Source organism: Oncorhynchus nerka, linkage group LG27 (genome assembly GCF_034236695.1).
Source record: "Oncorhynchus nerka isolate Pitt River linkage group LG27, Oner_Uvic_2.0, whole genome shotgun sequence".
NCBI lineage: Eukaryota > Metazoa > Chordata > Actinopteri > Salmoniformes > Salmonidae > Oncorhynchus > Oncorhynchus nerka.
This window is the reverse complement of record NC_088422.1, coordinates 29,175,007-29,463,364: the sequence shown is the minus strand read 5'-3', so window position 1 is coordinate 29,463,364 and position 288,358 is coordinate 29,175,007. Positions and strand designations below refer to the sequence as shown.

At 42.1% G+C, this 288,358-nt stretch overlaps 3 protein-coding genes and 1 long non-coding RNA gene across 5 annotated transcripts; 2 read left to right on the top strand and 2 right to left on the bottom strand.

Moving 5' to 3' along the window:
• Window positions 1-84,325: 84,325 nt before the first annotated feature.
• LOC135565197 (uncharacterized) lies at window positions 84,326-157,428 on the bottom strand. The gene is made up of 3 exons (XR_010461381.1): window positions 157,357-157,428; window positions 156,865-157,038; window positions 84,326-86,495 (listed from the first exon to the last, which is right to left on the bottom strand). It is a non-coding gene; the product is annotated as an uncharacterized LOC135565197 (long non-coding RNA).
• Window positions 157,429-157,493: 65 nt separating this feature from the next.
• Window positions 157,494-223,201, top strand: lmx1bb (LIM homeobox transcription factor 1, beta b). Of its 2 annotated transcripts, XM_029637689.2 has the most exons (9): window positions 157,494-157,761; window positions 158,039-158,158; window positions 158,954-159,140; window positions 214,887-215,119; window positions 216,629-216,804; window positions 217,630-217,707; window positions 218,136-218,202; window positions 220,407-220,568; window positions 221,718-223,201. In XM_029637689.2, exons 2-9 carry the CDS (start codon window positions 158,095-158,097, stop codon window positions 221,867-221,869), a joined length of 1,119 nt encoding a protein of 372 aa, XP_029493549.1. In that variant the 5' UTR covers window positions 157,494-157,761; window positions 158,039-158,094; the 3' UTR covers window positions 221,870-223,201. The 2 variants fall into 2 exon arrangements, with proteins under 2 accessions (XP_029493549.1, XP_029493548.1); XM_029637688.2 differs by having other exon boundaries at window positions 157,494-158,158.
• A 42,353-nt stretch (window positions 223,202-265,554) lies between these two features.
• On the top strand, window positions 265,555-285,008 carry LOC115111541 (zinc finger and BTB domain-containing protein 34-like). Its single transcript, XM_029637687.2, has 2 exons — window positions 265,555-266,251; window positions 276,157-285,008. Exon 2 carries the CDS (start codon window positions 276,190-276,192, stop codon window positions 277,708-277,710), a length of 1,521 nt encoding a protein of 506 aa, XP_029493547.2. The 5' UTR covers window positions 265,555-266,251; window positions 276,157-276,189; the 3' UTR covers window positions 277,711-285,008.
• Window positions 285,009-285,162: 154 nt separating this feature from the next.
• si:dkey-191c17.2 (uncharacterized protein LOC100005628 homolog) lies at window positions 285,163-287,780 on the bottom strand. Its single transcript, XM_029637686.2, has 2 exons — window positions 287,605-287,780; window positions 285,163-287,391 (listed from the first exon to the last, which is right to left on the bottom strand). Exon 2 carries the CDS (start codon window positions 287,389-287,391, stop codon window positions 286,603-286,605), a length of 789 nt encoding a protein of 262 aa, XP_029493546.2. The 5' UTR covers window positions 287,605-287,780; the 3' UTR covers window positions 285,163-286,602.
• Between the last annotated feature and the right edge of the window lie 578 nt (window positions 287,781-288,358).

Here is a 288,358-nt window from a genome sequence, read left to right as displayed (position 1 = left end):
TTGTCATGCTGGAACAGGAAAGGGACTAGCCCCAAACTTTTGCAACAAAGTTGGAAGCACAGAATTGTCTAGAATGTCATTATATGCTGAAGTGTTAAGATTTCCCTTTACTGGAACTAAAGGGCCTAAACCGAATGATGAAAATCAGCCCCAGACAATTATTCCTCATCCACCAAACATTACAGTTGGCACTATGCATTCGGGAAGGTAGCTTTCTCCTGGCATCTGCCAAACCCAGATTCATCCGTCGGACTGCCATATGGTGAATTACGATTCATCACTCCAGAGAATGCGTTTCCGCTGTTCCAGAGTACATTGGCGGCAAGCTTTACACCACTCCAGCTTACACTTGGCATTGCGCATGGTGAACTTAAGCTTGTGTGCGGCTGCTCGGCCATGAAACCCATTTCTTGAAGCTCCTGACGAACAGTTCTTGTGCTGAAGTTGCTTTCAGAGGCAGTTTGGAACTCGGTAGTGAGTGTTGCAACTGAGGACAGAATATTTTTACGTGCTATGCGCTTCAGCACTCGGCAGTCCTGTTCTGTGAGCTTGTGTGGTCTACCACTTCACGGCTGAGCCGTTGTTGCTAATAGATGTTTCCAACTCACAATAACAGCAATTAAATGTTTTACATTTCACAAACTGACTTGTTGGAAAGGTGTTATCCTATGCCAGTACCACGTTGAATTTCACTGAGCTCTTCAGTAAGGCCATTCTACTTTCAATGTTTGTCTATGTAGACTGCATGGCTCTGTGCTCGATTTTATACACCTGTCAGCAACGTGTGTGGCTGAAATAGCCGAATCCACTAATTTGATGGGGTGTCCACATACCTGGTTATATATTTACCATGATCCCACCGGGACCAATACAACATTGTCCTATTCCAATACAACATTATCCTATTGCTCTTAAACATTGTTGTGGGTGGATTTCAAAATATGCAGTATTGTTGAATACTATTGTAGTAATAGACCTAATCAACATATAATACCCCTATAAAACATACAATCTACTGTCTGCATGGGGAGAACAGGCCTATACTTTAGCCATGTCTGTTCTCTTTGTGCTAGTTCCTTCTTTTGTTCTCTCTCTCCCTCTCTCTCTCTCTTTCAATAAACTTATTTGGAATCCTCCTGGGTTTAAAATGTATTTCTGCTGGCCAAACAACAAGGTCTGAAAAGAGTGCAGTTCATTTCGACCCACAGTGGATGGAAGCCTCATTTACTGGCTGCTGGCAACTCAATCAGCCTGCCGTACACTGATGAGTGAGTGACTACTTTCAGAGTCCCAGTCAATATGTGTCCACTGTGATAGAATATCAGTATCTGTGCACTGTGTTGTCTTGGCCCAATGTTGTGTTTTTTGTTTGTTTGTCTAATCTATGTTATCACAAAAATGTCTGACGCACAGAAACAATATCTCTTGTTCACACATGCACATACGTTGGCCTATACTTATTGTTTTACTGGTACTGTATATTCAAGTGCTTATGTCACCGCTTTGCACCCACAATTATTAGCACAAATGTCATTCATAAGCTGCCTTAAATATAGTGTTTAATAACACTTCCCCTGTGTCTCTCACCAGCTATCAACTCAACTTGTGGATAGAAATAGTTTACTCTGTCTGGTTGTGCTTTATTTCTGCATTGTTTAAATGTTTTGTTTCCTGTGGACTCTGTCCGGTTAGAAGGGAGCCTTCTCTGTGTCTGGTCAGTTGAGCTGAGCTCAGCGTCCCGTGTCCTCTATTTTACACACCCCACTGAACATGCTCTGCCGTCTGCCGACCCTTGACCTGCCTGTCACGGTGATGTTATCTAGAACTAGTTATTTCACATTAGATGACCTTTTGTTCCTTTTGGCTTTTATTTAAATATTTTATATAAAGCCATACCTATTCTGATATAAATAAGTTAAGGCTCCTTAAAAGTGGTGGAGTGTGTTTTTGTGTTTTAGTTTGTTTGGGGAAGTTGGATGATGTTGGGATTGGCGATAATTCCAACGCAATCAGAGCTGATCCACATCAATGATGCCTCCTTATAATGTGAGGTTGGTACGGTGGTGGTGTAAAATTTCCTCACATTTTTTAAATCATAAAATAGAAGAAATTGCATACACAGTAACGTTACACGAAGGAAAGTGTTCTATGTACTGGGATGTTTCCAGCAGTCAAAAACGCTGTTGGCTAATAAATCAGACCAGCAGTCCAAAGGTCACCTGGAAACATTAGACTGCTCCAGAATGGGGGGATTTGGAGAAAAAGCAGGGTGACACTAATTTTTCCAGGGAAATGTATAAATTGCTGAACAAGTAATAAAGGCCATTAAAAATGTAGCTTGAATTTATGTGAGGCAGAGGTGGAAATTACATAATTAGGGGCTCAAATAATTTTTCTATCCAATTCCTCCTGTAGACCTTTAAGTTTAATTGGGTGCTAACGGCGCCAAGGAACCAATGATGACAACAGACACGTAAAATAAATCAGGAGGAAGAGTCAGAGGTCAAAATCATACATGAGGGAGACATAAGAAGGGAGTACCAGCAGGCTAGCTCCTGCACTTTGACAGATGTTCACGTCTGTCTGTCTGTCTGTCTGTCTGTCTGTCTGTCTGTCTGTCTGTCTGTCTGTCTGTCTGTCTGTCTGTCTGTCTGTCTGTCTGTCTGTCTGTCTGTCTGTCTGTCTGTCTGTCTGTCTGTTTATGTGTCTGTCTGTTTATGTCTGTCTGTCTGTCTGTCTGTCTGTCTGTCTGTCTGTCTGTCTGTCTGTCTGTCTGTCTGTCTGTCTGTCTGTCTGTCTGTCTGTCTGTCTGTCTGTCTGTCTGTCTCTTTATATGTGTTTGTTTGTCAAAAGAAAACAACTTTTGTAACACACAGTGTGTACAGTGACTTCAGGAAAGGATTCAGACATTTTCCACATGTTAAATTGATTAAATCATTTCCCCCCCTCATCAATCGACACACAATACCCCATAATGACAAAGCAAAAACTGTTTTTTCCAAACAATACAGCCTTGAGTCTTCTTGGGTATGACAAGCTTGGCACACCTGTATTTTGGAAATTTCTCACATTCTTCTCTGCAGATCCTCTCAAGCCCTGTCAGGTTGGATGGGGAGCATTGCTGCACAGCTGTTTTCAAGTCTCTCCAGAGATGTTCGATCAGGTTCAAGTCCAGACTCTGGCTGGGCCAAACAAGCCTGTGTGCTTAGGGTCGTTTTCCTGTTGGAAGGTGAAACTTCACCCCAGTCTGAGGTCCGGCGCGATCAGGTTTTGATTAAGGATCTCTCAGTACTTTGCTCCGTTCATCTTTGTCTCAATCCTGGCTAGTCTCTCAGTCCCTGCCCCTGAAAAACGTCCCCACAGCATGATGCTGCCACCATCATGCTTCACCGTAGGAATGGTGGCAGGTTTCTTTCAGATGTGACACTTGTATTCAGACCTAAGAGTTCAAGAGTCTTGGTTTCATCAGACCAGAGAATCTTGTTTCTCATGGTCTGAGAGTCTTTAGATTCCTTTAGGCATGATCCAAGCAGGCTGTCATGTGCCTTTTACTGAGAAGTGAATTCCATCTGGCCACACTACCATAAAGGCCTGATTGGTGGAATGCTGCAGAGATTGTTATCCTTCTGGAAGGTTCTCCCATCTCCACAGAGAAACTCTAGAGCTCTGTCAGCGTGACCATCGTGTTCCACCCTGAGCAAGCCCCTTCTCCCCCGATTGCTCATCTTGGCCGGACGGTCAGCTCTAGGAATAGTCTTAGTGGTTCCAAACTTACTCCATTTAAGAATGATGAAGGGCACTGTGTTCTTGGGGACCTTCAATGCTGCAGATCTTTTTTGGTACCCTTCCCCAGATATGTGCCCCGACACAATCCTGTCTCGGAGGTCTACGAACAATTCCTTCAACCTCATGGCTTGGTTTTTGCTCTGACATGCACTGTCAACTGTGGGACTTTATATAGACAGGTGTGTGCCTTTCCAAATAATTTCCAGTCAATTGAATTTACCACAGGTGGACTCTAATCCAGTTGTAGAAGCATCTCAAGGATGATCAATGGAAACAGGATGCACCTGAGCTCAATTTCGAGTCTCATAGCAAAGGGTCTGAAAACTTATGTAAATAAGGTATTTCTATCTTTTATGTTTTAAAAAAAATCTGTTTTTGCTTTGTCATTATGGTGTATTGTTTGCGGATTGCTGAGGATTTATTTTTTCTTTAGAATAAGGCTGTAACGTAACAAAATGTGGAAAATGCATGGGGTCTAAATACTTTCCGAATGCACTGTATACTTGAAAATACAATTTAAAATACAATATATTAACTCTCACAGTATGAACGAGTTAAAAGAAGTCATTTATGTTGAATCAATCAAATGTCCTTCTCTTCTGGGTCTATTTTATGGATGGCCCTCCCTCACAGTCTCTTTGAATAATTTGATCAGCAGATGCATTCAGCAGAGATCTTCAATTTATTTCTAATCAAGCTTTATCTAATATTCTCCCGACTGGCAATTAAAAATTCAAACTACCCTGAAAAGCCATTGCTCACGTTTGACTCTCTCCCAGTGTTCATCTAAGGATGTTATTTCATTAAAATGCGCTTGTTGATGAGTTTGAGGTAATTTTCAAGCACATTTGATTACCATATTCTGCATGCTTGAATATCATATTCAGTTAGTTCCTCTTGTTAGTCTTTTTAGTAAGGATTCAAAAGCCAAAAACGTTCCATTCCTTTTGCTACACATTTTATGTAACCAGTTTCAGAACATCAAACTATCTCTGACCCATACAGAGGACATATTAGAAAATACCTGCAACAACTTATGCAAGGCCAGTGTAGTTCTCCTGTGTGCCTGGTTTCATTTGTCTGCAATGCCGCCATTACCAGAGAATATCACCATCACTGCACTACCTTGCCTGTTTTATATTTTATAGCCAGTCATGCACAAACAACACTCTCTCCCCACAAGATAGCATTGAAATGGCAGCAAATAATTGGAAAGGTTGAATTTGTCATTACAGGTCATAATGAGATTCTCCTGGTGAGGCATTGTAGAGATGGAGAAGCAGCTTGGGTTTAGAGCGCCATAAACAAGCAGCAGGACCTAGTTTTCTCTTCCGCAGGATAAACCACACAGTCTTTTATAGTATTTCTAATTTAAGCCCCGTATATTTATTGAAATAATAAACACATCATTGTTTTCCCTTTCATAATAAAAATAGGTGGATTCAATTAAATTAACCATAACTTCCGTGTTTGTGTGTTACTTTAAGAATGTCCTCTGTTGTTGGTCTTTGTTTAATTCTTGCCTTGATTTCAGATGGCAGCTAGAATCGGAGTTTTGCTATTGGTCCTGTGCTTGTAAATGCCGGCGAGAGAGTGCATGATATATTGCTGCAATTAAACCTAATTTGGGATACAATCCATTGATAATGCTCTCTTCGTGGTTTGCTAATCAAATCGCATGTATTGGTAGCGGACACATATTGTGAAGATGTTGACGAGGGTGTAGCGAAATGCTTATGTTGCTAACTCCAACAGTGCAGTGATACCTAACAATACAAAACAATACAGACAAATCCAGAAGAAAAACAAAAATGAATTAAGAAATATAGACATATTAGAATATAAATATATATATTCATGTATATGATTGTGTGTATAGACATTATGGACAGTATATGAATAGCAAACGTGTGCAGCAGTAGCTATATAGGACGAGCCTTGACTAGAATACAATATACACATATAAGGTCAAATACAGTAGTATGTAAACATTATTAAAGTGACCAGGGTTCAATGACTCTATGTACATAGGGCAGCAGTCTCTAAAGTGCAGGGTTGAGTAGCTGGCTAGTAACAGTGACTAAAGGTCAGGGCAGGAACGTGGGCGGAGGCTAAGGTAGCGGTGACTATTTAACAGTCTGATTGCCTGGAGATCGCTGTTTTTCAGTCTCTCGGTCCCAGCTTTTATGCACGTGTACTACTGTCTCCGCCTTCTAAAAGGGTAAACAGTCTGTGGCTCGGGTGGCTGAGGTCCTTGATGATCTGCTTGGCCTTCCTGTAACACCAGGCGCTGTAGATGTCCTGGAGGGCGGCCCTGTTGATGTGGATGGCGGCGTGCTCCCTCTGTTGTCTCCTGAAGTCCACGATCAGTTCATTCATTTTGTTGACGTTGAGGGAGAGGTTATTTTCCTGGCACCACTCCACTAGGGCTACAATACCAGGCGGGGGGGCTACAGCTAACATGAAATACATGCCTTGGAGGGGCTTTATCAGAATGTGCTGGAGGTGCTGGATAAACATGGAAAACAAACCACTGCACGCTCCTCGCATATTTAGGGCAGCCATGTCCAGCAGTGGATTTGAATATGCATGACTATCCCAGCCTCCCTTGCAGCACAGCCCCTGTGTTCAAGCACCGACATTCTCAGAAACAGAATACACATGCATCTCATTTGAATATGTTAGCACAGAATCCTGTCATACACAACTAATACATACCCATAAAAAGGACATTTTTATTTGACAAACTGGAAGGGGGAAGAATCCTGCAACATATAAATTCCAAATGACATCCAGTTGTTAGGGCACACTTTGAAGCAGATGTTTATGGTGTCCTTACTATATTTACAAGGGTTGCAAACACGCCCTGTGGTACACCTTGTATTCTTATCAATTACACCATTACAATCTTCTCTGCAGCAAAGCTGAATGTCACACATCAGCACAAAGTCAGTCTTCGCTCATAGCACCACAGATATTACTCTCAGATCAACACATTTCTTCTTCCATTTGGCCACATGACATTTTTTCTAGAGCTGTTTTAGTTTCCCCCTGTTCCTCCAACTGTGCATAATACAGGCCTACAGGTCATACTATCACATTATAGTTGGTTTTTTAACATTCCCTGCATGCGCTTGAAGATCCAAGTGATTTCTCCCAGCTGTCATGCTAATGTTTTATGACAGGGTTCATTATGGTGTTACCCAAGTGCCCCTTCAAAATACTTCTTTGAATATTAGTTGGGAGGACAAAATACATTGAATAAGATAGACCTGACTATTGATCAATCAGTGTAAACTAGAAATCTAAACCTTTAATGGCTTGCATGGTATTTTCCATTACCCTCTCACAGAATCTACCTCTAGTTCCAGCGTTTGACATTAGTTTTGACCATAGGGCAGCTGCAGGGCTATAAGTATGTCTCAGGGTTGCCAAGAATTTACAGGTTTCAGAGCAACAAGTGCAGGGATAATGTTCAGCTTGTAAGAGAAAGTACCAGGAGGCTTCCAGTTTATATTATATTCTGTAGACTTGGAAGATGGCAACAGCAACAGTGGGTCCATATTCCTTGGTCCCTCTGCTGGCGTGGTTAATTAAATACTAAGGTAGGAATAAAATCTTAATGAGAAACACAAGCTTGTTGTGGTGTTTGGCACTGACCACGTCCCTCTTATTAGGTGTACTTGTCCATATGTGCTTGGGTGAAGTGCCCATTAGTGCTATCCCTGATGGATCTTCATCCATATAACCGAGATGCCAGTGCTATGTACATTTTCGCAATTTCCAAAACTTGGCAGATGAGTGGGCCCCACTATGAATTTTCTTAGCCTCGATAAATATTTGATGCAAATTAAAATGTAATTATTTGCTTAGTTTAAGCAGTTTCTCCTGTAAGTACTGTGTCTATGAAGGAGATTACAACATTTGCTGGTTTATTTGTAATTTAATTTTTTATGGTGTGGCTGGCGGTGGGGAAAGACAGAACACCTGTGAGTGTTTATAATGTCCCATCTCCCTCACAGCTGGTCCTTTTCAAAACACCTCACTGGCGCAATAATTTCATAACATTTCATGATTTACCATCTGCTAGACTGAGCTATAAGCACATGCAATAAGCATTTGTATGGCGCCAGTCCCAGAAAGGTACAATAAGGGTATATTTTAACTTAATGGCTTTTCGGGCATGCACATTTCCACACAGCAGATTGCAGAGATGCTACAATGTAAGCCATGTCCCGTCTGTTTGTCTCTTTCCCTCTGTCTCCCTATACTCACAGCCCCTCTCATGTGTCATCAAACGTCCACACACTGCACCCCCTGTTGCCCCGTCTTTGTGTGTGAGGCAGACCATGTCAAAATCTAGATATCAAACTCTGGAGAATGAGAGACACAGTAGGAGGTACAAGCAGATTATTTTCCTTTTAGCGTCTAATGTCTGCGCATTTGGGTAATTAAAATGATTACTACAACAATTAAAGCAAGTAATTAGAAACAAATTACACTGGCATTTTTTGTGATTACAGGAGCAGATGAAAATAGTGTTCAAAATTACATTTATTGCATATTCATGGGAATATGGGCTGGTGGATGAGATAATAGGGCCAGGAAGGGAGAATGGTGTTCTGGGGGTTTTGGGAACAGTCGGTTGCTAATGCTCTGAACAGACAATTCGTTAAATCAGAGATAATCTTTTAATGGCCTTAAAAAGGAGTTCATATTTGGAATGCAGTCAAAAGCACTGAGGGTGTGAGGGGTTTCTACGCTCTCTTTTCAGCTGTATAGCACAATATAAAACATTTAATAATTTTCTACTCAAAAAGAGGAAGAGGCAAGAGTCTATATGCCTCCTTTATGTTGCTCAATGCACAACGATTCAATTAAGGAATCTCCTTCTCTGAATTCATTTTTTCATGTATCCTCTCCTTGCCAATTCTTTCTCTCTCTCTCTCTCTCTCTCTCTCTCTCTGCTTTCTCTCTCTCTCTCTCTCTCTGCTTCCCCTCTCTCTCTCTCACTCTCTCTCTCTGCTTCCCCTCTCTCTCTCTCTCTCTCTCTCTCTCTCTCTCTGCTTCCCCTCTCTCTCTCTCTCTCTCTCTCTCTCTGCTTCCCCTCTCTCTCTCTCTCTCTCTCTCTCTGCTTCCCCTCTATCTAGTACCATCAGCCTTCAGCTTCTGCCATGATCATGTAATGAAATTCTTCAGATTAAATATTTTCTGTTAAACTTGGAGCTTGGTAGATATGGTGTCAAGAATGAATGGTTATTAACATTTAAATATGTCACAGAATAAGAAATAGTGAGAGAGAGGGAGAGAGAGAGGGAGATAGAGAGAGATAGAGAGAGATAGGGTGAGAGTAGGAGAAGAGAGAGCAAGAGAGAAGAGAGATGTAAAAAAATATATATATATATTTTTCATTGTTAGCGGGCACAATGGATTTTCTTCATCAACACATTTCTGCAGGACCTGATGAAACTAATATCATTACAGAGACAGAAGCGGGACATTTTAACCTAAGAGGAATTAAAGTGAGGAGAGGCTGTTATTTACATAAGATATTCATATCCACCTGCATGTGTTTGAAGAAGAGAGGATTACAATTTCCAAAAGGTTTGCCCAGCTTTTGTCTATGCCGTAGATGATTACATAAGATTAATAATGTACATTTCAGTGACTTGCTTGGCTGAGAAGAGACTGCTCTTCCAAATTGATGGTCTTGCAATCCATCACCTCCTTCTCCTACCTGCTCTTTCTCATTTTTCACCATTCCTTTTAGGGGAAAAAAATCCATGTTGCTTGACTGCCATGGCACAGTATATTGGAAAAACCAGTGACTGAAAGGGGGAATGGTTATAAGGTACAGCATGTCTTGTTTTATCTGGTACATTTTTGTTGGCATGCTCCAATGACATAGTGACGTACTGATGGAAATCAATAGTGTCTCCGGGAGCTGGAGTCTGATTGAGATATGCCACCAAACAAGATCTGTGCTATAAAGACCCAAGGTAGTTATGATTGTCATATGTAAGCCGAGTCTATTTCCTAGTGTACAGTGTATTATACCATTTTAAGAAAATCAATGGTCAAAATCAGTTTGATATAATATCAACCAAAACATAAGTCCGTTCTTTTCAGTCGGCTGAACAAATAATACCACAGATGGTACAGAATGGTGTGCTGATATTACAAATGAAAGGAAGATTTTTCCATAAACCTGGGATGTCGATGGGCAGACAGGTGTGCTATTTAATTCACACTGCTGCTTGCTGGCGAGCGCTCCATGTAAGTAAATGTCACACATCCGGTCCCATTCTCCAATCTACCAGTCCCCCGGCTGACATCCATCAACATTTAGTCCAGTTGAGACTGTGATGTATCTATCTCCATCAACATTGCACATGGAGCAAATAGCAGGATGGGTGTTTGAGGCTGGTTGAGGTAAAGTAAATGTTGCCTCACATCCTCTGGTGTCATTTTAAGGAACAAGAAGTGTGTACCCCTTTGATTTACAGTTTATATAATATGATGGCATACTTGACATTACCAATAAAACCAAGCACCAACATTTGTGAAAGCTATGGGCTTTAAAACGCTTCAGATAATATGATTTTACACTGATACTATCTAATACTGATCAGAATCACCTTTATACTCTGAATTTTACTTGGTGATATGCTGCTGCTAGTGATTGTCAACATTTAGAGACATAATACAGACAGCAGAGTTTAAAGAAAGTTGACATACAGTACCAGTCAAAAGTTTGTACACACCTACTCATTTAAGGGTTTTCTTTATATTGACTATTTTCTACATTGTAGACTCATAATGAAGACATCAAAACCATGAAATAACACATATGGAATCATGTAGTAAACAAAAAAGTGTGAAGGAAATCAAAATATATTTTGTATTTGAGATTCTTCAAAGTAGCAACCTTTTGCCTTGATGACAGCTTCGGACACTCTTGGCATTATCTCAACCAGCTTCATGAGGTAGTCACCTGGAATGGATTTCAATTAACAGGTGTGCCTTGTTAAAAATTCATTTGTGGAATTTCTTTCCTTCTTAATAATGCGTTTGAGCCAATCAGTTGTGTTGTGACAAGGTAGGGGTGGTATACATAATATAAGTAGCTCTATTTTGTAAAAGACCAAGTCCATATTATGGCAAGAACAGCTGAAATAAGCAAAGTGATGACATTCCATCATTACTTTAAGACATGAAGGTCAGTCAATAAGGAAAATGTCAAGAACTTTGAAAGTTTCTTGAAGTGCAGTCGCAAAAACCATCAAGCGCTATGATGAAACTGGCTCTCACGAAGACCGCCACAGGAAAGGAAGACCCACTTACCTCTGAGGAGGGGATAAGTTTATTAGTTGCCAGCCAGAAATTGCAGCCCAAATAAATGCTTCACAGAGTTCAAGAGACAGACACATCTCAACATCAACTGTTCAGAGGAGACTGCATGAATCAGGCCTTCATCGTCCAATTGCTGTAAAGGAACCACTACCATAGGACACCAATAAGAAGTAGGAATTCGCTGGTAGTGGGACTATCATTTGTTTTTCAACAGGACAATGATCCAAAGCACCTCCAGGCTGTGTAAGGTCTATTTGACCAAGAAGGAGAGTGGCAGAGTGCTGAATCAGATGACATGGCCTCCACAATCACCCAACCTCAACCCAATTGAGATGGTTAGGGATGAGTTGGACCGCAGAGTGAAGGAAAAGCAGCCAACAAGTGCTCAGCATATGTGGGAACTTCAAGACTGTTGGAAAAGCATTCCAGGTGAATCTGGTTGCCAAGAGTGTGCAAAGCTGTCATTAAGGCAATGTTGGCTACATTGAAGAATCTCAATGTAATGGCTTTCATCGGAAGAAGAGGAATCATCGGACCAAAATGCAGCAGGGTACGTGTTCATCTTTAATAATTACACTGAATAAACAAAACAACAAAAAGGTCAACCGAAACAGTCCTGCAAGGTGAATAACACTAAACAGAAATGAACTACCCACAACCTAAGGTGGCAAAACAGGCTACCTTAGTATGATTCCCAATCAGAGACAACGAAAGACAGCTGTCCCTGATTGAGAACCATACCCGGCCGAAACATAGAAATACAAAAACCTAGACATACAAACATAGAATGCCCACCCAAATCACACCCTGACCAAACAAAAATAGAAACATACAAAGCAATCTACGGTCAGGCCGTGACACTCAAATGCATATTTTGATTTGTTTAACACTTTTTTTGGTTACTACGTGATTCCATATGTGTTATTTCGTTGTTTTGATGTCTTCACTATTATTCTACAATGTAGAAAATAGTAACTATTTGAATGAGTAGGTGTGTCCAAACTTTTGACTGGTACTGTATATTATAGACAACTAGGTAGAGTGAGCATAGAGCTATAAGAGGATGAGCAGTGGATATACAAATATATCGTGGATATACAGTTGATATGGTGGGTGGCCTTGCACAAATCGTTGCCTTGGGCGAGCCGGAAAGGGTATTATTTTATATGATGTATATTACGTAGTATTATGTATATTATTTTACATTATGTATATTATGTAGTGTTATGTATATTATGTATTTTTTGTTGTTGTTTTGTTTCCTGTTTTGCTCCCAGGAAGAGCAGCTGCTGCCATGGCAGTGGCTAATTGGGGATCCCAATAAATACTACTACTAGAATGAATACATCTAAATGCAGAGAGATGCAATGCTGCATAGCGCAGTTATTTTGTGTACAGTTCAGAGATGGCTTGATGCAGTGTGTAGCATAGAGTACATAGTTCTTTAGTCTCTAGGGACCAGATGGCCAGTTGGTGAGGGCCACAGTACGGGAAAAGAAACTGTTCAGGTGGCGGGAAGTCTTGTCATGATTGACCTGAACCACTTGCCAAAGGATAATTTTGGAAGAGGGGGTGACAGGGGTGGGAGGGGTTGACGATAATCTTTCCTACACCCTCGATGACCCACTCTGTAAACCGGACAATGCATTGCAGTCTGCCCATTGAGCAGGCAGACCCAAACCAGATGATGATGGAGGAGGTGAGGATGGACTCAACAATTGATGCGTAAAACCGGATCAGGATTAACTTGGAGATTTGGAGATATTTCAGCTGCTGCAAGAAGTATATCCGCCTTCTTGGTGACTGCTGTGATGTCAACTTCCCACTTGAGTTTGTGGGAGACAATGGTCCCCAGGATTTTTAATGATTCAGCCATGCTAACAGCTATGCCATCAATCTCTGATGCTTAGATGGTGGGGGAGTTTTCTGAAGTCAACCACCATCTCCACGGTTTTGTCTGTGTTGAGTTCCAGGTTGTTGGGACTGCACCAGGTCACCAGGCGGTCGACCTCTCCACGGTACATGGACTCATCACTGACCGACCAGGTTGGTGTCATCTGCAAACCTGATTAGTTTGACAGACGCGTTGTTGGAGGTGGAGTCATTGGTGTCGAGTGAGTAGAGGTGAGAGCAAGCATCCTTGCGGCGCTCCAGTGCTGAGGGATAAAGAGTCCAAAAGGTGTTTTCCCAGCTTCACATGTTGCGTCCAGTTGGTCAGGAAGTCAGTGATCCACTGACAGATGGAGTTAGACACGTTCAGCTGGGAGAGTTCGTCTTGCAGCAGATTTGGGATGATGGTATTGAACTCAGAGCTAAAATCCACAAACAATATCCTTGGATGTCTTTGGGTTACCGAGGTATTTGAGGATGTTGACATCGTCGTCCTGTTTGCTCTATAGGCAAACTGTAGTGGGTGGAGGGAGGTGTCAGTGATGGTTTTGAGATGGGACAGTACCATGTGCTCGAAGGTTTCATGATGACAGAGGTGAGCGCTACAGGTCTGTAGTAATTCAGGCAAGACACCTTTCGTTTTTCAAGCCTACCTCTAACCTCACATGAACCCTTCAACCGAAGAACCGTATACAGATGATTACTGATTTTGTATCTTATCATAAGTTCACTGTTCAGAGTTGTCAACTGACATGGGGATGTCTTGTACATGTTGTCTATTTATAGTCTGTACAGAATAGCAAGACTTTGGATGACTAGAATTATACATGTAGAAATACACCATATCACCAATATTTCCAAAACGGAGATATATGGTCCTTCGTATAAAGGGTTCACATGCTCCGCTGTGCAGTCCACTGATCCAAAGCATCGACAAACATAATGAAGCAATCAACACATTGACTTCTGGATAATGATGCTGCTCTGTTTCTCCAGACATAATTACACTGTGGTTCATTATTGGATGGAGTTATGAGAATTTGAAATTGACATTTCTTTGTAGTCATTTTTATCTCAAAAACATTTGGGTAAGTAAAGTTTTGGGAGACTTGCATAAATTCAGAGTTTCAAGTGTGTATTTTAGGATTTAATCGTACGTGATGGCTCAATTTGCATACTAAGGATTGTAATCTATAAGCAGCCAACTCGTTTAGGCCTTATGTTGACTGTATCAATTGTCCATTCTGCTCTTTTTGTGGTCTGAGACAAAGATTGTTGTCGGATGTGCTCAATCTCATCGTTGAATTACCTAAATGACAGCAGAGGCTTGAATGCTTTCCCGGGAGTTTGGAGAACAAAAAAGGGCAGCCTGGCTCACTGAGCTCTCTGAGCCTGGAAGCAGGTGTGGTGGCAGGACAGTGGAAGACCTCTCTCCGGCTTTGATTTCACTACTGCCCACTTGTAAATGACAAGCCTGTGTGAAGCTGGTCCTTTGTGCACAGTGTTATAAATCACTCAAAGCCTCCAGGATGGCAGCAAGCTTATTCCTCGGCCCCAGGTTATTCCTCTGCTCCACAGGTTAAAATTATCCCACACCATGGCAGACAGAGACCACAGAAAATAGAGGGCAAGGGGACAGGAGACTCTCTCACAACTTTCTCTGTGGACAGTTATCTCTATTGATATCCTCGTATCGTCTGAGATCCCCAAAGATTGGAAAGCTGCCGCGGTCATCCCCCTCTTCAAAGGGGGAGACACTCTAGACCCAAACTGTTATAGAACTATGTCCATCCTGCCCTGCCTTTCGAAAATCTTCGAAAGCCATGTTAACAAACAGATCACCGACCATTTTGAATCCCACCGTACCTTCTCCACTATGCAATCTGGTTTCTGAGCTGGTCATGGGTGCACCTCATCCACGCTCAAGGTCCTAAACTATATCATAACCGCCATCGATAAAAGACAGTACTGTGCAGCCATCTTCATCGACCTGGCCAAGGCTTTCGACTCTGTCAATCACCGCATTCTTATTGGCAGACTCAAAAGCCTTGGCTTCTCAAATGACTGCCTCGTCTGGTTCACCAACTACTTCTCAGACAGAGTTCAGTGTGTCAAATCGGAGGGCCTGTTGTCCAGACCTCTGGCAGTCTCTATGGGGGTGCCTCAGGGTTCAATTCTCGGGCAGACTCTTTTCTCTGTATATATCAATGATGTTGGTCTTGCTGCTGGCGATTCTCTGATCCACCTCTACACAGACGACACCATTCTGTATACATCGGGTCCTTCTTTGGAAACTGTGCCAACAAATCTCCAGATGAGCTTCAACGCCACACAACGCTCCTTCTGTGGCCTCCAGCTGCTTTTAAATGCTAGTAAAACTAAATGAATGCTCTTCAACCGATTGCTGCCCGCACCCTCCTGCCCGACTAGCATCACTACTCTGGACGGTTCTGACTTAGAATATGTGGACAACTACAAATACCTAGATGTCTGGTTAGACTGTAAACTCTCCTTCCAGACTCACATTAATCATCTCCAGTCCAAAATTAAATCTAGAAATGGCTTCCTATTTTGCAGACAAAGCCTCCTTCACTCATGCTGCCAAATATACACTCGGAAATCTGACTATCCTACCGATCCTTGACTTCAGCCATGTCATTTAGAAAATAGCCCCAACACTCTACTCAGCAAACTGGATGTAGTCTATCACAGTGCCATCCGTTTTGTCACCAAAGCCCCATTTACTACCCACCACTGCGACCGATATTCTCTCGTTGGCTGGCCCTCACTACATATCAGTCGCCAAAATCACTGGCTCCAGGTCATCTATAAGTCTTTGCTAGGTAAGGCCCTGCCTTACTTCAGCTCACTGGTCACCATAGCAACCCCCCGCGCGTAGCACGTGCTCCAGCAGGTATATTTCAATGGTCATCCCCAAAGCCAACACTTCCTTTGGCCACCTTTCCTTCCAGTTCTCTGCTGCCAATAACTGGAACGAATTGCAAAAATCTCTGAAGCTGGAGTCTTATATCTCCCTCTCTAACTTTAAGCATCAGCCATCAGAGCAGCTTACTGATCACTGTACCTGTACACAGCCAATCTGTAAATAGGACACCCAACTACCTCATCCCCATATTATTACTTACCCTCTTGCTCCTTTTCACCCCAGTATCTCTACTTGCACATCATCATCTGCACATCTATAACTCCAGTATTATTGCTAAATTGTAATTATTTTGCCTCTATGGCCAATTTATTGCCTTACCTCCCTACTCTTCTACATTTGCACACACTGTACATAGATTTTTCTATTTTTCTTTTCTATTGCGTTATTGACTGTACATTTGTTTATGTGTTCTCTGTGTTGTTGGTTTTAGTCGTACTGCTTTGCTTTATCTTGACCAGGTCGCAGTTGTAAATGAGAACTTGTTCTCAACTGGCCTACCTAGTTAAATAAAGGTGAAATAAAATGCAGTCAAATTAAATGGTGATCAAATGTTTTCCTTATCGTCCAAATGTATGTTGTTACTCTTGAGAAGCCTCCGTAATAAAATAATGGGTTAAATGAAGATTGCATTATTTCCAGGGCCGTTTCCGATGATTGGTCTCTGTGGTGATAATGTTGGTTTACCTTGGGCTCCATAGGCCACATGCAGTTGGAGCTGACTGATTTGTGATAGACATTACAGAGCAATATGGATATCCAAGGTAGTACGTGTGGTTTGCCAAGCTCAGTTGAGCCCAATCTCATCCTAACATTAAAAAGCTTTGGAGAAGAACAGATGGAAACTCCACGTAGACAATTATCTTGAAAAGCCCAATCATAACTATTTGGAATGTGATGCATTTTCATTATCCGCTCTGATGCAGTGAGGACTGGAACCAATATAGACCAAACATTTAGATTTTTCCTCCTTCTCCCCATACCCTGTCTCATCAACCCCTCCTCTCCCCCCAGCATGTCCTCATCCTCCACTGCTTCAGATGTCTAGTCATGGGGGAAGGGCTGGGGCCTTGTTGATGGCAGAGGAAATAAACAGTGGTTTTAGACCCTTATAGTGTGTAGCACCACCCTTGTGAATCTCCCATATGATGAATGTGGGGAGAACATTTCTCCCTTTAAAAAAAAATCTAATTTTCCTCAGATCAATATCAGTTGTAATACATGTATGTCGAATGTACCAGCTCTGTTGATTTAAAAAACACTGTTTTATCTACGAGTGCCTTTTCAGATTTTATTCAATTTATATTTAGGCTCTCAGAATTACACCCATACATTTATTTGACATTGTCATCAATATTTATCACATTTATTGTGAAAACATCCAGGATTTTAGTGGTCAGTTACAGAGACAATAAGACTGCAGACCAAGCACTCATAATATTTTGGTACCAATTACAATTGATTTTACAATTGGTTTGCTGCAGGATGTTGTTTTATTACTAATATGTTTAATGTGCAAATCAATGGGAACACTTGTTTGGCTCATTCATAGGAAGGTCGTAAAATCAAACATGTGAGCAGTGGGATGCTATCTGATCCATAAAAGGCTGCGGCAGATTCTTAATACAAGACAATAGTTAAGAGATGCCGGGTTGTTGGCCATCTTAAATAACAGTGTCAGAGTGGACAAAGCAGCCAGAACTTGTTTCTGTGAGTCACCATTTTCCAAACTTTGCTCACAAACATGACATAACCAGACACTTCTTCCTCTGATATTTTTTTTTACTGTCAATTACTCACTAGTCATTGTATCAGTACATTTGGCCCAATGTCCATAGTAGTTGAGGAACAATAAGAGTCAAAGTGCTCTCTAAAAGCCCAGTGCATGTTAAATGTTGCATTCAGTGAAGGCTGTGTTCTTCAATTATTAAATGTTACCATGGTAATCAAGGGAAAAGACATTCATCAGATGCAGCAAGCCATTTTGTGATAAAAGTGAATGCTTTAATGTGCAACCAAAACAAAAAGTATCAGTCATGGCAAAAATACACAAAACATGAACACAAAGTGTAAACCACCATGTATACTAGACACATTGTCTAAGAGTTATATATTGGATGTGACTTAGGGATATGAATTCTACACTCCATTTAAAGTATTTATTTTTATTTTCCTCTGCCTGGGGGCTGAAAGCACATGTAATTTCTCCCACAGCTATAATTCTCCAGCACACCATCCCTGCTTTACCATCGGGTTCCACCGGAATCATTTTCCTTTACTCTCTGGGTGTAGAAGACTTTGGTATGTGACTGAATGACTAAACATCTATACACCTACAGTACAGAATGTCACAGAAAGTCACAGCGAGGTCTCTCAAAAATGCTTGAAACAGAACAAGAACCGGTAGATCATATCAGTATCATCATTAGAGTCTACCTATAATTTTCCTTTGTGGGTTGATGTTTTTGTTCTGGAATGCTAGCTGGCACAGCCACAAAGTCATACAATCAGATTTGAAACCTAATCCTAACCTTAACCACACTGCTAACCCTAACTTTACATTAAGACCAAAAAGCACATTTTTGTTTTCATAAATTTTCACACTAGCAATTTTTTTGCAGCTGGCACATTGAGTGGAAACAATCAGTTCTGCCTCCAGGGCAAGATTCATGACAATAAACGTCAACCTGCTTTTCCTTTGCCCTTCAATGATCTATATGCTACAGGTACATCCAAAAAACTCTCTCCGTAAAGTCGCCAATCATATAGCATCAGTATTATGATCCCATGCTTATACTTGTTTTTCATCCAAACAGCCTTGGATCTCTTGAATCTTCTGAGATCAATCTAGCTACACATATTCCTGTTTTATTGCTGTTCTCAGGTAAATTGCTATCTGTAATTTTAGATTTTGACTACCCACAAAATATCTTAATGCAGAGAGATTATGTAAACAAACCGTTTGAGTTAGTCTCAGGTAAGGGACAGTTTGGAATTTACTGGGGTGGGGGTAGTCCAGCACTCGGCGGTCCCGTTCTGTGAGCTTGTGTGGCCTACCACTTCGCGGCTGAGCTGTTGTTGCTCCTAGATGTTTCCACTTCACAATAACAGCACTTATTGTACAGTTAACCCAGGAAGCTATAGCAGGGCAGAAATTTGACTAACTGACTTGTTGGAATGGTGGCATCTTATGACGGTGCCAAGTTGAAAGTCATTCAGTGCGGGGCATTCTACTGCCAGTGTTTGATTATGGAGATTGCATGGCTGTGTGCTCGATTTGAGGCAGGGATTCTACTGGCCCCGGCTAGGAGATGATGTAAGACATTGGATTACTGAGTGCCTCCAGTGTGTGCAGAGGAAACCGGGACCAGAGGTAAGCGCACCCCTTGAGCCAATCACTACCAGTTACCCATTGGAGATTTTGGCAATTGACTATCTATCCCTGGGTTGGCCTAGTGAAACTTACCCTTACCTGCTCATCATGACAGATCTGTTTTCTAGATATGGGTGGGCTGTTCCCACAAAATACCAGACTGCAGAGACCACTGTAAAAGACCTCTGGTCAGCAGTTGTGCAGTACTGGGGTTGTCCTGAGAGGATTTTGTCCGATCGGGGGGCAGCTTTTGAATCCACACTTGTAGCCCAGTTCTGCCAGTTGTATGGTTGTGCCAAGATCCAAATCACTCCCTACCGCCCCCAGGGAAACAGGGCCTGTGAGCGGTTTAATCAAACATTGTTATCTCTCCTTGGGTCTCTGTAGTAAGATGAGCAGATGCATTGGCCAGAGCAGATACTAATGCTTCTCCAGGCATACAACAACACTGAACATTGCAGCACCTGGCTTACCCCATTCTTTGTAATGTGTGGCAGGCATGCCCATCTTCCTGTTGATGTGATTTCAGGTGTGGAGGCCCCGATGCTGCAGATGTACCTAGATGGAAGGGTGAGGCACTATGACCAGCTAACACAGGCCTACAGTCAGGTCGAGGCAAGGACCCGACATCAGCAGTAGTGAGACAAACAGCAGTAGGACAAGCGGACGAAGGACCTTCCATTGATGACTGATGATCGGGTGATCCTGCAGAACCTCTGAAGACGTGATCAGGGTAAACTATCCCCCCAATGGCAACCGTAGCCTGCCGTTCCTCTGGCCAGAGAAGAGCCCGCTGCTCCCTCAAGGGTTCAGGATGCTAGAGGTGAGGTGGTGGGGCCCAGAGATCGGGAGGGAGGTGGGCCAGTCCGTAGAACTGACGGCCCCCACTTAGGTACCGGATTCCGTTAGCTAGTTCAGTATAGTCGGGACGATTATAGAGAAAGGGGGGAGAGTTAACAAGATGGATTGGTTGATAAGTGGGTGGAGGGGCTGGTGTGATCAGTCGGACCTGCGGCGAGTTAGCTAATCAATCAGGTAACTGGGGATTAGCTGTAATGCTCTTTAAAAGCCCTGTGTTTTGTTGTGTTTGGGGCTGGGAGTTGAGCAGAGAATGTCTCTCCCCTATGGAAGTTTCCATGTCTTGTCTGCTTGGGTGTTTGCTGTGACCGCACTGGACAGTGTCTGCGGGAAGTCTTACTGGTAAATTCGAGTGAGGAAGTGGGCAGCTGCCCTAACGATGAACAGGCACTGTTGAGCTGAAGGGTGATCTGAGAGAAGAGGACTAAGAGAGGCTTTGGTACAACGCACATCTAGGAGCGTTAGCTTCACCAAGTAAGGTACGTGATTCTTCCTGTGTTCCCCTTACACTACTCTTTCTCTCTCTGGGCCGTTTTGGCACGTCATTGAAAGCCACTATTGTAGGCGGGTTTCCCTGCCATCTGCCTTCCTTTCATTTAGCACCGGAGGCGGGGCCAATGGTGACGTCACCAAGCAGAGTCTCAGACCGGGCGCGCTCCTGGACAGGGAGCTGTGCGGATCTGGATATCGCCATATTTTATTTTGTGGGGATATGGTTCTTGTTAGGCCCTATAAATCGAGAACCTATCCCCAACCTTTCTATATGTTGTCTTGTTTTTCTTTCCCCCTCCCTATTTGTCCCATAACACTAGAGATAACACTAGAGTCTGTTAGAGGGGCTGGCAGAGTAGAGCAGAGCCAAGGGTGGGTCCTATATTGTGTGCAATACCAGAGCAAGATTTTAGTGCCTTTCACCATATTGTTTGCAGTGCCTTCCCTTAGAATAACTGTCTTGTTGCGGTGCCATATCAGAATAATTCTCAGTGTGTAGTGGAGTGAGATTTGTAGTGCCTTTGCTGCAGTACCATATCAGAATAATTCTCAGTGTGTAGTGGAGTGAGATTTGTAGTGCCTTTGCTGCAGTACCATATCAGAATAATTCAATGTGCATTGTGTTGCAATGTGTCACTTTTGCATGTGCAATATATACCTGAGGCAGTCAAGGGGAATGTAACCTACCTGAGGGGATACTCTATTGTGTCGACACACTCCGGGAAATCGTGCATTTTGCTGTGGGAGGTGGGGAACCGGTGTCCAGTCCATGTTAACCCATGAATTTAAAATAAAACTTACCTTGAGCATACTTACCTGTCCTGGTCTTCTGTGCTGGGGTTGTGTGCTGGAGAACAATACATCCTGTGTTGGCTGGAGTAAAAAGGGGTTCACACTAAACTGTGACATATACTGTACCTAATGTACACAACACTTTTTGTGACAAAACCATCAGTAGACCTAGTTGAGTTGAAATGCAATGGAAAACCATTTAACTTGTATTTTCTATTCAGTACATGGGAATTTATCTGCAAAATAAATGTTTATGTACACTACATATTTATCACAACAAGTCAATTTAATGGAAAATGTGCATACTGTGTTTTTGCAGATTTTTGAATATTCACATGTAAATCTGTTGCCAATTGGATATAAACCTAGCTATAGACACCCTAAAGACTGGCCTGTGCTCTAGTCCAGTGTCACTTTGATTATGCCTGCACATCTTGCTTCACCAGCAGCACCAAACATCTAAAGAATAAGCTACAGACCAGCCAAAACAAGCTTGTAAGAATTGTATTTAAACTCTCCCCTCACACTCATCTGGAGGTCGAGCATTTTAAGCAGCTGGGCTTGCTATCTGTGGACAACAAAGTAGTTTTAATTCAACTTGGTCTGGTCCACAGAATGATCACAGACTCAGCCCCCAATATACAGGTACCTATACACCTACATATTTTTCATTTGTTAGATATGTCCACCAGCATAATACCAGATAGGCTAACATTCACTTGTGTATTAAATATTAGAGTCTATCTGGTAAGAACACATTTTTATATACCGGCTTTGCAAACTACCACAGCAACTCAAAGCCATACCAACCATAACCACTTTTTAAAAGAATGTTAAAAGCTGGCTGACTGAAATTGTATGGTTACAGTAGGAGTTGAAATAAAGCCAGCTGTGGGGTTTATCCAAACAAAGGACTGTCAAACATAAGTGCAATTACTGCCACTAGCTATAAAGCAGGCACTGCGTTCCACGCAGCAACGGTGAGAGGGAGCCCAAGGTGTGGGCCTCAGCTTGAGTGATGACTGAACAATATGATGGAGTAAGCCGCAGAAAACAAAATCGTCTGGAGTATATTTATAATGTGTAATTGATAATATAATAAAGGGTTTGAATAAGTGCAGTGTGACTTCTTTGGGTTTGCAGTGACTTTGCAGGGATACATTTTTCATCTATGAATGGAGGTTGATGTTGTGGCTCAGTCTCCAAAACTACTGAGTTTCTACTGTCCTCACTATTTTGCTCTGCTTTCTGTCAGCTCACACTTTAATTGCTTTATCAGAGACCACTTCAGTCTCTTTTTTTTGCTTCATAGGCTGCGTGACACAGAATTGACATGTACGATTGCAGGCAACATCATTTTATTGAGCTGTGATATATATGTAGTTATGAGCCGTCCTAAATACATACATGCTAGAGCGGGCACAGTGCAGGGAAACATGCCTCACCCTTGGGGCTAGCTAGCGCAGCTGTAGGCCTGTTAGATCAGCTCAACCAGTGGATATGGCTACACGAGCAAGGTCAGCGTGGGAATTGTCAGTGTGGAAAGTCATGTGCCCAAGTGGGATTGGAAACCATAGCGATGGAACCTGACATGTTATGAAACCTGACACTGATTAACCGCATGAAGGTCTTTCTCACTTAAAGCGCATGGAAAATAGATTTAGGCTTTTACAAGAACATGCCATTTGATGAAATCATACAGTGTTTAGAGAGAGGCCATGAGGGCATTATTGACTTGATTAGGGGAAATTTGGATAAAATGTGAGATTTTGAGGAATAGCTGTTATTTGAAGCATTGGTTGAATTGTATCATTGGCTTTGATAACACCAAAACCACTTTAATTATGCACAATATACAGTGCATTTGGAAAGTATTCAGACCCCTTGACCTTTACAGATGTATTCTAAAATGTATGAAATGTATGGTTTTTTTCCGCTCATCAATCTACCCACAATACCCATAGTGACTAAGCAAAAACATGTTTTTATAAAGTTTTGAAAATGTATGAAACATAACTAATTGAAATATCACATTTACACAAGTTTTCAGACCCATTACTCAGTACTTTGTTGAAGTACCTTTGGCAGCGATTGCAGCCTCAAGTCTTCTTGGGTATGACACTACAAGCTTGGCACACCTGTATTTGGGAGTTTCTCCCATTGTTCTCTGCAGATCCTCTCAACCGCTGTCAGGTTGGATGGGGAGCGTCACTGCACAGCTATTTTCAGGTCTCTCCAGAAATGTTCGATCGGGTTCAAGTTCGGGCTCTGGCTGGGCCACTCAAGGACATTCAGAGACTTGTCCCGAAGCCACTCCTGCATTGTCTTGGCTGTGTGCTTAGGGTCGTTGTCCTGTTGGAAGGTGAACCTTCACCCAAGTGAGGTCTTGAGCATTTTGGAGCAGGTTTTCATCAAGGATTTCTCTGTAATTTGCTCCGTTCATCTTTCCCTTGATCCTGACTAGTCTCAAAGTCCCTGCTGCTGAAAATCATCCACACAGTATTATGCTGCCAACACCATGCTTCACCATATGGATGGTGCCAGGTTTCATGTGCCTTTTACTGAGGAGTGGCTCCAGTCTGGCCACTCTTCCATAAAGGTGTGATTGGTGGAGTGCTGCAGTTGTCCTTCTGGAAGGTTCTCCCATCTCCACAAAGGAACTCTGGAGCTCTGTCAGAGTGTCAATCGGGTTCTTGGTCACCTCCCTGACCAAGGCCCTTCTCCCACGATTGTTCAATTTGGCCAGCCAGCCAGATCTAGGAAGAGTCTTGATGGTTCCAAACTTCTTCCATTTAAGAATGATGGAGGTCACTGTGTTCTTGTGGACCTTCAATGCTGCAGACATTTTTTGGTACCCTTCCCCAGATCTCTGCCTCGACACAATCCTGTCTCGGAGCTCTGTGTGTTGATGAGGAAAAATAATTATTTAATACATTTTTTAATAAGGCTGTAACGTAACAAAATGTGGTCGAAGGGAAGGGGTCTGAATCATTTACAAATGTACTGTATGTGTGAGCTCGGTTCATTGTACTGTATGTGTGAGCTCGGTTCATTGTACTGTATGTGTGAGCTCGGTTCATTGTACTGTATGTGTGAGCTCGGTTCATTGTACTGTATGTGTGAGCTCGGTTCATTGTACTGTATGTGTGAGCTCGGTTCATTGTACTGTATGTGTGAGCTCGGTTCATTGTACTGTATGTGTGAGCTCAGTTCATTGCACTGTATGTCTGAGCTCGGTTCATTGTACTGTATGTGTGAGCTCAGTTCATTGTACTGTATGTGTGAGCTCGGTTCATTGTATTGTATGTGTGAGCTCGGTTCATTGTACTGTATGTGTGAGCTCGGTTCATTGTACTGTATGTGTGAGCTCGGTTCATTGCACTGTATGTGTGAGCTCGGTTCATTGTACTGTATGTGTGAGCTCGGTTCATTGTACTGTATGTGTGAGCTCGGTTCATTGTACTGTATGTGTGAGCTCGGTTCATTGTACTGTATGTGTGAGCTCGGTTCATTGTACTGTATGTGTGAGCTCGGTTCATTGCACTGTATGTGTGAGCTCGGTTCATTGTACTGTATGTGTGAGCTCGGTTCATTGCACTGTATGTGTGAGCTCGGTTCATTGCACTGTATGTGTGAGCTCGGTTCATTGCACTGTATGTGTGAACTCGGTTCATTGTACTGTATGTGTGAACTCGGTTCATTGTACTGTATGTGTGAGCTCGGTTCATTGTACTGTATGTGTGAGCTCGGTTCATTGTACTGTATGTGTGAGCTCGGTTCATTGCACTGTATGTGTGAGCTCGGTTCATTGCACTGTATGTGTGAGCTCGGTTCATTGTACTGTATGTGTGAGCTCGGTTCATTGTACTGTATGTGTGAGCTCGGTTCATTGTACTGTATGTGTGAGCTCGGTTCATTGTACTGTATGTGTGAGCTCGGTTCATTGTACTGTATGTGTGAGCTCGGTTCATTGTACTGTATGTGTGAGCTCGGTTCATTGTACTGTATGTGTGAGCTCGGTTCATTGTACTGTATGTGTGAGCTCGGTTCATTGTACTGTATGTGTGAGCTCGGTTCATTGTACTGTATGTGTGAGCTCAGTTCATTGCACTGTATGTCTGAGCTCGGTTCATTGTACTGTATGTGTGAGCTCAGTTCATTGTACTGTATGTGTGAGCTCGGTTCATTGTACTGTATGTGAACTCCTTACATTCTGATTGCTGTTCAACATCATCTCACTGAAATGCTGAACTTGGTCGCACAATGTTGGGGGGGGTGTTGGTCAAGTAGAAGGGGTAATGTGGGGGCTTTCTCTGAACTCTCTCCTAATGCCCTACGGCACCTCCACCATTAGCATTCCCCACTGCGACTTGAGTTCATAAGACTAATGTAGTTGCTACCTGGGGACATTAATTGTGCCTGACACCAATCTGGGGATTTTGTGCACTCGCCCTAATATCACTGTGCCTGCCTGACAAAGCGCCTGGAAAAATTACAAACAAACCCCAAATAACTGCCAGTGTTGCACTGCTATTTGACAGGGGGGGCTCAAGTTCACTTAAAATACCAATAAGAAACCCTGGGTTGAGTACAACATTAGGTGGCAGGAAAAGGTGGTCTCTTTAAAAAAAAGTGTCTCCCTCAAGTATATAAGGATGACTTCATCGTCACAGGGCACTTTGAAAAATGAGCCTATGTACTGTCATACATATCTCCATATAATTTCACACCCATTACTATTCCAAGGAAATGTTATGATATACTTAACCAGTGTGTGGGAGTAAGAATAGAGCTAATTTGATCAGGAGTGAAGATGATTATTTGATACACAGGGTGATACTCGGTAAAACAGGGATTTAATTAGTTACGAATAATAAGTCATATTGCAGAACCAACAGGAGATGAAATGAACGTGCAACAGAATTATCATATTTCTCATCACACCGTCACCCTGTCCAGTTTTCCTGGCTACCTACTAAAGAAAAAAAGAGGAGAAAGCTGTTCAATTGGAATGGATCGGTGTATTTTATACTGCGGTAGTTTCTCACTCTTTCTCATCAATATCAACAACACATGTGGGAGCATAGTTTATATCCTTATATTCACGAAAAGGAATAGGCTACAGGAAGAAAAATTGTGGTTCCCCATCTTACAAAAGTCCTGGATTTTTAATTATACCTTCCATTATGGCATTTCATTTGTATTTACATTGGGTTACTTGCTGAATGTTTGATTTGTTTTTTTTTATCCCAAGTTATTATTCATGGTCGTCCCCTTCACTGTGGGCTCGAAAATGATTATCCTTCTTTGTAATAGCATGTACTACCAAGCCACAATAAAGCAAGAGTCATGTAATGAATGTCAGAACTATTCCCATCAGACGGTGTGAAAAATGGCTTCAGAAGGCCCATTCAAAGAGATATGATAATTTGATTTCTCAAATAAGCTCAATGGAAATGCCTGTCTGGTCATTTTAAAAAGCAAATCCATTAATTCTTCTTAATTCACCTTGGCATAAATTAAAGGATTTCTGCAGGCCATTAACTCATCCATTAATATATCCAGGATCAAGATCATTGAAAGCCGAGGTTAGGATATTTTAAGGGTATTTCTTGAAGATGTCATCTAATGATTATAGAAGGAGTCCTGAAACCTCTCTACTATTAATTGTAAAATGATCTTTCTCCTTCTTATATAAGTAAACAACAAGGAAAAATAAAAGTCACAGGGGCAGATAATCCTGTTGCGAGAAATTAATTTCCATTTCATTTGTTTCGTTATGTTTCAGGCAATTTCAGTACGGTGTCTGGTTGTTTCAGGAGATAAGAAATGTAAGAACAGGGGCAACTGCTGAAGGGAGGTTTTAGGTTTATGTCAGCGCTAAATTGAAACCCACTGATCTACTTTTTCATTTAGAGGGCATGGAAGCACAGTTCCAAAGCCCACTGATCTACTTTTTCATTTAGAGTGCATGGAAGCACAGTTCCAAAGCCCACTGATCTACTTTTTCATTTAGAGGGCATGGAAGCACAGTTCCAAAGCCCACTGATCTACTTTTTCATTTAGAGTGGCATGGAAGCACAGTTCCAAAGCCCACTGATCTACTTTTTCATTTAGAGGGCATGGAAGCACAGTTCCAAAGCCCACTGATCTACTTTTTCATTTAGAGTGGCATGGAAGCACAGTTCCAAAGCCCACTGATCTACTTTTTCATTTAGAGTGGCATGGAAGCACAGTTCCAAAGCCCACTGATCTACTTTTTCATTTAGAGGGGCATGGAAGCACAGTTCCAAAGCCCACTGATCTACTTTTTCATTTAGAGTGGCATGGAAGCACAGTTCCAAAGCCCACTGATCTACTTTTTCATTTAGAGGGGCATGGAAGCACAGTTCCAAAGCCCACTGATCTACTTTTTCATTTAGAGGGCATGGAAGCACAGTTCCAAAGCCCACTGATCTACTTTTTCATTTAGAGGGCATGGAAGCACAGTTCCAAAGCCCACTGATCTACTTTTTCATTTAGAGTGCATGGAAGCACAGTTCCAAAGCCCACTGATCTACTTTTTCATTTAGAGGGCATGGAAGCACAGTTCCAAAGCCCACTGATCTACTTTTTCATTTAGAGTGGCATGGAAGCACAGTTCCAAAGCCCACTGATCTACTTTTTCATTTAGAGTGGCATGGAAGGCATGGAAGCACAGTTCCAAAGCCCACTGATCTACTTTTTCATTTAGAGTGGCATGGAAGCACAGTTCCAAAGCCCACTGATCTGATCTGGAAGCTTTTCCAAAGCCCACTGATCTACTTTTTCATTTAGAGTGGCATGGAAGCACAGTTCCAAAGCCCACTGATCTACTTTTTCATTTAGAGGGCATGGAAGCACAGTTCCAAAGCCCACTGATCTACTTTTTCATTTAGAGTGGCATGGAAGCACAGTTCCAAAGCCCACTGATCTACTTTTTCATTTAGAGTGGCATGGAAGCACAGTTCCAAAGCCCACTGATCTACTTTTTCATTTAGAGTGGCATGGAAGCACAGTTCCAAAGCCCACTGATCTACTTTTTCATTTAGAGGGCATGGAAGCACAGTTCCAAAGCCCACTGATCTACTTTTTCATTTAGAGTGGCATGGAAGCACAGTTCAAAGCCCACTGATCTACTTTTTTAATTTAGAGGGCATGGAAGCACAGTTCCAAAGCCCACTGATCTACTTTTTCATTTAGAGTGGCATGGAAGCACAGTTCCAAAGCCCACTGATCTACTTTTTCATTTAGAGGGCATGGAAGCACAGTTCCAAAGCCCACTGATCTACTTTTTCATTTAGAGTGGCATGGAAGCACAGTTCCAAAGCCCACTGATCTACTTTTTCATTTAGAGGGCATGGAAGCACAGTTCCAAAGCCCACTGATCTACTTTTTCATTTAGAGTGCATGGAAGCACAGTTCCAAAGCCCACTGATCTACTTTTTCATTTAGAGGGGCATGGAAGCACAGTTCCAAAGCCCACTGATCTACTTTTTCATTTAGAGTGGAATGGAAGCACAGTTCCAAAGCCCACTGATCTACTTTTTCATTTAGAGTGCATGGAAGCACAGTTCCAAAGCCCACTGATCTACTTTTTCATTTAGAGTGGCATGGAAGCACAGTTCCAAAGCCCACTGATCTACTTTTTCATTTAGAGTGGCATGGAAGCACAGTTCCAAAGCCCACTGATCTACTTTTTCATTTAGAGTGGCATGGAAGCACAGTTCCAAAGCCCACTGATCTACTTTTTCATTTAGAGTGGCATGGAAGCACAGTTCCAAAGCCCACTGATCTACTTTTTCATTTAGAGTGCATGGAAGCACAGTTCCAAAGCCCACTGATCTACTTTTTCATTTAGAGGGGCATGGAAGCACAGTTCCAAAGCCCACTGATCTACTTTTTTCATTTAGAGGGCATGGAAGCACAGTTCCAAAGCCCACTGATCTACTTTTTCATTTAGAGTGGCATGGAAGCACAGTTCCAAAGCCCACTGATCTACTTTTTCATTTAGAGGGCATGGAATGCACAGTTCCAAAGCCCACTGATCTACTTTTTCATTTAGAGGGCATGGAAGCACAGTTCCAAAGCCCACTGATCTACTTTTTCATTTAGAGTGGCATGGAAGCACAGTTCCAAAGCCCACTGATCTATCTTTTTTCATTTAGAGTGCATGGAAGCACAGTTCCAAAGCCCACTGATCTACTTTTTCATTTAGAGTGCATGGAAGCACAGTTCCAAAGCCCACTGATCTACTTTTTTCATTTAGAGGGCATGGAAGCACAGTTCCAAAGCCCACTGTTTCCAAAGCCCACTGATCTTTTTTCATTTAGAGTGCATGGAAGCACAGTTCCAAAGCCCACTGATCTACTTTTTCATTTAGAGGGCATGGAAGCACAGTTCCAAAGCCCACTGATCTACTTTTTCATTTAGAGGGCATGGAAGCACAGTTCCAAAGCCCACTGATCTACTTTTTCATTTAGAGGGCATGGAAGCACAGTTCCAAAGCCCACTGATCTACTTTTTCATTTAGAGTGCATGGAAGCACAGTTCCAAAGCCCACTGATCTACTTTTTCATTTAGAGGGCATGGAAGCACAGTTCCAAAGCCCACTGATCTACTTTTTCATTTAGAGAGCATGGAAGCACAGTTCCAAAGCAGAATGTGGAGATATAAAACTGTCACCCAGTATGCTGCATGCTTAGCATTTGTCCATCACTATCCCACACAAAAGTTAACTCCTCATTATTTGAACAAATATATATTTTCTGAATATAGCCTACAACCACTTTTGTATCAAATACCTTTATTTATTATTATAGTCACTTTAAAAAAAGTTGTAGGCATGTTATACCATTAACAGCCGTTACAAAGAACCATCCTACAATAGGAAAGTGGGTGATAAAGGTTCATGGTCCCCCAGACTCCCCACCACACCTCCCCCAGACTCTCCACCACACCTCCCCAGACTCCCCACCACACCTCCCCCAGACTCCCCACCACACCTCCCCCAGATTCCCCACCACACCTCCCCCAGACTCCCCACCACACCTCCCCCAGACTCCCCACTACACCTCCCCAGACTCCCCACCACACCTCCCCCAGATTCCCCACCACACCTCCCACAGACTCCCACCACACCTCCCCAGATTCCCCACCACACCTCCCCAGATTCCCCACCACACCTCCCACAGACTCCCCACCACACCTCCCACAGACTCCCCACCACACCTCCCACAGACTCCCCACCACACCTCCCCCAGATTCCCCACCACTTCTCCCACAGACTCCCTACCACACCTCCCACATACATCCCACTTCAGTCCACTACTTGGTTTTGGTAGACACACAACAGCAAACAAACAAGCAATTACCCCAACAAACAACAAAGGACATAAACAGGAATTATGTTTAAAAAAAATACATATATACAAATATATACACTACCGTTCAAAAGTTTGGGTCACATAGAAATATCCTTGTTTTTTTTAAGAAAGGCAAATTTTTTGTCCATTAAAATAACATCAAATTGATCAGAAATAAAGTGTATGTTATGACTTCTATGAACGGTGGGTGGAGGAGTCAAGCGCAGAGAGCAGGTAATTCCGTAGGTGGATCTTTTATTCCAATGACAGCGGAAAAAACGGACATGCGAAACACAAGGGCGCATGAAACAACCCGTCCAAAATACAAAGGACTAAAACTGTCCGGAAAAATATAGATCACACTAATACACCAACACCAAATAACAGAGAACAAGCCCGCACAAATACCCAGCGTGCCTAGTGCCCTTAAATAGCCTACAAACAATTACTCAAAACAGGTGTACCCAATTAAACCCAATAAACAGAAACAAACGGAAAGGGAATCGATGGCAGCTAATAGGCCGGTGACGACGACCGCCGAGCGCCGCCCAAACAGGAAGAGGCACCATATTCGGCGAGATTCGTGACAAGCGGGCCTAGCGCCCTTAAATAGCCTACAAACAAAACTAAACTCAAAACAGGTGTAACCATTTAGACCCAACTAACAGAAACAAAAGGAAAGGGAATCGATGGCAGCTAGTAGGCTGGTGACGACGACCGCCGAGCGCCGCCCGAACAGGAAGAGGCACCATCTTCGGCGGGATTCGTGACAGTGTAGACATTGTTAATGTTGTAAATGACTATTGTAGCTGGAATCGGCTGATTTTTAATGGAATATCTACATAGGTGTACAGAGGCCCATTTTCAGCAACCATCACTCCTGTGTTCCAATGGCATGTTGTGTTAGCGAATCCAAGTTTAGAATTTAAAAGGCAATTTTTCACTAGATAACCCTTTTGCAATTATGTTAGCACAGCTGAAAACTGTTGTCTGATTAAAGAAGAAATAAAACTGGCATTCTTTAGACTAGTTGAGTATCTGGAGCATCAGCATTTGTGGGTTCGATTACAGGCTCAAAATGGCCAGAAACAAATAACTTTAGTCTGAAACTCGTCAGTCTATTCTTGTTCTGAAAAATTAAGGCTATTCCATGCGAGAAATTGCCAAGAAACTGAAGATCTCGTACAACGCTGTGTAGTACTCCCTTCACAGAACAGTGGAGGACAAGTACATTAGAGTGTCTAGTTTGAGAAACAGACGCCACACAACTCTTCAGCTGGCAGCTTCATTAAATAGTACCCACAAAAGACTGGTTTCAACGTCAACAGGGAAGTGGTGACACCGGGATGCTGGCCTTCTAGGCAGTTGCAAAGAAAAAGCCATATCTCAGACTGGCCAATAGAAATAAAAGATTAAGATGGGCACTGGACAGATGAACTCTGCCTTAAATGCCAGCATCCCGGAGTCACCTCATCACTGTTGATGTTGAGACTGTTGCTGGCCTTCTAGGCAGAGTTCCTCTGTCCAGTGTCTGTGTTCTTTTTCCCATCTACCTGAATTTGTCTAATAGAAACTTTCTTTTGCAACTATTGGACTAATGATTACATCATAGATCAGCTAGATGCAGGCAAGATTGTGCAAGGTGGCATTGATTGTGTCAATGTCTGTCACCTTGATTACTCAAATATCTCTCGAACTGTACACCAACATGTACATTGTAGGTGCCCTTCTTTGCGAGGCATTTTAAAACCTCCCTGGTCTTTGTAGTTGAATCTGTGTTGACTGAGGGACCTTACAGATCATTTTATGTGTGTGGTACACACACAAACATCATGTCAAACACTATAATTGCACACAGAGTGAATCCATGCAACCTATTATGTGACTTGTTAAGCAAAGTTTTACTCCTGAATTATTTAGGCTTGCAACAACAAAGGGGTTGAATTTATTTTATTTTTTATTTTATTTCACCTTTATTTAACCAGGTAGGCTAGTTGAGAACAAGTTCTCATTTGCAACTGCGACCTGGCCAAGATAAAGCATAGCAGTGTGAACAGACAACACAGAGTTACACATGGAGTAAACAATTAACAAGTCAATAACACAGTAGAAAAAAAAATGGGCAGTCTATATACAATGTGTGCAAAAGGCATGAGGAGGTAGGCGAATAATACAATTTTGCAGATTAACACTGGGGTGATAAATGATCAGATGGTCATGTACAGGTAGAGATATTGGTGTGCAAAAGAGCAGAAAAGTAAATAAATAAATAAAAAAAACAGTATAAAAACAGTATGGGAATGAGGTAGGTGAAAATGGGTGGGCTATTTACCAATAGACTATGTACAGCTGCAGCGATCGGTTAGCTGCTCGGATAGCTGATGTTTGAAGTTGGTGAGGGAGATAAAAGTCTCCAACTTCAGCGATTTTTGCAGTTCGTTCCAGTCACAGGCAGCAGAGTACTGGAACGAAAGGCGGCCAAATGAGGTGTTGGCTTTAGGGATGATCAGTGAGATACACCTGCTGGAGCGTGTGCTACGGATGGGTGTTGCCATCGTGACCAGTGAACTGAGATAAGGCGGAGCTTTACCTAGCATGGACTTGTAGATGACCTGGACCTGATCGGTTGAAAAGCATGCATTTGGTTTTACTCGCGTTTAAGAGCAGTTGGAGGCCACGGAAGGAGTGCTGTATGGCATTGAAGCTCGTTTGGAGGTTAGATAGCACAGTGTCCAATGACGGGCCGAAAGTATATAGAATGGTGTCGTCTGCGTAGAGGTGGATCAGGGAATCGCCCGCAGCAAGAGCAACATCATTGATATATACAGAGAAAAGAGTCGGCCCGAGAATTGAACCCTGTGGCACCCCCATAGAGACTGCCAGAGGACTGGACAGCATGCCCTCCGATTTGACACACTGAACTCTGTCTGCAAAGTAATTGGTGAACCAGGCAAGGCAGTCATCCGAGAAACCGCGGCTATTGAGTCTGCCGATAAGAATATGGTGATTGACAGAGTCGAAAGCCTTGGCGAGGTCGATGAAGACGGCTGCACAGTACTGTCTTTTATCGATGGCGGTTATGATATCGTTTAGTACCTTGAGCGTGGCTGAGGTGCACCCGTGACCGGCTCGGAAACCAGATTGCACAGCGGAGAAGGTACGGTGGGATTCGAGATGGTCAGTGACCTGTTTGTTGACTTGGCTTTCGAAGACCTTAGATAGGCAGGGCAGGATGGATATAGGTCTATAGCAGTTTGGGTCCAGGGTGTCTCCCCTTTGAAGAGGGGGATGACTGTGGCAGCTTTCAATCCTTGGGGATCTCAGACGATATGAAAGAGAGGTTGAACAGGCTGGTAATAGGGGTTGCGACAATGGCGGCAGATAGTTTCAGAAATAGAGGGTCCAGATTGTCAAGCCCAGCTGATTTGTACGGGTCTAGGTTTTGCAGCTCTTTCAGAACATCTGCTATCTGGATTTGGGTAAAGGAGAACCTGGAGAGGCTTGGGCGAGGAGCTGCGGGGGGGCGGAGCTGTTGGCCGAGGTTGGAGTAGCCAGGCGGAAGGCATGGCCAGCCGTTGAGAAGTGCTTATTGAAGCTTTCGATAATCGTGGATTTATCGGTGGAGACCGTGTTACCTAGCCTCAGTGCAGTGGGCAGCTGGGAGGAGGTGCTCTTGTTCTCCATGGACTTCACAGTGTCCCAGAACTTTTTGGAGTTGGAGCTACAGGATGCAAACTTCTGCCTGAAGAAGCTGGCCTTAGCTTTCCTGACTGACTGCGTGTATTGGTTCCTGACTTCCCTGAACAGTTGCATATCACGGGGGCTATTCGATGCTATTGCAGTCCGCCACAGGATGTTTTTGTGCTGTTCGAGGTCAGTCAGGTCTGGAGTGAACCAAGGGCTGTATCTGTTCTTGGTTCTGCATTTTTTGAACGGAGCATGCTTATCTAAAATGGTGAGGAAGTTACTTTTAAAGAATGACCAGGCATCCTCAACTGACGGGATGAGGTCAATGTCCTTCCAGGATACCCGGGCCAGGTCGATTAGAAAGGCCTGCTCACAGAAGTGTTTTAGGGAGCGTTTGACAGTGATGAGGGTGGTCGTTTGACTGCGGCTCCGTGGCGGATACAGGCAATGAGGCAGTGATCGCTGAGATCCTGGTTGAAGACAGCGGAGGTGTATTTGGAGGGCCAGTTGGTCAGGATGACGTCTATGAGGGTGCCCTTGTTTACAGAGTTAGGGTTGTACCTGGTGGGTTCCTTGATGATTTGAGTGAGATTGAGGGCATCTAGCTTACATTGTAGGACTGCCGGGGTGTTAAGCATATCCCAGTTTAGGTCACCTAACAGAACAAACTCTGAAGCTAGATGGGGGCGATCAATTCACAAATGGTGTCAGGGCACAGCTGGGAGCTGAGGGTGGCCGGTAGCAGGCGGCAACAGGGAGAGACTTATTTCTGGAGAGGGTAATTTTCAAAATTAGTAGTTCGAACTGTTTGGGTATGGACCTGGAAAGTATGACATTACTTTGCAGGCTATCTCTGCAGTAGACTGCAACTCCGCCCCCTTTGGTAGTTCTATCTTGACGGAAGATGTTATAGTTGGGTATGGAAATCTCTGAATTTTTGGTGGCCTTCCTGAGCCAGGATTCAGACACGGCAAGGACATCAGGGTTAGCAGAGTGTGCTAAAGCAGTGAGTAAAACAAACTTAGGGAGGAGGCTTCTGATGTTGACATGCATAAAACCAAGGCTTTTTCGATCACAGAAGTCAACAAATGAGGGTACCTGGGGACATGCAGGGCCTGGGTTTACCTCCACATCACCCGCGGAACAGAGAAGGAGTAGTATGAGGGTGCGGCTAAAGGCTATCAAAACTGGTCGCCTAGAGCGTTGGGGGCAGAGGATAAGAGGAGCAGGTTTCTGGGCATGGTAGAATATATTCAGGGCATAATGCGCAGACAGGGGTATGGTGGGGTGCGGGTACAGCGGAGGTAAGCCCAGGCACTGGGTGATGATGAGACAGGTTGTATCTCTGGACATGCTGGTTGTAATGGGTGAGGTCACCGCATGTGTGGGAGGTGGGACAAAGGAGGTAACAGGGGTATGCAGAGTGGGTCTAGGGGCTCCATTGTGAACTAAAACAATTATAACTAACCTGAACAACAGTATACAAGGCATATTGACATCTGAGAGAGACATACAGCGAGGCATACAGTAATCACAGGTGTTGAATTTGGAAAGCTAGCTAAAAACAGTAGGCGAGGCTAATCCGCTAGCACAACAAACAGCAGGTAAAATGGCGTTGACTAGGCAACGGGGCCGACAGGTAAGACAAACAAGCAGAAAGGAGTACCGTGATTAATGGACAGTCCAGCGTGCGTCAGCTATGTAGCCAAGAGATCAGTGTCCAGGGGGCAGCGGTGGATGGGCAGGGGGGCTGGGCAGGCGAGTGTTATCCAGGTTTTTTTTTTTTTAAACTAACAATGACTAACTAGCTTGTAGCTAGTTAGCTGGTTAGCGTCTGGAGGTTCTTGAGTGTGTCATAAAAATAAAAATAAGAGTAAAAGTAATAGCGATTCCGTATCACATTGGGTGAGGCAGGTTTCCGGAAGGTATAAACAAATTAAAAATCAAAAAGAGATAGAAAGTAAATGGGGTCAGAGAGTGATTGGGACGCGGTGGTACAGACGGTTAGCAGGCCTGTGCTAACAAGCTAACAGTTCTACTTATTGACTCAAGAAATTTCAGCTTTTCATTTTTAATTTGTAATTATGGGCTATTGTGTGTAGGCCAGTGACCAAAACATTCAGATTAATCCATTTTAAATTCAGGCTCTAACACAACAAATTGTGGAAAGAGTTAAGGGGTGTGAAACTTTCTGAAGGCACTGTACAAAGTGAACAAGAACCATCCTCTGGCTAGGCCCTGACATAGAGTTGTTGTGTTGGGGGACATAGTGTAACTGGGAACTGTAGGGGGCATTTCACAAATAAACTCCCTGCTCTGAGCAGCTCTCTACTGACTTGGGACCTCCGTTAAGAGAAGATGAAATTAAGTGAAATAAAAATCATATTAAAAAATATTATAGCCTAACAGGCATTAGTCTACAGCTTGCTGTCAGCTTTGATGGATTCCTCACTTAGTTCAATGAATGTTCTAATGACATTGATAAAATCCCTTGCAACCAAATAGAAGGCATTGGTAACCCAGCGATGGCGAGTTGTTTTTTTATGTAAACAGAACAAGTTTATATGATATGTATTTTTAGCACAGTGTTTAGTGCTTTATTTCTGTATGTTTATGCACATATTAGACTGACCTAAAGATAGTCAAATATCTGCAGAGTAATAACGCAATTTTAAATTCTTTAGTAACAACAAAAGGCAAAAAGACAACAACCATTTTAATAGTCTGATATGGCCTACTGAGTTGCAGGTTGATGTTTATTGGGGTGAGTCTTGTACTTGAGGCAGAACTGAGTGATTTCCGCTAGATGGGCCAGCTGCAAAGTCATAATTGGCTATATTGTACATTTTTTGTCATCATTTAAGCTTAGGGCTTCATGGTTAGCAGTGCGGTTAAAGTTAGGGCTAAGGTTAGGGTTTGATTTTAAACTTGATTTTATGGCTTTATGGCTGTGCCAGCTAGTGACCACTCTGCAAAACTGTCTCCAGAACAAGGTTAATCTGCTACTGAGTTAGCATATTCTCCCAATGTTAATTTAAGCCGGTCTGAAAGATTTAGCATAGTTTTAAAAGGGAGAACCTACACATTCTAAGGAATTATAAGAGCGCTCCTTATATGTGATTCTGACATATGTGTACAATATAAGGTGTATGGAGGCTCACAAGCTATGAATACAAAGATAACTCTGGTAGTGGAGTATAGTGGGTTGGAAATCCTTCAGTATTCACTGACCACTCCGCTATTTCATCTTCTCTCAACTATTTTTCTAGTTTGGGGAAAACACTTTCTATCACTGTCAGGTTGGGCAAGGATAAAAACCTCCACTAGTGGATTAGCTGTCTCCCTGCTCCACTGCTGCCCCAAGTAATAAAATACTGGACTACACTATCTTCTACTATACAGCACCAGGCCTTTATTTTGAAAGTTCTGAAACTTTATGTATTTTCCTTGATTATTTTTTAACTACAAACTGAGTTTGTGGTGATAGATCTCATGCCTGTGACCCTAAAGGAGTCATAGAATCAGATTGATTGCAGGTGTCCATCAAGCTGCATAATTATTTCATACTTGAATAAGGCTTGAATACACTAACTCTGGTAATTGCCTGGCTTGAACAATCAAATGTGAGGATTTCTTTGCATAGTTTAAGTTTGGTTGCATGTTGTCAAAAGATAGAGTGAGATGCAGACGGGTACAATTGACTCTACTGCATACTGTAGGTCTACATACATGTTTAGTGAACCAAAGTATTTTACTATACTGCACGTAAACTGACTGTGCAAAAAAATATATAAAACCTTTCAATCTGTTTAATTAAGACAGCTTAGTGGTGGCACCGGTTTCAGGGTATTTAAGCTAATTACAGTATTAATTACAGCATTAATTAAATTACATAATTGCCTTTCAAAACAATGACTCCTGTACCCCTGGTAAGGTAAAGGGTTAATTTACTATGAACCAAGCATGCATTATTTACATGCTTCAATGAATAATACATTTAAGAAGTAGGCTTGTAAATTTAACGACACAAAGCAAAGCAAAGCTTAGAATCAAAGCCAGGCTGATTTAAATATATGTCTCTGATGGATATTATTTGAGTTATGGTTACAGCAGAGTGGGAGCACTCATTTTCTTCTGCACCTCAGTAAAACACAGGGGAATAGATACATTCCCCCTTACAAATCACCCGTTAAAACTATAGTCTAAAGAAAAATAGAAATATGTTACTGTGGTATATGCTTATGTGATGTGATTTAGCCTTCAATGTAAATCGTTGGTTTAGTTTTTACATATCATGTCTGTGTTTGTTAGTCCAATATTTAGTCCATTATGGATTTACCTCAGGTACCGTCCATGGTGACCAAATGTATTCTGAAAGTAACACAACAAAACATTGATTTTATTCAACGTTATAAAAGGAACAGACCGTTATAATTATCAATAGTATTCTAAATGTAGATCTTAGCCATGCCTCATCACCTGTGCTCAACTGTGCCTGGCCATAACCTATTGACCTCTCCTCTCTCCTCAGTCATTTATACTGACAGTGTGCTGTGTTATTTATAGCTAGCAGTATTCATGTAATCCAGAGTCAATCATTCCAGCAGGTTAATGATCAATTAGGGGATGATAGCTTTGCAAAGCTTTGTTTCATAATCTACTCTCGGAGCTGTATTTATATCCTGCAAACCTGCAATTTCACAAGACTGATTATTGGGACTATTCTGAAATGAAGTGCGTCTTTGGAAGAAACAATAATACTACATTCGCACAGAGTGGTGGGTGCAAGACAATGTATATGTGTGTGTGTCCCAAAGAGTGGGGGGGGGGGGGGGCAGGAGGAAGATAAAGCATCTAGGAACACACGTGATGCTGCAACACTTTACATTTTCCCCGACCCAGACATCTGAAGAAAAAAATTACATCTCAGTCTGACGAGTGACTAATCAAGGCAAGCGAAATGGTGCTGCAATAAATTACTCGGTGTGGAATAAACCACACAAACAGACTGATGATAATAAATGTAAATTATTTCTCCAAAGAAATGTTCTTGGTACATGAGTAATATGAACCATCAGGAAGGAGTCTTCCTTAACATTAATTACAGAAAATGACAAGTGAGCTGACAAGTAGGAAGGCTCATTATCTGAGAACATATTCACAACTTTGCAATTTGTGCGGGTTGGACTCCAGCTAAATTAATCTGCTTTCTTTGCATGAGCCCCTTCTAATTTTCTTGTTATTAACAAGTTTGCAGTATCACTCCATGATTGTCACCCTACTCAGGTTTCTCGCAGTGTTCGGGTAACCGTGGTTTCATTTCAAACGGATCAGGTCTCATTATGTGCTCTCCAGCACGTGTCCGATTCTACAAGGTTGCTTTTAATTAGGTTAATTAATAATTTTACCTTTTCCTCCACTTTTGGCCCAGTTGCCTCCTATTATCACTGTGTTTCATGAAGATGAGCTTTTAAAAGATGGGGAGGCTTATCAAGGAAAGGAGGTGCATGGAAATTATGGTATTTGGGTCATAATGCTATTTGTATTTGATTGCAGTGCGTCCTACCTCTGTCAGAACGTTACTGCTTGAGGATAAGCTCTAGATAATAGTGTTCATACAGTGCCTTCAGAAAGTATTCATACCCCTTGACTTATTCTGCAGTTTGTTGTGTTACAGCCTGAATTCAAAATGGATTAAATATATTATTTCTCTCACCGATCTACACACAATACCCCATAATTACAAAGTGAAAACTTTTTTAATTTTTTTTTGAAATGTATTGAAAATGAAATAGAGAAATATCTAATTTACATAAGTATTCACAGCCCTGAGTCAATACATGTTAGAATCACCTTTGGCAGTGATTACAGCTGTGTATCTTTCTGGGTAAGTCTCTAAGAGCTTTGCACATCTGGATTGTACAATATTTGCTCATTACTATATTCAAAATTCTTCAAGCTCTGTCAAATTGGTTGTTGATCATTGCTAGACAACTATTTGCAAGTCTTATCATATATTTTCAAGCGGATTTACAGTGTCTTCCTAAAGTATTCAGACCCCGCAACTTTTTCCACATGTTTTGTGTTACATTACAGCCTTATTCTAAAATGGATTAAATTTTTAAAAATCCTCAGAAATCTTAACACAATACCTCATAATGACCAAGCAAAAACATCTTTTTAGACATTTTTGCAAACGTATTAAAAATAAGAAACAGAAATACCTTATTTGCATAAGTATTCAGACCCTTTGCTATGAGACTTGAAATTTAGCTCAGGTGCATCCTGTCTCCATTGATCATCCTTGAGATATTTCTACAACTTGATTGGAGTCCACCTTTGGTAAATACAATTGATTGGACATGATTTGGAAAGGCACACACCTGTCTATATAAGGTCCTACAGTTGACAATGCATGTCAGAAAAAAAACAAACAAGCCATGACATGGAAGGTGTTTTCTTTTTAAATTTTTATAAATTGGCAAACATTTCTAAAAAACTGTTTTTGATTGACATTGTGGGGTATTGTGTGTAGATTGATGGGAAAAACATATATTTAATCAGTTTTAGAATAAGGCTGTAACATAACAAAATGTGGAAAAAGTCAAGGGGTCTGAATAAATTCCGAAAGGCACTGTAAGTCACAAATGTAACTCGGCCACTCAGGAACATTCACTGTCTTCTTGCTAAGCAGCTCCAGTGTTGATTTTGCCTTGTGTTTTAGGTTATTGTCCTACTTAAACGTGACATCAATTCCCAGTGTCTGGATGAAAGCAGATTGAAGCAGGTTCTCTGCTAGGATTTTGACTGTGCTCCATTCCGTTTCTTTTTTATCCTGAAAAACTCCCCAGCACAAAAAAAGTGAATTGCTTTGCCACGTATTTTGCAGTATTATTTTAGTGCCTTTTTGCAAACATGCATGTTATGGAATATTTGTATTCTGTACAGGCTTCCTTCTATTCACTCTGTCAATTAGGTTAGTATTGTGGAGTAACTACAATGTTGTTGATCCATCCTCTCCTATCACCGCCATTAAACTATGTAATTGTTTTAAAGTCACCATTAGCCTTCCTCTCTGGCATCTGAGTCACGAAGGACGCCTGTATCTTTGTAGGGACTGGATGTATTGATACACCATCCAAAGTGTAATTAATAAATTCACCATGCTGAAAGAGATATTCAGTCTGCTTTTTTTTACCCATCTACCAATAATGTAGGTGCCCTTCTTTGCGAGGCATTGGAAAACCTCCTTGGTCTTTGTAGGCGAATATGTGTTTGAAATTCACTGCTCGACTGAGGGACATTACAGATAATTGTATGTGTGGTTACAGAGATGAGGTCGTCATAGTTAAACACTATTATTGCACACAAAGTGAGTCCATGCAACTTATTATGTGAGTTATTATGATTGTGGACTACAGGAAAAGGAGGACCGAGCACAACCCCATTATTATCGACGGGGCTGTAGTAGAGCAGGTTGAGAGCTTCAAGTCCCTCGGTGTCCTCATCACCAACAAACTAACAAGGTCCAAGCACACCAAGACAGTCGTGAAGAGGGCACAACAAAACATATTCCCTCTCAGGAGACTGAAAAGATTTGACTTGGGTCCTCAGATCCTCAAAAGGTTCTACAGCTGCACCATCAAGAGCATCCTTACTGGTTGCATCACTGCCTGGTATGGCAACTGCTCTGCCACCAACCGCAATGCACTACAGAGTGTAATGTGTACGGCCCAGTACATCACTGGGGCCAAGCTTCCTCCCATCCAGGACCTCTATACCAGGCGGTGTCAGAGGAAGGCTCTAAAAATGGTCAAAGATTCCAGCCACCCTAGTCATAGACTGCTTTCTCTGCTACCGGAGCGCCAGGTCTAGGTCCAAGAGGCTTCGAGACAGCTTTTACCCTCAAGCCATAAGACTCCTAAACATCTAAGCAAATGGCTACCCAGACTATTTGCATTGCCACCCGCCCTGCCTTTTATGCTGCTGCTACTCTCTGTTTATTATCTATGCATAGTCACTTTAATAACTCTACCTACATGTACATATTACCTCAATTACATAGACTAACCGGTGACCCCGCACATTGACTCTGTACCGATACCCCCTGTATATAGCCTCGCTATTGTTATTTTACTGCTGCTCTTTAATTATTTGTTACTTATCTCTTCTTTTTTTGTTGCATTGTTGGTTAAGGACTTGTAAGTAAGCCTTTCACTGTAAGGTGAAATACCTGTTGTATTCGGCACGTGACAAATAACACTTGATTTGATTTGATTAAGCACATTTGTACTTCTGAACTTATTTAGGCTTACCATAACAAAGGAGTTGAATACTTATCGACTCAAGACATGTAATCTTTTCATTTTGTATTAATTTGGAAACATTTGGAAAAACATAATTCCACTTTGACATTATGGAGTATTGTGTGTAGGCCAGTGAGAAATAAAATCTAAATGGAATCTATTTTAAATTCAGGCTGCAACACAACAATATGTCAACGCTACATTTTCTAAAGTACATTCACCAGTCTATCCACTCTTTGAACAGTTGCTTGGCACCACACAGTGAAATAAAGAATTGTATGCAGTTCAGGAGAGGCCAAAATACATACTTAAAGGACATTAGGGACAGTAGGATGAACATGGTGCTATAACAGCATCAAAATGAATTATACGCACAGGCTTTACATGAAGACGGTTACTAACATCTTTATTAAAATACATGTAGTGAGGGTCAGAACTTCTCTTAGAAATACCCATGATTACATTCTTCTATTCATTTTACAGTATTCCATTCATGAATATGTCCATCCTAACATTTCATTCTCTTCTCCATTTGTATAATTATTCCATCCACACAAGCATCCATGGGACACTGACAAATGCAATTGTAAGTGATGTTGTACGTTTTGTCTTGCTTGAATTAATAAATCACAGAAAATATGAGATATCTGCATGTCCAAAATGTAATCTGTGAATTTGCTATATAGCAAACCCTGTATAATTCACAGGTAGCCTCATGATAGCTATTCAGAAATACAATATGTCATGGAAAATTTGTTCCGAGAGAATAAGTTTCTGGGGGAAAGCTCAAATGTTATGAGAGGGAGCCAGTAATGTTATCTGCACTCTTCTCACACACTCTCTTTAATTACATTTCGCAGATTGTACTGCTACAATAGCTGCTTGTAACCTTTAGAGAATATGCTTTTTAATAATGCAAAGTACACATTTTCATATCTATTTTTTCCAGTGCGCTCCCCATTTATTAATTTGCTGAACACAATAAACCAAAGACTAGAAGTAATGTGCTCCTTTTGCTCAATCAGCACCCAGCGAGAGGAAAATACAATGCTGTCTTGTAGATATGAAGAATGGGCTTGCATGCAAACAAGTGGCATAACCTCTCATGTTTCCCAATTGAAAGGGTACTGTGCTCCTAATTGTAAAACTGTATGGATGAAACACCAGCATTTAGTGTCTCTCTTTGACTTTCTGTGATAGTTATTCACCTGTTAATTTCCTCAATTCACGAGTAAAGTTACGTCTGTGGTATTAACATTCATGGGAAAATACTTACAAACATATTTAGGTGGCTAGCTAGCGCTTGGGAAACATAAACAAATGCCATAATAAGATTTTTCTGAACATGCCAACACAGCTTTGAAGGCCTCATACAGAAGTGATCTATTTGTAAAACATGTTGAATATCTTTATTATTACACTCAAGACAAGCTTGTATAATGGTGTTATAGTACCGTAGATGTGAAATATAATGTAGATTATAGTTTAAAAATTTAACTGGATAGAGATTCATTTGCTGTCAGCGTTAAATTTGGAAATTGCTACCATTTCAGCCATCGTTAATACTCTTATCCTTTTATCTTTGTGTAGTCCTACAATGCTGAGTAGGAGCTTCACTGTTAATTTTCTTCATGGAAAGCAAATGAGCTGGCAGGGCTGGCTGGAGGCAAGTGGCCACATCTGGTGACCGTACTAAGGATCAGAGTCCGGGTAAAGAGTCAGGGGTGATTTGTATGTGCCCAGCATGACTTTATGTTAGAGCATGCAATTCAACACCACTGCATATGCTAGAGTACACAGGGGAAGCTTTGCTTTGAGCAAATAACTAATTGGATGATCCTTTGTCTACATACACAGAAGTTGGGAAGGCATGTTTGACGGATTCAACAAATATACACAAGTATTTTTAATGGAACTTAGGACCAATTACGTTGGATATTTACATTTTTTACAATGGGTGGGTCTAATCCTGAATGCTGATTGGTTAAAAGTGCATTTCAGCCAGTGTCTATTCCACCGGCTAAATCTATGACGTAAAAATGCCTATTTACTCTGTTTCGTCTGACTGCGCAATCCACTGTCTCATGAGCCCAGCCAAGCAATTTATATACTTGATCTCCACTATAAAAAGCATCTAGACGGGCCTACAGAATGTCGCAGTCGTCTAAAGCACTGCAGTGCAGTGCTTCAGGCATCACTACAGACCCGGGTTCGATCCCAGGCTTTGTCATAACCGGCCGTGACCAGTAGTCCCATAGGGTGATGCACAATTGGCCCTGCGTCGTCCGTGTTAGGGGAGGGTTTAGCCGGTGGGGCTTTACTTGGCTCATCGCGCTCTAGCGACTTCTTGTGACGGGCTGGGCTCCTGCAGGCTGACTTCGGTCATCAGTTGAATGGTTTTTCTTCTGACACATTGAGCCAGCTGGCTTCCGGTGGGTGTTAAGAAGCGTGGTTTGGTGGGTCATGTTTCGGATGACTTGACCTTTGCCTCTCCTGAGCCCGTTGGGGAGTTGCAGCAATCGGTTAAGATCTTAATTGGATTGCAGTTGGATATCATGAAAAAGTGTGTGAAATACATAAAAATTTGCATCTAGACATTATCTCACATTTCTTTTAGACTAACATTTAGTTTTCAACAGCGGAGGTTTGTATAAACCTTGCTGTCTGTCTCTTCGACATTTGCAACATTGTTTCAATATTCAAATGTGATCTCCAGCTGTCCAATAGTAATGAATGTGTCGGGAGTCGGGAGTTGGGACGAGACAGATAGGCAACTGTAGTTGGCTTGCTAGCAAGCAAGGGATAAGAACATTGCCAGCCAGTATGGCAATGGAACATTTAGAACTAACAACTGGGTTGCGTCCATAGATACAGAACAAAAAGACTGAATAACTGGGTCGTAGTTCTAGCAAACCCAACTGATAGAACAAACGACCAGCCGGCTTGGGTAGCAACCCTAGATTTGTGTCGGGACGATATCTTGTGGAAGCATGAAATACAGTAGTATTGTTTTTAATGAAAATATGTCAATCATTACTGGAAGATGTTGGTAACCTGTTGTATAAAAGTGATAATGCCCTCAAAGCCAGTGTTTGGTGTATATATTGACACGGTTTGCCTAACAACACCCGTGCCAATATCGGGTATTATAACTTAACTGGCTTGCATTCAAAATTTATTTGAATGGGATGTTATTCGTATGGTTATTCTTGTTCTTTCAATACATTATTGTCTATTGAAATTACACAATAAAAATGATTATTATTAACTCTCTAGCAGCCAGGGGTGGCAGTTAGCCTACCAATTTGAGTGTTAGGTCGGTAAACAAAAGACTGCTAGTTCAAATACCTGCCCGACATTGTGAAAAACCAGTCAATATGTCCTTGAGCAAGTCACTTAACCCTAGGTGCTCCAGGGTCGCTGTTGATAATGGCACACCCTGGCCGTGACCCCACTCTCTGAGGTTGTCTCAGGGAAATATGATTAAAAAAAACACATTTCCACTTCACACATGGGTATAATGCAGGTTAGCGTTTTTCATCATTAATCTTGTTCTGGAGTAAGTTTGCAGAGTGGTAACCAGCTGGCACAGCCACAAAGTCATACAATCTGATTTTAACCCTAACCTCAACCACACTGCTAACTCTATTGCCTAACCCTAAACTTGCATTTCTACAATAAAGCCAATTTTGCCTTTGCAGCTAGTCCATCTGGCAGAAAACGCTCAGATCTGCCTACAGAACAAGACTCATCCCAATAAATGTCAAACTGCGAGTATAGTACACACTTGTACATGTGTGAAATAGGACTAATATTAGCACCCACCAAATATTATTATTATAATATTGATGTTGACAATTGGTGATACAGTTTGCTTCATGCTGAAAAATAAAATGTTCAGTTGATACAAATCATCCATGGCAGCTGCTACAAGGGCTTTTTAATTGAATTATTATTGTATTAAACAGTTGTTTTTAATGGAGCGTGCACTTCTGCAATTACTTCCACTTTAAGAACCTGAACCCTTAGCAGGTTTTACAGCCATAGACCTTGGATTAGCTTGCACACCATTTATCTCTGGGGCATAGTGTTTGTATGGACATATCCCACTACCACCTCCACCTCCATGTAGGTTCCCTTTCATTCTTAGAGGTATCAGTGGACAGTTCTGAATGTGATTTCAATAATAGCAGCAGAAATGCACCATCACCACCTCATCTCTTTGCTTGTGGTTAATCGGATAAATAACCCCTCATCATACTTAATCAGTTAAGGGGACATCAAAAATAAGATTTTTATCACCTCCTCAAACTGTGTTGAGTTTGAGTAAGTGGTAAGCTTATCTATAATCAAGCAATGTGGATTCCCAATGACATGTAGAGAAAGCCTTTAGTGCCATGTGGCATTATGCCCTGGGGGTAACCCTCCCCTGACCTGCAGTGCAGACCAGGCCGAAGTCAGAGATGATCCAGGTTCATTTGGATGCCACAGAGCAGGTGAATAGGCTGAACTTCTACTCCTCTGTGTTAGGACAACACTAGCTTAATCCCTCCTGAATCCTCCTCCCCCTCCCCCCCCTCCTCCCTCTCTGCAGATGACTTCGTCAACCATTTTGAAAAGAAGGTCGACGACATCCGATCCTCGTTTGCTAAGTCAAACGACACCGCTGGTTCTGCTCACACTGCCCTACCCTGTGCTCTGACCTCTTTCTCCCCTCTCTCTCCAGATGAAATCTCGCGTCTTGTGACGGCCGGCCGCCCAACAACCTGCCCGCTTGACCCTATTCCCTCCTCTCTTCTCCAGACCATTTCCGGAGACCTTCTCCCTTACCTCACCTCGCTCATCAACTCATCCCTGACCGCTGGCTACGTCCCTTCTGTCTTCAAGAGAGCGAGAGTTGCACCCCTTCTGAAAAAACCTACACTCGATCCCTCCGATGTCAACAACTACAGACCAGTATCCCTTCTTTCTTTTCTCTCCAAAACTCTTGAACGTGCCGTCCTTGGCCAGCTCTCCCACTATCTCTCTCAGAATGACCTTCTTGATCCAAATCAGTCAGGTTTCAAGACTAGTCATTCAACTGAGACTGCTCTTCTCTGTATCACGGAGGCCCTCCGCACTGCTAAAGCTAACTCTCTCTCCTCTGCTCTCATCCTTCTAGACCTATCGGCTGCCTTCGATACTGTGAACCATCAGATCCTCCTCTCCACCCTCTCCGAGTTGGGCATCTCCGGCGCGGCCCACGCTTGGATTGCGTCCTACCTGACAGGTCGCTCCTACCAGGTGGCGTGGCGAGAATCTGTCTCCTCACCACGCGCTCTCACCACTGGCGTCCCCCAGGGCTCTGTTCTAGGCCCTCTCCTATTCTCGCTATACACCAAGTCACTTGGCTCTGTCATAACCTCACATGGTCTCTCCTATCATTGCTATGCAGACGACACACAATTAATCTTCTCCTTTCCCCCTTCTGATGACCAGGTGGCGAATCGCATCTCTGCATGTCTGGCAGACATATCAGTGTGGATGACGGATCACCACCTCAAGCTGAACCTCGGCAAGACGGAGCTGCTCTTCCTCCCGGGGAAGGACTGCCCGTTCCATGATCTCGCCATCACGGTTGACAACTCCATTGTGTCCTCCTCCCAGAGCGCTAAGAACCTTGGCGTGATCCTGGACAACACCCTGTCGTTCTCAACTAACATCAAGGCGGTGGCCCGTTCTTGTAGGTTCATGCTCTACAACATCCGCAGAGTACGACCCTGCCTCACACAGGAAGCAGCGCAGGTCCTAATCCAGGCACTTGTCATCTCCCGTCTGTATTACTGCAACTCGCTGTTGGCTGGGCTCCCTGCCTGTGCCATTAAACCCCTACAACTCATCCAGAACGCCGCAGCCCGTCTGGTGTTCAACCTTCCCAAGTTCTCTCACGTCACCCCGCTCCTCCGCTCTCTCCACTGGCTTCCAGTTGAAGCTCGCATCCGCTACAAGACCATGGTGCTTGCCTACGGAGCTGTGAGGGGAACGGCACCTCAGTACCTCCAGGCTCTGATCAGGCCCTACACCCAAACAAGGGCACTGCGTTCATCCACCTCTGGCCTGCTCGCCTCCCTACCACTGAGGAAGTACAGTTCCCGTGCAGCCCAGTCAAAACTGTTCGTTGCTCTGGCCCCCCAATGGTGGAACAAACTCCCTAGGATAGGATAAAGTAATCCTTCTCACCCCCCTCCCCCCTTAAAAGATTTAGATGCACTATTGTAAAGTGGCTGTTCCACTGGATGTCTTAAGGTGAACGCACCAATTTGTAAGTCGCTCTGGATAAGAGCGTCTGCTAAATGACTTAAATGTAAATGTAAATGTTAAATGTTAATCAGCATGTCTGCAAGGCCAATGTGCTGCAGACCTTGCACATCTGCAAAAGTGCACTTGGGCGTGGAGAACACAAAGCGCGTTGGCTGGCTTCAGGACATAGAAACTTGAATACAGGGGCAGAGCAGAGGCCGGGAGCATCAGTTGGCAATGTTGTTGACAATCATCTGACATCCTCTGGAACGGGCATAGGGTCATGTTACCAGAAGACTCTGGGTCAGATTAAGGGCATGTAAGAAAGACAATAGTGCCTTGTATTGGAAGAGTAAGTCTGTATTCAGTTACTATGCATTTCACTGGATGCACCTAAAGCTTACAGATCAGTTCCAGTGTTACAGAGACTGGTCAAAATCAAACCTGGCACTGTTAAAACCTCTCTAGAGTACGTGGGACGGTAGCGTCCCACCTGGCCAACATCCAGTGAAATTGCAATGCGTGAAATTCAAAAATACTAATTTAAAATATTTAACATTCTTGAAAATATATGTGTTATACATCAAAATAAAGCTTAACTTCTTGTTAATCCAGCCGCTGTGTCAGATTTCAAAAAGGCTTTACGGCGAAAGAAAACCATGCGATTACCTGAGGACAGCAACCCGCATACAAACACATGAAAATCATATTTCAACCAAGCAGGTGCGACACAAATGTCAGAAATAGCGATATAAAAAATGCCTTACCTTTGATGATCTTCTTCTGTTGGCACTCCAAAAGGTCCCAGTTACATCACAAATGGTCCTTTTGTTCGATAATGTCCTTCTTTATATCCATAAAAACTCAGTTTAGCTGGCGCGCTTGATCAATAATCCACTCAGTTTCCATACATCAAAATGCATACAAAATTAATCCCAAACGTTACTAATAAACTTTTCCAAAAAAGTCAAACAACGTTTATAATCAAACCTTGGGTATCCTAATATGCAAATAAACTATACAATTTAAGACGGAGAATAGTATGTTCATTACTGGAGATAAATAAGAAAGAACGTGCTTTCCTCCACTCGCTTGGAAACACTACAGCCAAAATGGGAGCCACCTAGAAAAACTACAATTTCTGGGTAATTTTTCCAAAAACCGTCCTGAAACTCTTTCTAAAGACTGTTGACATCTAGTGGAATCCCTAGGAACTGCAATTTGGGAGGACTTGGGCTTCTACTTATAGTACTAGCCATTGAAAATAGTGGAAAGATATATATTTTTTTTTGTGATGGTTTGTCCTCGGGGTTTCGTCTGCCATATCAGTTCTGTTATACTCACAAACATAGTCTTAACAGTTTTAGAAACTTTAGAGTGTTTTCTATCTACATCTACCAATTACATGCATATCTTAGCTTCTGGGCCTGAGTAACAGGCAGTTTACTTTGGCCACGCTTTTCATCCGGATGTCAAAATACTGCCCCCTACCCCAGAGAGGTTTTAACAATACGTTTTTAAAGGCAAGATTGGTCACCCCTGGTGAGTCGCTCTTTCTCGTCAGAAGGGTTTAACGGGACCAATTAGTTTACCAGTAGGCCTAATTTGATTGCAAGTAGTTGGATTGCTGTTTAACAGAAGGAACAAACATACGGGAAGGATACTCCAATAAGGGGTTCATATACACAAGTTGTCATCCAGGCAAAGGGTGGCTATTTGAAGAATCTCAAATATAAAATATATTTTGATTCGTTTAATACTTTTTTTGTCACTATCTGATTCCATATTTGTTATGTCATAGTTTTGATGTCTTCACTATTATCCTACAATGTAGAAAATAGTAAAAGTAAAGAAAAACCCTTGAATGAGTAGGTGTTCTAAAACCTTTGACTGATATTGTGCATGTGAGGGTTATATTAGTGGATTGTGTTAGATATTACAAGAGATGTCTTGGTAGGAAACTGAGTGCCCTGTATAGATAGTTAGGGGGCAAGTGGCTTTGTCAGTCTGTCGAGAGAGAGCAAGAGAGAGAATTAACCACAGACAATATTATTTCCTTTCAGCAGATCTTTGTGTGAGACAGGACCCATTTCACTGTCATTTATTTTATAATAAAATCCATACTCTGGCAATTTTTAAACACAAGTGATCTCTTTCTTAGTCCTTCTTTGAACAGTGTTTGTCATCGCTCTCGCCTCTTTAACTGCCCTACTCTCCCAAAAAATCCAACCCCTCCTCTGACAGTCAAGCACCCACCCACCCACCCGCCCCCCTCCACCACTACCACCAACCCCATCACCCATCTCTGTCAATACCAGGGGACTCAGAGTGCACTGGGTTGTCCCTGTTCACCCGAGCACCAGTGAACCTCCGATGGGGAAATGCTTGGCAGCAGAGAAACCTGCACAAAATTAAATTCTCCACTTGGCTGACTAGGGCGAGTCGTCTTGCTCCGCCGGCCTGTTCCTTCATTATTCCTGGGCCCATAACTGACTGAGTGGGATGTCTTGTCTGCTTAATACCAGCTCAACTGCTTCATGGGAGGAATGGCTTGTCACTCTGCACTATAACACACTGTATTACCATCTCCACTTCATTTATTTTGCTCAGATTTCACACGCCCGTCAAGGCACTTGTCCCCCCAAAGACACTCGCCTGTTTCCCTCAATTTTTTCCCCTGTTGCATCTTTTAGACACTCGCCTGTTTCCCCCCATTGTTTCCCCTGTTGCACCCTAAAAAATAGTGGTTATTTATTTCAGTAAGAGATTCACAAAATAAAGCATCTATTTCAAACATGGACAGAAAACCGTGTTAGCTTTTTAAAAAAAAATGTAAATGGTAAACCTCACTAACATACCAACCCAAAGTTAATGCACATTGATTACAGCAAATACTATCATAAAAGTTAGCCTGCTGGTGCTGGAGTAAACAGTAAGCCTTGGTTCCCTGCATTTATAGGCATTGAGTTAAAGGTTTCTGCATGAGGGGACTGCAAGATTGAGCGCTGTGAAATGGAAATTCAGCCAGGCAGCTATTGTCAAAGACATAACTTGCACTTGACCTCACAAGCACTCAGCCCCCATGCACCACCCACCCCCACCACATCACAGGAGCCTCAAAACGCCTCCCTTTCCTCAGCTCGTGACATCACTCCCCTTCAGAAGCACTTGAAAAATATGAATTAATAAATCCATTCCTTTTTTCATGATACAGATTATAGTTAATCACCTTGACTTTAGCTGTGCTTGTTTGTAAGGGGCTGGTCTAGGAGCTGGTCTACGTCTCACAAGTGGACAATTCTGATCTACTGTCTCATCAGTCATTTTCCCTTCAAAATACTTGTTACATTGCTATAATACTAGAAGGTACAGTAAATCCAGGCAAATTCCTGGTGTGGCAATGTCATAACCAGTGACAAATCATACCACCTACCGGCAGTAGGTTTTATTCATACCAATTTCAAACACTATGTGGAGTAAAAATACAGTCTTAACATACCATCATGCTTCCTCATTGCTCTGCTTTGTGTGGGAGCAGACCAAATCCAAAGCAAGGGTATTGTGAATAGTAATGGAAGTTAAAAAAAGAAAAGAGAAATTGGTATTTGGAAGTCATTAAACAACCAACACCCACTTCTTCTGTGTAACGACAAAGCCTATAGTATTGTGGGACAAAATGCTTTCCATTGTGACAATTGATTCCTTTTTGAGGGAGTTGTTGGTTGATTTCATAATTGGTATAATTTTTCACAAGTACATGAGTGTCATGCGATGATGGGCTTTAGAATCCTTGTTCTAATGCAATGCCCCTTAGTTCAACCCAAAGATCAATAATGTATTAAAACCAAGTGCTTATTGAAATAATAGAAAGTTTTTGCTGAGGACAATGGGAGGGAAGCTAAAATGTGTCAACAATAGTCTCAAATGGAAGTGCGTTCCATCCATGTCTCCTGTATGGACTGTTTTCATTCCAACACGCTTACTTCAAAAAAGACAATAACTGGGAAACTAAAGAAATAAACAGAAGGTCTGACTGAGTGTGTGGCAGAGTCATTCTTAACAGTAAACAAAGGTATGATTCGGCGTGATTAATATTGTGATTAAGGGGGGGTTCATTCTCTACTTGATCAACTGTTGACATTTGCCCAATGTGTCATACTGATCAACTGCCATTCCATGCTGCTGTCCGATCCTATAGTGTTCTGTTTCTGACAGTGTTCTTAGAGAGGGACAGTCTGTGAGATGTTAGGTAAAGACGATATGTGACCGATTTGGAAGGAGAAACAAGATAAGACAAACAGGCACAGTGCCTTCAGCAAGTATTCACACCCCTTGACTTTTCCCACATTTTGTTGTGTTGCAGCCTGAATTTCAAATGGATTATGTTGAGATTATTTGTCAGTGGCCTACACACAATACACCATAATGTCAAAGTGGAATCGTGTTTTTCAAAAATGAAAAGCCGAACTGTCTTGAGTCAATAAGTATTCAATCCCTTTGTTATGGCAAACCTAAAAAAGTTCAGGAGTAAAAATGTGCTTAACAAGTAACATTATACGTTGCATGGACTGTGTGTGCAATGATGGTGTTTAACATCATTTTTCAATGACTACCTCATCTCTGTACCCCACACATACAATTATCTGGAAGGTCCCTCAGTTGAGCAGTGAATTTCAAACACCGATTCAACCACAAAGACCAGGGAGGTTTTCCAACGAAGGGCACCGATTGGTAGATGTGTACAAATAAAAAAGCAGACATTGAATACCCCTTTGAGCATGGTGCAGTTATTAATTACACTTTGGATTGTGTATCAATACAGCCGTCACTACAAATGTCAGACGTATGGCGATAAGCGTTGTTAACGTGAACATGACAATCTGGCAACAGTAGAGCTCAGGACACGCAGTCCCACTGGAGGCCCAGGACTGGACAACATTCTCAGTGATTACTCTACGTGTTTTATATGTTTAACAAAACACTTATAGTGAGAATTAACAATCAAGAAGAAGAGCCCCCACTTCAACCAGCCCTACCTGCACAATCTCACATCTTAGATGTTTCCCCGTTTCTCTAAGACACTCAGCTTTGGTTCTGATCAAGGTTTAATTTCCCTTGACATATCTGAGACATATTGTTAAAGCAATATAAATCCACTGAGAGGAGGTAGGAATCTCCACGCTCCACTGCTGGAGAGGAATGTACAATAGAGAACGACAACGCCACGGCACTTCATTCCCACGTTGGTACATTGAGAGAAAAGGGTTCCAAAAGGGTTATTTGTGGAGGGATAGGGTTCTACCATGAACTGTTTTTTTCCATCTGAAGAAGCGTTTTTGGAAGAAAGGGTTCTTTGATCATTCTTTGGAAGGCAAAAATAAATGTGGGATGCAAGAAGGGTTCTTTGGAAGGCAAGAAGGGTTCCACATAGAGCCATCTTTCCCAACAAACTCTATTGCAGGGTGATTTTCAGTTTGTTTTAATATCCGTGTTTTTTCATGTACATGTACGTTGATTAATGTTATGCTACACAAAAATAAAAAATAAACTACATTTTTCTACACTAATCCAATCTGTTAGTAGTTAAACGACTTATTGCACCCGTTATTGGGATGGTTGTTCCAGGTTAGATGATTGAGGTCGTCTCAGTATTAAATTATCCCTACCCAGGTAAATCAAATCAAATCCCAATTTTATTTGTTACATACACATGGTTAGCAGATGTTAATGCAAGTGTAGCGAAATGCTTGTGCTTCTAGTTCCGACAATGCAGTAACCAACGAGTAATCTAACCTAACAATTCCACAACAACTACCTTATACACACAAGTGTAAAGGAATGAATAGGAATATGTACATAAAAAAATATGAATGAGTGATGGTACAGAACGGCATAGGCAAGATGCAGTAGATGGTATAGATTACAGTATATACATAGGAGATGAGTAATGTAGGGTATGTAAACATTATATTAAGTGGCAGTGTTTAAAGTGGCTGGCTAGTGATACATTTTTACATCAATTTTTCCATTATTAAAGTGGCTGGAGTTGAGTCAGTATGTTGGCAGCAGCCACTCAATGTTAGGGGTGGCTGTTTAACAGTCTGATGGCCTTGAGATAGAAGCTATTTTTCAGTCTCTCGGTCCCTGCTTTGATACACCTGTACTGACCTCACCTTCTGGATGATAGCAGGGTGAACAGGCAGTGACCTTGTTGTCCTTGATCTTTATGGCCTTCCTGTGACATCAGTCATTCTGAATGCAGGTTGCAGGTGACAAAAAAAATCCCACTTGTTGGATATCCTGACTCTGTCTGGATTCCAATAGGAATTACACATCACTTTGCAAGCTAGCATAAAATGACTTCCAGGTCTGATGTGGTATGTAAAACCAGGAATTTACTAACACCACTGTGTAAGTGTATAACTAGGCCCTCAGACAAAGGACTCATGATATATGTAATTCTTTTCACAGATCATTCAATTTTAAAGGCTAATAAGGCTAGTGGAACCGTTCATAGATGGTTCTAGGAAGAACCCTTCAAAGATAAAATATGTAGTGAGGTGCGTACTGGCGGCAGACAAGTCAGGCTCAGGAGAGCAAAAACTGATTTACAATGGTGTTGTTTAATATCCATAAACCATTGTCAACAGAACAATACAAATAAATGATTCAAACAAAATCCGGTAATAGCAGCATACCGTGCACAAGCACTACAAGAAACAATTACGGACAAGAACATGGGGGTGAACAGAGGGTTAAATCACAACATGTAATTGATGGAACCAGTATGGAGCGAACAGAGTACCCGGGGCCTTCCCGATGTCCAGAGGGGGCGGAGGAACCCCCTGCACCTCAGACTCAGGAAGCTGTAACCTACCACAAACCTTAATTTCAGGACTTTAAATGGCCCCACAAACCGCGGACCCAGCTTCCGGCAGGGCATGCGGAGGGGCAGGTTTCGGGTCGAGAGCCAGACCCGGTCCCCCGGTGCCTCACTCATGGCCTGCTGAAGGGGAACACGGACAGCTTCCCATGTCTCCTCCGCGCGCCTGAACCAGTCGTCCACAGCAGGAACCTCGGTCTGACTCTGATTCCAAGGCGCCAGAACCGGCCGGTACCCCAGTACGCACTGGAAGGGAGAGAGGTTAGTGGAGGAGTGGGGAAGCGAGTTCTGTGCCATCTCGGTGCAGGGCAAGAACTCCGCCCACTCCCCCGGCCGGTCCTGGCAATACGACCGCAGAAACCTGCCCACATGCTGGTTCACTCTCTCCACCTGCCCATTACTCTCGGGGTGAAACCCTGAAGTAAGGCTGACCGAAACCCCCAGACGTTCCATGAACGCCTTCCAGACCCTAGACGTGAACTGAGGACCCCGATCAGACACTATATCCTCAGGCACCCCGTAGTGCCGGAAGACGTGTGTAAACAAGTCCTCAGCAGTCTGTAGGTCCGTAGGGATACTGGGCAGAGGGAGGAGACAACAGGACTTAGAGAACCGATCCACAACAACCAGGATTGCGGTGTTATCCTGTGTGGGTGGAAGATCAGTCAGAAAATCCACCGAAAGGTGCGACCAATGCTGCTGTGGAACAGGTAAGAGGTGTAGCTTACCTCTGGGCAGGTGCCTAGGAGCCTTACACTGGGCGCACACCGAGCAGGAGGAAAAATAAACCCTCACGTCCTTAGCCAAGGTAGGCCACCACTACCTCCCGCTCAAACTGTCTGACCGATCCCAGGATGACCAGAGGAGGGTGACGTGTAGGCCCAATAGATCAACCGGTCACGAACAGCAGACGGGACGTACAGACGCCCAGCGGGACACTGGACGGGAGCGGGCTCTGCACGTAATGCCTGCTCAATGTCCGTGTCCATCTCCCACACTACCAGCGCCACCAGGCAGGAGGAGGGGAGTGGGATCCATGGGCCACTCTTCTGTGTCATGCAGCCGGGACAATGCGTCTGCCTTCACGTTCTGGGAGCCTGGTCTGTAGGAAAGGGTCAACACAAACCGGGTGAAAAACATGGCCCACACTGCCTGGCGAGGGTTCAGTCTCCTTGCTACCTGGATGTACTTCAGATTGCGGTGGTCAGTCCAGATGAGAAAAGGGTGTCTAGCCCCCTCAACCAATGTCTCCATGCCTTAAAGGCCTTGACGACAGCCAACAACTCCTGGTCCCCCACGTCATAGTTTCGCTCCACCGGGCTGAGCAGGGGCTGAGCTTCGGTGGCAAACCTGAGCGCTGAGAGAGCACAGCTCCTATACCAGCCTCGGATGCGTCCACCTCCACTATGAACGCCAAAGAGGGATCCGGATGGGCCAGCATGGAAGCCGAGGTAAACAGAGCCCTCAGGTGACCAAAAGCCCTGTCCGCCTCAGCTGACCACTGCAAGTGTACCGGGCCCCCTTCAGCAGTGAGGTAATGGGAGCCGCTACCTGACCAAAACCCCGGATAAGCCTCCGGTAGTAGTTGGCAAACCCTAAGAACCGCTGCCACTCCTTTACCGTGGTATGATTGGGCCAATTATGAACGGCTGAAATGCGGTCATTCTCCATCGCCACCCCTGAGGTGGAAATACGATACCCTAGGAAGGAGACGGACTGTTGGAAGAACAGTCATTTCTCAGCCTTGACGTACAGGTCATGCTCCAACAGGCGGCCAAGCACCTTGCGCACCAGAGACATATGCTCGGTATATCAAGATACACCACTACACTCTGCCCGTGCAGGTCCCTAAAAATCTCGTCTACAAAGGCTTGGAAGACTGAGCATTCATCAACCCGTACGGCATGACGAGGTACTCATAGTGCTCATAGGTGGTACTGAGAGCCGTCTTCCACTAATCTCCCTCCCGGATATGCATCAGGTTGTAAGCGCTCCTGAGATCTAGTTTGGTGAAGAAGCGCGCCCCGTGCATTGACTCAATCACTGTGGCTATGAGAGATAGTGGATAACTATACCTCACAGTGATCTGATTCAGACCCCGATAGTCAATACATGTGCTCAGACCTCCCTCCTTCATCTTCACAAAAAAGAAACTTGAGCAGGCGGGTGAAGTGGAGGACAGAATGTACCCCTGACGCAGGGATTCGGAGACATATGTTTCCATAGCCTCCATCTCCGCCTGTGAGAGGGGATACACGTGACACCTGGGAAATGCAGCGTCTACCAGGAGATTTATCTCACAATCGCCCCGTCGAAGGAGTGGTAATTGAGTCGCCTTCTTTTTGAAGAAGGCGAGAGCCAAATCGGCATATTCAGGGGGAATGCGCACGGTGGAGACCTGGTCTGGACTGTCCACCATAGTAGCACCAACGGAAACCCCTAAACACTTCCCCGAGCACTCTCGCGACCACCCCGTGAGAGCCCTCTGTGGCCAAGAAACAGTGGGGCTATGACAAGCTAACCAGGGTAGGCCCAACACCACGGGAAACGCAGGAGAATCAATAAGGAAGAGACTAATTCTCTCCTTGTGACCCCCCTGCGTCACCATGCCCAGAGGAGCGGTGACCTCCCAAATCAACCCTGACCCTAATGGTTGACTATCTAAGGCGTGAACGGGGAAGGGCACAGCCACGGGAATAATGGGGATCCCTAAACTATGGGCTAACGGTCTGTCAATAAAATTCCCAGCCGTGCCTGAATCGACGAGCGCCTTATGCTGGGAATGCGTGGAAAACTCAGGGAAAGTGATATACACAAACATATGTGCAACAGGGGGCCCTGGGTGAGAATGGTGCCGGCTCACCTGGGGTGATGCCAGAGCGCCCGGCCTGCTGCCTCGATCCCCAGAGGAACTAACCCGGCACCAACCGGCAGTGTGACCTCTGCGGCCACGGATGGTGTACGAGCTGGAACCCCCTCCGAGGTCCCTGTGCACCGTGGATGAAACCACCAGACCCCGATCTGAATGTCCGCAGGTAGCCAACAGGTTGTCCAGCCGGATGGACAGGTCCACCAACTGGTCGAATGTGAGGGTGGTGTCTCTGCAGGCCAACTCCCGACGGACGTCCTTGCGCAGACTGCAGTGGTAATGGTCGATCAGGGCCCTGTCGTTCCATCCCGCGCCGGCAGCCAGGGTCCTAAACTCCAGGGCGAACATCTGGACACTCCTCGTCTCCTGCCTTAGATGGACCACCCTCGAGTGGGCACGAGACGAGGGCGGACACCCTCTCACGGCCTGACGGAGCCGCGTGGACAGTGGCCAGGTATCGGTCCAATTGTAGAAGGAACCCCTGGCAGTTCGCAGCCTTCCCGTCATATTCCTGGGGCAGGGAGAGACAAATCCCACTGGGACCAGGAGGAAGAGGGGCGCTCAGGGGAGACCCTGGTTGTGCTGGTGGAGGTGCTGGAAGAACTCCCTGTCTCTCCCAGCGGTCCATTGTCTGGACAACGCGGTCCATGGCGGTGCCAAGATGGTGGAGCATTGCTGCATGCTCCCGGATGTGCTCCTCCACCCCTATACCCGGAGTACCTGCTCCTGCTGACTCCATAGTTTTGGTCTGTAATTCTGTAGTGAGGTGCGTACTGGCGGCAGAGAAGTCAGGCTCAGGAGAGCGAAAACTGATTTACAATGCTTTGTTTAATATCCATAAACCAACAGAACAATACAAATAAATGGGTCAAACAAAACACGGTAATACCAGCATACCATGCACAAGCAATACAAGAAACAATTACGGACAAGGACATGGGGGAGAACAGAGGTTTAAATACACAACATGTAATTGATGGAATTGGAACCAGGTGTGATGGAAAACAAGACAAAACCAATGGAAAATGAATAGTGGATCAGTGATGGCTAGAAGGTCGGCGACTTCGACCTCCGAACGCCTCCCGAACAAGGAGAGGGACCAACTTCGGCGGAAGTAGTGACAAAATGGTTCTCGGTAGAACCCTTCATAGAGGGTTCTAGCCATAACCTATTGATGATAAAATTATTCTTGGTAGAACCATTCATAGAGGGTTCTAGGTAGAACAATATGCGGGGGGTTCTATGAAGAACCCTACATAGAGGGTCTGCAAAGGGTTCTACCTAGCACCAAAAAGGGTTCCCCTATGGGGACAAACCAAAGAACCCTACATGGTTCCATCTAGGTCTTTAAAAAAACAAAAAACAGAACAGAAATCCTGCCAAGAAGTGTCTCACAAGGGAAATTAATTTGTAAAGTTTCTTCACGCTGGTCCCTGATTGATGATTGCTTTTGAAATTGATATAGTCCTACAAAGTCTTGACAGAGTAAAGAGAATGCAGTTCATTATTTTGAATAATTTTATTCCTACAAAGCATCAGAGGAACGTTGGCTTTGGTATGCATCACATTTTGGGGTGATAGGTAGCCTAGTGGTTAGAGCGTTAGACCAGTAAACGAAAGGTTGCTGGATAAAATACCCAAGCTGAAAAGGTAAAAATCTGTCGTTCTGCCCCTGAACAAGGCAGTAAATAAGTAAATGAGAATTTGTTTTTAACTGACTTGCCAAGTTAAATAAAAGTAAAAAATAAATAATAATAATTAAAAAGCACAAGGCAAACAAAGCACCTTTGATTAACCACCTCTGGAGAGGGAGCATGGCCCTCATGATTTAGATGCCCCAGAGGAGTTTAGAGATAAAATACATATTGCCATACCTGGCTAAACAGCTATTGTATGCTTTGTGTTTACCAACGTTTCCCTTACAAATGTATCCTATTTCACAATATATACCACAAAATCTACAATTACACATACCATCACCCCTACAAAATATATTCAACAAATAACACAGATAAATATCCGTTTTTGAAATACCTGCAAAGGGATACTCAGATGATCCCATTCGAGGGAAACCATTTGAATTACTGAACATAATTCTGGCATCTGCCCTCCTGGACTGCCAGATCATGAATATATATTGTATTATAAAGATGTGATAACATTTAGAGCAATCACATTTAACCCCCTCTCTTGTGACTGTGTTTTCCGGCACTCCACTGATGAAGAAATGCGTCCTAAGTTACAGGCTGGCATGTTGGCAGAAGCAGGTATGGTGTTAGAGTAGAGGTTAGTTTAGGATTATACACTCTTAGAAAAAAAGGTGCTATCTAGAACCTAAAAGGGGTTTTCGGCTTTCCCCATAGGAGAACCCTTTGAACAACCCATTGGTTCCACGTAGAACTCTTTCCACAGAGGATTCTACAATGAACCCAAAAGGGTTCTTCAACCTGAAATCAAAAAGGGTTCTCCTATTGGGACCGCCGAAGAACCCTTCTGGAACTCTTTGGTACCAGAATGCTGAGGTACTGTACAAACACTCAGCCTGTCTTTCGCTCTACTTCTCTACCTTACTAAAGATTTCTGTTGGTTCACCGTAGGCCACGTGGTTCACGCGGAGCACGGGCACAGTAGGATAACAGTGGCTTGACCAGTTCGGCGCTGTTTCCCACCTCATTACCGGATGCAAATGAAACAGGTATACATGTTAAATATTTAGTGGCAGCAGAAATGTCAGGCTGGAATTAAACAGATGGAATTAAACAGCACTGTCAGTGCAAGTGAATTCAGGGCTTTCTACTCTATTTCACTTCATATTGAGTTACTGTAACAATTTATTTCACAGCAGTGGGAAGACTAGTGTGAACATGTTTAGTGATGCCTTTAAGGAAGGACAGAGAATCAAGGAAGAAGTGGGGAGGGTGTTCTGACGAAGCTCTGTATTTAAAAAATGCCTTGGTTTAACTAATCCTGGTGATCCTATACTTGTATCAAATGTGTCATCCATACCACACTAACAATGGGAGTTCAGTGGTGGAGGCACCCAGGCATGGATTAAAAGTCAGATGGATTTTCCTGAAGGGAACATAAGATAATTTTTCTTAATCCAAAAACACGATTCTAAAAGAAACAGTGCTGTTTTGCTTTCAATAGAAATCTCCAATATGAATTTTCCAGAGCTATATATTTTATATCTGAGACAAGTTAATGCTTATATTCTAATCAGCATGGTGGATTACACTAAGACCCACTGGGACCTAATTAAAGATACACTCCAGGAGACGGCTATCTTCACAGCACCACCAACACTCCCTCCCCACATCTTTGTCCTGGGCAGAAGGGGCAGAAAGATTACTGTACCATCTACTCAATGGCAGATGCTAGCCTACTTCAAAACAGGATCCTTCTTACATGAATATTCAAGTTAACCTCACCACGGATGTGGTGAGGTATACTAAGCAGTTACTGTTATGATAGAGGCCATCTCTTAATGTGCTGTTTTATCATTTACTGTGACTACGACGATAAATGCAATTTTTTAACATTTCACCATGAATATGCATATATACTATAGAACAACAAATACCTGAAATAAATTTGTTTAGAATGCCCAACAATTTATTTTTGCTTTACAAAGTGATGGTACATAAAATACCCGCTACTGTCCAATCCTGCTACTGTCCATGTTAAATGTGCAACCAGAGGGAAAAACATTCCAGACCACCTTTACTTCACATACAGAGATGTGTACAAAGCTCTCTCTTGCCATCCATTTGGCAAATCTGACCATAATTCTATCCTCTTGATTCCTGCTTACAAGCAAAAATGAAAGCAGGAAGAACCAGTGTCTCGGTCTAAAAAAAGTGGTCAGACGAAGCAGATGCTAAACTACAGGACTGTTTTGCTAGCACAGACTGGAACATGTTCTGGGATTCTTCCGGTGGCATTGAGGAGTAAACCACATCAGTCACTGGCTTTATCAATAAGTGCATCGAGGATGTCGTCCCCACAGTGACTGTACGTACATACCCCAACCAGAAGCCATGGATTACAGGCAACATTCAAACTGAGCTAAAAGGTAGACCTGCCTCTCTCAAGGGGCGGGAATCTAACCCGGAAGCTTATAAGAAATCCTATGCCCTCTGACAAACCATCAAACAGGCAAAGCGTCAATACAGGGCTAAGATCGAATTGTACTGCACCAGCTCCTACGCTCGTCGGATGTGGAGGGCCTGCAAACTATTACAGACTACAAAGGAAAGCACAGCTGAGAGCTGCCCAGTGACATGAGCCTACCAGACGAGCTAAATAACTTCTATGCTCGCCTCGACGCAAGTAACACTGAAACGTGCATGAGAGCATCAGCTGTTCCAGACGACTTTGTCTTCACTGACATTTTCAACCTCTCTCTGTCTGAGTCTGTAATACCAAAATGTTTCAAGCAGACCACCATAGTCCCTGTGCCCAAGAACACTAAGGTAACCTGCCTAAATGACTACCGACTTGTAGCACTCACGTCTGTAGCCATGAAATGCTTTGAACGGGTGGTCATGGCCCACATCAACACCATTATCACAGAAACCCCAGACCCATTCCAATTTGCATACCGCACCAACAGATCCACATATGATGCAATTTCTACTGGACTCCACACTGCCCTTTCACACCTGGACAAAAGGAACACCTATGTGAGAATGCTATTCATTGACTACAGCTCAGCTTTCAATACCATAGTGCTCACAAAGCTCATCACTAAGCTTAGGACCCTGGAACTAAACACCTCCCTCTGCAACTGGATCCCGGACTTCCTGGTGGGCCGCGATGGTAAGAGTAGATAACACATCCACCACACTGATCCTCAACACGGGGGGCCCTCAGGAGTGCATGCTCAGTCCCCTCCTGACAGCCCCTCCTGACAGCCTACAGGGAGGAGGTCAGAGACCTGACCGTGTGGTGTAAGGACAACAACATCTCCTTCAACGTGGTCAAGACAAAGGAGATGATTGTGGACTACAGGAAAAGGAGGACCAAGCATACTCCCATTCTCATCGACAGGGCTGTAGTGGAGCAGGTTGAGAGCTTCCTTGGCGTCCACTTCACCAACAAACTAACATGGTCCAAGCACACCAAAACAGTCATGTAGAGGGCACAGCAAAATCTATTCCCCCTCAGAAGACTGAAAAGATTTGGCATGGGTCCTCAGATCCTCAAAAGGTTTTACAGCTGCACCATCGAGAGCATCCTGACGGGTTGCGTCACTGCCTGGTATGGCAACTGCTCGGCCTCCGACCGCAAGGCACTATAGAGGGTAGTGCTTTCGGCCCAATACATCACTGGGGCCAAGCTTCCTCCCACCCAGTGCCTCTATACCAGGCGGTGTCAGAGAAAGGCCCTAATAATTGTCAAAGACTCCAGACACCCTAGTCATACACTGTTCTCTTGCTACCGCACGGCAATAGGTGCGCCAAGTCTAGGTCCAAGCCCCAATTCTAGGTCAAAGAGGCTCCTAAATAGCTTCTACCCCCAAACCATAAGACTCCTGAACAGCTAATCAAACGCTGTTGCAACTCTCTGTTATTATCTATGCATTGTCACTTTAATAACTCTACCTACATGTACATATTACCTCAATTACCTTGACACTGGTGCCCCCACACATTGACTCTGTACCGGTACCCCCTGTATATAGGTACCCCCTGTATATAGGTACCCCCTGTATATAGCCCCGCCATTTATATTTACTGCTGCTCTTTAATCATTTGTTATTCTTATCTCTTACTTTTTTCAGGTATTTTCTTAAAACTGCATTGTTGGTTAAGAGCTTGTAAGTAATCATTTCATTGTGAGGTCTACACCTGTTGTATTCGGCGCATGTGACAAATACAATTTGGTTTGATTTGATTTGTCCAAGCAGTCACAGTATGACAGACTATCATCAGCATTTTTAACGGTGAACAGTGTGGACACAATATGCATATCTTTGTCTCTGTACAGGCAAGGGATTTTGTACAGTACGTGGTCAGATCATAAGAGTGGGGACCTTGGAAAGAGTGGGTAATGAAGGTCAAAACCATCCTTTATTCAATTAAATATGCTATATTGTAAATAACTGAATGGAAAATTAGAACGTTTTCTGTTAAGTGTCATTCAATGAACTCTCACAGCCTGAAATAAAGAAAAGGAAAATCGTAGGAGCATTTTATTATTCCAAGGTAAGGGCTTTAAAACAGCATTTAAAATGTTACCCTGCTGTTCAAGATCATGAAAACCTTTAATTTCATGCAAATTAACAGCAAGGAGCATGGGGCTTAATGTAAACGAATCCTTCTTTTGTACTGATGGAGGAGTGGGTAGGAGACAGGGAGAGGGAGGCCAAGAAGAAAATTCCCAAGTATTCTTTAATTGCTGTCTGAAATTATGTAAATCCCTCTGCTAGGCTGAGTGCAATTATCCAGTGCCTCTCGCTGCCAGCTTTACTAATGTCTAACAAAATATCAGTGGCTGACATTTAGACATGGTAATGCAAATGAGAATTAATTTTCTTCCAAGACAAAGGGCAGTCGAAAGATCACATCATTTTATATAATAAAAGCTGAAAACTACGGTTTGCATGATTACAAAAAATATTGATAATCAAGAAATGTATATTGTATCTCATATAGGTGTTATGCAGTAAGGGTATACAATGCTTTTTTTCTACTCTACACCATTAATCTATAGCTCGTCATCAGTGTTGCAGTATTGTGTTCCATTCATTTCTTGGTCTAAATTAATTGCATTGTACTGCATTTTTGTAATGATATTGGGAAATACCCTCTCTCCCCATTGATGAAGAAGAGCACTACGGCCATAGCTGTGATGTTGGACTGTTTGGGTATGGTATCTCCATTTATCTTCTGTGGTACAGAGATGGATGTAGGCCAGGCAATGCAGCCTGGTGAGACTCCCCTGTGTGCCGCTCACAACACCTGTCCCCTGTGTGTCTGCACCCCCAATCTTTACCAGGCCAAGCAGGAGCACCATTCCTCATCACAACACTTCCCCCATGATGCCACACTCTCTGGGGACCCCTGTAGGACCACGCCTGGAAGGGACCAAGGGAGTAGTAACGGTTTACTGGGACGTCTGACTGCAGCCCAAAACTGCATATATTAACCAGCAATTAAATTAGTCCCTGCTGATGTAAAGAAAAACTAGGCATTGATATTTGAGTATGGATACTGCTAGTGTGTAGCAGAGCCCCCTTAGCCATCTTACTGGAGCACTGATTCTGTGCTGCTAAGAGGAGCCAAAAGAAGGATTGTGATACACCAACAAGTGCCTGTCTGCACTGGTGCTCCCATGTTGGCAGCCTCTGTAGAATCACAGTCATACTGTACCTAACAGACACAGTGCTAACGGTCCATGGTATTCTAGTGGAAGCTTACCATGACTTGAACAAGCCCAAACAAACTGTTAAGTTTTAGTGGTACACAAACTGTAATGGAATCATCAATCATAATTGCAGCAGTGATGTTAGTGCTGGGTGATCTATCAACAACAACCCTCTGAAACATCACTAAGTCTGACAACTGTACAACTTTAAACAACTTCCCCGTTCGCCAGCTTACTGTATGATTTAATTACTCTGCTGTATTAAAAAACTTACTGGAGTCACTTGAATGTCTCACTATAAAAACAGAAACAGAAAGGTTCTAAAATGTCTCATGACAAGATGTAAGCCTGCCCTTCTCACCTCAAATCAGCTCAGCCATTGGTCTAGGTGTCACTTAGATCAGCCAGTACAGGATTAGAAAGCAGAACCTGTGCAGTATATTGTCTTGACTTGTTTTTGTCAAAGTCCTGCTATCTGACAGTGTGGGACTGTTAGTTAGACAAAACAATGTTCAAATGCAAAATGTTTTTTTATTAATATTTATACAATTAAAAAACATAACATGGTAAAATCACCTGTATAGATATATATCATACAGGCTGCCTTGTGGGCAGGTGTCCAACATCTCACATAAATAACTCCAGTCCTACAGCTCCAGCACTACTCCTCTAACCCCCATAATCTCTGCCCCTCCTCCACCTTTGCATCCATCAGAGGCCTGTCATGGTGGAGGAGTCTCCAATGCTCCTTCCTGATGCCCACCATCTAATGCAAGCCGACACGTCATAATAACACTAAGAGGCCTTTCCTGTCCAGTGTCATGCTTGGAGAGATTAGTTCCCCTCCACAAAACTCAGGTCATTTGCTTTTGCTGAAATAGATTTGTAGATGGTATTCTTTCAGGTTAACTAGTTCATGGTAGGAGATGAGCCACTTGCTGCGTGAGTTGAGGTCTTTTATTCTGATATTATGACAGGGAAATGACATTAGACATTCAAAATCATTTTACTACGTTTCACCACATCGCAAAAGCTTTACTTGATGTTTGGGGCTGCTTGCATTTGAGCATGATGCATGAAAATAATATGAGTATGTTAGAGTTTACAGTGTTTGCTTTTGGGATAGTGTACCTCATTGCAGTGACAATAGCGTCAGAATTTGAGAATTCCGAATTTTGACTGAATCAAATAGAACCCAGTCAAATTAAAAAACATCGCTCATAACAGTAGACACCATCATTTTAGATGTTTTATCTGAGCTAATAAAGTATTAACCTGTGTAGATAATTATACATATACACTACAAATATGCTATGACTTGTAGTTTATTTTACACAGTTCATGTTATAATATCAATGAGTTGACCACTGATGGACAACGGTACATGTTTTGTGATGATCGTTATTTTCCACTTTCTGGTGTGGGATCTTGACAATGTGCAGTTGCCTGTCAGCACTTTATTGTATAGCTTCACATTTTGTTTGTTATTTTGTTAGTTTGTTCGGTCTTTTAATAAAGAGAACGTACGCATACCACGCTGCGCCTTGGTCTCCTTCATACGACGAACGTGACACTACTGGCATGATCAAAACTCATCTCTACCTTGGTTTTTTTTAAAGAGAGAAAGACAATAATACACATTTTGAAACATAATACACATTTTGAAACATTTTGAAGGACAGAATACTCCTGTGGGTCAAATGTCTGTTCCATTCTTTTTTAATCACAGAAGGGGGTGTTATAATGTGGCATACCATTGCTATGTATGAACGAACTGTTGTGTACTCAGGTACAGTATGTGCACACCTTTTTAATGTTGGCTGCGTGATCATATTTCATAAACAGTACATTTGAATGTTCATGTACAGAGTATGCAATATTCAAGATAAACTGAATATGTAAATATGCAACTTTTATTTATTAGCCTCTGCCAGACTATTAGTCTTAAGTATTAGTTTGGATGACAAGATGGATAGATACAAATGCTTTTAGGAGGCCATTTGTACGGGCTCTACATGATTGATAATTAACACCAACATCTATACGCTGCAGAGGTAATAATTCTATGTCCTGCAAGTTTTTATTTACCCTGACAGAAATGTAAAAATTATATTTTCCTATGTGGCTGAAACCATATCAGTATGTTCAATATACTGAATGTTCAAAATCCCCCAAAATGAACACTCAGCCACTGCAGTCAAATACATGGTTCAATAGGGAAATGACATGTACAGTAGGCTTTATACTGCTCCCGGGCCCCTCCCAAATATGCTGCTGTATAAGGCTATGGAAATGTGCACATGTACTCTAATGATTCAATGGGGAAGGGGCCCAGAAGTAGTCAAGTCTGGATCTTTTAGTTACACATTTAATCCTAATCCTCTATTCCATGATATTTCCAGTCTCATCCTGAAGCAGTAGTTTTTTCTTATTGCTTAGAGAGTGGTTAGTATGCTGGGGATGCTCCAAATACAATTGTACATCCACTTATGGAAATCCATTGCTCCTTGAACATTTCCCCCATACAAACCAATATATGCTTTTGTAAAAGGTCTAAGACCTCAATTACATCAAAGGCAGTTTGTCCCAACGCTCGGCTGCAACCTAAAGGCCTTGAACAACTGTGTCAATGCTACCCCCTTGTGACCAGACGGCAGCAGAAACAGCTTGCACTGCAACACAGAAGATGCGGGGATGGGAGGAGAATATAAGAATGAGAAGCAGTAGTTTCTTTGTCACTATACCAGGAAACTGCAGGAACTTGCTTTTGGCAATGTGAGTAATACAATACAGTAGGTCTGTTTCACTTTATGTTATCATGCCTACTGTTAAATTATGTGTATCTCTGTCTGTGAGCATGCCAATAAAACAGTGAAAAAAGTAATACTAAATCAACCAACAACATGATATTTCATGCATTTTCTGGCATTTATTCATGGTCACTTACTATCCTACGTTTCACTAAGGACATGCCACATTTCTATGAAAACACAATTGCTAATATGGTTGTACTTTACATATGTAGGATCTAAATTTGAGCCACTTTTCTACAGCAGAAAAATAATCCTGCAGCAACAGGGAATATGAATTATTATGTGGATTATAATGAAAGGACATTTTCGAAGGGGTTGATACATTTATCATTTCAAAGTGGAAAAAACTTCAGAAGCCTTTTTAAACCTCAAATACAATGATCAAATTAAGATCCTACACATCTGTATATTTTATTGTTCTCAAAGAAAATTACATTGAGTGGTAGAGATCAAATAAAATATGAAAAGAAAGAAAAATAAAGATTTTATTTGCACAGTGCTATTGAAATCAACATCACAGGACATATTTCATTTGTAGTATACAGATCTCTTTCATTAAATCGTGGGATGTCTAGAAAGTTGCTATGTTGACATGCAGACAGATGTGCATGTCAGAGGTATGAGAGGGAATATTTTGGAGGGTACTTCTCCTGACATCCTAGTCTTTACACGTGGAAGGCATGCAGTCTTTTATTGTAAGGAGTTGAAATAATTAGAGACACAGATATTATTCTGTGCAGCAGGATATCTCGCTTGTCAGGAATAGCAGAGTGAAAAGCTGCAGAACTCTCTGAAGTGCAGTTTGCCAAAAGGCCGCTTCTTTAATTTCCCAAGTTTTGTCTACCTCAAAGGGATTGAAAAGTTGCATCACCTGGGTTCATTCTATTGTTACTGCAGTACATTGTGAGGGTGGGCTAACTAGATATAGAAAAAGCTATATCACTTGAAAATGTAAAAACAATTAGACTATGTTAATAATTCTAAGGTTCATGTTTCCACACTAATGTGATATGGAGAAGGAGTGTGTGAAGCTGGTGTGTGAAGAGCTGTCAAACCACAGTGTGAAGCTGGTGAACAGAGCTGTGTCCATAACTGTGTCCATAACTCACATCGGTGAGTATGGTGATGTCGGTCAAGACCATACTTGGGGGATGCTCTATGTTGACACCTTAGACTGCCCCTCCGGTTAGGACGTGTCAATCACAAAGCATACGATTGCAAGAGCCCCCCGCCCGCTTTTTCATTGACACCGCCCATTGACTTTCCTTCAAGCGCATCAGTGGGCCTAAACCATTTCATTAAGAGGGTGACCTGCACAGGCCCCCGCAATGGACAGGTTGATTTGTGCCTCGTTGGCAGGCTTCAATACATCCTTGACTTTTATCCACTTCAGTATGTATATTTTATGTGGATGTCCAGTTTCATCTCGCATTGATAGGCTGTGTGAGTACCTCTACTATATGCTTCACAAGGGAAGTAGTGTGACTTTTTCCTTGGAAATACATGCGTAAACACATGACCTAAGGTCCTGCTACAGCACTTTTATTCATGTCCTATAATCATCCCAACCCCCTCTGGATGCAGCCTGCACACCAACATGACCAAAATACATATTTAGATTTGTTTGTCTGCAACTGTCAAATAAAACATATCCTTCACATCACCATCGCTGGGCTTCAGTCCCAGAGGGTGTAGCTGGCTGAAAAATGGTGTGCTTTCAAGCTTTAGGGAGCAGAGATGTGAACAACAGTCAGGGTTGAAAAAGCAGTGGTACATGCTGCCTAAGTGTTGTACTACCCAGTGTTTTATCTCTTGTGGTACATACTGTATACCATGCAAACATACTGTATATTTAACTCAATAGAGAGTAGACTACTGGGCTCTCTTTACCCTTAATATGATTGTGCTAAGATGGAAGCCTTCGCATACACTTACATGGCTCCAATTGGTATTCTCTTTTCTTGATATTGAACTTTCGGAATTGTCCACTGCTCGCTCGCATGGCACAAATGAAAGAACGTTAGCAATGTGGTCAAACGTAACAACAAAAATGTAAGGTCTTTTGCTAAGGAGTTGTAAAGAGGCCACACAGGTTTTTGCATCAAACAGGTCACTCAGGTGGGAGGGGTGGGATGGCATGGGTAGGATGGGGTGGGTTTCATTTAGGGTTTATTTTTCTAATTCGTTGTTTTATTTATTTAAATTTTTGGGGAAGTGATTAGCATTGTATCTATTGTTGCTTGGTAGGGGGTACTATGAATTTACTTTATTTATTGAATTTGTGAAAATGTGTTGGACGTGCTCTGACAATGCAACTGTTCTTTTATCATATAATAAAAACAATGGATAAATAGAGGGCTCACTACCACTCACTCTCTTTGCCTCACATTTTCTGTCTAATCTACTTTCTATCGCACTTTTCCTTTTCATCTGTGTCTCACTCATCTCTCCCACTAACTTTTACTGTTACAAAAAAAACATACTCTTTTGACATTAGGGTTGAGTGCACATGTGGATAACTTGTTTTTTCATCTAGAAAGTAATACCATTCCAATGAAAGGTTTAAAGTAACTTTATAATGAAACAAGTTCATGGTAAGTGTGATTTCATAACTTTTATGATGTGATTATGAAGAAAAGAGAGCCAGAATGGAAGAGATGAAAACACATTTAGTTGTGGAATGTATCCTCATACCTCCCATGCATGTTTTAGGGTGTTTGTGGCTAGAGTGGCATCTCCTCTGTGACCAAACTCATAAATTAATTACTACAAAGAGGGTTATTGAAGGGCTAGATGGCTTTTACATAATTGTGTGGTGAAAGGGGGTAAGGGTTTCCTCATAAAGTTTCAATAAATTGTGCATTTTCTCAATGACTTGTTGGCAGAGCTGAAGTAGTGAAAATGGATTAGGAGTAAGTGCAAGTGCTGGCCAGAGTAAAGCCCCCACCACAAGCTTCATTTTCAAATTCCCAAGGGTGACAGAAAATGAGATGAAAAGAACAACCAACCATGCTAACGTTCCATCACTGAGATGAATACAACTCAAACTCCATAAGAAGTCAAATGAGGACAATGTCACAAATGAATAGGAAAATAATGACAGGAACGTTGAAACAACCAGACCATGCTTTCTTATAACATGTGTCTTACCAAATGTAAATATCCATATTATCTTCTTTTAGTAAAATGACTCAAATGTATTTAGTCAAATGAGCATAACATGAAACCCAGCTGCTCACCATTCAAGGTGAATTCACTTTGACAGAAACTCAAAACCTCCCCATCGAGAGACAACCAGAAAGTGGTCATCACACAGTAACAGAAGTCAGGTCGACAAGACACTGTCACAATCTCATAACAACTCTAAGAACACAATGCTTTTTCAGTTTCTATTTGATGTTGTAGAATTTACAATATACGTGCCACTTTTCAAACCGTCTGATTTCCTTGAGTTGACTATCCTACCTCACCATCATCTAAATTGGCTGTCTTCTTCCTGCCATCAGGGTAGTGGCGTGATATTGGTTTCTCCCACTATCTGTAATTATCAAGAGGGATTATAAACAGTGGGTAACGTCGGTGGACTCGTCAATGACCCTGATAGATGGTCAATTATAATGATCAGGTCACGGGGTTTATTGGATTCAAAGCGGCAGTGATGGGCCCTTTTGGCCTAGCCTGGGTAATTATCACATTCATGCATGATTTAAGGTGACAGTGTGCAACGGGAGAGACCTGCCATTAATTTAATAATTTTGTTATCTATGTATTTATGCAAGAGTCAACAATGGATGCAAAGTGGAATAAAGCAATGAGGCTAGGATTAGTGTGATAATCATGCATAAGGTCTGCACAGGCGCTATGCCAAGCATATTATAGGCAACATTGCAGCAATAATACTTTAATATGACTAAATTTGTGGCAGCACTGTCCCCAAAACAATGTACAGGCTTTGGTCAAATCAGCCCTCAACCATAACAGAAGTACGTGGGACCTATGCATGACACTAAAATATGTTGTGTCTGCTATACCTTGTTCTGTTTGCATGGGATCCACACGAGTAGAGCGGTGATCTGCTCATCAAAGTTGTATATACATACTTCACTTTCTCCCCCTCATCAATTATTCGGCATGTACACTGTACTGAGGCCCTCACAGTTGGTTTCCACAAGGCAGACACCTGAATGTGATCAACTCAAAGACTGCTCAGCTCCTCTGGTGACAGAGAGAATACATCAGTGCTGTGTTTGGTTACTTTTTCCACATGCCAGAAAAGGTCAGAGTGGGAGGATAATGCTGCACGTCCCCAATAGAACCCAATAAAACCCCAAAACCCCCACAATATCATCCATATTTTAAACAGCTCCTGCCTAACAGAGGGAGCCTCACTCCGGGTGCCAATTATTCTACTTCTCAGGGCTTCAGAGCAAACCGAACCATAGCACAGCAGCTCAGGTATTGTTCTTTTATACAAGGCTCTTTTTCCATTTCCATTACAGCAGATGACGCCTGAAACGAGCAATGACATATGACAGCGATCAGCAACATTCAGAATACTTTTAGTTTTGTTTTAACCATTCTCTATCAATTAATAGATTATTGTTGTTAAGAAGAAAAACACAACTACGTGCAGATGTTGTTGAGGATGCAGAATCCTATGTGGTTCACCATGTTCCTGGTCTGGTGTTGTTTTCCCTCCATGGGCTTATTAAAGTCGGAGCTGCACAGTCTGTGTTCTATAATCCTGTTGTATTATTAATCACGTCTTCCGCTGCTCCTCGTCAAGACTCCTAAAAACCTCCCTCTTGATTTTTAACCTGAGAATACACCGAATTTGATACAGAGCCAAGTCCAGTGGGATAGAACTCTTGTTATTTATTTCCTATTATTCTGAGCAAACAAATGCCAACGCAACATATTGTTTAGGACAGGTTTAGAACAGAACACAATGGCTAATGACGTTTGGACTAACTTCCGATAGTCATGTTTGATAATGGCTCTAGAAGACAAAATTTGAAAGAGCCTCACAATTAAGAAAATCCTGGCACAAGATGTATCAAATGTGATTTTAACAGTGATAAATCACATGAATCCAGAAATGGATTTCTCCACAACCTATTCTTTTGGTTGACATTGATTTTGGTGAGAGAAGAAAAGACATTTCATTTAACAGGATACCTACAAGATCATAGCCATCCCTTGTCTATCCCATAAAAAGTGGATCGTCGAGCATGTTACTTGGATTTCATGTCACAGAATCATGGTTTGGGGGGATACAAAGTTGAAGAATGAGTTTAGACATCATTCAAATGAATGTAGGTCTAATAATACTTGGTAATAGTTTTGAAATACAACATGCAACTGTGATACAACTGAATAGCCTACATAATCAATAGTTCCCCCAAAATGTGTGTCTGCAACGCTTTGGGCATCAAATGCTTCTCTGATACATCTGATACACAGTATAACATCAACACATTATAGCAGGTGCTGATGGCATGTTTTTTCTCTCTTTGCCTCAGTTGGGTAAAATGATAATCCAGGCCTAGCCCACTGACAGACTGCAACATGATTCACTTGGACAGTGACTGACTGCACATCCAATTTGTTTCAACTCCGGAGCAGGGGCTTATTATCTGAAATGCATGAGATGTCTGTGCGTGAGATGCGCGATCAGCTGGGGCATGCGCTGGGGCTGCTGGGAAAGTAATCAATAAGGGATTGTCTCTTGTAGTTTAGGCCGACACATTATGACAGAGCTGAAAATTAAACAGGCAGATATTAATAATAATGGAAATGAGAGACTCAGGGGTGAGATTGGGTGGGGGCAAGACTCAAACTGTGTGTGTGTGTGTGTGTGTGTGTGTGTGTGTGTGTGTGTGTGTGTGTGTGTGTGTGTGTGTGTGTGTGTGTGTGTGTGTGTGTGTGTGTGTGTGTGTGTGTGTGTATGTATGTATGTGTTTGCATATACGAATGGCACAATGTAAATAAATACTGTATATAACACCTCTTATATTGCAACTTCACCCTGTTATCAATAATGACTACCAGATAAACACAAGCAATGTTTTCATTGAAGTGCTTCATTGTGAATTTACAGCACAAAGTGCCAAAAAGTGATTAATAAATACTAATAAATGTTCTACTTATATATCCTGAATTTAAGTTCATAGTAGAACAGGGGTGTCAGGCTCATTTTCCCAGTGGGTCTTCACCGAGGTCCGGAGGGCCGCACTTAAAATGTATTATATTTCCTTGCCGTCAAAATTTGCTATTGGAATTTCCGATGCTCCCCGACTGTCTAGACTTTGTTTCAATGACTGTTATCAAGCTGGGCAGAGTGAAGAGACTATAAATGTAGGTCCATTATCATTTCTACACAGTTTCGATTTGGTTTCAGTTATTTCAATGTAAATGTATATAGTTTTCCCCCGAATTATAAAAACAAAAAAACAAGAAATCCATTAGAAAGTTTATTTTTACTCAAACCACCCGCGGGCCAGATTGAATGGACTTGCGTGTCTGATTGATATACTGAATGAATACGGAAGTTGTTTATTGATTTAGAATATAAATGTTGGCAATCAATGCTTTCTTTTCTAAAGTGTTCATCCTTCTGAATCTTATTTAAATTTCTCCCATGTGGGTCATTTTAAAGAGTTGTTTGATTTTTAAATACTGAAGTTTTATGAAAATGAGATGGCTTCCATAATGAAAAATGTTTTTGAACCATTGGCTTGGTCTAGCCCACTAAGGGCATTCTGCCTCCAAGTTTTAATAATGTGGCAATCCTGAACACATGGTGATAAAACCAAAACGTATTTACAGCTGCGTTGTTATAATGAGGAGAACGACAAACATGTTTCATTACAGATTTGTGCCAGTACATAGATGCGGTAAAGAAGTCAATGGAACTCGACCAAAACAATGGATATGTCATGGAATCGCGTGGGGGAAAGGTGCCGTGGGGGAAACATCCCGAATCTCCTCATTGCCCCCCAGCAAAATGTGCCTATATTTAGGCTATATGTGTATTTCACACTATGTTCAGGTAAGAAATGTTGTATAATGCTTGTATGGATGTCAACCCTAGTAGTACATGTTCATGTCATCATCACCAATCAAATGCATTACACTTAAAAATGACTTTGACTACCACCACCATTTTCTCTATGCTAGCTATGCTACCAGGTTATATGAGCGGGAGTTAGCCTTTAGCAGTCACTTCTTCTAAACCTCAAAAGGGACATCTTCTAAATGTCATGCAGAGAAAACGGACAAATATACCAAAATCAGACTTTAGTAACCACATTGTGGGCCTGTTTAAAAAAAAACATTAGGCGGTAGATCAGCTTTAATATTGTAGATAGATTGTGGTTATAACAATGTAATTGTATGCATCTTTTCCAATTCCCCATATATATATATATATATATATATATATATATATATATATATATATATTTTTATGTGTATATTATTTAAAATGTATTATTTTTCCCTAACCCTACCACCCCTCCCCTAATTGGAGTAAATGGAAAACAATACTTCTACTTTCAGCTTACACATACTATATACATTTTACAGATACAGTATATTTTATATTATTTATCTTTATTGTTTGTTTGTTTTTAGTCCCACCCTTCAGATACCCTCAACCTCTCTCATCTATCTCTAAAAGACCATCCGGTTTTAATTTCTAATTGCCATATATTTCACAAAATATTGATTATGACTTTTCAAATCACCCAGCAGTGCTATGTGCAGAGTTAGCGCCACGTAAATGTTGAAATTCTTCAGCCATTCCTGATCCTGTGACCAAAAACAAGCTATATATGGGCAGTACCAAAAACAAGTGATCTAATGATTCTGTCTCTTTGCAGCAATATCTGCAGAGCTGGGATGGTTGTATTCCCCATATATATAACATCATATTGGTTGTAAGAATTTTGTATTATCATTTAAATAGAAAAACTAAAAGTTTTAAATCTGCCATGGTTTTGTGTTCATTAACCATGTGCCATGGAATACATCGACAATCTCTTCCTAACTATTTAGGAATGGCGCCCATATATATGGCGCAGATGTAAATGTTTTGGTCCTTAAATTACACTGGTATGCTTTTTTATTCATCACAATTTTCTTTAACCAATTGTGGTCTTTAATGCAGTGCCGACAGACAAGTTCATTACCTTCTCCCCCTTCCACTTGCCTCCGCCATTTTTGTGGTAATGCTGCAATCAGTTGGTCGTAATTTTGGATTGAGCAGACATTCCCATATGTTTTTGTTAGCTGCACGTGTGACAACTCTACCAGTCCTATTTATGATATCATTTACAAAGATTATACAGTTTTAAAACATTTTGTTCCAATGAAAATGTAGGATTAGTGGCGCATGCATTGAGCATAGTTTACTGTTCTGGCTACAAGGTCCAGATCTAACGTGTGCTATGTGAGAGCTGCTAATTGTTTGAGATGTGTTCCCACTTGCCCAACCTCTTGCTTGATAGCACAGTGCGGATGTGCACAAGTCACATGTCACAAAGTAAAATAATGACATAAATGTCACAGTCAGGAAATAATGCAAATCATAATCCAATCTAGTGGAATGGAAAAGGGTAGCCATTGGCAAGGTTTGGACAGTAGGAGAGACAATAACTGAAATGGAAAGCAAAGAAATCCCTCTGTCTGTCCTTTCAGTCACTTACGAATATCTCTTTCTACTGTTTGTACAGCAGGCAACATACCATTCTGATGGGAGCTTAAACAAACAGCATTACAGGCCATTTACAGATGCAGTGTCATTAATTATTTATACCCTTATAAAACAGTGGGTTCCCCAGTGGAGTTTGCTTGCCTGGCTAGTTCTGATTAAAGGTTCACACTAAATCACCAGACCAGGGCCAGCAGCACATACAAATACATGAGAGAGTTGAGTGACAAAAGTCCTGGGTGTATTTCATAGCTATATATATATCAGTGAATCAAAACATGACAGAGAAGTCAACTCTGGCTTTGTGATACTATTGCTGTCGCTTATTAAACTAATAACTCTTCATATTCACCCTTCACTCTTTATCTATCTGTAACAATGGGTGATTAGGATAATTGGCAATGCAATTCCACAGAGAAAGCTGTGAATGCGCTGGATGGAGGATCAGAGAGTTCAGAGATTGAAGGGATGCCATATGATTTCTAAGATTTCCAAGATGTTAAAGTTACAGCTAGTACAAGCCACTGCTAATACAACACCCAACGCGACAGCTAGCAGCAGTTACAATAGTAAGGCAAAGGAGGATTGTAGCTTGAAGGGAGGATGTATCAAGCTGTGAAAGCAATGCAACCGTTAACATGAATCAGATACTTCCTTCAGGGTGAATAATATAACCAAATGTGCTCAACAACAACAAGTTTATGAGCAAGGCAGCTCTTTTTTTAAACTTGGTGTTCATAGGTGTCAATGTTAAACTGAGATAATAATGGGTGACGTTGTGGAGCAGGCCACCTCAGCAGAATGCCCAACAAGGATTGCAAATGCCACACCCTTCGAAGTCTCAAATCTTAATGGCCACCTACAGTAGATAACACTGTGAATTAATAGACAACTGCCCATGGGACTGCCTTTTTACATCTTTATCAGTGGGAGTGAGATTCTATTCACACTAAGAAAGTCGCTGCATGTTGTCTTCTCCTAACAAGACACACTCTCGAAGGCTGTGTATAGAGACAAAATGTATATTCCAAAAGTCAGAATGCCAGTCAGATGTCTCACTTGATTGCAGAGGCCACCAAAATAACATCTTACATTTAAGAATAGAGGTTAAAATAAAACTGACTGACGTCAACGTGATGTTTGAACATTGTTACGAAACATTTACCAGAGAATAGTAGAGTCGTAAAACAATTCCCCATCGGACACACTTCCCAGAGAATAGTAGAGTAGTAAAACAATTCCCTATCGGACACACTTCCCAGAGCAGCGAGAGAGTGAAAGAGAAGACAACATCTTGTGTCATCTATCTTCCTTAAATACTGAAGCTGCGACAAAGTGGATGGAGAAATTATGATAAATGATAAGATATACTTAGTCAATACCTGTATTTCTCTTTCTTCACCTCACTCTCTTTTATTCTCACAAGGGTTGGTTGAAATACAAACAAATTCAAAGCTTATTGAAGGCCATATTGTGACAAAATTAAAATGGGCATCTGATAGGTAAATATCAATAACGCCATCAAGGAGACAAATCACTAAAGGGGCTTTTTAGCAAATTTTGTATCTCATTTACATGTTTAAGAAACCCCATCTAGAAATCACAGCCTGCTCTAGTGCCTGTTTATAAACACAGGGGCATCATTTATTTTACTGCCTCATTTGAATATGATGAATGTCGCAGCCATTTATTTTTTTCACAGCAACCAAATAATTGCGGATCTGAAGACTTGGATACAATTGAATGACTCTATTCATTGTCTCTGTTTTACTTTCCAATAACGGTTTTAGTTTCCAAGTTGTTAATTAAGACATTTTGTTAACTGGTGATTTAGATACAGAATTGTTTTCCCCATTGATCACATCCACACAGTGTAATGTAACTACAGACAATAGGCTGCATTTAGAGTCAGTGAGCGACCACTAGTATTTGAGATTTTTGAACTCGTAGTTGTCTAACATAAAGAATATGTCACTGTCATTGCGTAGCCATTGGGCAATACGGAGGCACTCTGGGGTGGCATTGAACTTTGTGAGATGTGTTTCGCTGTGAGCCACCCTCAGGACTGGGGAGATGACAGGAAGACGAGTGAGAGGTGCCATTCGACACAACCAAACATCCCCTTCAAGGCAACCAGAGACATGATACACACTCACGCACACACATGCCTCACACACTAGGTAATAAACACAACCATTTATAATGATGCATTTCCTAAGGAAGAGAACCAAGAATGAAACCTATAAACCACGGTGCCAAAATCCAATTCAATACTGTAAGTTATATTTGACACTAATGCAGAGTGGAGCGAGGTGTAAACATGCTTGGAGAAGGACTGTGAGACCAACAGTGTGTGCTGTAGACTTTGGGCACTGTGCTTTTCATTACTGAAGGTACTACAGCAGCAACAGAAACGCTAGTGTGAATGAACGATAAACATTCTCTGGGTTTTATCACATGGAGGGAGGCTCGCCAACACCCCATGACTAAATAGATATGAGCAGAGCAAAGGGTAAAAGGATGACACTGTCCCCCCCAAAAAAGTTTGCAGAGCCGATATCGAACACTGTTGTCGAGGTTACTATTTATCTAATTCCAGCCAAGTTGGCAAGCACATCTGGTGCCGGGTACTTAGTGCAATTATTTATGATTTCCTCCAAGATTTAAAAGCTCTTCGCCCTGCCTTGTAATGCAGTAACTGATTGCGCTGCTAATGTAATTAAGGAGAGATTATGATGTCCACGTGGCACACCAGATGGTGGCATTCACAGCGATGGGGGAAGGCACAACTGGCACACCACTGCACAAGGGCAGTGAGGCGCAGTCAGTCAGAGCAGGCCAGACTCCCCACCAGAAGGGAGTGTGTGTGTGTGTGTGTGTGTGTGTGTGTGTGTGTGTGTGTGTGTGTGTGTATTTTTGTGTGTTCGTTAAGGGTTGAGTTGAGTTTGACACCCCAGCATCGAGATGAGTACACAACCAGTGTGGCTTGAGAAGTGTAGCAGATGTCATGACAATGACATTAGAGTTTAGTCTCATCCCCATTGGAAACATCATCTTAAAAATGGAATAACACTGAAGGAAAGTAGCATGTAATCCAGCAGAATACTACTGGACCCTCTGATGGCATTCCTAAACATGTATAATTGGTGGATCTAATTCTTCTTCTAATCTACCTCTCAATAACTACACTGTGAACAACCACATTACTGATGAGACATTTTAGTGTGCTGGTAAGAGGTACACTTTCAACTAATGCATTTTAGTGCCAAGAAAACAGATGGCGCAAAAATAGATTTAATCACATTTGGCAAAGCCATCACGTTTCGGGAAGAGAGAGAAAGCATGGGAGATTTGTCATTCAAGGCAACACAGGGCTATAACCCAAACGGACCTTTAATTACACACAGAAAAGCATGGATATTATATAGCAGACTGCTGCATTGCAATGCTGGATCCTTTAGGGCACTAAGGGTGGGCTTCTTAAAACATGTTATTATAAGCTATTCAGGAGACATGGGAGTTCTTTATGGGCAGACAGAAGAGGGGGAAATGCAATAATATTTGAAATGAGACACATCCGCCAGTAATGGGTTCACGCAGTTGATGGGGGCATTGGGGCGTTGAAGATTTCCCAGGTCGAGATACGGCTATTATTACCCTCCGTGGTAAGTTGGTCACAAAGAAATCTCCATCTTTAAAGTCCCCAGACTAGTGTCAGCAAATTAGAAAACACAGCAGATGACCTTTATACACAAGGAGGAAAACCCCTGCCGTTTGGATCAACGTTGAAACTATGTGGGCAGATCACTAAAGCATATATTTTTAATTTAGCCTTTTCTTTCACTGAAAAATTCACTGAGCAGTACTTCATAATGATTTTGCAATTTTGCAGATTTTGAGAGATAGCTATCAATAGTCAATCCCAGTTTCTGCAAAAATGTGGACCAAAATTACAGCATGACGTTGTAATCAAATTATATTTAGCATGGACCAAGAGTGATAAGAGTGCCATAAATAAAGAACATGAACAAAGGGGCCTGGGTTTTAATGAAGCCCTCCCTCATCCCATCTGTAATGATCTGCACACTTTCTACATCTGCACTGCTCCCCCACAGAATCTGCCATAGCCATCATTCATTTTACCCCACAATCCTCAGCGTGAGATGTGACGCACATTAAAAACAATGTAATAGCTGATGGCTTCCACAGTTAGCATGTTGCTGATATCTTGAGAATTTCGCATTCAAGCAATAAATCATGAGGGGTGTGGTATATTGCCAATATACCACGGCTAACGGCTGTTCTTAGGCGCGACACATCGTGGAGTGCCTAGACACAGCCCTTAACTGTGGTATATTGGCCATATACCACAACCCCCCGAGGTGCCTTATAGCTTTTATAAATTGGTTAGAAACGTAATTAGAGCAGTAAAAATAAATGTTTTGTCATCCCCGTGGTATAAGGTCTGATATACCACGGCTGTCAGCCAATCAGCATTCAGGGCTCGAACCACACGATGTATAATCAAATCAAATCAAATTGATTTATATAGCCCTTCGTACATCAGCTGATATCTCAAAGTGCTGTACAGAAACTCAGCCTAAAACCGCAAACAGCAAGCAATACAGGTGTAGAAGCACGGTGGCTAGGAAAAACTCCCTAGAAAGGCCAAAACCTAGGAAGAAACCTAGAGAGGAACCAGGCTATGAGGGGTGGCCAGTCCTCTTCTGGCTGTGCTGGGTGGAGATTATAACAGAACATGCCCAATATGTTCAAATGTTCATAAATGACCAGCATGGTCAAATAATAATAATCACAGTGGTTGTCGAGGGTGCAGCAAGTCAGCACCTCAGGAGTAAATGTCAGTTGGCTTTTCATAGCCGATCATTAAGAGTATCTCTACCAATCCTGATGTCTCTAGAGAGTTGACAACAGCAGGTCTGGGACAGGTAGCATGTCCGGTGAGCAGGTCAGGATTCCATAGCCGCAGGCAGAACAGTTGAAACTGGAGCAGCAGCATGGCCAGGTGGACTGGGGACATCATGCCAGATAGTCCTGAGGCATGGTCCTCAGAGAGAGAGAAAAAAATAGAGAATTAGAGAGAACATACTTAAATTCACACAGGACACCGGATAAGACAGAAGTACTCCAGATATTACAAACTGACCCTAGCCCCCTGACACATAAACTATTGCAGAATAAATACTGGAGGCTGAGACAGGTGGGGTCAGGAGACACTGTGGCCCCATCCGATGATACCCCCGGACAGGGCCAAACAGGAAGGATATAACCCCACCCACTTTGCCAAAGCACAGCTCCCACACCACTAGAGGGATACCTTCAACGACCAACTTGCCATCCTGAGACAAGGCCGAGTATAGCCCACAAAGATCTCTGCCACGGCACAACCCAAGGGGGGTCAACCCAGACAGGAAGATCACATCTGTAACGAGAATTGAATCACCTTTTCCATAATTAGACCATTACTTTAACAGGTCACCTCTTCTCAGCCTTCACATGTTTTTCTCTGATCCATCTGAGATCTTATTTTATCTACTACTGGTAGTGAGAATGCCTGTTTCATGGGGGTTGTCAAAACTTCCTAGTGTGAGAAACAACACAAATAAGGCAAAGGATGTGTGTGTGATCATTGGTGTGATCTAGCTAGCAAAAATCATTTGGAACTCTCTATCAGCATGGATCCTGTAGTTGGGACATGGAGAAACTAGGACACCAGGGTTCACTAGTCTGATCTGGTGTACGTTGTCTGACTCAGCTTTTTAGTGCTGGTGTTTTGCCAATCTGACACAGTCATGCTCAACAATGACTGCCATTACTCTCTCATTGACACACATGTACAGTGGCACTCCACTCTTATGAGCTATGGGCATTGACTCATTGTCAGTTTGTCATGAATAATGATGAGCATAAGAGGTCTCATTACCTTACTATGTTCATTAAATCTTGTTTAGTTTCTGTGTGCTTGATCTCATTGAGCATTATTAACTCAAATAAGATGTTCGGTCTGTAACAGATGCTTTTACCATATTTCTTGCTCACAACCACATTGCTCTCTGTACAGTTCTAAACTTGTTCCTAGAAATGACAGGCCCGAATCAATCAGTGTTATGGCTCTGTGTGCACGCCATTACAAGATGCAGATTGATGTATTCTAACGCCACTCAATTGGCTGCAACATCATTTGTTCCATCCCACTGTGTTCCAGTGCTATGGCTGCTTCAGCTTCTATCGTTACAGATTCATCGTAGAAAGTGCTGGGGTGGGATTACAGCCTGTTCATTTCTATGCTTGACTTGGCTGAATGGTTTTCGTCATATGAATGGTAAAAAGGGATCAATGTGGCTATACGAATAAATTAAAACATGTCAACTCTGCCCAAAGCACAAATACATGACAGGAAAGCAGGAAATCATTAGGCCTACAACATGACAAGAAAATATCAACATATAGCACACACCAATTATGTGTATTTGATGTAATTATTATCCACAAAACAATGGCAAAGAGGAATCAGAATTTCAGATTTTTTACTTGAGGGAGGCTTACAACAATTCTAGGACACCAGGAGAAGTAAATGCTATTTTGAAAAGCTTGTCTACTTAGATAGAACAAAAAAGAACTATTCAATATCTTCTTCAGTCATCATCAGATTAGTGCCTGAAATGGCCCTTCCCAAGGTTCTTCCAAAAGCATGGGACAAGATTAGGCTGTGTGTTATAGGGTTAGACAGGCCTATGGAGATAGGTCTAGCCTATAACCTACACTGACATGACCATTACAGGTGGGCTTGTGACACCAAACCATACTGTCAACTCACAAGACAAGATATAAGAATAAACAAACAAACATTTAATGTATAAATCCAATATGCAAATTTGAGTTACGTACCAGAGGAAACAAGGTTGACCCATCTCTGGTTGAAGTTTATTATCTTAACCATGATAGCATTCCTGGAAAAGCATTGACACTGGCTCTGTAGTCCCATCAAAGGACACACGGCAGAATGAAATTGACAAAACAGTTGACCAAGGTAAGATACAAAATATTTACAGGCCTACAGTACCTGTCCAGCACAATGCATCCTCTCTCACCTGTTCCATTTGGCAGACATTTCTAATTTACATTTTCAGGTGGTCTCATTCTAAGGTAAGAATGCCAGTTGCTGGCTGGTCCATTCCAGTAAGTTGACGGAGAATCACTCCAACACGTTTTTGAAACTGTAAATTGACATCCATCCGGGTAATCAGGTCAAGGCTAGAAGGGATCCTGCTTTTGTCAAATTAACGTCAAAAGTAGATTTGTTTTGTGAATTTTAGCTAACCCTAACCCTAACATGAACCTAATTCAATTAAATTAAAATCAAATTGTATTTGTCACATGCGCAGAAGACAACAGGTGTTGTTCACCTTACAGTGAAAGCTTACATACAAGCTCTTAACCAAAAATGCAGTTTTAAGAAAAAGTGTTAAGTAAAAAATAGATGAGTAAAAAGTTAAAAGAGCAGCAGTAGAATAACAGTAGCGAGGTTATATACAGGGGAACCCGCTAGAGAGTCAATGCACAGGGGCGCCGGTTAGTTTAGGATATTGAGGTAATATGTACATGTAGGTAAAGTTAAAGTAAAAATTATCCTAACATGCTGTGTTAATTCTCCTAACCTGCTGCGTAAATTCTCCTAACCTGCTGTGTTAATTCTCCTGCTGGGTTAAGCAGGGTAAGTCCTCCTGACCTGCTTTGTTAGTTCTCCTAACCTGCTGCGTAAATTCTTGTAAACTGCAGGGTTGATTCTCCCACACTGCTGAGTACGTTCTCCTAACCTGCTGTGTTAATTAACCCTATATGCAGTGTTAGCTCTCCTAAACATCAGATTAGATCAGATCAGCTCTCATAACCTGCTGTGTAAGCTCCCCTAACCTGCAGGGTAAGTTATCCTAAACTGATGGGTAAGCTCTCCAAACCTGCTGTGTTAGTTCTCCTAAACTGCTGTATTAGTTCTCCTAAACTGCTGCGTTAGTTCTTGTAACCTGCTGTGGTAATTCTCCTTACCGGCTGTGTTAATTCTCCAAAACTGCTGTTAGCTCTCCAAAACTGCAGTGTTAATCCTAATGGGTAAGATTAATCAATCAATCAAATGTATTTATAAAGCCCTTCGTACATCAGCTGATGTCACAAAGTGCTGTACAGAAACCCAGCCTAAAACCCCAAACAGCAAGCAATGCAGGTGTAGAAGCACGGTGGCTAGGAAAAACTCCCTAGAAAGGCCAGAACCTAGGAAGAAACCTATAGAGAGGAACCAGGCTATAAGGGGTGGCCGGTCCTCTTCTGGCTGTGCCAGGTGGAGATTATAACAGAACATGACCAAGATGTTCACAGATGACCGGCAGGGTCAAACAATAATAATCACAGTGGTTGTAGAGGGTGCAACAGGTCAGCACCTCAGGAGTAAATGTCAGTTGGCTCTTCATAGCATATCATTCAGAGAGTCTCTACCGCTCCTGCTGTCTCTAGGGAGTTGAAAACAGCAGGTCTGGGAAGGGTAGCACGTCCGGTGAACAGGTCAGGGTTCCATAGCCGCAGGCAGAATAGTTGAAACTGGAGCAGCAGCACGACCAGGTGGACTGGGGACAGCAAGGAGTCATCAGGCCAGGTAGTCCTGAGGCACGATCCTAGGGCTCAGGTCCTCTGAGAGAGAGAAAGAAAGAAAGAAAGAAAGAAAGAAAGAAAGAAAGAAAGAAAGAAAGAAAGAAAGAAAGAAAGAAAGAAAGAGAGAGAGAGAATTAGAGAGAGCATACTTAAATTCACACAGGATAACGGATAAGACAAGATAAATACTCCAGATATAACAGACTGACCCTAGCCCCCCGACACATAAACAATTGCAGCATAAATACTGGAGGCTGAGACAGGAGGGGTCAGGAGACACTGTGGCCCCGTCCGACGATACCCCCCGGGCAGGGCCAAACAGGCAGGATATAACCCCACCCACTTTGCCCCCAAACCCCCAAACCACTAGAGGGATATCTCAACCATCAACTAGCCATCCTGAGTATACCCCACAAAGATCTCCCCCACGGCACAACCAAAGGGGGGGGGGGGGGCGCCACCCCGGACAGGAGGATCACATCAGTGACTCAACCCACTCAAGTGACGCACCCCACCTAGGGATGGTATGGAAGAGCACCAGTGACTCAGCCCCTGTAATAGGGTTTGAGGCAGAGAATCCCAGCGGAGAGAGGGGAACCGACCAGGCAGAGACAGGGCTGTTCGTTGCTCCAGTGCCTTTCCGTTCACCTTCACACTCCTGGGCCAGACTACACTCAATCATAGGACCTACTGAAGAGATGAGTCTTCAATAAAGACTTAACGATTAAGACCAAGTCTGCGTCTCTCACGTGGATAGGCAGACCATTTCATAAAAATGGAGCTCTATAGGAGAAAGCCCTGCCTCCAGCTTTTTGCTAGGAATTCTAGGTACAATAAGGAGGCCTGCGTCTTGTCACCGTAGCGTACGTGTAGGTATGTGCAGGACCAAATCGGAAAGATCGGTAGAAGCAAGCTCATGTAATGCTTTGTAGGTTAGCAGTAAATTCTTGAAATCAGCCCTTGCCTTAACAGGAAGCCAGTGTAGAGAGGCTAGCACTGGAGTAATATGATCAAATTGTTTGGTTCTAGTCAAGATTCTAGCAGCCGTGTTCAGCACTAACTGAAGTTTATTTATTGCTTTATCCGGGTAGCCGGAAAGTAGAGCATTGGAGTAGTCAAACCTAGAAGTGACAAAAACATGGATTAATTTTTCTGCATAATTTTTTGACAGAAAGCTTCTGATTTTTTCAATCTGTCCTTGAAACAGTCTTGATATATTCGTCGAAAGAGAGATCAGGGTCCAGAGTAACGCCGAGGTCATTCACAGTTTTATTTGAGATGACTGTACAATCATCATGATTCATTGTCAGATTGAACAGAATGTCTCTTTTTTTTCTTGTGACCTGGAACTAGCATCTCTGTTTTGTCCGAGTTTTAAAAAAAAGAAAAAAAGCAGAACATTTTCCGCCATCCACTTCCTTATGTCTGAAATACAGGCTTCCAGGTAGGGCAATTTTGGGGCTTCACCATGTTTCATCGAAATGTACAGCTGTGTGTCGTCCGCATAGCAGTGAAAGTTAACATTATGTTTCCGAATGACATCACCAAAAGGTAAAATATATAGTGAAAACAATAGTGGTCCTAAAACGGAGCCTTGAGGAACACTGAAATTTACAGTTTATTTGTCAGAGGACAAACCATCCACAGAGACAAACTGATATCTTTCCGACAGATAAGATCTAAACCAGGCCAGAACTTGTCCGTGTAGACCAATTTGGGTTTCCAATGTCAAGGAGCACGAGGACAGATGCAGAGCCTCAGTCTGACACCATTCAAAGGTAATTTACGACCTTCACAAGTGCAGTCTCAGTGTTATGATGGGGTCTAAAACCAGAGTGAAGTGTTTTTGTATACATTGTATATATTTGTCTTGCGCAACAGCTTTTTCTAACATTTTTGAGAGGAAATGGAGATTTGATACAGGCCGATAGTTTTTAAAATATTTTCTAGGTCAAGGTTTGGCTTTTTCAAGAGAGGCTTTATTACTGACACTTGAGTTTGGTAGGTCAACCAGGTCAAAGTAAATGTTAAGGTCAACTACGAGACAGCCTATAGGGAGGAGGTCAGAGACCTGGCCGGGTGGTGCCAGATAACAACCTATCCCTCAACGTAACCAAGAGTAAGGAGATGATTGTGGACTACAGGAAAAGGAGCACCGAGCACGCCCCCATTCTCAACGACGGGGCTGTAGTGGAGCAGGTTGAGAGCTTCAAATTCCTTGGTGTCCACATCAACAACAAACTAGAATGATCCAAACACACCAAGACAGTCGTGAAGAGGGCACGACAAAGACTATTCCCCCTCAAGAAACGAAAAAGATTTGGTACCAAAAATTCATAAAAAAATCCTGCAATGTGATTTTCTGGATTTTTTCCCCCATTTTGTCTGTCATAGTTGAAGTGTACCTATGATGAAAATAACAGGCCTCTCTCATCTTTTTAAGTGGGAGAACTTGCACAATTGGTGGCTGACTAAATACTTTTTTGCCCCACTGTATGCATAGTCGCTTTAACTATACATTCATGTACATACTAACTCAATTGTTCCGACCAACCAGTGCTCCCGCACATTGGCTAACTGGGCTTAGTTGGAATATAGGGTCCAGTATGCAGCTTGAAGGTTTAGAGGCCATGATTATTTTCATCAATGTGTCAAGAGATATATTATTAAAAAACTTGAGTGTCTCCCTTGATCCTAGATCCTGGCAGAGTTGTGCAGACCACTGAGTTTTGAAGGAATACTCAGATTTAAAGAAGAGTCCGTATTTTGCTTTCTAATGATCATGTTCTTTTCCTCAAAGAAGTTCATGAATTTGTCACTGCTGAAGTAGAATCCATCTTCTCTTGGGGAATGTTGCTTTTTAGTTAGCTTTGCGACAGTATCAAAAATACATTTTGGATTGTTCTTATTTTCCTCAATTAAGTTGGAAAAATAGGATGATCGAGCTGCAGTGAGGGCTCGTCGATACCCATTTCCATTCCAATTTTCTGGAAGCTTGCTCTGGTATTTTCTGTATACCAGGTAGCTAGTTTCGTATGACAAATGTTTTTTGTTTTTAGGGGTGTGACTGCATCTAGGGTATTGCGCAAGGTTAAATTGAGTTCCTCAGTTAGGTGGTTAACTGATTTCTGTACTCTGGCGTCCTTGGGTGGGTGGAGGGAGTCTGGAAGGGCATCTAGGAATCTTTGGGTTGTCAGAGAATTTATAGCACGGCTTTTGATGATCCTTGGATCGCGTCCGAGAAGATTATTTGTTGCGATTGCAAACGTAATAAAATGGTGGTCTGATAGTCCAGGATTATGAGGAAAAACATTAAGATCCACAACATGTATTCCACGGGACAATACTAGGTCCAGAGTATGACAGTGGCAGTGAGTAGGTCTAGAGACATGTTGGATAAAACCTATTGAGTTGATGATGACTCTGAAAGTCTTTTGGAGTGGGTATGTGGACTTTTCCATGTGAATATTAAATTCACCAAAAAGTAGAATATTATCTGCCATGACTACAAGGTCCGATAGGAATTCAGGGGACTAAGTGAGGAACGCTGTATATGGCCCAGGAGGCTTGTAAAACAGTAGCTATAAAAAGTGATTGAGTAGGCTGCATAGATTTCATGACTAGAAGCTCAAATGACAAAGTCTGTTTTTTTTTATCATAAATTTTAGCAACACCTCTGCCTTTACGGGATGCGCGGAGGATGTGCAAACTCCCTCACGACGCCAGGACAGCGGAGTCAATCACCACCTTCCGGAGACACCTGAAACCCCACCTCTTTAAGGAATACCTAGGATAGGATAAAGTAATCCTTCTCCCCCTCCCCCCTTAAAAGACCTAGATGCACTATTGTAAAGTGGCTGTTCCACTGGATGTCATAAGGTGAAAGCACCAATTTGTAAGTCGCTCTGGATAAGAGCGTCTGCTAAATGACTTAAATGTAATGTAAATGATGTGGTCACTAGTGTAACCAGGAGATGAGGCCTCATTTAACACAGTAAATTAATCAGGTTTAAGCCATGTTTCAGTCAGGCCAATCACATCAAGATTATGATCAGTGATTAGTTTGTTGACTGTAACTGCCTTGGAAGTGAGGGATCTAAAATTAAGTAGCCCTGTTTTTTGAGATGTGACATATCACAATCTCTTTCAATAATGGCAGGATTGGAGGAGGTCTTTTTTCCAGTGAGATTGCTAAGGCGAACACCGCCATGTTTAGTTTTTCCAAACCTAGATCGAGGCACAGACACTGTCTCAATGGCGATAGCTGAGCTGACTACACTGACTGTGCTAGTGGCAGGCTCCACTAAGCTGGCAGGCTGGCTAACAGCCTGCTGCCTGGTCTGCACACTAACTCATTGTGGAGCTAGGGGAGTTAGAGCCCTGTTTATGTTCGTAGATAAGATGAGAGCACCCCTCCAGCTAGGATGGAGTCCGTCACTCCTCAACAGGCCAGGCTAGGTCCTGTTTGTGATTGAGTCCCAGAAAGAGGGCCAATTATCTACAAATTCTATTTTTTGGGAGGGGCAGAAAACAGTTTTCAACCAGCGATTGAGTTGTGAGACTCTGCTGTAGAGTTCATCACTCCCCCTAACTGGGAGGGGAGGGGGGACAGAGACAATTACTCGACGCCGACACATCTTTCTAGCTGATTTACACGCTGAAGCTATGTTGCACTTGGACACATCTTTCTAGCTGATTTACACGCTGAAGCTATGTTGTACTTGGACACATCTTTCTAGCTGATTTACACGCTGAAGCTATGTTGCATTTGGCGAGCTCCGACTGTTTCATCCTAACATTGTTGGTGCCGACGTGGATTACAATATCCCTATACACTCGCCAGTTTTAGCCTTAGCCAGCACCATCTTCAGATTAACCTTAACGTCAGTAGCCCTGCCCCGGCTAAACAGTGTATGATCGCTGGATGATTTGTTTGAAGTCTAATACTGCGGGTAATGGAGTCTCCAATGACTAGGGTTTTCAATTTGTCAAAGCTAATGGTGGGAGGCTTCGGCATCTCAGATCCCGTAACGGGAGGAGTAAAGACAAGGGAAGGCTCGGCCTCTGACTCCGACCTGTTGCTTAAAGAGGAGAACCGGTTGGAAGTTTCTGTCGGCTGAATGAGCGACACCAGTTGAGCTATCCAACAGCATTTCCTTCCAGAAGCCATGAGAAAATTTTCCGGCTGCGGGAACTGTGCGAGGGAATTTAAACTACAATCTGTACTTACTGGTGGCACAGACGCCGTTTCATCCTTTCCTACACTTAATATACCCTTGCCTAACAATTGCGTCTGAAGCTGGGCTTGCAGCACAGCTATCCTCGCTATAAGGCGATCGTTCTCTTGTATATTATGAGTACAGCGACTGCAATTAGAAGGCATCATGTCAATGTTACTACTTAGCTTCGGCTGCTGGAGGTCCTGACGAACCAAGTCCAGATAAAGCGTCCGGGGTGAAGAAGTTGAATGAAAAAAAGTTGAAAAAAAAACAAAAAATATAAACAGTAATTAAAAAGTAAAAACCGTAAAGTTGGCAGGTAGCAAAGTAAGGATAACAACTAACCGCACAGCAGCACGTAAACAAGTCTACAAATTGTGACCTGAAATTGATTATGACGATAAGAATGCGGTGACTGACAGAGTCGAAAGCCTTGGCCAGATCTCCTAACCTACTTGGTGGTAAATTCTCATAATCTAATGTGTTAATTATCCTAACCTGCTGTGTAAATTCTCCTAACCTGCTGTGTTAATTTTCATAACCTACTGTGTTAGTTCTCCTAACCTGCTGCGTAAATTCTCTTAACCTAATGGGTAAGATCTCCTAACCTGCTGTGTTAATTCTCTTAATCTGCTGGGTAAATTCTCCTAACCTGCTCCGAAAATTCTCCTAACCTGCTCCGTAAATTCTCCTAAACTGCTGTGTAAGTTCTCCTAACCTGCTGTGTAAGTTCTCCTAACCTGCTGCGTAAGTTCTCCTAACCTGCTGAGTAAGTTCTCCAAACCTGCTGGGTAAATTCTCCTAACCTGCTGCATTATCTGTCATAACCTGCTGTGTTAGTTCTCCTAGCCTGCTGGGTAAGTTCTCCTGGCCTGCTTTGTTAGTTATCCTAACCTGCTGCGTAAGTTATCCTAACCTGCTGCGTATGGTCTGCTAACCTGCTGCGTAAGTTATCCTAACCTGATGCGTATGGTCTGCTAACCTGCTGTGTAAGTTCTCCTAACCTGCTGCGTAAGTTCACCTCGCCAGTCTGGTAGTTATCCTAAACTGCTGTGTTAGTGCTCCTAACCTGCTGTGGCAATTGTCCTTACCTGCTGTGTTAATTCACCTAACCTGCTTTGGTAAGTTCTCATATACTGCTGCGTAAATTCTCTTAACCTGCTGCGTAAGTTCTCCTAACCTGCAGTGTAAGTTCTCCTAACCTCATGCATATTGTCTGCTAACCTGCTGCGTAACTTCACCTCGCCAGCCTGGTAGTTATCCTAAACTGCTGTGTTAGTCCTCCTAAACTGCTGTGTTAATTCTCCTAAGCTGCTGTGTAAGTTCTCCTAAGCTGCTGTGTTAGTTCTCCTAACCTGTTGAGTAAATTCTCCTGACATGCTACGTGAGTTCTTTTGAACTGCTAGGTAGGTTCTCCAAACCTGCTGCATAACATATCCTATCCTGCTGCGTAACTTATCCTAACCTGATGTGTTAATTCTCCTATCCTGCTGTGTAAGTTCTCCTAACCGTAAGTTATCATAAACTGCTGTGTAAGTTCTCCTAACCTGATGTGTTAGTTCTCCTAACATGTTGGGTATGTTCTCCTAACCTGTTGCGTTAGTTCTCCTAACCTATTGGTTATGTTCTCCTAACCTGCAGTGTCAGTTCTCCAAAACTGCTGTGTTCATTTTCTTTACCTAATGGGTAAGATATCCTAACCTGCTCTGTCAGTTCTCCTAACCTGCTGTGTCAGTTCTCCGAACCTGTTGTGTTAGTTCTCCTGACCTGCTGTGTAAGCTATCCTAACCTGCTGTGTTAGTTCTCTTAACCTGCTGTGTCAATTCACATAAGATGCTGCATAAATTCTCCTCACATTCAGGGTAAATTCTTCTAACCTGCTGTGTTAATTATCCTAACATGCGGTGTAAGTTCTCCTAACATGCTATGTAAGTTCTCTTAACCTGCTGGTTTTGTTCTCTTAACCTGCTTTGTTAGTTTTCCAAACCTGCTGGGTAGATTATCCTAACCTGCTGTGTAAATTCTTCTAACCTGCTGCTTTAATCCTCCGTTCTGCAGTTTTAATTCTCCTAACCTAGTGTGTTAGTTCTCCTATCCTACTGTGTTAGTTCTCCTAACCTGCTGCTCCTAACCGTAAGTTCTCCTTAACTGCTGGGTAGGTTCTCCTCACCTGCTTTGTAAGTTCTTGTAACCTGCTGTGTTCATTTTCCTAACCTGCTGGGTAAGTTCTCCTAAACTGCTGTGTTAATTCTCCTAACCTGCTGTGATAGAAGAGGAGTGGGAGGCCCTGGTGCATAACTGAGCAAGAGGACAAGTACATTAGAGTGTCTAGTTTGAGAAACAGACGCCTCACGAGTCCTCAACTGGCAGCTTCATTAAATATTACCCGCAAAACACGTCTAAGCGTCAACAGTGAAGTGGCTACTCCGGGATGCTGGCCTTCTAGGCAGAGTTGCAAAGAAAAAGCCAGACTGGACAATAAAAAGAAAATATTAAGATGGGCAAAGAACACAGACACAGAGGAACTCTGCCTAGAAGGCCAGCATCCCGGAATTCACTTCTTCACTGTTGAGGTTGAGACTGGTGTTTTGCGTGTACTATATAATGAAGCTGCCAGTTGAGGAATTGTGAGGCGTCTCTTTCTCAAACTAGACACTCTAATGTACTTGTCCTCTTGCTCAGTTGTGCACCGGGGCCTCCCACTCCTCTTTCTATTCTGGTTTGCGCCTGTTCTGTGAAGGGAGTAGTGCACAGCGTTGTACGAGATCTTCAGTTTCTTGGCATTTTCTCACATGGAATAGCCTTAATTTCTCAGAACTAGAATAGACTGACGAGTGTCAGAAGAAAGTTACTTGTTTCTGGCCATTTTGAGCCTGTAATCTAACCCACAAAGGCTGATGCTCTGCTCCAGATACTCAACTAGTCTAAAGAAGGCCAGTTTTATTGCTTCTTTAATCAGGACAAAGGTTTTCAGCTGTGCTAACATAATTGCAAAAGGTTTTTCTAATGATCAATTAGGCTTTTTGAAATTATAAACTTGGATTAGCTAACACCATGTGGAACGGGAGTGATGTTTGATGTTTGCTGATAATGGGACTCTGTACGCCTATGTAGATATTCCATTTTAAAAAATTGCCGTTTTCAGCTACAATAGTTATTTACAACATTAACAATGTCTACACTGTATTTCTGATCAATTTGATGTAATTTGAATGGACAAAAGAAAAGCTTTTCTTTAAAAAACAAGGACATTTCAAGGTGACCCCAAATTTTGAAAGGTGGTGTATATTGGTTATATGATTTTGCTATTGATTACTGCACTGTTGAGTAAAGCTGGCAAGTTAAGCATTTCTCTGAAAATACTTGATCCTGGCCATCAGAGGGATATTTATACCTCCAAATTCAAGGTCTACTTTTGTTCTGCTTGGTCTGTAACAGGTATAGTGACCCAATATTGCATGATGCATCCTTGACTAGGCTGCAAGCTGCTAACATTAAACAAAATTCAAAAGGCACATTTTTGCATAGATGACAAAATCCCGCGTTTTTGCTTATCCATTTCACCCCCCAAAAAAAAAAAACCAAACATGTGGTCGAAATACAACATTTCAGTTAATCGTACATCTTTTTTTTTTAAGTCGAGGAGGTCTTGTAAAATAGCTGTCATGTACCTCTATTACCATCATAGACCACTAGTAAGGAGGTTAACTCTAAATCTTCAGGGGATGTAACTGTGGGTTCAAGGGCCCCTCGCGTCAAGCTTTTTTTGTTAAGAAAAAACTGTTCATTATTTATGTAGCAGTAGCCTTTATGTCGGTCTGCAAGAAGGACTTCCGTTTGCAACACACTAACAAAATAAATGTAATTTTACATTTCAACTGGAAAAACGGTATCTCTCCTTGGATTCGAATTTGCCACAAACTGCAAAATGACCAGGAGCCATACTAGCTAAACTGTATGCTATTTGTCCAATTGCAATGTCGCACATGCTTTAGTAATATTTAATAGCAGAATTGACTTCAGTTAAGGACACTTTCGTGGAAAGTGTTCAATCATGGTCAACTATGCCAACATTTGTAATTGGCTGATGCAGATTTGTTCTCAAGTATGGACCCATAGGGTTCAGATGTATTTACTGCTGGATCTCAGGTTGCCACATTTCAGCTAGCCCTAGCCCTAGCCCTAGCCCTAGCCCTAGCCCTAAACTGTCTGCATCACACAAGTGCAGCATGTCAAAATCTGATTGGATGCATTTGCTCTATTCCCATTTTTGTTGTTGGTGCACTCTTTGATGGTGTGTACATCTTACAGAGTGTGGCTTAATGGCAGTTTGCCTCCAACCACTATCCTGCACTAAGGAAAAGCTAGATTGATTAGTGCACAAATTAACGCAAGAAAGAGATCATTCTCCCTCCATAAACTAATTTGCTGTCCTGGATCTCTTATTAATAAGTCAATCCAATTAACATTTCTAAAGAAATGGCTATTGCTGTAGTAAATCTACTAAATTCAATAAACTTAATTACAATAAATTCAGTAAACATTTAGATTGAATGCGGTAGCTGTGTCACTTACACCACTAGGATGCTTTAAGCATAATTTAATAAAATGGCAAAGGAACCTCTGCAAAGCCACTTAACCTTGTAAAAGCCTTGAATACACATTAAGCTAAAGCTTATTTGGACAGGAATAGATAATAATTGATCTGGATTTCTTTGCAAATATTTGATCACTCCATCTAAGTTGTTATTGGGTGACTTCACTGTGGTCGCCTCTAATTGCTGTTTGTCACTGGTCTCACTTGTCATTCGATGCAAAGCTCGGAGGCCACTTTTTCATTTGGATCCCAAGAAGCCGGCAGAAGTCAATACTGGGGGATACTAATCTTTCTGGGTTTAGTCATGATGTAGTATGCTTTATTCCAAATGAACGGTGATTAGAAATATATGAGCTGTGCTGTAGCTCAAAATCGTCTTTGCAGGAAGGCCATTGTCAAGTCTGCCCAACAGCACTAGACTACATGCAGCACTACAGGAAAAAGCAGCATAATAAGAGTGAGCAAAACCTTGTTTGAATACTGTAGTTCAAAGCAAGAAAAAAAGATTGTTGACTCTGAAGCTAAGATTCTAGTCCACTTCTCTCAGATGTTCACCTGTGTTGCACAGCTGGTTTGTGAAGGAGTGAGGGTACTACAGTATTACCTCGATAACTAGTATCCCAGGAAGGCCTTGAAGTTAACTTTGCCGTCTTTCCAGAGGTCCAGTATAATTCCTGAGTTTACAGGAGACCCTGTCTGAGGCCCTTCCAGAGCTGACCACAGAGCCCATCACTGGAGTTGTTGGAGTTTATACTTTTTTGTAAGTAACTTCTTGCTTTTTGAATCATTCACTCTATTAGATTGAGGATACATTATGAAGCATATTATTTAATAAAAGCATATAGCAATGCTTATCATGGAATATAAATAAATGTTACTGCACTTCGCTCAGCATTTTCCAGTTACTTTGACTTCAACCTCATTTGAAGGCAAATTAATTATGTTATGCATATGCATATGTTGTAAAGTAGGTACAGTACTATTTTGGTAAATTCAATACCTTCTGTAATCACCATTTGATCAAAACCGTGTTCTCAATATCACTGCTGTGTTGCTGTGGAGTCTACCATTTTGTTTTTGGAGGGTAGCCATGAAGCACTTGGACATGCCCTTGGCTATCACTTCTGAGTAGTGTTGTGTTTTTTGTGAGACGAATCAAATAACTAATTCATGCAGTTTACTTTGATGATGGAGATGATTACTGTAGACCTATTTGTTGCCATTAGTCCTTTAGCCTTACCAAAGGCTATGGTTTAACAACCCTTGGTGAATGCCCCCCACAGTTCTGGCACTGTGTCACCATGTTTGTTTAACACTCTCAGCGAAGAGGGGTTGCCGGCTGTTTGGCACCCCAGCAAGTTTGAACAATCTGGTTGTGAGAGTCAGAGGAAAGTAGGACAGCAATATCACTGGCCCATGGGAACCATGTTTATATTTTTGAAAGAGTGAGAAGTGAGAGCTAGCGAGATGGAGAGAGGAAGATGTTTTGTGAATTTAGCAAAGCACAAAGCATACACAGTGATATAGCCTGAAGTGGGCTCAAGGGCAGATCTCTACTCCTTTTCTTTCTCTACCCTCTCTCCTTCTTTTCCCTTCCTCTCATCCCCTTCTCTCTCTTCCTGCCCCAACCCACACAGCCCAACTGTTGTAATCTCTGGTGGGTTATGGTGGGTTGGCATTGCGACGATGTGTTGCCTACTGGCATTGGGACTGCATGCATACCACATGGCAGTGAACGAGAATGAAAATGCTGCTTGACTTCCTGCTTGGTTTCTTCAGTAGGATAGATCCCTCTGTTACTGAAGGGAATGGAGGTGTTGCTCCGCTTTGGTAGTCTGGTTACGTCAATGGTAAGTCATGTTCTTCTGCTGTTCATGTTATAGGCTAGACCTTCTTTGGTTGCTCCTTTTTGAATTTCTCTTCAACAATGACTGATTTTTAGAAATACATTTTATGCCGTAGTAGATCAATGAGCTGATTAACTCTTTTGCTCTCCACTACAGTGCATTCACATCTCAGAACTTGAACAAGTTGTTCCTACACAAGAGAGCAGGCCCAGATCAAACACTGCTCCACAGGGATCGGGATCTTAGCTCAAGCTGCAGCAGCCGCCCCACATCAAACACCTTAAGCGGGCACTGGCACTGACACAGACACTTAGGGCCGCAAAGGGAAGCTGGGTGTCATTCAAATTTGCCTGAGCATATAACATACTACCCTCATGAACACATTAACATAAGTTTATTTGAAGGAGTGTGTTTGCTAGCCTGAGATCTGAGCCTCCTGTAATTGGCTAGGACCTCCGCTGAATCGGTTTACCAACCTCTGATGACTCTGAATCTTGTGTACGTTTAATATACTGTAGAAGCAGGGTTGGGTAGGTTACCTTCCAAATGTAATCCGTTTCAGTTACTAGCTTCCTGTCCAAAACTGTAATCATTAACGTAACTTTTGGATGACCCAAACTCATTAACATCATCGGATTACTTTCAGTTACTTTTGGGTTGCTTCATCCTTAGAGGCATTCAAATAAGACAAAAAGGATCCATCAAACACATTTGGTGTGTCATCATAGTGGTCTCTGACTTGTTGTAAGACTCAATCACATGGAACAAACTTAAAATTGCGCCTATTTTCAATGCTGAAATTAATGTCGTTGAGAAAACAGAAAGGTGTCAATGTATTTTTACCCAAACATACTTTTTTAATTGAAAAGTAATCCAATATGTAATCATCTAGTTTTCCATTAGTATCTGTAATCTGATAACAATAGTTTTGCTGGTAACGTAACTGATTACACTTACAGTTCTGTTTTGTTAATCAGATTACATGTAACTGACTACATGTAATCAGTTAATCCCCAACCCTGTGTAGAAGAATGATCATTCAGCAGTTTATTGGTGATCTCGATGACTGGGAGGCAATGTGTGCTTCACATACGGTGCATTTGGAAAGTATTCAGACCCCTTACCTTTTTCCACATTTTGTTACGTTACAGCCTTCATCTAAAATTGCTTAAATAAAAGTTTTTTCTCATCACATTTATTAAAAATACAAAACAGAAATGTAGACCCTTTGCTATGAGACTTGAAATTGAGCTCAGATGCATCCTGTTTCCATTGATCATCCTTGAAATGTTTCTACAACTTGATTGGAGTCCACCTGTAGTAAATTCAATTGATTGGACATGATTTGGAAAGGCACACTCCTGCCCATATTAGGTCCCGCAGTTGACAGTGCAAGTCAGAGCAAAAACCAAGCCATGAGGTTGAAGAAATTGTCCGTAGAGCTCAGAGACAGGATTGTGTCGAGGTACAGGTCTGGGGAAGGGTACCAAAACATTTCTGCAGCGTTGAAGGTCCTCAAAAACACAGTGGCCTCCATCACTCTTAAATGCTCTTACTCTTACTAGAGCTAGCCACTTGGCCAAACTTTGGTAAGGGAGGTGACCAAGAACCCGATGGTCACTCTGACAGAGCTCCAGAGTTCCTCTGTGGAGATGGGAGAACCTTCCAGATGGACAACCATCTTTGCAGCACTCCACCAATCAGGCTTTTATGAAAATGTGGTCTACTGTATTAGCACAATGATTTGTCTTCAAGCTCACGTGATTTGGAAATAATCTACTATATCTGATTTTTTTTTTTTTGGTATGGCTCTAATGATATTTTGGTTTCAATGGTAGCAGCTGTCTTTCATAGCCTTTTCCCAGCTAAAGTCCCACGAAGCTGCCTAGTGCCCACGAGGCTGCCTATTGTAGGTGCTCGCTCTCATTATTAACTCAGTGACGTTTTCCGTCTTTTGAGATCTGTCAGAAATTACCAGTACTACCAATAGATTGACCTATTCCATAGCAGTTTTTAATTTGTGCAGAATTGGCAGTTGGATATGTCAGTCAATCAGCCCACTTTATATGTGTACATGACATCAAAATGACAAGTTCAGAGTTCAAAAATTGATATAAAGTCAGATATGTGATTCTTCTGTTGTTCAGACTTTTGGAAAGTGGAAGTGGAAACACTCACAGCAATGAGCCCTGTTGGACGATGGGAGCCACATAACAGTAGATAGTATAAAGAAAATCGAGAGCAAATGCATCCAAACTTTTCTCCTGCTTCTACCTCTGCGACTCTGCAATTGGTGTTTCAAATTCTGGCCGCGTCACCCCCTGCTTCTGGAGCTGTGGCAGGATGACGCCTGAGGTGTCGCCTACTGTAGGAGCGCTGTGCCCTCTTACTCCCCTGCTTGACTTTGGGTTTCACACAGCCAGTCCTTTGTTTACGCTGACAGGATGCGCTGGCTACTGACCTGGAAAAAGTGGCCAAGACGGGTTGTCTTGTAAGGAGGTGGGGCTTTTGGTGATGTATGGGCTTCTCATCAGACCTTTTATCTTGCCCGCTGGAGATGCCTGCACACCCTCTCTCTCTTTCTCTCTTTCCCCCTCTCACTTTCCTCCTCTCTCTCTCTTTCTCTCTTTCCCCCTCTCACTTTCCTCCTCTTTCTCTCTTTCCCCCTCTCACTTTCCCCCTCTCTCTCTCTTTCTCTCTTTCCCCCTCACACTTCCCCCTCTCTCTCTTTCTCTCAGCCCCTCTCTCATCCCATCTAGTCACTGGTGGTTTTGCATGAGTCACTCCCTACCATGTTTTCCACAGCCAATCACCAGGGTCATTCATCATTATTGTCAGGGTGGTAATGTGTGTGGGTGGGTGCAGAGATCCAGGACTTCTTCGTTTGAATGAACCTCATTAAATATACTCTTCTTTGTGAAGGATCCTCTCGGAGAATAAGTCTGGCAGTCATTTTGGTGATTTACCGACGATGGCCAATGTAACATGACGTTTCAGCCAAGCTTATTTGCTGGTAGCTATGGAGAAGTGTCTGACTCACTCATGTGAGGGTAGTTTTGGCTTCATCATTCTTCAGTTCATGCACACTAGGTGGGCTGCCAACACTGTCCGTCATAGCCTTTTCTAACGTGCCTGGGCTCTTGTGCTTTATGTTACCATATCCGAATACACTGTAAATACTCAAATCTCCCCATTCTCATCAGAATCTTTTGGCAGCACAATGAAGTTTGGTTTTCCTTATTAGAGCAGATCTTTGTCAGGTTGTCTTTAATTAATCAGCCCCATCCCAAGGGATGATATTTTTAGCCACCTGTTTTGGGGGCTACGGCTCCTTCTTTACCCACACAGGGCACTAATGAGATGGATCTGTAGCACGGGCAACCGTTAATTAAGTATGCAAGAGAAGAGGCTAAAAGCAACGCACTCACACCATACATACATTAACTTTATCCCACCTCATGCATGTTCTTCTCTCCTTGTATATTTTTTTTCCTTTTTTCACGTAGGTTGCACAAACAACAGATGGCTCCAACCCCAACCTGTGGAAGGACGGCTTATTTAAATCCAAGGTCGCCCGCTACCTCTCTGTCACCAGAGATAATGTAAGTGGAAATGTAAACTTCTCCCTTTCCCTACGCATGGTGCAGTAACACCTCATCCCTAACACCTTTTGTTGGCACTGGCTTGCTTGGTTTGCCCTCTCTAGCATTCTCCTGTAGAGCTCTTTGATCATTGAAAGTCCAATAATGTTCCATGAATTTTAAAAGTCCGGAATTTGAAATGAATGCAAAAACCAATCTGAATGTTGTGTTACATGATTGCATTTTATTCTTGATGTGTGATACCTTGGTGGGCTCCCAAGATTATATTGTTGACGTTCTTGTGTCCTCCAGAGAGGGAGAGTTATGATTATTCATAGTATTAGAATGAGCTTTTATTTAAACTATTTCAGTTCATTCAATGAACCTTGTCCCTGTACAGAATGTGGAGACCTTCCAGTTATTCTTCAAAGATGAGGCACACATTTAAAAAAAAAAAAAAAAAAACATTTTGAATATTTCCTTTTATAAGAAATAGAACTTCAAAAGCTCAGTTCAATAGGGTTGGAAATGGGGCACCTATTTCAAATAACAGTAATAACTCTGTGAATTGAGCTCTCTTTGAACGTTCTCTACAAATCAACTGGTAGACACATTTTCATGGTCTTTTTTTACATATTAAATACATTTGAGAATAGAGAACAGCGATGCTCCTAGTATAAAGTCAAAAGTTACCATGGAATAGAAATATATTCAAGTAGTGGGCACAAAGTGTTGCATAGTTGTCATCAATTACATCTGTTCCAACATTCATAATTCCTTTGCTTTCCTGTGGCTAAATTGCCTATTTAATTAAAGAAAATGTAACAGTTCATAACCATATATTACCTATGCTAACTATACTATTGTTTTTTAACTTGCACAAATGCAACTAAATATGTGACATATTTACATTACATTCTTCAGTTTACATTAACATTCTTCAGTCCAAAAGGCTGATAGTACGTAAACAGGATTGTAATGATTCGACAGCCACTTCAACCTTTGTTCCTTTCCACAGTTTCTGTCAGTGTCTTCATTTACAGCCTTGAGGTTTGAGTTTATCAGCTGAATGAGTGCCACATTGTACAGCCCTAGACATTTATTTGATACAACTATGATTTTACCTCATTGGTATACATAACAGGATTTTTACCCACAATAAATTATTTCTGTGTGTTCACTTTGACATATTCTCGTTCATGACAAATCAATCATTTATGGTTAGACACTACTACTAATTCTGAAAATACTTCCTCCATTAGAATCCTTGTGAGTGTGATTGAAACCTCTGAGATATTTGAGGCCTTGTAAAGGCACCTGTAGACGAAGCTCAGCATGGTCCACAGTTTAGTGCGTATCACACAAATAGCTTTGCCCTCATTCCTGTGTATTATCTTAAAATTTGTGTCCGCACTGTTTTAAAGACTTTGACACAAATAAAACATGACAGAGCCATCAACAAAGGCTATTTTGTCTGCCAGTCATTGTAGCCCTCTCTGTAATTGTCATTGACAAAAACAGATTCTGCAAAATTAGCCACTGAATTATGTGGAAGGGAAGTAAACAGTTTGTGATTTATCATACTCTAGGTTGGATGTAGATGGCCCTTTTGTCAGGTCCTGATGGGAAAAATCTATCTTGCAACCAAAAAAAAAAAAAAAAAAAAGGTTTCACGCATAGTAATAACATTCATCCATATTCCACCCTGAGTCAAAATAAAAACAATGAATAAAACATGTATCTAGTGGTAATAACTGCCGGGTAAAAGGAGCAGTGGAATCCAGATTTCCGGACGCTTCAAGTCACGGCTCGGTCGCCACACTCTCCAATGCCGCTGTGTATTATTGCAATTTATTACGGGGAAAATGTTCAAAATAATGACTGGAGGCTGGGAGGAGTCATGCTTGAAAATGACAAATAAACAGTCCTTGATTGTTTTTAACCAGTCCCATTCTGATGAACAGGCAATCCTGCCTCGCACATCGTGCATCTCTCGGAGGGTTGAGAATGATTGCAAGTTCACAGATGCATTCAAATTTTTTAAAAGAAGCTATTTTGGAGTAATTACTTCCACCATCGTGTCAACTCCTCTCTTTAGAGACTTCCCAAGCTTTTAGGAAATCGCAGATACAATTGTCTTTGTAAGTTATTTTCAGACCCTTACAATAACTGAATATCCCTCACCCCCCTCACTACTTTTGGAATGAGAATTGGTTGTTACAGTCTATTACAGTATATGTGAAACGTGCATAAAGTATGTGGATATGTCATTTTTTAAAATGTTTTCCTGTAGAGCCAGTCATCAGATGTGCTCATTGACATGAGGTTGATCGATTTGAAGGACACTCTACCAGAGGGCGTTATACCCATCCAAGAAACAGTGGACACCAATAAGTAAGCAATTTCCCCTAAACCACATCTTTGCTTGAGAAGGTGAATGTTTTATGGGTGCAGGTTAGCTTTATTTACGATAGTCTGTGGGAATAAAATAAACATTTTGCCCTGGAGGTACAAGTGAAGAGAATCATGAGTCATTGTTTATCTCAGCTGGAGCTGTGCTTTTCTTTATGAAGGGCTTATTTATTTATGTATTTATTTGGGGAGAGGATGAGTGGATGGGATTATCTAATATTAATGAAATGCATTCCCCAATGCTTTAGTGCTCTTTGAATGCTATGTATTCCCCCCTCACTATCCAGGCCTTGAAAATGTAATAATGTTTTGGTGTGGGGAGTGAGAACAGCTTGTTTATTATTTTTATTACCATTGCATTTACTCTGCACTTTCTATCCCTGGTTGGAAGTAATATGGGCAAGGCACAGAAGTAATATGGGCAAGGCACAGAAGTAATATGGGCAAGGCACAGAAGTAATATGGGCAAGGCACAGAAGTAATATGGGCAAGCATGGTTATGTTTTCTAACTGGAATAATGAACTGAAATATTATGTATTGTTGGGCTATGTTTTAATGTCATTTGTATTACTTTATGTGAATCCATGTTTAATGTACACAACTAACATTACGTATTTTACCCTCCATATACAGTCAAAATGGACATTTATATTAGCTAGCAACATACCGTGGCTGCTGTAGGGGTTAGCGTTTGCCTTTCCTTTTCTAAACAAAGATGTTAAACGATCATCATTTGGTTTTTGTCAGTGCTTACAGCGTATTCTCTGTGTTTATATTTTATATCATTCTACCATGCATAGCTGTGACCAAGAGTAGAATTTGGCCTCTAGTTAATGATCCCTAATATGGTCTGTCTCTGTTCTTGCTTGTCAGAGGAGCCTGCCTTGAAGAAGAGGAGGCTGTGTGTAAAGCTCCGCCTACACGTAGACACAAAGACTGCTGTGTGTGACATCCAGATCCAGGGGATGTCCGAGCTTACCCCTGCACACTACACTTGTTCCGCGTATTTGGACAGACCTGTGGAAGGCAGAAGGAATATTGTAATTATTTTAGGACTTTCTCACTGACACCCATTGCATTGTGTTTGTTTGGGCATGCAGTACCATGCCAATATTCTCAGTAGGCTCAGTAGGTTTGGCAAGATGGCACTGACAGACATGGCAGCTCTGCTTCTAGCTCCTAAGCAACTTTGCAGTATTTCGTTTTTTTGTGTGTTATTTCTTACATTTTTAGCCCATAACGTTTTTTGTGTTATTACACTCAACCACTGCTACTCCCTTTTCAGATGCCCTCCCTTTGGCAAATCAGATAAAGACTCCATTTTACTCCTCCCTTCCTATAGGCAGAAACTCAGACAGGAAGTACCCGTGCTAAGGTCTATTCAACGCCGGTCTGACCAATCAGAATCCATGCTTCAAGATTGTTATGATCATGCAGATTGGGATAATGTTGACGTATACACGGACATGGTGAGTGAGTTCATCAGGAAGTGTACAGGGGATGTCGCTCCCACTGTGACTATTAAAACCTACCCAAACCAGAAACTGTGAATAGATGGCAGCATTCGAACAAAACTAAAAGCATGAACCACCACATTTAACCATGGCAAGGTGAGTGGGAATATGGTTAAATGCAAACGGTGTAGTCATTCCCTCCATAAGGAAATCAAACAGGCAAAACATCAGTACAGAGACAAAGTGGAGTCGCAATTCAACAGCTCAAACACAAGACGTGGCAGGTTCTATAGACAATCACGGATTACAAAGGAAAAACCAGCCACTTTGCGGACACTGACATCTTGCTCCCAGACAAGCTAAACACCTTCTGTAGTGTTGTGGTGTCTCTCTTGTTGTGATATGTGTTTTGTCCAATATTATATTTTGAATCCCCAGCCCCCGTCCCCGCCCCTGCAGGAGGCCTTTTGGTAGGCGTTCATTGTTAATAAAAAGTGTTCTTAACCTGTTGCGACAAGCAATCCCGTATCTGAGAGCGTAATTATAGCCTAAAGCTCATTACCATAACGCAACGTTAACTATTCATGAAAATCGCAAATGAAATGAAATAAATATATTGGCTCACAAGCTTAGCCTTTTGTTAACAACACTGTCATCTCAGATTTTCAAAAAAATGCTTTTCAACCATAGCTACACAAGCATTTGTGTAAGAGTATTGATAGCTAGCATAGCATTAAGCCTAGCATTCAGCAGGCAACATTTTCACAAAAACAAGAAAAGCATTCAAATAAAATCATTTACCTTTGAAGGACTTCGGATGTTTTCAATGAGGAGACTCTCAGTTAGATAGCAAATGTTCAGTTTTTCCAAAAATATTATTTGTGTAGGAGAAATCGCTCCGTTTTGTTCATCACGTTTGGATAAGAAAAGAAACCGAAAATTCAGTCATTACAACGGCAAACTTTTTTCCAAATTAACTCCATAATATCAACAGAAACATGGCAAACGTTGTTTAGAATCCATCCTCAAGGTGTTTTTCACATATCTATTCGATGATAAATCACTCGTGGCAGTTTGGTTTTCCCTCTGAACAAAATGGAAAAATGCACGCACCTGGAGATTACGCAATAGTTTCGACGGAGGACACCGAGCGGACACCTGGTAAATGTAGTCTCTTATGGTCAATTTTCCAATGATATGCCTACAAATACGTCACAATGCTACAGACACCTTGGGGAAACAACAGAAAGTGTAGGCTCATTCCTTGCGCATTCACAGCCATATAAGGAGACATTGGAACACAGCACATTCAAAATCTGGCTCACTTCCTGTATGAAATTTCATCTTGGTTTCGCCTGTAGCATTAGTTCTGTGGCACTCACAGACAATATCTTTGCAGTTTTGGAAATGTCAGAGTGTTTTCTTTCCAAAGCTGTCAATTATATGCATAGTCGAGCATCTTTTCGTGACAAAATATCTTGTTTAAAACGGGAACGTTTTTCATCCAAAAATGAAATCCTGCCCCCAGAGGTTCAAGAGGTTAACTGACTTGCCTAGTTAAATAAAGGTTACATTTAAAAAATATATATTTAAATAACTATAGCTCAGGACTCAACACCATAGTATCCTCCAAACTCATCATTAAGCTCGGGGCCCTGGGTCTGAACCCAGCCCTGTGCAATTGGGTCCTGGATTTCCTGATGGGCCGCCCCCCAGGTAGTGAAGGTAGGATGCATCACATTTCGCTGATCCTCAACACAGGGGCCCCACAAGAGTGCGTGCTCAGCCACCTCCTGTACTCCCTGTTCACCCATGACTGCGTGTCCACACATGCCTCCAACTCAATCATCAAGTTTGCAGATGACACAACAGTAGTAGGCCTGATTACCAACAATGACGAGAGCCTACAGGGAGGCGGTGAGGGCACTGCTGGACTGGTGCCAGGGAAATAACCTCTCTCGCAACATCAACAAAATGAAAGAGCTGATCGTGGACTTCAGGAAACAGCAGAGGTAGTTGGTAGAGAAGGTGGAAAGCTTCAAGTTCCTCGGCGTACACATCACTGACAATCTAAAATGGTCCACCCCCACTGACAGTGTGGTGAGGAAGCACAACAGTGCCTCTTCAACCTCGGGAGGCTGAAGAAATTTGGCTTGGCCCCTAAGACCCTCACAAACCTTTACAGATACCGGGCTGTATCACTGTCTGGTATGGAAACTGTACCCCCCGCAACCGCAGGGCTCTCCAGAGGGTGGTGCGGTCTGCCCAATGCATCACTCCCGGGGACATACGGACTGCCCTCTAGGACACCTACAGCACCCGATGTCACAGGAAGGCCAAAAAGATCATCAAGGACATCAACAATCCGTGCCATGGCCTTTTCACCTTGCTATCATCCAATGTGAGGGCAGTACAGGTGCATCAAAGCTGGGACTGAGAGACTGAATAACAGCTTCTATCTCAAGGCCATCAGACTGTTAAATAGCCATCACTAGCCGGCTACCATCCGATTATACAACCCTGCACCTTAGAGGCTGCTGCCCTATATACATAGACATGGAATCACTGGCCACTTTAATAATGGAACACTGGTCACTTTAATAAGGTTTACATACTGCTTTACTTATCTATTATGTATTTACTGTATTATATTCTACTGTATTTTTGTCAATGCCACTCCAACATTGCTTGTCCTAATATTTATATATTTCTTAATTCCATTATTTGACTTTTAAATTTGTGTGTATTGTTGTGAATTGTTAGATACTACTGCACTGTTGGAGCTAGGCACACAAGCATTTTGCTACACCTACAATAACATCTGCTAAATATGTGTATGATTTGATTTTGATTTTACATAGTCTCCAATGAGCAGGATTCCTATTTTCCTGCTCAAAACAAACTTTTGCTGCAGCCTGCTCGAGGCACCTGCCTTGACATGAACAGTGCATAGCCTGCCAGTAGTACCTACTTTTACCATAGGGACACGAGAGAGACAAGGGGTCACTCTTCTACTCTGATCATCCTGATTTATGACATTTGTTCATCAATGATATACATACATGTGCTGTACTCTCATTAGTTCTTTTTTTCAGTAGTTCATAGTGCTGTTGTTCTGTGCAGACAAAGGGGAGGAAATGTAGCCTAGAGAGGCAGAAACAGCTGAAGAGGAAGGGAAGAGAGCGGCAGGCAGTGCAGAGAGCTCCACCATTCCATACTGTTGCCGTACCATACCCCCATCCTCAGCTACTCTGTCTTCCCCTGCCTGGAGCCCACATAGAAGGAGCAGGCCTTTGTACTGCAGCCAAATCCAACAGCTCAATTATTTATTGCAATGAAGTACTGGGGATTTCCAGAGCAAATTGTAAATAAACAATCAAGGCTCCTTTTGAGTGGTGGTGGGGAGGGAGGCTTGGCAGGGGTATCCTGCCATGAGGTTGCCAGCTTGGAGTGCTTTGTCCTGGTATGTTAGAGGCTCGGTGTAGAGTGCAGTGTGAAAACCAACCACTTCACAGCAGAGATCAGACTGAGGGAGGGGTATTCAGAGGTGAGACACTGTTCATATGGCTACTCGGTGTGATGAGTGAAAGTTGCTAGTTTTAATGGCAAGGTTTAAAGTCAGCAAACTATGGTTTGACAGGAGAGGCCCAAAAAATAGAGTTCTGTGAATCACAAATATTTGGGGAGCAGATAGTTGATAATGTTTGATGTCTCGAAACGATTGAGAAAGCCTAGGCCGTATACCCCCTCAACTGTTACCGATAATCCTTAGCTCTTTTGAAGCACACTTTCAAGTTGCTGAGGCGTTGGGGGGGGGTGAGAATAAATTGCACATCGAAGCAACACACTTACACACCCCCTCCTGATGCCTGCTGCGATCACACCCTCCTGTTTTTGTATTAACATTCAAATTCATGCCACAGTGTGAGAGCCTTGCTTTAGTGCATTTCCATCGACAATGCACAGACACACAGGAGCAAGAAGGAGGGGCTGAAGAAGAAGCTACCGCCAGCCAAAGTAGACAATGCCATTTTATAAAGCCTATTTTGCTGTTCTCTTCTTGTTTGGCTGCTCCAGAACCCTCATTATAGACAGATAAACAACTAACACTGAGAATGTGCAACCTTTCACTATACCGAGTATCTTGTGCTACCATACATTGCAATGCGTGTTTATGAGGCATATAGGCTATGTTTGATTCAATTCCGTCAGTATCTGCTACCAAAATAAGCATTTCTGTGTTTTCGAACTACTACGGCAGTTCGGTATCTGTCATTTCTGAAAACTTGGTTGCATTACTTGATCACTTTCCTCATCCATGTTCAGCATATGAGAATTCCCTCCCATGACCTATGCTGCCTTGGGGTTATCTATAAGAACTTTATGGCCTTTTAGGAATGGCATCCCTTAAATGTACAGTAAGTGCCTTTCACAGTCAGTGGAAAATATGTTTAAAACTCATTCAATATTTGTGTAAATATTTTATGACCCTTGTAATGCTGGTGATTCCTTACATTTAAAGCTGTCAGCATCTAGGTTAAAGTTACCTAGGCATTGTTTAGAATAACCTCTAATAACCTCTAACCTTAGCCTCTAGCTAAACTGAAGAGCTATGATGTTACAGATGTAGAATGTTAATTTGAGCCAGTTTGCTACAGCAGGAAAATAATCCTACAGCAACAGGAAATGTTAATTAATATGTGGATTATAATTCATGAATATTTTCGTAGGGGTTGACTCATTTTCCAAAGTGGAAATTACAAACTTCAGGAGCCTTTTTAAATCTCAAACACTTAGGAAAGTTATCCTGCAACAGGATTATCACATTAAGATCCTATTGTATTTGTACTTTTTTCTGATCAGTTTTGTCTGGAACATCCTGACTTGCTGCGTAATTCCATTTAATTAATATCTTTGGCCTGATGTCAACCACTTCAACACTCTTTCCATTTAGAGAGGGGCCAGTCGTCCAGTTCCTTATGTGAAAAAGCTGTGCCGTCCGGTCAGGCTTTTAATGCGTCCACAACAGCAACCCCCTCTCCTCTCTTCTTTTCCAACGCTGCCATTTGTTCTCCTGATAAAACTGTCATTTCTGAGGCTGACATCTGACCTCTAGACAGAGTGGTGGCATAAATTAGCTTTATACTAACAATGTCATGTCTTTTTCCCCCCACAGAATCAAGGTTTTTGGCATTTCTCTTATAATAATAGCCTGGACACTTTTTAAATCAAATGGCCTAGCGATAAAAATGTTGAGGCCAAGAATCTTTTACACACTGTAACTTGACCATATTTTTACGATTTCGGTTTTCAAAACTGTTATTCATAAAGTATTTGTGTCTGACGGAGGTCAAGCACAATAATTGAAAGAAAAAAAAGTCTCAATCCCAATGCCAGGTTTGGCATGCATGCACTCTCTAACTTTTATATTGTCCTTTCATCTGCCTTTGACACTTTCCAAAGTGTTCCAGCTGTGTGTTGGCATTGTACCTGTCACCATTCCTCGCTGCCTAACCAGCACTCTCCCTGTACCTGATTCTTGAGGGAGGCCATCATTGTCTGTGAGTGTGCTGTTTTGACAGAGCTCCCAGCCGTAACGTCACCGTCACACTTCTTGAAAGCACTCTTTTTCTTTACTTTGTGGAATCCTAAAAAAGTTGCAAATGTATCTCAAAATCAAGCAAATGGATGCAGAACTGTGCCACAAACGATAGAATCATCAAGTGAGATCTGATGCTCAGTGTGCTCAGAGATTCCTGTGAATTCAGGCAGCTATTGTTTTCAGCACCTGACACAAAGCTTAAAGGGAGATAATGATGGTTGAGAAAGCAGCCCCTGCAAATCAGGACTGTCTGCATGTTGAAGGTGTGGAGATGTTGTCATGGAAGAGGCTGGATGAGTGTCAAAATAAGAACTACCAACTCTATCAGAACTCAGGCTCTTCACTGATATTATTTTTATCCTTGTCTTGCCTGTCTGCAGACTACTACTTGCCTGTCTGTAGACTACTACTTGTCTAACAGAGAGACAGCTTCATTTTATTCTACCTCATCTCTATCTCACGACCACAATATCTTCAACCATAAATTGATATTGTGCACTAGCGTAGGATCTAAACAGCTAATTGATCTTATCAAGCAATCAGCAGTACCCTAGTTTTACTTAGAAAATTCTGGCTTGAAAATGTAATGTGAGCCAGCTCAAAGTGAATCAGGTTTTTATGCATATGGGTTTTATGCATATGTGTTTGTGATTACATTCCACATCGGTTTCATTGGGCCAATGGGCTCCTGAGTGAAGTTGTAATTGTTTAAATCTTTCAGGCTATGTTCCCAGTTTTACAGTAATTTAATGAGGAGCTACACTGTAATTAAATATTCAAATTAGGAACAAGTGTCAATATGGCTCTCGTTGCCTAGAATGATGATGAATTGTAGTCAAAACTCCAGTGGCCAACATAATCTGAGCCCAACCGCTGCCGTTGATTATGTAGCAATACACTTGCCATGTTTTTGTTTTAAGAATTAGACATGTAATTGATTTGCCATATGGTACCCTATAGCCAGTGCACCCAAATTATGTCTAGAAATCCCGGAATTTGGATTGACACAGTTCTTTGTGTTTTGTATGAATATGAACATGAAAACCCTTAGACCTCTTACTTTATATTAGAACCAAAAGAGTCGCAATTTATGTGAACAGTTTGCTGATTTCATTCAATCCTGTTTCATTCAATCATGTTCGATGAGGATCTGTGTTTGTTGGAGAATCAGCTATGCCCTATTCTATGGCATTGTCTGATCTTCCCTTGATTTCAGTCAGTGGCAACCCATCATTTCGTTATGAAGTGCTTTGTTCTTAAACCAGGAGAGATGCCATTTTGAGTAGAATAGTTTTCAAAGGCTGGCTAAACAAATCTCCATTTTGACCTTATCAAATTGGTGATATTTGAGCAAAGGGATGTTTTAAAATAGGTTTTTCTCTGAATGCTTCATTTACATTTGTGTATCTCAATGGATCTGTTCATTGTTCTATGCAATATCATGAACCATACCGCTCAAGCGCATTTCTTCAAAAGAACGTCTAAACAATCTTCCTTCAGTTTATCAGTGTTTGTGAAATGTCTCACGGCTGGGAGAGACATGTCCCTTCCCTTTTCAGCATTGGAGTCAACCTTTGCAAGGTAAGGGAAGTCTTCATTAAATGTGGCAATCGGTTCCACAAGATTGATGCCAACCTTTTAAAAATTCACCATTGGCCCGGATTTAACATGGCCAAATGCTGATGTAAATGAACAGGGGAAAAGTCGACCCTATCATGGCAAATAAATCTGAGTTGCAGACTTCAGCTCATAAATACCACAAACTGTCAGGGAGCTTGTTTTATTGCTTTTGATATGAATTATTGCATTTATTTATCTCATCAAAAGAGATAAAAAGGTAAAATAGTGCCATGTTGCCCTCAGAATATGCAGATACTGTCAGATACTGTATGTCGTTAGTCTTGCATTTTGGAAATTCATTGCTCAGCCTCCTGAAGATGCATTTTCCGAACCAAAAACAGAGCAAATGGGCAAACACACACAAACATACACATAATACACAACTATATTTTTCCAAAGTTACTTTGCTTCTTTTTTTTCTGTCTAAAGAGTATTTAGTTATTTGTTTGAATCCTTGAATTCAAGTTCCCATTAGTATGATATTACATTAACATCTTTCTCAGCGTTGCCCTACATTTTTGCACACACTGTAGCCTATAGCTACCTCCGATATGTTTAATAATGTTCAGGAGGAGCTCATTTAACTTCAAACCATGTCCAACGTCACATTATGCAGTTCTGAAGCAGAGACATTCCTTGCGCTTGCTGTGGATTTATCGATCAGTGGGGGTGAGTCGCAGGGTGTAATTCATGATAGCTTGATTGATGAGGATTGCAATCTTATCAAGTTTGTTAGCTCCAACTGCCCATGAAGTGCCTGCTTTTTTTGTAGTACCAGCCTATAGTATGGTAAAACATACAAGTTTTATTCCTATAGCACTAACCATCCCCTAATCCTAGACCTAAACCATTAAAGGTCTACCAAAGCCCCCTGGGCAGTTCACACACAGGATAGCTTTTATTTCACGTCTATATCCACGTCTATATCCAGCACTCTTCTGTCAGCTGTGTCTTGTCCTGATCAGGTCTCTGTTTGATCTTGAAGGGGGTGTGGGTGTTGTTGTGGGGATGATGGTGTTGGAATAAGAAGATCCTGCCCTTGTGAATCCCTTACCCTCCTGACACCGATTCTACACCTTGGCATTCTTCTCCAGATCTCAGAGAAAATGCCACCTTCAATGTTGTGGTACACTTGTTTGACATGGCATGCTGCTTTAGCGCTCCCCACCAGTGATGTAATGAACTTAGGTAAAAATACTTTAAAGCACTACTTAAGACATTTTGGGGGGTGTCTGTACTTTAATTGATGATTTATATTTTTGACAACTTCTACTTTTACTTCACTACATTCGTAAAGAAAATATTGTACTTTTTACTCCATACATTTTTCCTGACAACCCAAAGTACTAGTTATATCTTGAATGCTTTGCAGAACAGGAAAATGGTCCAATTCACACACTTATCAAGAGAACATGTGGTCATCCCTACTTCCTCTGATCTGGCGGACTCACAAAACTCAAATGCTTAGTTTGTAAATTATGCCTGAGTGTTGGAGTGTGCCCCTGGCTATCCGTAAATAAATAAAACAACAAGAGAATTGTGCCTACTGGTTTGCTTAAGATAAGGAATTTGAAATTATTCATACTTTTACTTTTGATACTTAAGTATATTTAAAACTGAATACTTATAGACGTTTACTCAAGTAATATTTTACTGGGTGACTTTCACTTTTACTTGAGTAACTTTCTATTAAGGTATCTATACTTTTACTCAAGTATGACAATTGGGTACGTTTTCCTCCACTGCTCCCCACCAACCCCTACAGGAGGAGCACCAGCAGGTGCTCTATACCATATCAGCGTAACTGTCTTTTTATTGCACCAAACTCAACAACACATATATGGAGTCTCATTGTGTAGACCCTCCTATAATATGGAAGGTGCAGATTATACAGTTTGTAGTAAGGCTTCTTGCAAATGATCTGACCTCTATTCTAAATCTGTTCAGCTCTCTCACTGTGCCCCAACTTGACCCACCGGTTAAGTTAAAGCTAGTGTTAATAAATTCCACTCACTTTTAATCATTGCAGAATCAAGTTTTTTTCATCTTTTTATCTGTATGTTGTTATGAAAGTATTTCATCTTCACCAACGAGTAGATCGCTCCTTTGGTAATTGATCTATGCATATCGTATATGTCTATCTTTTATCACAGATGGGTAAAGAGCTGTGCTTATCTGAAAGAGTGAACACTGCTTCCCAGAGGAGCTCAGCATTACACTCAAGAGAACGTTTAACAGCTGTCAAATATGATTCATCACATGCCACGCTAACATTTACCTGCAGTTGTAGGAGAAATGCTCTTTTAGTAATAATAGAGTGGAAAGTGTACTGAAATTGATCTGGGCTTGGTTGTAGAGTCAGAACCTGCTAAAACGTTGTACTGGCTGGGGTGGTGCTGCTCCAGACGAGGTGTGTGAAGAGGAGCTCACGCAGGTTTTATCCAGCTGGAGAGAGACACCATGTGGTGAGGATTCCTCTTGTTCCACAGTGGAGAGATAGCGGGGCTGTGGCATGCAGTTATCATCTCAGTTATCCCTGTCACACACAGACTGTCTCCTTAATTGTTTGTACAGATAGTCAAGCCTACCAGTCTGGAATTATATGAGCTCACACAATTTGGGAATTCATTTTTGCAGTGTTATTTAGAATGTTCATGTTATTGTTTCTGCTACCTGCTACCTACCTCAGTCTATTCTGTGGCATTCCATTTGAGTGACTAGAAGAACCATGGAGGTTCAGTGCAATGCCAGAAATCATACTTTATCAATAGAGACTGTCCTCTATAATTGTACCAATGTCATTTGGTGCCTGCTCTTCTATCTCCATGTCACAAAGCCTACACGCCTTTCTTTCTCTTTTAATCACTTTGTGGGGTTAATCTTCCCAAAGTGGCATACTGTACAAAGGCTTTATCTTTCAGCTTAGTTTGTCTTGGAAAGAGAGCCTTCCAGCCACACGTAGTAGCCTTCCAGCCACACATTTAGATTGTTAGAGGCAGTATCTTTCCTCCTTCATTAACAGTGTGACGACCTGCAGACCAAGTGTGGGGTCGGAGCAGACGGTGGGCTTGTGTTAATTGTGAGCTGTGTGGTGTGGTGTAGTGTGTTGACAGCTGGCCAGGTTCACGTTGGTCTAAAACCATGTGCGCTCTGTCAGGGTTGTACAGGCGGCTTCTTTAGGATTGATGAATTGCCTGCTTTCTTGATTAAACCCTCCGTCACTTCCCAACAAAACAAAAACCCCAAACAAAAAAAAAGAACGAGTCGAGGGGAGGAGAGGCAACATGTCTGGGAAAACTGTCATCTTCAGTCACATTACGTGCAGATGTGATGTGCAGGCGCTTTGACATTCTTTACCAGAATATTAAAAACTTATTCACATTGATTTTGCAACCTTCTCTCACTTGACAGTTCAAGCTCATTTTAACAAAGATGGAGTTTTCAGAACAGCCCCAACATTTTCTATATTTCACCAGTATCTCTTTGATCCAAGGCAAGTTTTTTTTGCCAATTATTTCCTATACCATTGACAGGGGAGCAAGTTTTTATTGGTGCATTTAATTATATTGAAATATGTATTTATGAAATGTGCTAGGAAATGTATAGTATTGCATCAAAATGCATCTTCAATGGTATATAGTATTGTATTAATTTACATCATGAGGAGTACTGTTTTATTTCCCGTTGCTTTACTTCACTAGATAACATCATAAGATGATGGTGTTTTGAATGGAGTTCATATACTATCTGCTTTATTGTGTATCAATGGAACAGCATATCATATTCATCAGAAATCCTCATGATAAAAAGGTAAACTAATAAAAGCGAATATATTAACATATCTATTGCGTTAATTAAAAAAAAAAGTGACATTGGCCCTGATCTAACCTAATATGGAGTGCAATTATTTCCCAATCCATTAAAAGAAGGTGAATTAACAGACGGGCGCCGGTTCATACTTTGGCGGAGATTCAAAATGAACTTGGGGTTGTGAAATATCATGGCAAAAGGATGACAATGATTTTAGATTTTCCGGAAACGATATTAGAATCCTTATTAAACTATGTGCATCTGCTTTTAATTTGCTCCAAATAATTGGAAAATGCAATGGAGCTCTCCAATTAAAGTGCCACTTTACACTGTTTAATAATACCCTCATAATATTATATCTTATGAAATGACAGGTGAGTTGGTGTATGAATAAAACATAAAGCCCCGTAATAAGAGACAGAAAAAAAATGAGACAGTTGTTGGGGGGCTTTTAAATGCTCGACATAATTTGCATATATTAATCTCCTCTTTTCAGCCTTATCAAGCATTCCACTGTATTTGAAGTTAAAATAGTCGTGACAGGCAGGGGTACGCTTCATTTTCCCAAGGATTTATTACTTGTATAATTCTGGATCTTTAATAAGCCAATATGACTGATCCTCTGAGTTTTGTGGAATTCGGTTAATTGTTCCAGATGGTGCTCACTGATTATGCAAAATTACTTTCTTTCTTCCTCTTTTTCCCAACTACATAATTTTTTGATTGACTAACACAGAGACAAAAGATTATTTTTAGCCCAGCACTTTCATTAAGAGGCTTCTCATCAGGTTTCAAACAAAAGTTCCATCTTATCTCTCTCTCTGTGGTGCTCAGCTTGCTGGACTAGCCTCTGCAGGGGGAAGAGTTTAGCCCCTGTTTATCTCCAACTCTAATCCCAACCCACTATGATGTATTTTAACAGCCTTTGCACTAGTGTGGCTATATTTTATAATAACAACATTCTTTTGGCTGAGGGATTAAACTACACAAACTATGGCTACAGACACAAAAGTCATCAGCAAGTTCTTCTTATTCAGTGGCTTAGTGGCACCTCTGGTGGTTGATTAAACCCCTAACCAGTTTGGTGTTTTCTTCTCCTGTAAGGGTCCATACAAAGTTCACCTGGATTCTGTTTAGCATCAGCTAAATTTAGCTAAATTAATCTTGCGTGGGTATTTCATGGGGGGAGGTATTGGCAGATTTACTGCAGTGTTTTAATTTAAATGATACAAGATTTAAAGTATGCAATTCCTGTACGGTAAAACTGTTCTAAATGAAACGAAGCCAAAGGGTTCGGGCTTGCGTCAAGTCATGAAAAACTGCAAAGCTTCTTTCTCTAAAACCCATTAATGATTTATTCTTACGGTCAGTGTGGAGAGAGAAGCAAGAGAGGGCTAAAATTATTCTTACTCACACAGTGAAAATCCCCAAAATGTTGGTGGTCATTTTACAATTTTGGTTATTAATATCTTGAATATTACAACTCTTTTATTTTGTCAATTTTACTTTGATAGCTAATTAAAATGATTTCTGTTTTGATCATCTGCAAACTGCAAAAGGCCAATGATTTAAGCATATTAATATATTTCCCAATAAATTATTTCAACGCAATGTTTCTGAACCCCATTATAGACTCAAATAAGTGACTTTGGATAGCTTTGCATTTGCAGGCCTGACTGGACTCTGAAGTCACATCCCTCATTGCTCTCTATTCTTCCCTGGTATAAAAAGCAGTGCTCTATTATTCTCAGTAGCCAGACATGGAGACCATCAATGGATGGCCTGTCACAGCTCCCTCATTCCCTCCATGTACAGCAGGGTTTGTTATCACACATCTAATTAGAACTTGATCAAAAATATTTCCACAAAATCCAGTCATTAAATATAGTTTAAGGAGATGTATGGTCAAATATGTCTTAAAGATCTTTTAATGGCTCTGCTGACTTGTTAAGTTTGTAATTAATGGTCTCCTAAATCATCCTGTAGTGTGATTTAAAGAGCACAATGAAATTTTGGAAATGAAGTCGTTTTGGAAATGGTGTCTGGGGATATTGAATAGTTCTGCTCAGACTGGTTCTCTATGAGGAACTGTGAAGTATGCTTTAGAAATGGTCTAACGCATCGCCCTCTTTACAAAGATGGAGTCATTTGTGTGTTTGTGAACATGGCAAAGGACCTGATTTAAGAAACAGTTCCCATATGATTGGATCAAAGTCCGTATTAGACTCTTTAGGAGAACCATGAACACACTTTAAATGGTTATACAGTATACTGTTCGTTGTCCGTAGCTTATGCCTGCCCATACCATAACCCCACCACTACCATGGGGCACTCTTTTCGAAACGTTGGCATCAGCAAACCGCTCGCCCACATGACCCCATACACACTGTATGCCATCTGCCCAAACTGCAGTCATGGCAAGACCCTGGTGAGGATGCCGATTTAGCAGGTGAGCTTCCTTGAGATGGTTTCAGGGATGTAAACAAATTTGTGCACAAAATTACAGAATTTTTTTATTTTTGTGAATATGGAAAACTTATGAGATCTTTTATTTCAGCTCATGAAACATGGGACCAACACTTTACATGTTGCATTTATATTTTTGTTCAGTGTACAATGGACTTTTCATTGTAGCATTTCAACTGAATCGACTGTTTTGTCTCCCCAACACAAAACACTATAGGCCTCACCTCACCCACATACAGTATACTGACCTACGCGGTGACGGGTACGAGCATACTCCGATATGTCAAACTATCCAAAAGGCCTTAACTAATAACCATCACCTGTTTCACCAGGAGAGTAATGGAGTGCTTATTAGCATAATGAATGACAAATGCCGTGTCGGCATTGGTGGATTGGTTTTAGGGGGATGATGAATTGGTTGAGGCCCGGGTTAGTGGCTGCCAAGGAGGCCTCTCTGGCTGTCATCCCTCCTGCTTCCGCGCTGGCACCGCTCATTACTCACCATGTGAGGTGCCACTTTACATTGCCTGGTACTGTGAGCATGGAAAACTTAATAACGCCACCAACAACCTCGCAGGGTCTGCTGCTCTGCCCACAGTCCAGAGGGCAAGGCGCTCTGACAGGGCTAGGAAACGGTGTGAGCAGTACAGAATGGGGACCACCCCTTACTGTATTGTACAGCTGCTCTGATCACAATAGATCACACGTCACTCTCTGATCCTCTTCAGAGGGCACATGGCCATGTGACCCTCTCTCCAGTGTTCTGGAGTGTACCAAGATAGTTTTTTTGGGGCACAACACATCCCTTGCATCATTACAGGTTAGTTTTCCCACAGATCCGCTAATTAAGAGGATTTGTGTAATTGTGCCTTCTGCTGTGTCCCATCCGGTGCATGCAATTTATTGTCAGCCCTCTGCCAGCTTTTACACTTGTCCAGAGAGGCGTTCCCCATTTATACAAAAATCCTGCTGCACATTTACCAGCAACCACAGCTGGGGCTCAATGATGGTGCCACTGTTAAGTATTTAAAGACAATGTGCTGCTCATCAAGTTTTTATGTTTATTCAATTCCCAGACTTGTGCTATGTGGTCCTCGTGGTTAGCCTACATTGGAAATGTCAAACTTTAACAGTGATGTTTGACTTTGTTGCGCAATTACCAATCACAATATATACAAGCATAATGTGATTGATCCAAACATTTGAATTGTAAAAATAGCATTTGTGACAAGATAGGTCCTCTATGTATGATTGATCATTATGCCTTAGCCTCCATTTTATAGAATTCTAGGTGTCTCGTCATCATGTGCATTTAGTGTCCATTGCAGAAATGGAAAAAATATGGGCCCTCACGTAGGAGGAATCCTCTGAAATTAGACTGCCGCTCTAAATATCCACTGTTGTGCTGGAGTGTTTGTGGCCAACTCACTGTAGGTGTTGCTCGCTCTGCCCACTTTCTGGAAGACTGATGGACCAGCACCCTACTGGGACTGCCTCCTGGCTTCCAACCCAGAACCAGATTTCAAGGGCTGCTTGTCACACAGATGGAAAAATAACTCCACTCCCTCCTTGCTAAATGCTCCTCCATTTCCCCTGCTCTCTTTCTCTGTGTAAACCTGGGTGTTTAGCAACCCCACTGCTGCCCCTGAGGAGTCTACACAGACACTCATATAATCCACCTACTGTATACTAATGATCAGCTGCACTGAGACAGAGAACCATGCTTTCCAAACTATCTGGGACTTGCAGACCCCTCTGTTCAGTATAGGAATTGGCATTTCACAATTGTCTCCATTTCATGAATGTTTCTTTGGAATCTATTTTTGTTGACTGCATCTATTTAACTGTTAGGAGGGCTGCAATTCTGAATTAGTAAGTGCATTGAGCCAAATGCCATTTAGCATTTACAGTAATCATTCAAAATAGCACTTATTGCTTCTCCATGGGAGATTTTCAGAATTGCTTTAAGGAATTTCCCCCCCGATCTCCCCCTATGCCGCCTGGAGGAATGAAAAAAAGAGAAAGGAAAAAGAATGGAATTCATAGAGCCATAGTCATTAAAATGATCTGAAAATAGCAACGTGCCATCATCTGTTCTCATAGCACGGGTCAGGAGCTTTGACATCTCCAAAATTCCTCCTGTCAGGGTAGGGGGCCATTTGTATTCTCTCTCATTAGGCAATTTGACTAATGACCTGCCGTGGCTGCAGAACTACTAAGGGACCCTGCGCCTCACGCCCTCTCTCCTGCAGCAGCCTGAGCACACAGCCTCTATTGGAACGGCACAGATGGCATGCCCGGGCGACAAAATAAACTACAATATGTCTCAGAGATGCTTTCGGGACTGGCCACTATTTCTCATGGCAGAGTCTGGGTAAGGGCTGTGAGTGGGCAGAAGAAGTCCTCCTCCACTTTCTTTATGTGAATCCACTCTCCATTTACCTTAAATGAGGCAGAGATCATGGAAAGTAACCTAGAATAGAGTATTTGGACACTGGTGTGGTTGTGCACAAAGTTTATATTGTAGAGTAAGGATCAGAAAAACATATATAGTAGGTGCATAAATCCTCAAGAAGGGATACACGGTTAAGATCTTGTCTAAAGGGAAGTCCAAGTGCTTGAATGGAAAGTGGAAACTCTTTCACAATAGAGTTAATAGAAGTAATAACTTTTACAAACTGAGTCTGTGATAGATTTTGGCCAACGGGGAAGATTCAGTTGGTTTTTTCACAAAATCGCTCCCGCTGTCCACTCACTGTATCTCAGCAGAATTACCACAGCAGTGGTAGTGTAACCCAAACATTACTGTACATGGATTCATAGTCACTTTCAAAATAGACACATGCATATAAGATTGGAGTCAATCACCACCTTCCGGAGACACCTGAAACCCCACCTCTTTCAGGAATACCTAGGATAGGATAAAGTAATCCTTCTCACCCCCCCCCCCCCCCTTAAAAGATTTAGATGCTCTATTGTAAAGTGGCTGTTCCACTGGATGTCTTAAGGTGAACGCACCAATTTGTAAGTCGACGGATAAGAGCGTCTGCTAAATTACTTAAATGTAAATGTAAATGTAATTGTATTGAGTAAATATTCAGTACTTACACATGATACAGGAGTCAGCCTGATTCAGTTGATAATTACACTGGTCACAGATCAGTGTAGTTATGTTGAATTATTTTTTATTCAACTTTTATTTAAGCAAGAAAGACCCTTGAGGTTAGAAACCTCTTTTACGAGAGGGACCTGGCACGAGGTCAGCAGGAAGTTGTCAGCATGTACACATTACACAAGAGCACATTACATAAAAATTGCAATGGTCAACAACATTTTCTTCTATCAGAGCTTCAATCTCAGACAGCAACACCCTCTCCTCCAGTTGTAAAGTATTTTGTAGCTCATTCCAATACCAAGAGGCATTGTAGGATGATTTTTTTGCTTATTTCAGTCCTTGTCCTTGGAACTGTGAATTAGAGCCCTGACTGAGAGTGGAGGCTGTAGGATTGTGATGTTGTTGCTAGCAAAGATATGTGAGGAGTAGCCCAAGCACTCACTGCCTTGTGCCAAAATACGTGCCAATGCCTTCTGGTAGGTAGGAAGGGAGGGCCACTTCACCATGTTGTGTAGTTCAGTCTGGCATTGGTTATGAACAGCACCGTAAAAAGGCAAAGCCCATAAAATGGACCCTTAAAAGATTCCTTTTGTGATCTGTCGAAACTCTGATTTCATGCCCTCCTGTGCAACACACTGGGTTCTGTCAGAGGTAGTTTTGGAACCAATCAAAAGCTCCAGAAATAAAATCATGTGTCTAACCTATGCAGCAGCAGATTCACTTCAAGTATGAAAGAAAAAGCTCATCGACATTATTTTGTTGTTGATAAGAATTGTGGTTCAAGTTATATGAGGTACACTACTGTATAGTGTATGCTCGATCACCCACGCAGTCTTCCATTAGTCAATGTCTGAGCATTACCCAGTAATCTGTGTGTGTGTGTGTGTGTGTGTGTGTGTGTGTGTGTGTGTGTGTGTGTGTGTGTGTGTGTGTGTGTGTGTGTGTGTGTGTGTGTGTGTGTGTGTCAGTCATTGGCTGAATATTACCCTGTCGGCATTAATCTGTGTGTGAGTAGGTTGTGTGTATGTGCGTGCGTGCGCATGTGTGTGTGTGCATGCATCTGTGTGTGGGTGTGCATTAGAGCCCTGGAGATGCTGTGTATGGGTCATAACGGGACTGAAGCTGAGGTCCTCGGTGACAATGTATCCAACAATAGAAATATGAGGGATTAGTGCTCAGCGCAGTGTACGAGGAAGCCCTTCCGTCCTAAAACAGTCATTTGTCTGCACCAAGGGGCTGGAGATGACAATGCAGCCATTCCTCATCGCACCTGACGAGCCATTAATAAGGCAATGATCCACACGGGGCGCGTGCTGACTCCGTTCTTTACACTACCATCAGTCAGGTCACAGGGCCCTTACTCGCTAACACCACTGCACTCATCTTCATCCTCATTGTTATCATCTTCATCATTGTTATCATCATGATCAGCATCATAACATCATCATTTTCATTAGGAGAGTCATAATTTGAGCACCTGCACATTTTTGCATGGGCTCTGATTTTATAGAAATGGCATCTATCAAATACATAATCACTCTATAATGCACACATTTTTACTGCACCATTTACACAAATATAGATTGGACCACACGACCAATGATAAAATATTTAGAGATTCGCTAGCACAGACTGGAATATGTTCCAGGATTCCTCCGATAACATTGAGGAGTTTACCACATCAGTCACCGGCTTCATTACAGTAATAAGTGCATCGACGACAACAATTCAGGACAAGGGCTGGAACAGGGAACAGGGAACAGAACCGAAAACCAGAAAATAAAAACATTATTTGTCGGAACAGAACCCACACTGAAAACTAAAGTAATCTATACTGTTCCGGAACAGAACCATTCATTTGAAAGCATGGGAATGGGTTAATAATATAATTTTATGTTCAGGGCATTTTTTTTAGAGTCCCACAAAAATCGCAACAAAGCGTTTATGAAAAGCCCTAATTCTGTCAATCAAACTTATTGCAACACAGGCCTGCCAGCTGGAAATCTTTGCCAGTGGGTGTGCATGTAGGCTACCTGCCACTAACCCTCTGAAGCATAGGTTACTGTAGCCTACTGATGACGTTACAAGTGTAGTTCAGAAATGCTAGTTAAGGATACTATAGTTATCATGTTTAAAATTAGATTTATTAACTACTACTTTTTAATTCTAGTGCTGCTCTGTACACACAAGCTTTTTAGATAGCTAGCTAGCAAACGTTTGCTCTGTTCCAACGTTAAACCAACTCAGAATTTCAAAGACATTAAAAGTTTCTCCATATAAGGACTAAGATCTAATCCTAATACGCCAGCTCTGAAGCTCGTCGGATGTGGCAGGGCTTGCAAACTGTCATGGATTACAAATGGAAACCCTGCCACAAGGCTACCAGACAATCTAAATGCTGTCTAAGCTTGATTCGAGGCAAGCAACACTGAACCATGCATGAGCGCCCCCAGCTGTTCCGTATGCCTGTGTGATCTCACTCTCCATAGCAGATGTAAGACCTTTAAACAGGTTAATAACATTCAGACGGATTACCAGGATGCATACTCAGAGCATGCTCTGACCAGCTGGCAAGTGTCTTCACTGACATTTTCAACCTCTCCCTGACACATTCTGTAATAGCTACATGTTTCAAGCAGTCCACCATAGTCCTGTGCCCAAGAACGCCAAGGTAACCTGTCTAAAAGACTATCGACCTGTAGCATGCACATCTGTAGACATGAAATGCATTGAAAGGCTGGACATGGCTCACATCAACATCATCGTCCCAGACACCTGGACCCACTCCAATTCGCATACTGCCTTAACAGATCCACAGATGATGCAATATCTATTGCACTACACACTGTCTTCTCCCATCTGGACAAGAGGAACACCTATGTGAGAATGCTGTTCAGTCACTAAGCTCATGACCTTGGGACTGAACACCTCTGCAACTGGATCCTGGACATCCTGACATACTGCCCCCCAGGTGTTGAGGGTAGGCAACAAAATATCCGCCATGCTGACCCTCAACACAGGGGCCCTTCAGGGGTCTGTTCTTAGTCCCCTCCTGTACTCCCTGTTCACCCATGTCTGTGTGGTCACGCACGACTCCAACACCATCACCGACAACAATGAGACAGCCTATAGGGAGGAGGTCCGTGACCTGGCAGTGTGGTGCCAGGACAACAACCTCTCCTTCAGCAAGACAAAGGAGTTGATCATGGACTACAGGAAACGGAGGGCCGAGCACGCCCCCATCCACATCGATGGGGCTGTAGCGAAGCGGGTCGTGAGCTTCAAGTTCCTCGTGTCCACATCACTGAGGAATTAACGTGGTCAACACACACCAACACAGTTGTGAAGAAGACACAAGAACTCCCTTTTCCCCTCAGTAGACTGAAAATATTTGGCATGGACCCTAAGATCCTCAAAAATTTCTACAGCTGCACCATTGAAAGCATCTTGACTGGCTGCATCACCGCTTGATATGGCAACTCCTAGGCATCCGACCGCAAGGCACTACAGAGGGTAGTGTGCACGGCCCATTACATCACTGGGGCCACACTACCTTCCATCAAGGACCTCTATACCAGCCGGTGTCAGAAGAAGGCCCTAAAAATGTACTCCAGCCACCATAGTCATACTGTTCTCTCTGCTACCGCATGACAAGTGGTACTGATGCACCAAGTCTGGAACCAACAGGACCCTGAACAATTTCTACCCCCAAGCCATAAGACTGCTAAACAGTTCACCAAATAGTTAACCGGACAATCTTAATTTACCCCCTTTTGCACATAAGAATTTTGACTCATCACATATGCTGCTGCAACTGCTTATTATCCCTCCTGTTACCTACTGTAGTCTCTTTACCCCTATCTAAATGTACTGTACATCTCTCCCTCAATTACCTCGTAGCCCTGCACATCGACTCGGTACTTGTACCCTGTATATATAGCCAAGTTCCTGTTACTCATTGTGTATTTATTCCTTGTGTTATTATTTTTCTATTGTTTTTCTTCTTCTCTCTGCATTGTTGGGAAGGGCCCATAAGTAAGCATTTCACTGTTAGTTTACACCTGTTGTTTACGAAGCATGTGACAAACGTAATTTTATTTGATTGATTTGATATGTTTTCTTCACACAAATGTCTGAAACCTGATTCATTGCCCAGACAGACTAGCCCTGACCATTTCTATATTTTTGTATGTTATATTTATCCTTCATTTAACTAGGCAAGTAGGTATTATTTATTTAACATTTGAGTAGGTAGTGTATGCTTTAGACTGGGATTGTTTCAACCAGGAGATTGAACTAACATTACTTCAACACTTTCCACAACTATACTATGTGTCGCTGGTAAATTATCAATTTCTCGCCCAGTGCAATCAGCTCCAAGTTCCTCCATTCATCTGGGTGTGAGATGGACCCACCAGTATGGATGGTGGGGGGATACTAAGTGAAATGCACCCCAACTAACAATAAAGAAGCACCCCAGCCTTCAGTTCTGGATTAATCTGTGTAGCAGACCCATCAAAATGGCACAATCTGCACTTCCAATTGCTGGGTATAGATTCTAATGTATTCCCCCACCTACCTCCCTCTTTGCTCCCAGTGACACAGTAGCACATGTTTATTCACTTGTTTTTATGGGCTTAAACAAGCCATCATATCCACCCAATCAACCAGCCCTGCTGCTGCAGATAGCCCTTCAGCTAGCACTGTTGCTAAATAGTCCCGCTCTGAGCGGGTTGAATCACACATGCCAGGGCTAGCTTTCTGAATGGCTATAGGGTGATGGTAAATGAGGGCCAAAGGCTAGCCTCTCATCAGTCCTATCTCATGGTTTAATATTACAGTAGTGGCTTGTAAATGTGATGGTGGATTTCAGGGAGAGGTGATATTAAATGTCTTTTTCTCAGTGCTTTGTAGTCATTACATTATGTGAGGTCATGGGTAGATTACAAAAATCTCATTGTGGCAAAATAAAAATCGAATTTCTGAGTGGAAAGTCCAGTGTCATGGATCCCTACTGTTGAAGTACACAAAAAGGCAGTCATAAGTGTCAGAATGAAGGATCATTCAAATGCCATTGTTTGAAATGCTGTTATTAAGTTGTATTCTCCACAGACTAATATCAGATCCAAAAATGACTCATGAGAAGCATTTGGTTACATTTATGAGTTCCTTTTCCTGTGCCAGCAGGTTGATGGACTATGGGTTAAAAAAAACACCAGTTGGAAGGTTGGCCTCTTGATATTTGTGGCCCCTCAGAGAGAGAGAGGAGCTGGAAGTGGTGTGCCTCGTGATTTTGAAGTTTTTAAGTGTAGCCGAGCTGTGGCAGTTAGTTCCCACCTCTCGTCTGGAAAGGAACGAGAGCCTTTGTGTCCCCTGTCACCCTGTGTTAATTTGGGCCCTAATGTATTTTATAAACAAAGGGCTGCTCTCTAGCCTGACAGTCGTGACACTGAATCCTGTGCAGGCTGCCTGCAGTAAGGGGTTACACTATTAATAATCAACTGGCAGCCATCACACCATTTTAACCATGATCATTATGATAAAGGGCATACACTTAATTACAGGCCTGCTTAATTATAGCTCTGTTGAAGCTCATTTGTTTGGTGAAACGCTAATTACACCACCACGCTTTTGGCAAGTCCTCATTTCAATCCACTTTTGCCTGCCGAACACTGTGGCTTATTTTCATGCAAATCAGTATCCGGTGAACGTTTTGTCTCCCTTCTTTCCCCCTTTTTCTGTGCGAGTGTGTCTTTGTTTAAGAGTGGAACATCTCTCCGACAAGACAGAATCAGGAATAATCAAGAGTAATTCAAGTGGAGGAGGGCGAGGCGAGGATTTTGGTAGAAGGAAGGAAGTGGGAGGGTGGAGGTACCCAAATACAGTGGAGAATAAAAAAGTATTTCATCTTCAAGCTATTGCGGAAGGGTTGAGGTGGGAGGGGGGTTGTGGGGGGTTGTGGGGGGTTATTCATCGTTATACTTTATACCCCTACAAGGTTGAGATGATTGGTTTTGCATGAAATGTATGATTTGTGTTGTCATGTTTTTATTCTCTTATGTTTCCACTGAAAGTTGTATTGTCTCTTTTCAGCAATGGATGGCGTGCCCTTCACAATCTCTGAGAAATTTGCAGAAGTAAGTGTTTACAAAAAGCTTTAGAATTATGCTAACTAGAAAGCCTTTTTTTATCACATCTAATTTATTAAACTTAACTTCCTCTGCAGTCCTCTCCTCTCCAATCCAATCCTCTCCTCTCCAGTCATCTCCCTCACCTCCTCTCCTATCCTCTCCTCTCCTCCAGTGTAGACTGACTGATTAATACGTGCAGCCAGGCAGAGCTGGTTCAATGCAGTCCATTTGGCTGGTGGCAGCTGTCACTACAGCACCGTTTGTATTGACACAGAGAGAGAAAGGATGAAAGATTTTAAGCATGCTTACTTAGCCATGTGCCTAACCACCATGTTTCTTGTTTTTATCTCTCTCTCTGCTTTTGATTTCAGATGCAGTGACTCAATTTAATGGGCATTACAATCAAATCCTTGGCAGAGATCGAGGAGGAAGTGAGCAGGGGCTACAATGCTCGGCTGCCGCTGACGTCGTTGGCCCAGAATGTAAAGCAAACGTTCTTGGAGGTTGTAATTAAGTGTCTGAGATGGGCAAGGACCTATTGGCTCCTCTAAGCCCAGATTGAATTAGAGTATGCCCAAGCTGGGGCTGGGCAGCCATTCTCTCTGAGAACTGACTAGTTTCACTGTGGGGAAACCAAGGAGGACATTGTGTCCTGTAATTGCCTGTAGGGTTGGGTAGATTACTTTTCTAAATGTAATCCATTAAAGTTACTAGTTACTTGTCCAGAATTATTATCAGTAATGTACATTTGGATTACCCAAACTCAGCAACATAATCGGATTACTTTCATTTACTTTTAGATCGCTTTCCCATTAAAAGAAGACAAAAATTATCTGTCAAATGCATTTAGTGTGTCATCATAGTGGTCTCTGACTTGTGGTCAGACGCTCAGGTGGAACAAACTTAAACTTACACCTTTTTTCAATGCTGAATTGATTGTCATTGAGAAAACAGAAAGGTGTCATAATGTATTTTATTTCTCGCAAACATCCTTTCTGAATTTTTAAGTCATCAAGAAGTAATGATCTAGTTTCTGTAATCTGATAACAATGTTTTGCTGGTAACATACAGTAAGTGATTACAGTTACTGTTTTTTGTCATCAGATTACAGGTACCTGATTACATGCCTGCCAGAAATTCAGCCCTCTCACTATAGAAACTCATTGCCAGTATGAATCAAATCAAATTGTATTGGTCGCATACATATTGTTAGCAAATGTTATTGCGAGAGTTGCGAAATGCTTGTGCTTCTAGTTCCGACAGTGCAGCAATATCTAACAAGTAATACCTAACAATTCCACAACAAATACCTAATACACACAAATCTAAGTAAAGGAATGGAATAAGAATATATGAATATAAATACATGGATGAGCAATGACAGAGTGGTATAGGCTGAGATGCAACAGATGAATAGAGTAAAAACATATGAGATGAGTAATGCAAGATATGTAAACATTATTAAAGTGCCATTATTAAAGTGACGAGTGTTCCATTTATTAAAGTGGCCAATTAAGTTTTTATGTAGGCAGCAGCCTCTCTGTGTTAGTGATGGCTGTTTAACAGTCTGATGGCCTTGAAATAGAAGCTGTTTTTCAGTCTCTCAGTCCCATCTTTGATGTACCTGTACTGACCTCGCCTTCTGGATGGTAGTGGGGTGGACAGGCAGTGGCTTGGGTGGTTGTTGTCCTTGATGATCTTTTTGGCCTTCCTTTGACACCGGGTGCTGTAGGCGTCCTGCAGGGCAGGTAGCTTGCCCCCAGGTGATGCATTGTGCAGACGGCACCACCCTCTGGAGAGCCCTGCGGTTGTGCGCGGTGCAGTTGCCATACCAGGAGGTGATACAGCCCGACAGGATGCTCTTAATTGTGCATCTGTAAACGTTTGTGAGGGTTTTAGGTGACAAGCCAAATTTCTTCAGCCTCCTGAGGTTGAAGAGGTGCTGTTGCGCCTTCTTCACCACACTGTCTGTGTGGGTGGACCATTTCAGTTTGTCCGTGATGTGTATGCCGAGGAACTTAAAACGTTCCACCTTCTCCACTGCTGTCCTGTCAATGAGGATAGGGGTTTGCTCCCTCTGATCTTTCCTGAAGTTCACAGTCATCTCCTTTGTTTTGTTGACATAGAGTGAGAGGTTATTTTCCTGACACCACACTCCGAGAGCCCTCACCTCCTCTCCATAGGCTGTCTCGTCATTGTTGGTAATCAAGCCCAAGTGTCGTCTGCAAACTTGATGATTGAGTTGGAGACATGGCTATGCAGTCATGGGTGAACAGGGAGTACAGGAGGGGGCTGAGCACGCACCCTTGTGGGTTACGGGTGTTGAGGATCAGCAAAGTGGAGATGTTGTTTCCTACCTTCACCACCTGGGGATGGCCCGTCAGGAAGTCCAGGACCCAATTGTACAGGGTAGGGTTGAGACCCAGGGCCTCAAGCTTAATGATGAGCTTGGAGGGTACTATGGTATTGGATGCTGAGCTATAGTCAATGAACAGCATTCTTACATAGGTATTCCTCTTGTTCAGATGGGATAGTGAAGTGTGCAGTGCAATGGCGATTGCATCGTCTATGGACCTATTGGGGCGGTAAGCAAATTGAAATGAGTCTAAGGTGACAGGTAAGATGGAGATGATATGATCCTTGACTAGTCTCTCAAAGCACTTCATGATGACAGAAGAGAGTGCTATGGGGTGATAGTCATATAGTTCAGTTACCTTTGCATTCTTGGGTACAGGAACAATGGTGGCCATCTTGCAGCAGACTGGGATAGGGAGAGATTAAATATGTCCGTAAACACACCAGCCAGCTTGTCTGTGCATGCTCTGAGGACACAGCTAGGGATACCGTCTGGGCCAGCAGCCTTGCGAGGGTCAACATGTTTAAATGTCTTGCTCACGTCGTCCACGGAGAAGGAGAGCCCACAGTCCTTGGTAGCGGACCACGTCGGTGGCACTGTATTATCCTCTAAGCTGGCAAAGAAGGTGGTTAGTTTGTCCAGAAGCAAAATGTTGGTGTCCATGACGTGGCTGGTTTTCCTTTTGTATTCCGTGATTGTCTGTAGACATATATGTCTCGTGTCTGAGCCGTTGAATTGCGACTCCACTTTGTCTCTGCTGACATTTTGCTTATTTGATTGCCTTGTGGAGGGAATAACTACACTTTCTGTATTCGGCCATATTCCCAGTCACCTTTCCATGGTTAAATGCGGTGCTTTGTGCTTTCAGTTTTGCGCGAATTCTGCCATCTATCCACGGTCTCTGGTTAGGGTAGGGTTTAATAGTCACAGTGGGTACAACATCTCCTATACACTTCCTTATAAACTCACTCACCGAATCAGAGTATACGTCAATACTATTCTCTGAGGCTACCCGAAACATATCCCAGACCGCGTAATGCACCTACTGCATGTACTTGGTTTCAATTAGCCTTACTTGATCTTTCTGACCCAATAACATAGCCAGCATACAGACAGTGGAGATTGAAGTTCATATAGAGCAAATGAAACAATACAAACAGTGTACTAGAGGTATTTGCGGGTACAGCATCATAAATTATGAAATATCTCTCTCTCCTGCAGCAGTCATGTTCAGATATGCACAGGCCCTTCCGGATAAGTAAGTTTAAATTACACATACCCGAGACCTGTGACAATCATATCAGATCTGACCCAGACCCGTGACAATATTTAGAATTCCGGACCCTCTGGGTCCTGGATCTGGTCTCGGGTAATGGTGGATCTGTGAAGACCTCTACAGTGTACTGTTACAGAGTGACTACCCAGCACTGACCCCCGGCATAAGCAACATAAATGATCGCTAGGGCCCCCCAACCAAATCTTGCTTAGGGCCCCCAAAAGGCTAGGGCCAGCCCTGTGACTACCCTACAGACATTCTTAGTAAGGAACAAATTAGAAAGTGTGTGTGTGTGATTTTACTATCGTTGTGGGGACCAGACGTCCAACAAGGAAAGTTGGGGACATGTCGCTGGTCCACAAAAGGAAAGCTCCTATTTTAGGCTTAGGGGTTAGGGTTACAATTAGGGTTACAATTAGGGTTAGGAGTTAGGGTTAGGTTTAAGGTTAAGATTAGGTTAAGACTTGGGTTTAGGGTTAGCATTAGGGAAAACAGAATTTTGAATGGGAATTAATTGTTTGGTCCCCACAAGGATAGTAAAACAAATATGTGCGTGTTTGTGTGTGTGCATGTTTGAGTGTGTGCATGTGTGTGTGCGTGTGTGTGTGTGCATGTGAGTGTGTGTTCATTTTCGTGTGTGTGTGTTCTTTCTCTTGTGTGTGTGTTCGTTCTTGTGTGTGTGTGTGTGTGTGTGTGTGTGTATGTGTGTGTGTGTGTGTGTGTGTGTGTGTGTGTGTGTGTGTGTGTGTGTGTGTGTGTGTGTGTGTGTGTGTGTGTGTGTGTGTGTGTGTGTGTGTGCGCGGGCATGTGAGTGTGTGTTTATTCTCGTGTGTGTTCGTTCTCGTGTGTGTGTGTTCTCACACTCTTATTGTGTGTGCACTAAAGAGAGTGACACCCCCCCACTCTCTCTCTCATTAGCACGATATCTGGGTATCAGAACTGCCAGGAAGTGACAGACCACTGTAAACGAACAGGTGCTGTTGGGTTTGAGATGTGTTACAGAGCAAACACTCCCTCATCAAACTGGGTGTCTGTTCTGCTCCCTGGTTCTGTATTCTGTCACATAGTATAGAAATCACACAAGAGTCGCCATCTTGTCATCTGGTCTCTGAGAATGGAGCTCATTGTCATTGTCAACTCAGGTACTAATATTGTGTGTGTGTTTGGCCACTGTGGACTGCTGATGGAAACAGCCTGGCAGCTCGTCCCGTAGGCTCGCTCTCCTCTCAGAGAGTGTGATTAGCAGCAGGACACATGGCGAGCTGAGCCGGGGAAGTGAAGGGAAGGGCGCGAGGAATCATTCATTACCACGGTGGTAGCTGGAACTGATGAAGTAAATGTGAGATAGTGTAACACGCAGGATTTAGTGAAGTGGAGGACAGCACAAGATTAATGGTGGGGCCAGGTTGATGGGGATGAAGTCACAGCTTAGCTTGATAATTAGTTTCCAAGAGGAAACATCCCTCACCATTGTGTTATTTTTCCTTCTCTACTCTCGCATTATTATCCCGCTACAATATCTCTAGAGATGGGGAAAATATATCATCTTTCAGTTTAATATTACACTTGCCAAATATATTTTCAGGACTTTTGGAGTGCATATTTTTGGTTAAATATGAAAAATATATGTCATATTTGAAAGTAGGGCTCCAAAATGTAGATGAGGGCTTTCTGTTCTATCATAATGTTGATGCTAAAATACCCAATCAATAACTGTGCTTACTAGTAACACCTGCTCAAACCAGTTGTTAACATATATTTACAGTTATCAAAAGCTTAGTAGTCTTTGGAATATTCAAGGAACTAAGATATCTTTGTTTTCAGTGGATCAAAACCAATACCTCTATCAATGTATCTAATTGGTGTAGTATTTAGTGCGTGCAGATTTTATAATATGGAGACACGTGAACAGACCGTTCTTGTTCACTTGTGAGTGGTTTTCAGTTGTCCAGCAGAGGTCACTGTCAGTGTACACTTACTGGAGGAGTTAGCGTTCTCTCTTCAGGGAGAAGAAAGCCTTTCCGGTATTAAGCACATTCTAATTGACTGATTTAGAATTTCATTAAAAATAGATACATAAAAGAGAGGTTCTTGGAGGTATTTATCATTCGCACATGTAATTGAGGAAAACTGTTGTAATCACATACAATGTTGTAGATAAGAACGTTTCCTAGGCATCAACTAAGCCATATTTCTTAGATGATGTTGGTTCCAGCAATTAGGCATTCTTTTCATTTCCCAAATGACTCACAAAACTTGTGGAGATTTTAATTGCTTTTAGCCACGCATATCTAATTTGTGTCTTTTTAAGTGTTAATTAGTAAGAGATTTGAGCTGACGTCTTTATGTAGTTTGCACTGCTGAATATTTTTGTTATTGGCGTTTGGCTAATGATTTTCAGAGTTAGTGTGTGAGAGTGTGTCTGTTAGTGTGGATGTCTCTCCATATGTGTGTATGCATCTGACGGCTCTTTTCATTTGCACATTGTGTGTGTTTCCGAAGTAAACTGCGTGCGTGCGTGCCTTGGTGCATATAGTGTGTAAGCGAGACAGACAGACAGAGAGAGAAAGACAGACAAGAGAGAAGAGAGAGTGGGTGAGAGACAATGAGAAAGAGAGAGAGAGACAGACTGAAAAGGAGAGAAGAGAGAGAGAGAGAGACAATGAGAAAGAGAGAGAGAGACAGACTGAAAAGGAGAGAAGAGAGAGAGAGAGAGACAATGAGAAAGAGAGAGAGAGACAGACTGAAAAGGAGAGAAGAGAGAGAGAGAGACAATGAGAAAGAGAGAGAGAGACAGACTGAAAAGGAGAGAAGAGAGAGAGAGAGAGACAATGAGAGAGAGACAGACTGAAAAGGAGAGAAGAGAGAGAGAGAGAGACAATGAGAAAGAGAGACAGACTGAAAAGGAGAGGAGAGAGAGAGACAATGAGAAAGAGAGAGAGAGACAGACTGAAAAGGAGAGAAGAGAGAGAGAGAGAGACAATGAGAAAGAGAGAGAGAGACAGACTGAAAAGGAGAGAAGAGAGAGAGAGAGAGACAATGAGAAAGAGAGAGAGAGACAGACTGAAAAGGAGAGAAGAGAGAGAGAGAGACAATGAGAAAGAGAGAGAGAGACAGACTGAAAAGGAGAGGAGAGAGAGAGAGAGAGACAATGAGAAAGAGAGAGAGAGACAGACTGAAAAGGAGAGAAGAGAGAGAGAGACAATGAGAAAGAGAGAGAGAGACAGACTGAAAAGGAGAGAAGAGAGAGAGAGACAATGAGAAAGAGAGAGAGAGACAGACTGAAAAGGAGAGAAGAGAGAGAGAGACAATGAGAAAGAGAGAGAGAGACAGACTGAAAAGGAGAGGAGAGAGAGAGAAAGAGACAATGAGAAAGAGAGAGAGAGACAGACTGAAAAGGAGAGGAGAGAGAGAGAGAGACAATGAGAAAGAGAGAGAGAGACTGAAAAGGAGAGGAGCGAGAGAGAGCTCCAAATAGAGGTGGAATTGATGAAGACAACATGTCATATATTTTTGGCAGTGGAGCAGGGACAGGAAATGAAGCTCTGCTCATCTGGGTGACTGCCGCCCATGTTCTTCCGTGTCACTGTCCTGTCAGCCCGCGTGTAAAAGTGGCAGACAGTGATACATGCTCTTCCTGATAACACCCCATTCCCCCATCCATCATCCACACAGACACACGCATGCTCACACTTACTTCTATTTGTTTATTTATTTATTTTGCAAGGTGTCGTGGCTCAATTTAATTATAACTAACCGTCTTGTGACATGTGATGCGTAACGTACATTTTCCTGAAAGACATAGGGGTGTTGGTTGGACGTAAAGATCCCCAATACATCCATTGTGCTTAGGCGGAATCTTGGAATGTAGCTAGATATTAAAACATATGTTATGATGTTGCAGCATCACCTAGAGCTGTTCCTCAGTATTGCAGATTAGACAATTGAAGTGATGGGTTGGTATTTTGTGGAGCCCAATTATGGGAGCAAAAACATCTGTCTGGATTTATTCTTGGCAGGAACAGAGATACCTCTACAAGAGGCACTTCATTGTTATTGTTTGTCTGCTTGCTTGTTTTAGTAACATTCCAGCGGGCAGTTCATAGGTGGTGCTTCTCTTTCAACAACCTTACTTTGATTCCTGGAGTTTAAAAAACAAACATGTTTAATTGCATCCAAATATGTTATAAACTGATTTGAATTGCTTTCCTTGACTGCAATTTGTTTTTATTCTTGCGTGTGATGTGGCCTCAAACTAAACATAGAAATAGGAGATATTTTGTATCCTTTGAGAAAGCCTAGAGGAACAGTGTGCTGTATAAAATTAACACATCTGGGAGATGGATTGTTGAAAGCAAATGGTTGTTTTCCCCTCAACCCATTTATGCACAGCGTCACCTTGCATTTTTGCATTATTTTCCATTCTCATCTTATTCCACAAGGAGGCAGTATTTGCTCATATTTCTTCTTTCGGGTTATACCCAAACCCACACCCATCCTGTAATAGTAAAGGCAAAGTGCTCTGGTTCTGAGGGGACTGCTTATACGATGCTTAATCAAACCTTAAATGGTGTTTTCCTTGAAAGATCTGTCAATGTGAACTAACATTACTTCACAACATATCTGAATGGGTTGGCAGAGGTGTTTTCCTACATAAACAATTTGTACTGGATATACTACTACTGTATGTTGTATCCTTCTATTCTTCTTTCGTGTTTCAGTATGAGTACAACTTCAGCATGGAGCACAGCATCAGCCCGTATCTGCCACCCAGGCACACCCAGAGCCAGTACTGAGAGAGCCTTGCATGTGAGGAATGAGGAATGCTCTGGGGGGACAGGGTATAAGACTAAGGAACCTTCATGAATGGTCTCCCATTCCACAACAACAAAGCACTTACTGGAATGATTTCTTTAATGTCCAGATTAGAGCACACATTCACAATAGTCCACAATATCAGAAGCTGACTGGATTCAAATATATCTTAAAGGAACAGGTAGCAGAAGCCTCATGAACAGGTTGTGAAGTTCTAAAATTCTAAATATTTTAATATTGGAGAAAAATATTCTAAATGTGCATTTTCAATCTCTTCATAGCTCTATATATTTCAGAGTTATGGTCTAATTTGGGAATTGATAAACGCAAATCCAACCATCACCCCTGGTGAGACAAAACCGTGACTCGTCAGTGAAGAGCACTTTTTTGCCAGTCCTGTCTGGTCCAGCGACGGTGGATTTGGCGACATTGTTGCCGGTGATGTCTGGTGAGGACCTGCCTTACAACAGGCCTACTTCAGTCCAGCCTCTCTCAGCCTATTTCGGACAGTCTGAGCACTGATTGAGGGATTGTGCGTTCCTGGTGTAACTCGGGAAGTTGTTGTTGCCATCCTGTACCTGTCCCGCATGTGTGATGTTCGGATGTACCGATCCTGTGCAGGTGTTGTTACACGTGGTCTGCCACTGCGAGGACGATCAGCTGTCAATCCTGTCTCCCTGTAGCGCTGTCTTATGCGTCTCACAGTACAGACATTGCAATTTATTGCCCTGGCCACATCTGCAGTCCTCATGCCTCCTTGCAGCATGCCTAAGGCACGTTCATGCAGATGAGCCGGGACCCTGGGCATCTTTCTTTTGGTGTTTTTCAGAGTCAGTAGAAAGGCCTCTTTAATGTCCTAAGTTTTCATAACTGTGACCTTAATTGCCTGTTAATGTCTTAAGCTTAGAGATCGGCGTTCTGTCAACGGGACAGTTGTAAAATCATGCAGTGCCTTGTGTCACCATCGCAGATGTTAGAGAAATAACAGATGTTGGTACATATACGTGTCTTATATCGTCTGAAAGCTTAGATTCTTGTTAATATAACTGCACTGTCCAATTTACAGTAGCTATTACTGCTTACTGCTATTGTTTGAGGAGAGCTACTAACATCAAAACACTTTTTTCACCGAGATAGGTTTGATAAATTCACCTCTGAAGGTGAAATGTGTACTTACATTCTGAAATCTTGCTCTGATTTATCATCCAAAGGGTCCCAGAGATAACATGAAGTGTTGTTTTGTTATATAAAATAATTTTTCCTATCCTAAAAATGTCCATATACAGTGGGGCAAAAAAGTATTTAGTCAGCCACCAATTGTGCAAGTTCTCCCACTTAAAAAGATGAGAGAGGCCTGTAATTTTCATCATAGGTACACTTCAACTATATGACAGACAAAATGAGATTTTTAAAAATCCAGAAAATTTATTTGCAAATTATGGTGGAAAATAAGTATTTGGTCACCTACAAACAAGCAAGATTTCTGGCTCTCACAGACCTGTAACTTCTTCTTTAAGAGGCTCCTCTGTCCTCCACTCGTTACCTGTATTAATGGCACCTGTTTGAACTTGTTATCAGTATAAAAGACACCTGTCCACAACCTCAAACAGTCACACTCCAAACTCCACTATGGCCAAGACCAAAGAGCTGCCAAAGGATACCAGAAACAAAATTGTAGACCTGCACCAGGCTGGGAAGACTGAATCTGCAATAGGTAAGCAGCTTGGTTTGAAGAAATCGACTGTGGGAGCAATTATTTGGAAATGAAAGACATACAATACCACTGATAATCTCCCTCGATCTGGGGCTCCACGCAAGATCTCACCCCGTGGGGTCAAAATGATCACAAGAACGGTGAGCAAAAATCCCAGAACCACACGGGGGGACCTAGTGAATAACCTGCAGAAAGCTAGGACCAAAGTAACAAAGCCTACCATCAGTAACACACTACGCTGCCAGGGACTCAAATCCTGCAGTGCCAGACGTGTCCCCCTGCTTAAGCCAGTACATATCCAGGCCCATCTGAAGTTTGCTAGAGAGCATTTGGATGATCCAGAAGAAGATTGGGAGAATGTCATATGGTCAGATGAAACCAAAATATAACTTTTTGGTAAAAACGCAACTCGTCGTGTTTGGAGGACAAAGAATGCTGAGTTGCATCCAAAGAACACCATACCTACTGTGAAGCATGGGGGTGGAAACATCATGCTTTGGGCCTGTTTTTCGGCAAAGGGACCAGGACGACTGATCTGTGTAAAGGAAAGAATGAATGGGGCCATGTATCGTGAGATTTTGAGTGAAAACCTCCTTCCATCAGCAAGGGCATTGAAGATGAAACGTGGCTGGGTCTTTCAGCATGACAATGATCCCAAACACACCGCCCGGGCAACAAAGGAGTGGCTTCGTAAGAAGCATTTCAAGGTCTTGGAGTGGCCTAGCCAGTCTCCAGATCTCAACCCCATAGAAAATCTTTGGAGGGAGTTGAAAGTCCGTGTTGCCCAGCAGCAGCCCCAAAACATCACTGCTCTAGAGGAGATCTGCATGGAGGAATGGGCCAAAATACCAGCAACAGTTTGTGAAAACCTTGTGAAGACTTACAGAAAACGTTTGACCTCTGTCATTGCCAACAAAGGGTATATAACAAAGTATTGATATAAACTTTTGTTATTGACCAAATACTTATTGTCCACCATAATTTGCAAATAAATTCATTAAAAATCCTACAATGTGATTTTCTGGATTTTTTTCTCATTTTGTCTGTCATAGTTGAAGTGTACCTATGATGAAAATTACAGGCCTCTCTCATCTTTTTAAGTGGCAGAACTTGCACAATTGGTGGCTTCATGACGACTGTAACAAAATGTGAATCAATTTAAAAAATGTCATAAATGTCATTCCATTTTTTTTTCTCCACATTTTCAAACAGTACATTTATATTTTCCAATGGGGCTATACATTTATGAACGTTTAGCCTCGTTTTACTGCCAAAAATAAAATTAAACCATCTAGTGTTCAGCGAAATAACAACACAATGTCAAATACAGGTAGCCTAGTCAAATAATTAACAACCAATCACATTAACCGTTACTCTCTCCCGGGAAACCTTCACTCATGCACAAACATTTAGAAATTAAAAATGACTATTTGAAAAATAAGCCAAGAGTTTATTGAGCGAGAATAAAGACGACTTTCGAGCAGTAAGACATGTATAAAAGCAACAGATACCATTAATAAGAAGAGGCTAGAAGCGTCTTATATGGTGAGCTACTGAGTAGCTAGGACAGGCAAGCCCCATACTATTGTGGAAGACTTAATTATTCCTGCTGCCGTGGAAATGGCTGGGACAATACTGGGTGAAAAGGCCCCAAAAATATACAAACAATGCCTTCATCAAACAACACTGTTTCACGACGCATCAGTGACATGGTAGGACATGTTTTGAAACAATTACTGCTTTGCATACAAACCAGTGAATTATATGCAATACAGCTGGACGAGTTAACAGACGTGGCGGGCCTGGCACAGCTCCTGGTATATGTCCGCTACGTTTATGGGGTGGTCAACATGTGTTGGTATCTGTATTGATGGCGCAAATGCCATGACAGGGAGACATAGTGGAGTAGTAATGTGCGTGCAAGCAGTTACTCCCGACGCCACTTGGGTACACTGCAGCATCCACCAAGAGGCTCTTGCTGCCAAGGGAATGCCTGACAGTTTGAAAGACGTTTTGGACATTACAGTGAAAAAGGTTAACTTTGTTAAAGCAAGGCCCCTGAACTCCTGTGTATTTTCTGCATTATGCAATGATATTGGCAGCGACCATGTAACACTTTTACAACATACAGAAGTGCACTGGTTATCAAAGGGAAAAGTATTGACATGTTTATATTAATTGAGAGACGAGCTTAAACATTTCTTTACTGACCATAATTTTCACTTGTCTGACCCCTTGCATGATGATGAGTTTCTCACACGACTGGCCTATCTGGGTGATGTTTTTTCTCACCTGAATGTTCTGAATCTAGGATTACAGGGACTCTCTGCAACTATATACAATGTGCGGAACAAAATGGAGGCTATGATTAAGAAGTTGGAGCTCTTTTATGTCTGCATTAACAAAGACAACACACAGGTCTTTCCATTGTATGATTTTTTTGTGTGCAAATGACCTCAAGCTTACGGACAATGTCAAATGTGCTATAGCAAAGCACCTGAGTGAGCTGGGTGCACAATTACGTAGGTACTTTCCTGAAACGGACAGCACAAACAACTGGATTCGTTATCCCTTTCATGCCCTACCTCCAGTCCACTTACCGATATCTGAACAAGAGAGCCAAATCAAAATTGCAACAAGCGTTTCTGTGAAAATGTTATTTAATCATAAGCCACTGCCAAATTTCTGGAAAGGGCAGCGCTCAGAGTTTCTTGCCTTGGCAAATCGTGCTGTTAAGACACTGATGCCCTTTGCAACCACGTACCTATGTGAGAGTGGATTCTCAGCCCTCACTAGCATGAACACTACATACAGGCACAGACTGTGTGTGGAAAATGATTGACACTCTCTCCAATACAACACAACACTGCAGAGTTATGTACATCCTTTGAAGCACACCCTTCTCATTAGCCTGTGGTGAGTTATTCACCATTTTTGATAAACAAATAAGGCTTTATATGTAAGACGGCTAAATAACGAGCAAAATGATTGATTATTATTACATTATTATTTGTGCCCTGGTTCTATAAGAGCTCTTTGTCACTTCCCACGAGCTGGGTTGTGACAAAAACTCACACTCATTCTTAGGTTTTTAAATGTATCGTATAGTGTGTGTGTGTGGCAGGCTTACAATGATGGCTAAAAAACAACATTTGAGAGTGCGCTGACTCTGGTGCTGGAGGGGGTTGTTGAATGTTTGTGAAGGGGTACGGGACTATAAGAAGTTTGGGGACCACTGCAGTAGTGCATCTCCAAATATGATAATCTTTTCTATTTTTTATTTAGGAAAAATTGCCATAATGAGTTGGAACAATCAAATAGGCTATACACATGTTATATTCTTATTCTTGTTGAACATTTTTAACTCAAATGTTATTCTGTACATTTTATACAGACATTTTATACAATGTCAAAGAATGAATAAACTGCTTACAATTCTCATGACTACCACTGAATCTCATTGTGTCTCCCTTTTGGTTGTCATACTAACATTTAGGATTGAGCCTGTGTACCAGTAGCAGTGATTGAGCCTGTGTACCAGTAGCAGTGATTGAGCCTGTGTACCAGTAGCAGTGATTGAGCCTGTGTACCAGTAGCAGTGATTGAGCCTGTGTACCAGTAGCAGTGATTGAGCCTGTGTACCAGTAGCAGTGATTGAGCCTGTGTACCAGTAGCAGTGATTGAGCCTGTGTACCAGTAGCAGTGATTGAGACTGCAGGGAATAAATGGAAGGCTGCAACACTGCTCTGCTCTCTCTCAGAGAGAGACAGATCCAGTCAGCTAGTCAGTTCTCTTTGAAGGTGTACTGTATGTGGAACAAGCACAGACATCCATCACAGAGTCCATCATGAGCATTGTGCAGCAAGAATGAGCAACGCTTCATGACATGTGAGCCACCACTTCAGAGACCCCCCCCCCCCCACACACACACACACATTCCAGCAAATTGTATAATATGTTATCAAAACTGAAGTATTCCATGCCCCCCCCCCCCATTGTAGTCCAGTTTCACAAAAGACCTAACCTGTAATCTCCCTTTACCTCTCCACTCTAGAATCACACCTCTTTCTCTTTCCAAGGGCCAGTGCTCAAGTTTAAATGGTAGCATGTTGTCTCTTCATTTTACAACATTTTAACAACTGCTGAAATGTGTCATTCTGAACGAATGGAGATAGCAGAATCTATTTGCTCATCTCTGCAGATTTAATTTGTTTATGAAATTACATTAATGTAATGATTTGCTTCCTTAATCAGACTCGCTTGTTACCTTGATGAATTAGTGATTTCTGTATAAGCAGTGTTAATATGATTTCTACTGAAACTCCTAATGAGTTTAGTGATGTGTGCAACAGATGACAACCCTCTGTGTTGTGATGGTCTGTCTCCTGTTCTGCTGTTCATGAAGGTGACACCCATCACCCCATATCAGTGAAGCCCTAAAGCACAGTGACAGCCCAAGATCGCACCCTCACACACTCCCCCAATAAACTACACACAGCTGCACTACATTCAATGTATTCATTTAACTTGGCAAGTCAGTTAGGAACAAATGCTTATTTACAATGATGGCCTACCCCGGCCAAACCCTAACCCGGACGGTGATGGGCCAATTGTGCGCCGCCCTATGGGACTCCCAATCACAGCCGGTTGTGATACAGCCTGGAATCAAACCAGTGTCTGTAGTGACGCCTCTAGCACTGAGATGCAGTGCCTTGGATCTCTGCGCCACTTGGGAGCCCCCATGCACACATACTCTACACAAGAATACACAAACTCATAGGTTTCACTGTAGAGGTAAGCAGGGTTAAGTGTTTTACTGTAGAGGTAAGCAGGGTTAAGTGTTTTACTGTAGAGGTAAGCAGGGTTAAGTGTTTTACTGTAGAGGTAAGCAGGGTTAAGTGTTTTACTGTAGAGGTAAGCAGGGTTAAGTGTTTTATTGTAGAGGGAAGCAGGGTTAAGTGTTTTATTGTAGAGGTAAGCAGGGTTAAGTGTTTTACTGTAGAGGTAAGCAGGGTTAAGTGTTTTACTGTAGAGGTAAGCAGGGTTAAGTGTTTTATTGTAGAGGTAAGCAGGGTTAAGTGTTTTATTGTAGAGGTAAGCAGGGTTAAGTGTTTTACTGTAGAGGTAAGCAGGGTTAAGTGTTTTACTGTAGAGTAAGCAGGGTTAAGTGTTTTACTGTAGAGGTAAGCAGGGTTAAGTGTTTTACTGTAGAGGTAAGCAGGGTTAAGTGTTTTACTGTAGAGGTAAGCAGGGTTAAGTGTTTTACTGTAGAGGTAAGCAGGGTTAAGTGTTTTATTGTAGAGGTAAGCAGGGTTAAGTGTTTTACTGTAGAGGTAAGCAGGGTTAAGTGTTTTACTGTAGAGTAAGCAGGGTTAAGTGTTTTACTGTAGAGGTAAGCAGGGTTAAGTGTTTTACTGTAGAGGTAAGCAGGGTTAAGTGTTTTATTGTAGAGGTAAGCAGGGTTAAGTGTTTTACTGTAGAGGTAAGCAGGGTTAAGTGTTTTACTGTAGAGGTAAGCAGGGTTAAGTGTTTTACTGTAGAGGTAAGCAGGTTTAAGTGTTTTACTGTAGAGGTAAGCAGGGTTAAGTGTTTTACTGTAGAGGTAAGCAGGGTTAAGTGTTTTACTGTAGAGGTAAGCAGGGTTAAGTGTTTTATTGTAGAGGTAAGCAGGGTTAGGTGTTTTATTGTAGAGGTAAGCAGGGTTAAGTGTTTTACTGTAGAGGTAAGCAGGGTTAAGTGTTTTACTGTAGAGGTAAGCAGGGTTAAGTGTTTTACTGTAGAGGTAAGCAGGGTTAAGTGTTTTACTGTAGAGGTAAGCAGGGTTAAGTGTTTTACTGTAGAGGTAAGCAGGGTTAAGTGTTTTACTGTAGAGGTAAGCAGGGTTAAGTGTTACTGTAGAGGTAAGCAGGGTTAAGTGTTATATTGTAGAGGTAAGCAGGGTTAAGTGTTTTATTGTAGAGGTAAGCAGGGTTAAGTGTTTTATTGTAGAGGTAAGCAGGGTTAAGTGTTTTACTGTAGAGGTAAGCAGGGTTAAGTGTTTTACTGTAGAGGTAAGCAGGGTTAAGTGTTTTACTGTAGAGGTAAGCAGGGTTAAGTGTTTTACTGTAGAGGTAAGCAGGGTTAAGTGTTTTACTGTAGAGGTAAGCAGGGTTAAGTGTTTTACTGTAGAGGTAAGCAGGGTTAAGTGGTTTACTGTAGAGGTAAGCAGGGTTAAGTGTTTTATTGTAGAGGTAAGCAGGGTTAAGTGTTTTACTGTAGAGGTAAGCAGGGTTAAGTGTTTTACTGTAGAGGTAAGCAGGGTTAAGTGTTTTACTGTAGAGGTAAGCAGGGTTAAGTGTTTTACTGTAGAGGTAAGCAGGGTTAAGTGTTTTACTGTAGAGGTAAGCAGGGTTAAGTGTTTTACTGTAGAGGTAAGCAGGGTTAAGTGTTTTACTGTAGAGGTAAGCAGGGTTAAGTGTTTTACTGTAGAGGTAAGCAGGGTTAAGTGTTTTACTGTAGAGGTAAGCAGGGTTAAGTGTTTTACTGTAGAGGTAAGCAGGGTTAAGTGTTTTACTGTAGAGGTAAGCAGGGTTAAGTGTTTTATTGTAGAGGTAAGCAGGGTTAAGTGTTTTATTGTAGAGGTAAGCAGGGTTAAGTGTTTTATTGTAGAGGTAAGCAGGGTTAAATGTTTTATTGTAGAGGTAAGCAGGGTTAAGTGTTTTATTGTAGAGGTAAGCAGGGTTAAGTGTTTTACTGTAGAGGTAAGCAGGGTTAAGTGTTTTACTGTAGAGGTAAGCAGGGTTAAGTGTTTTACTGTAGCGTTAAGCAGGGTTAAGTGTTTTATTGTAGAGGTACGCAGGGTTAAGTGTTTTATTGTAGAGGTAAGCAGGGTTAAGTGTTTTACTGTAGAGGTAAGCAGGGTTAAGTGTTTTACTGTAGAGGTAAGCAGGGTTAAGTGTTTTACTGTAGAGGTAAGCAGGGTTAAGTGTTTTACTGTAGAGGTAAGCAGGGTTAAGTGTTTTATTGTAGAGGTAAGCGGGGTTAAGTGTTTTATTGTAGAGGTAAGCAGGGTTAAGTGTTTTATTGTAGAGGTAAGCAGGGTTAAGTGTTTTATTGTAGAGGTAAGCAGGGTTAAGTGTTTTATTGTAGAGGTAAGCGGGGTTAAGTGTTTTACTGTAGAGGTAAGCGGGGTTAAGTGTTTTACTGTAGAGGTAAGCAGGGTTAAGTGTTTTATTGTAGAGGTAAGCAGGGTTAAGTGTTTTATTGTAGAGGTAAGCAGGGTTAAGTGTTTTATTTTAGAGGTAAGCAGGGTTAAGTGTTTTACTGTAGAGGTAAGCAGGGTTAAGTGTTTTACTGTAGAGGTAAGCAGGGTTAAGTGTTTTACTGTAGAGGTAAGCAGGGTTAAGTGTTTTACTGTAGAGGTAAGCAGGGTTAAGTGTTTTACTGTAGAGGTAAGCAGGGTTAAGTGTTTTACTGTAGAGGTAAGCAGGGTTAAGTGTTTTACTGTAGAGGTAAGCAGGGTTAAGTGTTTTACTGTAGAGGTAAGCAGGGTTAAGTGTTTTACTGTAGAGGTAAGCAGGGTTAAGTGTTTTATTGTAGAGGTAAGCGGAGTTAAGTGTTTTATTGTAGAGGTAAGCAGGGTTAAGTGTTTTACTGTAGAGGTAAGCAGGGTTAAGTGTTTTATTGTAGAGGTAAGCAGGGTTAAGTGTTAATACCAACACATTGCTCTCTTCACAGTTTGAGAAGCTCTCTCTGCAGGTTGGGAGAAGGCAGGATGAGCACTATGTTATGTGACAGTGGAGCGACAGTAATGACAACGGTGTGCTCTCCCTGTAATATGAGTGTTTGCTATCAGCCTGCCACAGTATCTGTTGTCTCACACTCTAGTCAGCATTAAAACTATTTTCACCTGATCCATCACATGGGAAGCAAGCGTTTGACAAACAATGTGTGAGACTGGTTTTTTTTATGACCCCTTGCCCCCTTAATTAAGACTAGTCTTTTGTTGTCTAATCTTTTATCGATTGAAAGGTAATAATTGTAACACAGATCCACTTCGACCAGAATAGAAGCACAGCAGGTCAGATGTGATTTCAGGGCTGAACTTGTACACTTAGACTGTGGCGGCCCATGTCACTTGGACAATTTTGTGGGGGCGTATTGCTGCTGAGCTGGGGATTGTGGCTGGCCAAGCCCACCAGATTGGCTCAGAATAGGCCCTCCTCCATAAGAACCACATCTCCTTCACAAACCATGCCCAGCGCCCCTTCAAAAAGCTGCCTCACATGGTTTCACTTTTCCCTCTGCTCCACTTTGTGATATTGAAAAATAATAATGATATTCAGAGACCACACTGTAAAATCAGAAAGGAATAGGTCTTTATTTTGTCCCTGTTTTGTGTAAACCCATGCCCTAGTTAAAAGGGTCGAGGCTTGCACATGTGTCTTTAGCGGATCTATTTAAAGGTATCTCTTTGTAACTTCCCTGCTATTTCTGGCACTGCTATATACAACCATTGGCATGGGGATATCTTCATTTTCAGCTACAATACATGTGAGAATTGATTTAAGAAGTTCAACTGAACTCTGGATCAGCACTTCAAAGCTCCGCCTTCTGAGAGTGAGGCCAGATGCACCATAGTCATTTTTTACCTCACACCCAAGACCAGGAACAGTATGTAAGCATGTAGACAGAGGGGGATCTGCCAGTTGGAAATTGGAAAAGGAAGCCTGTATTTATGAGGTGGTTTGAGGGGTTGTGTTAAGACTGGCTTAGCCTCTCACTCTCCCTCTGACAGGCCTGCTTCCTCTGTGACCAGGGAGAGGGAGGTAAAGTGAGTGACGGTGTGAGGCTTGTCAGGGGCAGGCAGCCCGGTAGACCCAGGGCATACAGCAGGCAGGCAGGCAGGTCTCCTGTGATCCAGCACTGATAAACTCTGCCTCCAATGTGAAAAGGAGCACAGGGAGCCATTAATCCCAAAGCATTTCGGTCTGTTTTTCTATTTGATGTGCTGCAGAGACCATGTCTCTCCCGCTGGCACAGATGGTCTGATCAGTAGCATCGGCATACACACAACTTCCACCGATACACCACTAATCTGATTATAGCACCGGCACCGGCACAGCCCCAACACACCCAACCTACAATACGCCTCTACACCACAAATACTTTTTGCATTCGCAAGATATGGATAAGCAAGAAGTTTAGCTTTGTCTTTTATCATACTGTAGCTTAACACGTGATCTATGATCTGGTAGGTTAGGTTAGCAACACAGATATTATTACTATCTAGAAAATGTTTCCTGCTTTACGTGCAGCAACACGTGACACTGTAGTTTATTTGAATGGGCTTAGCGCTGTGTACCTGGATAGGACCATCCATGGTAGAGGGAGGTGGTATTGCTCTAAGTGGTACTTCAGCACTGTTTGAAGTTCACCTAGAGGCCTCTAGTCTCTTTGTTGTTTTGTGAGTGTCGTCAGGTAGTGGGACGTCCCGCCTTTTAGAGGGGAGCTTGAACGTGTGGTCCTCCTTGCACGTCTACCTTAACAAGCCCCAACAGGACTCAAGGGAGAGAGGGATATCAAAACCATCTTGGCCAAGTACAGCAAGCGCTGTGGTGCAATGAGTGATCTCACAGAGGAGAACAGAGCCCCACGGCTCTCCTCTCCTCTCTGCCATGGCGTCTGGGTCGTGTGAGCCGCATTACTGTAATTGAGCAAGGATGGAGCCGGGCGTGAGGTGATCTCTCTCTCCCTCCGTCTCTCTGATATTTCTCCATATGTGAGATGACCAGTCAGAATCTTTTTTTTCCCTCCTGGGAGAGTAGGCCTTCAGCACAAAGTGCCTGTAACACAGAGATCAATTAACTCCTTTCAAGTGAGATCAAAGGGCCAATGTGCTGTGTCCAGACCTCAGCAGAACCTGCAGCCTCATTAAGCTCTTCTGATTGGACACATGAAGGGAGTTTGCTGCCATGTGTCTCATATGTGTGAGCTAGTCGTAAACAATGGTGATGTGATTGACTAGGACGGATGTTTGCAAACAAACCAACTTGGTAATGAGATTTTGTATTTCAGATTATTTAGATCATTCAAAATATGTCTACAACAAATGCGAACATCCCTTCAGACATATGTTTGCAATAATCAACAGTCACACAAAAATATCAAGGAATAATGTGTTTTCATATCTACTGGACATCAAATACTGTAGTGAGACGTTAAAACTCCCCTCAGTGGAAATCAGAGATTAGTAGATGTTATGTAGTATAGTACTACTATGGGAGAGTTAATGCCACCAGATGACATTGTATGACAAACAGGGAGGGGCTGGAGGTGGTGTGGTACAGCAAGGTGATGGACCATGGGGAGAGAGGAGAGACTTACTCCACAGACAGGTGCAATGACCCCGCACACCCCTGGAGGTGCTACATGCATTTTATTGGACATTTATGGCCGGGCAGCGTTTTTTAACACAGCCACCTGGATGCAATAAAGGGTCAGCTTCTGAGCTCCGGCAGCCCAAAGGATTTCCAAGCAACTCCCGTGGGACGCTTGCCCAGTTAAGATGTTTATTAAGCTGAAAGTGGTCCGGAGGGAAAACACAGAGCAGTACTGAGAGATTTGGGCAGCATTCTTCTTGTTAGTTGCAGCGCTCTGCAAAGGATGGGTTTATTTTCCCTGCTGAACCCAGAGGGAGGACAGGGTCAGTTCATAGGGCACGAGGTTGCCAAAGTGGTAACTAGGCACATGAACTCCAGGAAGGAAATTCCAGCAGACCAGCAAGGTCACTTTCTAACAATCACCCTCTCAATTACTCCCACATTACTGAGGGGGGTACTTACCTACATACGACTTCCATGCAGACCTGACCCGTAGCATGTTCAGTGTACTTTCCTTTCATTTTGACAAGATTTTTTGTGACTTGCAGAAACAAATTCTAAGTGGTACTAAATGTATTTTAAGAACCTTTCACATGAATAATCATTCAAATGTTATCAGCAAGAAACCCTGTGCTCTATTACTACACTATAGATGATTGTTTTTCTAGTGACCTCCGTGAGTACCACTAGACCACTAGTTCAAAGCCCTGGTCTTCAGCACCAGATGGGGGCTCTAATAACTTCAGTTAGCCTGTTAGCTCTCCTTTAAGGGGCAGAAAACATCCACTAATATATTCATTAGACTTTATGGTTCTCTGCTCTGGCTTTCTCATTTTGACAAAAGCCAGAGAGCCTTTTTCTCTCTCTCTCTCTCTCTCTCTCTCTCTCTCTCTCTCTCTCGCTCTCTCTCTCTCTCTCTGTCTCTGTCTCTGTCTCTCTGTCTCTGTCTCTGTCTCTCACTCACTCTCACTATAGGTATATGTAATTATTCAGTCAGACGTTCCAAGTATTTCTTTGTTTCTGGGAGGGATATGCTGAAGTTGTGGTCCGTCCATAAGGAGCAGCACGTTGTGATGGAGAGGGGTTTTAGAATACTATGCCTAATGTTCAGGACAGATTGGAAATGTTCACTTGTGAGAGATGCTGTCTAGATCTTCACTACCAGATCTACCCTGTGGATAAACATCTGGTGGATTTCTACCTTTTCTCTGAAGCCTTTTAATGGGAAACACACACTCACACACACACTTCCACAAGAACACTGTGTTACACCTATGGACTGCACAAGAAAAGTGACGTGTTCGTGAAGTAATTAACTCAATTATATAACAAAAAATAATAGTTGAAGTACTTTTCTTAGTAACTCTGGCCCCTAAGCCATTGCACAGTAGGTGTGACTGTGCATTGCCTACACACATCTACTAAACATTATGGACTTACATTGCATGTATAACTGTGCAATAAATGATGAAATCATGTCTAGTCTCTGTTTAGCATCATTTGTGAAAGTATTGCATGCAATGCATGTAAACGCCTTTGGATTTGATGTCAATTGTCTCCAAGTACCTCTGTAATGGATTCTCCATAGTGTGGTGTTCGTCATGATTACACAGCTTTCAGGACTCCTAAAACTAACATGGTGCTATGACACAGCATGGAGTCTGTAGATCCATTTAAAGTGTCTTTCAGTGCTCTAGCCACAAGGTCTGTAGGCACATATCATTTAGAGAGCTCATAGAGAATTTATGCGTCCCACATGAGAAAGATCTGCTTATGCCTGTTGTAAATGGCACATATCCTACAATCCTGCTGGGAACCTCCTACGGCCTTGCTTTCTCTCAAGGGAAACATTATTGTTCTGGAGGCATATCAAATGAACAACACAACCATCCGATGAAAGGCATTGTAAATCGTGCTCGAAGTTGAGAAACATTTGCCATCGCTAGAGCCTCAAAGCAGGCTAAAATATATTTCTGCAGCTGTTACACACTTCTTCCATAATTATTTCCCAGGAAGGATACTCTATCGGTCCATGTTTGTGAGCAAATGGAACGTGTACTGTATGTTCTCTATTGTTTCAGCTGAGTAGTCTCTGCTCTGGTCTTTCTATCATCTCCCACTCACAGACACAACTCCCCTGTCTGTCTATTTGGCCTATTAACTTATCCAGATGTGGCTTGGTTTTCTATGTACTGTTCTACAGCTTCGTTCTGCACTTACCTCAGATGCTTCATGTTTCTTAGTCACAGCACTATGCATATGCCAGATGGATCATGACAGCCTTTACCAACAATGGAATGGTCAACTATGGTCACAACCATCTGGGTAGTGGCACGGAGAGATGTTGGGTGACTGACAGAGATTTGGTACTAGCACTGTTTTGGTAATACAACATCTTGCCATGTGTTTTGGGTATTTGATACGTTTTTGGTTGCATGAAGACGTGTTTTACAATACCTTGTATATATGACACTACGCAGAGAAGAAAGATACCCATATCCCTGAAAACAAAGCCTTTTCCAATGCTGGTTTGACAGTATGTTTCATCTGTTGCTATCTTTCATCTGCTCTCTCCACAATGACTGATGTATAGTTTGGAGGAGGACTTTTGGTGGGGAAAGTTGTTTGATCTATGTGAATGGCATGCCATAGGCAGACACATTTTTTTGTGTTTTACGAAACTCTGCAGTAATGGCAAGTAGAACAACCCTTCATTGGCAACCCAGTATTCTTTACGGCATTATACATCATCGGTGTTTGGATAAGATGTGCCAGTCTTGAATTTAGTCATTTTTGATGATATTGTTATTTATTCTTTTTAAATATTGCTCACATTATATTACTCACTCATTATAGTCAGATCCAAAATGATTGAAACACTTGATAAAGATGAGCAAAAAAAGACTGTATAAAATAAACAACACAAGTACTGAGCTATATTGTTATACTGTTACATATGCAACAAACAAAAAAATTATAATTGGCCACCCTGTTCTATGCAACATTAAATTGCTGTTCACTGTAACCTTGTGTAGCAATTTGACATTCTCATTTGTTGTGGATAACACTTATTCAAGATTTTGGCATTACACATTTTGTGTATAACGTTATTATGATTTCTTACCATATTAAATTGAAAGTAGTTCTGGGGCAAAAAGAGTAGCTCATATTTCTGCAGTGTGTGGGAATGAACCATAAGTGAGTCACATGTAACTGTTAGAATGTACAGCAGGGGGCATCATTGTAGTGCTGATTTTCTCTCAGAGGGGGTGTATAAGGCTGTGGCTGTGAAAATGATAGAATTTCAGCACTGTTGTTTTGCTGTTGTTGTTGATTGTGTATGTTATATTATGTTTGTTTGTTTGTTTTTATTGATGTTGCCAGTAGAACTCCAGCATTCTCTTCCTTCTTTCTATGTACTGTATCTGTATGAGTACATTCTGCTGTGAAAGGGACCATGTGTTTGCTGTTTGTTCAGAAAGGAGTAACCAGTGTATTTTAAAAACTGGTGTGAAATGAGAGTGTCGTTTTGGGATTGCAGAATGAAATACATATAATAGACACTCATATTTCAATATTTGTATTCATTTTCAGTGTTTTAATGGCTAATTATTTCCCTTTCTTATATTTAGTTTACTATTAAACGTATGTTTGATGAGGCTAAATCAAGGATGTTGTTTGTAGTTTTGGATATGAGTGTATCAAAGAGGGCATGATTGAGTTGCACGATAAAGGATTCTGGTGGTCTGTACTGGCCTCCAGGAGTGGCCTTCAGAAATCAAGAGTTGAATAAACAACACCTAGTTAATAATATATTCTGGCCATTTTGTGTGATATCTCAGAGATCATGTTCTGTGTACCTCAGCCTGTGCTTGTAAGCAGCTCTTTAAGCTACAGTGAGACATATCTTGTGTGGAGCTCTGGAGCTTTTATCCTTGCCTTTAAAGACACATCATGGAGAGCCAGGGGTTTTGAGGAACATTCATTAAAAGATCAAAGTGAGTTAAACCACCAAAGTCCTCCACCACTGCAATGTACTGTATGTATCTGGTGTATATGCCTTCAGTCTGGGCTTTTTCACTAGGATATCTAGACTAAATAAGTCACATTTGCATTAAAGGGAAGTTTGATTTGTGTTCCTGTATTTGTATATCCTTTTGTAGCTATTGTCAATATTTTGGAATACTATTTATCTGACATTAATCTAATCTGATCTGATGTATTTAAAGTATAATTATAGTGTTTTGTAGAGTACAAGATTCCAGTAAAAAGCCTGACAAACTTTTCCACAAAATGTACTCTCTAAATGGTTATTCTCATTATGTTGATTATTGATTATGTTGGATATGTTGAACGGAAAGCCAACCTATCAATTTTACTGATTTGACCAATTTTAACTCAATTAAACTCATTATGTATGCCCTGCAATGTCATCATCAATACTTAAAATCGTATTTTATGCCCCATGCACATTATTGAAATCGAAAAACGTTTATATTGGTGAGAGCAAACTAAATTGAGGTTGCCTATAGTTACCAGAAATTCGTAGGCGTCAAGTGTAATAAAATGTACCTTTGAAATATATAACAATCAAATGCATGTTTATACTTGGCTACATTATACAAGGATTTTAGGTTTTCTGTTTGTATTATTATTGTTATTATTTAAGGTAACAGTAATAACAGTAAATTAATAACTTAAATAAAACGATTATTTGTGTGTGTAATTCAACTAGTTATCACTATGTTTGAGACCCGTCATTATGATTGTGGTAAAGATATAGAGTTGATATTTGAATTGTTTTATCAAATATGATCTATAATATATATTTGTATATAGTAGTTATAACCCGTGTTTAATTCCTTGTCGGTCTATTATAGAGGGTTTTGCGATGAAAATAACAAGTAACAGGTTCTTCGAGCCGATAATGAAATAGGTATTGACCTGACCCTTCACATCTCGCTCAGTGATCTCACAAACACACACTCTTTGCCCCGGGCTCTGAAAGTTAACTGTTCACGGAGGTCATATCACTGTTGATCTATATATAAGATAATAAAACGATTTATATATTTAACGAATTTATTAGCAGTTTCAGTTTTTGTCTGATAATTATTGGTTTGTTGTACTGCAATATCGGCTATTTTACCATAAGATAAATGTAATCACAATGGACACAATAATAAAATACAGTTTGTAACCAACAATTTAAAAATTTTGACTCAAATTAGTATTAAAAATAGCAGTTTATCATTCGGTTACTTGATTCGTTCTCTTATGTCTTGAATGGCCTATTTAAAATACGAATAAAGTAAATGTTGTTGTTGCTATTTAGGTCTGCAACGAATTGAACTTAAGCTTGCATGCATTTAATTTAATTCAAACAAAACCTCTTGTCTTTTCGGTGGGTGCAATAGAAATGGGCTGTTTTACTGAAAACAGACTATTCTTTGCATACTATTGGGACCTTTCCCAAGGTGCACATGCACCACACCTGCTGCGTGAAGTTTCTTCGGAAGTAGGACTATGGCAGGACGGGGTTCTCACGTAGAGACCATTAAACGCGGCGGGCAAAAACACAGCTTTTGGTTAAGTATTGACCTATCCGATAGCCAGTAGTTGGTGTTCATGATAAGCACGTATGAATTGTCTTGTCGATAGGATGCAATGAGAGTAACATGTATACCATCCCCACAGAAGGCAGATCAATCCCATAGGCCTACCGTTCAGGAAGCTTACTATTGTTCTATCTATTATATACCTGTACTCTTCTATTGTACGCGAATTAACTATTTCTCTAAATTAGTTTTCTGAATATGACATAATACCTTTGTCTGATGCCTCTGACATACAGAATATCCTATAGGCAAAGCAACATTAGTCTCTGTTGAGGCAGTAGTTTTGTAAGAGAACCGCAGCATATAAACAAATATATTTACCAAATCAAATCCAACTCAATCCAGAATATGTCTAAATAGTCATGCACGAATAATTATTGTCAAGACAATTCTTAATTAGACCCAGTCGTTAGTAGTTCTTCTTCTGAACGCCAGAGGGCATCGGCTTGAACATTGCAAAGTAGGCTACAGTTCACTGTATGGTCCACAAAGGATATCAAGAACAATATGGATACCAGGTAGCTCTAACCTAAAACTAAGACTACACACTGTAGTATCATTCGATCACGTGTAGAACTTTTTTCATAGGATTATGTTATGCATTTTATTTTCAAAACGGCATGTTTAATTTTGTAATTTGGCTTTCCTATTATTTTCTATAGGCCTATGTGTAATATACCTAGTTATATTTATATATGTGTAATATAGGCTGCCTGGTTATGTTTCATTCCTTTACTACGATTGTAAACGTATTATTAGTAGTAGTAATAGTAGTATTGATTGTTGTTTTGGTTATTTTGTATTTGATGTGGTTGCTAATTATTGTGTAAAATTCTATCGGATTTTAGCTCAAATAATTTGCATCGGCCAACACATCATTGGCATCTATACCATATTTCTTATTTATTAGCCTATATGTATACATATCCCAACTTTGGCTTTGGTTGGATCAGCCCTGCAACAACATGAAGCAATATTATTGGAAATAAAATATGGGCTAAATGCAATAAACTATTACCGCCTGATTTAGGTCCTTTAAGCTATTTAAACAACGATGAAAATATTGCCAGTCTCTTTTCTATTGCTGACAAGTCGGTTTGAGTTTGATCTAGTATTTATTTGACTACTTGGACATTTAGGATATCCTTTGGATTTAGACGCGCGGCGATAAATAATATCTGATCCAAGTAATTAACTTAAGCAGAGGACGTCTCTTCCAACCCACCTCCTGCCCGATGTTGTGCTTGATCACATTGAGATTAGAATCACATTAAACCGCTGAGCTGAGGAATCTCCAGACCTAAAGCCATGCATGGGCGACGGAATGGTCAAACCCATGAAGGTGTGCGTCTATTAGCCAATTCAAGACTTTCTAGGCCTTTACTTGGTGTAGAGATATAGAGAGGGGTGAGGTAAAAGAGGTAGCCTTGTATCTCAGAGTGACTGCTTGAAGTGTCCTTATGCCTCTGAGGTACTGAATCCCTGGAGTACTGCGAAAGGGGAGGCATGACGAATTATCTATAGCACCCTGTGATTTAAGCTACGGTCGACTCACATTCCTCACCTTTGCAGACAACTTAAAACATGAAGCCCGTATTGGAAAGCTAAAATATTTTACATGGCCTTTAAGACAAACATTATGTCATAGTCTATAGGCCTACATAATGTCAACTAGTTGCATCTAATAAAAAATGGTTTCACATGGTTCCTTTTTTACATGTGTATCATTGGTTAAAATTGGAAATAATTGAGGAGTGCTTCTTTTCTTTTGTGGGGGATACTATTTTCGATTCCAAGGCTTGCTTTTCTGAGCCATGCTGTCATGAATAAATCTGTTTCCAAGTCCTGTGCATCTCAATCACAACCGAGGACACGTGCGATTGATAAAAAAAGATTAAAGGAATTATAGCCCTCTGCTGAATTATAATGAAGGCCTGTGTCCAGCACAGAACAGCATTGTGTCAGTATGAATAATTAGTATAACTACACTTGTTTGTTTATGATAAATGTTTGTTTGTTTATGTGAATAAAATTCAATTTTTTTAAACCAAATTTTGTTCCGAAATTTACACCACAATAATAATAGTTTTGATTCCTCGGGATGCACACAACCAAAAAGAGAAGCATGTCCAACTGCGTACAATAACTAGGCTTATGCAAATAGGTGCACAGCCAAACAGGTCGCATTCCATGATGTATTAGGCAACAATATTACTAACAATTTAACATAGACCTAAATTATGCAAACGATAGCCCTAATTTATTGAATGAGATAAAAATGGTTCCATCCTGTTTTTAAAATAGATTGTACGTGCATAAGCTCTAGCAACATGATTAGAGGAAGAAAAAGTCAGAATAGGCTACTTTCTAGACGGGCTACTTTCAAGTATGTTTCAGTGGAAGCCACTCTCACCGTCGGCATCAAGGCTGCACAGTGTTCAGTTATCGCCACCCATCGCCAGGTGCATCGGCTGTACAGGAGTCACTAGGTTCGAGTCTTTGTAGTGCACAGTGGACACAATACCACAAAGCATGTGAACGTCGAAAGCGTAATGGTCCAATACTTAATTTCAAAGCTTTTACTAACCTATATGAAGACATGAAGAAAAAAAAGAAGAAAAAGAAGAAAAAGAAGAAGCATCAACAACAACAACAAAAAACATTAAAAACAACAACAATAGGCTTACTAGGATACTTATACTACTACTCTAATAATTACAATAATTGATGTATTATTATAATATCAATTGTAATAAAGAAGTATTATCTTAACAATGGTTCACTTTGAACCAAATGAAGATATATTGCAAATGGCCATAGCAAGTTAAACTACTTGATATACCTTTAGATTACAATGTACAGTATTTGAGTTGTTGTACACTGACTGCATTTTTGTTTCTCTCACCATATTGTGTCTATAGCTTTGTTCAAAGTGATAGGCGAAACATAGTTCAACTTTTAGAGCGCACCAAATGTGAGCACCAATAGCATCTCAATGTCAGTAAATAGTCTTTAAAAAGTGACGCGGCCCCAAAGGGGTGGGGGGAGGATCCATTCGCTTCAATCTCGTAATGCAGACTTTTCAAGCGGCATGGATCCGTCCAAGGGGCATAGCATTTGAAGAGTTACCATTGGAACATTTCACTCATATTTTCTGGAGTTACAATTGTTGTTGTTTTAGTAGTTTTTCTTGGTAGAAACATACGTCTCGAGCGGATAAGCTTCATCCTCCATAGAATTCTCTTCTGGTCACGCGCGGGTGCAAACAAGAAGATAGCCTACAGTATACATATTCAGTCCAATTTAACAGGTGACTGCTCCAAATAGTGTTTGTCAGGTTTATTGTCACTTCTCATCCGATTCTGTGACATATGACGATCTGCTTAGGATAGTCCTACAAACAGTGGCGTCTGTCTTAACGTTGGGACGACTTTTTTTTAATTATTTTTTTTGTTAAAGTTAGCGATCTGGGAAAACGCATTGTTTGTGTATGTGTGTGCAAGTAGCCTCAGCAAATATTGTGGCATTTAGCTAGTATTTGAAGCGAAGAACAGTCTGACAGTACATTGTTATGGATATTGCAACAGGTCCGGAGTCACTGGAACGCTGTTTCTTGAAGAGAAACCAATCCAAGTACCCAAGGATGTTAGACGGTATAAAGACTGAAGATCATCCCCATCGTCAAGCTACCCTTGGAGTCGTGCTTGGTAAGTCCGCATAGTTTCATCTGCATCTAAAAGAGCCCGGAGCACAGACATCACACACAATACGAGAAAGTTCTAGAATATACTTACATTGCTATAAGTGTGTGTCCTGCAGCTATACGTGCAGACTATCCCCCCACGAGCCATAGGCCTCCTTAACATTTTACACCATTTGCTTTAGTTATAATTTTAATAATGAATGTAGTGTATTTACTGTAGGCCGGCTTGTTTAGCAGAAATAATAGCACAATTATATAATTGTATTTAGAATCTCCCTATTACACTGACAAAACTAGCCTATTTCATTATTTTGTGAAATTATCACTATTTCAAATAATTGGATTACCGTTACTGCAATTGATTGCTGTTTTTTATGCATATCACATTTAACAAATACTTTATTTTCACCGCAGGCGGATACCTTCTCTTTTCAGATTTTGTGGTTGTGGTATAGATAGCCAATTAAAACACATTCATATCTTTGGTTTAGAATATTTAGATCATTCCAATTATAAGATTAGGTAGGGCCTAAAACCGGGTCTTGTAGTGTGAAATGGACTGTTTGTGTCTTTTTATAATTACCTGTTTAAGACATGTTTATCATCTATGACCTTATATTTATTAGCTAAACTGAACATTTACATTGTTTAGCTAATAAATATACAGTTATATAGATTATAATCATGTCATAAACCGGTAACTATAAAAAAAGACACAAACAGTCCATAAAGTATAGTTAGTATGCATACTATTGTTAAAATATTTTTGCCCTTTTAACTTATTTTACATCCATTTTAGGGACGGAATGCCATCACCAATCTGTATGTGAAGGATGCCAGCGTCCAATATCTGACAGGTTTCTGATGAGAGTCAACGATTCCTCATGGCATGAGGAGTGTCTGCAGTGCGCTGTGTGTCAACAACCTCTAACTACCAGTTGTTATTTCCGAGATAGGAAACTGTACTGCAAACATGACTACCAACAGTAAGAAAAATAATATTTACATATAGACTATTCTCTGGTTGTTTTACGCACAATGAAAGAACACCAAGTAGGCTAGGCCTGTTCACTTGGGACGCATGACTGTAATTATGTTTAGAATGTGTCCAACAATTGTATAATTCCAGCCAAATAATCCATTTCAATTTAACTTTATTCATCCCATGATCTATCAGTAGGCCTACACTATAAGCTGATGTGTACTTTTTTTTTCTCCCAGTATTGTCACTCTCACACAGATACGCGATCCGGCTACTTGTCAAGTTGCCAGACGCTCTTTAGAAAATATGGCCTACATTTATTATATTATATACCTATAATTGAGAACATTTTGCTTTTCAATCGTTTCTTTCTATTTGTATGGCATGTGATAATTCACTTTGGTGTTAACCGTAATACGTTTCTAACGGAGATGTGTTCTTATAGCCTATCCAGTATCGACGACTTAGTCAAAACTATAGTCAGTCACAAAACGATTGCTTTTACTGGCACTTAATTATCTGCAATTTTGTGGATATTTTCTGAATTGTTATGACAAGGATCTCTTGGATTGGAGACCGATGATGGTCACTGCAGCATTTAGTGGAGTATTTATCCTAACCGCTGTGTATGGTACGTGGAAGGCACAATTGAACAATTTTAGATTTAAATGTAGCTAGACCTTTTGTTCGTTTCAAGATAAAACAACAACCAAAACATATCGACCCACATTTTGGAATAGTTTCTTGATATTATTTCGTTATTAATCCTATATCATGGTAATAATTACACACACACGAACAAAATAGAACTAGAGGGAGCTATAAGCCTTTTCGAATATAGTGGGCCTCTATGAAAATATTGGCTTTAGTTTTGTTCCTTTCTTATATTAGAGGAATAATATGTCAGCATTCGACCATTAAAAAAACTCCACGCGCATAGCAACAATGACATGCTAAAGATTTGTGGCCTTCGTGGTCTTCAAATGGTTTTACACTCTGAGAACTTAAACTATAATTTCTTGAACTTATTATTATTGTTATTATTATTATTTGGTCTTTATAACTTTTACTTCAGAAATGTTTAATTGGTAGACTAATAAGACTTGAATGGAAATGTATTGTGAAATGATTACACAAAATGATTACACAATTTATTTGTGTAGTTATTTATCTATAACCAACAGTAAGAACATGGGCCATTTCAGTTATGGTATTTTCCTGCCGATTAGCCGACATGCATGCTTGGAAAGGACAAGAGAGTCCCGGAATTCTATTGGCAAAGTTACCTTTGCGCGCATCCAATCAGTGCGCCTTTGTAATAGTGAAACTCACTGGCTGGGGGCGTTTGCTGTTGTCTCGATGGGAGGCTTAAGTTTATTCTGCCTCACTGACTGTGTGCAACATGTGGCACTATGTCCCCACTCATTGTATTAGTGCTCTTCATGCTTGTCACTACATTTTAAGCTTTATGTGTCAGTTTTTTTTAACATTGCTACTTCAATACCTGGGACATTCTAGCTCCCTGCTAGATGCCCTGCAACAAACAATGAGCTACATATATTGCCCTGCATCACTGTTTTTGTCAGCCATTCATCCTGCTCTGTCCAACATGACCATAGGCAGTTAGTGGTAACAATGTGGATTTCATAGCAGCAGCTCCAGGATGCCATTGCCTGGGAGATGCAGTCAGGAAACAGTGACATAGACAAACGGTGCAGGGGGGGGGGGGGGCATGTTTAACACAAGAATACTAAACAAACAAATAATTTGACCAACTGGGGACATTTTATTGGTCCTCACAAGGTCAAATGCTATTTCCAGGAGGTTAAGGTTAGTCTTACTGTTAGGGTTAGAAATATGTTTAGGTTTAGGGCTAGGAGCTAGGGTTAGGTTCAGGGTTAGGGTTAAGGTTCGGTTTAGGGTTAGGGGTTAGGTAAATAGGATTTTGAATGGGACTGAATTGTGTGTCCCCACAAGGTTAGTTGTACAAGACTGTGTGTGTGTGTGTGCGTGTGTGTGTGTGTGTGTGTGTGTGTGTGTGTGTGTGTGTGTGTGTGTGTGTGTGTGTGTGTGTGCGTGCGTGCGTGCGTGCGTGCGTGCGTGCGTGCGTGCGTAAAATTGTGTATGAGGTCTGAACAGGCAGTAATTTCTAAACACATTTGGGGTGTTGTTTTGGCCGTGAACTTGTTGTAACGGTGTGAGCTCCGAGGATATCCAGAGCCTCTAAACAGCAACCTGCTGATTCCTGTCATGTACGCCCACACTATTATCCATCATTACACCATCCAGCCTCCCTTTCTTCACCTTCCATCAGTCTCAGGTCAACAACTAGCAGGGGGGTCCCATGTACACAACACTACCTGTATTTGTTTCTTTCATTTGCATTGATGGGATACTTAGAGATGTAATTGGCACCATTATGATTTTTATGACACCAATTTAAGGTGCATATATCAGCCCACAAACTGCCATGACCTGCAAGGCAGACTCCTTGCCATACAACAGGAGAAGTGCCTAATTACATTTCTACAGAAATTGATTCATTGGCAAACATTTATTTTCACACCTATAGCACAATTTACAGCTGTATGTTCAGACAGAGGAGATTTGATGATTTTGTGTCCCAGTAAATTGTCCCTCCAGTGTATTTTTACAAAACCTGTTATGCTGAATAATGTTATTTTAGAATTAGGGTACAATTTCATTCTATAAATGTTCAGAAGACCTGTTGATATTAACAACGGGATTGAGCATTTTTCCCCGCGTTATCGGTCTGCTAATATAGGACTAGTAAAGGCCCTGTGCACTACAAATACAAATACAAATACAAATACAAATACAAACATTCAGATTTTTCAGAGGGTGCTGCGGCACCCTCAGCATCCCTACTTCCTGTGACTATGATGTGTAGTAGTTTAGACTAGTATAGGTTACAATGTAAAGCCACTACTAACCAAAGTAAATAGTTATGGTTGGTTTGGTTGTCTGCTGGGTGGGAGCTGTAACCGTAGAAACCATGAGGTGGTCATTTGTCTGTCTGTCGGTCGGGGAGTGAGATGATGTGTGAGAAGTGTAGTGAAAATAGACCATCCCCCTGATAGCTGCTTCTGACCTGGTGTTGGGAGTTTAATTAGACATCATTAGAGGACACACATCTCCCTGAGAGGGGCGTCTGGTCTGAAAAGACCCGTGTAATAAGGGTGTCACTTCACATGTGTTGGACAGTAGACTACTATTGAGGAATGTTGAGCATTCTGCAACAGCAATGGTCTGGCTGTTTATGAGAATATTAAAGTGTATTATTTCTGAAGATATATTGTTGTCAACTATTATACTGTGATGCTCAGACAAGTGCAGATGGGTGGCAACAGATCTAGTGAAATATTAAAATTATAATGCATTTGTATCTATATTGCTAACCACTTGATCCACTATATGAATATACAGTATGTCGAAGCAGCAGTATTGTTCAATTCACTAGCCACATTATTTTAACAGACCACTGAACTCATAACACCAGAGCCCCCTTACCTTCACTCCTTCCCTCGTAATTCTCAGTGTTGGACGATCCCCTGGTGTGCTGATAGGTGCTTTTTATGCTGGATTGGGGTGTCCTCCTGTGAAATTGTGTTTTTTAATTAGCTGTGTTTGGGATGCGGGGCGGTGGATAGGCTACATGCTGACGGCTAGGTTTCTACATAAGCTGCACTAACTTACTGTGTTCCACTCACTGTAGTGTACGACACTCCCACGTGGCCTTTGTTCTCGTGTGAAAAGGGATGCACGCAAAATGGACAAGGCTTTCTCCTGCCTCAAAGATACTCTTACACATACATACTGTAGCTATGGCATGGTGTTTAGATGATAGGATAAAAGACTAGGCAGGTCAGAAACAGTAAGATGTATTTCGCAAGAAGTAGTGTTCTTTATTCTCAAATTTTTCCAAAAGAAAGAGTGAAAGGGGGTGAAGAAGTAGCTACGGCTAGTGCTGGTGTCGAAGTAGAGGGCCCCTGCAGAAAGACAAATCTAATATTAGCTGGCGTAAGCTGGATAATATTGCTTCAGCTTGCCTGGATTCTTAGTGCACTGACTGGGTTAGCTGTATTCCTCTGTAAGGAAGTATTTGGTTCTGTGTCAGCATTGCCTGGCCTATCCTAGCAACATAAAATGATGCAATCATCTGTCATTTCATAATGTGCCAACCATTTCCCCCTACACATTGTGACCTGTTAAGGGTATTTTAGGGGTATTAATGTGTAATGCCGGGGGCACTTTGTATTCACTTGGTGCATTTCCCAGTGGTTAATTGAGTTTCTAATTATAAGCTTGTAGATGAAATTATGAATATTTTATTGAACAGGTCATAATACCCAACATAATATAGGCGTAGTCATTCGTAAACTAATACTTTACAAAATGGTGTGTTTAATATGTCTACAACAACGTCTTGCTTAATCACAATGTGTGCGTGTGTGTGTGTGTGTGTGTGTGTGTGTTGGTGTGTGGGTGTGTGTGTGTGTCTGTGTGTGTCTTTGTGTGTGTCTTTGTGTGTGCATGCATGCTTGCACGTGTGCATGATAACAGTTGAAAAACAAAGAGCTAGCAGAATACTTTGGCAAGCCACAGAGGCTCAACCATGTTAATGCCCATCAACACTTAAAAGGCCAGGCTGATGGGTAGGGATGTGGGGCTACGCCTCTGTGGCTTGGTGTGGGGGAGCTGTTGGCCTGAGGAAGAGAGGAGGGGAGTCAGACCTGTACTGGGAGCTGTCTGGTGGGTTCACATTAGAATGATAGCAAAGGAAGCAAAGCAACTCAAGCATTCAATTTGTTAGTAGCCACAATAACCTCATCTCCTAAAGTTGTCTGTTAGGGATTGAGTGAAGGAGCCAGCGGGACAGGTCAGTCAGATATTAATACTCCTCAACTATGGTAAAGAAACTAGTACATGGTGATTTTCATCAGCAGCTTCAACTCTTCAGGGGATCAAATGTATTTGCAGAGGATGACAACTATTCAAAACACACCGCAAATGTTTACCACAATATGCTGCAAAAATGCAATCAAAAATAACCGCTAAAATGAGTATGAAGAAAGCTAAATATCCAGTTGATGATTTCAAAACTGAGAGAGAAAAACAGAGAAGATACAATGAAAAGGGGACAGAGTTAATTGCACATTAGTAGAGGTGTCAATTTGGGAAAATATAGTAGGATTGCAGTTTTTCATTGATTTTATTGTGAAAAATAGATAAATAAATAGATAAATAATTGGAATGCATTTTTTTTACAATGTCGTTTTAGTGTATGTACCTGCAAAATAGCATCGTCTCTTTCCTTGCCTGTTCTACAAGCACCCCAGTCGAACGTGCATGTGGAATTGAGACAAGGCCTCTTCTGGCTCAGGATTCCAGGACTGGCCCCCTGCACTCTGTAAATGTGATCCAGCTCTGGAATGTTTTTCCAACACCTAGACTTTTCACAGATACACAAGAAAGGGGTGGCATCAGGGTGGCAAGTGCTGCAGTCCGAGTGCTGTCTGCTTGTAGCTCACTCTCACACTAACGTCACACATTCTACAACCACATGGGGTTCTGGGCATACAGTGCATTCGGAAGGTATTCAGACCCTTTGACTTTTTCTACATGTTGCTACGTTACAGCCTTATTCTAATTTATTAAATACATGTTTTCATCACCATTCTGCACACAATACCCCATAATGACACAGTGAAAATTGATTTTTTTTTAAAATGTTTGTAAATGTATTAAAAATACAAATAAACAGAAATACTTTATTGACATAAGTATTCAGATCCAATGCCATGAGACTCAAAATTGAGCTCAGGTGCATCCTGTTTCCATTAATCATCCTTGAGATGTTTCTACAACTTGATTGGAGTCCACCTGTGGTATATTCAATTGATTGGACATGATTTGGAAAGGCACACACCTGTCTATATAAGGTCCAACAGTTGACAGTGCATGTCAGAGCAAAAACCAAGCCATAAGGTCGAATGAATTGTCCGTAGAGCTCTGAGACAGGATTGTGTCGAGGCACAGATCTGGGGAAGGGTTCCAAAATGTTTTACAACATTGAAGGTCCCCAAGAACACAGTGGACTCATTCTTAAAATGAATAAGTTTGCTGGCCACCAGGCCCAACTGAGCAATCAGGGGAGAAGGGCCTTGGTCAGGGAGGTGACCAAGAACCCGATGAACCTGACAGAGCTCCAGAGTTACTCTGTGGAGATAGGAGAATCTTCCAGAAGGACAATCATCTCTACAGCACTCCACCAATCAGGCCTTTATGGTAGAGTGGCAAGACAGAAGCCACTCCTCAGTAAAAGGCACATGACAGCCAGCTTGGAGCTAAAACTCACCTAAAGGACTCTCAGACCATGAGAAAAAAGATTCACTGGTCTGCTGAAACCAAGATCGAACCCTTTGGCCTAAATGCCAAACGTCACTTCTGGAGGAAACCTGGCATCATCCCTACGGTGAAGCATGGTGGTGGCAGCATCATGCTGTGGGGATGTTTTTCAGCAGCAAGGACTGGGAGACTAGTCAGGATCGAGGGAAAGATGAAAGGAGCAAAGTACAAAGAAATCCTTGATGAAAAACTGCTCCAGAGCGCTTAGGACCTCAGACTGGGGCAAAGGTTCACCTTCCAACAGGACAACGACCCTAAGCACACAGCCAAGACAATGGAGGAGTGGCTTCAATGGCCCAGCCAGAGCCTGGACATCTCCGGAGAGACCTGAAAATATCTGTGCAGCGACACTCCCCACCCAACCTGACAGATCTTGAGAGGATATGCAGAGAAGAATGGGAGAACCTCCCCAAATACAGGTGTGCCAAGCTTGTAGTGTCTTACCCAAGAATTCTCGAGGCTGTAATCACTGCCAAAGGTGCTTCAACAAAGTACTGAGTAAAGGGTTAGAATACTTATGTCAATGTGACAAAAAAATGTGCACAAATTTCTATAAAACTGTTCTGGCTTTGTCATTATTTGGTATTGTGTGTAGATTGATGAGGGGGAAAAAACAATTTAATCCATTTTAGAATAAGACTGAAACGTAACAAAATGTGGAAAAAGTGAAGGGGTCTGAATACTTTCCGAATGCATTGTAGCATTAGGCCTAGCCTCAATCAGTGGATCTCTCTCTTTCTCTCTATCTCCCTGTTTCCATTTCTTCTGTCCCTGTGCAGTCTGTAATCATATTTTGTTGGGGCAGTACATTCACTGATAACTTATAAATCATTACTGTGTTACTTACACTCACTGATTAATTAAATCTGTCATGCTCAGTAGGAATGTCATAATTCTGGTGCATTTTGTGACTTCTTTGACATATTTACAATACCAGTCAAAAGTGTGGACACACCGACTCATTCCAGGGTTTTTCTTTCTTTTTACCATTTTCTACATTGTATAAATAATAGTGAAGACATCAAAATGATGAAATAACACATATGAAATCAGGTAGCAACCAAAAAAGTTTAAAACAAATCGAAATATATTTTATATTCTTCAAAGTAGCCACCCTTTCCCTTGATGACGGCTCTGCACACTCTTGGCATTCTCTTAACCAGCTTCATGAGGTAGTCACCTGGAATGCATTTCAATTAACATGTGTGCCTTGTTAAAAGTTCATTTGTGATATTTATTTTCGACTTAATGCATTTGAGCCAATCAGTTGTGTTGTGAAAAGTTAGGGGTGGTATACAGAAGATAGCTCTATTTGGTAAAAGACCAAGTCCATAGTATGGCAAGAACAGCTCAAATAAGCAAAGAGAAATGACAATCCATCATAACTTTAAGATATAAAGAACTTTGAAAGTTTCTTGAAGAGCAGTCGCAAAAACCATCAAGCGCTATGATGAAACTGGCTCTCATGAGGACCGCCACAGGAAAGGAAGACCCAAAGGTACCAGCATCAGAAATTGCAGTCCAAATAAATGCTTCATAGAGTTCAAGTATTTGTATTTATTATGGATCCCCATTGGCAGCAGCTACTCTTCCTGGGTTCCAGCAAAATGAAGGCAGTTTGTACAAAAAAAACATTACAGCACATTCACAGATTTCACAACACAGGCCCCTACTCCAACACTACTACATATCTACAGTACAAAATCCTTGTGCGTGTGTACAGTGTGTATGTTATCGTGTGTGTATGCATGTGCCTGTGCCTATGTTTGTGTTTGTGCTTCACAGTCCCCTCTGTTTCATAAGGCATATTTTATCTGTTTTTTAAATATAATTTTACTGCTTGCATGAGTTACTTGATGTGGAATAGAGTTCCATGTAGTCATGGCTCTATGTAGTACTGTGCGTCTCCCATAGTCTGTTCTGGACTTGGGGACTGTGAAGAGACCTCTTGTGGCATGTCTTTTGGGGTATGCACCTCTCATAAATACAAGTAGTGATGAAGTCAATCTCTCCTCCAATTTGAGCCAGGAGAGATGGACACGCATATTATTAATATTAGCTCTCTGTGTACATCCAAGGATAAGCCGTGCTGCCCTGTTCTGAGCCAATTGCAATTTTCCTGAGTCCCTTTTTGTGGCACCTGACCACACGACCGAACAGTAGTCCAGGTGCGACAAAACTAAGGCCTGTTAGACCTGCCTTGTTGATAATGCCACTGGTTTTACTTAAAGCCAGTGGCATGTCATTAATGAAGATATAAAAAAATAAGGGGCCTTGACAGCTGCCCTGGGGAATTCCTGATTCTACCTGGATTGTTGGACAGGCTTCCTTTAAAGATCAGCGATAGAATCGTAGTACATTCGAGTGTAGCTTAGTAACGTAATTTACACAAGCTCATTGATAGGACATTGTTTTTGCACCAGGAACGGTCACATTTCTTACCATGGAGCTGCTCAAATCACTGCTGGCAAGAAGGACGAGGAAATCCGCCCACTCCCACACTTCACATGATTCAGAGAACCCTTTATGGACGGGCGAGAGGCAAGATAACTTGAGCCCGGCGCCTGGTGCAGGCCTCCAACAGATGGAGAAGCCCCGCTCGATCCAGAGCAGGGATGGAAGTTTGCCGATGTTGACTTCGAAATCTTAGTAGTAGGCACTGTGGCCGCGGACACAGGCACCCCCGGCAACAAACGTGCAGGAAGATCAGGCTTTAAGGACGGCGAAACTATTCATTGTTTGTATCTGCTCCGGGCCTCTCATTGGGAGTGTAGACTGCTTTGCGGGAGGCCGCTGTCTTCGGTTTCCACAGCTCGTGACATGCGACCATCATTGATGGCCTTGCTCCTCTTGCTGTTCTCCGTCGACTCCGATATCAGATGGGGGAGCTCCGGGCAACACCGGCCATTAGGATAATGACAAACAACAAGGCAGAGATGCATCGAACAAGTGCAAACGCCGTCTAGCCACCGGCTTGGAAAATGTAAACATTCCACTTTTTGTTTTCCCCAGTTTCCTACGTAGACTGGTGACCTGCATGATCAAGGAAGCCACCTCAAGCCTATAATCCTCGGCAAGCAAACAATTGCCGCATTGGAACCAGATCATTGGAGTGATCTGGTTTGTCCCGAAACAAAGCGTAGTAAATACAGCTCCTACGGCACTGGAACAGTTCATTTATTTCTTCAAATAAAGAGGGATCTGTTGTAAAGCTCATCTGGTACCAACTTCGTTAGCTTGATGGCTAGCAGCTTTGCGTCTCTCTCAAGCAAGCTTCAACCTGTCTGTTAAGCGGGAATCTGGGACAAGAAATAGCGGTCCTAGGTGTTAAAAGCTAACCGCGTCGCAGAATCCACACATTATTCATATGAATAGCGGTTTTGTTTTCATCAAAAATAACAAACCAAGTGTTTCCAGCATAGAATGTTCAGCTGCGCACTCAAGTAACAGACACATCTCAACATCAACTGTTCAGAGGAGACAGCGTGAATTAGGCTTTCATGGTCGAATTGCTGCAAAGACACCACTACTAAAGGACACCAATAAGAAGAAGAGACTTGCTTGGGTCAAGAAACACGAGCAATTGACATTAGACTGGTGGAAATCTGTCCTTTGAGCTCATGAGTCCAAATTTGAGATTTTTGGTTCTAACCGCCGTGTTTTTGTGAGACGCAGAGTAGGTGAACGGATGATCTCTGCATGTGTGGTTCAAACCGTGAAGCATGGAGGAGGAGGTGTGATGTTGTGTGGGTGCTTTGCTGGTGACTCTGTGATTTATTTAGAATTCAAGGCACACTTAAAACCAGCATGGCTACCATAGCATTCTGAAGTGATACGCCATCCCATCTGATTTGCGCGTAGTGGGACTATCATTTGCTTTTCAACAGGACAATGACCCAAAACACACCTCCAGGCTGTGTAAGGGCTATCTGACCAAGAAGGAGAGTGATGGAGTGCTGCAACAGATGACCTGGCCGCCACAATAACCCGACCTCAACCCAATTGATAGGGTTTGGGATGAGTTGGACCGCAGAGTGAAGGAAAACCAGGCAACAAGTGCTCAGCATATGTGGGAACTCCTTTAAGACTTTTGGAAAACCATTCCAGGTGACTACCTCCTGAAGCTGGTTGAGAGAATGCAAAGCTGTCATCAAGGCAAAGGGTGGCTACTTTGAAGAATCTAAAATATAAAATATATTTTGATTTGTTTAACACTTTTTGGGTTACTACATGATTCCAAAAACCCTTGAATGAGTAGGTGTGTCCAAACTTTTGACTGATTTTCTATGTACTCTGACACTTGAGAAAATGTCATTACTTCAAAACAAATTCTCTCTCTGCCACTCTTTTTCTTCATCTCTTAATGAGATTAGCTTCCAAACACTGTCTGCCCAAGCTGACTGACAGAGATCTGCACTTTTATCATAGACTGTGACACTAAGCTGTGGAGTGCTTTGTCCTGGGTAGAGGGCCTGACGGAAACAGGGGCTCCTAATCCCTTTACTTGTGTCAGGTCCAAAGAGGAGGAAGAATGGATGCAGAATAGGATGGGGCTCAATAATGCCTCAGCTCCAACTTCCCCCTAAGCCTTCTTCCACTGCCAAGTGAGCAGGAGACTGATCTTATGAGTCACACCCCCACACCCCCACAAACATTCAACTCACATCCATAGTTCAGTTATTTACGAAAAATGGTGTGTGTGTGTAGGGGGGTGCACATACAGTGCATGCAAGTGTGTGTGTGTACACTTGAGCACAGGTGTGTGTTTGTGTGTATGTGAATGAGTGCATGACTTGCAATTGCTGGAGGTGCTGCCCAGGATGAGATTAATAAACCTGGGCAGTTCCCTGGTAGAACCCCAACATAGGCTTTTGTCTGCAGTCCCCTGAGTACTGTGGGGCTTAAACTCCTTTGTGTGTACCCTTACAGTAATCCGTCTCCAGCAGGAGTCCCCTGGGGCACTTTATTTACTCATTCAACTGTTTGGAAGTCTGTTAGACTGCTGATCACATGCACTGAAACAATCTGATTACTTTAACCAGGCCTGCAGATTCCTCCCCAGCCTCTCTCCTGTCTTGACTCATACTGTATCTGATGTAGGCTGCAGGTGGGCGGGTCACTGGCACTGCTCTGGCTCATCTCCCTGGCTCACTGACCTGTCCATCAGCAGCCTGTGTCTCTCAAGCCAATGGTGTACAGAGGTGTTCAATACGAATGCTGCCTGTAGAGTAGCCTCCAAGGTGTATTCACTATGAATGTTTAGACAATTATCACCTCATACAGTTACAGTATTGGCCTGCAAATAAAAGTGTTGGTTGATGTTGGTTCTTCTACAATCTATGAGTGTTTACAGGTCAGATATGTGGTGCTGGGGCAACTGAAGTAACAGTAACAGGTCTCTCAGAAATATGTTGTACTTTTTAGCTCCCCTGCTCAATGGGCCATAATTCAGTAACAACAAGAACGGCAAGTGATGTGTCACAGTGTAAAAACGAACAGCTCCGTTTTATTGGAAACCAGGAAATGTATTGTGTTCTCCGTCTATCAAGGAGAGCCAGGGCCCTGGATCCGGAGCTAAATCCTGCACAGCAGGCTATCAGGGACTCTAAATATGCTTAGGCCTTTTCCCCTGGAGCAGGAGGGGAGAAAGGTTTAAGTAAACTGCAACGATGACACTCAGACCAGCGAGGGCTTCCAAACCTCTTCTTTGTCAGGGATCACCCCCCCCCCCCCACCAACCAGCTAAAATGATTTGTGCTCAGGGTCCCGTGACCCATGGAAGCTTCAAAAATCACTGAGGGGAAATATTTGGATGATATAAATGAGGGAGCTGGAGGAGAGGGAGAGGAGGGGGTGGTTGTGGGGTGCTGAGTGCTGATGACCAGTGTAAGACAGATGTTGAGGCTCTGTAGTACTGTGGTGATTTACATTTACATTTACATTTAAGTCATTTAGCAGACGCTCTTATCCAGAGCGACTTACAAATTGGTGCTTTCACCTTATGACATCCAGTGGAACAGCCACTTTACAATAGTGCATCTAGGTCTTTTAAGGGGGGTGAGAAGGATTACTTTATCCTATCCTAGGTATTCCTTAAAGAGGTGGGGTTTCAGGTGTCTCCGGAAGGTGGTGATTGACTCCGCTGTCCTGGCGTCGTGAGGGAGTTTGTTCCACCATTGGGGGGCCAGAGCAGCGAACAGTTTTGACTGGGCTGAGCGGGAACTGTACTTCCTCAGTGGTAGGGAGGCGAGCAGGCCAGAGGTGGATGAACGCAGTGCCCTTGTTTGGGTGTAGGGCCTGATCAGAGCCTGGAGGTACTGAGGTGCCGTTCCCCTCACAGCTCCGTAGGCAAGCACCATGGTCTTGTAGCGGATGCGAGCTTCAACTGGAAGCCAGTGGAGAGAGCGGAGGAGCGGGGTGACGTGAGAGAACTTGGGAAGGTTGAACACCAGACGGGCTGCGGCGTTCTGGATGAGTTGTAGGGGTTTAATGGCACAGGCAGGGAGCCCAGCCAACAGCGAGTTGCAGTAATCCAGACGGGAGATGATAAGTGCCTGGATTAGGACCTGCGCCGCTTCCTGGGTGAGGCAGGGTCGTACTCTGCGGATGTTGTAGAGCATGAACCTACAGGAACGGGCCACCGCCTTGATGTTATTTGAGAACGACAGGGTGTTGTCCAGGATCACGCCAAGGTTCTTAGCGCTCTGGGACGAGGACACAATGGAGTTGTCAACCGTGATGGCGAGATCATGGAACGGGCAGTCCTTCCCCGGGAGGAAGAGCAGCTCCGTCTTGCCGAGGTTCAGCTTGAGGTGATGATCCGTCATCCACACTGATATGTCTGCCAGACATGCAGAGATGCGATTCGCCACCTGGTCGTCGGAAGGGGGAAAGGAGAAGATTAATTGTGTGTCGTCTGCATAGCAATGATAGGAGAGACCATGTGAGGTTATGACAGAGCCAAGTGACTTGGTGTATAGCGAGAATAGGAGAGGGCCTAGAACAGAGCCCTGGGGGACACCAGTGGTGAGAGCACGTGGTGAGGAGACGGATTCTCGCCACGCCACCTGGTAGGAGCGACCTGTCAGGTAGGACGCAATCCCAAGCGTGGGCCGCGCCGGAGATGCCCAGCTCGGAGAGGGTGGAGAGGAGGATCTGATGGTTCACAGTATCGAATGCAGCCGATAGGTCTAGAAGGATGAGAGCAGAGGAGAGAGAGTTAGCTTTAGCAGTGCGGAGCGCCTCCGTGATACAGAGAAGAGCAGTCTCAGTTGAATGACTAGTCTTGAAACCTGACTGATTTGGATCAAGAAGGTCATTCTGAGAGAGATAGCGGGAGAGCTGGCCAAGGACGGCACGTTCAAGAGTTTTGGAGAGAAAAGAAAGAAGGGATACTGGTCTGTAGTTGTTGACATCGGAGGGATCGAGTGTAGGTTTTTTCAGAAGGGGTGCAACTCTCGCTCTCTTGAAGACGGGAGGGACGTAGCCAGCGGTCAGGGATGAGTTGATGAGCGAGGTGAGGTAAGGGAGAAGGTCACCGGAGATGGTCTGGAGAAGAGAGGAGGGGATGGGGTCAAGCGGGCAGGTTGTTGGGCGGCCGGCCGTCACAAGACGCGAGATGTCATCTGGAGAGAGAGGGAGAAAGAGGTCAGAGCACAGGGTAGGGCAGTGTGAGCAGAACCAGCAGTGTCGTTTGACTTAGCAAACGAGGATCGGATGTCGTCGACCTTCTTTTCAAAATGGTTGACGAAGTCATCTGCAGAGAGGGAGGAGGGGGAGGGGGAGGAGGATTCAAGAGGGAGGAGAAGGTGGCAAAGAGCTTCCTAGGGTTAGAGGCAGATGCTTGGAATTTAGAGTGGTAGAAAGTGGCTTTAGCAGCAGAGACAGAGGAGGAAAATGTAGAGAGGAGGGAGTGAAAGGATGTCAGGTCCGCAGGGAGGCGAGTTTTCCTCCATTTCCGCTCGGCTGCCCGGAGCCCTGTTCTGTGAGCTCGCAATGAGTCGTCGAGCCACGGAGCGGGAGGGGAGGACCGAGCCGGCCTGGAGGATAGGGGACATAGAGAGTCAAAGGATGCAGAAAGGGAGGAGAGGAGGGTTGAGGAGGCAGAATCAGGAGATAGGTTGGAGAAGGTTTGAGCAGAGGGAAGAGATGATAGGATGGAAGAGGAGAGAGTAGCGGGGGAGAGAGAGCGAAGGTTGGGACGGCGCGATACCATCCGAGTAGGGGCAGTGTGGGAAGTGTTGGATGAGAGCGAGAGGGAAAAGGATACAAGGTAGTGGTCGGAGACTTGGAGGGGAGTTGCAATGAGGTTAGTGGAGGAACAGCATCTAGTAAAGATGAGGTCGAGCGTATTGCCTGCCTTGTGAGTAGGGGGGGAAGGTGAGAGGGTGAGGTCAAAAGAGGAGAGGAGTGGAAAGAAGGAGGCAGAGAGGAATGAGTCAAAGGTAGACGTGGGGAGGTTAAAGTTGCCCAGAACTGTGAGAGGTGAGCCGTCCTCAGGAAAGGAGCTTATCAAGGCATCAAGCTCATTGATGAACTCTCCGAGGGAACCTGGAGGGCGATAAATGATAAGGATGTTAAGCTTGAAAGGGCTGGTAACTGTGACAGCATGGAATTCCAAGGAGGCGATAGACAGATGGGTAAGGGGAGAAAGAGAGAATGACCACTTGGGAGAGATGAGGATCCCGGTGCCACCACCCCGCTGACCAGAAGCTCTCGGGGTGTGCGAGAGCACGTGGGCAGACGAAGAGAGAGCAGTAGGAGTAGCGGTGTTGTCTGTGGTGATCCATGTTTCCGTCAGAGCCAAGAAGTCGAGGGACTGGAGGGAGGCATAGGCTGAGATGAACTCTGCCTTGTTGGCCGCAGATCGGCAGTTCCAGAGGCTACCGGAGACCTGGAACTCCACGTGGGTCGTGCGCGCCGGGACCACCAGATTAGGGTGGCCGCGGCCATGCGGTGTGGAGCGTTTGTATGGTCTGTGCAGAGAGGAGAGAACAGGGATAGACAGACACATAGTTGACAGGCTAGAGAAGAGGCTACGCTAATGCAGAGGAGATTGGAATGACAAGTGGACTACACGTCTCGAATGTTCTGAAAGTTAAGCTTACGTAGCAAGAATCTAATTGACTAAAATGATTAAAATGATGCAGTACTGCTGGGGTAGGCTAGCTGCGTTGTTGACACTACCCTAATCAAGTCGTACCGTTGAGTGTGAAGTTTCTACAATGCTGCTTTTCGGGAGCTAGCTGGCTAGCTAGCAGTGTTGGTTACGTTACGTTGCGTTAGGAGAACGACAATAGCTGGCTAGCTAACCTAGAAAATCGCTCCAGACTACACAATTATCTTTGAAACAAAGACGGCTATGTAGCTAGCTATGTAGCTAGCTACGATCAAACAAATCACACCGTTGGGACTGTAATGAAATGAAATGAAAATGTGATACTACCTGTGGAGCGAAGCGGAATGCGACCGAATGCGAAAGTTCTATTCAGTAGACGTTGGCTGGCTATTGGCTAGCTAGGAGTGTCTCCTACGTTAAGGACGACAAAATAGCTGGCTAGCTAACCTCGGTGAATTAAGATAATCACTCTAAGACTACACACTCTAAACTACACAATTATCTTGGATACGAAGACAGCAAAGACAACTATGTAGCTAGCTAATACTACACTAATCAAGTCGTTCAGTTGAGTGTGATAGTTACTACAGTGCTACGGTAGCCGGTGAACGTATGCTAGCTGGCTAGCTGCTAGGCAGATAGGAGGACGACGAAATACGATAATAACGCAATTATCACTCTAAGACTCCACACTCTAAACTACACAATTATCTTGGATACGAAGACAGCAAAGACAACTATGTAGCTAGCTAACACTACACTAATCAAGTCATTCAGTTGAGTGTGATAGTTACTACAGTGCTACGGTAGACGGTGAACGTGTTGGGCAGATAGGAGACGACGAAATACGATAATTACGCAATTATCTTTGATACAACGACGACTATGTAGCTAGCTAAGAAGAAATTGCTAAGATTAGACAAATCAGACCGTTGTACTATAATGAAATGTAATGAAATGTAATGAAAAAGTTATACAACCTGCAGACCGAAGCGCGGATGCGACCGGCTCGCTCCAACAGTGGAAAGTGTTTACTAGTGAACTGAGTGGCTGCCTGCCCTGCCCACCCTGTAGGACACAGACGCCATGCTTGAGAGAGAGAGAGAGAGAGAGAGGAGCAAAAGATAAGGAGAGAGAGAGAGAACTGGGATATAAGAGGCATTTCATCATCAGAGAGACTATGATACTGATCGTCTCTGACCCCCTCCCTCCCCCCGCACCTCACCTTCTCTCTCTGCTGGCTGGATCTTAATATTTCCCCGAAAACACCCACAATACATCTTCCTGGGACATTCCAGCGCTCGTGAGCAATGCAAATTGACCCTGCACCTTGGAGAGGGCTGGATAAAGGGATGAAAGGAAGATTTACAGAATGAGAAAGAACATTGATATATTTTGTTATGAAGTGTTCATGAAGATTCATGTGTCTCAATTCTGTTGAAATTGTGAAAGACATTGAATAGGAAAAACACATCACTTCCTCCTTTAGTTATTTATTGTTTCTCTTTTTCTCTCTCTTCATTGTTGGGAAGTACTGTTAGTACTGTTAGTCTCCATCTGTTGTTTACAAAGCATGTGACAAGTACAATTTGATTTGATATACTTTGTTTTTGTATGAGAACTGTCACTATATGGATTCTACAGTATAGTCTATGTTGAGAATAGTGTGAATCTTATTTATTGACCTCTGGATGATTTGATGTACTTACCATATGTTGTTTCGTTTGCTCAGTTATTGCCATATCTCATCATGGATAATATTTTTCAAAGAGTTTTACTGTACCCCCACAATCTCCTTTTGATTTGTCTCTCTTTGGCCCTGTTGCTGTTTACATTTGTTTAATGCCAGTGCCTTAATGAGATTGTTATTTTGAGTCAGTGAGGTGGAGCAGTGGCTTCTTCCTTGCTGAGAGGCCTTTCAGGTTATGTTGATTTAGGATTTGTTTTACTGTGGATATAGATACTTTGTACCTGTTTCCTCCAGCATCTTCACAAGGTCCTTTACTGTTGTTCTGGGATTGATTTGCACTTTACACACCAAAGTACGTTAATCTCTAGAAGGCAGAATGCGTCTCCTCCCGAGCGGTATGATGGTTGCGTGGTCCCATGGTGTTTATACTTGCATAATATTGTACCTTCAGGCGTTTGGAAATTGCTCCCAAGGATGAACCAGACTTGTGGAGGTCTACAAAAAAATAAATTCTGAGGTCTTGGCTGATTTCTTTTGATTTTCCCATGATGTCAAGCAAGAGGCACTGAGTTTGAAGGTAGGCCTTGAAATACATCCACAGGTGCACCTCCAGTTGACTCAAATTATGTCAATTAGCATATCAGAAGCTTCTAAAGCCATAACATCATTTTCTGGAATTTTCTAAGCTGTTTAAAGGCACAGTCAACTTAGTGTATGTAAACTTCTGACCCACTGGAATTGCGATATAGTGAATTATAAGTGAAATAATCTGTCTGTAAACAATTGTTGGAAAAATGACTTGTGTCATGCAGACAGTAGATGTCCTAACCAATTTGCCAAAACTATTGTTTGTTAACAAGAAATTTGTGGTTGAAAAATTGTTTTAATGACTCCAACCTAAGTGTATGTAAACTTCCGACTTCAACTGTACATTGTGGTGGGATGCAAATACAAACTCAGCAGTTTAAAAAGCAAACTTGTGGTCTATGGCAGCCCTATGACAGCCCTATGGATGCCCTATGACAGCCTTATGGAAGCCCTACGACAGCCCTTTGGCAGCCCTGTGGCAGCCCTGTGGCAGCCCTGTGGCAGCCCTATGACAGCCCTATGACAGCCCTATGACAGCCCTATGGCAGCCCTATGACAGCCCTATGACAGCTCTATGGAAGCCCAAACTGTCTCCGGCCCCTGTGCTTGTCGCTACCTCCTCCTGAGAGCGGGCGGGTGAGCGGGCCCAGCCCCCTGGGGTGGGCGTCTGTCTGATGTCAGTCCTGCAGGACTGCCGCTGGGCTCTGCCCCTGCCGACACAGGGGACAGGCATCCCACCTCTACACCCCCTAGGCTGGGGTCCAGCTCTGAAACCCAACCCTCAGTCTAGCGTTGTGATCCCAGCTGGAGAGACAGCGCCTGCTCTGACCAGGGCCTCTCTCTCGGTGTGGAACTGGGGTCACGAGTTGCCTCTCTCCCTCTGCTCAGTCTACTCTACACCACAGCAGTGTGCAGTGGGACTGGAGAGTCCTCTGCTTTACACAGACTGGCGGTATAAGACTTGTTATTGGCAGACTCAAACACAACAGACCGATGGGTTGTGTATCTACAGTAAATAAACAGCAGTTACTGTAGACCCAACAGTATTTGTTTGAAAAGTGTTGTATTTCACAATTGCTGTTTGAATATATATTTATTTTAGGGATGAAATATTTTTATAATTCTGGTGCCAGCACACGTTTTCGACCTAATAACCAATATTTACTCGATTCTACAAGTATTGACACTTAATTTCATTCTTTCACGTTCAAAGCCTCTTAAGCAGATGGAGGGGGGACAATATTGTAAGTATGCATGTGTGTATATTATGTTCATACAATGCATTCGGAAAGTATTCACACCACTTGACTTTTTCCACATTTTGATACGTTACAGCCTTATTCTAAGATTATTTCAATCGTTTTTTCCCCTCATCAGTCTACACACATGACTCCATAATGACAAAGCCAGTGGTATAAAGTACATAAGTAAAAAATACTTGAAAATACTACTTAAGTAGTTTTTTGTGGAATCTGTACTTTACCTTACTATTTATATTTTTAAACTTTTATTTTTGCTTCACTATATTCCTAAATGAAATAATATACTTTTTACTTCACACATTTTCCCTCACACCCAAAACTATGTTTAGCGAGACAGGAAAATAGTCCAATTCACGCACTTATCAAGAGAACGTGCTCATCTCTACTGCCTGTGATCTGGCGGACTCACTAAACACAAATGCATTGTTTGTAAATGTTGGAGTGTGCACCTGGCAATCCTTAAATGTTAAGAACAAGAAAATGATGCTGTCTGCTTTGCTTTATATAAGGAATTTGAAATGATTTATACTTATACTTTTGATACTTAAGTATATTTAAAACCAAATACTTTTAGACTTTTACTGAAGAAGTATTTTACTGGGTGACTTTCACTTTTACTTTAGTCATTTTCTATTTTCTATCTTTACTTTTACTCAAGTATGACAATTGGGTAATTTTTCCATCACTGGACAAAGCAGAAACGGAACAAAACTGAAATATCACATTTAAAGAAGTATTCAGACCCTTTACTCAGAACTTTAAGGCACATTTGCCAGCGATTACAGCTACATGCATGGCACACCTGTATTTGGGGAGTTTCTCCTATTATTCTCTGCAGATCCACTCAAGCTCTGTCAGGTTGGATGGAGAGCGTCAGGTATTTTCAGATCTCTCCAGAGATGTTCAATTGGGTTCAAGTCCGGGCTCTGGCTGGGCCACTCATGGACATTCAAAGACTTGTCCTCGAAGCTACTCCTGCATTGTATTGGCTGTGTGCTTAGGGTCGTTGTCCTGTTGGAAAGTGAACCTTCGCCACAGTCTGAGGTCCTGAGTGCTCTGAAGCAGGTTTTCAACAAGGATCTCTCTGTACTTTGCTCTGTTCAGTCTCATAGCAAAGGGTCTGAATACTACTGTTCTAAATTTTTTATAAATTTGCAAAAATGTCTAAAAACCTGTTTTTGCTTTGTCGTTATGGGGTACTGTGTGTAGATTGATGAGGAATATTTTTTATTTAATCCGTTTTAGAATAAGAATATTTAGAATATTTTGTAATAATACAAAATGTGGATAAAGTCAAAGGGTCTGAATACTTTCCGAATGCTCTGTATCTGCTTTTGTGTGGTATAATACATTCAGTGAGTGAGTGAGTGAGGGTGGGCATAATGTCTGTGTTTGTAGTGGATCTGTCCCGCAGCCAGGCATTGGACACGGTGTTGGCAGGCGACACAGTCTGTGGCTTCTCCTCCCGGTTGCGTGACTCTGGAGGCAGTAAGCGGTGCGTGCCACCCAAACCACCACCCCCTCCATCATAGGCAGGCTGGCCCTCTCTCTGCTCTCCCTTTCTGGGCCCTGAGCCCTGGGCTGTGGCCTGTGGATGAGTGCTACATCCTGGCTGTCAGCACAGGGGTTAGCTGGGGATTCGCCTGCGGTGGAGATGTAGTATCAGGCCCTGTCTGTCAGCTCCTCGTTCTCCTTCCTCTCACCCCTTTGCATGGTCGGCCTGCAGTTGCACAACACACACACCCCTCCGGAAGACAGGACTGCGAGTGACTCAGATCTCTCACATGAAAATGAAAGGATTGCCCTCAGAATAGGCAGATTCATGGCCATGCCAGTGAAAAGAGGCTGTTTAAAACCCTTAAGTGCTCTGGTGTTGTGTTTTCAAACAGACCGGTAAGGCTTTGACAGATGGTTTACTATTTCACTCTGTATTTCATTTCAGTCCTTTTTTGCGGATACGTTCTAGCTTCAGGGGGAATGCACTGACCCAGAGCCTGTATTTGCATACAGTTGCTGCTCACTTGTGACCTCTTATTCTGAGTGGATATACACATTCATCAATTGACAAATGAATAGTGCATGCAAAACGTCAGTCGAGGGAATGTTTGCATAAATGTTTCCTCCAGTCCAGGGGTGTTAATAGGTGTGTGTGTGTGTGTGTGTGTGTGTGTGTGTGTGTGTGTGTGTGTGTGTGTGTGTGTGTGTGTGTGTGTGTGTGTGTGTGTGTGTGCAGTAAGTTTCTGTACATGAGCATTGTAACATTAGTGTAAATAGCTGAACAGGCTCAATAGGCTTTTGGAGAAAATGGAATAATCTTCATAAATATCAAAGCTTCTACTCTTACAGAGTTACAGTGTATCTCTATGTCTCTCTATGTCTCTCTATGTCTCTCTCTTTCACATATATACCCTAAACATCTTTAACCCACATGATCAGAGACACATGTAGGATTTGCGACCATAATCAGATTAATAGGTCCATCTACGCATGAAGGCGTCTTTTAGCTTTCAACTGGGTCCCAGTTACCATGGCACCAGCTGGATGGCTCTCTGACACGTCAGATCTAATGCAATAGATACTACATAGATCCCTATACTGTCACATGCCATTTTACAGTCTACCTCCACTCATATTTTGTATGTAATCAAATATTCTAACTAATTAAGTTTGATCCATTCTTTGTAAGTTGTACATCTCCATATCCTTCTCTTTCAGAGACAGAAGTAAAATAATAATAATACTGTTGGCCTTGAATAAAGTGCATTAGCTGAAGTATTGAAGTATTTTTCTAATCCTTATTACCATTCTCCAAAGTCATGTATGAAATACAGGTTTGGTGCCACACTATGCAGCACATGTTTTTCTTTTTCTCCACAACTATTTCTCAGAGAGAGAGATCATCTACACCCGCTGCTCTTCCTTATTTTATTATAGGTTTTAAGTTCACCATAACTCTGAGATGGGAATGAATGCAGAGGAAAGAACAGTAAAACAGCTCTTTCCCCCTCTCTTTCCTGTCCTAAATGCCCTTCATTGGATAACATGTTTTAGTATAGCTATCAGGGCTGTGATGTAGTTGGAGCTAAGAGTTTTGCATTTTTTCTTATTGTTCATTATCGGTAGTAAAATAAAAGAGCACAACATCATTGAGGCGACTGCAGAGCTAAGTCTGTGAGCTCATGCCAACTGCGTCAGTCTTTCTTGTCTGCTTCCCAAATGTGCATAGTAAAGACTATAAATGATGTGTGTTTCAAAGGTTTCCTCTTGTAAATCACGTGTATGTGACACCCCATCGACATGCCATGCAGTATTGAGCTCTTGTAATTACATCAATAACTACAGTACTTGCTGATATCATTAATAGGTGTGGTTTTATATTTACATAGGGGATCATCATGACTATAAAGTGCATTGTCAGGTGCAGTTATTCTCATGTCACAGTACTTAGTAGTGGAGTGATGTTGCATAGGGTTTGATGGGTATTCTTTAGATACTGTACACACAGCCGACCCAGAGATGTCTCCCTCCCTCCCTCCCTCCCTCCCTCCTCCCTCCTCCCTCCCTCCCTCCCTCCCTCCCTCCCTCCCTCCCTCTCATATCCTGGCACTAATAAACTCACACACACACCACACACCACAGATACACCCCCTCAAAGAATACACGCATGCAGACATGCAGCACTTCTGGGTCCAGGGGAAGCGTGTGGCTTTGGAGCCTGTCAGGGAGTGATGTCCCACAGAGAGATGGCAGGAAGATGGGAGAGAGAGAGAGAGAGAGAGAGAGAGAGAGAGAGAGAGAGAGAGAGAGAGGCCAATCTACACAACAACATCCCGCTATGACCCTGGGGGAAGAGATGGAGGAGTGGTGGCCATCTTTGCCTGGACAGATCCACACACCTTCTGTTGCATTGGCAGTTTATGTAGATGGTCAACATGTTAATGTACATATTATTTGGTAAATACTCAATTGACCAGATATGCCATATCTATCGATTAATATCAAGGATGAATTTGAGACTGAATCCACAGTAGAAATATAAGTCAAAGCTGTAATGTACAGCAAGAGCCTTATTATGTCACAACTTTAGCTCTGTTTTTATGGGTTTTCTAACCAACAACAAAAAAAACTGAGAGAGCGAGAGCGACAGACTCTTGGCAGAGTCATTCTCTGCAATTATAACTTTAGAAACCGCTTATAGTTTGCAATATTTGAGAAGCTGAAGTGAAAAAGTAGCTTTCTCTCCCAGACAATGCGTAATGAGGGAACTGTGGGGTGCGAGAAACAGCGAGTGGTCTCTGGAAGCGCCACTAACACAGGGATCAGCAACATTAAAAATGATTTACACCCCAAGTCCTTGAAACAGTTTTTTTTGCTCAATAGCTCCTCTTTTACAGATATTTCAGGGAAGTAATAAACTGCTCTGACAAGCATTTGAGTGGCTCTGAAACATCCCTTATGGGCAGTAGGGCTCCATTTCGGTTGCATCGGCTAATTATGGAGCTGCTGTGTTTGGGAGCTTTGTTTGAGTTATTTCTTGTACAATATTACACGACTGTTATTTGAGTGACAGACATCCTTCAAGACTTCCAATCTTCAGGTTGGTTGCTTGGTTCAACATTTACCTTAAGCCATAAATGAATTTAGCTCTTATAGGAAAACAATAGTGGAACTAAGTTAGGAATGCTGCTTGGCTCCATGGTAGCCTCATACAGACTCTGTTTTTCTTGATGGTTTAGTTCTTTTGAAGCTGGCTCCACGGTCCAGAATGGAGCCCTGCACAGTGTAAGATGTCATACTCACACTGTGCTGACCAACATGTGCCCATAACATTTAATGGCGCCTTGGCAACTGCTAATGGAAACTTACTTTGCCTAGTAGCAATCACGTTTAGTTCCCCTTCTTCTGGTTGCATTTCTATTTTTTTTTTACAATAATTATTCCTTTGCTTCTTTGATATACACAGGCATGAACACATGGTTGAGAGAGGAAAAATATGCATATATCTGCTAATTATTAAGATTATTGATGGGATATATAAACCAAAACGAAAGGGAACATTTGTCTTGAGTAAGGCACGGTGCCCTGCTCGCTGTGCCCTCGGCCTGAATGTTTGTATTCTTGCTGGGAAAGAGAGGAACATCACAGAGTGTTCCTCTGGAGCTGTGTGCCTGGGACTGTGACAGGGGCTGGGAGGGCAGAGAGTAGGACGAGGAGGAGGAGGAGGTGGAGGTGGAGGAGGAGGTGGAGGAGGACCAGGTCATGCCATGGCACATGTGTCAGTGTGGGATGAAGAAACTTGTGAAACTCTAACAGGTTGAGATGTCCAAGACTGCTTGTGATTAGTCACTCTGATTCCTTTTGACAAACAATTCCTGTGGTCTTCTTCATGCTCTCTGCAAATGTACTTCCGCTTTCACTGTTGTGTTCTGTGTGTTTTGTTGTGGCATGTCTTTGTATGTGTGTGTTTGATTGTGTGTTATGAATAATATTCAATGAGTTATATTGGCCTTCAGATGTTTTCTATATTTATGCTTGTAAAACTGGTTGTTTGGATCATGGATGCTAATTGGACAAGCTGTGTCACAAGATCACTATGCTTGCTAACAATTGCTACCATCTGAAAATGAACACTGCACCCCCATAAGAATATCATGTTGCTGTTTGAATCATCTCTTGTATTTATCTCAACTCACACGTTATTTCACCTTGCTTCAAGCCTAGCATTTAGTTTGTTACAGCGGGGTTAATATAAGCATCGCTGTCTGCCTGTCCATCCTTTTCCATCTCTGTACAATACATAGAGTGACCGGTGCCCAGACGAGTCGACTTTTTCTGGGCCCGGCAAAATCACGCATCAATGTCATTATCATGGACATATCCAAGTAAATGCCAAAACAAATGAAAATGCAGCTAGTGTACTGTCATTCCAGCCTCAGTTTGAGGTGACTGAGTTAGCTGAAGTTGTCTAGCTAGCTAGCAAGTGGCAAGAACGTTATCCAGCCTGCGTAGCAACCATTTAGTTTAGAACAGACGACAAGGTCTTTTGCATTTACATGATTACATTTTAGTCATTTATCAGACGCTCTTATCCAGAGCGACTTACAGTTAGTGCATTCATCTTAAGATAGCTAGGTGGGACAACCACGTATTACAGGCATAGTAAGTACACTTTTCCTCAATAAAGTAGCTGTCAGCAAAAACAGAGCGTCTAAAGGGGGGGTGTAGTCATTTCATAATGTAGTCAAATGAAAGTGTTGGATCAGGAATGTATTTTTCGGGGGAGGTGGGGTCGAGGTGAGGAGAGAGGGAGATTATTTATTATTTAAAATACTATTTGAGAGGTAAGGTTTCAGGTGCTTTTGGAAGATGGCATGTTTCAGGTGCTTTCGGACGATGGTCAGGGACTCTGCTGTCCTAGCTTCAGGGGGAAGCTGTTTCCACTTTTGGGGTTCCAGGACAGAGAAGAGCTTGGACTGGACTGAGCTGGAACTTCCCTAGGGGTGGGAGGGCCAAGAGACCAGAGGTGGCAGAACTGAGTGCTTGGGTTGGGGTGTAGGGCTTGAGCATGGGTTTGAGCAAAGCAACTATCCAAAAATAATTAACGACTGGGTCGCATCTGTAGCAACATGACCGAAAGAACTAACAACCAGATTTTTGTCCGGACTATATCTTCTGGTGGAAGAATGAAATGGTATGAATTTACTTCTCAAAATAAAATGTAAAGCTGCAATATGTTACATTTTTGGTGACCTGACCAAATTCACATAGAAATGTGTTATAGATATGTCATTCCCATTGAAAGCAAGTCTAAGAAGCAGTAGATAAGTTCTATGTAAGCTATTTCAATGCTTCCAGTTCTTAAGTTTCGGTTTTGTAACACCAGCTTCAAACAGCTGAAAATACAATATGGAAAAGATATTTCACAGCGGTTTAGATGGTACAATGATTATCTACGCTCTACTTGCTTCTTTTGTCACATAAACTGAAATTAGGCGAACTGTTCTAATTTTAGCAACCAGGAAATGGTGGAGTGATTTCTGCATAGTGCATCTTTAATGAAAATATGTAATTAATTGTTATTTATATATGTTTGTAACAGTTTTATAAAAGTAATAAGGCACGTTAGGCAGTGCTGTATCATGAATACAGTAACTGGCATTGTTCGGCCCGACGCCATATACAGCACTGCCTCTTGTGCCTTATTGCTTAATTAAAAGACAGTTAGTATGGTAGTATGAAGATCATGATTATGTTTAGGTCAGGGTCAAAACCACATTGTTTACAATAATGTGTCTGGTTGGCCATATCAAAGCCAGTCATGTCTAAACTGTCCTTTTGAATGTGTAGAGATGTCTCACGGCAGAAGGCGTTACGCTGGTTTTGGGGTAATTTTGTAATGCCTTTCAAAGCTTCAGATGAAGCTCTTCTCCTGAAATTGGGTGTAGGTGGCCTTTTGGTTGAGAGAGAAGCCAGGTACCTCTGCAGCACAGATGATATTCAAAGATTCATCTCCCTGTGAATAGCATAGCCTACTGTCACAACGAGAGAACATTTCATAAGATAAAACCTCACCACAACAGCAACGTCTGTACAACGTTATCTTCAGAAAGCAAGAACTGAAAGGAGTCATTGAATGCCCTTTATCTGTCAGCGTACTACAATAATCCCAAGACATTTCAATAGGAGAGCCAGTTGTACGATATGTTCTTGTGCCTTGGGATGTTATCTGTTTCTGGACTTCCTTGCAGATGCCTGGCATCAAACCTCCTGGCACTAAAAGTGTCATGAGAAGGTACGTGTTTACGGTGAAGATCCATAAGGTTAGAGGGATCAAAGCCCTGTTGAAAGGACATTAGGCAAGGAAACAGGAACAAATAAACAAAATGGCCTTATTTTTGTCATCCACGGTTAATCATGCTATCAGATTTACAACTCATCCCAGAGTGAGAAACCATGCCGGGGAGAGGCCAATTTCTTTACTATATTTTTCTTTATTGCTGTGAAAAAAAGACGGAAAATAAAAACCAGACCACTTGAACATAAGAACAATAGCAGTTAAAAGTAGGGGAGAGGAAAAAACTCACAGAAAACAGTTGAACTGTCACACCACAGACATACAGTATATTCTGTTTTTGGCTCTTTTTTTTATTGCTCTGTAATATTTTATTTTCTCTGTCCAGGATTGAAACAGAACACTAATTGGATGAAAATTGTGTTTGACAGCATTTTCATTCTCAATGCATTTCTGGGTTTGTGAGGAAACGTTGAGCAGAACACTGTGTGAATGAAGCATTCATGTCAGACAAGAACCAGTATGTGGCTCGGTTCTGTTACTCAGCCGTTAAAATACTGGAATTTTCTGGTGCTCGTCGCCTAGAGAAGTCTAATTGATCTGACTGTTTTAGCACGGACTGTCTTTTATTCTTGAAGTCTAGCTGAGCTTGAAGCTAATGGCTGAAATGGTCTTCACTACTTTTAGACAAAAAAACGTGCTTAAAAATGCTTTGGAATAGCATCATCATTTTTGGGGTTGTTATTTCAGCATTGTGGTCAAAATGATAAATGATAGTTTCAGACCTGATGATGTAATGATTACATCAGTAGTAGAAAAAGTTGTATTTATTTTGTAAAAATTGTACAGACTGAGGACAGTAGGTGAATCATTTTGTAAGTGTTTCATACATCCTGACAGACAGCTCTGTATTGGAATGCATCTTGTGTGGCTTTGAGCAATTTCTTAACTGAATCGTGTTGTGTGTGCATTTGCGTGCACTCGTGTGAGTGCATGTGTGTTGGGTGTGTAAGGTGAGATGACGGTGGTCATAGTCAAACCTGGTTTAGGGGCAGTGTAGCCTACCACCCAAGTATCTGGACCTGCCCTACCTGGTCATCTACAGTGGAAAGACAAAGTATGTGAACCCTTTGTAAATACTTGGATTTCTCCATAAATTGGTCATACAATTTGATCTGATCTTCATCTAGGTCACAACAATAGACAAACACAGTCTGCTTAAACTAATAACACACGAACAACTATACATTTTCATGTCTTTATTGAACACGCCGTGTAAACATTCACAGTGCAGGGTCGGAAAAGTATGTGAACCCTTGGATTTAATATCTGGTTGACCCTCCTTTGGCAGTAATAAATAACCTCAGTCAAACGTTTTCTGTAGTTGCGGATCAGACCTGCACAACGGTCAGGAGAAATTTTGGACCATTCCTCTTTCCAAAACTATTTCAGTTCAGCAATATTCTTGGGATGTCTGGTGTGAACTGCTCTATTGAGGTCATGCACAGCATCTGAATCGGGTTGAGGTCTGGACTCTGACTGGGCCACTCCAGAAGGCATATTTTCTTCTGTTGAAGCCATTCTGTTGTTGATTACTTCTGTGTTTTGGATAGTTGTCCTGTTGCATCACCAAACTTCTGTTGTGCTTCAATTGGCAGATAGATAGCCTAACATTCTCCTAGAAAAATGTCTTGATAAACGTGGGAATTCATTTTTCTGTCGATGATAGCAAGCTGTCCAGGCCCTGAGGCAGCAAAGCAGCCCCAAACCATGATGTTCCCTCCACCATACTTCACAGTTGAGGAATGAGGTTTTGATGTTGGTGTGCTGTGCTGTGCCTTCTTTTTCTCCACACATAGTGTTGTGTGTTCCTTCCGAACAACTCAACTGTAGTTTCATCAGTCCACAGAATATTTTGCCAGCAGTGCTGTGGAACATCCAGGTGCACATTTGCAAACTTCAGACGTGCAGCAATGTTTTTTTTGGACAGCAGTGACTTCTTCCATGTTGTCCTCCCATGAACACTATTCTTGTTTAGTGTTTTATGTATCGTAGACTCATCAACAGAGATGTTAGCATGTTCCAGAGAACATTAACATTTCTGTAAGTCTTTAGCTGACACTCTAGGATTCTTCTAAACCTCATTGAGCATTCTGCGCTGTGCTCTTGTGCAGGACAGCCACTCCTAGGGAGAGTAGCAACAGTGCTGAACTTTCTCCATTTATAGACAATTTGTCTTCCCGTGGACTGATGAACATCAAGGCTTTTAGAGATACTTTTGTAACCCTTTCCAGCTTTATGCAAGTCAACAATTCTTAAACTTAAGTCTTCTGAGATCTCTTTTGTTCGAGGCATGGTTCACATCAGGCAATGCTTCTTGTGAATAGCAAACTCAAATTTTGTGAGTGTTTTTCGTGCAAGGCAGCTCTAACCAACATCTCCAATCTCGTCTCATTGATTGGACTCCAGGTTAGCTGACTCCTGACTCCAATTAGCTTTTGAAGAAGTCATTAGCCCAGGGGATCACATACTTTTTCCAACCTACACTGTGAATGTTTAAATTATGTATTCAATATAGACAAGAAAAATACAATAATGTGTGTGTTATTAGTTTAGGCACACGTTGTTTGTCTATTGTTGTGACTTAGATGAAGATCAGATCAAATCTGATGACCAATTTATGCAGAACTCCAGGTAATTCCAAAGGGTTCACATACTTTTTCTTGTCACTGTATTAGACTGGTGCAGGTCTAAGTGGGACTTATTACTTGTGAGATAAGTGTGGAGATCAACCTGATCCTACTCAGGGAGATATGTGAGGTGTCGACACTTCAAGAGTTGCACCTGATCAGGAAATGAATGGTGTGAGGGTACAATTGCGACCCCTGGCCCTCTTTCTTCAACCCACACTGCAGCACACTAGATCATTATCTGACTGACAGGGTAAGGGTAGCTTACACTTGCATCTTAAATTCATCCCTGGTAATTTGTTTTCTTGTTTTCAAATTAGATTTTATACAGAAATACAGTCAATAAGATCTGTTTTCTCAGTATGAACCAGTCATATTTTCCCTCTCTGATAAGGTATGTGGGGGAAAAATTCCTGGTTGGTTAGTATGAGCCTCAGGGCCTACACAAGTCTACCTCCTTCTTTTGAAGTTCCCCCGTAATCCTTCTATATCTCTCTCTGAAACATACCTCGGCCCTCTTACCTTTTTATTTATTAGACAATCCCTCACCTGTAAAATATGATGAAGATGACATATTAGAGGTCTTCAGGCAGATTGCTGCTGCTGCACATAGATTCATGGCATAGAGAGTGTTTTCTTAAGCACTTAAAACACATTTGAGCTTTACATTAGAAGATACTTACATGCCAAGAGTGTTTGCTCATTGGCCAGGTGCCAAGACATATTTCTAAAAGTCAGACCAGATCACTTCGGTCCTGCATATTAACAGTAACCGTACACCCAAACGATTACACGTTCATTACTGTACATGATATTAGTCATATCAAAATGTATGGTTACTTATCATACTCCTCTGCCGTGGCATTTAATAATAATGACTTTAAAATACTTCAGTTATTTTTCTGAATAATGTAGCATTAGTTTGCATCAGTTTGCTTTATTACAATTGTATAATGAGGAGGTTTTGGTGGACTAATCTCACGTGTCAGTGTCTGTTGGTCATCTGATGTGATAAAACGTCACCGGTTGTTCTTATTGAAGTGAGAGCTGTTGGTTTGACCCCGACATACAGAGAGAGTCTCCTAGGTGGCAGACATGATTGTCACTCAGCTCGGGTGGTTTTTTAATCATTTGATCTGTGGTGGGGACCTCTCCTGAGACACGGGCGACGTTTAGCAGTCTGCAGCTTAGGACCCCAGGGCTCGTCTAAGTCATGCCCGTATCTGAGCTGCCGTTATTAGCTCTGCTCTCGAGAGCGTGTGGCTCATCTCCCCCCCGAGAGTGGCTGTGAAATGGAGAGCGTCGAGCAAGGCTCAGCGGTGGAGGGGCATATAACAGTAATTACTCCATTGATATTCCTCACACAATAATGCTGTCATCAGTCATTTGCATAACCCCGCTCTCTTCACACAGGCAGATGAATGCATATGATATTGTCATGTGCCTCAGGGTTTATATTATTTATGGATATATGTTTTTCTCTCCTTTATGCTGCCAGTACTAGAAATACAGAAGCTATGATCAAACAGATGCTGGATTGTGTTTAGTTTAGCAGTGCAACACCATATGTTGTGTGTTTAACTGTACTGCCCTCTGATACTGTAATCGAATATAATTGTCCTTTAACAGGTCCTTTGTCTTTCTGCTGACACAATGGAATTTTTACACAGTGTGATTTGGGTGATTGGGATCCAGATTTGGATTTCTCTTTAACACTTTGACTTTTGATGGGACATCTTGATAGAGAAAATGAGGTACGATGCATTAGGTGGGTGGATGTCCGTGTGTGACACATTCTCCGTCTCTATAGATGAGGGCTGAGGGGAGTCACTGGATGCCATAGGGCTTTGCCTCAGCCCACAGTTAATAGGCATTGGTCATAGGCTGTCTTCTCTTTATTTCCTTTGCTCTCCTGCACCTGTCCTCCCAGCCACGTCTCCCGCTGGAGTAGGGCCCTCAGGCACCGCATCATTTGTTGTTGTGAAGAGCCAGGGGGGTGGAGGATGGGTCGACTGAGGAAGATGTGCTTCAGAGAGAAGCCATCGGAAGGGGTGGGAGAAGCAGGCGTTCCAGTCAAATCTCAGCTGTTGAATATTTAATGATGCCTGGAGTGTTTATTTAGTTAGCCTGTCGATTTTTACTGCTCTGTCAATAGAAGATCCCATGTAGCAGCGTGCTGATGATCTTTATTGTCTTGCCTCCCAGGAGAGGCCCGGCGCTAAACGCAATTATGGATTTTCTTCCACTGCAATGTGTTTGATATTTTTACTGATCTAATTTGCAATCTGGTAGTTTATTGTTTGGCATTTTAGTGGCGCTCAAGTGGCGAGGCAAATTTGATTTCCTCATAATTCTTTCTAACATCATTAATGCTGTTAGCACATTCACACAGATCTTAAATAAAGCCAGAGAATCCTCCCATAGATGAAAACATTCCTTTTTTATTGTCTCTACCCTATTTTCATTTGACTGATTCTGGTTCTAATTACAAATCATCTCGGTAGTTCAATGTCTATGTGAAATATTACATTATAATAGGATTGAATGGTGGGTCCCGTTGCTCTGCTAAAGGCATATACTGCAAGTTCAATAACAGGTATAGAGCTTTTGTGGGCATAAGAGGGTGGAATCAAAACATTATTTCTCTCCCTAACACATTAGGTCACATTCTCAGAGACAAATGAGGGCATTTCTCATGACAACGACAGAGGGTGTTGAGGCAAAAAAAAATCTATCTTATATTTTTAGAAGGCTACATTGCGGTCCGGTTGTTTTTGCAACAGAGCTAATGCTGTTAGCATGTAGCTCTGTGAGTGATGTGTTAGTTAGAAGCCCAACATTAGAGCTAGCTAATGATGTTAGCATGTAGCTCTGTGTGAGTGATGTGTTAGTCAGACGCCCAGCAGTAGTGCTAATAGTGTTAGCGTATAGCCCTTGAGAGGGATGTGATCGGTTAGCCAATGATGGAATAGGGTTGTGTCACCAAGGCCTGCTTCCCCACTCGAGGAGCTGTCACCTTCATAAGTGGACGAGCAGAATTAGTGATGAAATCTGAGTCCTCCTAATCTGATGGTATGCTTGACACACAAAAGTGACAAAATAGCCCTCCCAACCAGTGATGAATGAGTAATGGCTACTATAAACAGAGCAGTCAAAGCTGTGTAAGGGAGAAGGGACTGATACTCATTTTTCCACCTCATTTTGAACCATTCAATATACCTGCAAATGCAAGTGGTACTTGTCATGTAGTCTCTCAAAGTGGGGGAATTTGGTGTCTCAATACTTAGGATTCGATTCCTATTACACTTTCTGGCCAGCTATGTCTTAATAGCTTGGTTGGTTCTAATCTGTTGCATAATCTGTAGCCTCTAGCCTGAGGATCTAGACATAAGGTTAGCTCATCCCTGCTTTATCCCTGTAGAATGTAAGGCACGAGAGGAGAGTGATGTGAGTGTCATGAAGAGCACACAGCAGCATACCACCAGTGGGGTGACAAGCAGGCCATGTCACACACACACACACACACACACACACACACACACACACACACACACACACACACACACACACACACACACACACACATACACACACACTCCACATATTCACGCCTGACTTTGTTTCCAAAACAAGCATTTGACACGTCAAAGGCAGACCCCGCCGTGTTCAGAGCCCCACATCACATTAGTGCAACCTTTTCTCACCTGACTGACTGACACACTCTTCAGCCACATAGCTAGCAGGATTAGATGGCTATAATTGGGAGCTATGTGTGTGTTTTATTTTCTTTAACACCATCAGATAGGAGTCTAGGCTCACTGAACCTATGACCCAAGGGTTATAGAGGCCACATTGAACAGGCACTGTACTATGGATGCTTAGGATGATATGACAGTGCTACATTTTGCTCTCGCCCAATATTAAATTACTTATAGTTGTTTATTTCTGGTGTTGCTTTTCTCAAAGTATATATATTTTTAATTAGGGGAGATTATCTAATCAAAATGTCAAAGGTTTATTTGTTTAAACAGATTTGGACCAGTAGGCCTCAACCATGAAATGTGAAAGTAATACCTTAGAATGACGTATGGAGTGTGATAATAAACATATATACAGCTATCTTAGAGAATGTTCTGATTTATTCACTGATACTGTTGAAATAGTCTAAAGCTCCCACACCCTGTTTTACTCTGAGCTCTCTGCCATATTTCTGTCTCCACTACCTATAAATTACTGGAATATTATAATCCCATTGAGTATGATGTTGATTCATATGAAGTACTCACCCTCTTAATATGAAGCTCTTTATTAGAGCACATCATGCTCCATAAAACAGTAAACACATTGTTTTTATTTGCAATAATCCCCTCAATTGCTACTGGTTAAACTCTAGCCTGGAACTGACTCCCCTTATTGTGTTGAGACATTCCTGACAAAAGACAAAGTCCTCTCTAAGTCCTCTCTAATTGATCACTCTCATTAAATCATTGTGAACTTCCCCTGCTCTCATCTCATGTCAATTGCGGCTTGGGAAGAAACTCTAGTGGAGAATTCAGAGCCCCTCTCAGCCAAATCTGAGCAGAAACCAATCCAGTCTGAGAGATGAGCAATGTTTATCTTCCAGTCTTTCCCCCGATAAAAAAATCTAGTTCCGTTATCAGAAAAGGCGAGAAGGGGGAGAGAGCTAGAAGTAGAGGAGGATTTCACAGGGAGAGGAGAATGTCATCCCTACATAATAGTTTATGATTCATCCCTGCACCTTTGACTAAATAATGAGAGATGACAATTAGAGCAAGCCATGGGAGTAGGAGTCAAAGGGCTGAGATTCCTCTTGGCAGAGGCAGCCCTGTCTGAGTGTGCTCACAGCAAACTCAATCCAGATGTCACGGCCCGTGCTGCCATAAGCCCAAGCTGCTGCCAGAGCAACACAACAGAGCCTTTCTGCCATCCACCGATCCAATCTCTCAGCCTTCGTGCTGCAAACATGACAGGAGACTCTCCTGGAGAGAGCTGGGGACGGGCCCCCCTCCAGTCCAAATGAAAGAATTCCAGCTAGCCCCCCTAACAAAGCCAAGGGCTGCAAAGTATCATTTCTGCACATGCTGTGATTTATCTAACCCTTGGTTTATGTCTGTATCCTTCACCTCCCTCCCTCCCTCCCTCCCAGCTCTGTCCCTTCTCTCTCCCCTGCTCTGTCTCTATTTCTCACAACATACACATGGGAGATCAGTGAACAGATTTGAGGGGTGTGGGAAACACCATCATATACTGTAAGTAGGTCTATAATACATTTACACAGAGCATATTTAATATCATACATTTAATTCATCCTTATTCTTCTATTTCTATTCAATTGCATGCTGAACATCATCTATTGCTCTATAACACATTTCAGTTATTTCAGCCAATACATAGCTGGGAATCTGATGAGTTCCTTTTTCTTTATTTCCTTCAGACGGGTTGGAGGGGGGGGGGGGGGGTGTCTTGTCACTCAGCACACCGGCAGCATCAATGGGCCAGTACGGGAGAGAAAAGGCCAATGGAGCACTATTGATATGTTTAACTAATTAGCCGTGATGACGGCAGGTGTGATTGTGGGCATGGCAGCGGGGTCAGCTCGTCATATGGCTGTTAACAGACACGATATTGCACTGTGGCCTGATCTCTCCATTCCCACACAATGGCATTAGAGGCTCCCCAGGGAAATAAAGAGTCCCTCTACCCTATCCCCAGTGCTCCTCAAATTAACTCCCCAGAAGGTTAAGCTCCCGGATTCATAATTATTCAAGCCCTTTCTCCCCATCCACCCTCACCCCCTCTCTCTCCCTGCCACTTTTCCTGAGTGGCACTCGCCTTTTTTTGTGGGAAACCCTAGGAATTAGATTAGCTAAGACTGACCTGTGAACATATAGCCAGATGACGGATCCAGCTTGATCTCTGCCTGTCTAGCTGTCTTTCTATCTAATCTAGCTGTCTATCTCTCTGATAGCATGTTATTGCTTGTGTGAAACTCCCTATGGATGAGGTGTTTTCTGCCTCACCTTTTCTGTAATTGCATAGGTGTGTGGCTCTCAGAGAGAAGGCCATGGTCATAGATCTAACTTGCATGGATATCTTTATGAGGACAAGAGATGGTATCTTTTGCTGGTGCTTTAGATGTGATAAATTACTATTTGTTCCTTTAGCATGTATCAATGTCACAGACAATACTGTAGTACAGCCAACTAACTGAATGGCATGGAATGAGCATGATGTTACAAAAATCTAAGATGTATTGTAATATGTGATTTTTGTTGGCTCTTATTAAGGTAATCATTTCTTCCTCATATCCACCATCTTAAAATGAATGCTTGTGGTGGTCAGAAGTCAGACACTGTACTGCTCTTTAAAGCAGCTTCATTTCTAATGTCATCCACAATGATTATGTATGGTTTTCAAGGATTTGACCATTTTGGATAATAATAATGCATTTCTTCCATACAATACTGTATGGATAATCCAGTAGAGGAGAATACCGGAACATTCTGATTTGCTAATAATTGATAGCATAAGAGGCTAACTTGACTATGTATGCAAACTGAAATATAGTGTAATTCTGCTGCCACTAAAGTCAGTTTTAATCTACAACTATATTTTAGCCTCTGCAATTTATCATTGCCCTTGTGGAAGTACACAGAGACATTATCTGAGAAGCAGAAATACACCCTTAATAGATGTTATGGTTCTCAATCAGTGTAAATCTACTTTGGGTAGGTACCTCTCTCCTCCACCTCTGAAGCAGTGGATCTGTGTGGGTCTGAAGTCAATTGGGTTTCTCCAGAGGCCTCAGTAATGTAATGAGGAACTGGTCTGAGTCTGACTGAGGGTTGTTGGGCTCCTTCTCTTCTCCACAGTCACATAATTAATCTTGTGCTTCTACAATGCACAAGGAGGGAGAAAGAGCTCACCGTCTCCATCTCATGACAGATATGTTTGTACTTGATGCATCATGGTAGTGTTCTGTGGGTCCTGCATGTCTCCAGTTTTTAAATGGTTTATAAACCCATTCCTTCATGGCCTACAGAGGGTTAGTTACAAAACAACCATGTCCCTTTGGGCCCTATTAGGAGACCGAGAAAAACACACACACTTCTCAACCAGGTACTCTAATGATATGTATGCAGTTTAGATAATGACTAAGAGTGAGATAAACTGAAATGTGTATTACCGGTAATAGGATCTCCAATGCGCTACCCCTCTTAAGCATCAATGGGCTGTGTATTGTTGCTCTTGTTCCCCCAGTTTACCAGTGGTAGCATGAGATGAACTGCCAGTGATAAGTATGTCTCTTTAAGTCTTGTTGTAGTGCTGGCTGATTTCCTCAACCAGGAAGTTTAGGACTCAGGCCATAGACATCAACACAACCCACAGCAAATCAAAGCTGGCTTTAGTTAAATAACTCCAGAAAACCCCTGACTTGTATAAACACCATGCCCTATATTGGAGAGGGAGGTTCTGCAGTGGCTGAACCCATCGTTTGTTCTCAGCTCTATTTTTCTTTGTGCTTGCTTTTTTTGGGGGGTGGGGGGGTTCTCACATGCATGGTCAATTAGTTATAGATGACACATACCTGGGGCTGTCAGAATGATGGACTTGAGTGGGCTGTTCTCAGAGGTGGAGTAGAAGTAGCAGTCATAATAGGAGGTGTCAGGCAGGCCTGTGTGGAAAGGCTTGGGGACCCATAGATGGGTAACATTTCAGAGGCATGATGGAGCCTGGCTCTCCTTTAAATAGATTAGCTGGCAGTGCTAGACCAGGCCCAGGTCCACCCAGAGGGCCAGGAGGAGACAGATATACACCACCCCATTACTGTGGAGCTGAGGGTCCAACACAAGCTTCATTAATAATCTGATGATGAATCACTACCTTAATTAACTATTTATAGCTAGTGCCTGATCCCTAGCCTCCTCCTCTCAGCTGACTTCTTAAAGGTTTGTATACAACACTTCCTCATGTATTTCCTTTCTTTAGTGTAGATATGTAGGGAAACTGGTAAAAGAGATGGCAATAGTACAAATTGTACAACGGGTGGTTTGGAATTCCCATAGTTAGAGTCTATGCTGACCATAATATACTACACAACACACATGGCCACATTCATAAAAAAGTGGCATAGTTTACATTGTTACTTAGGAACCAATGTTACCTCTTAACTGCGCATAGGCGTGCAATAGACCAGAGACTGCTGCGCAACTCCCCTTGGGAGTTACAGAAAAAGATTGAAGTTTTAAAACTGCAGTAAAAGTGCAGTAACTGCAGTCGACTGTGGTGTTTTGGATAGGCGAACTGTTGCCATTTTGAACCGTTTCATGTGTCTGAAGGTACAAACTCTGCCTTCCAGGTGGGCCCAGAGAGTAAATCAAGTGCACTATAGGCCTACCGCTGGCCAATCGGATGGCTCAGATTACCATGTCTGCAGTAAAGCTACAGCTAAATTGATACTGTGAGATTTCAAATCGTTTAAATCTATGACTAGAGAGAGACTGTCAACGAATACAGCAAAGCGCTGCTGTTTTTATGACTGAGTTCATGTTTACGTTCTGACTCAGCACTGTCAACCCTTTGTATTCAACACTTTTATAAGCCACAAAATGTATGTTCTTCTTATTTCCACTCAGCGCAACAACAAGTACTGCAGCAGTAATGGATGAGTAGGAAAGTGTATCTATAGGCTTGCATGGCTGTTGTTATTAGTGGCTTGCTTATTTTTTTAAATCAAGGAATATTTCACTTTCTCTGTTCATAGGAGTAACAGCATGAATTTGTGCATGAGGCAGAAATAATGCTGTGCGACTCAGGTTTCTCCATCAGCTGGAAAGTGGTGTCCCTTTTGGTCAGTGGAGGAAAGGGAGAACGGAGGGATGTTGAGAGGCGGACCCTCAGTCTGCTGCTCTCTCCCTCTGCTGAGACTGACCATCAGAAGCAGGCAACATCAGCCCAGTAAAATACAAATCATTTAAATATATGCTCACTCAGCTGTGCCTCACACATATAGCCTACCTTAATTTAAAAACATGGCCTAAACAACAATGCATTGGCAGGACTATTCAAGCAAAGCCAATATGCGGTGATAATGTACTGTATTGGGCCTATAGCTTACTGCACAAACCTCATTGCTACAGTACTGTTTTTAATTGGTTAATGTTGCACAGGCTTATGTGTTTTAAGTGATGTTAAAACATCTGGCTGCTACTGTAGGCTGAATGATAGAACAGCTATTTCCATGTTAAAATGTTATGGGATGCATTTTCCACATTGTTTTTGATGGTAGGCCACTCTGGTATGCCTACATTATGATCAAATAGCCACAGTAGTCTAGTTTTTTAAATTTATTTTTTATTTTTTAACCTTTATTTTACTAGGCAAGGCAGTTAAGAACAAATTCTTATTTTCAATGACGGCCTAGGAACAGTGGGTTAGCTGCCTGTTCAGGGGCAGAACGACAGATTTGTACCTTCTCAGCTCGGGGATTCGAACTTGCAGCCTTTCGGTTACTAGTCCAACGCCCTAACCACTACGCTACTTGGCCACTGTTAAAACTGTAACTTAAAGCGGGTACAGCCTCAGTGTTCACAGCAAACGCGTGCTGGAAGTAGCACATCATTTTCACAAAATTCAAGTTTGCTTTCTAAAATTTTGTCAGTGTCGACAACATTTTGAGGGAACATTGGTAGCAATACACGACTACTGTATCGTGTATTGTCGTGTACTACTAGTACTTTTACAGATCCACTGTCTCATTTGCCCAGTCATGCAACTAATAAACTTGATCTCCACTGTAAAAAGCATCTGGACATTATCTCCAACATTTGCAACATTGTTGCAAAATTTAAATTCAATCTCTGTTGTGTCCCATAATAATGAACGTGTCGGGAGTCGGGATGAGACAGACAAGCAGCTTTTCTCAGCCTGTCGAAATCATGAATCCGAATAATTGTATGGATATATACAAAGAAATGTCAATAGAAAAACAGGTGAAACGCAACAAATTGCAGCTAGTTTGCCATATTTCCAGCTTCATTCTGAAGTGATTGTGTTAGCTGTGTAGTTGGCTAGCTAGCAAGGGGGGGGGGGGGAGCCTCCATAGCAACCATTTTTGTTGTTGCCATAGCTACTTGCAAAGTTCGGAACTATCAACCAGCGCTTGGGTAGTTTTGCTTTACGTGGCAGTCAATACGAATAGAACTAACGACCAGAAAATGCCTAAAATTGCACTTGCCAACCTTTGTTAGTGAATGTAGCGTCATGTTTTGTAGAAAAATATATGGTTTAGTAAAGAATCGTGCTTTTCAATGCTGGTAACCCATTGTATGAAAGCAATAATACACTCGAGTGTTATGACATTTTTATCATGCATTATTGCTTAAATGTATGATGCCATGCTTAAACAGATGGATGGAGCAGTTGGCAAATAAAGGGAAAAATATCTCAAATGCACTCTACCTTTTTTACTTTTACTCCTGTGTGCTGTGGTTCTTTATTTTGGGGGTCTTGTTTCAAATACTTTTTTAACCATTTCTCCACAATGTTATTTTTTTTGCATGTGAGTACATGCGGGGTCAAATTTCTTAAACTCTTAACTAGATAAGGGAGGGGCTAATTAAATCAAATTCATTATCCTCAGCTTCAGAAATCAAGCAGTTGTATTGGAAATAAGGTTAGTCTCTCCCTCATCCATCATGCCCTAACTAACCAATTTACAGGCCAGCCTTTTGCATGCAGCATTATTACCTTGTCATAAACAGTTACCTTTAAGATCCTTGAATCAAGCAGTGATAGCAGGAGCTTTTATCACATTAGTTTGTGCTACTGTGTCAGCCTCTTTCTGCCTAAGATAAAGTACACTCCAGATAATCCTATTACCAATGCTGGGCAGAGACAGTGCAAACGACCACTAGTTAAAGCTGCCTGATAATTCCCCATAATTAAGATATACTGTATTGTCTCCCACATAAATACTTTTTAAACGGGAATATGGTGCTATTTCACTAAACAACGACATCTTTCCCCCTTTATTTTAAATGTTTATGCAAATGTATTTTAAATGCACCGAGTGTGGTGGACGGCTGTTCCCGCATCTACATCCTCACGTTTTCATCTGACGTGTCAATCAGTGAACGCCGGTCTCATGTTGCCTTTTGACTGTGTGGACGGACTGTTCTGACCACATTAGACACACACTCCCAGAGTTCTAATTCTGCAGCTGCATGTGTCAAGTCACACTGTGACCATTGTCTGAGGAACACAAAAGCCACCAAAATGTATACTCCCAGCTCAATTGAACTGCCTCACCGTTTGTCTCTCATGACAAAACCAGAGGTTCTACCATCTATGAATCTTTGAGACACACACTAGAGTCTGATAACACACTAGAGTCACACTAGAGTCTGATAACACACTAGAGTCACACTAGAGTCTGATAACTTTTTGTTGTTGTTTGGAACCATGGTGGTCACAGTATGGTCACAGTGTGTTGTGAATATTATTTATAAGGGTGCACCATAGGACCAGCAGCCCTTAAAACCCATTCAGTGATGAAAGCGTACTCAGAAGCACATGGGGCTTGTCTTCCACTCTATGCTGGAAAGTGAATTAGTGAGTGACAATCTGGAGAGGGAGAGAGGAATCAGAGAATTGTGTGTGTGTGTGTGTGTGTGTGTGTGTGTGTGTGTGTGTGTGTGTGTGTGTGTGTGTGTGTGTGTGTGTGTGTGTGTGTGTGTGTGTGTGTGTGTGTGTGTGTGTGAGGGATAGGACAGGGTGGGGGGGCTCATCACTCAGTGTTTACTCACAGTAAATGGAGTTGAAGTAATGGTGTTTCTCTGAGGCCAGACAATGGCCCAGGCCGCGGGCCATGGGCTCAGGCTGTGGCAGAGCTGGACCAGGGCACTTCAAATGAAAGACTGGGCCTTGGGCCATGGTAACACCAGTCGTGAAGCAGACGCCCCTCTGACAGGCACCTGGGAAGGACAGTGGGGCGAGGGGCGGGGAGGTAGTGTGGGGGTGACAAGGCCTCAGGGTTCTGTCATTAGGGTATAGAGGTGGGAGGTGGAGAGAAGGGTGACTGCCCTGAGGATAGGAGAGCTGCAGGCCCTGGTGGCACAGGGGGCCACACACCCCCTCACCCCCCTGGGACTGACCTCGGCTGGTGGGGCGCGTCGTCCTTTTAGCCACCCAGCACGTCCCCATAACCTCTGGCTGGGTCTGTGCTTCACCACCCCAACCTGCTGGGTGCTTATATGCATATTGTGTGTGTGGGTGCTTGTGTGCCTTTCCCCCTACATTTCTGTGTGTTTCAGATGCTTTTCATTGACTTTAAGCTCTGCGTCTTCCCCTTTATTTATCATTCTGTAACATAAAGTGCCGCCACTGCATTATATAAACAGCTGCTTTTTGTAAGCAGGTCCAGAGAATGGGCTGCTCCCAGCCACGATGAGGGGGCTGCACGTGCCCGAAGGGAGTGTAAAATTGGCTTGTGAATACACACCCTTTCACTAGCTGAGAGGGATCACCAAGGTTGTCAGTGTAGGAGGATACATTCACTGTCACCCTTTCTGAAGATCCATATCAGTTGTTTTGTATAGTGAATGGTGTTTGGTAGACAAGACACATTCACTGCACATACAGCTGGTACAACGTCACATACCCTAGAAAGGTTGGATCTCTGTTAACCAGGATTCATCCTCTTACCTCACAGCTGATGGCACTTACAGGGTATGTTTAGAAAGAAGTCCTGCTGAGGTGTCTTCTAACTAAATGGGTCAAATCCCTTGGTGGATAGTCAGAGGGGTAGTTTTCAGCCAGGAGCCATGGTTAAACCAGTGAGATGTGTTGTGGTCAGTGCTGGTAGGGAATGTTGAGAGTCAGTGTGTGGGTTGGATTGTGGGGAGAGTGGACGTGCTCTGCCATGCTTTACCGTTCCCATCTGTGCCTCGAAGGCTCCACGTGAGAATTTTGTCCAACCTGTTCTCTTCCAGCTGGAGTGATTCACACAAGCACTCAGCCAACCGCATGAAAGAGAGCTGTGTGTGTGTGTGTGTGTGTGTGTGTGTGTGTACGCGTGTGCGTGCATCCAACTCACATCCATAGTTCAGTGAGTTACGAAAATGTTGTGTGTGTGTGTGGGGGGGGGGGGCATCTCAGACAGACAACTCCTTTGCCAGATCTCTGGAGGTGAAATGCATGCTTGAATACTTGAAGACATGAACAGAATAGCCTCACGGTAACATAAGATGGCAACAAGTAGGGTGGAAAAAACCCATTCAAGATGAAACACACAAAAATACCTCCAATTCAGATATACCAATACAAGTTTCAGCAAGTAAGGGACAACTCAGACAATTATTTATTGTTCTTTTGGGGTTGTTATTTGTTCCTTGCACAATGTCAAAATTGCAGTATGTTACTCTCATCGCTGTGATGCAGAGAAATTGCTTTTCATGGTTTTCTCTCTAAATTGCAGCACATTTGATGTTCTGTATGCTGTTGTTATAGAAACTGCTGGGCTCTCTGCACATACTAAATGCAGCCTAATCATTCCAGTTTCACAAAGGGACAATACTACTGCTCAGGTGCTGTGGCATTTTCAAGATGGAAGGTTTAAAACACAGAACAGACCACATAAATAGTGTTGTAAATGTTATTTTAGGAAATATTGCAGACTTGGTATTGTATACTGTAAAGCAGCAGAAATATTAAACGCCCAGTGCAGTCAAAAATCCATTTTCCTGTGTTTTGTATTATATTGTACAACAGCTGATGAAATTGTTACCCAGAAATGATTTGATATTGAGATTTAAAAAATGTCTCTATTGTGCCTTAAAGGCTTAATATGTGCAAACAAGGATTTAATTGCTAACCCTCTCATTGCCTGCAGTAACTTACCTCTTAATGAATCTGTGCAGACCTTTCCAAGTGATTTTATGATTGCCCTCTCGTTTGATGATTGCCTCTCAGGGAAAATGCTGAATATTCCTCTCTGATTGTCATCCCTTACTCCAATTACATAACAGTGTCAAATCAAATGCGTTAGCATTTGAAAATAACCCAATACCTAATAAAGTGGTATTTGAGTGCAGGATTTTCTTCCATCGTTTTGATTTGGAGTGGCACCAGACCAGTTCTGTGACTGTATATCTGTGTGTAAAACAAAACCAAGTCATGTCCATGTTTCCGTTGTATTATCATACCATAACTGACCTATTTATGACATTGCTGGTCTATGCGTCATGCTGTGGCTTTGGCAGAAGGTCCAGAATGCTTTAGCTAGTCAGTTTCCTTCTTCCCCTAACATTCCAGAGGAATCCTGGGCCATCGTTCTATCTGATCTTATTTTCTGCAGTTTCCGTCTCTCTCTTTAAAAGCTCACTGCTCCCTGTCATTGGTGCAGTGATATATGAGTGACAATTCTTTGTCAACAAAATGAAAGCACCTGACTTCAGCCTTTATGTGCACATATGTCCATCTATTTTAGAACACAGACAATACGTCACCAAGTCAATCTTCAGTAAATTGCATGTTTAGTGTGAATGCTTCACTTCATGAATTCACATTTTGTATTTAAATCTTCCTCAATTGGCTCCTCTCTCACAAAACATAGACAATACAGAGATAATCAGGCACTGAAAAGCTTTGTGATCTCACAATGAACATTTTCATTTGCCTCGGCCAAAGATACTTGATATTTATAGGTGGTCTGTAGGCAGAACAGCGGAGTAGATTATGCTTTTTGGGGGGAAACAGCAGGTTTTTGGTTAGCTCCGTGGTGTGTGTGTGCCCCTCTCTCTGTCTGCCACATTCCAACACTGTCCCCCCTCTCCAAGGCTCTGAGATACCAGTTGGTTTCTATGGCTACGGCCCTACATTCATGCCAACCATTCACACTAAAGACATATTTGTTTGCCTAGTGTAACTATGTCACACAAAACGTGTTTTAGCATAACACCTGCTAATCTTGGATTTAGTCTTTTGAAGGGGCCTGCGGATCAGAAATTCAAATATATTCTTTGTATGCTAATCTCAGTGTTAATCCCTGGCCTTTGGGTCCTGAAACATCCTGTCATTGAAAAAATAGTTTTTTTTCCATTGGCTTTCTCTATCCCATCCTGTCCCACTTTCTCTCATTTGTTCTCTCTATCATTTTACATTGTCTGTGGCTTCATCTTCTAAAGCTTTTGCTATCACTGTCTAGAAAAAGCCTTTCATTATGTTTTTTGAGAGAACCAGAGTTTACAGAGGTCCCTTCAGTGAACTCTGTCCCTAGAAGAAGCAGCAATCCTCTCCCATCAGCATCCCAGACATCTCCCTGGTTAATGTGTGCTGTGCTCCCTCCCTAGAACATGTATTTTAAAGAACACTGCCTCTGTGTCCTGGCTGTGGCAGGGATGCTGTGGTGTCCTCACGCTGAGACCCTCCAGGACATCCATCACAAACATGGTATAGCTCCTGCCAATGTTGCCATGGCAACATGCTTACCCACAAAACAATCTTTAACCAGATCTTTTAAGAGCCTTACTACAGTATGGTTAAGTTGCCTGCCTGCACTCTGGGCATACCCTGTCAAAACCTTTTAGGAATTAATACTGCACATTTTTAAGGGAGTCTTTTGTAAATTGTATGACATTATGAAATTATATCAATCTGATACAATATCTGTATAGTAGATTTCATTTTACAGCCCAAATAGTTTTTCAGAGTCAACTATGGGAGTCAGATGAGCAGCTGTTGACTTTAATTCTCTGTGTGCTATGCTGTTCACAGCTAGGTGCCAACCTACAGTATGCCTATTAAATGTGCATTTGTTTACTTAGCCAGACAGGAACATGAGGGCTGAAGGGGGATGTTCAATTCCGGACCATTGAGTGAAATATGAATGAAATATATTTTTGTGATAATTGTGCTGGAAATGTAACATTTTGGTTTTGATTTCTTCTAATCAGTACTTTTCTGTAATTAAGATAATACCCAAGGATAATTAAAGCTGATCTCCATCCAAAGTGATATCAAACTAGTGGATCGGAGCCGTCTGAGTTAAGAGGTTTACATCGCTGAGAAAGACAGAATCAGTGGAGAGAGTGAAAAAGCAGGAACACAAACAGACCAGTGGACAATAGCTAAGCCCTGGCTGCCTGGGATTCTTCTCTTGTGACTGATTTTCGGCTTAGGCTGAATCTCTGTTGAATAAATTGAGCCCTTCACCCAACTATCCACCATCACAATAATCACCACCTCATTGCTGATCATTAAAACCTGGGCAAACACTTGTCTGCACCAGTATCCTAAAGATGAGTGAAAGCAGAGGGGCAAAACACACATGGGATTCTCTTCCAGATTGTCTGCCTCTCCTGCTCTACCTATTAATCCAGTGTCTTTTCAGCCATGGTAAACTCCACAAGATGGACAGGGCATGGTTTGTGGTAGAGGGGCAGGCTCCATTGGCCTCTGCATGGAGCTGTGGAATTTTTCATTAGTGAATAGCTGGATCACAAGTGGATCCAAAGCCGTTTTAATATTGTGTTCGCCCACAGATTAGGAGCTGAGAAAAGAAACCAAAACGTGATGTTCTCCACCAGACCCTGTCTTTGCATATTTGCAGAACACTTCATATTACTGTTTGTTTTATTTCTTAGTCCGGGACCCTCTGGGGTCAATAGTAATTATAAAGCCCTCTGCTCCAAATGTTTATTTTTAACTATTTCACCGCGGAATGTAAAAGCTGATGTTCCATATCTATTTCCCCCCAAAATGTCCCAAAATATAATTCTAGGTTTTTGTTGTTAGAACCCCATTATTCAATACATTTAAACAACCATGTGCATCTTGATTCCTAGGAGTGCTTCTGTATTGTGTTGAGTTGAGATTATAGAGTTTATCGTTTTTTTGTGTCTTGAACATTTCGTCTTAGATTGGTGTTTGATGGAAAATCAGGTTATTCATCATCAAAGACCTCCATCTTTACTTACAGAAAAATAACTGGAACTTTAGCCATTACTCTTGGTTTATTTTATGAACTGTACTTTTGAAGGATGATGTCAGCTCTCAGATGCAGCGGGTGGTAATGAGCACACAGGCCCAGAGCCTCCTCTGCCCTGACTGCTGCCCTAAGTACAGCAGGACTCCACTGTCATAAGAGCCGACTGTATCTGTAGGCAGTTATAGGCAGCAGTATACGCCAAAACATCTTAGAGCTATGTATCCAACTGTAGCTAGCTATCACCAGCTCCCTCTCTCAAAAGAAGCAATCACCCAGGATGCCTCATTGAGTGGGCCAAGCCCTTAATGGGGGGTCTGCTACACCTCACCTAGATTAGCTTGGAAGGGACAGACAGAGAGAGGCCCTCAATAGAGTTATTAAAAATATCAAATGGGTGCGGAGGAATTTACAGTGGCTTTATATGGAAGCTGTCCCCAGCCCTCCCTCTGTTCTCGGCAGCTCTCATTTGCAGAGCATGTGCTGTTAAGATGTCAAATCTCCAGCAGGGCGGCAGGTGAGATGGGCCATACAAACAGTTTCAGTTACTTTCAGCTAGACTGACTGGTTTGGAGTGAGAAGAAGCAGAGCACTCTTTTAATACCAGTCTGGTAATTCACAGCCTTCTGCCTCATTTGTAGAGGAGTAAGTTCAGCTGTTTTGAATCCAAGATAAAGGTCCAGTTTAGAGACAGTTACAATTACATAATGGGCCTAAACCTTTAGACCAGGGATTGACAACTTTTATGGGGGTGGGGGCCACAACAAACAAAGTAAGTTGAAACAGTAAGTTGAGACCGACTGGGGAAATAAATACAAAATTGGAACTCAGTCGGTCTTCCCAGGGTTACCTGCTTTAGACTGTCGGGTGATTACCTTGAATATTATGCTATTAATTAGCAAATGGACATGTAGATGCAATACTCTATGTATCGTGTAGATGCAATGTAGATGCAATACTCTATGTACCGTAAGAGTAGCGCATTTGAGTGGTGTTTTTTTGTCACCCACTCTATTACTCATGTGATGACACTGTATGTGTGGATGAAGGGCTTGAATGTGATGTTGCATTGAGCATCCACCTTCAGAAACTACAGCTGTCCAAACAGCACTTGTGTACCTGGCTGCCTGCTCATCGGCTTAGTTGTGTACTCAGCCTCTTCTGCTGGCCAGCCATTTCACTGTCCTTTCACATTTCAACACTAGCTTTTCTTTCACTGTGTGCTACAGATGTGAGATCTTAATTTGATCACTCTTGTTGCTAAGAATTTTCCTGCAGCGCAGGAAGTGCAGATGAGCTTTGTGATTTGCATACATTCACTGAAAACCAACAATAACACATGGTTGTATTAACAGTATTGCACTTTTCATGTAACCTACTTTTGTCCAGCTAATACCCTAACCACCGATCAAGCAACATTATGGACTAAATGTTCAAATCCTGTTGCTGCAGAATTAGTTTGCTGTGAAAATATATGTCAAATAAAGATCCCAAACCTGTAGAAGGACAACTCTTTCCCTAACATGCATAGAACGTTATCCCGCTCGCTCTCTTTGCTACAGAGTGAAAAAGATAGAGGTTAACTGTATGGTGTTAATTTGCTTCTGTTATAAACTCACGGGAAAGATGGTGATAACAACTCAACAACAACACCATGGGACTCCATATGTCAGACTTAAGTAGCCAACAGGTTGATCAATGCTTGGAGGAATGTGGGTGTTGTCCCTGTTTTCTGATGTTTGGTGCCGCAGAATGTCTTGTAAATGATAGACATAGCATTATGATAGGCAGCAGTGACATGTCAGGGCCCTGGTTGATTAACTGTCTGACCTTTTCCTATAGGTGTGATGAGGCTCTCCCATGTCCTTTTATTCACCCACAGTTGACGGCCAGGTGGTGCCCACAGGGTTTACAGTGTCTGGGGATCCTGGAAGGCCAACATGCTATAGTAGAGTACACCTCCACAAACAAATTGCAATTTTAAGGAAACAAACAGCAGGTATAGAAGTTGATACATTTTGCCATATAAAGCGATGTGAAGACATTTAATATTGATACCAAAGACGACATGACACAACTGACTAAAAGCAGAGGACTGTTGTGTATAGTTGTGTAATACAGTGATATTGCCCAAACTAACATAACTAGCTGGCAGTCTGTGTGGCCAGAGGCTTGTCTGAAGAAATCTCTCCGTATTCCAGTACATAGGAAATCATGTTGTCATAGAAATACTGTGTTAATTTGAGCCAGACCGGCAGTGGGGGTAACACCACCTCATCCCAGACTGTGGCTCATTATACTGTATAATGTTTTAAACATAGTGATATCGCAAAATTGGAATTTTGGGGCAGGTGCATATGAGTTATCATGTAACTTGCTTCAACAAGGTAAATGCCTGTCTTGTGAGAGAGTTGTTACATTCAGCAGATGCTCTTAACCAGATACTTTCAGGAGCATTTTGGGTTAAGTGCCTTGCTCAGATTTTTCACCTAGTCGGCTCAGGGATTCAAACCAGCAACCTTTCGGTTACTGGCCCAACCCTCTTAACCGCTAGGCTACCTGCCACCCGTTGTTGTGATGGAAAAGGCCCCTTTGGGCCATTAGTGGTGTGCACATTTTCCTCTAATGCGTTTTACTTTTACCTGCTGGGAGTTTAATTAAAAAACAGAGGCTCAATTTAAAGCCCATTACTATGCTAATGTATTAAGGGTGGGGAGGGAGGTGATTAAGCAGCTTTTAGACCTGACTGGAGCTGGCCCTGGGGACTAGAAGGATGGCATTTCTTATTTGGCTTCATTACTTTTTACACGTATCTATTTACACCAACCTAAGATACTTGCTGAGACCTTACTGCTATTGAGCCATATCCTTTAGGATTATTAAAAGTAATGCTGCTCTAGACTACAATTGTGTGCTCTAGATTTGAAATTGGATTGAGAGTAAATGAACAAGTTTTGTGTTGATTTGGTTATGATGACAGTCCATACTCTCCCATGTCAAGTCCCCCTCTATGTGTGTTTTGCAACTGTGGTTATCAATGTAAGCAATTAGACAAAGTAGGGTTGTAGTTCAGGCTGCTATATTTAGAGCATGTGCCTCTGTGATCTAACATAGAAGCCGCTGTATGTAGTAACCAGCACAATTTTACAAGTCATTTTCTAAAAGGTGAAATAAAGTTGAAAAGGATCGCCTTTATTCATCATTGCATGAAAATACATCCACAACCAGTAAATCTGTTCAACTGTAAACCTCATCCTCATATTAACGCTGTTACATGCTGACCACACTGCTCGCGTCGCGTGTGAGCATTGCAAAAGAAATGTACACATACAGGTTTATTGAATCATTGCACTCACACTGCTTGAGCGTGTCAACGAGCGTCTGCGTAGCTAGGCACTAAAATAGAACTTGGTTGTATTTGTGACGCGCGACGCACTGCAAGTCCTGCCTCTCCCATCTCCTCATTGGTTTTTAGGAGCATGTACCCACGTGGGTGATTGAAAGATGAACTGAGGTCCACGCTCCAGTACAGTTGGTGGTGGTAATGCACCTTAAAGTTTGTTGCCAACCGCCATATAAAGTTAGAAGAAGAAGAAACCTGAAGGAGGAGAGATTACTAGAAATGAACTCGGTTCACCATTTTATCTGTGGATTAATTGTTGGAGTAGAGGACCTTGTGCATTTCAGGTAAAATAGCAACCATACTTAGCTAGCTAAATTGCCATAAATGTTGTTTTTTTTTCAACCTGTCCCAAATTAATATAATTGGTTGATCAACGCGGACGCACCCGCGCGTGTGTTGTGGTCAGCATGTTACACTCCAGTCTTCATTGCAACAGAGTTACCATGGGAATTGTTATGGAGCTGCTGTTTATCAGTAACTTTGGCCTCTGGTCTCCCCCTTCTCAACCTTCTCTCTATCCACCCATCTCCTTGGTCTCCAGGACACAGGCAGCTTGGGCTCTTGTTGGGCTGCAGTGGAGATGGATAGTTGAGGAGAAAGGTCAAGCCAGAGATGTAGCCTGTAAATAAATCAATGAACTTCCAGCCATGCAGTGTTGACCAATCACTCCACAGGTCGTCAGTCTGCAATCAGTGTCCGGAGGCCTTCCTGTGGCTGTGACCCTGGCCCATGCACCTCATCTCTCACGTCTGGCTGATTGACATGGCTAGCCTCACAGGCCCACCCGCTTCCTAGTGAAACCAGGAGGATCTTCAAAGTGATAGTTTACAGCTGTTTCGTGGGTTAATCCTGATCCTCTCTTTCTTTTGAAGGGGATGCGGTGACATAATAGCCTGGGCTATTTTTCACAAAATTGTTATGCTATTTCTCTGGTTGTTCAATTGCAAAAGGGGAGTAGGTGAGATGGGAACATGTGTTGCTAAATGTACCTTGATTATCAAACCACAAACTCCTCCATTCCTCGCTCTCTCCTCTGGCCTTCCCTTTTATCTCACCCACTCACCCTGATCCTTATCACTGCGGTAGAAGCATTGAAAATAATGTCTTTAGTGGGAAATCATTGGCAACATGTGGTGAAAGCTTAAGATGTTGTCACACTTTAAATAGCCTGTAATCAGTTCAAAGGGAAAGTTCATACTTCTCCAGCAGGCTTTAGCGGGAGAAAGAAAGAAGAGGAACAGGGAGGTGAAAACCCCACGACTCCCAAGGCCAAGGCCTCTCAGCTGCACTGAGCTTAGCCTTTGACCATGCAGGGATATTTTTTTTAAATATCTTTATCTGACAAAGCTTGTCAAAAAGTTTGGTCTTCTCCATCTGAAGAGGTGCTTTGAGGGTTCATAGCTGCACCATATCGAATACAACTATGCTGTAGTAGGGCATTGCTCTAACGAGGTGAGAGTCTGGGTTCTTGTGAATCTCAACTGATAGAATGTATACATGACAGAGAGAGAGGGAGAGAGTGAGGGAAGAGAGAGAAATGGTGAGAGACGTAAAGGATGGAAGGAGGAATTGTGTGGACAAAGGATTGGAAGGAGATAATGATTCCCCTGGGAGCCCTCTTAAAGGTATCTGCTGAGAGTATGTCTTCTTCTAGTGATGAGGTCCAATGCTGAGAAGGCCTGGGTAAATGTTGACACTTTGCTGCTGGAATCGTGATCATTGATCCACACAGGAGGGTCTTATGGCTAATCTGTGCGCTCAGGTGTGGCAGGAGAGAAACACAGATCCTGACTGCAAATTAAAGGAGGGACAGACGATCCTGCTGGTGGTCCTTTTTTTGGTCCCTGCTCTATCTCTGTCCTCAGTAAACATACAGGACACCTGCTCTATCTCTGTCCTCAGTAAACATACAGGACACCTGCTCTATCTCTGTCCTCAGTAAACGTACAGGACACCTGCTCTATCTCTGTCCTCAGTAAACATACAGGACACCTGCTCTATCTCTGTCCTCAGTAAACTTACAGCACACCTGCTTTATCTCTGTCCTCAGTAAACATACAGGACACCTGCTCTATCTCTGTCCTCAGTAAACATACAGGACACCTGCTCTATTTCTGTCCTCAGTAAACATACAGGACACCTGCTCTCTCTGTCCTCAGTAAGCATACAGGACACCTGCTCTCTCTGTCCTCAGTAAACATATAGGACACCTGCTCTATCTCTGTCCTCAGTAAACATACAGGACACCTGCTCTATCTCTGTCCTCAGTAAACTTACAGCACACCTGCTCTCTCTGTCCTCAGTAAACGTACAGGACACCTGCTCTATCTCTGTCCTCAGTAAACATACAGGACACCTGCTCTCTCTGTCCTCAGCAAACATACAGGACAGCGGCTGACTACACAACAAACTTCCTACCTCATCTTCCAGAGGGGTTAATATTGGCAGCAGAAGAAACCGATTGATCTTTGGCAGATAGATTTGATTGAGTCATTTGGTAATTTTTTGTCTTATGATTCATAATTATATTTATACGTTTGGATGAAAGTAATAATCTAACAATGCTGGCCCAACAACTCTTGCATCTCTTCCCTCTTGCCCCATTAGGCCTAGCCTACACTACAAACTGCAGACCCTGTTCATCTTATGTGTGGAGTCAGCACAACCAAGTTGATGTGTTTATTATAGTATTTTTATGGATCAGCGTAATCATCATAATCCACGTCTTTCTCTTGTCTCCCGCGGGCATGTTCTCCCCACCGCCTGGACCTCTATCTGCTAATCAGGTAATGTTAGGGAGGTTGAATGGCGTGCCTCCCCCTGGTCGGCCTTCACTGCTCACACACTGGTGTTGTTTTAAAGAGCATTCTTTAGGAGCTGAACTTGGAAAGGTATTAAAGCGGGATTAGGGTCCTCCACAATCCAGTGCTTGTGTCATTCAGGGAGCTGTGTTCTCTTCTCTGCACCGTGTCCCTCCACCCCCTTTCTGTTTGATTGTGGCTAGCCACGGGAGTCGGAGTGACTAGGCCTTTCAAAGGAGAGAGGTAGGGTTAAATCCCTAGTCCAGTGCTCCCTGCTAATTCCCCTTGTTCCTTAGAGAAGGATTTACTTCTGCTGCCAGCTTCTGAAAGGCCCTCTCTGCCCATCCGAAAAGTCGCCGTTGCCTTCCTGTGGAGGTGTGGTTGCCATAGAAGGGGCGTCATGCATGGATATTCCATCTGAACCCCACTGAGAATGGGGAACAGGGGCCAACAACAGGCTAGAAGTCCGGATTAGATCAGAGGACAAAGCGGGACAGGAAGATTCCAGAAGGGACAAATAGGAATTACAGCACCAAAAATAATGCAAAGTGACAGAGAGGGGAAATAGAAAAATAATGGCTTACAAGATTAGAATCAGAGAGCAAAAGAAAGAGAAAGAAAGAAGGGTCTGAATAAGAATGTTTTCATCTGGGTGAGAAGATTTGAGAGAGCGGTTGAAGGTGAATGTGCAATCCGGGACATATCAAACCATACTAACAAGTCATTTCCTCTGCCTTTATACTCTCAGACTAAGACGCCAATCATTAGCTAAACATTAGAGCTGGACCTCTGGGCTGGTCTCCACACATTCCTCCCCCAATGTCCCTCAATCCCAGCATGCAACAGTTAGACAGTCCTTCTTTCTAAAGCTATGAATGATTATTGATCTATCTTTGAAAAATCAGGTGAAAATGTGGATTTGTGTAAACAGGGATAGCCAATTTTCCAAGCAACTGCATGGTTGATCCACGAGGGCTATCAGTGTTACTGATCTCTTTTTGTTTTACGCGTATATTATTGTGGTAGACTTTGGATTTTGGATGTTTGATGTCCTTGCAATAATCTTTTGATACGCAATGTATGACTATTCATATTAGGTGATCATTAAGGTTGTATGAATAGTATATTTTGTTGTGATCGCAGTAATTTCATTGTTGAACAGATGTGCGTGATGTAGGTCAGCAGGTTGTTTTCACAAGAAGTCAGTGTGTTTGCAAAAAGTACATTTTTTAAGGGATTATCCTCAAGGTTTTTCCATAGTTGAATAATAATCTTCTTAACGTATTGTAATAAATGACAGATTAAAGGATTTCATCAACCCTACGTGTGCTAATTCTGATATCTGATATATGTTGTTTTTTCATTATAGTGAGAAAAGTTCCAATAGCCTAGTTGGTTGGAGCACAGTGTGGGAAAATTAAGGTCGGAGGCTAGTTTTCACACTCAGGTCAAATGTGTTCGACTCTTTGGATAATAATGCAATATTTTGTATTTAACATTTTATTTGGAGGTTATAATCATTCAGAAAATGTCATAGTTGCTCTATTATCAATGTCAATGATCAATTGTGTGATAATACTATTGGATAGCTTATAAAAGGACCCATCCACTGGAGTAGAACCAGTCTGATTTGTAGTACATTTACATTTATTTGTAGTACAGTCTGATTTGTAGTACAGTCTTATTTGTAGTACAGTCTGATCTGTAGTACAGTCTGATTTGTAGTACAGTCTGATCTGTAGTACAGTCTGATTTGTAGTACAGTCTGATCTGTAGTAAATGGCAGCTCAAAGATGGACCTAATATGAGATGTTGACACAAGAGACAGCAACCAAACATGTACTATCTTGTTTCAACCATGCAAACAGCTGCTCTACTGAACTGTGTGGCAGACAAACTCCCTAGCAGTTTTAAATCAGCATCTACAATAACATTAGCATGACAAAACCTTCCCTGGGTTACTCTCCCCTCATATTTGCACATATTCATCACTATCGCTCATCCCTGTCCTGTTTCAGGAGCAGATTATGTCAATTGCTGTGCTCTCTCCCTTGCACAATGAAATAGATGTTCACCAGAAATAGATAGGCGGCTGCCAGCTGTCCTCCAACCCAACGCAAACAAAGAGCACGCTAGTAAATCCAGCTTCAAGGCTGGCCAAGATCAACCACACTCTCTGTTCCTTGCTCCAGCTAATGGGGCTCCTTCTGAATGACAACAAATGAATTAAAAACTCTCCCAGCAACCAATAAAACAATACATACAGTTTTACATCTTCATGAAAGGACAGAAAGGAAGATGGAGGTGTTGTTTGGGTACTGGTAATGTTGCAATGTACCATAGAGGCTGGTTTAGGATGGCCTAAGGTGTAACCTTAGATGAGGTCTGATATGTAGGAGGAGAAGAATAAACAGATATAGTGGGTGTAGAATAGAATGGGGAGGAGACACAGTGGGCATGTTCCACTTCTAGGCATTAATCAAACGGACCATGCTGACAACCTATTGCAACAGTTACATAGGGCCAAATATATCAGATGCTAATCCGACAGAGAAACAGTGATTACGATAAACAAGTGAAAAGACATGTGTAGGGTTTTAATGTATGGATTCTAATTGAGCATTATAACTGACTGATCCCCGTGTTGGCCAGCTGTCTGAGGCTAAGAGGCATTTGGGTGCCCATGACCGAGCGCTGTTGGTGTGGCGTGGGGCTGGGGCAACCTTAGGCACTTTAACACATGAGCTCTAGTCAAAAGAATCACTTACTGGTACTGGCTGCCCACAGGATCAGCCCACAGCCTCCTGCCCCCTGCCCCCAAACCCTCTTAATCAAAAGCCCATGGTGACAGGCCAAGCTAGGGAGACTAAGTAGACCCCCTTGACTCTGTGATGAAATAATAATATTAATGTTACATACATTTTCAATGCATCAATTAGTAATGGTACCTTTTCTCTCATCTTCTTCCGTAGATTGTTTGCCACCAAGTGCAGTGGATGCCTGGAGAAGATCGCCCCCACAGAGTTTGTGATGCGTGCTCTGGAGTGTGTGTACCACTTAAACTGCTTCTCCTGCTGTGTGTGTGACCGGCAGCTGAGGAAAGGGGATGAGTTTGTCCTGAAGGAGGGCCAGCTGCTGTGTAAGAGTGATTATGAGAAGGAGAAGGACCTGCTCAGTTCTGTCAGCCCAGACGATTCTGACTCAGGTAGGACCAAATCATTTCCAAGACCAAATCCTATCCCAAAAACATATTCTGGTTGAGACACCCAGTCTTTTGTGATTCATTTTATTCTAATGGATATTATGGGCAGTGAGCAGAAGCCAATCTGTATTAATGGCTGTTAGGTTCCTGTGTGGGCGGGCTGTTGTGCTGGAAGGAATATAATCAGTGTATCATGTTGACTGACGGGAGGATTTGGGGTCTTTCTGCGGAGGGCCGAGCGTAGCTCCTCTTATCTGCTTCTCTGTGTTCCTTGCATCCTCGCCTCGCCTCCACACAGTGAGGCATCTCGCCAAGCCTTACTGTTCAGACCCATCTGGCTCTCATTTAAACACACACACAAAGGCAGATAATTTATCAAACCGTCTGTGCCTGTGTACACTTTTGTCAACTTATAGGAATATTTGTTTAACTTCCGCGCTTCGTTTTCTCCCATTGTATCACACTGGTATTTTATGGAGGGTCTCCAAAATTCAAGAGTTGACATGAACAGAGTATAACCTTGACGTATGCAGCAGACAGAATGTTGAAATCAACTGGAGAAATGCCGTTTGGCCTACTACACCACACTATTTACAGTAGAGATGATCAGAACCAGATGACAGCTTACAGAACGGAACCATGATGTGTGCATCTCTAAGCAATCACTGGAAGCCCACATCATTTGTTGCTTGAATTGACATTGCTGCTGCTTCTGAGAACACTGCCTTTCACTCACACAGGCCTTGTATTATCTTACTAATGCATTGGGGATACAATATTCAACACAGGAGTCAAAGCCATTATGTTTAGTGTTATAATTATGATTATCTTTCTATTACACTGATATTGCTTATTAGATTAGCAGACTATTTTGATGATAAAGCAATTTAGCTAGTTTGTTAAGATAGCACTTAATGTGTGCCAATAGAGAGAAACATCAAGATCCCTTTATGGACACATTTAATTACCATAGACAATAAAATCTACATCAGCTTTCCACCTTTTGGTAACTTTTGCAATTTGTTTCTTTATGCATAGCGTCCTTTCAGTCTTTTTGTCTTTTGGGACCCAATGTGCATTTTCCTTTTATTTTGAGTTTGTGTGGTTCTAAAATATATATTTCCCATTTCCTTTGATATCTTGAGTTAATTTCCCATGCCTTTTCATCTTGGGGTGGATCTGCTATGTAGGATTCTTATCAAAGATTTATTTGGTGTAAAACAACCATTGTAATGAATTACCAATGACACAATGTCAAATCTAATGACAAATGTGCATTTTTCATTATGCTTTTCAGTCCTCTGAATGTCTAATCGTGCATGTGGCCTAATGTTTTTGTAATAAATTGAAATTAAAACCACATGTGTCTCCATTCGTTATGGATACAGTTGTGGAGTCTGAATCTCTTGGAATTGAAAAGAACAGACCATATATTTATCAGTAGACTGTCAGGGATGTTGTCAGCTCAAACCCATGCTGATATTGGTGAAAAATGTCTGTCTATCTATGCAGAGAAAAGTGACGATGACGATGTGGATATCAAGCAGGAGAAAGGCACGGGAGGCCAGGGGAAGGGAGATGATGGGAAAGACCCCAGGAGGCCCAAGCGGCCACGCACCATTCTGACCACTCAGCAGAGACGAGCTTTCAAAGCCTCCTTCGAGGTGTCCTCCAAACCCTGCAGAAAGGTGAGGCCCTTTCCTGTCCTTCACATGACCTGATCTCTGCCACAGCAGCTCTACTCTCACCAGACAGACAGACAGACACATACAATACCACTGTCTGCCTACTGAACACTGAACAGAGCTGAAAACTAACACTCTAACACTGCTGGCTGCAGTTTGAGCTCAAAAGTAGCTGAGGAACAAGTTTATGTACAGAAAATTACCTGTAAGAATGGCCTACATTGGAAAACCTACTTGAAATGTCTGCATGGCTACATTATACACACATTGTGAACTGAAACCTGGGTTTTGTGAAACAAAATCAATCTTTTAAGCTTGCTTTGACGTGCTTTGGTGGTATACGGTCGATACAAATCCACACTAATATTTTAGAATATCCCCCTGGACAGACTGGCATGTGGAGAATTGGATGCATGCCATGAGGCCTACAGTAGTTTTACAAATCAAATTCTCAAATTCAAAAAATCTCCAGCACCTCAGAGCTGTGCTTTGAAGTGGCAAGCAGCACTCTGGTCTGTGTTAACTGAGGTAGAGGGTAACGCAGCCCGCCTGCCCTGCGCCAAATGACATTCTGAGAGAGAGGAACTGCATTTAGCGTAGGCCCTAAAAGCATTCACTGCACTCGGTCCAGAGCTTTGAAGAGGCAGTAACCAAGCAGTCCAAAAAGACCGCCACATTAATTCAACATTTGAAATCAAAGAAAATAGAGGCAAGGCGCCCACTTGGAAATATGCCACACAAAAAATAAAAAAGCACATACGATTCCAATCTGTAGTTAAGTTTGTTTTCTTGTATGATGTTGAAATGCTTTTGTGTTGACTATTAAAGGTGAGGGAGACTCTGGCTGCTGAGACAGGTCTCAGTGTTCGTGTGGTACAGGTGTGGTTTCAAAACCAGAGAGCCAAGGTGAGAGCATGACCACCCCAAAGGCAGTGTTATTTGAGATAATGATGTTATTTGTTACTAATGAAGAGAACAAAGTAACAACAGCAATGGTGCACATGGATTGGCTGGAAAGGGCATAACATTACTTACTCTAAAACAGCTATCAAATCACCACAGCTATCAACGATAAATTGAACTTTTTCATTGCATTCCTTTCAACTCTGTAAAGTTAAAGTGCAATGCTTGCAAATCTACCTCAGTCTTCCATTAGATGTCTCCACCCACTGCCTTTTTTGATATTATCTTCAAAAGCCTTTGATAATGAAGTACAGTCAGATATGTGTTCCTGTAGTTCACTCAGGGGTGAGTAACAAGGAGCATCATTTTCAAATTAAGAAGAGCACATGTTAGTTTGGGGAGTACATTAAAACTCTGTCTCCTTCTTTCAGATGAAGAAGCTGGCAAGAAGACAGCAGCAGCAACAGGAACAACAGAATTCTCAACGGCTTGGCCAAGGTACAGTACACAGCCTTCAGTTCAGCCTGAAATAGGGCAACACCCACTGTCCCAGTATCCTTTTTAATAGCGGTTTCAGTAGTTTAAAAACAGCTGTTATTACCATGATTTTAGACAGTTATTTTGCATTTGACATGATGTTTAAATGGTGATCTGGGATTATCACATAGCAGAAATTAAAATGATGTTTCAGCCGGCTAAACGTGTAGCATGACACTTCAATGAGAAGCACAGAGGCAGGATAATCACATACTGTACACCACAGCTCTGTGTGACCACTCTAAAACATGGCATTAATTGAGGAACATGCGAACCATGGGAGTAGAACGGTCGTAATAGCTTCTGCTCATGTGTGACCCCCCTCATATTATCCCTAGTGTCCACTGGTGTGCGGAGGTGGAGGAGGCTAGCTAGCGTCTGTGGCCCCAGTCAGGCGTGGTACAAGGGAGACCGTGTCTACTGTGTGTGTGGGTGGGGAGATTTACAACTCAAACCCGGTTAAGCATCCTTGTAAATTAGATGACCTGTTCTGTGTGAGTACTGTAGTCTGCATGCTGTAGCCAGGTCCAACTCTCGTGTCCCCGTTCAGATACTGCATCTCAGGTAGCCTAGTGGTTAGAGTGTTGGGCCAGTAACCAAAAGGTTGCTGGGTTGAATCCTTGACCTGACAAGGTAGAAATCTGTTGTTCTGCCCCTAAACAAGGCAGTTAACCCACTGTTCGCTGGTAGGCTGTCATTGTAAATAAGAATTTGTTCTTAACTGACTTGCCTAGTTAAATAAAGTTTAAATAAAATAAAAATAAAATGATGTCATACACACAGGAAGTTAGAGCCACACCAACATGTGTTCACAGACAATCTTCAAAGCAAATAAAAACAGAGGAAAATAAAGAAATATTGCAGATAATGCCATGGGAACACACTGCCAGGCAAAATACCTAAAGCAGTTGTAAAATGTTTACAAAGCATATTAGATTGGGATTTTTAATTAAATTAAATGGTGGTAATGATATCATTCCAGTCATAGACAAAAGCTTAATTGGAAAGGCATACATCCACTATGGAGGAAGCATCTCACAAAATATGGTAAGAAAACACAAGAATTATAACAGTGAGAAGGAAGAATCAAAACCAGGTATACCCTAGACATAAGATTCACGATTTAAGAGATGTTGCACTAGAGAAATTACAGTTTTACAAGTTAAAGGAGCGCTATATTTATTTTCTGTGGAAATCCCAAGGCTTACATTGACATTGTATTACTGAACAGACCGACATTGCCTTGGTACCGAAAAGCCATGAAGATCATTGAATCATTTTCGGATTCAGTATAAACTTAATGTAATAATGCTTTCATTTTATGGACCAGTTTGTAAAACTGACCTCGTGGTGTGTTAATTTATGGACCTTTTGTCATGCCCTGAAATCCCCAAAAGTGCATACTGTGGATAGGATAGAATGGGAGGAGATTTACAGTGCCTTTCAGCAGGACAATAACCTAAAACACAAGGCCAAATCTATACTGGATTTGCTTACCAAGTAGACAATGAATGTTCCTGAGTGGCCGAGTTACAGTTTTGACTTTAAACTACTTGAATATCTATGGCAAGACCTGAAAATGGTTGTCTAGCAATGATCAAACATGTTTTCACTTTGTCATTATGGGGTATTGTGTGTAGATTGGTGATTTCTTTCTTTATTTAATCCATTTTGAATTCAGGCTGTAATAACAAAATGTGGAATAAGTCAAGGGGTGTGAATACTTTCTGAAGGCAGTGTATGTATTTAAGATAACAAAATCCACTCTGTGCTGTTAACTTAAACAAGAAAAAATCTCAAGAACATATAAAACTTCTGGAACTAAAAATAAATGAATGACAGACATCTTTTCACAAGGGCTCACCAATGTAAAGGAAAGTGCAGGGTGGTGAGCTCCAGTCTTAAAGCAACAAGGGCTGTGTGTGTGTCCCACTCACCTCTGAGTGAGTCAAGAGCAGCCATCTATCAGGAAATGCTGGGAGAATCTCCATTGGCCACAGCAGAGCAGGGAGGGTTTCCATGGAGACAGTGCTTTTGGTCTAGTTTTTATATTAGATTTAGAGTCGATGGCTTTCCTTCCAGCTGAAAAATGCGTATCAGATAAATGCCTCTTCCACAACAGTCTTAATGTAAACTCTTTCTCTGTGTGGTTGGCTGTGTTACAGAGGTGATGTCCAATCGGATGGAGGGCATGATGAACTCCTTCACGCCACTGGCCCCACCCCAGCAGCAGCTGGTTGCCATGGATCAGAACGGCTACAGTACGGACCCCTTCCAGCAGGGCCTCACCCCCCCACAGATGCCCGGAGACCACATGAACCCATATGGTGAGCATCAGTCCCCCTGCCCCTCTACTCAACCTCACACACTCCCCAGTGTGGGACACGTGTTCAGGCCACAGACCTCTGGTTTAGGCATATCGCACAAAGTACAAGCACCCCCCCCCCCCACCCCCCAACCCCACATGGGATGACACAAACAAGCCACTGGTTTATTTTGAAGTTCATTTTGAAATCAATCCAACATGTTTTCTACTACCCTCCTACTCCCACCCCACAATCACTCGCTATATTCTCTCTATGCATGGGGTTTGGTGACATGCTCTGGTATGTTATCTAAAAGTTTGCATTGCGGACTATGTGAAGAGCTTTTAGATAATCCAAAGGGCTTGCGGTAAATTATAATCAAAACAATGGTGACCATGATGAGTATAGTAATGTGCCACGATGCAAAATAACAATTTTATGAGATTAATATGTGACAATCAGAGGGATGCAGCTGCAAGCAAGAAAAAACTCATATTTGAATCTATCTTGAATCTGTTGTTTTATTCTTCCCTTTACTTACACGGGATGAAACGTGTAGAAGAGAATTCTGACCAATGTCTCCAACCCCATAAAGATAGCTTCTTCAACTTGATATCATTTTTTAAGCCACCATTTTGTTTTTTGCAATTGCAACACCCAAAGTCCCAGTCTCATCACACTCCCTCTATTTTTATGGGATAAATAGAGGGAAGGATGATATTGCCAACACATTAAACGATATGCCTCTTCATCACTCTGTCCCCGTCTTGTGTAACAGTGTCATTAAAATCTGGAGTGCAATAAAGTTAACAATTCCCGCAAGGAAAATAATAGGACAAGAAATGATGAGATGCATATTAAGTTCTTTGTTGACATGTTCCTCTCAGATCTATAGTAACTGTCCCAGGGAGGCAGGACAATGACTTCAGAGAGTTATTGTCAAAACAGTTATCAGAATTACACTAGTATGTAATAACAATAATTCAAAGTGGGATTCAAGACTAACAATTATTCATTTTCAAGACAGTCATAAATACAGTACATCATCAGTATTATCAGTGCAATTGGAAGTTGCAGTTTGCTTTTATTCAATGTGCCATGTTTAGTATTTATTTTTTATGTACATGATTATATTCTTGCAACTTATTTTTCTCTTTCTCTTCTTTACAGGTAATGACTCAATTTTCCATGATATAGACAGCGACACATCTTTAACCAGCCTCAGTGACTGCTTCATGGCATCTTCGGAAGTGAATATGCAAGCACGTGTGGGACCCATTGACCGACTCTATTCCATGCAGAACTCTTACTTTGCATCATGAAAGAACCACATATAGAAATGATGTTATGTAATATAGCAGATCATCCACAAAATCTGCTCCTCAACTTCCTCAACTGCCTCACATCAAGGAGTTTCCACACTGCTATGGACAAGACATAAGCAACAACCTCTTCCAGTGACTCCTGGATCATTTGCAGACAATGGACTCAAAGAGAGAGAAACTAGTTTCTCAACCGTGAAGATTCCCTGGGATGATTCTATTTTCTCCTCCTTTCTAGAGATTATTTGTAGCATATTTGTATAGTACTGTCACAGAAGTAGCACATCTTTCTTTGTCCACCTAAAGAAATTTAATTGAGCCACTGATTTAAAAAAAAAACTCTTACCAAATACTACAAGCCTACCAGTTCTCATAATGCATGACTCCATAGTTAATCGTATGACCATAAAAGTGAAAAACCCTTAAAAAAATCATGTGAATTTTTGAGATGTCAGAATGTGGTTTTGAACTCCATGTCCTCTTTATAATGCGTTCAGCTTGATCACATTGATAGTTCTAGCCCTAAAGAGAAGATATGGTGTTCATAGTAAATAGACAGTGTGTTCACAAGAGAGGACGTGAGTGTGTATTTGTCCGGGCGTCGACATATACACCTTTTGAAAAATAAATATGGAGTGTAATGTCTGTTTAGTGTAAATACTTTCCCAAACCGATTGGTTGTGCATGTAAACATGGAAAACATTATATTTATTTAACTATAACATGCTCTTGAAGGTACTTGTGAATCTGAAAAGCTTTATTTAAAAGGATAATATTTTGTTATGTAACTAATGAGTACCAGTGGAGGCTGCTGAGGGGAGGAAGGGTCATAATAATGACTGGAATGGAGTCAATGGAATGGTATCAAAAACATAGGGTATCAATGGGTTTGATACCATTCCATTCACTCCATTCCAGCCATTATTAGCAGCCTCCACTGGTGAGTACATGATTATTAAAATGAATTTGTATGCCATTTAATTATGAACCAACCATAACCCTTTTTTTCAGCCAAGCTGTAAATGAGCAAAATTGTGCTATTTATTTTGTACAGATTTGAGACCATGTCAAATGTACATTTTTAATGTTAAGAAATTGCTAAATTACCAAAGTCAATTGGTTCATTGAATAAACAATATTTCCATCTCCTGATAATAGCTTAATTCATGCTACACTAAAACATTGTTGTACTCAAAAGACTAAACCTCATAATAGCAAATTCAACATTGTATTGTGTATTTTCATTGTATAGTAATAGTTCAAGCGACTGAACTCAAGGTTTATTTTTTATTTTTATTAAACTCTGTGAATGGATGAAATTTGCAATTGCAACCATGTTCGTTTTTGATTTTATTGAGAGAAGGAGCGAGAAAGAGAGAGAGTTGGGGGGGGGGGGGGAGAGCATTTAGTTTATTATCTATTTCACTTGCTTTGACAATGTAAACATATGTTTCCCATGCCAATAAAGCCCTTAAATTGAATTGAGAGAAGAGGGAGGGAGAGAGGGGGGAAATGGGTCATTTGGGTGACTGAAAAAGAGAGCAGGATACTGTAGCATGGCTTGAGTAGGCTCCAGACACACCCCAGCAGCTGCTTGAATGTAGGCTAGATACCACCTGGGTGATCCTTCATCTCCCTGACAGCCCCTCAATAAGGTCAGGCAAGCTGACACTTCCTCCAGAGCCTTGCCTCCTGCTTACTGCCTACAGTCTCTTCTAATCTGAGCTCTATTTTATCATACTAAATGAGGTGATACTTCTGTCCATTCAATTGTATAGTCCTCCTCATCCTCCCATTCTATGTCCTTTTATGACTGCAGGTTGACATTCTGCGAACAGTGAATCACATGTGATTGTATATTTGTTTAGCTTTTAGCTGCTGTGGTCAGGATGTTCACTTCTATTTTTTAAAATCATAACTGGGTAGTAAATGCCCTTTCTTTTTTTTGCTGTGTGTTTGCTTCTGTGCTTCATGCACAGCGTACATGAGAGTGTGTGTCACGTTGGTATGAATGATTCGGGAGACAGGCTCAGGAAATGTGTAATCGTTTTTTTTTATTAAGCCCAAATTATGGGGTGCCGTGAAAAGGCACGGGGACGAAGACCAAACAAACACTATACAAAACACAGGGTTGAAACCCAAACAAAAGAGTGAGGAGTACCTCGAATAAATAACACATGCGTAAAATCATTAACACACGGGACCAGACCCGTAATCATCTACCCAATCCAGAAGGGCACGAAAGCCCAAAACACACAGCACAGGTACTCACACGCACCAACGGACATAGTAACATTAATCGACAACCCAATGGAAACCAAAGGGCACATATATACAAATACTTATCAGTGGGAATAGGGAACAGGTGTGCGTGATGAAAGTTCCGGAGGGATCCGTGACAGTGAGTGAGTGAGTGAGTGAGTGAGTGAGTGAGTGAGTGAGTGAGTGAGTGAGTGAGTGAGTGAGTGAGTGAGTGAGTGAGTGAGTGAGTGAGTGAGTGAGTGAGTGAGGTATTAAATAAATGTCCACCTGAAGACAACTCCACAGCAGCTAGAACAATGCGTGTGAGATCTACTGCTGTGACGGTGACGACCGAGGCTTGGAGGGCTTGTGGTGTGAGTGAGCTGCTGAAGGCCTCCTCTCTCTGGGACAGTAGTATATCTCTTCCTTATCAACCTAGAGATCTGACATCACAGGTGTTGGCAGGTATAGGGTCGTTCGTCTTCCCCTGTCTCTCTGTTATTATCCTGCCACTCCTTAAAGGAGCATCACTTACATTACCACTTCAGCTCAAACACCTCAGTGTCTACAGATACAAATGACAGGGAAATGGGTACCACCCATATCACCTTGTTAATCTATGTGAGTTATGGCCCCTGGCTGAATTGCTGTCATTTCTCCACTATGACAGTCCTACCATAGCCAAATGCAGTTGCCATTTCTTCTGTACAATATTAGCTAAAATCCTTTTAATATATGTGTGGTATTATTAGTATGTTAGGAATGATTTATTATAGATTAACTAAGACTCTGTACAGCTGTGAGGAGATACAGTATGTCCAGGGAACATGCCTCATAATGTCTCCTCTCAGGAAGCGGGTTGAAGTGATGGGCTCAATGGGCTGAGTCATGAGTACTGATTACAGAGTGAAAGCCACAGCAAACTGGGATGACAAAGGAGCCTCATTTACAGTAAACACACAGGGAGCTGGCACACCCACTGAGTGTTTGCATTTCAAAAAGACTGTTGGTCAGGACCTCACCTAGTAGACATCAGGCCAGGTGAACCCACAGTGTAGGGCTCTGACGACAACGGTAAGCTCAGTTACCAGCAAACACAAGCATGTAGTGTGATATACTGTACTGTATAGTACTTTACTGTGCAGAGTTGACATCATGTTTATTCATGTTGGATTCCATTATTTGAAGATGTTATATCATATTAGTGAATATCACAATATTTTAAACCTTTTCACTCTTAGGCACTTCTGGATCTCAATAATGTACTGGTTGTTTAAGCTTTTCCCAACCATAATTCCTTATTCCATCCACATGCCTTCATATCCTGTCATTTCAAACCACAAACTGCTTATTGTCATTAATAATGTACCGCTCATCATCAACACAAACCTGAGATTCTAGCTTCTCAAATTAGAGCGGAACTAATCAAGGCAAAACAGTGCAGGCAGTAGTTCCCTGTATCACTGTCTGCTGTGAGATTCAGCTCGCCCAGAGACGTCCCTGGGACTAGTGGGGTGGCCTGGGCAAGAAAACACCACTCCTGAAACATGAGCTGACCTCTACCACTCACACACACCCTCACACACACTCTCATACACACATTTCCACTCTGTTAACCGTTGGCCTCCGTAGAGTTTTCACACATTTTCACCACTGCCGCTCTGGCACCACATAGGAAATTAGTCCAGCGACAATATTTTCATTCGATTACCAAAATCCCCCATTTTCCACCTGAGAGACAGTTGTAGGCCTGTTTTTTTCTTCTAGATGTTTTCTTTACATTCCGCCCCAAGAAAAAACATATGTATGGTCCTGTTTGTTTATCCAAAGTATTAAATGAATAGCTACATACATTTTTAGCAGCAGGCCTCTTAAGAACACAGCATGGCTGAAGACAATCCATAGTGCTACAGTATGTGTCAGTCAGTGACCTTACAACCATCCTCTCTCCATCACTCAAATCAGAAGAGGCCCTTCACGAATGAATCTACTGTAACAGATGACTGGGTTTGCTCTGAATATGCCACAATACATTGTTTTTATCTGACTATTGTTTTCATATCCACAGCATATTTTAACACAATGAGGTCCTTTAAGGCGTATTTTATCCCCATTATTTCCCAACCTTACAATTAGAAGCGACCGAGACCACATTTCCCTCAGCCCAATTAATTACAGGCTGGGCCTAAGACAATCAGGCCTCTGTGGTCTCACTACTGTCTGGATCTCCCTGCTCCCAGCACAATCATCTGAGTTCAGCCCAAGTCCAACTGGGGAGCAGAGGAGCTTCTCTCCGTTTTTGTTGAGCACTTTTCATTGCTTGTGGTTAACTGTTAGGGAGAATGGTGGTAACCAATATCTGACTCTGACACTTTCTTCAAGCCAGTCATTTTCTTGAAGAAAGAGTCCTGAAGGGCCCTGTATGTGATGAGCACACGACTGAGGCTGACTGACTGTGCTCGTAAACAAATAGAGAGGTCATAGCCTGCTATCCAGCCAGGTACCGCCCCCCCCCCCAGAGAAGCTTTGAGTTCAGGCTCTCAATCCAAAAACACCACGCTCTTCCACAGATACTGTATGAAACTATTTGTGTCGTGGGAGGCTGGTCAACTCTGTGTCCTTTTGCTGAGAAAGAAATGGAATGGGATTTACCTCTCCGTGCCCAGAGGTGTAGACATAGCCTTGGATAGCCCCAGTAATCCTCCCACGCTATTGGACACCATCTGTTTTTCTGATTTTTCAGCATTATTAGTCCTTATTTGTACACGGCCGAGGAATGCAGTCTGACTGTTTGAAGTCTGAGGAGGATGGTGAGGCCAGGGGCAATGGATGTAGTAGAGATAACCTCCGGGGCTAACACAAGCCAGCACCCCTAACCTCCTGGAGATCCACCTTTAATGCTGCCCTACAATCCCCAAACACTTTTCTGCCACAGACATTTTTGGACTCCCTCATGGGAATTGTATGTCTTGCAAACTAGAACAATAGATTGACCGGGGACCTCAATTTATAGAATAAGAATGACTATAGGAAGAGTTTTCCATTTGCTACGTCTAATTAAAATGGACATACAGACAGTAGTATGCTCCTATTATGAAACCTAAGAAAGGCTATTCAATGTGGATAAAGAGAAGATAATTGGAAAACCTAATATCTTGCTTGTGGTCTTAACTTTAATTAGAGGTTTGTTAGAACACTATGCAGTGGCAAAGTTATTGCTTGCATGCAGGGTAAATAAGTTGATTTATCTTTCACTATAGTGTTTGATAACCATGAAATGCAATGTAAACTGATACCTGTGTGCTTACCATTATTACATGACTTGACGTACCTTTTTGCAAATACACAGGACACTGACATTTACTGAGCTAACTTCTAACAAATTAAAGTTCACCTCTGCTGTTGTATTGGATGGACATACGTCAAAAGGGAACACAGAATTAAACCTGTCACCGCGTTTTCTCTCTAGATAAGCTGTCTGTTAACCACAAGACTTGGAAGGGAGTGTGTGTCTGCAGTTTCATATTACTCAGGCAGTTTACAAACTGTCAAATAAAGAGCTCTATTTAAGTATTTTATTCCGTCTCATTTTCTTAAAAAAAAAATGGCTTCATGTAACGGAGAGACATAATCAGTTTCATTTGATAGCCTGTTAAAGCCCGATGCCTTCTGCACTCTGTGATCCTATCACACTTGTATAGCTGAAACTGAATAGGAGACAACTTGTCCAGGCACACTCAGGGCAGGGAGGAGTCAGATGACCGGCTCGCAGCAGACTGGGTCCCTCCAGACAGCGCATCTAGTCCTCTGGGAAGTAGAAGAGACCTTTCAGTTACCCTGAGATGTAGCACAGGACAAGGTGTTTAGGCTCTCTGCTATATTTCACCCCACGATGTTTTGACAGAAATAGCCATTGGCTAATAAATCACAGGTACTGTAGGCATAGAACTTGCCGTAGACAGTAAATCCTAAAGTCAACAGCCAATAACTGGTAAACTAAACTGGCAGGAATTCTGCATTTGGCGCACATCCTGTCATGTACATTCTATTTACTACATACATACGCTTAATACCTCCAATAAGAGACCATTTTTCTCTGCTTCCTGTAGGCCATTGCTGACTTGTAAAGACATACATTTGCCTCTGTTCTTTATAAGGGAAGTTATAAAAAGCAAGCCTGTCCTTAAGGTCTATATTTGTTTACATAAATGAGCTTAAGTTGTTGTTCATGCCCAAAGGTCTTTGACAAATAGTAAATCTGCAGAGTGCAAAACTTTGTTCTCCTAACCTGTATCATTCAAATCAGCTGATGTCTCGTGTTTGCAGCATCTTTTGCACATATGTCATGAAATAATGTACTCTGATAGAATTGCAATAAACAATGAAATAATCTACTTTTATCTTACTTTATATATTGACCAGTTTTAGAAGAATGTCCTTAGGTCAGTATAAATAATTCAATTTCCTAACAAGGGCAGGAGGGATAGTTCTCTCACAGAGAGCGGTGAGGGTCTTCCTTTTCAAGCTTTATCACGTCAGTATCATTGTGAGCCATACTGTATGACATTCTGAGGGGACTAGCTACAGTAGTAAGGACCTTTGGGCCATGTTGAAGTGAAATGGTCCAAGGGATTAACTACACCCAGACAAGTCATGCAATGAATCCACAAGAATCTAATTGGCTGACCTCAATTATTTAAGCCCTCGTTAAACCCCACGCTGGAATCCTGCTTAACTCCAGTTGCAGTGACAAAGCTAACAGTGCAAACCTAAGGACTTTTGGGCTGGATTCTGGATCTTGTCACGTCACCCTAAGTGATCTATGTATGACCTAATTGACCTATCTGATAACGGGTGTTTTCTCAGAGAGGATAGAGGTCCCTACCACTGTCACTTGCGTGCCCTTCCCTCTGACCTGCTCTGAGATATTATGAAGGCTCCGGAGTTTTTGTCAGGACAGCAATGCTATTATTTTAATGTGAATGTGAATGTGTTTTCCATACATGTCTCATAGGATGGATGAATATATATAATGTAAAACACAATCATGATTCCTTGTGCCTCCTCAGAGAGTCTTCTCTCTGTGTCTGTGTCCTCCCAGACCGTATTGACTGTATCAGAGGCCTGACTGAACCCCAGTACCTTCTTCTCTCAGCTTACCAACCGGAGCACCACACCAGAAGACCGTTACTCTCAGATGGGCAGCTTTGACTGGCTTTGACAGCTTTATTATAGGGCTTTAAACATCCCAAATAAACCTCAGATGAACAGCCCCGCCAAACTTTTCTTCAAAAGGTTAGGACATTCACTATATGGATTTTTATGGGCTTTCTTAAATGTCATGGTTTAATAATTAACTGTGTGGTCGTTTTGGAGAGAAATTGCACTTTTGCAATGTCTCTGAGTATGGTGAAGTTAAGTGTTGCTATTGTTTGTCTTCTCCATATATATTTTGGGGGATTAACTGGTGGATGTAATAACATATTCATCTCAATAGATCCATGTTAATATTTAGACATAGAACACCACCACATGTACAGTATGTCAAATCATTTGACATGTCTTTGATCTCCATGTTATATAAACCTCAATCTCATTGATTGTTTACCTGTCAGTGTTGGGGTGGGGATGCATTATCATTTAATATAGTATATGTTTCTAGCCGGAGCAATAATCTCTGGTTCCAGATTACATCCTAGCGCAGATATCAAAGGACGTGACCTTCCAGAATGACCTTTTTATGTATACGTTCTGTCGGTGTGTCTACTCATCCGGCTGCAGCGGTCCATGCATTTGTGTGTGTGAGGCTTGAGTTTCACAGACCCTCCCTCTAGTCCTACTCCTCCTCGCTTGGTGCGGTCAGACCGTCACATCAGTGAGGCAAAGCAGGCAATGGAAAGTCAAGGTCGTGATGGATCGGTTCCTCCCGGGCATTTACTGGTTCTCTCCCAAGGTGGAGGTACATGGGTTCACATGGCTCTGTTCCCCACCTCCCTGCATGTCATCAGACTCCCTGTACCCTCCTGATGGAAAGCTCTCTGTTGACTTCCTCTGCTGAAAGGGAGGCCTGACAAGCTATATGGCGTTGAGCGCTAAGCCATGAATTAGGATAAGTAACACACGGTTTTATGTCTTTATGTTACAGCTTTTCACTAAATGAAAATGTTCTCAGAGAAGGGGTGTGAGAAAGATTTATTTAAAATTAACATTACTCGTGCTTTGTAAAGCTCTCTTGTCATAGTTTTATGATGTCTGAATATTCCTCAGAAACAACCATTCTGTATTAGCTCCTCAAAACAACATTTGAAATACTTATTGAGCAGATCCAATCCTCTTGTTGAGATGCACATCGGTGGTGTCAATCAAAAGTCCTCTGAGAGGAGGAAAACAATGTGATGCAGCAGCCTTCTGGGAGGCAGCAGGGGGCTCAGGTGAAGGCAGCAGGGGGCTCAGGTGAAGGCAGCAGGGGGCTCAGGTGAAGGCAGCAGGGGGCTCAGGTGAAGGCAGCAGGGGGCTCAGGTGAAGGCAGCAGGAGGCTCAGGTGAAGGCAGCAGGGGGCTCAGGTGAAGGCAGCAGGAGGCTCAGGTGAAGGCAGCAGGGGGCTCAGGTGAAGGCAGCAGGAGGCTCAGGTGAAGGCAGCAGGGGGCTCAGGTGAAGGCAGCAGGAGGCTCAGGTGAAGGCAGCAGGAGGCTCAGGTGAAGGCAGCAGGAGCCTCAGGTGAAGGCAGCAGGAGGCTCAGGTGAAGGCAGCAGGAGCCTCAGGTGAAGGCAGCAAGCCCTGACAGAGAGAGGGCTGTGTTCCCAGCCAGCCTGGAATGAGTTACCATCGCTCAGGGAGGAAAGGCTACCCACAAACCCCTTGCCTTTGGCTATACATTTGAAGGTGCATGTAATTTCTTGTCAAGTTGCCCTGGAAACATTGGGTTGCCTCTTCACTGTCTTAAAGTTTGTGTTCAAACTGTCTGGAAGAAGATACAAAAATAAGCTGTCTCAGTGTCAGGTGAGGAATGTACATTCTTTAATTCTTCAAGTCCACATAAACTGTTTGTAAGAGTAAAGTGAAAATGTTCCTGCCCAACTAGTCCTGTCACAGGTCTGTTAAATAGCTACAGGTCTGACATACACTTACAGAATGATGTGTATCCCAAATATTTCATCCCTTACAGAGAAAAAATTGATAATAACATTGTTTGTTAGTGCTCTTCTTGGTCTCCTGATAATAAATAGAACACCATCTAATCTTGCATTATCCCCGCAGTAGGTTGTATGCCAAACATAACTAGACTCACACTGCAGGGATGATGGCAAACATGAAATATTTGTGTCACCACAGCAATTGGAACAGAGCAACATTAATAGACCATGCGGGTGTTAATACAATTAAGCGAGAAATATGCAAAGTATATGACTGTACGACTGCCCTGCAGTATCTACATAGACAGGTGTCAGCCATCTTTAGTGTTTACGACAATGCCCCCCCAGCAAATTATGTCATTGTAGCCTAATTGAATTAATGATGTCTGGGAGCTTGGATTTCAGCATGAGTTCAGCCTTAAACAGTTTAAAGCTGTTAATGATCTCAGCAGGAGGAGCCCTGCTCTAAAACAATAAACTCATCAGCATTGGACATATAGAAACAACACATTACTGGTGCTTTAGGACCCAGTAGGCTACAAGTGCTGAGCGATGTCTTAATGGCTATTGGTTTCTCTTTTGCTTCCATGTTGACTGAACGATGAGGAAACGCTGATCTAGTATATTCATTATGACCATACCCAATAACCAATAACTTAAGTCTTTAGCAGCCTGCATTACTTCACAGTTGTACACTTTGCTGATTCATTTGACATATTGGTGAAAGATAGGTCCAACCAGCATACATTTTGTTCTTGTCTTAACATATTTCTTATGGCTCTACCCACATAAAAAAAATACTACAGTTTACTATATTATTTACTGTAGTGGTTTTGCGGACTGTAGTATTCTTTAGTACTTACTATAGAATTCTGTAGTAAACGGAATACTAAAGAATACTATACATTGTAGTATCCCTCGATCATGTGTAGTACTTACTTTAGAATGTTGTTGTATACTGTAGGATACTACAGTAAATACAACAGAATACTACAGCCCACAAAAACACTACAGTAAATATTATTGTAATGTCTGACAAAATACTATAGTCGGCAAAAACACTACAGTTTTTTAAACTATTGTCACGTTTGTCGTAATGATGAGACCAAGGTGCAGCGTGATAAGGATACATTCTTCTTTAATTAACGAAGAACACTTAAACAAACTAACAAAACCACAAACATGACGCTATGCTAAACCGAGTGCTGACATGCAACTACACATAGACAATAACCCACAAAACCAAAATGGAAAATGGCAACCTAAATAGGATCCCCAATCAAAGACAACAATAAACAGCTGTCTCTGATTAGGAACCATATCAGGCCACCATAGACCTACATATACCTAGACATACCAAAACCCCATAGATATACAAAAAACCTTAAACAAGACAAAAACACACATACCACCCTCGTCACACCCTGACCTAACCAAAATAATAAAGAAAACACAGATAACTCAGGTCAGGGCATGACAACTGTAGTGATACCACAGTATTTAATTTGCATAAACCCTGCCCATTGCCCTCCCCATATCCCAAGTTGTGCCACCCATAAGTGAGAAACCTACATGCCAAGTTTAGACAATGTGTTGTGTTTGCTACAGGTTAAAGAAAGGAGCAGAAGAGCTGAACTATCTGTTCAGACCCGAGTCCTACCTACCTACCTACCTACCTACCTACCTACCTACAGTACAGGTTATGGAAAATTGGTTCTTTTAGTATATGTCCAGTAGGTTTCCTCAAGGAGAAAGAACCCACTTCTAAAGATAAAAACACTAGAAAATACTACAGCAAGGTTTGCAAAAATGCTACAGTAAACACTGCACTTTACTACAATAATGTCCTCAAAAACACTACAGTAAATACTATAGTATATACAATAAACTATACAGTATTTATACACAGTAATAACTACTATAGTAGTTAAATACTATAGTATACTACTATAGTATTCTACAGTAATATCTGCAAAAGCACTATAGTACATATATTACAGTCCACAAAAACACCACCGTTTTTAAACTATAGTAATACTACAGTATTTCGAAAATAGTAAACTATAGCATTTTTTCAAGTGGTTAAGGCAACCACAACAAAAAGCAAATTAACTAAAGACAAATATAAAGAATAAAGCAGACATGATCATCAGAAGGTTCTAGCACTTCATAGATGTATAGTAGTTAGAACCATGCAGTGAGCTGTCAGACAAGCAGTGTCTCAGTGATGTGACTTTACTGCCTCTGCCCAAGGACCTGTAACCCATTTGACAAGTATTGCAACCCCATTAGCACTGCTACCTCTGTCTGGACATGTTAAATGAGACTAAAAGTGTAGCTGTGATGAAAGAAATTCTCTTTAAGGGGCCTTCTAGCAAGGAGTGTCAGCAGAGGGGTGATTAAAAAGATTAGGGGGGGGGGGGCAGCATTTGTGTAGGTGTGTGGATCTTCTTATCTATGTTGTGGGTACATATACATGCATAAGATCCAGTGATCAGCTGGGGAAGCTGGGTTTTGTTAGCAGTAAGGTTGAGGTACTCTATCATCATCACAGAACATAGAGAGGAGCTGTTCACTTGATATCCATGCAGTGATCCCATGGAGGATTTGACATGAATTGTGATGTTCGCTGGACCACAATGCTGAATCAGTAACGGCATGGCAGGTGCATGCCCTCTTGGACCATGGTGGACAAAGCATTCAGGAAACGCTGTTCTAGTTGTAGAAGAAGCACTTCATCTTCATCAAGTGGTGGTCATAATAGTTACGTTGCCTGACGCCGTCAAGTTGATGACAATAAAATCCGCATTATCATTATGAGTTCAATTGCACAGATTGTGTCACATTTTTAAGTAGGCTTGTTTGGAATATTCAAATAGCATTGTAAGAAAGAGTTATTTTGGGATTGTGAATGCCACTTTACTGGTTTTAAAAGTTTAAACAGGAAAGTATACTGTACACAGAAATTTGGATTGGGTTTAGACTTTTTTTTCAAGTTGACTTTTAATACAGAGAACGCATTAATAGCCAGCTTTTCATCTAATAAAAACTAGCCGTCTAGACAACTTCATTGTTGCCACTGTTTCTGTCATGCTAAATGTTGGACTTTCACATCTGTCTTTATTTTCATTTGGTTTTTCACTGTCTATCACTGTGTGGTTACCACATTTGCTGGGTGTTTCTCAAAATCCCCACACGAATCTTTCCAAGACTCTATAATACATTTATTATCATATTTTCTCCATGGTTAACCATATATACTTTATTCATTCCTTCAGATATTTTTCAATAAACAGTCAAAGAAATAAACATGTATCAATTTCTTATGGTCAGTATTTTTGTTGTAAACCATGAAATGCTCTCAAAAGCTAAGGCTTGGCATTACGCACATGGAGTAATACAAAAAAATATTGATATAAAACAAACTACTGTATTTACAAAGAAAGAGGGTCAAAGCCTTTTTTACACAACAATCATGCATAGCTATTGTGCCAAATGTCAAGTTATCCACCAAAATCTTTAACAGGATGGCTGAATGATGATTTTCTCGTCTCAATAGACCAACATGTTTTTGGACCAAAGTTTCTCAGTGTCCAGTCTTGTGGGCTGTGACCAGTAAGGAGTTAGTAGGATGAAAAAATGCAGTTTCTAGTGTCTTGGATTAATTATTGTATGGCGGGGAACTCCCTGTTCTGTTTGGAGGGCTTAGCTTGCGCAGGGTGATGTTTTCTTTTGGGCCTTTTCCACAGGGATAGGTTTGCCCTCATCTTTGATAGTTAACCCAGGGTGACCCCATCCCCAGGGCCCATCCAGCTCCCAACTCCCACCTCCCAGCCCCCCCCTGCTTCTCATTAGGTCCTGTCCACTCATGGGACCACAGTATATGAACCTCATGCCTCCTTCACAACCTTCAAATCACGCCAACATGGATTTAAGGTAACAAATACTGTCAAATACTGTCTCTTTTGTAGCTTCATAGCCACAGAAGGGAAAACAAATGGTAGTGGGTTGTTCTGGTTCCCTGCTTATTCTGAATGTTTCAAGTTTCAAGTTTTAGTGAAATGCAAGTACAGTGAAATGCCTTTCTAGCTTGCTCTTTCCCAACATTTCAATAACAGTAGTACAATAAAAAAAGTAAAGTAGAACAAAAACACATGAGAAATGGAAATAAGAAGAACACAAGAGAGTAAGTAAGCTACTGTATATACAGGGTCAGTTCCAGGGTCAGTGCAAATACCATATTTACAATGTGCCGTTCTGCCTCGCTAGGAGAGACCAAAAAATGTCCTCCCACCAAAAAAAACTAGAATAGTCCCAGTAAGCAAAATGCAGTTGAAAAGACATGTAAAATATGTATTTTCTAGACGTTGAAGTTAGGTTCAATTTAGGTTCTGAATGGAAGGTGAAAAGACATGTTTTCAGTAAGTTTAAAATACATATTTTGCAGGACGTTCAAAAGGCATCTTTTCCAAACATTGAAAAATATTTATTTTCCTAATGTTGAAATCAGGCAAATATTTTGTTCTGAATGAAAGTTCGAAAGACAGAAAGAATTTATAGACGTCTGTGTTTGGGCCAAATAAAGGCTTGCCCAGACCCGACAAAATCTGAACCAAACATAGACTTCTGTCCGTGTCGGCTGCAATGGGCATTTTATGAATGCCCATCCATGTGGTTGGCTCACCATTCGTAAAACAGGACGTTGCATTGGATTTATTAGTCCTGATTCCTGTGACTAATCAATTTGGCTATTTAAGCTCTGAAAATCAGCAACTCAACTTTATCAGGTGTTATCGTCAGCCTATTTGCAATGTGTTAACACAGCAGGAAATGCAGACGTATTTTATTTTTGAGTATGATCAGCTTGTCAAAAATGTATCGATACAAACTTGAAACCACTGATCATGACAATGGGGTGAAACTCCTGGACAACAGTTGTGATTGTCCCTTCCATATTGTCCATTTTACTTTGACCTGTCCTGTTTTTAGGACATGTTGTTTGTTAACATGACAGCTCATTTTATATTTTATTTGATTTAGGTTAGGCTATTTGATCGGAGAAACCTGCATGATGTTAAAATTGTCCGTCTCATTGCACTGTCATACATTTTATCTCCAGCCTGTAGGCTACAGAAAAGGCTGCATACTCTTTCTACAATATCCTATATCTGCTATATGATTTATGTTAGATATTGTTTTGATGGAATGTTGGTGGAGCGCCGCAGCTATCTCCAACAGCACCCTGGACATTTTGCGCCCCTGCCTTTGACAAAGTCGACACTGTATCACAGGGCGACATCAGCGGTCACCTAAAAAGCCCATATGTCACTGGTTGAGAGAAATTGTAATTGCTTTTGGGCAGAATTATGTGAGGTGTTATGCGGCGGCCTATGGTAGCATTGCCTTAAAATTGTTTAACTTGGATCAAACCTTTTGGGTTGCCTTCCACAAGCTTCCCACAATAAGTTGGGTGAAATTTGGCCCATTCCTGCTGACAGAGCTGGTGTAACTGAGTCAGGTTTGTAGGCCTCCTTGCTCGCACAAGCTTTTTCAGTTCTGCCATCAAATGTTCTGTAGGATTGAGGTCAGGGTTTTGTGATGGCCACTCCAATACATTGACGTTATTGTTCTTAAGCCATTTTGCCACAACTTTGGAAGTATGCTTGGGGTCATTGTCGATTTGGAAGACCCATTTGTGCCCAAGCTTTAACTTCATGATGTTGCTTCAATATATCCACATAATTTTCCTACCTCATGATGCCATCAATTTTGTGAAGTGCACAAGTCCCTCCTGCAGCAAAGCACCCCCACAACATGATGCTGCCACCCCCGTGCTTCACGGTTAGGATGGTGTTCTTCGGCTTGCAAGCCTCCCCCTTTTCCCTCCAAACATAACGATGGTCATTATGGCCAAACAGTTCTATTTTTGTTTCATCAGACCAGAGGACATTTCTCCAAAAACTACAATCTTTGTCCCCATGTGCAGTTGCAAACCGCAGTCTGGCTTTTTTATTGCGGTTTTGGAGCAGTGGCTTCTTCCTTGCTGAGTGGCCTTTCAGGTTATGTCGATATAGGACTCGTTTTACTGTGGATATAGATAATTTTGTACCTGTCTCCTCCAGCATCTTCACAGGGTCTTTTGCTGTTGTTCTGGGATTGATTTTGATTTGCCCAGAACGCATCTCCTTCCTTAGCGGTATGACGGCTGAGTGGTCCCATGGTGTTTATACTTGCATACTATTTTTTGTACCTGTGAACGTGGTACCTTCAGGCGTTTTTAAATTGCTCCCAATGATGAACCAGACTTGTGGAAGTCTACACCTGTTTTTCTGAAGTCTTGGCTGATTTATTTAGATTTTTCCATTATGTCAAGCAAAGATACACCGAGTTTGAAGGTAGGCCTTGAAATACATCCACAGGTACACCTCCAATTGACTCAAATGATGTCAATTAGTCTATCAGAAGCTTCTAAAGCCATGACATCATTTTCTGGAATTTTCCAAGCTGTTTAAAGGCACAGTCAACTTAGTGTATGTAAACATCTGACCTACTTGAATTGTGATGCAGTGAATTATAAGTGAAATAATCTGTCTGTAAACAATTGTTGGAACAATTACTTGTAGATGTCCTAACCGACTTGCCAAAACAATTGTTTGTTAATTAACAAGAAATGTGTGGAGTGATTGAAAAACAAGTTTTAATGACTCCAACCTAAGTGTATGTAAACTTCCGACTTCAACTGTACGTGTGAGAAAATTAAGTGCGTGTGTGCGTGTGCGTGTGCGTGTGTGTGTTGAAGTGTCAGTGTCAGTGTGTATTAAACCTCAGGATAAGACCCAGATGCAGACAGTTCAGATCACATAAGTTTATTTGCGAAACAGGGGGTAGGCAAACGACAGGTCAAAGGGCAGGCAGAGGTCAGTAATCCAGGGCAGAGTCCGTAAGGTACAGAACTGCAGGCAGGGCATGCAGAATGGTCAGAAGAACTAGAAAACCAGAAGAACTAGAAAACAGGGACTAAAAGAACAGGGGTATGGAAAAACACGCTGGTAGGCTTGACGAGACAAGACGAGACAAGACGAACTGGCAACAGAAGATGAACAGCAGAGGAGCTACGAATCTTATAGATGGGGAAAAGGCCAATAAAACAGCGCAAAAGTTTGCCCGGAGGGGCAGACCATGAATGGACAGCCATACCCTCGGCCTGAGACGGTAGCGGGGAGCCAGGGTCCGGTGGCGGTCTGCCTATCATCGACCCCTAGAGGTAGTCTTGAGAAAAGCAGACCGGGCGTCTTCCAGGTACGGCGACAGCGGCGGATGAACATCTGGGCCAAGGGTACGCTGACCTCTTCCTCTTTCTCAGGGAAGAGCGGGGGCTGATAACCCATCAACCACTTGAAAGGCGAGAGACCAGTGGCTGAGCAGGGAAGGATGTTGTGGGTATATTCCACCCTCACGAGTTGCTGGCTCGAGGTAGTGGGGTTGGCGGAGACAAGGAAGTGAAGAGTCGTCTCCAGATCCTGATTGGCTCACTCCGACTGGCTGTTGACTGGGGATGAAACCCGGAGGACGGACTGGCCGATGACCCAATGAGTGTGCAGAACACCTTCCAGAACCGGAACGAAAACTGCGGACCATGGTCAGAGACCATGCCCACCGGAAGTCCTTGGATCCGGAAGATGTGCTGTACCATGAGCTAGGCCGTCTCCTTGGCTGAGGGGAGCTTGGGGAGGGGAATGACCACCAGCGTAAGGATCGTGGTGTTGACATCAGACAGAGGGAGACCAGTGACGAAGTCCAGAGATATGTGTGACCAGGGATGGTGAGGGACAGGAAGTGGTTGAAGGAGGCCAGCCGGAGCTTGCCAAGGACTCTTATTCTGAGCACAGACAGTGCAGGAGGTGACGAACGCGGAGACATCAGGGACCATGGTCGGCCACCAAAAGCGTTGTTGAACAAAGGCCAGGGTACGACGAGAGCCATGGTGACAGGTAAGCATGGAGGAATGAGCCCAGTCCAGAGCCAGGGAGCGGGCAGCGTCTGGGACAAACATCCAGTTAGCTGCCCCCCCGGGTTCCGGCTGGGAACGCAGTGCCTCACGGACCAGGTTCTCTATTCCCCAGATGAGTGCAGCCAGCAGACACGAGGTGGGAAGGAAGGTCTCAGGGTCCAAGGGTGTAACGGCAGGGCTATATCATTATGAAAGCACATCTGGCTTCACATTCTTGTAGCCTGGGCGGTGCGGAGATATTCCAGGATCTTGTGATCCGTTCCCCTAATGAATGGATATTCTGCCCCCTCTAACTAGTGCCTCCACTCCTCCAACACCATCTTCACCGCGAGTAGTTTCATATTTCCCACATCTTAATTCCTCTCTGTGGCATTAAGACGATGGGAGAAGAAGGCACAGGGATGCAGCTTTAAGGTCCAGAGCAGAATGCTGAGACAGGACAGCCCTGACTCGAACGTCCGAAGCATAATCCTCCACCACGAAATGACGACACGGGTCTTGATGTATTAATATAGGAGCTGTGGTGAAGCAGTGCTTAAGGTCCAGGAATGCCTGGTCTGCAGCTGGTGACCATGTGAATGACACCTTGGGAGAGGTGATCGCAGAAAGGGGGGAAGCCATGGTGCTGTAACCCCAGATAAAACGGAAATAGAAATTGGAAAATCCCAGGAAGCGTTGCAGCTGCACTCTGGACGTGGGTTGGGGCCAATCCACCACCGTTCTCACCTTTCCGGGATCCATCTGCACATTACCAGTAGCAATGATGTATCCAAGGAAGGAGAGATGGAATTCGCATTTTTCTGCTTTCACAAAAGCTGGTTTTCCAGCAGACGATGGAGGACTTGTCGGACGTGGAGAACGTGTTCTTGAGCTGAGTGTGACAAGATGAGGATGTCGTCAAGATAGACAAACACGAACCGTTTCAACATGTCGCAGAGTACGTTGTTAACCAGGGCCTGGAACACAGCAGGAGACCTCATGATAAGACCCAGATGCAGACAGCTCAAGTCACAGAAATGTATTTACAAAACAGGGGCCAGGCAAATGACAGGTCAAGGGCAGGCAGAGGTCAGTAATCCAGGGCAGAGTCCGTAAAGTACAGAACGGCAGGCAGGCTCAGGGTCAGGGCAGGCAGAATGGTAAAACCCGGAAGAACTAGAAAACAGGGATTAAACAGAACATGGGTTTGACGAGACAAGACGAACTGGGAACAGACAAACAGAAAACACAGGTATAAATGCACAGAGGATAATGGGGAAAATGGGCGACAAGCACAAGACAGGTGAAACAGATGAGGGTGTCATGACGTTGGCCTGGGGGTAGGTTTATGACAGTCATAAATACCTCTTCCCCCCTTTTTTCCTCTCTCTACCCTACTGATGTTACATTTTCAAAACCCTTGGTTAACATAGAGATTCTGGGAACATCAGAAGGTGGGGGGAAATGAACTATATTCTGGTAATCCGATCAATTGAACATATGCGGTGGTACTTAATGAATATGATGTCATCTGAGACATTCTCATCAATGATACGATGACATAAACTCTACAGTGGAAAGTCTACACATCAGAGTTATCGGATTCACATGGAATTGTGGTTCAATTTAAATGTTTGAATATGAATTTATTCGTGATGGGATGAAATGTGATTTTAGCATCTAAAATGTGAGATTTGGGTTTTCATAAGGTAGGGCTCTGCTCAATCAGTGGCCCGTCCCTTCCAATATAAAGCCTTGATGACAATATAACCTCCTGTTCCGAGGATGTGAGGACGACGGTCCGTTGTCAGAATGGTTCAGATAATAACTACAGAACGAAGCCAACATCAGCGTGAGCTTTGGTTGCGAATGGTATGAACATTGAACTCCTATTCACTACAGAAGTGATACCTCCTAGCCGTTGAGTAAGCAACAGCAGCTGCAAACGCAGGTTAGGAAGGAACAGACAGAGTATCCCATCTACCACACAATGACGTTACTACAATATATCCCATTTACCAGCAGAGACATTCTTCAAAGGACAAAGGACTCGGTTGGGCAACACTGCCTTCCATCTACCACCAACCTACCGAAGCGCAGTTCAGAGTAAATATTTATTTCATTTTTCTTTTCCAAATGGGCGGTAATTTAGAATGCATAAGATTCTGTAATTACGATAGCACAGCTTCGCCCTTTGTTCCTCAGTTTTCCCGCTTTTTCACTCAAACCCAGACCTTTCTTTGGTGTAACCAGCTGTCATATCTGTTCCGCCCGCTAGGGACGTTTTCCTTTATGACGTCATTTGTAATCAAGTTAAGATTTAAATATGTGTATGTGTAATTCTGTGTGATTAGTTAGGTATTTAGTAAATAAATTATTAAACCCAATTTTGTATTGCTGATTCAACTTGTTAGCCAGGATTCGTGCAGATAACCAAGAATTTACAACTTTCAGATGAGACTGAATTAAGATGACGATTAATATTGACTGCTATTGATGTAAAATATTACTAGGTCTTTAAGAGTTTATTCGGAAGATAACAGCTCTATAAATATAATTTAGTGGTGCCCCGACTCTCTAGTTAATTACATTTACATGATTAGCTCAATCAGGTAATATTAATTAGGGAGAAATTATTTTATAGACTAGCATGTCATATCACTTAATCCAGCATAGCCAAAGACACGACAAGGGTGTGACAGTGTGTGGGTGTGAGTGAGTGTTTGTGTAGAGTATGCATAGAGAAAAATCAAACAGAGGGTGAGACACTTCCTCTGATATCTGCAGATATCAGGTGTGAGAGCCAGTCCAAAGACATTACGTTCTTATGACATTTCAAACTGCATTATTGCTTGACACTTTAGGCTTTGTATGGGTATATTACTTCCTATTAGGGTTTAAGGCTTCATGTAAATGAGAAGAATATATTAATGCAAGGACAATATTTAGGCTTTGTTTAATTGTGTATTTATCACTCTTCTGTGTGTGTGTGTGTGTGTGTGCGCGCGCACGGGCATGCGCGTTGTGTAATACAGTCATCACTATTGATTTTGGTGACAGGGGATATTGACGCTCGCTGAGTCACTGCTATCACAGTGTGTGATGATGAGACATGAATTTGTCTGGCCTGCCCCACAGCAACACAAAGGGCTGAATAGAGAGCAGGAGGTTGGGATGGGGCCTGTGGCCAGACTGGCGGCAGGCCCATCTGAGGGCCAACAGCCAGCCACCTGCATGGTACTGCTGGCCTATTCTCCCTGGAGCTGCCAGCCTCTCTGCCAGGCCTCATCTACAGCCCAGCCATATCCTGTTCTCTCCTACTCTAATATCTTCTCATTCCATCTCATCTGTCCATCTCGTCGGCTGAGTTTGTATGTGACGAGTGTCATGGCCTCAGCTGTGATCTGGCTTCTTTTCAGCTTTCACAATATGGTGTGATCAACAATGAGGCTAGCCAGGACAAGGATTAGCTGGGCATTTTGTTGTTTGCTGTTTGTTTGACTGTGCAACTTGTTTGTTGTCTTATGGCCTTTTGATCTTTTTCACTTTAGGCTTATCTAATATCCATACAATTTAATTTCATAGGACACAAAATTATTGCTTGTTTTTGTTAATGCAGTGGTGTGAATTGTGTTGATTGCCATTGTCTTCAATGAAATTATATAAGGTTTGCTACAAAACAAGATAAAGTTACTGGATCTGTCATAGAACTATCTTGTACATTTTACTTTTCCTCCGAGAATCATTATGTCCCCTCCTGTACTCCCTGTTCACCCAAGCCTGCGTGGCGATGCATGAGTCCAACACCACCACTAAGTTTGCAGACGACACGACAGTGGTAGGCCTGATCACCGGTGAGGATGAGACAGCCTACAGGGAGGGGGTGCCGGAAGAACAACCCCTCCCTCAATGTCAGTAAGACCGAGGAGCTGATTGTGGACTACAGGGGGGGACAACTGACTGACCCTGTATACAGTGTGTTTTTATTTCTCATGTGTTTTTGTTCTACCTTGTTGTTTTTAGTATTACATTGTTATTGACAGCTGCATTGTTGGGTTTAGAACTTGCAAGAAAGGCATTTCACTGTACTTGTGCACGTGACATTAAAACTTGAAACATGATGTGAATGTTTTATTAAAATCTTAGAAATGCTAAATCATATTTTGATAATATAATGAGCAGCGAGTGGAACAGAGGAACGTTCTTAGCTGTGCCAAGGCAGTAAAAGAATAAGGGTTTCTTTTATATTTGATTGTAGAAGCTGTGCGATGAATTTCATAAACAATGTGTCGAAATCATATGATCAAACTCCACTGCTACTGTCCCTCTCCAGTTAATTGAGAGAAAAGCAATTTAAATATATTTTCAAATATGCTATTCTCAACATACTGACACACACCACTCATTCCTTCTTAAATCCAACTAGGCCTACCTTCTTAAAAGTACAATAGCTTCACCTGAAATGAGAAATACCAAAGAAAATATTTATTAGAACTACTTTCATGATAGTTTTTGAGATCTAGTCTTAATTAAAGATGAAAGTGAAGAATATATATATATTTTTAAATACATTATTGGCACTGTGACACATTATTGTCACATTGTATCTTCCAAGATTAGTTGACTTAATTTACCTGCTACAGGGAAGGTGAAAATAATGACCAATCAAATGTCAGTGCTACACTCCAAAGTTGGTAATATAGTAAAGCCTGAGAACATAATTCTCTAGTAGGATTCTGTATGGGTGTTACTAATACAGTTTTCATGAAACAGTCAATTTGTGGGGAAATATTTGTGGTGATATTGTCTAAGCTATAGATAAGAGTTTGATTATTTACTGTCTTGTCTGCATTTTGCTACACCCGTGATCACATCTGCAAAATATGTGTAAGTGACCAATAAAATTTGATTTGATTTGTTCTGTGGTCAACGTGCGGTGGGGCCAAATTGATCTCTGCCAGGTTAATACTGCCCCCTGGAACCCATTCACTGTATTGCAATCATGTTCAAAATGGAATTGTGAATCAATTAAAAGCAGTTAGATAACAAAATGTAAGTGTCAATATTTTGTCATCCTTTAGTATTTAATCAATATCAAGTTAAAACCATATCTCTGAAATCATTCTAGAAGTAAGCGCACATGTAAAAATGAAGTGTGGTAACCTCTTACTGTCATAATAAACGCTAAGCACCAGACTCATAACTTTGTCTATGTGTTGGTGATGGTTTTCATGTGTTGATAACTTCATTATCCGAAATGATTACTGCAGTTTTTAATAAACTATGTTTCATCCCCATACCATACCATACCAACATGCATGGTTCAGTATGATGATGGATCGTCTATAATGATTTTGAACTGAGAATGGTGATAAAACCCTGAATGCTAAAACATCCCTTTACCTATTGAGGGTATTTATTCCAAGTAATATTTCCCAAATGTAATTATGTAAATAATTTATATTTTAGATATTGTTGTTGTTGGTAATTTCCAGACCATAAATAGAAAGTTGCAACATGTGTTAATGTAATAAATAAATAATTAGCATACCTATATTTACCTTCACACTGCAAGACGCATTTGACAAATGTTTATTTCATACAAAAGGAAACTACTGTCTCTTATAGAACTTAATCAGTACAGACACATCCTTGGCTGCATCAACTTTACAAACTGGTGTAACATTTACAATTGTTTTCAACATCAATAGATTTGAATTCCATCAAGGTTCACCTTGAGAGGTGAAATATTAGCTCTGTTTTGTGCCCATCCATGTTCCTGTAATGTTTCAGTTTGGTGCACCTTTGTTCTGGTGACATTCTAGTTTTCCTCTGAAAGACAGACAGTGATGTTTTAGGATTATGACCCCAGAGCCCCAACAAACAGGTCATCCAAACATGTGATTCAGAGGAAGATAAAGGCAGAAGGAGCACACCAGGATCCCTGTCCCAGACAATAAGAAGCTGAAATAGAGGAGGAGAGACATTTCCATCCCAGCTATAGGCCTTGTCGGATCCCCATCCTAAATTCCCGAGCTGTCTGAAGGAGCCCTCAGGACTGGTAAGCTGGCAGGGTGTGTTGTGCGAGTCTGGCCTGCTTCTGTAAGCCCAGGCGGGGGGTATGGAGGAGCTTTTGGGGATCATTTGATAACTTGTGCATTTTTGACCCCCTCATGGTCTCACTGTCTCTGCTAGAGGGGAGTCAGTCTGGGTTAGATGGAGCCACCAGTAGCCCTTCAGTATATCTTACACATTCATGCCAGTGATAATTCACAAACCTGTCATGGATTGGTCTCTAATATACACAGAACCAATAATGTGTGTCAACCTCCAAGGTACAGTGAAGAAAGAGTTCATGAGAAGGTCAAAGTTGGTGTATTTTACTACTGCTCTGGCCTTGATCATCCAAACTTGTTTTGTGAGGGGCATGACGTAGAGATCATCAGCCTAGGGCAAAGACAAGGCTGTAGGGAGACTTTCTGAGACTGTCTGAATGCTGAAAGCACTTTCAGGGATACAACCTTTCTGAACAGGTTTGCAGATCCATGCAAGTACCAAAACAAAGTCATTATCACCAGCCTGAAGGAGAGTCTGTTCTAGACTAATCTAAAGTTCCATCAAGATACTAAAACATAGTAGAATTGAAAACACAGACTAGAGTCAGATGTGGGGGGAGAATTCTGTTCTGACCTGATGGAAACCAAATCCTGTGCATTGCTGTTTAAGCAGAAATATCAAACAACTGCAGATAATATTTTTATGTGCGGAACTCACACTCAGTTGTTCCCTTTCTTTGATGTTCCAAGAGTTTCTGCACTACGATAAATAAACAGTAATGCGGAGGAGAGATTACAGACCAAAATGGCTGCAACAGGGAGGAAGCTATGAATCTAGTGAATGGTAATGAATCACATTCACTTGCATGAAGATACAAGGACTCAGCACTGTGTGTATTAGTCCATAGTCCTGTCTGTCATACTACATGAGAGTTGACCTGTTGTCATATGTGATGATTCAGGGGGATAGCTACTGCAGCCATAGCTCTACATGGCTCTCTGTGTGTGACCGGTTCTCAAAGGGGGGCGGCTGTGGCGGCTATCCATTATCAGTAACAGGTCAGGGTTGCACAATGGGGGCACTGTCAGATCTGTCGGGGATGCACTGTGGTAGGTACAGGGGTCACTTTGATCTCCATGCATATGTTCACTGGAGTGTGCCATGTCAGAAAACTGATCCACTCTGGACATTTCCCTCCAGTAACCATCTCAGAATCCATCTCTTGCAGACGAAAAAAACAACAACAAGAAATACAAAAATGTGTGTCTTAATTAAATCAAAGGAAAGTGAGTTAGATAAAAGGATGCCTGTCTGGTGTGTGTGTGTGTGTGTGTGTGTGTGTGTGTGTGTGTGTGTGTGTGTGTGTGTGTGTGTGTGTGTGTGTGTGTGTGTGTGTGTGTGTGTGTGTGTGTGTGTGTGTGCATGCGTGCGTGTGTGCGTGTGTGTGTCTCAGATGGGAGCCAAGACTGCCATGTCTGTGTTTGTGGGCCTGAGTGACCCTGGTGGGTGTGTTCACTTTAAAGGGCTCAGTGAACTGTGAGGACCTGAGACATGAGACAGAGCCGCCCAGCTGGCCCAGGGCCCCGGGACACGGGTTCACCCAGAGAACGTGAGCTGTGCCGGGGAACAGGGCTGAGACTGGCTCCCACAACCCTCCACTCCACATGTCAACAGGCCCGTTTGAACCTCCCTATGTTTTTACTTGCTTGTCCCTGGAAAACTGGGTTCTGGTATGGCTACTATAAGTATACATTACACTCAAAGATCTTTCCTGAAATCGTCAGTTTTTGTGTTATTTACAAAAAGTATTTTAGAGAAGATATTAGAAACAGCCAGACTTAGTAATAATCAATGATTATATTGACTGGTTGATTGGTTGGTTATACGTAGTCCAGCCCATTCATACTGCATTTACAGTACATAATAATTGAATGGCGAAGTAAGACAAACATTTTGCTAACCATTTCTCAACAGTAAATGTTATCATAATAAGCTTTGAAAGTTTAACATATATTTTCAGCCAAGATGTCTAAAGTTTGAAGAAACACTTCCTGCTGGATCATGTAATTCTGAAGAGAAGCACTGTACAGTGTTATGTCCCAGTCACTGTCTGACTCAAGCCGAGTATCTGTATTAGGTTATAATGTTTGCTGTTTTAAAGTGAGGATCTTCTATTCTTTCTTTTCTTTTTTGAGGACATTGAGGCAGACAGAGCCCGAGGGCCATCATCCTGGCTGGGATCTTAGGAAGTTTCCAGACAACCATCCACCCTGTGGACCCTGCCGTTACTCTGGGTGAGGTCTGGCGGATGTCAATTGAACCAATATTTAAATATTTAAGCAACAAACATTACAAGCTCCCCCTTGGGTGCAGTTATCAGGTAATGCTACCGCAGTGCTCCCCAGAGCATCATGGTTAGAATTACAGTGTAAATTAAAGCTGACACTAAGAAGTGCTCCTCACAATGACCTGCAGAAACCAGCAGACAAAAGGCTCTATTATAGCGCAGGACAAAAGGGAGTTTACTAGAGATACCTGAGCCCACTCTCGCCTAGTCAGTGTGTCTGCTGGAGGAGGAATGCCTGGTGTTGCTGTACCACAACACGCACACACACACACACACACACACACACACACACACACACACACACACACACAGGATACACAAACACATCATCCACTCTTCCCGACAGCTTTCATTATTGTATATCATAAGATGTGATTTCTCAGGTTATCACACAGAAAAAGGTCAACAGTGATCTGTACCAGGTATATAGTATGTACTGGTGTCATATTATAATGACCTGGAGGCCAGAATCCTGTGTTTTTGTGTGAAGAAAGTAATATCTGACTATTCCGGTGTCAAGAGGTTAGAACAACACAAAATCTCTCTCTGTCTTCTCTTTCTCTATCTACCTCTCTCTCTTTCTCCCTCACTCTGTCTCCTCATGCCGACACCATTTGTGAATTTCAGGAGATTTTATCCTATCTCTCTCCATCTGCTGTCTCCATGGTCCTCAGCAGGCTTTCACCTCCACACTAATTCCCCACTTCATCTCAGAGTCAGGATGACAGGCCTGCATGGTCCTTCTCCTCCCCCTCTATCTGTCTACTCTGCTGTCCCCCACCCTCTCTCTCCCCTGCACCCAGGCACTGTCAGTCCATGGTAAAATTGGTCACCTGACACAAGTTGCCCACATGACATGAAATGAATGACAGCAAATTTGTTTGAATCAGAAATATCCAACTGTCTTTTTTGAGTTATTGAAATAAAATGAAACAAGACTTAAAGGATTTCAAAAAATGTGATAGGCTGTCACGAGGCTGTCACAAACACAGAGATCCCACACATCACAGAGTTCTACCGTTTGTGGAATTATATGGTCACAAATACACCATCATTTCAACATTCCACTGCTTGTACTTGATGCTGGCTGTGTCGTCATACCGAATCCACATTATAAGGACAGCTTGGTGATTTTCAATAGAGCCCTATGGAGGGAGAGGACTACAGGGTTGTAGAGGTCACTGGAGAGATCAACACACAAGATGTTTAATAATGCATATGGCCTTGCAGTGTTCACAAAGTGTCAGCTGCCAATACCAGTATTGTCACTTCACCACCTTAGATTAGAGCTACATACAGCCATTACTGATATATATCCCTATTGATTTTGGAATATTGTTCCCAATGATTTTCCCCCTTTGTTGAATTGTTTTTAATCATTTATATGGTAGTACTATTGGCATCCATGTTCACACGTTTTTTGTTGTTGTTATTGTCACATGACCTGCATATGTATTGCCATACTAGAATATATATAGGCCTATATAAGCTGGTAATAAAGTCCAACAAGTCCAAGTCAAATTGTATAAGCTTGGTATATACATTATTGTGTCATTGTCTGTAATGTAGCTCAGAGATATGATATTGCAAAGTACTGCAGGTGTCCCCAGCATAGGTTCAATCTGATGGCAATGGTTCAGACTGAGGGGAAGGGACTGTTTGCACTTAGTTATTGAAAAGATAAGGTGGTATGAAATCACATACAGGAAGATGCATGGTGCAGAGTCAGGTCTCAGACAGGTCTCAGACAGGAAGGTTCGGGAATCCAGTTTGTGATTCCAATGAAGACCCAGCTCTTATTAAAGTTGCCTTTGGATGTTTTAAAGGCTTCAATGGGAAGTTGTTAAGTTGGGAATAGAAATAACAAGCCAGGAGAGAGGACAGACTGCCATCTGTCAAAACAGAAAGGGTTTAGTGTGAGGATGGCTTGGGGCAAAGTGCTAACTAACTTGTGATTGTTTTTGTCTCGCTAAAGATACATTGTATATGGTAGCCTTGAAATAAATACAACAGGCCCAAGAAGTTGTTCATTCATTTTATATCAATTAACACCACACTGTAAAAAAAAATGACATCCAGTTACCTGTAAGTTATTATAAAGAAAGGCAAAGTATGTTACCGTAAATACAAAACTTTACAGTAATGTACTGTTAAAACAAAGTTTCTTTATGGATTTTATCTTATTTTGCTGGTTGCCAGTAAATTACAGTGCAGGTGCATCAAGTCTCATAAGCCCACAAAACAAACAGTTTGGAGAACAAGGTGCAGTGCATTCAAAAAGTATTCAGACCCCTTCACTTTTTCCATCATTTGTTAAGTTACAGCCTTATTCTAAATGCATTAAATTGCTCCCCCCCTCCTCATTAATTTACACACAATACCCCATAATGACAAAGCCAAAACAGGTCTTTAGAAATTTTTGCAAATGTATATTTAAAAAAAAACTAAAATTAAAAACTAAAATTACATTTACATATGTATTCAGACCCTTTACTCAATACCTTGTTGAAGCACCTTTGGCAGCGATTACTGCCTCGAGTCTTCTTGATATGACGCTACAACAATGAATTTCTCCCATTCTTCTCCGCAGATCCTCTCAATGTCAGGTTGGATGGGGAGCGTCGCTGCACAGCTATTTTCAGGTCTCTCCAGAGATGTTTGATCGGGTTCAGGTCTGGGCTCTGGCTGGGCCACTCAAGGACATTCAGAGACTTGTCCTGAAGCCACTCCTGCATTGTCTTGACTGTGTGCTTAGGGTTGTTGTCCTGTTGGAATGTGAATCTTCGCCCCAGGTCTAAGGTCCTGAGCACGCTGGAGCAGGTTTTCATCAAAGATCTCTCTGTACTTTGCTCCATTCATCTTTCCCTGCCGCTGAAAATCATCCCCACAGCATTATGCTGCCACCACCATGGTTCACCGTATTGTAGGGATGGTGCCAGTGACGGCATTCAGGTCAAATAATTCAATTTTGGTATCATCAGACCAGAGAATCTTGTTTCTCATGAGTCCTTTAGGTGCCTTTTGGCAAACTCCTAGTAGGCTGTCATGTGCATTTTTACTGAGAAGGGGCTTCCGTCTAGCCACTCTACCATAAAGGCCTGATTGGTGGAGTGCTGCAGAGAAGGTTGTCCTTCTGGAAGTTTCTCCCATCTCCAGAGAGGAACTCTGGAGCTCTGTCAGAGTGACCATTGGCTTCTTGGTCACCTCCCTGACCAACCAAGGCCCTTGTCCCCTGATTGCTCAGTTTGGGCAGGCGGCCAACTCTAGTAAGAGTCTTGGTGGTTCCAAACTTCTTCCATTTAAGAATGATGGAGGCCACTGTGTTCTTGGGACCTTCAATGCTGCAGAATTCTTTGGTACCCTTCCCCAGATCTGTGCCTCGACACAATATTGTTTACGATCTCTACGGACAATTCCTTCGACCTCATGGCTTGGCTTTTGCTCTGACATGCACTGTAAACTGTGGGATCTTATATAGAGAGAGATGTGTGCCTTTCCTAATCATGTCCAATCAATTGAATTTACCACAGGTGGACTCCAATCAAGTTGTAGAAATATCTCAAGGATGATCATTCGAAACAGGATACACCTGAGCCCAGTTTCGAGTTTCATAGCAAAGTGTCTGAATACTATTTTATATTTGTAATACATTTGCAAAACAAATTCTAACCGTTTTTCGCTTTGTCATTATGCGTTATTGTGTTTAGATTGATGAGGAAAATAATGAACTTCATCAATTTTAGAATAAGGCTGTAACGTAACAAAATGTGGGAAAAGTGAAGGGGTTTGAATACTTTCCGAATGTGCTGTATGCACAGTATATTCAGTCCTGTAGATTGTATTGCTTTGTTATGAGTGTTTTATCAGACTCAATGTATGACACAGTGTCTCTCTCTGGGTTGGATTAATAGCAGATGAACATGGTGTACATGTGCTTTCCAACAAGGGAAGAGCTACACTGAACAGTGGTGGTTACAATCTATTGATTTATGCATGTCCCTCAGTGCACTGTCATGCCTCTTTACCCTATGCAATGAATTATCTTTTGCATATAACTTGTTTTCATGTTCTCCTGTAGGGCAAAGCAGCTGTGGTTTGTTTCTGGTGAAACTGCTCGGCTTGAAAATGTTTGCAAAAACTGAAGTCAATATTTTGTTCCCTCCTCCTGTAGCCTATAATCCTCACTGGGGTTTGTATGTGTACATCGGTAGCATATGTTCTTGATATTTCTAGCAGTGATAGTCAATATATGTAATTGCCATTGTTCGTCCAATCTGACTAACCCAAAAAGGATCTAGTGGAGCTCAGGCATCTCCGGTCTCCCATGATGAAGATGGAGGTTAACTTTGACCCACAGACAGAGTGGGCGAGGATACTGGTCTAATTGAATTACTGTCTTAATCACACTCCCAGCTTGTAAATATTGTTCTGAACTTCTCCCCCTCAGTGTCTTCAGTTCAGAGACTATTACACACATTACACATGATTTTACCTCAACTTTGAATTAGCAAAATAAGAACAGTAAATGGTCAAATAGTTTATATTTAATAATATAAGCCCTATAATGGTATTTCACCTGATTAAGTTTAAAACAATTTTAGTTAACCCAGAACTAAAGTATTGCGTAATTGGACAGCTGCTCAATGAAGTTCTGGGACCATACATGTTAAGAGAAGGGGTTAAGAGATGCTAGAGTGAGGAACAGAACCGGAACAAGGAGCTCCACCCTCTTTCTTCGCAAGTTACCTGCAAGTCTATGGGCCGAATGTCCCCTCCCCTTCAGACATTTGAAAGATGCTAACCCCTGCGAAATACAAATAACCAGTGACGAGAAACCCAAACAGACGCGCAAAATCTGTCCAAGAGAGATTAGGTTTAAATAACTTCTTAGTTTACTATAATTAACAATTGCATTGGTTGCTTGTTTATTGGACTAATGGACGAATGATTAGATATTTTGTTTTAGCTTTCTCACATCACCCCCTGATGGTATACAAAAATATAACACAGACTGTAAGTCACAGTACTGTATGTCTGAACATGTGGCACAGTACAGGCTTGCTCGGGTCTACAGTACAAAACAGTTGCTGTGTTTGGGCCCCTGATATATTCTATGTTGGAAGGCCTAAGAATATGTATCCAATTATGATGACCACATGAGGTCATACAGTACATTTTACAGTGTAATCTAGAGGCATGATTTAGGTGAGGAAGGACAGAGGCTTGGTGGAAAAAACACTTGTCTGTGAGTGTTAGTTAAGGCCACAGTCATGTCACTTATTACATCGTTCTGGAATGAGCTGCGAAAAAATGTCTGCCAACCCCACTCCCTCTCCAGCCCTTCCACAGAGGGCGAGAGTTATGGGGAGTTTGAGCATGTTACACATTGTACTCTGCAGATCAAAAGCAGTTTATGGCTATTCAAGATTGGTATTTTTTCCAAATCTGTTTTGTAGTCACACTGGCTTTACATTTCTGGTCCCCAAATCTCTTGACAAGATTATTTCATTTCACTTATTTGTGATTTAAGATACTATTCCAAATGAATTTCCATGAAAGATCAATTTCTTCAAAATGGATATATTAAATTATTTATTTTTCCTTGATTAGCCTTTGCCAAGTAATTTGAGAGCTTAAATTAAATTTCCAGTCTTTCATGTTCATTCACAAGACATCTTTGGGGAAGGAATTAAAAGTAACTGTTGGTTTCGCGCTTACTGCACAGAGCCACCTATATTAAAACTGACACCTCAAAATGTCCTGGACAGACATTCGGATACTTGGATTATTATATTCAAAATATCTCAATCACCTTTCATGGTAGAGCATCTTAATTGATGTTATCCTTGTAGAGGGTAGTATGACAATAATATGAATAAGCTAAATGTGTCCGTGGCTGATTCCAATCTGCAGAGTTTAAAATGTATGGCCACCATTGACCCTCATTGCTTTGCTGGCTTCCTCAAGAGAACCTGCTGTGGGCTGTGTGCCAATCGCTTTCAAATTTAAAGAGGTGATGAGGAAACTACCCAGAGGAGACACGAAACACATCAGTTCTAGCACAATAAGACTTCTCTCTTTCTTCCATCTAACCTCTCCCTTTTAGCAAACCTCCTGAGCACTCATTTACAGCCACTTTAACCTGTTCTTGTGTTGGGGGACTTATGTCGTCATGAGTCAGTGGAGACTTAACTAACAGTGGGGATTATGTTTAAGGAAAGCCTGGGTAAATTGATTGCACTGAGAACTGGGCATTCTGACTTAAATTTCACCAAAGCCTCCACTTACGAACGAAAATCAAGAATTTGTCAAAGCAAGCTGCGTATAATGAGGTGAAACAGAACAAATCCTTAGAGGTGGCAGTCACGGATAGTCCTGTGCTTCTATGAGGTGTGAACGACCAGCGGAATGTTCTTGGCTGAAGATTTCAACCACAGTATATGAGAATGACACCTTGTTGGAAACTGTATCATGGACAGTGATGGCACTGAGCAACATGAGCGGCCGCTTAGGGCCCCGCGGCCACTAGTGGGCCCCCGACCAAAAACGAAAACAAGTCAGTCGTGGTTTCAACTTACTGTTTAGGTTTAGAATAATAGATATTCACTCAATTAGCCCATGTCAGCTAACATTTTATAGATTGCTAGGTAAGTTAGTCAAGACAGCTATCTAAACCTTGTAGTAATCATGGCGTAATTACTGATAGGGTACGCAAGGCAGGTGCCCAGGGTCCCTGATTATGTTAGTCACTTTACACTCAGATGGCAAAATGTGTAGAATTTCAGGAAATTTGCTATAAAACTGCAACGTTTTCTCTCCACCCCATAAATGTTTTTTTTAATTGCAGAAAATTCACAAAGAAGGGAGCCACAAAAATGATTTGCCGCGAGGTAGGGAAGGCCCCCAACCAAACTTTGGGACCCCAAAACGCTACAGCCAGCCCTGATCATGGATATCAGTATGTTCAGAAGGTTTGCTATGTGAGCATTAAGCATAGCTCTGCTTGTGGCTGATCGGAGAGAGAAAAAAAAGAGCCAAAGGGGTGGGGGAGGGTAGCATAATTTTCTTGCAGGACACCTGCATGCTTGGTGGGCTCTTTTGATGGTTCTGAACTTGGGGTGAGTGTAAGTACAACACTGTATTTCCTTCGTCAAATCTGTTAGAATGTCACTCTATCGCACCTGACATGCACTTTCAGGGATGGAGGGGGGGAGAACAGACATGCCCCTGTGGGATCAATCACTAGATCATTACAACCCTTTAAAAAGAACTGACAAGTGACAGAGGAAACAAAACAATGGACAGCCTTATAGTGTTGGGTAGCCTATATTCTTTATTTATTTATTTTACCCCCCTTTTCAAACTTGTCTCATCATTGCAACTCCCCAAAGGGCTCGGGAGAGGCGAAGGTCGAGTCATGCATCCTCCGAAACATGACCCGCCAAACCACTCTTCTTAACACCCACCCGTTTAACCCAGAAGCCAGCTGCACCAATGTGTCAGAGGAAACACCTCTCAACTGACAATTGAAGTCAGCCTGCAGGTGCCCGGACCGCCACAAGGAGTTGCTAGAGAGCGATGAGTCATGTAAAGCCCCAACGGCCAAACCCTCCCTTAATCCGGACTATGCTGGGTCAATTGTGCGCCGCCCTATGGGACTTCCGGTCATGGCTGGTTGTGACACAGCCTGGGATCAAACCCGGGTCTGTAGTGACTCCTCAAGCACCTTGATGCAGTGCCTTAGACCGCTGTGCCACTCGGGAGGCTATATTCTAAAAGCTCCACAAGTGCTGTGTATGTGGATAATCAATGAGGATAAGAGAATAACGGCAATGTTATAGCTGCTTCACGGCCCGGGCCTCTAGGTATGATATCAAAAAAAGATCTGTAAAAAAATCTGCTGATAAACATTAGGCCTTTTTTCTGCCTTTCTGTTGGAACTGTCCCTTTCATTTTCTGTCTGACATTGTTAAGCTGTTCGCTGTCTCAGGTGGCGAGTGAGAGATTACCCTCCCGCAAAAACAGCTGGGTCTGATCTACTTAGTTAACTGACTTTCATTGAACAACAAAAAAAAAACAGGAAAACAAACTGTGAGTGGGGTGTCTCGCTTCCTCTTCCGTCTATGATAACATGACAACACCTCCACACTGAAGTCAGGGATCAATGCAATAAAGGGATGTGGTCAGCCTGGTTCACACACTACAGACAGTGGATGGAATGCTGCCCTGTAGAGCCTCCCTCCCTGTTAGCATTGACCACCACAACACGACTCTCAACATGACTTTAACACTGGCCACTGACTGGTGGTTATGAAAGGGACCATCTACAGGAGGCCATTCTCCCCTGTAAGGGGGGGCACTGTCTAGTCCTCCCTGGGCTGACCTTCCACAGCTCCAATATTACTGCCCCCAGCCCCCTGCATGGCCCCTGGTCTGTAAATCCCCCATCTGAGTCTGCACATGGGGACGGATTGGGTTCCAGGGCCACCTTTCTCCCTGTACTGACCCGGCCCATAAACAGGGGCTTTCATAAGAGATCACAGGTGCTTATTTACAAAATGGCAATTTTCTTCATAATTCCATGTTACTGCATTACCAGATCTTATCACAGGGCCAGTATCATATTCCTGAAGTTTTAGACTTTAATGAAAGATGCTTTGCATCTGGCTGCAGGTGGCTAAACCAACTAGACCAGGACTTCTGCTGGTCGTTGTCAGGCAATACCAGAGAAAGACATACGGCAGGTATGGGGTCAGGGACAAGGATAGGGATTTGAGATGGAAATGCTGTGTTGCAAAATTTGTAAAGTGATGTGTTCATAGGCAACCAATCCAGTAGCTATATTTTCATTTCAGCTCTGTAATATTTCATTTCCAGGTTGGTTCACTTGTAAGATTGACAACATTGTTTGCCGGTTTCACTATAATATCTAATGTCTATATTTGTAGGCAAAATATTACTTTGTATTACTGTTTAGTTTTAATTGTAATCAAACTAGCTTATATGTTGTAAACATTTTTAAGAGGCACATTTCCTTAAGATTTTGGTTAATATCTTTTTACATGTCTTGGAAGAGATGTAATTTCAGCCAGCTATGGATCATTAAAAAGAGATCATATTAAATACCACTTCTTGAGAGGGAGAGGGAAAGCGAGAGAGAAATAAAAAGGAGATTTGTCAGTCAATTCTGAGTGACCCAATCCCCTTAGCCTAATGAAAAAGAGGAGAGAGAGGGTTGAGGTCAACTTTCTGTAAATTTGCTGATGAAATGTTGACAAAACAGCCAATTTTCTCTAATTTCATCGCAGCCTTCTTTCAACAGCCCAGTCACTCAGAACCCCTTCATTTAAAATAGCAACCTTTGACACGTACCTCCTCCCTGACTTCTTTGGCCTGGCAGAAATACGTTACAGTTGTGTCTTTCAGGTCAGGTGGATGCCGTTTAAGTCCTTGGCTTCATAAAGGCGGCCTTTGTCTCTTTAGCCTACTCTCCTGGGCTCGAGTAAAGGGATAAGAAATGTAGTTAATAGCTCAGGATTGGCCTAATCATCAGCTGCCATTACTGCTCCAATATCAGCAGGGATGACAGACTTATCAATAACAAAGGCCCAGCTGAACCGTCCAGCAGTCCGTCATCTTGATCTCTGCTCCACTAAGCAGGGCTTTCATTTGGGCTAAGCACCGGGCAGCACACCTCTCCTTCTCTTCATGGTGTGCCAGATATCACTCATCCCCACAGGCCTCTCTGTGTTTGCTGAAAGCCCAGGCCATAATTTCCACAATTTGCCTTAATTTCTTAGGCAAATGCAATATGATACATTTGAAGACAAAGCATTTAGAGCTTCATTATCATTTGTATCCACGCACCTCTAATTATGATTTTTCTGAGAGTAGTGTGCCGTACTGTTGTTCATCTTTGGTAGTTCAGATTTTCAGATCAAATTAAGATATCTAAGCTATTCATTTTCATCGAGGCGCCTAAATATTTAAAGGGACAGATAAAGCGCTAAACAAAAGATGCAAATGCCTGGTTTTTCGTTTTAGAATCATTAGAATAATTTGCTCTAGTCTTGAACAATGACAGGGGAAATATGCGGTATGCTTTCTCTCTCTTTATAAATAATGGCAACATTTTCTTTGCTGATATCAGCTACAACCTCCCCCAAACCCTCAACGTCTTCAAGGAGTAACCTGAGAGGGCTGAGAGGTGCTCCCACACCTGGCCGAGCTGGCCCTTTCATTGACAGTCATGGTGAGGACCAGGCACTGACAGACTCAAACACCTGCTATTGGGAAATATGTTCTCCATCAGTGAACTATAGCTTCTCTCTGGACTAGAGGACTGGGAGGCCATTGTTCCTCCTGAGTACTGACAGCCAAGTTATTTCTGGACTCTTGCTGCACATGGAGAACAATGTGTTATTCATGTTGTATTTACAAGGAGACAAATGGAATGTTCTCCATTGCTATTAAATGTTATTAAAGTGTAAACCATTTCCTTGCATGTCAAGATGTTGTAGTTCCATTATGTTTGATATTGAAAATTAAAGTGACAGTTGTATGATAACTGCTCAGGTTATTCTGTTTTTATTCTGAAACAAAGCATATGTTCATTTTTTTTGGGGGGGGGGGGGGGTGAATGTTCTATAGTCAAAACAAAACAGTAGAGCCCCTTATTCCTTCACACTGATACCTGAGATCATGACTTTGAACAGATCCTAGCAGCCTTTGCTCCCCAAAGATTTAAGGAGGGGGTCATTGCGGAATTTGCTAAGTCATCTGGAATAATAAAAAAAGAAGTGAGGCATCTCAGAGCCTCAAGCCACCCCACCTGGAGCCTGATCCCTGCCACAACACCACTCAAACCCAGTCCCATTAGTTTACCGCCAAAAAGTTATTGGTCAAGTAGCCTAAATGGCACTGAAACAAACAAAGCCTTTTTTCAAGAAAGATTACAAATTCAACAGGAAACCCTTTGATTAGGAGGCTGCTTGAAATGTTATCAATACCATGATCACCCCTGCAGGTCAACAAAACCATTTCTAATCACCATACCTTGGCTGCACCTTCAGTTCTGTGTCGATCTCTTGAAAAAAGCAAATTACTGTTGAGAATAGAGGAGCAACTTGTTTAACAAGGAGCATGTGCAATGACAAAGCGATTCTGTTCCTTATGTCGATCATCCACCTGCACCCAGATTAGGTAAGATATTCACTAGAGCTGCCAAGCTGTCACTCACACAGAATGAGAAAAAATACACACAGGATCACATTCAGCCCTCTCGTCCATAAATACTGTAGGTTAGGAAGGACAGAGACTGCTATAGTCTAAAAGAAAAGAGATATTCCATTCTTGTTTTATAGGAAGGATATAAAGCCGTTTATATAAAGCTTACAAATTCAGGTTTGTAAGCTTTAGTTTGTACATCATCAAAAAGAAAACGTTGCAGCCATGCACTAACTTGCCAATAACAACAAGGTTGTCCATTTGATACACTCCAGTCTACTGTGTAGTGTATAGCACACAAAGAGTATTTCTGTTTTGAAAGATGTTCATTATGTTGTGTTATCACATTTCCAAATTGACTCCAAATTGATGTATTGATGTCTGTCTTTTACAGAAATATTTACTTTTGACAAACATGTTATATACAGTACATAGCTCCATACATATGCACGATTTCAAACTCGCCTCTTTGCATATATTGGTCAATATCCAAGTAGAGAGAAACTAAATGTAGCTTCTGTTTTTTGGATGAATGTTTATTTTGTATTATGGTTCATATGTAAAAATAGATTTGGTTGAGGTGACACAGTTCATTTGACACAACTCTGTTATCTGGAATTGCTACATTAGATCATATGTACAACACTATGTACTGCATTAACTGTAATTATAATTGTAATTATAAGTGGCTACCGAGTGGTGCAGCGGTCTAAACACTGCATCTCAGTGCTAGAGGCGTCACACAGATCCTGGTTTGATTCCAGGCTATATCACAACCGGCCATGATTGGGAGTTCCATAGGGCGGTGCACAATTGGCCCAGCATCGTTCGGCCGGGGTAGGCCGTCATTGTAAATAATCATTTGTTCTTAACTGACTCGCCTAGTTAAATAAAGGTTAAATAGAAAACACAAATAATTGAGAAGCTAGACTGATTTATTGGAAATTAAAACTGCAAATCACTTTTGCATTTCAACACTCTAAATCAGGAGGGAGGGACTCCTTATCATACTATTGCATAGCTCTGCGATGCAGTGTCCTACTGTAAATCAGATTGTGGTGAAGTTACAGTATCGCAGACACACTGTAGCATTAGGCTACACATAAAATATCAACAACTACAATTCCATCGAATTTTCAGATAAGCATGTATTTTTAAAGAGAAACATATCAAAGTAATGACACAATATAATTATTGTGACCTTTCCTTTCCTCTGTTTTGCTTTCAAATAACTATATCTCTATTTATCCTTACTATTTTCTTTGCTCCCTGTTGTTCCATATAGATTGTTATTCCACAGCGCTCTCTTTAGTCAGTGGCACCCCATGCTGGAGAGACTACAGAACTACATGCAGTACCTTTATGACTGGTTTATAAAGGGTGGATCATTGATTTATTTTATTTATTTAACCTTTATTTAGCGAGGCAAGTCAGTTAAGAACAAATTATTATTTACAATGACGGCCTACCAAAAGGCAAAAGGCCTCCTGCGGGGACCTGCGCCTGGGATATAAAATAAAAAATAAATACAATATAAATATAGGACAAAACACATCACAACAAGAGAGAAAGCACAACACTACATAGAGACCTAAGACAACAATATAGCAAGGCAGCAACACATGACAACACAGCATGAAAGCAACACAACATAACAACAACATGGTAGCAACACAACATGGTAGCAGCACAAAACATGGTACAAACATTATTGGGCACAGACAACAGCACAAAGGGCAAGAAGGTAGAGACAACAATGCATCACACAAAGCAGCCACAACTATCAATAAGAGTGTCCATGATTGAGTCTTTGAATGAAGAGATTGAGATAAAACTGTCCAGGTTGAGTGTTTGTTGCAGCTCGTTCCAGTTGCTAGCTGCAGCGAACTGAAAAGAGGAGCGACCCACGGATGTGTGTGCTTTGGGGACCTTTAACAGAATGTGACTGGCAGAACGGGTGTTGTATGTGGAGGATGAGGGCTGCAGTAGATATCTCAGATAAGGGGGAGTGAGGCCTAAGAGGGTTTTATAAATAAGCATCAACCAGTGGGTCTTGCGATGGGTATACAGAGATGACCAGTTTACAGAGGAGTATAGAGTAGAGTGATGTGTCCTGTAAAGAGCATTGGTGGCAAATCTGATGGCTGAATAGTAAAGAACATCTAGCCGCTCGAGAGCACTCTTACCTGCCAATCTATAAATGATGTATCCGTAATCTAGCATGGGTAGGATGGTCATCTGAATCAGGGTTAGTTTGGCTGCTGGGGAGAAAGAGGAGAGATTACGATAGAGGAAACCAAGTCTAGATTTAACTTTAGCCTGCAGCTTTGATATGTGCTGAGAGAAGTACAGTGTACCGTCTAGCCATACTCCCAAGTACTTGTATGAGGCGACTACCTCAAGCTCTAAACACTCAGAGGTAGTTATAACACCTGTGGGAAAAGGGACATTCTTCTTACCAAACCACATGACCTTTGTTTTGGATGTGTTCAGAACAAGGTTAAGGGTAGAGAAAACTTGTTGAACACTAAGAAAGCTTTGTTGTAGAGCATTTAACACAAAATCCGGGGAGGGGCTAGCTGAGTGTAAGACTGTATCACCTGCATATAAATGGGTGAGAGAGCTTCCTACTGCCTGAGCTATGTAGTTGATGTAAATTGAGAAGAGCGTGGGGCCTAGGATTGAGCCTTGGGGTACTCCATTGGTGACAGGCAGTGGCTGAGACAGCAGACTCTTTGAGAGAGGTAGTTAGCAAACCAGGCCAAAGACTCCTCAGAGACACCAATAATCCTTAGCCGGCCCACAAGAATGGAATGGTCTACCGTATCAAACGTTTTGGCCAAGTCAATAAAATTAGCAGCACAATATTGCTTAGAATCAAAGCAATGGTGACATCATTGAGAACCTTTAAGGTTGCAGTGACAGATTCATAACCTGAGCAGAAACCAGATTGCATACACGAGAGAATACTATAGACAACAAGAAAGCCAGTCAGTTGATTATTGACAAGTTTTTCCAACACTTTTGATAAACAGGGCAAAATAGAAATAGGCCTACAACAGTTAGGATCAGCTTGAGCTCCTCCTTTAAATAAAGGATGAGCCTTGGCTGCCTTCCAAGCAATGGGAACTTCCCCAGAAAGGAGAGACAGGTTAACAAGGTTGGAGATAGGCTTGGCGATGATAGGGAAAGCAACCTTAAAGAAGAAAGGGTCTAAACCATCTGACCCAGATGTTTTTTGGGGGTCGTTAACACCTCGGACTCAGTGACTGCCTGCAGGGAGAAACTTTGTAGCGTGGCAGGGAAAAAAGAGGGAGAAGCATCTGGGATAGTCGCATTAGAAGGAGTGGGAGATGAAGGAATGTTGGATGGGCAAGGAGGCATGGCTGAGTCAAATTGGAATCCTAACTTAAAGAAGAGGTGAGTAAAGAGCTCAGCCATGTGCTTCTTGTCAGTAACAACCAAATCATCAACATTAAGGGACATGGGCAGCTGTGAGAAGGAGGGTTTATTCTCCAGGTCTTCAACAGTTTTCCAGAACTTCTTGGGGTTAGACCCAGAGAGAGATATCTGCTCCTTAAAGTAACTAACTTTGGACTTCCGGACAGCCTGAGTGCACTCGTTTGCCATTTGCCTGAACGATAGCCAGTCAGCCTGAGTATGCGTGTGCCGAGCCTTTCGCCAAATGCAATTCTTGAGGTGGAGTAACTCTGCAAGATCACGGTCGAACCAGGGGCTGAACCTGTTTTAAATTTTACATTACGCAAAACAAATCTCCAGACAGTAGAATATAGCCTATCACATATCATTTCAGTTAGGACATATGAGAGACATTGTGTTTTGAAATTAGGGTTAACTCTTCTGGGCAGAAATAGATCACCACATATGTGGTATGATAAAGGAGAGCTGCTTTAGACAGGCAGGCCAATTCTGATAACTTTTTTCCAGTAATTGGTCTTTCGACCAATCACATCAGATCTTTTCAGAGTTGATATGACTGGTCAAAAGACCAATTACTGAAAAAATATCAGAATTGGCCTGCCTGTCTAAACGCAGCCCATGTGTTCCCAGTATAGGGGCATTGGCCTTGACCTCTTGTCCAAATGCCGCCTCTGACCCCTATTTTCAAACAGTTTGGCACCCCTGGCCCAATGTGCATTTCTCTGAAAATATTAAACTGTGAGAGGATTCTCTTTACAAATCCCAAATGTTATTTTTTCTCTGAGTTTTATGTTGTGATATGCTGTAGGCAAGCCTTATTAATATAATTTAAAGAGTGTATGAAGCATAGTTTTTGTAGGGAAGGCCCCATAGGCCATGTGCTTGCGCATAGAGATGGAATCTAAACAGCAGTATAGAAATGCATTTTGTGATCCCACAACCCACACATCCCTCGAGCTGACAAGGTAGAAATCTGTTGTTCTGCCCCTGAAAAAGGCAGGCAGTAAGTAAGAACTTGACAGGTTAAATAAAGGTAACATAAAAAAGTATTGCTGGTTTAAAAAATGGTGTGGCTATAAGAATAGAATATGCTACAAATTTGTCACCATAAAAAAAATAGTACCTAGCAGATATTTGATGCAGTGGGTACGCGCTAATAATAATGACGACAGAACCCCGTGAGTTTTATAGGCATCTTTGTTATATTTTGGTTATTAATCTAGCTATCGATACTAGCAGATTCAGACCAGAGAAGAAGAGGCGAAGCAACAGGGACAACTGGGCCAGCAGATGGCGGTGTTTTGCTTCTTTCGCTCACCAAGCGATGAGTTTTTGTATGGAGGTCAATAGCTAGGTTTCCATCCAATTGGCGAAAGATTTTCATGAGAATGTTCTAAAATCTGCATAAAACAATATGCGCATTTCCCCACCAGAGATGTGTTTCCATCAAACTGACTTATTGTGGAAACAAGTATGTGCGTGATGAGGTAGTGCACATACAAATAACATTTGCTGTTAAATTCCAATGTAAGAATGAAACAAGCAAGTTAAATGGGTTTGCATTGCATTTTCAACGCTACTGCTGGTCTTCTCACAAAAACGTTTGCGTTATATAGCCAACGTGCGCTCTAGCTAATAGGTCGCTGATACAGTACGGGTAGGCTACCTACACTATGAGATTATGAATAAGAGCGAACGATATTATTTTTATTTGTCAAACGGCAGCCAAGCATCAATCATCATGTCACCAGAATATGACCCTCTATATTTAAAGGAGCAACATGCTCATCAACTGCAATTTCACCACCCTGTGAAGGTCGTCATAATTTATTTAAACTGTACTAGTGTAATAAACTGCATGGTTTTCCGAGTCGTAGTGGAAGGACCACACAACATATCATCGTTGACTCCAAGTTTTCTTCAATATGATGGATATTATATCAACATTTGCACATAAAAACGTTTCCACCGACATTTCTCGAATAATTCCTTGAACAGACACAAAAATATCTCACCCTGTCTAGTTTACTTTATTTAGTCGACATTTGGAAAGTTTACCGGAAAACGTAATTATATTTTTTATCTGACATGTACTTTACTCGCATAAAAGGTTTCAACGCAAACCTGGTTAATGAGAATGTTTAAATTGGTCAACATAAAAACGAATGGCTTATTTGCTACGTGAGATCTTTTTGATCGAATAGAAGTTTCGCAATACTTAAGTTGTTACGAAAGTACTGATCTAAGTAGGACACGTGACATCCCGGCAATGTTGAGGAAAAAAACACTATACCGGAGTTGTCTCGCGATGGTTATGCATATTCATAGTATGAGGCTAGAATAATTGAGTGTATTTATTTATTTATTTGTAACCTTTATTTAATAACCAGGCAAGTCACTTAAGACCAAATTTCTTATTTACAATTACGCCTTCCCCGGCCCAACCCTCCCCTAACACACGACGGACGATGCTGGGCCAAAGTGCCCTTTGGGACCCCAGTTCACGGCCGATTGTGATACAGCCCGGGATCGAACCAGGGTCTGGAGTGACGCCTCTAGCACTGCGCAACTCGGGAGAAGAAACAAAAATACAGTGACTCATGTTAGAAATGTTGGTCAAACATTTTACATTTGAGGTTGGACGGATAAACAGTATCATAATTGTATAAATATAATCTTGGAGAGGTATTGGAATGTTCGAAATGAACTGCCGATATCACAGCATTGCTGGATATTTGTTCTTGAATACTTTGTGCAACATATCAATTGAACTGGCACTATCAGGACGGTTCTATGTGACAAACATGAGACGGAAAAATAGGGTCCATTCGACACATTCTATTTATATCATCGAATTGCTAGGCTCTGGGCAGGGCGTCGTTGGGTTGATAGGCACTGGGCAGGATGTAGTTGGTAGCCATGGCGAGGATGTGAGCTCCGGTGGGGACACCAGCCAAGGAAAGAGCCACTAGAACCAGCGATGTCAATGTAAGGAAGCGGAGTGCCAGAGTCCACACCGTACTTGTTCAGCCCAGAGGCCATGATGAGGAAGGCAGCGGGGGTCTGATTGTCCGCGGGGTGTAGCAGAGGATGTCAGGTTGTTGCTTTGCAGAATATCCTCATACTCAGACATCCCCTTATAGAAGTCATAGTCCTCACGACAGATTTGTTTTTTACTACCTTTATTCAACTAGGAAAATCAGTTAAGAACAAATTATTATTTACACTTAAGGCCAAACCCGGACGACGTTGGGCCAAGGATGCGCCGCTCTATGGGACTGCCAATCACGGCCGGATGTGATGCAGCCTGGATTCGAACACAGAACCTCCCCGCTTTCTGCCACTGATGGGCATTGCCAGAGCGATGGGCAGCTCCGTTGTCCATGATGATAGAGTAGTTGGGTCCCATGGCATGTCCTGTCAGAGTGGCGATGGTAAACAGCTGAGGAGACACCTCACCTACCGCCTTCTCTCTCATCTCACAAAACACGTCGACCATCACCCTGCGTTCATCAGCATCTGTGTTTCCTACATGAACCCTGCGACTCACACCGGACACCACCAACTACGTAGCAGCACATAGCATCTCTCACTATTGAATACAAGCGGTTGACGTCAACAACCCTCATCGAATATTCAAAAATAATTACAATAATGCAAAGAAAGGATAGGCTGGAGCTTGACAGCCCGCGGTGCTGCTTTGTGGACAACGATTCCGATTGCTAGGGCTGAGGGACATGCATCTCATTATATCCACACTATTTGGTATCTCGTTATTATATCCAAATCTCTGCCCAGACAGAATCATTGGCAGGTCGGGCTCGAAACATAATACACTTCCGGTTGCATAAAAAAATTGCAGCTACCGACACAGCTGGAGTGGGGGAGGCCTTCCTCTAGTGAAAGCGAGCTACTGGGGGGAATGGGTGACGTTTGATCGGGAAAAGGTGAGTTCGACAGAGTAAAAACATTGATTTGGACACTAATCGAATATAACCTCATCGTCAAAACGATGTTGCTGCTGCTTGTGTCATTTGGTGAAAACGGCGCGCGTTAACTGTTCAACGTGGGTAACACTAGGCGCATACGCCTAGCACATTTTTGGGGAATTTGTCTGTTCTCTTCGATATCTGTTAAGAGCCATGGTCTCTGCCCGCACAGGTTAGTTTTGCATTACATAGCTTTCTAGCTAACTTTAGCCACATTACGTCAATTAGACCTAGTTAGCTGGCTAACCAACATTAACTTATTTTGGCTAGCCCCAAGTGTGCCAGTCTTGTGTTTTTATGCCGTAGGATGTAGCCACCTAGAAGCTAGCTAGCCTGTCAGAATTTGTTGCAGGCTGACGTTAACGTCCGTTCGGGCGGCAACAAACTTTGCTCGACTCTAGACAGACACGGAATAATGCCGTTGCAACTTTTCGAAGCTAATGTCTGTTTCGTTAGCTACTTTTCTAAATATAGTGGGAGTTAACGTTTGCTCAAATCACACTTTTTCTCAACAGGATTATCTTGTCAGTGTATCAAGATAGCTACATGAACTGGGCGTTAACGTTAGATGACGTTACGATGTTCATTCCATTTCATTTGCATGGATCCAAAGCAATGGCTATTACATTATTAACGTTTTTGTGGAAATGGAAAGGTCGATTGCCTTTAGGTAGGTAGGTGACATTTGTGGGGAAATACTGTGGAACATGTAACTAATAAACTAAATATCTAGCTAGTATCTAACTAAATTACTGTGTTGCAAGTAAAGTTGCCTAGTTCCTGCATTGTCAGGTGATAGTTAGCTAGGCATTTAGCTAAATAGCATGCAAATGAGCTACACTGATAGTAAACAAACATTGTAACACTAATACAGAAATATAAAATGTAGGCTATTGGCTTAAAAAACACATGATGGGTCTGTTTTTTTCGGGTTGTCAACTTTACGTGGAGCATCTGACCTTGATAAAAGGCCAGATAAAACCACTGTTAGTCTGGTTGTATGTTGTAAACTAGTTATAGACATGATGTAAGGACACAGCAGTACAAAGTGCATTGTCACCTGGGGTCATCCAGTTCACCTGCATTCTCCTTGAATTCAAGGGTAGTTATATTAACTTGTTAGACAGTACAATTGTGTGTGTCCCTTTGCCTAGCTAATGCACATACATTACTTTGTCAATAACTTGGACTTGGTCGAGCCATACCACAAACTCAAAGGGCAGTGCATTGTAATAGTTTATTTTTTTCACATGAAAGGGAAGACAGAAAAACAACACCCTTGAAGCCCATACAACCTTCTAGGGTTTTCTATTGTGCTGCAGTATTATAGGAGTTACTCAACCACTGAATATTTTCACTGCATGGCTTGTCAGAATATACAGAGACAAACCAAATTAAGCCTTGTGCGTGAGTAGCATTGACTTTGCACACATTAAACCCTGCATTTATAGTCATGGTTCTCATTAGGATAAGCTTTAAAAGGTTTTAGTCTGCCTCTGCCATCAGTGTTGATTGAGCAGTACAAGGGCAAACTGCTAGGAATAGCCAGACGAAGGAGGTCTGGCTCTGAATAAAGCAGTAATAGCCTTGATGTGAGGTTCTCATTTTAATTCCTTTATCAAAACATATTTATTAACATGGTCTGTTTTGACATCTCAATGGTGGGTAGTTATTTGGGCTAAATATATGCTTTAAGTTGTATTGGGTCATCTGTCTTTGAGAACAGGTTAAGGAAGTTATAGTTATTACCAGTAGGTTAGTTAGCATAGTGTTGGATTTGCTCAGCTCAGTGCTCCGTTTGGGTGAGTATAAAAGAGAAGGATTTGACTTCTCTGCGCAACGACTTACAGGGAAGTCGTTTTTTTTCTTTTGTACTGATTAGACTATGACCAGCAAATAGGCCTATGCAAATCCTGATTTCCCTTGCTAATTTTGTAATAGCCATTTTTTAATTAGGCCTTTGCTACTTGTAATTGTGCTGCAGTTATTCCATGGCAGCTTGGTTATCAGTTTCTGGTCATTGAAATGTTATTTACCCAAAGGGACTGGCCTGAACAGAGATTACTGAACAGAGATGTTACTCCTGTGTAGCTCAGTTGGTAGAGCATGGCGCTTGCAACGCCAAGGCTGTGGGTTCGATTTCCAAGGGGGACCTGTATTAAAATACTCAGTACTTTCAGTCACTCTGGCTAAGAGCATCTGCTAAACGTAAATGTGGAAACATTTAAATGTAATGGCTGAATGGCGTGACTAGTAGTCCATGTCAGTAATTGAAGTAAGCAGAGGTTAGTGATGACCTGCCATTAGAATGAGGCAGGTAGTGACATCCCAAGTGGGGTGTTATTTTCATGGTGTTAGTCGCATTTTGATTAGGCTAGTAGCTAAAGGATTGCGTTGTCTTCCAGTGCTTTTTCTCCAATGCATGGGGAATTCTAATAAGCCTGCTACACAGATGATAGGAGATTATAGGCTAATGGATAATGGAACTCTTTCTCATGTCTTAATCAACCCAGAAACCCAATTTCATGTGGGTCAGTTCTACATTTATTAATTAATTCCTTGTTATTTCCAATGCTCAAATTTAAAATACATCAATGTACTTGCATGTTATGCTGCTCACACCAGGGCAGATAAACTAATCCCCACACATTATCCCCCTCCAAATTCACAAAATACATTTTTGTCAGAAGTCTCCCACTCTGCAGACTATTTGTTGCCCATCTCATATTGCTGTGTCATGTCTTGCTTGAGTCGGACTGCATACTGTTTTGCAGAATACTTCTTATCTTGAAGTAAACATTCTTTGCTTGTTTGCCAGTGCTGATGGGCAGGTTTTGGAGGTTGTCTTTGAAGTGTAGTCTTTTGTTCAGCCATAAGTCACAGGCCCACAATAAATTGGATCTTTCATTTTGGACTTAATCAGACCTACTAAATTAAAGTGAATGTTTGTGTTTCCCATCCAGTCCATTTTAGCATTGCTTATGTGACTGGCACCCCTTTGGGTTCAGCTCAGCCACAGAGCATACATTCTTTGGCTGCCCTTCAACTTGGCTCTCAGTTCAGTTTGCAATGCATGGTGTTGGCATAGGCCACTGATAGGTTTAATATGCACACAATATTTGCAAGCCTCATGATGGCAGAGTGAAAATAATGTAAGCCTGCACCTCCATTTTCCTTTTCTCTCCATCTTGCTTCTTTCCCCCTCAGTCTCCTGTGCCAGGATGAGAACATATGGGTAGTGTGACAGGTGTCTTGGCAAGCCTTGGCAATTGGAGAAAGTGTTTTCATTCTCAAACTGCTGACAGAAGATCATGCTGAATTGCCAGAGAGAGGCAGGGGGAGAGCTGGGAGAGGGGCCGATGGATTGGGGGGGAGAAATAAAATTGTATTTGTCACATGCTTCGTAAACGACAGGTGTGGACTAACAGTGAAATGCTTACTTATGGGCCTTCCCAACAATCCAGAGAGAAAGAAAATAGAAAAGTAATAACACGTAATTATAAATACACAATGAATAATGATAATTTGGCCAAATATATGGGGTACTAGTACCGAGTCAATGTGCAGAAGAGGGCAGAGTTGGAGAACCGACTCAGACAAACCAGTTTTTGTCAAATTGCTCAGGCCAAGTGGCTAAAACAGAATACATTTGAGCAATTCCATATTAAGGTCAACCTGAGCATGAAAAAGCGAAATAGCTTATTTCCTAATTAAACTACTTTCATATTTACCTTGAATGTGTATATTTTGAATTAAAGACTACATTTGACCTTTTTATATTTGCCAATTTGAATGTTATTGTTACTACAAAGTAGGATACAAACTCTCAAAATAAGTATTTTCAGTACTCGTTCTAAGCATAATGGATGTGACTGTTATGGACGCTTCATAACTTTATCAATGACTCGCCAGTCAGATCATGATAGAATGTTCATGCCCTTCCTACTGCTTCCAAAGTGTGTTTATGTTTGCAAACAAGCTAGCAGACAACCTTTATCTGTGTGTGTGTGATCTGTTTCACATGTACTCACGTTCTCATATGAACTGCAATCATGCGTTCTCCTTTATTTTACTAGGCAAGTCAGTTAAGAACAAATTCTTATTTTCAATGACCGCCTAGGCACAGTGGGTTAACTGCCTGTTCAAGGGCAGAACGACAGATTTTGTACCTTGTCAGCTCGGGGATTTGAAATTGCAACCTTTCGGTTACTAGTCCAACGCTCTAACCACTAGGCTACCCTGCTGTCCCCATTGCATGTGATCACATGGCATAATAAAGATCTTAAATTCATAAACATAATTAAGGTCTTAAAAATCCATCACAAAGTTTCACCGGTCATGCTGAGGTTGTTTACTCCCTTGAGTAACTACAGGTACCCCCCCCCCCCCAGTGACAATATTGATCTGTATCTGTGTAGTCTGCAATGCACATGCTTGTGAACTGTAGCTGTCAAGTCTCAGAATCTCTACAAAAGTGCAAACCCTGTGCCACTGGTAGATTATAATTCAATTAAATGTTTTATTTTTATTACCATTTCAGTAAGGAAAATGAAGAAGTTAACCCTTCATAGGAAAGACGATATAGTAGGGATGAGTGAGGAATGAGTCCAGCTAGCTCAAATAAACAAGGGAATGAAATGGGTGTATCAACATTTACATTACATTTAAGTCATTTAGCAGACGCTCTTATCCAGAGCGACTTACAAATTGGTGCATTCACCTTATGACATCCAGTGGAACAGTAGTGCATCTAAATCTTTTAAGGGGGGTGAGAGGGATTACTTTATCCTATCCTAGGTATTCCTTAAAGAGGTGGGGTTTCAGGTGTCTCCGGAAGGTGGTGATTGACTCCGCTGTCCTGGCGTCGTGAGGGAGTTTGTTCCACCATTGGGGGGCCAGAGCAGCGAACAGTTTTGACTGGGCTGAGCGGGAACTGTACTTCCTCAGTGGTAGGGAGGCGAGCAGGCCAGAGGTGGATGAACGCAGTGCCCTTGTTTGGGTGTAGGGCCTGATCAGAGCCTGGAGGTACTGAGGTGCCGTTCCCCTCACAATCCTTGAGTCTAGGGTTAGAGGTATACACTGAGTCTACAAAACATTAAGAACACCTGTTTTTTCCATGTCTTACACTGGTCAGGTGTAAACCATGATCGCTTATTGATGTCACTTCTTAAATTCACGTCAAATCCGTGTAGATAAAGGGGATGAGACGTGTTAAGCATAGGGAGGCACTGATATTCAATTTTGGCCGATTCTGATATTTTCCTTGCCAAAGAAAACGATACCGATATTTAACATTTTAGCAACCTTTTAAGCATTCTAGTACAGTTAAATATTTTAAACAAAGTGTCATATGTTCAGTTAATGGGAAAAATTACACATCCATGAATGTATTTTATCGCACAACAGGTATTCATGACACAAATATTTGAGCTGCCCCGCATTACAAAGATGGTTAAGGTGTTGGTGGCTCTTCTTACTATCCATTCTTGACTATATGGAGAAACCTAAACATGCTTTGAAATAAGTATTGGTTTAAACTCAAATGCAGTTAATCATTTTTGCTTTGACTACTTGAAAACATGACTGTCTCTAGGCTGTCATAAACTTCTATAAATGGCACAAATGTGCTCAACTGACTTGACTCGTAAAATGAGAGAAAATGTACAACACCAGCTCATCTTTCATTTATGAATTTAAAAAATAAAATAAACAAACAATTGCTTTGTTTTTAAATTAATTGAAAATCTTGACCTATACCTGCCATGAATGAACAATAGAAAAGCCATTCGTCTTAGTACAATTGTTTCCAGTGACTCTAGATGTCTGGGTTACAATATGACTGCCCATTTACAATTTTAACATTTTGGGGAAGTTTTTCTTCACAAAGAAGACCTGCTCGGCTTTGTCAGGAAAGTCTGTTTCTTTTTTTGTCTATAGTGTGTGAAGCTGCACTAAAAAAGGCGCTCACTGTCCACACTAGTACATAGAGCACCAAGATACTTGTGTTTCCATCTTGTCCAGCTGTCTCTGTAACATTTCACGTAAACCCTGTTTCTTGTCTGCATCAAAGTAGTGGTCCTTGTACCTAGCATCGAGCATGGTGGCGACACAGTAAAGAGGCTCAGAGAGAATACCACCGAATCGCATGTTCACAGCGTCTGGTAGAGTACTTTGGCAAGTTCTAACCCCACGGTCTGTGTTGGAAGTTTTGTTGAGCGGGCATTTTAATGCCATGACAGAGGGTCACGTCTGCTGCAGACGCAATTGAAGAGTCAGTTGTTTGACTGGAGCTAGGAGTGTGTTCATGTTTTCAATGAGTCCACTGGTTTGTACTGATTTGTTGCAGGTAACTCAGTCAGCTGCGTACACGCCAAAAACTCATTTTTGTTCCAGCAGGCTCTCCATCATGTAAAGAGTACTGTTCCTTCTGGTGAAAACGTCTTGCCTAAGCCTTTTCGTTTGCACTCCAAGCTGCTCCTGTATTGCTTGCAGGTGGCTGTATGCTAGCTGTGAGTGTTTAAAATGACCTATTATCTTCCTACCTGTTGCCACTGTGTCAGATATGCTGTGTTGGGCCAAAACACCTTCGTTCACAGCATGTGTGCCATGCATGGAAAACTGGCGACTCCGCATTCTTCAAAAGCCTTTGTCATGTTACGTGCATTATCACGTAGCACATCGTGTACTTTGTTCTTGGGGATTTCAAACATGTTCTCAAATGCCATTGAAATGGCAGCAGCGATAAGAGAACCAGCACATTCTTGAACATGCAATATGGCTTTCCTCAGTACGAAATCCTCATCGACCCACTGTGCTGTCAGACTCAGCATGCTCATGGGGCTGACATCGCTGGTCCAAATGTCAGTCGTGAAGCTAGTAGCAGTGACGCCCATAGCAAGTAGCTCGCTGATGTGCGATTCAACAATACTGTGTAACTCCGGTAGGGAAACATCTGAAAAATAGCGCCTACTTGGTAGTGTGTATTGGTGCAGAGAATGGTTGATTGTCAAGGGCAATGAATTCCATTATCTTGGCGTTAATGGATTTTGCCTTTTGAGTTGTCTCGCTGAAATGTTCTTGCTCTTTCAAATGACTGCTGGACTTGAACTTGTTTAGTTGTTGGAAGTGTGCGCCTAGTTTTTTTTCTGCTTTTGTTCTAGGTAGTTGCTGAACGTCTGGTGGTGATGCACTTTCAAATGAGTAATTAGGTTTGTGGTATTGAAAGATTTCACTTTCTCCCCTCTGGAAATAATAGCAGCACAAACGTTGCATATGGCCTTTTTGTTATCTTCCTTTGAAACTTCAAAATAGGTCCACACAGCAGACATTGTGGGCTAGGTTAGGAATGCTGTGTTGCACATGTAGCGCTGTATTTTTGTGTGGCTTGATTATGTTACCTACCTACGTTATCCAGGTGTACACGTCAGCTTTGACATCGGTTTTTGCACATCGGCGTTAAACTAGACAATAGGGCCGATGCCTGATGTTGGCATTTTTGGCTAATATCGGCCGATTGTGATATTCTCACCGATATATTGTGCATCCCTAGTTAAAGAAGATTTTTAAGCCTTTAGGATTTCCTAATGTTTGGTATATATAGGCAGTTTGTGGAATTGGTAACAGATAAAGACCGACTCTGATGCTGTTGAAATACAGTTCTTGAGGAGAAATGACCACACAGGATTTGTGTACATCTTGCCAGCCAAGGATGACAAGGCTTGGGTGGCTGCAGGTCAAGTTGTCCAGTACCTGTGTCCTTTTGTGGACAACGTGGAGGGGGTATCATAGAGCCTATGCTGGCATATTAAAGGGTGTGAGATTAACGCAAAGCATGAGTTTATAAAAGCAACTTTTGAGTTTGAGTTTTTGTATGTATATTCTGTTACTCAATAGGTGATTTGACAACATTTTAATATTTTGAATAAAACATTCATGATCTAGAATTAAATTACTAAAACTTTGTACATTTGAAATGGATTGCAGTTTCATTTGCAGTCTGTCTTTTGGGACTCTGTCACATCCATAGCGCACAATGTCACATCCATAACGTTTTCCTCTAGTGTTATTGTGAAAGTGCAAATATTTCTATAATTGTTGAGGTTATGCAGCACTCTAATTCGGAATGAAAGTAGAGTTTTTCCAAATAAAGAATTCTGAATGCATTTTCTAGCACATTTATGATTGCTTAATTAATATGGGACACGAGTGCACTTTGATATCCTATGCAATAACTATTCAAGATACTTGTTATTTCTTTAATATATAAACCATTATTTCGCACAGTGTCACATCCATAACAGAGAATTTCCCATGCATAACGGTACATTTTCCTCTCTAAAGTATGTGACAATTTTTTGTTGTTTTTGTATGTAGCCAAGCCATACTTTCAAAGTGGCTATTAATATTTTACCCTAAGACTTTGAGCTTGACTTTAGCTGGTGTCTCCATTCTCCCAAAAATGGCTGTCCATTTCCCTTGTTCCGTTACTTTCAAAGTGGCATTACTTAGAATTTTGGAGTTTTGTGTCTACTCTTCCCCTATAGGGTTTTACAAATGTCTCTCAGAAATTATAAGTCAATCTTGTGAGACATTTTGTTTCTCATTCTGTGTGGAAATGTCACATCCATAACACTGTAATTTCCCATTTGCCTCATCATGGCATTGGTAATTACAGTGCCCTGGCCTGCATTTTCAACCCTCAGAGAATGGTTAAGGTAGTTCCATCTATGTTGTAGGCTACATCTTTTGATCTCCTTTACAAAGCAGTGTTCAGTCCTACTCTGGTTGTAACAAAGTGACTTTCTGACATTTACAGCTAGGCTGGGCTGGCTAACACTTTCTTGCCAAATAACAAGATTTTCGTCTTTCTTTGCCAAAACGCATAAAACGACATGCTAGTGTAATTAAAATGCAGAAATGCTTTTAGAGTGCATTCTATTCCACATGGAGGACTACAGTTCTTGTCATATTCCTTCTAATGGATTAATTTCAAATTGTGTCAGACTACCATGCTGCAGTACTATCTCTTCTGACCTCCAAGGTTTAAGGGCCTGCTTTGTTCATGCTGTGAGGATTTTCACTCCAGATTAAACATCTACTTGTATTTTTTGTTGTCGTTAGTTGTTTTTCTGTGGTGCATATTACTTGTTTTCTGAGTGCTTTTGTGTGTTGAACTTGTGCACTCCCAACACAAGTTGGAATGGGTGGAATGAATATGCTTTTGCAGGCCATCTCCAAACTTGGATGAGGCTGCAGTTATCCCTACAGTCATTCCTTTGGCAAATTACTGTGAAATTGGCCAGCTGCTGAATGGATCTTATTTCAAATCCAGATTTCCAAATTGTTCTCTTATGAGAGTCAGTGGGTCAATGCTGAACTAGGCTTTGACTCTCAATGCCTATTACTGCAATATGTCAAATGCACTACGTTTTTGCCCAGGCGATTCTTATCTGAATAAATGCTATATATATAAAAAAAATATATATATGCCTTTTTCTGGCAAAGAATGAGAGGTTAGTCTAACTTGTACTGGCCATTTTGAAAGCATACAGTATTTTCTCAGGCCAGTGTGAATGTGAAATTCTATAGGGTGTAGCCAGGTTTCTTAGTGTTGGCATATTTCTGGCACAGACAGCCAACGTTTGCTCATAAAGCATGCTTGTTGCTATTTGGCTGTTGTGGCACACTGACTTTATTTGTAAAATATCTTAAATGAACCTCAATGTTAACTGTCAATGTTCTTTCGGATATTTTGTATGTGAAAATGAAACTTGAATGTCACTAAACTGTGACTGCATGCAGGTGTTCTCAGACATATCCTGATTCTTAGTCCTAATGATTGTTTTATTTTCTGTTTCTGCCAGGTTGTCTACAAACTGGTAAGCCATATCCAAGAGATGGATGACGGCAGCGCCTACATAGAATTTGACGTGCCAGAGTTCAGCAACACCGTCCTCAACCAGCTCAACGACTTGCGTCTGCAGGGGAAGCTATGTGACATTATCGTTCACATCCAGGGCCAACCGTTCCGGGCCCACAAGGCCGTGCTGGCGGCCAGCTCACCGTACTTCCGCGACCACTCAGCCCTGGGAACCATGAGCGGCCTGTCCATCTCCGTCATCAAGAACCCTGATGTGTTTGAGCAGCTGCTGGCCTTCTGCTACACTGGCCGCATGTCCCTGCAGCTCAAAGATGTCATCAGCTTCCTCACAGCAGCCAGCTTCTTGCAGATGCAGGCCGTCATTGACAAGTGCACCCAGATCCTGGAGGGAATCCACTCCAAGATCAGCAGCGCCACCAGCCCAGACGAGGGCTCCCAGGCCAGCCGCAACGGTGTTAAAGACAGCAGCCTCTTCATCAACCCCACACAGATCTCCCCCCCTTACTACTCCAGACACAGCATAGAGGCCCGCTCTGAGCTAGCAGCAGGGAAAGGCCATGGCAGGGCGCGGCACCAGGAGGAGGGCCAGTCAGACCGCGGCAGCAGTGACGGTGTGTCAGAGCAGGAGGCAGCCACGGAGGGAGAGACTGAGCAGGTGGAGCTGATTGGGAAGGACGGCCAGGTGACAGACGTGCACGTGAAGCTGGAAAAGACGGACCGGCCCAGCTACTCCGACAGCTCCTCGGCAGGCGACGATGGCTACCACACAGAGCTGGTGGATGGAGAGCAGGTGCTGGCTGTCAGTGTGGGCTCCTATGGTCCTGTCATCCAGGCAGCTGGCTACACTTACTCAGGCCTGTCATCTCCCTGCTTCGTGAGCCTCAGCAGCTCCAGCCCCTCCCGCTCCATGCTCAGTGGCTTCAGGGGCGGCCGGGCCAGAGCCAAGCGCCCCCCTGTAGCCGTCCCAGCAGAGGTCCTGAGTCAGATCAAACCAGGAAACGCAGAGGACAGCAGCGAAGCAGTGTTGGGTCAAGCAGGCTTTGAGAATGACGTCCAGGAACGGAGCCTGCGCAGCCAGTGGTACCCCTACAACGAGAGGCTCCTCTGCATCTACTGCGGCAAGTCCTTCAATCAGAAGGGCAGCCTGGACCGCCACATGCGCCTGCACATGGGAATCACACCCTTCGTCTGCAAGTTCTGCGGCAAGAAGTACACTCGTAAGGACCAGCTGGAGTACCACATCCGCGGCCACACGGACAACAAACCCTTCCACTGTCAGATCTGTGGCAAGTGCTTCCCTTTCCAGGGAACCCTCAACCAGCACTTGAGGAAGAAGCACTTGGGGGCCACAGAGGGCACCAATCACATGGATTCTCCAGAGAGAACGAAGGGGAGCTCCTGTCAGAAAGACCCAGAGGATGCCTCTGAGGGGATGGCCTTTGAGACGCAGTATGTTGAGGAGGCTCCGGCCACTGACATGGAGGAGAGCTCAAAGTGTAGCTCTGAGGAAGCCCAGGCATCCAGGTGTGATTTTTAGGCCCCTGTTCTGGTTGAGGAAGCTTTAACATGTTTTGTTTTTGTTGTTTTTTTAATGTTTAGAATTTCTTTTGGAAGCGGCTCCTTCAAACGTTGCATCTACCTTGTACTTCCAGGTTTTCTGCCTGTCCATTTTTAGTGAAAGTAGAAACATAGAAGAAGAAAAGGGTGCTTATTTCAAAAGGAAGGAAAATCAACTTGCCATTGATAAGGTGGCCTCAATAATCAAGGCCTCCTTGTTGTTTTTGTTTTCTCTTTAATCTTTCCATGTTTTTAAAACATATTTACAGAGTAATATAGGCATGTTGCAATAATTGATAATATGAAAGCTCTGCTGCTTGTCACAAGTTTTTACCTGACCTGTTTTTGCACATGTGGCCAAAGGTGGTCACTTTACTCACAAGGAATTATTTTTCTGCAAGTGCAAAGCTTCATGTGACATATCTGTTCAATACCTCATGATACAACTACATACTCATAACAGACAGTATTTTATGAAACTCCACCAGGTTCTACCTCATAGCTAAGAACCTAACAGGAACAGAAGTGTTTTCCGTTTTTAAAAAACAAACAGTTTTGTTTTATGGTCTATGTGTTATATTTGCCAAACTCTAAGAAGAACAATCCTCAGTCTCAACACAACGCCTTGATACTGTAGACTAATGTTCCTTGCTGGTTGTATGAACTCTGGACCTTGTCCATCAGTTCATGGTCAACAAGGATGTAATGTGGTCGAAGAAAGGATTTGCTATATTTAAGCAATAAGACCCAGGGAGGTGTGGTATAAGGTCCATATACCACGCTTAATAGCTCTTCTTACGCACCGCAACGCGGAGTATATTGGCCAAATACCACAAACCCTTGAGGTGCCTTGTTGCTGTGATAAACTGCTTACCAATGTAATTAGAACATTTAAAAAATATTTTAGGGGTCATACCCATGGTATATGGTCTGTTATACCGTAGCTTTCAGCAAATCAGCATTCAGGGCTCAAATCACCCACTTTATAATGGTGTATAAGAAATATTAAGTATGTTGTATGTTTGCATTGAGCAAGCTCAAGGACAGTGGATAGAGTACAATAGTAGAACACAATACATTACATGATTTCCACTGTCTCTATAGCCAAGATCTAGTTTGCTTTTCAGAACACACAGGAGCAGATTCCACTTATCGGTCTCTTTTTTTACCCAGTGAAGGTCACATGCAGTTGGCCATGGTGTGTTTTACAGATGTGATTCTATCTATTAATCGACATGGGATCAATGATTGAGCCTGACACAGTGAAATCATTGGAGTGTCTTCCATTCTGATGGTGTTTAGTTAATTATTCTCAACCTGTTTATGTGAAACTGTTTTTTATCTGTGTGGAGATGATGCTCAGTGCAGAGTTCCCCTCATTAGCTTGGCACAGCAGGCGCAGCGCTGCCCTGGATCTGTGCATGGAATCAATATGCTCACAGTATGCAAACAGGGAGAAGGGAATATCCGCCATCTTGTCATGGCAGTTTTTGTTCACTCCATTTCATGAGAACTCTTGTTCTGCTCTTTTGTTTTAATTGACTGTTTCTGCCCTTTCCTGATCAGACACAACTGTTGAGATGAGGGGATAAAATGGGAAAGCGTGTAGTCTCATTGTTGCTTCATTAGAAATTAAGAGTTTGATGGACAGAGGGTAGAGGTTTGTGAGATGAGGTTGTGAACCAAAGTAATGGTGCACTTTTCGTGAGTAAAATAGTGGCAGTTAAAGTTAAGAGCAGTGGTGACTGGTGACCATCAGTTTATTGTGACAGAAATAGGCTTTTTAAAAGTCAATGATCAAATGATTACTGCATCAGTCAGTGTAAGTCCATTTGACAACAGATTGGTAGCTAGCTTTTTCAGTGTTAATTGGTAAATAATAATCAAAGGGCACTGCTGGCATCGGGGATGGTGCTCTGCTTGTTTAGAGATTAGCTGGGCTTTCAGGGCTCAGCAGTTGGATGAATGTCATTTAACCACATTTCACAACTTTTGTTAAAGATTCCATTTTTCATATCGTCATAAGTCACTAATGCACACTATGGTTGGGGTGGGAGGTAGGCTGTGTTTATCAGATGTATATTGCATTACATGGCTAAGCATTGCAATGCACAATGCCATGGCATAGTTTAGGTGGCGAATGGGATTTCAATATTCTTATTGTGTGATAATGCTTCTAAGTGCAGTAGTTTTTAATAATATGGGCCTAAATTCTGATAATTATTGCTCTAACGTCCTAGCCCAGATCAAGCTCTTTATTTGATAGGTGCGGTTAAGATCAGGTGGAAAGCTGATCCTTAAAAAGCACTTTTTGTCGACAGTAATTTTGCTCCATTTACCCCTCTGCTTGCTGACTTGCTATTTCAGCAGTGAGTTGCCGTCCTTGTATCCTGTTATCTTTTAGTTTTTACACATGAACACACAAAACTATAATTACAGTATTGCAAGGAGCTAGCAGGCTCACTGTTTAGAGAGAAATGTCCCGAAAAGCCCAGAGGTCCAGGTGGGTGTGGACAAGAGAATTTCCTCTTCATTTAATGTAGCACCACCATGTACTATGCCTGTTTGTTATTTTTCGGTTGTTTGCTGCATCTTTTTTTTTTATCACATTACCATCCGCTTGCCTTTGGCAGAACTTGGTTCTGTGATTTTCTTTTCATATTGGTATTGTGAAGTTTTGCATGTATTTCCATATTGTGTAATGTTAGGTCACCAATGCAGTCTTTTCTCCACTGAATGCTCACTACACATGTGGTTAGCTCATTGTTTCACCAGATACTGTTGGAAACTGTTCCGTTTACAACCAAAAGGACCCTTCTGTGATTCAGTGAGTTATCTGATTCACTGTCTCCATGTCTTGTTGCTGATCAGTGACAGGCCCTTCCCTTTCTGTTTTATTTGTGTATTTCTCCATCAACAGAACATATGCTTGACAGTGTTGTCCAAAGTCAGCCACAATCTATTTTCCTCTGTCTTGGATAAGTCTGGGATAATTATGTTATGCTCTGTGTGGTAATGCACTCTGCACATTTGCAGAACCATATCTGTAAAGTCTTAACCCTGCTCTTATTGAATCTGTCCCTCTGTCCCCCTACTGGTTTTAGAATGGGGAATCGACACTGAACAAAGTTATAAATGCAACCATTTTTTATTTGACTGAGTTACTGTTCATATAAGGAAATCAGTCAATTGAAATAAATTCATTAGGCCTTAATCTATGGATTTCACATGACTGGTAATACAGATATGCATCTGTTGGTCACAGATACCTTTAAAAAAAAGGGGGGGGGGGGACGTGGATCAGAACCAATCCGTGTCTGGTGTGACCACCGTTTTGCCTTGTGTAGTGTGACAAATCTCCTTAGCATAGAGTTGATCAGGCTGTTGATTGTGGCATGTGGAATTTTTTCCCACTCTTCTTCAGTGGCTGTGCGAAGTTGCTGGTAATTGTTGGGAACTGGAACACGCTGTCGTACACGTCGATCCAGAGTATCCCAAACATGCTCAATGGTTGACATGTCTGGTGAGGTAATGGAAGAACTGGGACATTTTCAGCTTCTAAGAATTATGTACAGCACCACAATGGGCCTCAGTATTTAAGCATGTTATCTCTGTGCATTCAAATTGCCATTGATAAAATGCAATTGTGTTTGTTGTCCTTAGCTTGTCTGCCAATACCCCACCCCCACCGTGGTACACTGTTCACAACGTTGATATCAGCAAACCGCTGGCCCGCACGACACCATGCACGCGGTCTGCAATCTGCCCGGTACAGTTGAAACCGGGATTAATCCGCGAAGAGCACACTACTCCAGCGTGCCAATGGTCATCGAAGTTAAGCATTTGCCCACTGAAGTCGGTTACGACGCTGAACTGCAGTCAGGTCAAGACCCTGGTGAGGATCACAAGCACGCACATGAGCTTCCCTGTGACAATTTCTGCAGAAATGTTTCGCTTTTGCACACCCACAGTTTCATCAGCTATCCTGGTGGCTGGTCTCAGGCGATCCCGCAGGTGAAGATGTCGGCTGTAGATGTCCTGGGCTGGCGTGGTTACATGTGGTCTGCGGCTGTGAGGCCGGTTGGATGTACTACCAAATTCTCTAAAAGGACAGAGGCGGCTTATGATAGAGAATTAACATTGAATTCTCTGACAACGGCTCTAATGGACATTCCTGCAGTCAGTATGCCAGTTGCACGGTCCATCAACTTGAGACGTGGCATTGTTGTGACACAGCTCTACATTTTAGTGGCTTTTTATTGTTCACAGCACAAGGTGCACCTGTGTAATGATCATGCTGTTTAATCAGCTTTTTTGATATGCCACACCTGTCAGGGGGATGGATTATCTTGGCCAAGGAGAAATGCTTACCAACAGGGATGTAAACAAATTTGTGCACATTTTGTTTTTTGAAAAAAGCTTTTTGTGCTTATGGGAAATTTCTGGGGTCTTTTATTTCAGCTCATGGAACATGGGACCAACACTTTACATGTTGCATTTATAGTTTTGTTCAGTATACTTTACCATGTAAAAATATGGTCCTTTAATAGGTTATTGAGCCAAGAGTCAAATCAAAGATCTCCCAGTAGATAATTCTCCAAAGGTATGTCTATACATTTGGCCCGACAAGAGGCATGATGAGTTTTCTAGATAATACTTTTTTTTACAATTCCTTGCTATTTCCAACAGATTGTCTTGTTACAACACAATGCAGTTGAATCCCACATAGGATGTTGCCAGATATGATAGTCATATCATGAAAGAAATGTATGAAGCCATAAGTACTACAATTGAGATTTGTTTGTTTCATTGTCATTTTAAGATGCCAACCATACAAATCCTAGAAATATTTTAAAGAAAAATAAGCTTTTGAATCTTGATCTGTGCCTTGCCATACAAACGATCACTAGCTGTATATCCCTGTGGATATAAAGCATCTGACACTTACAGTAGACATTTGTTTTGGCGTGCCTTCAATGGAAAGAATAAAAGGATTGAGGACAAAGTATTGATAAAGTACTGTTGATTTTCTTCACTTTTAATTTGGATTTTAAAAATAAATAAAAAATTGTAATAGTTTATGCAAAAATGAAATGTCTACAAGGGAATAGGCACGGAGAATAATGTCTGAGATACATGCCCATGTTGCGCCCTTAAGTTAGCAGGGTAATGGGCACCTCGTTTTTAGTCAGCCATACCATTTCCTTGTCATCAGACCCTTTTTGATACTTGTATTCATTTGATAATGTGATGGATTGTGTTTTTATTATATCATGACTTGCATGGCATCTAATCACAGTCATGAGCTGTTCTGTTCCTCTCTCCAGAGGCTGTTTTGTATGTATACTGTATCCTTTCTGTTAGCACTGAGGACAATCTAAGATCTCCTTCAGTCTCAGAGAAGGGAGAGTACAGCTAGACTCCTCCCTCTCAAGATTAATTTTGTTACATCTGGCCAGGGGGACAGCTTGTTGAGAATGAGCAGGTTTTTAAAAAAAAATACATTTAAGAAATGTGTTTTAAAAAAGTGCAAACGTGCTAGGTTATAGCTGTATTGCACATCACTCACCCACAAAATTGTTTAGAAATGCTGATGGCAGTTTTTGGAACTTAACATTAGTTTCTTGTTTTTGTCTCATCTGGCATGTACTTAGAAATAGCCTGTCTTTGATACATTCATATTCCAGAGGGATATATCATTCTAGTCTCCCCTTTTTAAGGGATTAATTTATCTTTAGGGACCTTCCCGCCCCTCATAAATGGTGCTTTTAGTCTGGTCAGGTTATTTATTGATTTTTATATACAAAAGACCATATATATACATGCATATATATTAATTATAGGGGGATGGAGGGGTAATTTTGTTTAAATGCTTTTATAAACTTAAATGACTAATGCCCCAACACTCACCAACCAACTGAACCTGACACTTGTTTGCATTCACTCTGTTTGTTCAAAACGATTCATATTAAAGGTGGAAGGGAGCGATATTTGTGGGCCAGAAGTAATCAAAAGGAAGTGTTTACAGGGAAGGCTGTTGGACTACTTTTTCAATTTGCAGATCGTTCAATTACTTTTTTTGAACTGATTAACTTCAGGTAGTTTATGAACACTGATATAGATTTCCATAGCTTCTCAGCCTTTCTCCACTGTGTAATATACAAAAGCAATAACCTTTTTTTAAAGGGGATATATTGGTATCAATGAGACTAATCTAGTTCTTGGGATTTCACTTCTCAAACAAAAGCTGAATGTGGGAGCTGTAGAACTAAAGTAGGTCGAGGACAATTTGATATAGATTTATTTTTATATATTTTGTGAATCTTTGGACCGGTTAGGTGAAAATGCTCATTAGGTGAGACTGGTATTTCCGGTCTTTTAAGTAGACATCCAAAGCCTAAAACGATCAGTGAACTGAAACGCAAAGCTGAACATGTGATTCCGTCAAACCCCAATGGCACTGGTTTTAAAGTTGCACCTCCATCTGTGTCAAATACTGAAAGGGATTTTGGGCTGCACAGCCACATAGTAGGAGTGGCAATCTGTTTTCATGCTAAAATTTCAAGGTCTTCCCTTTCCCCTCGAGTACTGAGACTATAGTTTTAGCGGGTCAGAGTGGAAGTGGTCAGTACTGCTTTAACTAAATGTTTAGACTGACCTGTTTCATTCTCTGATGTGAAACTCCTTTGTCTCTCACATTCTGTGGTATCTGGTTAAGTATGTGATCATATGGCAAAAAAACTAAGTAGAACTCAGGGCTTATACTAGTGTTATAAAGTGGTCACTCTGGGCATACAGCTCGTGTGTAGAATTCAACGTGCACTTCTATTCAGGTGGGGAAACAAATCCTCAGTCAGTGGTTCCCAAACATTCTGCCTCAAGGGTCTCACTGAACCCATGTTTTCCATTCCCACTCTGCATGTATGTGACGAGCTTCAATGCTGAGGAACAGGGGAGACCTTTTTAGTTTGGCCCATTGTCCGTCCACCTGCCTCTTGTCCGTTCTACATACAACCCGACTGTGAACCTCAACTCTACTGTTTTGTACAATGATGAAGTAAATGAAGCTAGCTAGAGCTGATGCTTTAACTTTTAACTTGCCATTTCTGAATTTATTTTATAGCATGAAAAATATATTTATTCAAATGATACTTTACTCATAATCATTCTGTGCTGCTTTATTTTGGTTCATAAGCTTGTAAATTGCTTTTTTATGATACTATGAAATGTCAATAGAAAATGTGTTTTTATTTGTAAAATAAAGATGCTCATTTGGCACCCTTGTCCAGTAATTTTATTGTACTAAAGTTGGAGGCGAGCACTTTGTAGGTGAGACATTGTTGGGTGCAGAAACTGTAGATATGACCTGGCCAGCAGAGGGACATCACACACTCATTTGCTGTAGCTACTCTGTTTATTTTACTCTTATCTATCCTGATGTATAGTCACTTTACCCTGCCTTCGAGTACATATCTACCTCAACTACCTCGTACCTCTGCAGATTGATATGGTACTGGTACTCCCTGAATATAACTCCCATTCTTGTGTATTTTATTTTATTCTTCTTACAATGTATTTTCTACACCAGTTGTATTTGGCACATGTGACATAACATTTTATTTAAAAAATTGTAGATGTTGCACACAAACACTAGCTACATTACCAAAGCATTTTTTTTTTTTTATGACAACTAGAACATTTTTTTATTTTTTTACTGAATTCAAGCAGTCTTTCACTAGCCAAGGTTTCCATCCAAACATTTCATGAGGATGAATTACCTGATGCATGAAAAGTCATTACCTGGCTGATGGTAGTGACACAATTTGTTCGTTCGACATGGTGGGATCTTTTTGTGTCGGTAAAATGAATTTGCGAGAAATTACAGTGGAAACAACTTTATGCTCATATTTATAGAATAACCATATCGAAATAAACTTGGAGTCACGCAATGTTGTGGTCCTCCCAATACGACTCGGGAAGCCAAGCAGTTTATTAGGCTACACATGAAATGTTATTAACGTTGTAGTGTCTTAGCTCTTATTACTAATTTATATAACAAGAAAGACTCCGAATACAAGAAAATGAACTGTAGCTTCAAAATGACTAAAACTAGTTAGGACTAGAATAACAGAGCAAAAGACTGCGCATGACCAAGGGCGCTCCGCTCTTAAATGGGAGTAATTAACAGAACATAACAAACTCACAGGGTGGTGAAAGTGCACTTGATATGTTTGATGCTCCTTTAAATGTAGGTAACCTACCCGTACTGTATCTGTAAGGTGTTGGCTAGAGCGCACGTGCCAAGGCCAGAGTGGGCACGTTTGCCCAATAACGACAGTTTGTGACAAAACCCATCTTGTGTTGAAAATGCGATCGGAACCCATTTAACTTATTTTTCATTACTACATAGGAAATGCAACCTCAAAAGGTATTTTTATGTGACCTATGTCATCATGCACAGACGTTTGTCCACGATAAGTCAGTTTGATGGAAACATCTCTATTGGAAAAATATTTTATTTTATGTAGATTTTAGAATATTCGCATGAAAATCTGTTGCAAATTGGATGTAAACCTAGCTACTGACTTTTTGTTTATCCACAGGCATTGCGATAATGATTTCTCGCGCAACACAATAGCAAGTGCATCATGCAACACGTTGATCATCTTGTGCATGCTGTTATCATTCGTAGGTGGGCCTACTAACAACATCCACATGATGGCTTGCATACGGTGAAAATAACAACCTGAACTGTAAAATGGATTAGACACCAACCTAGATAAACATTTAATAATTTGGGTCAATTGTCCTCTTGCCATGAACTTCTGTTTGAAACGCTTAGATAACCGATACACAGTAGCTTGTAACATGGTCAGTTGGGAGATAAGGGCCTTAGGTCAAGCTCTGCAGCCACTTTTTCCATCTTCTCCAGTTCATGGCCAATATGTAAAATGTCTGCCCTCATGGACACCAGTGCAGTTTCATTGTTTGCAGATCCTCCCACGCTGTGGTTCTTCTGCACCACCAGTGTGCAGTCATCACCAGGCAGCTTGTACTCCATCCTCCTGGCCCTTGTCCAGCTTCCATAACTCTGGATCCCTGCCAGCTCCAGGAAGGCCTTCATGGCCTCAGTGCTGCTGAAGCTCTCCTGATCTCTCACTGGGACCCCTAAGAGGTGAGCCAGGTGCTGGATGATGGGAGTGTGGCCAGTCAGCTCCCTGTACTGGGGTGTAGGAGGACAGGGCTGGCCCTGGATCTGTCCTATCTCTGGAATAGAAAGGGGGTTGTCCTCACAGCCCTTTGGCCCTTCTGTTTCATCTCTATCCACACATAGCTTCTCTCCCCAGACTGTAGAGGGACATCCAGAGCCAGCAGCCTGACTCTCTGGTGGCATATTGTTGGAAGAGTATGGATTGTTACCTATGATCATTCTCCACTGACTGCCCTGTTTGCTTAGCCAGGTCTGCTGAGAAGCCAGGTGGAAGCTCTCTGTGTCGTAGTAATGCTCTCTAATGGTGACCTCTTCGATACACCGTGCCCCCTTCTCCTGCAGCCGTGCCTCGGTCTTCTCTCCCAGCTTGTGCTGCAGCTCCACGTTCACCCTGATGGACCCCTGGGGTCCCACCTCTTCACCTGTTCCTGCTAGTGGTCTGTTCAACATCTAGCAAAGCAAGAGCCACACCAAGAGGTTCTGATAAGAGGAATCAGTGGTGCAACATCTCATAGTACAGCACAGATTACATGCCAGTTTTAAGCAGATTCAGTGTATGTTACAAATGGGCAAATATACTGTATATCTTGTGATGGTGGAATTATAATTTTAAGGTATACTGAATTTTATTCTGGGTTGATATGGTTACAGCAGTTGTCTTACCTCTACCGCAGAGATCCTCAGCTTGAAGCACAAAGGAGAACCTGTCTGTCGTCCTCAGCTCACACACAGAATGAAGGTTTGTTGTTTTTAACCGTTTGAGCCTCTGCTGCTGGGTGACTAGAACCTATGACGAATGAGCTAATGGCAGTCATGGCGTTATTAGAGTTTATAGTGAGTCCAAGCCACTGCCTTCTGGTGTTTAGTGTTTATGGATACTGCTTTGGTTGTCATGGAGGTCAGCTTATCTTCCCTGCATTATCTGTCACCATGATATAATCTTTATTTACATAGCTATATATGCATGTCTCCGCCCCTGTGTGTCTCTAGTGCTCCTCTCGTTCTATCGTTGTGGCAGGTAGCCCAGTGGTTAGATCATTGGACTTGTAACCAGAAGGTTGCAAGATCGATATAAATCTGTCGTTCTGCACCTGAACAAGGCAGTTAACCCACTGTTCCTAGGCCGTCATTGAAAATAAGAATTTGTTCTTAACTGCCTAGTTAAATAGAACAGTGATCAGTAACCATGGTAGTGTTTGTCTGAAGTATGCCCCTCCTTTTTAGCTGATGTGTTGACAATGCCACCAGAGGGTGCTAGAGAATTAACATGAATGGCAGTGCCCTGTTGATGTAGAATTGCAGCATACCTGTATGTCAGTAGTGTATGCAACTTTACTTACTATGCATTGATTGAGGAGAGCAACAGGAGAGACTTCATGCTATTATCCGCTTGTTGTTTGTGAAGGTGCACAGGACC

What these genes read in the sequence shown, in the direction of transcription:
- LOC115111541 (XM_029637687.2), top strand. Translation starts at nt 276,190, where the DNA reads ATGGATGACGGCAGCGCCTACATAGAATTTGACGTGCCAGAGTTCAGC.
- si:dkey-191c17.2 (XM_029637686.2), bottom strand. Translation starts at nt 287,391, where the DNA reads ATGTTGAACAGACCACTAGCAGGAACAGGTGAAGAGGTGGGACCCCAG.
- lmx1bb (XM_029637688.2), top strand. Translation starts at nt 158,023, where the DNA reads ATGGATATTGCAACAGGTCCGGAGTCACTGGAACGCTGTTTCTTGAAG. An exon ending in CCCAGACGATTCTGACTCAG is followed by an intron (nt 215,120 to 216,628) that starts GTAGGACCAAAT and finishes CTATCTATGCAG; the next exon opens with AGAAAAGTGACGATGACGAT. An exon ending in TTCTCAACGGCTTGGCCAAG is followed by an intron (nt 218,203 to 220,406) that starts GTACAGTACACA and finishes GCTGTGTTACAG; the next exon opens with AGGTGATGTCCAATCGGATG.